Source organism: Neolamprologus brichardi, chromosome 1, assembly GCF_056152115.1.
Source record: "Neolamprologus brichardi isolate AB-2024 chromosome 1, ASM5615211v1, whole genome shotgun sequence".
NCBI classification, from domain to species: Eukaryota; Metazoa; Chordata; class Actinopteri; order Cichliformes; family Cichlidae; genus Neolamprologus; species Neolamprologus brichardi.
The window spans coordinates 12,386,561-12,674,678 of NC_142104.1; the positions used below are offsets into that span (position 1 = coordinate 12,386,561).

The window sequence follows — 288,118 nt, forward strand, 5'->3', positions numbered from 1 at the left end:
CATTGAAACTCCGGAAAAAAATGTTCTACCACATATTTTATCTGGTCCAAAATATAATCAGCTAAAGATGTTTCAACGCTGACTATATTTTAATAATGAGCACATTCCTTCATGAGTCAGAATCCTCCATCCCACTGCCAGGACTATGTGTTTGTGCATCTATGTGGGTGATGGTGGATGGTGTCTGGAAGGGCAAGTGCACAAATGCGTGCATGTTCAGTAGCACACGAGAGCCCTATGCATGTGTCCTTGCAGCAACGTGCCATGGCAGATGCTGCCTCAAGCCGCAGCAGTGTCTCCAGTGATGATCTGTCTGTTGACCTTCAGTAACATTTGAGGATGTGGAAGCTTTCTTGTCAAGGACGGTGCACTCTTCGGGCTGATTGCCTTTCATTAATATGCCTCACCTTCAGATGTGCTATATGGCATTTGCATGACATTAGCATTTATCTTTGGGCCAGCCATTCTGCGCTGCAGCATGCGGAGCTTCTGTGAATGACACCTGTTAGACTGAGACCCAGATGCCTTTCTGGCAGGGTCACACTGTGCAGGTTTGCAGAGGGTGGTTGAGGGTGGAAGAGAGAAGACAGACCATACTGAGGGCTGTCTTTTAGGACTGGTTGTTTTTGACATTTGTTAAAAGGTAAAATTATTAAGGTTTGGTTTGTTTCTTCCTGGTTTGGCTCTATTTTCTAGGATTTCAGATTTAAATGATCTTGGTGTACCTGCACCAAGCAAAGATGTTTTCTTTTGTTTGTCTGTCTGTCTGTCTGTCTGTCTGTTTGTTTGTTTGTTTACACCACATTGGGCATTATGCTATCAGCTGTGCTGACAGTGTTTCAGAGCTGCACAGTATTTTCAGGTGTCTGTCTGCTGGTCAGAAAGTCTCAGTCCAAGTTTCTGTCAGTTAAAACCTTGTGGGCAAAATGACAGATCCAAATATTCAGATTTGCTCTTTGTTTCAAATTATTCTTGTTCTGAGTCACATCTTTGTCCCATTTCTGTGAAGTCTTTTCTCAGTACTGTTACGCAGTGTGGCATCAGACATCATGACTCATTGTGTAAAACAGTTGAGCAAAAAAAGAAAGGTAACATTAACTTTGGGGTGTAACAAAATTTCTTAAGCTTATTCTTTTTCTTCTTTTTTTTTTGCACTGAAGAAAAAAAGATGCTCTTGTATGTGTTCATTAACTAATTAACCTCAAACTACAATGCTCAAGAACCAACAAAAAATTTAAACAATAACAATGAGATGAATTCTCTAAAAAATGACATATTTCCTGTTTTTGTAGGTGGTTGTTTGTTTCTGTCTGAGCTCATTCTCTCTGTTAGTCTGAGTGCTGTTCGGCTTGAGGATGGTGCAGCCAGGTGGTGACCCTGCATGCAGTATCTGGCACACAGCAGAGCACGTAGAGATGGAGCCAGATCCCAGAGTCAGAGACCTGCCGACACCGACCAATCTGCCACCAAAGAGGCAACAGTGTCACTGATACAAACACTGTGGAAGGTGAAGGCAAACCTTTGATGTAGTGTCAAAAGAATGACATATAACACAAATGTCTTCAATTTACCCTAAAAAGTGTAAAATAATCATTTTCTGTGGCGTTATTTTACTGATTAAGAAAACAAATGGTCAGTAGAACTCACGGCTATGTTTAATAGTTAAAGTCAAAGCATTTCCACATGCACAGTGAAAAGACATCTCAAATGATTGGGACTAAACAAGAGTGTAGTCTTAAGAAAATCACTTATCAGGGAGGCTAATCAGAAAAAGAGGTTTCAGTTTGCTAGGGAGCGTAATGATCGGACTCTGGATCAATGGATCAATTCGGAAAGAGTCATGTGGTCTGATAAGTCTTGTTTTTCACTGTTCCATGGTGATGGGTGCATTAGGGTAAGAAGAGAGGTGGATGAAGTAATGCACCCATCATCCCTAGTGCCTACAAGCCTATAAAAACAGTGTTATGATCTGGGCTTTGGTCAAGGTTGAGCAACATTATGTGCCCAAAAAAATTAGGTCAGTTGACTACCTCAAAATACTGACTACCCAGGTTTTTCCATCAATGGATTTCTTTCCTTCCCTGATGGCACAGGTATGTTCCAAGATAACAATGTCAGGATTCAGAGGGCTTGAATGGTGAAGTCGTGGTTCAGGGAGCTTGAGCCAAGGTTCGACTCTGACTGGAAATAAACGTTGTGAGATTGCACAAGCTTACTGAAACATCATGGCGAACACAAGCTGCTATCAAAGTTCATATTGAGTAACTATTTTTATATATAATAACAGTATAACAGATTATTCTTATAACTCACCATATTTCAAACCATGACAATTAAACACACAAAAACGGTAGTTCCTAGATTTAACTTTTCTTTTCTAAGCAGAAAACTGCCTCATTTCATTCTTATGGCAGAACAGCCCTTTTGAAGTTACCATTGTAACCTCACAACAAAAATATCCTCGTTCTGAGCCTGGTCAGAGCCTTTTACATTCAGTATGCTTCTCTTTTCCCCCACCTTTCAAAAATGTGCTAGGGTAATTCTCCCGTCACTGTACATGTTAACCACCACAATAAATCTGGAAAATGTGTTTTCCTACTTGGATCAACGAAAGATCTTAATCAATCTAATTATTGGTGCATCACAATTAAGTATGGCTTTGCATTATCCATCCATTCTTTTCCGCTTATCCAATTTAGGGTCATGAGGGGAGCTGGAGCATATCCCAGCTACTGTAGGGCAAGGTCTGCTGAAAGGTTATTTCAATTTAGAATCACCAGTTAACCCAACCCAACTAAGCGCATGTCTTTGGTCTGTGGGAGGAAGGCTGAGTACCCAGAGAGAACCCAAGCAGACATTGGGGAGGACATGCAAACTTCACACAGAAAGGCCCACCACCTGGCCTTCCCTTATATACATTATCTCACAAAAGTAAGTGCACCCCTCATATTTTTGTAAATATTTTATTATATCTTTTCATGGGACAACATTAAAGATATGACACTTTGATACAATGTAAAGTAGTCAGTGTACAGATTGTATAACAGTGTAAATTTGCTGTCACCTGGAAATAACGCAACATACAGCCATTAATGTCTAAATTGCTGGAAACAAAAGTGAGTACACCCCCAAGTGAAAATGTCCAAACTGTGCCCAAAATGTCAATATTTTGTGTGGTCACCGTGTTTTTTTTCCAACACTGCCTTAACTCTGTTGGGCATGGAGTTCACTAGAGCTTCACAGGGTGGCACTGCAATCCTTTTCCACTTCTCCATGATGATATCATGGAGCTGGTGGATGTTGGAGACCTCACGCTCCTCCACCTTCCATTTGAGGATGCCCCGCAGATGCTCAATAGGGTTTAAGTCTGCAGACATGCTTGGCCAGTCAAGTACCTTTACCCTCAGTTTATTTAGCAAGGCACTGGTATTTTTGGAGGTGTGTTTGGGGTTGTTGTCATGTTGGAATACTGTCCTGTGGCCCAGTTTTTGAAGGGAGGGGATCATGCTCTGCTGGAGTATGTCACAGTACATGTTGGCATTCAGGTTCCTCAATTAACTGTAGCTCCCCTGCACTCATGCAGCCACAAACAATGACATCCCACCACCATGCTTGACTGTAGGCAAGACACACTTGTCTTGGAACTCCCCACCTGGTTGCCGCCACACACCCTAACACCATCTGTACCAAACAAGTTTATCTTGGTCTCATCAGACCACAGGTAATCCATGTCCTTAGTCTGCTTGTCTTCGGCAAACTGTTTGCGGGCTTTCTTGTGCATTATCTTTAGAATAGGCTTCCTTCTGGGATAACGTCCATTTAATCCAGTGTGTGGCGTATGGTCTGAGCACTGACAGGCTGACCCTCCACACTTTCAACCTTTGCAGCAATGCTGGCAGCACTTATACATCGACTTTCAAAAGACAACCTCTGGATATGACATTGAGCATGTGCACTCAACTTCTTTGGTCGACCATAGCGAGGTTTGTTTCTAATCTGTCCTGTTAGTCTGCCCTATGGTCTTGACCACCGTGCTGCAGCTCAGTTTCAGGGTGTTGGCATTATACTTATAGCCTAGGGCCATCCTTATGCAGAGCAATACTTCTTTTTTTCAGATCCTCTGGGAATTCTTTTCCATGATGTACCATGGGAAACTTCCAGTGACCAGTATGAGAGAGGGTGAGAGCAATAACACCAAATTCAAACCACCTGTTCCGTATTTGCACCTGAGACTCTGTAACACTAACAAGTCACATGACATCAGGAAGGAAAAATGGCTAATTGCGCACAATTTGGACATTTTCACTTAGGGGTGTACTCCATTTTGTTGCCAGCTATTTAGGCAATAATGGCTGTGTGTTGAGTTATTTAGAGGTGATAGCAAATTTACACTGTTGTAGAAGCTTTACACTGACTACTTTACATTGTATCAAAGTGTCATATATTCAATGTTGTCCCATGAAAAGATATAAAAAATATTTACAAAAATGTGAGGGGTGCACTCACTTTTGTGAGATATTCATACTGTATATAAAATGTATTGGTTACATAAAAAAGCTAAACCAGTACAGTACAATCCTGCACAACCTTTGAGAAAAACATACAGTGGACATTCAGTCAGTAACAGAATAAAGGATGTCGTGCAAGTGGCACATTTATCCCACAGCAAAACCAGCAAAAACAATAGGATGCTGGTGGAGACAAAAAAAGAGCTTAAACAAGGTAAGGTACAGAAGTTAGGTGAACAGAATCACAACAACTAAATGAATGCTAATATTGGTCTGTCAAATGTTTGATTCTATCGCCCCCTCCCCCTTAAAAAATCCCTCAAAGGGCTTATTTATATATCAGAGTTATACAATTCTCAGTTTTTCTGCACCAGTGACCAAAAAAGACATAATCATGCAGCTCCTGTTTCATTATCTGCACTTTTCATTAACCCCATTTTTATCCCATCTCTGATAATGAACACGTCTGACTTGTCTTTTTCACCATCAACCCAGAAACCCACAAACGATGTCTCAAAAAATCCTGTTGCACAATATGTCTCCACCTGTGGATGTCTCCTTTTTGAAAAATGCTTTTCGACTGGATAGAGTTATGTTGGTCTGAATCCCATTTAAGACTTTAACTCATCACCTCAGTCTTTCTAGTGTTTTACATCCCTTTCCATTTTAACCCATCTATTATCGGAAGTGATAAAAATAATCTTTACTATCAGTCCCAGTCGCGGAGGAGAATCACCACCTCATTACCACTCCTGTCTGAGAGGCTGATTATGGGACGGAAGAAGCTCGGCAACAGAGCTGAGCCTGGGGCGTCCTAGCAGGCTTAGTCTGCTAATGGCTGCATGGGGTTGAATTGCAGCTCATCTCATTCCTTACTACTGGATCTCTCTCTTTCCACATTGCTGCCAATCTTCACTGCACCTGTTACCAAAAAGATAAAGAAATGAAATGCTTGAGAAAAGTGGAGTGTCCTCTTTCCTGTTCAATAAAAACAGCAGCAACAAGAGCAGCAGAATCTCACTCAATTATCCCCTGTTACCTCCCTGGATCCTTTTAATGATCCCACATAGACACTGCACTGTGATCCCACTGTCAGACACCCTGTGATGAAATAAACCATTGTGTGTGTCCTCGCCCCAATATGCTAATCCAGGATTAATTATGGGCCAACCCTAATGAGTATCTCTCTCGCCCTCTTAGATATGTAAATGCACCAGCAGTGGACAGTGTTGAGAGGCTTTTGTTAACTCAGTGTTTTATAAAAGGGGGCAGAACAGGATGAAGCAAGCCAAGGACAAAGGTTTCATGTTATTTCAAAAGATGGAAAACCCCCCAAAACAAAACAATTTATGTGAATTTGCAGTGATACGGAAAGAGTAGTGCAAGCCCTCAGCAAATCTGGCTTCAATTTTACCTGTGGGAATAAATTCAGGAAGAGCAGAGGCTGTACTGAAATTGTTAAGACACTGGCGCATATGATATGGTTATTGTGAGGCTCTTCACCATCAGCAGCTGCCTGGCTTGCTGACATCGTGGATTCTGAACTTTTTAAACACATAACCAGGAAATGTGAATGTGGGAAAAGCCAGAGAAACTGTGCTCTCACAACACTTTCATTTTTTTCTCTTTTCAGCTTGGAAGATGGGGAACAGACAGACAGATTCATGTAGCAGTTATATTTTTCTGTTTTTTGTAATAAAAACAATATATAAATTGCTTTCTTTGCCATGCAGTTAGGTAAGTAGCTGAGAAGGTTAGAGCAAAATCAGTATCCCTCTTTTCACAGCTTATAACTATTACTTGGAATAAAAGTGCAGTGTATTTTCTTTCAGGGGAAACAGATATGTTCATAAAGTGCAAATCCCTTACACCTGGACTTAAACGCAACACCTGATTGAATATTCCCTGCCATGAGCACTATGCTTATAAGCTCTCCACATCCAGTGGTAGAGGATGAATGAAAATTCTTGTTGCATGTTCTCCTGTGCCTGCATGGGTTTCTGCTATCCAAAGACATGCTTCTTAAGCATCGGGCTAACGTTTAAAGCTTTCACTTTGGGGAAGTAACTCGCATTACTGCTACTGCCGTGTAATCTTGGTTAAATTCACAGCATATTCCAGAAATTACCCTGCAATAACTAACTGTTAGAATAGCGGCACCGTATTGCATCACACTGAGTACATTTTTAATCATTTATCCCACGAGTTTGCTAGCTAGCAAAATAATAAAAACAATTTTAAAAATTAGCATGTGTAACGTACATACTCCAGAAAATTATTTACTAGGACTTACGCAAACTCCCCCATTGTGAAAACGTACAAATCCTTCTTGCAGACTCCTTTTATTTTTTGTTTTCCAGCAAACACTCATTAAAACGGCAACCTCCGGACACGTTAGTGCACTCACCCCCGACTGTTCGAGGAGTGAGGGGGTCACACATTGAAAAGACAACGTGCAGAGCTACAAGGCAGCCCAGGCAGAGAAATGTTCGTTTTAGACTTCTGTATCTGATAACAAAACTATTCAAAATCAGATAGTTATTTATGGTGAATGAAATACGGTTACAGTTTCACGACGTTTTAAGCACCAAATCCGAAATCCACGCACTACAATATTAAAATCCAAGATTCTTTATTACTTTATACAGAAAAGCTGGATATGGTATGCAGGAAAAAAATACAAATAAACGAACAAAAAGTTTTGTAACTGTCAGTTTCCTACTTTTAAAATTCTGAGTGTGAACAACATTACACAAACAACCACGTGTGCGCATGCGCGCACATATTAGAACGCTTTGGTTCCTTGTGATGCGGTAACTTTGCTTTGATCCTTTCTGACGTGGCAACTTTGCTTTGATCCCAAAACCCATAAATAGGAGCGCTCACCTATTATACTTTATAGCTTAACGGACATTGACCTGACAGCAACGAAAACCCTTTCGAGAAGTTTTGAGAGCATTTTATGACAGAAACCAAAACAAGTTCAGTTTTGTTTCTCACCAATTCACAAAACAAGCAGACACGTTACACCATGTCAGCCAACCCATCCTTTGGCTCAGATGAGCTTGAAATAAGTCGTGAATCACAAAAATTCAACTGCAGTTTCCAAAACTCAGTTGGATTTCCACAAAAAGGACACGTCAACACCTCAGCAAACCCATCTTCCTCTGAAATATCATCTTCCTCTGAAGATGATTCTGAAATATCATCTTCCTCTGAAGATGATCTTGAAATACCTGAAGGGACCATTTTGGGAGATCACCACGTGGTAGAGGCTTTCCTTGGGAAAGGAGGCTTTGGTGTTGTGACCAAATGTCGCAATACAAAAAACAACCAAACTGTGGCTATTAAAGTCAACAAGAGCAACCCTAAAAGTCTGCAACAGGCAAAACTGGAAATTTTCATCCTGGAGCAGCTGCGTCGCTTGGATCCAGACAGGTGCAACATTGTAGAATGGAACGGCTATTTCCTCGATGGAGAGCGTATTTGCTTAAATTTTGAACTCCTCGACCAAAGCCTGTGGGAATACATAGGGGACCGGAATTACCGGGGTCTCCCAATAAGAGAACTCAGTCCAATTTTGCATCAGCTCGCAAATGCTCTGTTCCACCTGGGTTCTGTGGGAATAGTGCATGCTGACCTCAAATCTGGAAACATAATGGTTGTGAATCGCCATGAGTCTCCCGTCAAAGTCAAACTTATAGACTTTGGCCTCGCACGTCCCGCTTCTGCACTGATTCCTGGTCACTGTGTGGGGACGGTTGGTTATTGTGCACCCGAGGTTATGCTTGGCATTCCATGTGATGAAGCAATTGACATGTGGGCTCTGGGGCTGGTAGCTGTGGAGCTTGCTACAGGGGTGCCTCTCTATCCTGGGAAAGACGATTATGATGTTTTGAGATTCATAACTGAAACCCAGGGTCAGCTACCAGATCATCTTCTAGATTCTGGCGAGTACACTGATCTCTATTTCATCAAAGATAACTACAACGAACAGCGCTGGACATTTAAGACCAAAGAACTATTTCAATACGAGACAGATTATCAATCCAAGGAAACTCGATATATAAAACTTAAGTGTCTCGATGACCTCGAAAAACTACTGAAGGTTAGGCGAGGACCTGAAAATGGCCAACAATTACTTGTCAGGCTAATCAAACAGATGTTGGCCTTGGATGCAAGTCAGCGCATAACACCTTCGGAGGTTCTGAAGCATCCCTTTTTCAACACTGGCCTCTCAGGGAGAGCCCCCTGCACTGACATGAATAGCACAGGGGGAGAAAACCTTGTGCTCTCTCAGCAGCCTTCAAGCTGGGAAAGTCATGGATCGCAAAAATTCAACTGCAGTTTCCAAAACTCAGTTGGATTTCCTCAAAAAGGACACGTCAACACCTCAGCCAACCCACCTTCCTCTGAAGATGATGTTGAAATATCATCTTCTTCATCTTCCTCTGAAGATGATGTTGAAATATCATCTTCCTCTGAAGATGATCTTGAAATACCTGAAGGGACCATTTTGGGAGATCACCACGTGGTAGAGGCTTTCCTTGGGGAAGGAGGCTTTGGTGTTGTGACCAAATGTCGCAATACAAAAAACAACCAAACTGTGGCTATAAAAGTCAACAAGAGTGACCCTAAAAGTCTGCAACAGGCAAAACTGGAAATTTTCATCCTGGAGCAGCTGCGTCGCTTGGATCCAGACAGGTGCAACATTGTTGAATGGAACGGCTATTTCCTCGATGGAGAGCGTATTTGCTTAAATTTTGAACTCCTCGACCAAAGCCTGTGGGACTACATACGGGACCGGAAAAACCAGGGTCTCCTAATAAGAGAACTCGGTCCAATTTTGCATCAGCTTGCAAATGCTCTGTTCCACCTGGGTTCTGTGGGAATAGTGCATGCTGACCTCAAATCTGGAAACATAATGGTTGTGAATCGCCATGAGTCTCCCGTCAAAGTCAAACTTATAGACTTTGGCCTTGCACGTCCCGCTTCTGCACTGATTCCTGGTCACCGTGTGGGGACGGTTGGTTTTTGTGCACCCGAGGTTATGCTTGGCATTCCATGTGATGAAGCAATTGACATGTGGGCTCTGGGGCTGGTAGCTGTGGAGCTTGCTACAGGGGTGCCTCTCTATCCTGGGGAAGACAATTATGATGTTTTGAGATTCATAACTGAAACCCAGGGTCAGCTACCAGATCATCTTCTAGATTCTGGCGAGTACACTGATCTCTATTTCATCAAAGATAACTACAACGAGCAGCGCTGGACATTTAAGACCAAAGAACTATTTCAATACGAGACAGATTATCAATCCAAGGAAACTCGATATATAAAACTTAAGTGTCTCGATGACCTCGAAAAACTACTGAAGGTTAGGCGAGGACCTGAAAATGGCCAACAATTACTTGTCAGGCTAATCAAACAGATGTTGGCCTTGGATGCAAATCAGCGCATAAAACCCTCGGAGGTTCTGAAGCATCCCTTTTTCAACACTGGCCTCTCAGGGAGAGCCCCCTGCACTGACATGAATAGCACAGGGGGAGAAAACCTTGTGCTCTCTCAGCAGCCTTCAAGCTGGGAAAGTCATGGATCGCAAAAATTCAACTGCAGTTTCCAAAACTCAGTTGGATTTCCTCAAAAAGGACACGTCAAAACCTCAGCCAACCCACCTTCCTCTGAAGATGATGTTGAAATATCATCTTCTTCATCTTCGTCTGAAGATGATGTTGAAATATCATCTTCCTCTGAAGATGATCTTGAAATACCTGAAGGGACCATTTTGGGAGATCACCACGTGGTAGAGGCTTTCCTTGGGAAAGGAGGCTTTGGTGTTGTGACCAAATGTCGTAATACAAAAAACAACCAAACTGTGGCTATTAAAGTCAACAAGAGCAACCCTAAAAGTCTGCAACAGGCAAAACTGGAAATTTTCATCCTGGAGCAGCTGCGTCGCTTGGATCCAGACAGGTGCAACATTGTAGAATGGAACGGCTATTTCCTCGATGGGGAGCGTATTTGCTTAAATTTTGAACTCCTCGACCAAAGCCTGTGGGACTACATACGGGACCGGAATTACCGGGGTCTCCCAATAAGAGAACTCGGTCCAATTTTGCATCAGCTCGCAAATGCTCTGTTCCACCTGGGTTCTGTGGGAATAGTGCATGCTGACCTCAAATCTGGAAACATAATGGTTGTGAATCGCCATGAGTCTCCCGTCAAAGTCAAACTTATAGACTTTGGCCTCGCACGTCCCGCTTCTGCACTGATTCCTGGTCACTGTGTGGGGACGGTTGGTTATTGTGCACCCGAGGTTATGCTTGGCATTCCATGTGATGAAGCAATTGACATGTGGGCTCTGGGGCTGGTAGCTGTGGAGCTTGCTACAGGGGTGCCTCTCTATCCTGGGGAAGACGATTATGATGTTTTGAGATTCATAACTGAAACCCAGGGTCAGCTACCAGATCATCTTCTAGATTCTGGCGAGTACACTGATCTCTATTTCATCAAAGATAACTACAACGAACAGCGCTGGACATTTAAGACCAAAGAACTATTTCAATACGAGACAGATTATCAATCCAAGGAAACTCGATATATAAAACTTAAGTGTCTCGATGACCTCGAAAAACTACTGAAGGTTAGGCGAGGACCTGAAAATGGCCAACAATTACTTGTCAGGCTAATCAAACAGATGTTGGCCTTGGATGCAAATCAGCGCATAACACCCTCGGAGGTTCTGAAGCATCCCTTTTTCAACACTGGCCTCTCAGGGAGAGCCCCCTGCACTGACATGAATAGCACAGGGGGAGAAAACCTTGTGCTCTCTCAGCAGCCTTCAAGCTGGGAAAGTCATGGATCGCAAAAATTCAACTGCAGTTTCCAAAACTCAGTTGGATTTCCTCAAAAAGGACACGTCAACACCTCAGCCAACCCACCTTCCTCTGAAGATGATGTTGAAATATCATCTTCTTCATCTTCGTCTGAAGATGATGTTGAAATATCATCTTCCTCATCTTCCTCTGAAGCATCCCTTTTTCAATACTGGCCTCTCAGGGAGAGCCCCTGCACCGACATGAATAGCACAGGGGTATAAAAACCTTGTGCTTTCTCAGCAATCATCTGATTGTCTGGGTGTCCAAAACTCTAGGGAAGCTAGCAATTCTTGTGAACAAAAGCCCAAAGTAATAACAGCAACAAAAACAACCAATGAATATGGTCTTAAACTTAGGCACAATTGGGCTTAAAATCCATTCACTAATCACTCAATATTCAAAGCGGAGCAGCAGTCAACTTACCATCACATCAGTCCTTCAATCAGACCTACAACAAATGTCTTCCTTCTTTCACCCCAACCGGTCGCAGCAGATGGCCGCCCCTCCCTGAGCCTGGTTCTGCTGGAGGTTTCTTCCTGTTAAAAGGGAGTTTTTCCTCCCCACTGTCGCCAAAGTGCTTGCTCATAGGGGGTCATATGATTGTTGGGTTCTCTGTATGTATTATTGTAGGGTCTACCATACAATAATACATACAGCCTTGAAGTGACTGATGGTGTGATTTGCTGCTATATGAATTCAATAAAATTGAATTGAATTGAATTCAAGATGAATTTGGAACCAATTGGAAATAAACTGGATATTAATTAATTAATTTGAGCATCAAATAATTGTTGTTTGTACTTCTTTATAAATATAGTGCTACTCTTTTACTGTTTAAATTGCTACTGTTAAAACTGACTCGTTTATTCATTCACTCGAGCATAAAAACACACACAGACACACACACATACATATACTGTACAGTACCAGTCAGTGCTTACATACTAGGTCTTTCCCCTACATTTTCATGCTCACTGGTACAAATGCCTGTTACTAGAGCTAAATGCTCTCAATGTACTCTCACAGTTATCGAACTGTACAAATGCATACAAAATAACGCTCACGTAAACATAACTGCGCACTAGTTTGCCCTTATTGCTGCAGTTTGTTTCAAATCACTTTGAATAAAGCTCAGCTTCTCTCAAGCTCTCTTTCACACACACACACACACACACACACACACACACACACACACACACACACACACACACACAGTAACGTTTCAGCATCTTGTCTTGTAAACTTTTAACCTGTCAGTCAAACCTGTTTTGAAGACGAATAGGTGTGCCACTTTCTTCTGTCCAATGATACGTATTAAAAACTTAACGTCTGAATTGCTCCTCCTATTTCTAAGTTCTAACAATATCCCTTCTTAGGATCTTGATTAAGACCAGAGTAAACTAAATGGATGAATGGAAACTAGGAACAATGTTCGGAGAGTAAAGTATCTCTTATTTTATGATGAGCCTCATCTATTTAAGTTAAACAATGACTCTGCAGCTGTCCATGTGTGTGATTTCTTTCTCATTACATTATCCCTGTGATTGACAGGTGACCTGTCCAGAGTGTGGCCCACCCTTTAACCTATGACAGGTGGATGTCATGGATGTTTAAGCATTCTTACAACTTTTTCCAGGCCACTTGCATTGCTCATGTTGTTTAAAACAGCTTTGTTTTCTCGCCTGTGGTTCTGTGCATTCTGTGTTATTAACAGTGCAAGCCAGTCTTCTTTGGAATAATAATAAATATTGCAATATTGCAGTATTACGTTATTGCATTACACTGATTCTACTACGAAAATGCTTTGAATTGGCTAAGCAACTGGATATTCAGCAGGGGATCAAGTGTTCCTTCCGGACTTTCTCGTGCTTGTGAGTTTCAGTGCACACATAGAAAGACGCTCTCAATGCATTGGTCGCGTGTGATATTAGGTGTGTACGTAAACGCGCGTGTGTGCGTGCGTGTTTTCATTCCTGAAAAGCCTCCCGATAAGCTTTGGGATTCTCGACGTGAATCCCGTCTTTCTCCGTCTGTGTTTATCCTCGGAGTTTCTGTCCAAGGCGCTGAAATTTGCAGCTCCGGGGACCGGTCAGGTGACTGCGCGTTCTCCCTGTGAGAGCAGGGTGCTGAGTGTGTGTGTGTGCGCGCACGCGCTCGGTAGACTGCACGCGGACACTTCAGTCCTCATCATGAGCGATTGCGCTCATGAGGAAGGCTTTTCTGAGAAGGCGTCGGAGCTACGGTAGTAGCCTAGGCTTGCAGCGTGGATAGGTTTTTGCAGCCGAGTGTGTGACTGACTCTTCACGCGCATCGTCTCTTTCTCTTTTCCTTTGGCTGTTGCAAAAATCAGTGCAGCAAGTGTGGATGGCCACACTGGAGTGGGCTGCTGCCCACCAAGTCTGACTGTGTTTCGGAGGTGCTGAGAAGGAGAACATGTAAGAATCCGCAGGCATCCCCGCAGATCCTTTCGGATTCTCAGCCAAAATGCAGAAAGGGATCAGACTCAATGATGGCCACATCACCTATTTGGCTCTTTTGGCGAAGAAAGACGGGACGAGGCGAGGTTGCTTGAGTAAAAAAAGCTCAGACAACACAAAATGGCATTCAAAGTGGTTCGCTTTGTTGCAGAATATGCTTTTTTATTTCGAAAACGACTCGAGCTCACGCCCCTCCGGACTGTACCTGTTGGAGGGATGTGTTTGTGACCGGGCACCGTCACCGAAACCGTCTCTCTCAGCGAAGGAATGCTTAGAGAAGCAGGTAAGATATTGATCGCACGGGGAGCTCCCTTAAGTCTGACTGACACTGTCAAGGCAGTCAGTCTCACTGAACGGATACACTGAGCGGTCCCCTCCTACTGTTTTCCCCCCTTAAAATCCCTTTGATCAGCTGGGCTCTGCGTTACAGCCACATTTATAACAGGAGGTATCGTGTAGACACTTTTTCACCAGAAGATATAGCCTATTCATCACACAATTTCCCAGAGATGCTTTTGCATTACAGTTGACTTGACGTTTTAGAGTTACGTAATGGCGTCATCCTAACCGATTGATTTTCTCGATTATGAACCAAAATAGCCCCACAGCCTTCCTCCGAGGTTAAATGCACGAAAAATACAACGCTAACAGCAAACAAAGTTAGCAGAATTCACGCAAATCTCTGCAAACTTTGCACATTATCTCAGCCTCCTCTTTTCTGTTCATCTGTTGCATCACATTGGGATGCAAGACGCTGTATTTTTAGACACCCCAAATGTTCCGGGAATGCAGCACATATAAGGAGTAAACTTAAACTGCATCCAAACTTTGTAGGTTGCCATCTTGCGGAGGAGAGCTGCCCTTTCCTTGTTGTTTTGACGTATTGATTTAATTCCTTGTCTTGATATTAATAGCATCCTACCTTGGCAACTGTGTCTCCCCGGTTTATAGCGGCTTGGCTCATTTGATAGCTCTCTCATTATCATGGGTTGTTAACGACAGCCATGAATGAAAACCAAACGATGTCCCAGCCATGCTTTTCTTTCTCAGTGCATCCCCCTATTCTTTTTTAATTCCCCTGGCGTTTAGTGCCATGGATTAATATGTGTGAGGGATAAAAACAAAAAAACAGAAAACAGTTTACAGTGGGGGTTTTTATGCCTGAAACACATTCAGAAATAATTTTAGTGAGAGCGTAGTTTCCCATGTTGGAAGTGCTTTGGTGTTTTGAGGCAAACTGGTGCTGTATAAAAATATAAAAATAAACACTGTGTATAAACGCATTTGAGCCAGAGAAGTGGTCAAGCTGCTGTGAGCTATGACTGCAGTCACCTTCTGAAATCAGCTCTGCCAGCTGCAGTCTCTTCTGCTTTCCCTGCAGCAGAGGGGGTGAAGAATTGAAGGTAAAAGTCAAAATGATAGGCCATTTTATTTGTTCAGTAATCATATTCTTTGTTTATGAATAAAACAGATTCTGGATGTGATTTTGATCCGTTTGGAATTTAAAAAAAAAACAAAAAAACAACTAAAGCAAAAAACGGTATTCTAGAAAGTCTGAACTTTTGGTCTTGTGGATGTGTTCCACTTTTAATATATTGTATATTTGCACAAAAAAACTTTCCAGGAAGTAGTTTTTGATAGTTTTGAAGATAGTTATTGTGAAGGTGGCGATTTTGGTGTTCAAGGTTAGAAGAAGTGTTAGAAGTGTTAGACGGAAAAAAAGTGGAAACCAGTTAACATGTCTGTAAAAAGATTTGTGTTTTTCCAAGTTCAATAAAAATCTGTAATAATAAACTGGAGAGGAAGAAAAGGCAACTGAGGTAAACCTATACTGAACTTTCATAAAAGAAAATCTTCACGTCCTAAATATCCAAATCTTAAATTCCATGTGGCTATTTGGTGGCAAATGCTAAGCTTCACTATATTGTCACCAAAATGTTGCTAAATGATGCCTCAGAGGTCTTCTTTCCTTAGATAACCCTCCCCCAACAATCACAAAAAATAAACAAACAAACAGAGGATCTGATCCAAAACACTGATAAATCAATTATGGAATTGCTTGGTTATATTTGCATGTGTGCCATACAATTTTCCCCATCCACAGTAAAAATCTGTTAAATTATTCACAATCTCTCCAAAAAAAACCCCATTGTCTGATATAGTGTTAGACTGGGATCACAGCCCTCTGTTGCAATAATTGTATGTTACTGTATAGCCTCTAAGAAGAATAAATAAAGGATGGGAACAGGGTAAATCCATTATCTGTGAAATCCACAGTTTCTGCTCCAAGTACAGCTGTACCCAGTTTGCTGTCCATGGTGCTGAACTCAGCTGTCATATGTTCCTCAAACGCTCTTGCCCTCTGCTGTCTGCTGTCTGCAGGCAGGGGAGCCAGGATTGTAGGGGATACTACAAAGATTTTATATATATATATATATATATATATATATATATATATATATATATATATATATAAGTGTGTGTGTGTAGATAGATAGATAGATAGATAGATAGATAGATAGATAGATAGATAGATAGATAGAGATATAGTTATATTATGCAGTTTAATCGTGAGGATTGCATAGCTGTGGGAAGAGGGGGTCAGCAAGAAAATTCAATATTGGTCATTTGTTGTTTAAAAGATAGAGACAACTAACCCACTTTTGAGGACTTGTTGTTTGCTTTCGTTTCGTGAACTATTCAACTTTGTTTACTGCTCGCTGTCTGTTCCCTTAAAACCGTATCAGGAGAAGAGGAATGCTCTATTCTAGGGGTGCAATATGTACTGAGTGACATCTCCGATGACAGCTGTTCATGCAGACTGCTCCAGTGAATTTATTTCAACAATGAATTAAATGAATTTGAAAGCCTTCACTTAGCATAACACAGTCTTCTGTTCCACACATGTCCCTTTGCATAATATGTGTCAGGAACATGTTCTTTCAGTTTTTTTCTAAATGGCTTCTTTTCTTAGTTTAGCAAAACTATATACATATAAATTTTGAAAATGTATTCACACAAATATGTGGTCTTCTCTCAGTGTGAACAGCACACTTTGTAGTTTCCAATCAGTCATGTCTTTATGTGTCCACATGTGTAAATCTTGCAGGGCTCATTCTGTGTGCATGCCACTAAGTCTATATTTGCCTCTCGGTGTACTCCTGTATACGCCTGTATTGATCCATAAACTGAGAGACTGCACAGAAAAGGTGAAATGCGGACAGGGAGACTGATCGATTCTCAAGGTGTCTGTTGGCACACAGATTTCTTTTTCACCATCCTCACTCGGGAAAAACATAAAATGACACCTAAGTCAACCAGCAGACTGCAGAGGTGGTCACAGACAATGGTGCTGTACAATCCTGACGTGGAAACTGGTTCATGTAAGGATTACAGCAGATTCCAGATTTCAGTGGTGTGTATGCATGTACTGTATGTCACCGAGTGTGTGTCAGAGCTGCAGGAGAAATGGCCAGGAGAGCACTGGATCTTATCTGTGTGTGACAGGGAGAGGGACAATACAGCGAATAGATGCCAAGCCAACTGCCACCTTGCTGGGCTACAGCGCTTTTTATAGCCCTCACTCCTCAAAAAGGCAGAAGATCTTTCTCTGCCTCCCTCTCCGTCTGGCTCTCTGTTCTCATTGTGTTCTTTGGAGTGTTCTACTTTTTAAATGTTCTTATTCCCCATTTAGAAGGCGAGTTACGTTTAAGCCCACAGTTACTATGGCAACCCCTATTTGCATCTGAAAAAGTACATTTGAAGGGGCCAACAAAATGTGCAACAACATGCTTTGGCATTGTACTCCATTTAGCAAGTACAGCAAATATGGGCTTATAAGAAATGGGAGGTGAGTTTTCTTAGGTAGTGGCGAGTGCAAATGCTGGATGGGCTATATGTTTTCCTTTGTTGTTAAGAGTAATCAGCAATGGTGTACCATCAGTCTCTGTGTATACTCACTTCATTGACTTTATGATGTAATCTGAAAATATAGGTCACACATTAAATCATCTATATATAAACAGCATGGCTTTGGCCAGTTTACAGTAATCATGATAATCCACCTGGCAATATTCAGTGGACAATATCAGTGTGAATTGGCCAATTATATAAACTGAAATAGAATCTGTGGTCTTTGTGACAGAAATGTATACTGTAACGACTAAAGTCGGAGGGTTAAAACATTATTTAACCCTCCAACGTACTCTGTGTATGGGGGCAATACCATCCTGAAGAACACCACTAACATAAGAACAGAAATATTTTATCATAAGAGGAAGGTGATTATCCTGAGCTAGCCATCTTCCATCCATTCATCCTCACTTTTGACTGTCTATCCAACTTAGGGTTGAGTTGGAGCCTACCCCAGCTTCATAAGGTGAAAGGTGGAATATAACCTGGACAGGCTGCCAGTCTATCAAAGGGACACCCAGAACTAGTTCATATTGATTCTGAATAACCTTTCCATCTAAGGGGACCAAGCCATGCCACCGAAAATACTGCTTGCAATGCATAACTGAACCACCCACCAGATCCCTTTGTTTTTGGGGTCAACAGTTTGGGTTTTTCCTTTAATTCATCACCCATCTAGACTGTGTTTTTGATACTGGCTATTCTTGCTATGATTTATTTATTTGAATGAGTAGCTGAATAAAAACATAAAAAAATAAGTCATTCTGTATTTTTGTGATTAAAACACGCCTTTAACATTAATCTTACATAAATATAACATTGTCTTATTTTCTGTATTCCAGATGGAATTTAGTTGCTTTGTTCACACATTATTATAACAAGGACTTACTTACTGGTTGTGCTGTCTCACTTACCAACAGATACTGTATCTTTGGCAAAAAAAAAAAAAACAACAACCCTGTAATGACTTGGATTTAAATATAGCCACCTAAAAGGTTTAACACAACAGCTCACAGGATGTGAGAGATGGGAAGCACATTGCTGACAAAGGCCCGTTCTGCTGCTCATCACAAAATAAGGAACATTACTGTCATTCACAAATGAATTGCTCTTGGCATTTGGGAAGGATACATGAAAAAAAAAAATCCAATATATTGGATTTGTGGGGGTCTATTTACAATGCATCAGTGTTATATAATTTGATGTGTTTCTACTACAAATAGGTTAGCTGTACTAGTAGTGCGATGACCACCACTCTGGTGATTTGAGGATTTTATCCAGTAAGCCTATTAGAAAACAATTGAACTGCATTCGCCATAATTACCATAACTCAACCTTATGATAATTGGTGAGAGTGTAAAAAAGGGGTGAGGACCCAGGGGTGGTTGTGTCGCTAAAATGCAGCCAAACCACTCGAACAAAACAAAACAAAACATGGCGTCAGTCAAGAGGCTTCCGCCAATTCAGAGGTGAGTTGCCAGGTTACAGACAGAAGGCACAAAGGCTTTATAATGAATCTCTCAAGACTTTCCCCCCAGGATCTCTCTCTCTCTCACTCATTCACACATACAGCACATGTATGCGTGTATAAATACACCTTTAAGTAAAATACAGATCAGTGGAAGTGGCTGCTGATTACTAGTGATTAAAGGGTAGCAACATACATTTTATAGCACAATAACAGATATCCTGGTTATTATATGCTGAACAAATATCTGACTCACTCACTATGCTTTTGTTTTCCCAGTATTATTTCACTGTCACGTTCAATCATGACAACCAGAAGGCTTTGGAGCTGCGCACAGAGGACGTCAAGGACTGTGATGAGTGGGTGGCCGCCATCACGCAGGCCAGGTAGCTCTCACACATGACCTTTTACCTACAGCTGTTTAGACAAGGATGTTCTGAGGGGTGAAGATCTTGATGAGAACTGTGCTTGTAACATCTACAGTCAATAAAGATGTGAAAAATTAGGTTGGAACTTATATAGAGAGCGTATAAAAAAAGCATAAAAAGCTGTATACTTTAAATGGCAAACAGTGGGTCACTTCTGTATCTGCAAAACAAATTCAACTTGTAGAGACATCTAGGAAAACATCCCTTTGTTCTTAATCAATTGAAAATGTTTGCACCATAACCACAATTTAGCAAACTAAGATCCCTTTTAGATTCAGGGTGGATAAAGCATTATATGCTTTAGTGTGAGCTTACCTGATGAAGATGATGAAAAACAACCAGCTCAAGGATTCACAAAACAAACTCCTTAATGAATGTGCAACATCATTTTGGCTCAGTCAGTCTTTTATACCATCTATAAAGTCAGGTCCACTATAGATTACCATGTAATTCTTGAATTTACAACTTGACAAGTGGAAACTGATAGTGTTTGTACTTGCAAACATAAAAATGGTCAAGTATGTTAACTACTGATATTTGTAAAGTGTACCAGCAGGTTGGTTAGGATCCTAACAACAGTCATTAGTCACGATATTTCCCTGTGTGTACCTGTAAGCTTGATGTGTGTTACAGAGTCCAAAGTATGTTGTTTTTTTTAATATTATTATTATTATTATTATTATTATTATTATTATTATTATTATTATTATTATTTTGGCATGCTCAGAGGGTATATAGTAGAGACATAAGAAAGACACATGGCACTAGGAGAGCCTCTGGTTGAAATAACTGGATTAAGTAAAGGCTGAATGCTTTTTTTTCTCCATTACGGCATGATTTCTTGGCCAGGTCTACATTGAAAACAATATTTTTTAATCTCAACAGACTTTTTAGTTAAATAAGGGTTAAATAAATAAAGTAAATAAAATAGAAAGAATCCTGATTTGAAATCAGTGGGAAAACTGACAGTGGTACAAAAATAAGTCCGGTGTTAAAAATTAAAGCAAAAACTTAATTTGGGCCAAAGTTGGGCAATTTTTCATAACTTTTAAATAAGATTTGACAAAGTTGAAATTACAGCTACTTTACATAATGTTGAAAATAACTGTCCCATCTGCAGCTAATCATCAGCTTTAGTAAGGGCTGGCTAGCTATCAGGTGTAATTAACTGTGATGAATAAATAAATGACAATTTCAGTTAGTGAAAATCATGTTGACTCGAACATAGGCCTGCTTACTACTAATACTGAACATGAAAAACTGTCTCCACTTATCACTAGCTTATTAACAAGTGGAGGCTGTTGGTCTGTAAACTTTTTGCATCAAAGATAGGCTTTTAACTTGGAAATCTACAGAAACCGATTTGCATTTGGAGTCAGTCTTAACTAGATTTTGGGTTTTTTTTTTTTGCAGGAATTATGGTGTTTCCTACATTTTTAACATAGGTTGCTGCTTGGTTTTTATTCTATTAAGTGGGCATAGAATAGATTTTTCTCCGTATATCTGATGGAAAATGCAAGTGCTATGACTCAGTGTGCCGCAAACTATCATTTGGACCCTTTTGGGTTTGTATTGTTGTATGATTGCTTGTTAATTTATAATGTTAAAACAACACAGCGGTCATACTATAATGAGAGTAACACATGTATGCATGTATGTTACTTATCTCCTTCTAGATGATTGGACCTTTGAATAAACATTTCCTAGGGAACTGTGAGTGCCACTTTACCAGTTCTACTGATAATTTACGACACCAATTTAAAGTATTAAGTAAATCAATAAAAACAAAGTGGTTATTAATATTGATTCTTGATTTATGGAGTCCTCACATGTCTAATGAGTGAAATGGCCACTTATGATGAGGGCACAAAGAAGGTTAATGAAAGCAAAACAATACCATCACTCTAAATGTCAACAGTTTGCAAATCAGTGACAAAAGGTCGACTGATTAGAGTCATTGAAGATTAAATTGATTAGTGCACCATCAAGGCAGCAGCACTTACTGTAACACTGTAATAGCTAGCAAGTAAATAAGACTTGTATTAAGGTATCTCAATTAAATTTTTCAGCCGTTCCTGGCATGTAAATGCCATGTGGTTTGAGTATTTCTGAATTACTCTTTATTTATGGTTAACAATCTGCATTGTTAAAGTTAGTTAAATTTGTGTTTTTCGAATTGTGAAAGTTTAGTCAAGAGAAAAGAGGGGAAAATATGGAATTTATTTATTTACTTTTGGAGAAAATATAAAAGAGTTTACCAACCTTTATTGCATTAAAACGAGACAAAAACTGTGGTATATGGGACGTTTTAGAGGTTTGCAAGTGGGGCATGCCAGAAAACATCTAAACTGAGTAAAATTTAACTGAAACACCTGCCAAACATTTTTTTTGACAGGACATTTTCAAGGCCAGGTTTAGGCAAGCTGAACATAATTGACTGTATTGATTTTAGGCCTTAAATAACATGCATGTGAACAGTTTAATTATTGCTCACACAAAAGCATCCAACATATGGAGTGCTATCCCATCAAGTATTTGAAGACCTGGTTGTGTAAGTAAATCCTGCACTTTCTGAGGATTTAAGGTCCGTGTTCCAAACATATGCTGATCAGAGGTCTGTCTTTGCTTTGATAAAGCTGTGGAGAGCCCCTGAAACATGCGTTAATGAGGTCTTTGCGTGTGTGTCTGTATAGTTACAGGAACCTGGCTACAGAGCATGAGACCCTCATGCAGAAGTATCTTCATCTACTCCAAATAGTGGAGACGGAGAAAACGGTTGCCAAGCAACTTCGACAACAGATAGAGGATGGGGAAATCGAGATAGAGCGACTGAAATCAGAGGTAACTTGCCTTGTAATTTCATGCTAGTAACACAGTACCTGTATATGTGTGATGTGTGTTTACTGGATAGCATACGGAGAGAAGCGATCAAAAACAGGCAGGCTGAGAGGATAAAGTGAGAATGTGGTCACAGGACAAAGGTCATGACCCAGATTCCAAACCACAATGTTCTGAGTTCACGATGAGCTTTGTAGCTTGCAGTGCCCCTGGGATGTCCTTGTTAGAGACTCTGTAATGCTGCTGAGTGTTTTGTATCCTAATTATTCAGTCTAAACTAAATCAAATGCACCTCTCTTTAATGTGCTAATGGCTAGCTTCAGCTGAACCAAATGTTTTCAATATGCATGAATCGGCTTTTGTTGCACATGATACTGGAGTCTGTGGCTGAAAAACATGATCTACTATCTCACTTTTCACAGCTAAAGAGTGTTCTAGTAATGGTGTTTGTGTTATTTTGTTTAATTTCAGTCTTTTATCTGAAGTTTTGTATTCACATGCTGTGTATAATGGAAGCAAATGCAACAGATTTGAATGAAATACAAAACTGGTATTTTGATGTGTCTGGTGCAGTTTCTGTGTTTATAATTTCTTTGAGCCAGCTAATGGATAGCTGGACAAAAAGTAATTCAAGAACATGAACTGAGATATTAACAACCATAGAGAAACATATTTCGGAATAAGAGATGATCATGAGTAGAGTTTATCTGGACACATATTATATTCCTCTTACTGAGTCCTGTACTGGTTATGATGAATTTCAGATTGCTGGACTTCTGAAGGACAACGAGAAGATCCAGTCAAATCCAGAGGTGCCCCCCAGTGAGGATGATACAGAGATCAAGAAGATCAAAAAGGTGATCTGTATCAATATTGCACAGTTTAAGGGTAAAGCCTGACTTACCTTTTTTAATCAAGAAAACCTAAATTAATGCAAAGATGCTAAAGGTAAAGCACTGGTGATCTGTTCCATTAGGGATGTTGTTCATTTTTGAAACAGATTTTTGACATCTTTGGGTACCTGCAGTTTTTTTTTAAATCCTAATAAATTCAGGGAAGCTCACACTTGATCACGCTAGATCACTGCAGTCATCAGCTTCTTTTGTCCTCAGTTCTACTGAGGAGCTGCCTGATCTGAATTAAGGCTGGAGAGCTTGGAAAGCTTTGACATGTTAGTTACTGTACAGCTGGAAAAGATGATGACTAATAGTCAGTTGAACATAGTTTGCATAGAAAATGTTGACTTGTCTGGTAATATTTGCCAACTATTTCCTCAGTGGTAGAGAAACCGTGAAACTTGTGATGCAAATTTAAGATGGACATTGTTCACCTTCAAAGTAATAGTTCCATCATGTAATATATGTTGGTTGCATTGTAAGGCATAACTTTTACTTTGAAAGTAAATGTTCGGCATTTCTGGTTTACAGTACACTTTTCAGAGTTTCAGCGCCACTTGGTGAACAGATGGGACGTGTTTGTGGGCAAGTTGGCATCTTCTATGTAAACTATGTGTAACTGCACAAATCTGCTAGGAACCAAATCAATCATAAAGATTTATTTGGTGCTCCACTCTGTTTCCTCCAGCCTCGAGCAAACATTTACCACCCAGTTGGGGAATAAACATTCTACCTCACTTACCAGTCTATAGATGTGAACCAGTGTAATAATTCAATGTGGGCCCCTCCCACCAGCATTCAGCACTGTAAATAATTTGATCTCAAGCCAGCAGAAGTGGACACAGTAGGCTGGTCTGCTAGCTAGTGATGCTAGTTGAAGTGACCATATTGTACATGTACAATGACAATAAAGATCGATTCTATTCTATTCTATTTTATTCTCAAGTATTTCTCTCACACAGCTGAGGCTAGCCTAGCAATGTTTAGTAAATTAAGATTATATTTAACTGTTATTATCTGCTGATATTTCTATTTTTTCTTCTTTCTTTTTTCACTCCTCTTACACTTTGAGTGTCTTTCATTGTTTTCATTAGGTATGTTTAAAAAAAACACAATATGCATACCACTTTCAACAGAAGTGAGTCGAGTAAGGTGGGGCACTCTGAGGGGGGTCAGGTCTCTTCTACTGTCAGTGCAGACTTTGCACATTGCCACTGGTGTAGTTCCCTGCCTTTCCTGGTGGAAAGCAACACCTTTGACTGAGGCATTATTTAATTTGAACTTACCTAATAACTGGACATGTCTAAACTTGCCTTGACTCATGTTTGCTCAGTTTGGGGCAGCACTTACAAGATATAAACTATATATAGATATAAAGATATATATAGATATATATGTAAATTATAAGAACATTATTTTGTGTCTTAATGGAAGACTAAGTATCAAGTATTTTAGCATTTTGTAAGTTCGGTACAGTTTTTGGCACCTTTTGGTCTCTACTAAATATAAAATTATTTATCTGGCTTTTAATCACAAAAAACGTTTAAGCATCTTTAACAGCAAATTATTAGATCCACTTTTCTGTCTATTTTTTGTGCTGATAGTGTCGTCAGTGTAACAGCTATGAGCAGAAACACGACATCACACACAGTCATTTGATTCACTGCATAACTCAAGGTGCTTTATATTATAGGATAAAGACTATAATAATACAGAGAAAACCCTATAAAAAATCCATGGAAGTCATGGAAATCCAATAAAACTCAAATCTCCAAAATTATAAAAAATTATGTTTTTTTTTTCAATGTTTGCTAAATGTTTTTGTCACAGGTCCAAAGTTTCCTGCGAGGATGGATTTGCCGCAGGAAGTGGAAAACTATCATCCAAGACTACATTCGCTCGCCCCACGCTGAAAGCATGAGAAAGAGGAACCAGGTGGTGTTCAGCATGCTGGAAGCCGAAGCCGAATACGTCCAGCAACTCCACATCCTGGTCAACAACTTCCTGCGGCCACTCCGAATGGCCGCCAGCTCCAAGAAACCGCCCATCACCCACGATGATGTCAGCAGCATCTTCCTTAACAGGTGGCTGGTGGTCATACTGTTTGTGAGAGTGGTGTGACTCGGCATGGCGGGAGCTGCCAACATTTATGGACAGCAGAAGGAGAAACAATAGCTCATAACTGCCATTTTGCTTATTTGTTTCATTAGTGAGACCATCATGTTCCTCCATCAGATCTTCTACCAGGGCCTGAAGGCCAGGATAGCCAGCTGGCCAACACTGGTGCTAGGTAAGAGGCACAGAATAATAAGTTAATTTTTCCAAATTGCAACTAAGAAAAATAATTTCATTTGGTTAAATGTATACATTTTTTCACATACAACAGAGATTTCTTGCAACACAACACAATGAAAGTGTTTTCATCATTGAGAAGCACTGTCAGTTTTACACACATAGTTGAAATCATACCATAAAGATATGAATTCAACTAAAAATAATGAATCTACGCAGGTACAGCTCCCTTCCTTCCTTGCAAAAAATAATAATGATTTATTGTCTGTCGGGTAGGCGACTGAGGGTGAGAGTATAAAAAACATTTTTTGAACATATACAAATACCGAGCACATGACTTCTCCTTCAATGGTACTTTGTGTCTGCACTGATTCTTCAGATTTTTACGGTTTATGAAATTTTTTGTCTCTTTTTTTAGCTGACCTGTTTGACATTTTACTGCCAATGCTAAACATCTACCAAGAGTTTGTGAGGAACCACCAGTACAGCTTGCAGATTTTGGCTCACTGCAAACAGAACCGTGACTTCGACAAGCTGCTGAAGCAGTACGAGGCCAAGCCTGACTGTGAGGAGAGGACGCTGGAGACCTTCCTCACTTACCCCATGTTTCAGGTAAAATTACAATGTGGATGACTTCACTATTACACATTACTACACATATTATGATTCAGTGATGTATATATATTCGCTATATGCTAAAGTTAAAATTCACATAAAATACACGAGAGGCATTAATGCTGCAACACACTGTGGTGAAATAGTTTAAAATGCAGTAATGTTTTAAATTTGGACTGAAAAGATACATGTAACACAAAATAAAACATTTTCAGTCAAACTCATTTAAAGCGCATCTCTTTCAGATTCCTCGTTACATCCTGACTCTTCATGAGTTGCTTGCTCACACTCCCCATGAGCATGTGGAGAGAAACAGTCTGGACTATGCCAAATCAAAACTGGAGGAGCTTTCCAGGTAGAACCATCTATGTAGCTCGACAACGCAAACATACTCAGTGGGATCTTTGTCTGATGTAAATCAGAAACTAGTAACCCTGAATTAGTACCTGTATTTTAATATATCTTGTACTTGGCATAATACTGGATACAGAAAACAGAGCTATAATAGCCAGTGACTCATCCAATCGACACAAAGTACCAAAAATAAAAATACGACAGTCAGACACGGACACAGTGTCTATCATTTCTAACAGTTTTAATTGATTTTGTGGTCACTGTTCTCATTTCATGTAATGGAACAGTGGAGCAAATTCACTATAAGAGTTGATGAACTCTATAGAAACAATAAGAAAAAACATATGGCTTTAATTGAGAAGTACCTGAAATCATTAGTATTTGTTGTCCTTTCAGAATCATGCATGATGAGGTAAGCGAGACGGAGAACATCAGGAAGAATTTAGCCATTGAACGAATGATTGTGGAAGGTTGTGAAGTGCTTCTTGATACCAGCCAGACCTTTGTTAGACAAGGTAAAGAAAATGTTTTCTTGTGTTGTTCTTATATGACAAGGTTTGCAGTTATGGTCAACAAATAAAAGCAAACTTGAAACTGAGTTTTTATCGGGCAAAAAAAAAAACCTCACTAAGTGTAAAAGTTGCTGGTGTATTCAAGCATGGGTGGTTCTTTTATTAATTTAGGGTGCTAATTAAATCCTTTATGAAATGATGACACAAATAACACATTTTTTGCACCAAAATGTATGGACATTGGGGGTTTTTTTTTTTTGGATTTTCTTTTTAAATTTAAATTATGTAGTTTATTTTTTCTTCTTGTATGGCCAGTTTTCAGATTACGAAGGAAAAGAGAGCAAATTCAATATTTGCTTATATGTTTTTCTTGTACACGTGTTTGTGTTCATAGGTTCTCTGATCCAGGTGCCAATGAGCGAGAAAGGGAAGATCACAAGGGGCCGGCTTGGCTCTTTGTCTCTGAAGAAGGAAGGAGAGAGACAGTGTTTCCTCTTCTCCAAACATCTTATCATCTGCACCCGAGGCTCCGGAGGAAAACTTCACATCACTAAAGTACGGCAGGATTGACCTAAAGTAGACCAAGTAGTAGAAAAACAGTAAAAATTCACTCTACGTGAGTGTAGGGTGCAGTTCTAAAACACTTCACCTATTTTTTTTATAAATGTATAATCAATGTTATACTGTTGGGTATTTTATCCTTAAAGGATGGGCTTGATGATGATCTGTTAGCTGGCAGCATGGTGAATGTGACCTTGTGACCTTTCATGCCTCTTACAGAATGGAGTGGTGTCTCTCATAGACAGCACTCTGATTGAGGAGCCGGAGGGGACTGATGATGAGTGTGAGTTAGTATGTGTAGTGGATTCAAATGTTTCCTTAATAAATACCTACATCTAGAAGCTGCAGAGTGTTTACTGTATGAAGAGCTTGGAAAATAAAGTGATATCACTTTTCTATTTGGCATCGTCATACAGGCGTAACAATCTAACAAACGGGGAGCTGTAACAGTTAGTGAATCACCCTAAAAGCGGACGAAGAATGTTTCCCACTTTTCCAACTAAATTTTCACAGTTACAAACCAGAATGTGGTGTTTGTGGGGTGTGGCTGGATTAAATGCTCTGCATATAAAACACATTATCTCTACAGAAAGTGTTTTTGCATGATTTCCACCGTTTCCTCTTCACCCCCACATTACTTGAGGTGTCAAAATTTTTTTTTTTTAATTTACTGCTATTAAAGTTAGCCAAAACAATTACTCACAATTGTTGATTGACTGATATTTGTTCCAAATGATTTAATCAAGGTAATAACCCCAATGAATAAAGCAAAGACTATTCTATTATTGTGCTTTGCATAACGTATGCAGAAAAATAATGTGAACAAACTGAAACAAAAATAAATAAAACAGTAGCTGATCTATTCTAAAGCGCAGCATATTGTTTTCTTTCCTATTTAGAATTTTAATTTAATTTTATTTGTGCCTTTCAGCCAAAGGGGAGCGCAGTGGTCAGGACACAGAACACCTGGACTTTAAATTGATGGTGGAACCCAAAGACGTCCAGCCTTACACCGTGATCCTTGTGGCTTCTTCCCGACTGGAGAAGTCAGCGTGGACAAGTGATATCAGTCAGGTATGTCTCGCCGCTTATGTTAAGACATTTGATTTCACGTTTTTTTGTTGCTGCAGCTTTAAAAAAACACTTCTCAAACTCTGTAAATCTACAGATTTTGTCAGTCATCTTGTAATGAAGTGGTAATCAAATATACAATATACAATATACAAATTCAATTGGGAATGGGCAAGATTTTAGTTACTGTTTTAAGCTTCTGTAATTGAAGATGTATTGGCCAATAAAATTTGAGCATACTTTGATCAAGTGCAAGTAAACAGTTTGTGTGTGGAAAGAAAATAGAGAGAATACCAGTGCAATGATCAGTGCAAAGAATAGGAAGTCTTGAACTGGATGTCTGTTATACATTACCTGGCTACACGAGTAGCCTCCGGAGACTTTGTCAGGGGACATACGGAACATGAATCACGCAAAGAGACCAAACTTACTGAAGCTGCACACATGATCTGATAAATGTTGGAACCTGGAGCATTCATATGTTTATAAACATGCTCGTCTTCTTGCACTGTTATGCTCACTGTGCTTTCTGCCTTACAGTGCATTGACAACATCCGCTGCAATGGCCTGATGATGAATGCCTTTGAGGAAAACAGCAAAGTCACTGTGCCACAGATGATCAAGTGAGACTTGGACACACTGTAGCAATAGTAAAGCACATACAAAGTATGTTCAAAAGGCTGCATAAAAATCTCAGATGTTCGCACATGCACACAGTTTGCACATGCTCATACTTACAGGCTCATAATGTAGCCTAATGCTAACATTAGCCCTAAAAATGTATAGGGCTTCTGTGTTAATATTCACACAGTAGAAAACTGACTTCAAAGGTGACTAAAAATGGTGAGTATAAAAAAGTGAGCTTTGTTTATAAAGCTGATAATCAGTCCAGAAACGCCACCTAAAGATGAGCAAAAATCTAACATTCACAGGCTGCAAACGCAGGAACAGAGATGAGGAACACAGAAAACTCATGGGAGGAAAACATGGAGTACAACAGACAACTGGACAAAGACGGTCACACTATTTATACACTGGAGACTAATTGGGAATCAGAAATAGAGGAATGAGACATGGTAAAAAAGCAATTAAGACATTCAAACAGAGAGGAAGTAAAACCCAGAACATGACACCAGAGAAAACAAACTCAAAGAAAAACAGGAAACAACCTTATAGTCAACTACCTAACACAGATCAAGAAGAACACAGAGCCAAACATGAGAAATAATCAACTTAATGCACGAACTGAAAGAAGATATAGGCCAAGAATTCATGGCCACTAAAGGGCATTTAATTGGAGTAACTGGAGCTACGTCTCTATATAACTTTATTAACCTCACTTTAAATCCAATACAGGTCAGACACCAGTTTGTACTGTGATGATGTCGACATTCGCTTCAGCAAGATGATGAACTCCTGCAAGGTGCTGCAGATCCGCTATGCCAGTGTGGAGCGCTTGTTGGAGAGGCTGACCGACCTGCGCTTCCTCTCCATCGACTTCCTGAACACTTTCCTCCACTCTTACCGTGTCTTCACCAGCGCTGATGTAGTACTGGACAAGCTCATTACCATCTACAAGAAGCCCATCAGTGCCATCCCTGCACGGTAAGTGAAATGATTCCAGGAGGTTTAATGAGGGATTTTATGAGCTCCCTGGTATAAACATTTTCACACTAACTGCATTTTAGTTGCTGGCCAAAGCCTTATTTCATCAGTTTTGGGCTTTTAAAGCCAACCTTTTTATACCAAGTTGCATTTCAGATATTTCTTAATTTGCACTGAAGTACAACCCCAATTCCAAACATATTTTAGTCAGAGTAGAACATAGAAAACATATCAGATGTTTAAACTGAGTTATTTAACTATTTCATGATAAACAATGGTTCATTTTGAATTTGATAGGAGTAATACCTCTCAAAAAACGGGGTTACTGGCCATCTTTATCACTGTGTAGCATCCCCTCTCCTTTTAACAACAGCTGGATGAACATTTTGCCTCTTTAAGGCATCTTGACTTTGCGTATCTCATGATCTGCAGTAGATACTATCATCAAAAGATTCAGAGAATCTGCAGAAATTGCTGTGTGAAAGGGATGAGGCTGGAAATCCATATTGGATGCCTATGATCTCAGGAGACACTACACTGAAAACAGGTGTAATTCTGCCATGCTCAAGAAGTTTCAGTGAACACAATTCACCATGCCAGCCATAAATGCAGGTTAAAGCTCTGTTAGGCAAAAAATAAGCGATATGTGAACATGATCCATAAATTCTGTCGTCTTCTCAGAGCCAAAGCACATTTAAAATAGACTGAAACAAAGTTGAAAAGTGTTGTTTGTGAAGGTTCTCAGTCATCCAGGTCATTGTAGTCTAAGGAGCTTGGAAAGAAAAGCGTCTGAACTTGCTTGCTGAAGTTGCTTCCTCTCATCCGAGAAGCTTCTTCAGTTCTAAGGGTCAAATGGTGGAGAGTCCCAGATTTAAACCCTGTGGGAGTATCCCCCCTAAGATGGACAAAGGACCCCCTGATGATCCTCTACCTAATCACATGAGCCAAGGTGTGAAAACGGGTGTGGGTCACAATCAGCCAGGGTTTCGGGTGAGCTCATTGTGAAACCTGGCCCCACCCTATCATGTGATTTCCTGAGGTCAGTTGGCCCAGGGTGTGAGTGGGCATTAAGGTGTCTGGGTAGGGATCTCAAAACTGGATTATAGATGGCGGACAGTTGGTGTCGTAAGCCACCGCCTCTGTTCAAAGATAGTCGCTCACAGTGGACATAAATGGCTTCTTTCACTCCTCTTTAAAACCATCTGTCCTCTCTGTCCAAAACGTGAACATTGGCATCCTCAAAAGAGTGACCTTGAAAAGTGTTCTGTGCTCAGTAAAATCACAATTTGCCTAGTGGTATTGGTAGCATGCATCATTGGCAGCATACATCTGTAAAGTCACCATCAGTGCTGAAAAGTATAAATGCAGCTAGCAAACGTTACAGCTCAGCCCAGCGAGACGCTGTTACATGTTTACATGTTTACTGTTACAAACATGAGCCTCTCAGCATTGGTAAATGCATACTTCCTTCATCATCAGTACATGACACAGATCAGTCTCATTAACAGTCTTTTGTTCTCATTTCCTTGGAACGAGAAATTTCTACTGAAATTTTCAGATGTTGTTTTTGGTGCTTAGAGCAACACAAAGCGAGCTCCATTTTCTTCCATTATATTCAAGAGAAGGAAAACATCTCTACAGATAACGAACTGGGTAACTCACACCAAAACACTCTAGCTGGATAAATACTTTACTTTATTTAAATGGTTTGATTAATTCGACTTTTGTGTAGCAGAAACTGTGATTAGGTTGTTTCTAAGTAAGACATTCACATGAGTTGTGTCTGTTCTTGTTTCTCCACATTCACTGTTAGCATTTAAGTGGGCAGCTTACTTAGCAGGGTAAAAGGGCCTTTTACATTAAACCCTTTGGAGAACCTCACTGCACGGGCGATCCCTGTCACAAATGCAAAAAATGAACAAAGATTGACATTTCCAGACATTTTTTTTATCGCGAGAATGCAGCAACAGTGCAGTAATGGCGCAGTGAAGAGACGGGACTTCCCCAGTGTCAGAATTAGTCTCTCACGTGGAGTGCCTTTAAGTCGCCCATCATATCCTGCCCAGGTGAGAAGGGACTGGGGAGGAGGCAAGCAAGAGGTCACACCAAGACTTCTTTTGACCGCCATCACAGTTAATTGAGTCCTGCGTCCACCCACCTCCTCCTGACTCCTCCTCTTCGTTCTCCTGCCCTTTTTTTCACATTCTCTCACTTTTATCTTTCTTTCCAGAAGTCTGACCATCCCTCTCTTCGCTGCGCTGTCACCATAGCAACCCTTTACTCTGCTGCAGGACCCCACCCTCTCGTTCTCTCCTCGTCTTCTCCCTCCCTCTCTCCCTTTCTCCCATCATCTGCAGCGGCTCTACGGTATTAAATATTGATGGTGGTGTTTTGCACCCAGACCCTACTCTCCTCGTCCTTCTTCCTTTTTGTCACACTCCTCTCTAATCTCTTACTTAAACATCTCCTCTTGTTTTTCTTCTATCCTGCTTTACTCGCTTTTCTCTCTTGAATCTCCACTTTGCCTTTTGCCTTTATTTTCTTCCTGCCTCCTGTTTCTGTACTTCTTCTCTCCTCTCCTGTCTTAGTGCTCCCAGCCTTCATCATTCCAATCTATGCTCCTTGCTCATCTCTTTAAATTACTGTTTTTATTTTTCTTGTAATTTTAGGCAAGGAGACACAACATGGCTGCAGCTAACACCATACAGGGCTGGAGGCTTCCCATTCGCCCACTCTCAGCCACCAGCCTTTGCTGTGGTGGAATCCATATCCACTATGTTGCTCGACTCGCCCCCTCCCTCTCTGTATCTCTGTTTTTGCCACTGCTATTTTTTTTTTTTTTTTGCGGTGTACCTCTATCTCTTTCTCCAACTTTCCCCACTATCTGGCTCCTCGTTTCTCTCTCTCTCCATGCCTCTGTGGGCCTCCCCTGGGCTGGTTGCTGTTGGCAGCACCCGTGCCTCCCACACTGTCACTTGACATGCTATTTATAGGCCTTCAGAGGGGGTGGCTCTCAGTGCAAGGAGGATGCTGTCTTAAACAATGTAGCTTAAATAAAAGAGTCAGGAGCTCCCAAAGAGCCTTCTGGTTAACGCGTTCCCTTACTGCTTCTGTGTACAGACACGGAGTGCACCACGCATTCCCCCCTTATTAACATTTCTCCTCTTTCCTATAGTTCCTAGTCACATTGTGGGAATTTTCTCCTCCACAAATTCAAAAAAGTTACTCTTTAGCAGTGAAAAATGTTCTTTTTACCCTCATTTTTCACACGTACCTTTTTCTCTTCCCTTTCACCCTTTCCTCTCCTGTAGCTCTTTGGAGCTTTTCTTTGCCAGCAGTCAGAACAGTAAACTCCTCTACGGCGAGCCACCCACATCGCCACGTGCCAGCCGCAAGTTCTCCTCTCCTCCTCCACTCTCCATCACCAAGTCATCCTCTCCCAACCGCCGCCGCAAACTTTCACTCAACATCCCCATCATCACGGGTGGCAAAGCCCTGGACTTGGCTGCACTCAGCTGTTCTCCCAATGGCTATGCAAGCATGCACTCCACCATGTCACCCTTCAGTAAGACCACCCTCGACATCAACAAGCTCTACATCTCTAGCACCATGGCCAGCAAAATCCCTGATGAGGGAGAATCCAAAGCCGAAGGCAAAGCTGAAGAGTCTGTCGCCAACAAGCAAGGTCAGAGCCTCTGTCCGAGGGAGTATTGTAGAAATAATAATAATAATAATAAAAGCCTATTTAAACCCTTATCCTTTGTGACATAACAGCAAAAGATCAGCCAAGTTTTGTAAAACTTAAAGGGACAGTTTACCCCATATCACCTGTGATTCATTTTTGTATTTATTTTTTGTCAATTGTTGATGTTCTTTTGGCACTTAGGGCACCACAAAAAAAGATGCAACTGGTCCCATTATATTTAAGAGAGTGCAAACATCTGTATGAGCAGTATCTCCTAATAAACTCCAGCCTAAACAAAGTCTATTTTGGGGTGAACTGCTTCCTATGACTGTAAATTTCTAGCAGTCTTCTTCTATGTTGCTTTTTTTTTCTCAATGGTGAGTTACTCTGTCTGTTCAGATCTGTCTGTAAGAGAGGAGTGCGATGAAGACCCAAGTCAGAGTGACGACGCAGAAGCAGAAATGTCTCCTCCTAAGTCACCATCAACGCCCAAGAACGTCAAGGCAAAAAACTCTGGTAGAGTAATTTAATTGTGTTGCAAATCTTGCTGAAGCTGTTTAAGCCTGCATGTCCGAGGCTTGTTGAAGAGTGTCTGGTGATCTACTTTTATATTCACACCCACCAGTTAAAAAGACAAATGAGCTGGCAAGATTGTACGAGCTGGCAAATTTGAGCAGTTTACTGGATAGTGTTACTGACAGTGGAGTGTCTTGGCAAAAAAAGGGATAAAATAAAAATCAATAATAATGCATAATGTCAGTAGAAAAAAAATCCACAGGCCTACTGTTCATATGCTTCATCCTCCATAAAATGTACAAAAATGGAATCAAAGGAGGATTTGCCTAGTGTAATTGCACTAGAGACATAATAGAAGTAATACAGGCCAGGTTTCAGATTAGATGTTATATTTTCTGACTTTTTAAGAGTCGCGAGGGCTAAAAATGGAAATGCACTTCATTTCTAACATGTAAAAGTTATGACTCTTGTATTTTCATCAGAAGAAAAACAAAGCTATAGCCAGAAGCTGGTTGGCTTAGCTGAGACAGTGCGTAAATTTAACATTAATCTTCTTTTTGTAATCTTTGCAAAAAAGAGTTACATGCCTGCCAAGAAATAGCCAAACACAACAACGTGAGAAGATGTTATCAATTCATGAATTTTTAAAACAAAAATTAGGCAGGTTTTTGTTGTTTCTATGCCTGTACTCATTCTGCGATGAACTAAAAGTCACTGGCTGTAGCGTCAAAAACTTTTGTAGAGAGAATACGAGAGTGGAATTAATCTCCTCATCTGTCAGTAAAAAATGTGTGTAAAATTATTTCTTTAATGCTTATGAAATGCTTAACTTTGCTTCTTCTTGGCTTGTGTCACCGAAACTGTTGAAATGTTACCAAATGTTAAAATAGCTTTCATTATTGCTTCCCATTTCATAGTTTGGGTTTGTCAATGTTTAAAAATGTGAAGTCAGAATCAAAGTCAGCATGAAATATTTTTACCACCCAGCACAGTCAAGTTGTGTGAGACGTGTTTAAAGGCGGAGATGAGACGAGCAGGTAAATAAATATAGCCACAGCGGATTTATATCAAACTTTTTTTTTCTGGAAAATGATAAGCGTAGCAATTGCCAAATAAGGTCTTGGTAAAAACCACCCACAGCCTCGTGGCCCTCCCCGTAGAACACAGGGAAGGAGCATCCACCCCATAGGTAGTCAGGCGCAATTCATTCCCAGTGTGTTCTCTTCCCACGGTGCTGGATACAAGGGAAGCCAGTGCCTCGTGTGAGTAGGTGGAAGGAAACCTTGTACCTTGGCAACGATGTGCGTGTTCTTCTATACCGCCCCCGGCTGAATGGGGGAGGGCAGGGAGGAAGGGAGGGAGTGAAGGAAGGAGGCAGAGAGGCAGACACAGTGGAGTGTACAATGTAACTGCAACAAGCTGCATGATGCATTGTGCTGCGTCTGTTTTAGCTCTCTGTTGCCCTCCGATGGTCAACAACTTAGTTTGATTATGCACATGCGGTACTGTGTGTACAGCATCAACAAATTACCTTTCAGCCTAATCTTTAAGAAGCTCAGAAAGGTAAACTGAAAGTGTTTTTGTAATGGTTGTCTTCCAGAGGAGGTGCCCTTCAACTCTTTTATGTCAATATTGGTCTAAGTATGATTTCAAATTAAATTCATTTGCGTTCTTGTCTGCAGAGTTTTCTCTGTTTTCCTTCAACAATGGCATGGTGGTGTCATCTTGCCGGGAGCTGGACAACAACAGGAGTGCTCTTTCTGCTGCCTCAGCCTTTGCCATTGCTACCGCTGGTGCCAATGAAGGCACACCAACCAAGGAGAAGTATCGTCGTATGTCCCTTGCCAGCACAGGTCAGTTACAGAGCTACTACCTCTGTTTACTCTTAGAGACGCCTGTTGGCTACCTGGAAGCTTCCTTTGTTCTCTGCTGATGATCTGCTGGAGCCTACTCATTGAAACAGTCTCTAATCTAGTAATCTAGCCATACTGGATTATGAATCCATGCTTGTGTTTAGATTTAACAGAGATAAGTTAATCAGTATAATCAAGGTAGTGTCTTCCTCACTAGGGTGCACCCAGACAAGTCAGACAATAATAGGAGCCCCCTGGTGATTTTAAAAGAAAGATCATAAAATATTGATGGTATATAACACAAGTTTGTGCTTTAGGAGTTCATTTTGTATGTTACTTTGTTAAACCTGGTTCCAGGTTTCCCTACAGACCAGAGAAATGGGGACAAAGAGTTTGTTATCAGAAGAGCTGCCACAAACCGAGTCCTGAATGTGCTGCGTCACTGGGTCTCCAAACATTCGCAGGTGCAGTCCCCTTTTCTTTCTTTTTTCTTTTTCTTGTTTGGTTCGGTCTTTCTGTGCCCTCACAGGATAAAAAACAACAACAAAAAAGCTCATAACACTTCAGTAATGACACTGTCGTTGTTCATTTGTGGATCCTCAGGACTTTGAGCTGAACACAGAGTTGAAGATGCGAGTAATTGGCTTCCTGGAGGAGGTGATGCATGACCCAGAGCTGCTTACACAGGAAAGAAAGGCAGCTGCCAACATTATCAGGTTGGTTTTCCGTTATCATTGCTTGATTGCTCTTACAGTCATGTATGACACAACTGTTTGTGAGCACCCAGTGGAAAAAAACAAGCTTTCTGCAAGTGAATTTGTCAAGACAAAAACTTGCTTTATGTAGTAACAACAGGAACTGGAGATACAATCCATCAGCCCAGAACTCGGCCTAAATTTTCAACTTTTTTTACTGAGCGTCAGCCCCAGAAGTATTATCTGTTCCTCTGTGAAACACAGACTAGACTTTTAAATGGCTGCAACATCACAAAACAGGAGCTATCTAAAACACCTGTCCCTATAAAGTATTTGTGCAAAATATTATGAAGCCAAACTAAAAAGGAATAAAAGCGAGAAATGAATAGCTCCTTAAGTGGGGTTTTTATATCAATGTTATAGAATTGTTTGGAAAAAAACATGTATCAAAGATCATATAACAGTTATGTCTTCTTTGGTGTAGAACTCTAACCCAGGAGGATCCTGGAGACAACCAGGTCACCCTTGAAGAGATCACACAAATGGTGAGAAAAGACCACAAAAAAGCCTTTTCAGAATAAAACCCTTCTTTTTCTTTGCTTTAGTTGTGGTAATACTTTTTTCTGCTTGTTGTTGTGGTCAGGCCATGGAGGACTCTAAGACTGAACCATTTGAGAGCCATTCAGCCTTGGAGATAGCTGAACAACTCACACTACTGGACCACCTGGTCTTCAAGGCCATCCCATATGAGTAAGTACACAGACATACAGTGCACGCACATACAGTCACACACTCAGGTGTGTATACAAGAACACAAACAAAGGTAAACAGATAAAAATTGTAGAGGTTAGAGGGGGAGGATAGAGAGAAGGACACACGTGAAATGTTGAAATATTTTTCCCGTGATGTGTTTGTTCATTCTGTGTAAACATTTTGTTTTGTACAGGGAGTTCTTCGGTCAGGGCTGGATGAAGAACGACAAGAATGAGAGAACTCCATACATAATGACAACTACCAAGCATTTTAATGATGTAAGTATTAATCTAAAGATATTTAGATAGATATCTTAGGGCAAGATACGGAACATTTGTAGATATTATCAATGTGTATTTGTTTCTTTTCTTGCTAGATCAGTAACAAGATTGCCACAGAGATCCTGCAATGGGATGATGTCAACATGCGGGTGGCCGTGATTGAGAAATGGGTGGCAGTGGCCGACATCTGCCGCTGCCTCCACAACTACAATGCTGTGCTGGAGATCACGTCGTCTCTCAATCGCAGCTCCATCTTTCGCCTCAAGAAGACCTGGCTCAAAGTTTCCAAGCAGGTATTAGAAATATTTCATATGATCTTTCATAATTGGGGTGCCTCTGGAGGGTGAGCAGGTCATCTATTAATTGGAAGGTCGTGGTACGATCCCTGGCTGCTTATTTATTCATTTATTTATTCATAATTTGATTATTGGTTGGCGTACCAAATATCCTTGGGCAAGATATTAACCCCAAGTTGCTCCATCAGAGTATGAATGTGTATGACTGTTAGATAAAAAGTACTTACACAGAAAAAGGTAAGAAAAAAGCTGTGATTACCTCCATAGAATAAATATTTTAACTGACATTTTCTCTTGTTATATTTTCAATTGTCATGCTTATAGTACATTTAAGTAAACAGGCACACAAATTCTGTTGGTTAAATAATATCCATGTTAGCGAGTATAAATGATAGTCGTCAGCTGGAACGTCACAAGTCTGCTGCTTCCTGGTTCCGGTGTTGTGAGGGGGGAAAATTGTGCCCTGGGAATAACAATTATTGGTTGGAGAAGGAGAGTAAGGCATGCGTAAAGGGCATGGGAATTTATTTATTCATTTATTTATCATAATTTGATTATTGGTGGGGTTTTTTTTTTATGTGGGGCGAGTTGTAAATGTTTTAAAATAGTGGTATCTTCTAGAGTCCTGAGTGTAAAAGCAGAATGGTTCAGTCCAATTAGTGGAATATTCTGCGAGGTTATTTAAATCTGTCTGTTCCATTCGGTCAAAAAGGCTGCATGACGGTGATGTGGAAGGTGTGTTGAATGACAGTTTGCATAAATATACTCCTGAAAGGTCATCTTGACTCTTTGGTTCTTACTTTGGATGTCTTCTTCCATGGTTGCTCGACCAAGCTGACACAGGCCATTTACCATAAATAAAATAAAACGTCCTAATTAGTCAGAGATAGATAGAGAGATACTTGTACACAGTTCATGAATGCAATCAGCATTTCTAGCAGCTTCAGTATGTTGCCTTGATGGAACAAGGACTTTTTTTTAAGTTGAACAAAATGAATGAAAGTCAGGATGCTCTAAGAGAGTCTACTAATGGTAATTTCAAACAATCCTGTCATTGTCTTCTTCAGTTAATAAAGATTCCGATTAAATTTCGAGGTTGTGACAGTAACATTTTTCCCCTGATCTATGTTCTAGACAAAGACTGTGATTGACAAGTTACAGAAGCTGGTGTCATCAGAAGGCAGATTCAAAAACCTGAGAGAAGCTCTGAAGAAGTAAGTAAACCAACTTTTTACTTTTTTTAAAAACTTTTTGTGTTAACTGGCTCCTGACCTGCCTGGTGTCTTCAGCTGTGACCCCCCATGTGTCCCCTACCTGGGAATGTACCTGACTGACTTGGCCTTCATTGAGGAGGGAACACCCAACTACACTGAAGACAACCTTGTCAACTTCTCCAAGATGAGAATGGTACAGAACATGTAACTTTAACCTTGTGCTGTTGTGTAAGGTGTTTTTCACATGCGTGTGATTCATCTATTTATTCTTCATGGGTGGACACGTTTGACTTTTATGTGATTTTCTGTCATTTTCTGCAGATATCTCACATTATCAGAGAGATACGACAATTTCAGCAAACAGCTTACAAGATTGATTATCAACCAAAGGTGAAGTTACTGTTCATTTTCATTGTTTTCCAGCTTTCTATTTCTTGTCTGGATTTGTCAAGTATTGCTCTATGAGGCGTGCTCAAAAAGTTCTAGGAACTGGCTGTTGCCAGACCATTTTCTTCGTACAACGCTTCTGTGCCTTTAGCTCTGCTGCTGTTTTTAGATCGTTTCCTGGAAGTCCTGTTTCAGTCTAACCCAAATTTTGTGTGGAGAACCATCACTGGTGATGAGACCTTTTTTTTTTATTCACATGGTTGTGCAGTGTGAAGTCATGCCCTAAGGTGAGACTGTCAACTGAGAGTATTGCTGTAACTTCAGGAGGAGTCTGAGGGAGAACGAGTGGAAACAAGCTGTGCAACAAGTTTTTTATTACTTCTTGACTGATATGGAAATCAAGTTGAAGGATCACTATTTTCTCAAGATCCAGCTAGTTTTAGAGAAACACAACCGCAAGAAAGACAAACTGTACTTTCAGGCAATGATCTGTTCAATCAGCAGTCATCTTCTTGCTCTGTGGGCAACTGTGCGTACCATCTACTATCATGATGAGTCCGATCTGTTTCTGAGCACAGTAACCAGCGTACTTTCTGACCAGTGCAGCTATTTTTTTAAAAGAACTCGCTCTCACACAACATTTCCTGCTTTAAATGTGTAGCCTAAGAAAAGGAAACCTTGAATAAACTGTGAATAACCCGCTCTCTCTCTGTGTCTTCCTTATTATGTTTTTTTTTCTTAGGTGACAAAGTACTTGCTCGACCGCAGTAATGTGCTGGATGAGGAGAGTCTGTATGAAGCATCCCTGAGAATCGAGCCCAAAACTTCATCATGAAGATGATCTCTCTCACTCTGCTTTCATATTGAGTGTACATAAACAATATATCAAAATGTATATTTACTATTATTTGTATTAGACAGAGTAGGCAGTGCCCTTTTAGTATATGCTCCCCACGGACTCGTGTATATTCGTTATTAGAGACTGAGTGTAAGTCCAGAGAGGTTTATTTCTATAGTTACAGAGTATTTATATGTTATTTATTGTCTTAAATATCATGTTAACATTAAGTTATTTTTTAAATTCGTTTAGCCATATCCTAAAGGGAACGTGCAGCACCAAATGGTTCTCATTCGCAAGAAACGTTCACATTTACCACATAAAGGTTAACTCCCCCAAATCAAGAGAGAACCGAACACAACTGGAGTTATTTTTAAACAAGTTTCCATATAAATCTGTGTGATTCTTGAGGATTTTATTGTTTGATTTGAACTGAACAAGGCTGATTACAATATTTGCAATGATCGCGAGGGACTTGCTGAATGTAAATATATTAAAATGCTACTGCAACAAAATTCAGGCAAGTAATAATATCAAAAATAGGATTTGATTTTATGAAAATCTTAATGATTAAAACCATCAGACTGTCAAATCTGGATAACATTTGTCCTCTTTCAGTCCATCTTGTCCCACCTTAGAGAGGGAGGAAAAGTGAGACCGCTGCAGCGGCTGAAGCTGAATCATGTGCTCTGATGTTTTTATGTAGCCGCAGAGTAACAAGAGATTTGAAAGTGCTGGAGTCAACCTGACACCTGCCGAGTCGCTGATAAGCTTGTTTGTTTCTTTGTTTGGAGAGATGGGTTTTTATGCTTTGCTTACTATCACATAATTCCCCTGGTGGGCAACATGATGTATATACAGTATAAGCACCGGGCAATGTATGTAGCAGATGTAACCAAGATTGAGCCACTTCAGGAAGTTAAATTCCCAGCTTTTACACTCAGACAGTGATAGCATAGTTGTTATGGTTAATCCTCTTTGGCCAGTGCATTATGGTTTTGCCTTAATCATGAAATGGATTATATTCCACAAAAGTATGTAAACTATTTTGTTCTACGATTTGCCGATAAAGCAGAAATATTTACTGTGTACAGTACTGTGTACAGGCAGTCTGATGCATTTCCTAACGTGCAATGTGTTTAAAAAAAAACATATCCCTCGAAATGTGTTATCCTTATGATCGTTCAACTCTGTAATAACTTTTCTGTGTATGATACTTTAAAACAAATGTTGAAAACAACTTATAAGTGTAACACATTCTGTATCCTGTCTATTCCAGTGTGTTAGCAGGAACTATACAGTAGTAATATTGTGCTTCTTCTTGAAATATTTATATGTATTTTTTACAGGCTTTGTATAGAAAAACATCTAAAGCTTAAGTGGCAGGCATGTACCACTTTGACGTGTTCAAATGGAATCTATACCTAGAACCGTATGTGTACTGTATTTAAACCCCACCCTTGCACATGAATCTTTACTCTCTAACAGGCACATCAAATGTTTGCAGTGAGCAATACCCAGTGATATGAGAATTATCTTTCAGTCTATTTCAAAAGCTTGAGTAGTATTTCCAGTTTTGTATAAAAGTGTATTCTTTCCTGATTACCTCTTGTTAATAAATCTATTCTTTCTCAGGGGGAGAAGTGTCTCACAGGCTGCACTGTTTGTTTTAACACTATGTTCTGAACTGGGTGCACTGGACCATAACCTTTACGACTGTTGCTTTGCTGGGGGAAATTCAAAGGGGGGTTTCAGTAGTAGGGGCTCTTAAGCAGTCATAAAAAGAAGTCAAGTCATGTGATGCCCTTAAAGCTTGCTGTAATCTGCTGTGGAGAGTATGGCTCTGACTGTTGTGTGGTTTATTACTGCCATTTTTAGCTTCGTCCATTTATCACCTTTAATTTCCGTCAAAGGTAAGTGTTTGCCAGGTTTTCAGCAGCTTATTGTTGTTTATTTTAAAACTTTACATTTCTTTCAGCAGCAGCAGCAGTTGCTAGAATTGAAATTCAGTTGCTTGAAATTGAAAAGGCAGAGAAAAGAGTGAAAGAAGTGTTCATGTCCTTGGATCCTGTTAACAAAATGTTCAGTAACATACTGTAAAAGCAGTCATGCAGAAACCAACGTCTCCATTTTTTGTGAGATAAGTTTAATTTTGCTTCTTTTCACTTAAGAGATGAAGCTAATACTATTTTCCATTTTGCTAAAAGGTTTATGAAAGCATATTTCATATGAGCACTCAAAATGTTTTGTGCTCAATTTATGTGAAATTACAGCTGTCGAATGAAAATGACAGTTTGCTGATGTGCTCATGAGGAATGGATAACATGCTTAAAATTTATACTTAGGCATAGTACTTGGTAACCAGATTTCCCTGATTTTCATTCTACTTGGGTAGTGCATGATTCAGATTGTAGTTTTCCTACTAGTCCTCAGTGTAGCCCAGTAAGTAGTTGATCCTCTAAAACCTGCTGTTTTAGACAGGGGATTTTTTTTAAACAGCAGCTGGGTGGGGCCAGAGATATTTGCCTGTGATGATCATATTAGGGATTTCTGCTCTCGCTAACACAGAGATCATACAGATCCAATGATGCTAATGATTTGAATGATGTTCATGTAAGATTAGAAGAGTGTTGAGATGAGGATAAAGCCTAAGCTTTTGGCTCATAAGGGTTACTTGTACATACACCTCTGATGTTAATATTTCCAACAGCCTTTGTCTGTTACTAGAAATCAAGAAAAGCATAACAGGTCCATTTTAAGTGTTACTTAATCCACTAAAACATTTTCTTTCCCATTAGAAGAATATGCTTTCAAGCAGTGGATTTCAGAGGTATGTGCATTTTTAAACTAATGAGATTTTGACCTTTATATTCTGACGATTTTGTTTTTTTGTATATAGTTAAACATAGTTAAAATTTTCTTTCCTTTGTTTCATTATGTCTGTTTTTATGTGGGGTTTTTGTGCAGCACAACAAAGTTTATGGCACTGAGGAATATCACCACAGACTCCATGTGTTCACTCAAAATCAGAGGACAGTTGATCGGCACAATGCTGGGAATCACTCCTTCACAAGTACAGTATCGTTCTGCTCCAATTTCTGCCTTAAAATATGCAATATACACTCAGTGGATATTTTATTGGGTACACTTTACTAGTACCAGGTTGGATCCCCTTTGGCCTTCAGAACAACATTAGTTCTTGTTGCCATAGATTCAACAAAATGCTGCAAATGTTCCTCAAAGAATGAAGAACAAATAAATAAAATAAAAAACATTTACTGCTATAGAATGTTATAAAAATTATCATCCAGTTCTCACCCTGCTCTTCATTTTTTAATCTAGTGGGCCTGAACCAATTCTCAGACATGACATTTGAGGAATTCAAGAAATTCTACCTTTTCACGCAACCTTCGGTAAATTACCTAATTTTATAACACTTCACACAACAGGTGCTTTTGTACAGAGTGTTGGAGTTTGTCTTTTATTTCCTTTAAAATCTTTTCGCATCTTTTAGACTTGTTCAGTCACTAAAGGCAGTCATGTCAAAAGGACAGGTCCTTATCCGGAGTTTGTAGACTGGAGGATGAAGGGCGACTTTGTGACTCCTGTGAAGAACCAGGTATCCTCATACGTTCTATAGCTCTTAAAGCCTTTATAGCCATATTCTCCTTTTGTTAAAGAAATATTGTGCAAAGTACAATATTTACAAAGTCGTACAAAGCCTGTATTTTATCATGCTTTCTTTGAGTTGCATTGAAGCACAAACCATGCTTTACTAAAAACATTATGTCTTGTGTTTAATCTCCAGAAATATTTTGCTAAACCTTAAACATGTAGCACCTTTCCGAACAAATACCCAGTGTCAGATTTTTTTATGTAATGAAAGGAGAGGAAAATTTTTTCGACATTTCTTTTTGCTTCAACATAAACAACTTTGCATTTACTTATAAAAGTGGCCACTCTTATGTTTCTCCGTGTAAGTTATAATATTTACCCTTTTTTGACTTTCATTTTTACAGTTATGTTCTATGAGAAACATGTGATGGGGCACATTTCATGACTAAAGTGATAAGTGAGAAACAAATAAAGATATATGTTTTCTACATGTGCAAATTATTTACACAACATACCTCAGTCACAACCTCTGAGAGAATATATTCTATAATATATGATATTATTAAATATTCCAAATAGAGAGTTTGATTTACAGATGGTTCCTTCTGTTTTCATTTACATTTTACAGCATCAAACATTATCATGGTTTAAAAATTTGTGAAGTGCCTCTTTAACATAACTGCATTATCAGTTGCTTGAGTTGTGTCGTGTTTGTATCTTTAGGGTTTTTGTGGCAGCTGTTGGACCTTCTCCACCACTGGCTGTCTGGAGTCAGTGAATGCTATTGCTACTGGGAAACTAATACAATTGGTAAGAGTTTAGTATTATACACAAATATAACTGGCAGAAGAAAAGTATCCACTGTTTCTGAGTATATATGATGAATGCTCTTTATTTATCTCTATTTTAGTCTGAGCAGCAGCTGCTGGACTGTTCCAGAAATTTTAGCAATACGGATGCTTTGGGTAGGAATCATGTTTGTCTGGCCTGTAACTATAATATGTGAGACATTTTATGTTATAGAAACAGCATAATAATGTAAGTATAGAATTTCAACCAATCAAAGGCTGTGTGGTTTATTTCAGTGGGCTCCCCAGTCAAGCATTCGAGTACATCAAATACAGCAAAGGTCTCATGAGAGAGGAGGATTATCCCTACAAAGCCTTTGTATTATTTTTGAGAGTAAAATCTTTATTTATTTATATTTTACATATGATAAAATATACAATAAAAAAAGTTTTATCCTTCATGTTTTAGGAGGGAAAATGCCATTTTGAGCCTTCACTTGCAGCTGCGTTTGTCCGAGATGTTGTCAATATAACAAGTGTGAGTGTGTGAACAAATAAAATTGCACTGTGGATGAAATTGTACAATAAATGTGCCTTTGCATATGCTGGTTAACAAAATAACAGATCAGTACAGTGAAATGTGTCTTTGTTGTTACCCATTGGGGGAAATAGAGTAACTGTTTTAAATAATCTGAAGCAGTTTGTCTGAAGCATGTTTTCTGGAAGTTTAATTTTTACTATTAAAAAAAGCAACTATTTTATAGTAAATAGGGAACTCCTCATACATCGACCTGCTCAGGTATATGTTATAATTTGTGTATGCCCATTCACAGTATGATGAAAAGGCCATGGTTGATGCAGTGGCCCGGCTCAATCCTGTCACCTTTGGCTTTGACGTTACAGCTGATTTTAAGCACTACAAAGAAGGTGTTTACTCCAGGTGAGATCAGGACCTTGATAACTCAACAAGCGCTTGTGCATATACTACTATTCAAGAAGTAGAGCTGGCCTGGGATTTTAAGAGCAGACCAGAATATACTAGCCCCACTTTGTTTCTGTTACTTATACACTAATTTAGACAGACAAACAACATATTTTTACTATTTGGATAAAATCCTTTGCAAAGAAGTATAAAACAATTGTTTTTAAGCCTCTGAAAACTACAAATGGGGGACTGTGTATAAAGAAGTGTCTCTATGATGACTGTTATAGTAGTAGCTTGAAATTTATATGCATAAAATATAAAATATTTTATGCATATAAGTCAGCTACACCACATATTTTGCAAATGTAGGATGTAATATAATATTGAAAGAGACAATCTGCCCACTCAACCTTCAAAAGACATGTGCTCTATTGATCTAGTTTTGTCTATTTAGCACCCAGTGTAAGAACACAACAGACAAAGTGAATCATGCAGTCCTGGCGGTGGGGTATGGCACTGAGAAGAACAACGTGCCGTATTGGATTGTGAAGAACTCTTGGGGCACAGCCTGGGGAAAGGATGGGTAAATATAGTCTGTGTGTAGCTTTATGACTTGTAACAGCTTGCAAGAAGTGCTGATATCTCTCCTTTTTATTTCATCAGATATTTTTTGATCGAGCGTGGAAAAAACATGTGTGGACTGGCTGCCTGCTCTTCTTACCCTCTACCCTAAGCATCTGAATAAAAGGGCAACAAAGTGGAAACTCTTGAGCATGTGTGTATCGAAATGTATTTTATTCAGCCTAAAGGCCTGATGTCAACTTAGGGTTTCTAACATGTTTTCTGGAAGTTTAATTTCTAAACACCTTATTATGTTTTTATTAAAACTGAGACATTAAAATTTTGAGTCAAATGCAAGGAAAGAAACATTCAGTCATTACTTTAAGAAACAAACTCATTTTAATAATTACATTTTTGGGTAAGGAAGCATATGCTTTACGTTAATACAGATATACAGTACTTCTTTCTAACTACATTCTTGTGCACTTAGCTATACTGCATCTTGACTAGTATGTATCATCATGTTTATTACATTAAAACACCCTTTCCCCATTCAGTCTCTCTCACAATAATAGATGAAGACGTTTCAGTGTAGCTATGTGCATGTGTATTATAAAATGCATAGGTAAGTGTAGCACAGAACTATTTTTCTGTTTTTACACAAGCCTAAAAAAATGTTAAAAAACATAACTGTGTGGCTATGTATGTTTTTCCAAATGATCTTGCAATGTTTACAAAATTCATTTTAAATAGTGTGTTTCAACATGGTCTAAGCAGTGCTTGTGTGTAAAACTTCATCACTAATGTCTGTCAAGAGGCTACAGTGGGTGCATACATAGATTAATTACTGATTAATAATCATAGTATGGTATATTATACTTTAATAACTGCATTAGTGAAAAACAGATTTGCTCCATGGAAACAATACAGGCCACATATTTCGACTCAAGACCCTGGGGCCAAAGGCAGGCCTTTGCAAATTACATGCCAAACTAAACAAATAAAGATTACATGTTGATTTTACAGCAGCATTTATTTTTATGCACCATTGTTGATTATAGAACATTTGTTGAGAATCTTATAAGGCCCAAAATCAGGACAATTAATCATATTTTAGGTTTTTGATTATCTATTTAATCTATTTCTGTATACTTTGCAAATAAAAAAAAGTTAATGTAATGTGTGTTTCTCTCATATATATAGATTTTCTGTTTTATCCACTGACAAACGTTGATTGTTTGTTAAACGTTAACCAATAGCATTTGTGAATAAATAACCATGACTTTCCTCTCACTGCTATTCCCCTATCCTGCCATAAGATGGCGACATCATCCCAGCAGAAGCTGAGGCCAGCTTGGCTGTTGGCGGGAGGGACCTAAACCTTTCTTCTCGTGACGTAAAAATATAAACCAATCAGGTGCCAGGATTCTGTTTCACAACAGAAGGGGAGGACCAGTTACAAAACATATGCAGCATGTGGCGCCAATTGCGCCCCCCTTGTAATTATCATGACCGTAATAGTTGTCACTTGTGAGGTGCTCACGTCTCGCTTCTCTCAAACAAATATTCGTACCTGTCGTTGTAAATGAACCAAAATGGCGACTCTCCGAACAAAGCGCGAAGCTGTTGTGCTTGTGAAGGTACAGTAGTTTTGTTTTAATGTGGTTTCCTGTTTTTAAACTTATCCTCCCTGTTTTAGGCAGTGGCCTCATAGCATTAGCATCAAGAAGCACAGTTTTAAGTGGAGGTGTGTTGTGAGTTCGCTAAATCTTCGGTGAGGAAGTTGAATTGAGTGCCTTAATGTTTCTGACTAAATTGTTAACGAGGGACACCTTGCAGGAAATGACCCCTGAGAATCTCGAGGTGACAGTGCGACGATCATCTAGAAACGGTCTTGCACCTAAGCGCCTCCAGTACTCTCCCGAACATGAAACTCCCAAGAAAAGAAGGGTGAGAGCTCGTTCACCACGATGGGGCCGAACAGTCATTTTAAAACTTGACGACTTGTTAATTCTGTCGTAATTTCTTGATAGAAAACAAAAGCTGTCGCTGAAAATGGTAGTCAGAGTAAGCAACCAAAAGATGAGGATGCTGAAAACAGTGACGTGGAGCATGCACCTGTGAGTACAGAAACTTTGCACAGTTTGAATTCGACTTTGTGACTAACAGAAACATGTTTTTATAGGTGTCTGTGCAGGTTCTCAGTCATCCAGCTCATGGTAGTTTAAGGAACTTCTAATGACTTGAAATCGGGAATTTTCTTGCAGTGTGTCAGTGCTGTATCTTTGTGTAACAGGAAGGGTATGGGAGACTTTCTGCCTATGAACTGGAGCGCCTGGAGAACATCAGACAGAACCAAGCTTTTCTGTCTTCTATCAACTTATTCCAGGTATATTATTGACTAAATCTGCCCTTTATCATCTGCATTGCAAATCTTTCATGGACATAAACCTATCACTATCAGCACCATCAACATAAAGTTTAAATTTGACCAGCAACAGTTGACATTTAGACCAGCTACAAGCCATATTTACTGGTGTAATTAACCCAGGTAGACTATGAGTGAGAAATAAATCCTTATGAAAAGGACCATATCTGTGATTGTGTCATTTGTCTGGACTATCAGAGTATCAGTTATTGTTTTCTTTTGTTTAAAGGCCACTGAGGAGTTCAAGCAGCTGACTCGACCAAAGCCATCACAGAGAGGTCTCACACGGTACAGTCAGAATAATCAGGCATCGTGATACTCTGGAAAACCACAGTGGTGCAGAAATTATGAGAACATGGTTTTTCCCCTCCCATGTATTCTCTGTGGAACATCACAGTGCTCCTATAATATACTTTGTATTTGTTTTTGAGACTGAACTTTGTGAAGCTCAGGAAATAAGACTAGACTTGTCAATTCAACGTCCTTGGGTACAAGAAAAAAGTAACTTTTATGAAGGTTTTTATGTTTGGAAAAACAGTTTGAATTTATTCTGACCCTGTGTCATGTTAAAATAGGAAGCATATCTTTTTGGGCCTCCTGTAATGTTAAATTTCTTTGATTGCAGGACACATGCTGCTGTAAAAGAAGTCGTGCCACCTCGCAAATCACTGCGACTCCAAAAAAAAGAAGCCGAGATCCTGGAGCTTCCTCCTGAACCGAGAGGGACACTTATTTATGAACAGGTGCCAAAATATAGTCTAATAATGCATCTGTAATGTTTCAGTTCACACAGATTCACTGCTGCATCTTAAGTCTCTTTAGTGTTTTTTTTTTTTTTTTCTCGTTCTTCCTCTCTGGGTATGTTACTCATTATAGTTGTTTACTTGCTTTCAAGTCTTCACCAGCAAAGAAGCCCTCTGGCCCTTTGCCCATGGATCCAGTGAATGTGGAAGAAGGAAGCAAGCTGCCTCCACAACTTCTTGAGCTCTGCTCTGAGGTAAGAGTCAGCTTTCTATGATATTTTCACTTTTTTTCTATACAATATTTATTTACAATGCTCACTCAGTTTAACATGTTGCCCTCCTTCTTTCCTACTTAAATGTGAATACTTTATACTGCCCATATTAGCCACAAGCATAAGAACAAAATTCCTAACAAATTTCTTATGTGTAGCAACGGTTCTTTTTCAATTAGGAAGTTATGAAATTGCTTTTCTTTTCACAGGATGTAAAAGAAGATAAAAAGATACAGCTTGACGTAAAAGGGTAAGATTTAATACTTTTATTTGGATGTGAGATTACTGCACAGTTTACAAAAAGTGACTCTTTTGATGTACCGAGGGTCAGATGTTTCGGAAGAACCTGAGAAACAGATGAACAAACAAGTGCACTGATGTCTGAACACAGGTACCATTCGTCTCTGAAGAATATGAAGGTAAATGAGGACAAAGTGGCCAAAGTGGTGAAGGATCGCATCTTCTCTGCAGCCTTCCACCCCTGCACCAGCAGCCTGTTGCTGGCTGCGGGCGACAAGTGGGGGAAAGTGGGACTCTGGAAGTTGGTGAGTTTTATTTGCCTTAACTATGCATTAGTTCTTGACCACTAGATGGCAGCAAGTGTCTCAAAAGTAAAGCTTCATGTCAGGCTGCAAAAATTCACAAGTGTTCTCCTCAGGCTAATTGGCCTGCTTCATGTTTGAATTCAGGTTTGGTTTTTGTTTTGTTTTTTTCGCTCTGAAAATCTTTATTTAATTTAAATGAATTCCAACCACTGATTTACTGCATGTGTATGCTCTTCTAGGGTGGTGACTGGGGTGATGATGGTGTCCTGCTCTTTGAGCCCCACACCCGTCCAGTGGGCTGCATGGCATTCTCCAAGTCTCATCCCACACAACTGCTGAGCCTCAGCTACGATGGATCCCTTCGCTGCATGGACGTAGAGAAGGCTGTTTTTGATGATGTAAGATACCGTCATTAGTTTAGTTCAATCTGGTTACGTTGTGATCCGCGAATAAAAAAGGTTGTCCATTTTCTAGGTGTATGATATTGAAGATGGCCTGAAAACGTTTGACTTCATGTCACATGACTGTTCGACACTAGTGGTTGGGAACTGGTATGGAGAGGTTGCCATTGTTGACAGGCGCACCCCAGGGTGAGATAGTGACATTGTCTTAAAGTAATGAAAGTAGTACATTTTCTTTTCTTTTAAACAACTTTAATGTTGCACTCAAACATTTTCATAAGTATGTTATTTCATCTGCAGAAACTCCCATGAATCCCTCCACACACTGGACCCCAAGACATTGCGTTGTGTTAACGTCCACCCTTTACAGAAGCAGTACTTTGTGGTGGCTGAAAGCAAGTATGGGCTTTTTTAATTTTTATATTTTTGTAATGTTTACGCGTCACTATTTTATGTGAATCTGTCTTTAAATTTTAAGTGTATGCTTTGTTTTTTTTTGTGTGTGTTTATTTATTTTTGTTTGGTTTTTTTTGGCAGGGTAGTTAGTATTTATGACAGTCGAAACCTGAAGAAGACCAAAAGCCAGGCAGTGTCCCAGCTGCATGGCCACTCTTTAAGCATATCCAGTGCTTATTTCTCCCCTTGTACTGGAAACAGGGTTCTTACTTCCTGTATGGATAACAATATAAGGTGAAGCTGATGGATCACTGACATGCTGTATATGCTTAATTTTTTCAGTTCCAACACAATGTCCTTTCTTCTTTCTTTATTTTAACAGGATATATGACACATCTACACTGACTACTAAATCTCCCTTGCTGACAACCATCAGGTACATCCACTAAATTGAACTTTAAACTTTTCCTGTTCTTTTAAGTCATCTCTGTGTTAATAACTGAGTACTTTCAACATGCCTTCTCAATCTAAATTGGCAGACATGACATGCACACAGGTCGCTGGCTGACCAAACTATCAGCTGTGTGGGACCCCAAACAGGAAGACTGCTTCGTGGTGGGGAGCATGATGAAGCCTAGGAGGGTGCAGGTGTTCCATGAAAGCGGTCAACTCCAACATTCCTTCATGGACAGCGAGAATCTCAGCACAGTCCTCTCTGTCACTGCTTTCCATCCTACAAGGAATGCCTTGCTGGGTGGAAATGCATCGGGACGCCTTCACGTCTTTTCTGACTAAATTGAAGACCAAAAAATGTCTGATCAGCCGGTCCTGGTTGGGTTCAGCAAGGTAGCAGGAACACAGTTTGGTAACAATCTGGATTTTCAGCCTATGAACTTCTAACTAGACAAGTCTTCCAATATAGCATCTTCATTCTGTATCTCACTAGAGCTTTAAATACATTACTATTCTTATACTAAAGCAAAGTAACACACCTGCAGCAGTGAAATGAATCATATCAAATTGTGAGTCATATTCTTAGACTTGTTGCAGTATAAACATTGCAGTGAGGCAATGCAGGATCATTAGCCAAGTAGCAGAATTTTCTTCCTCACTGCTCACAAAATACACATTTATAGCTACATTAGATTTAAAAAAGGGATTATCTTGTGCTTCCTCTCATTTTACACTATATAATATTTAGATTTGTTCCAGTTGAAACTTTCATGCCAAACTGAAATTTGGAATGGAACTGGATGTGGTCTTCTACTGTTGTATCCACTTTGACTCAACATGCTGTGTTGCTGTTTAATGTGTTGTTTTAAGGTGCTGTTGTCAGTTTAAAGCAGCTTGGCTCTTCTCAGTTTTACTGTTATTTTTTTTCCCCATCCAGACATTATACTGCACACTGAATGTCTGCCACATGATTGTCTCACTAAATCTTTGCATTAATCTTATTCAGTAAAGTGCAGGAAACAAATGTATTCTTTTCTCAAACCTACTGTAAGTCGATGCTTCAGTTTCATGAAGACTGAATGAGCTCAACCTCTCAAATGACATGAAGCCTTAACTCCAGGATAAGCCTGTTTTGAAACCACTCCTGTGTTTGCAATTGTGTCCTTGTTGGATGTCAGACATTTTCCTCATATGGCTGCCTTTTTTCTTCTTTCACTTATTCTACCCAGTGTTTCTTAAAACTGTCAGACTTGCAAAGAAGCATGCACACAGCATGGTGCTGCCGCTGCAAGACCTTGATTGTTTTTCTTTTCCATGGGCAGTATTCAGAGAGTAGTCATACAAGCTCAGTTTAAAGCTTGTGTGGCTGCTCTCTGGCACATGTAGACCTGTGTTCTATTAGTGCCTCCTGACTGTTTTTAGTGTCTTCAAATATCCATTTTCTCCTCTGAAACCTTTTACTCTGACAGATTCATCATGTTTGTCATGTTTATTTGGCAGGGTAACGACTAACCATCTATTGTTGTTGACAGGTACATTTCCATGATCACAGCCAGTTTTGACACAACTAGTGACAGAGAAACTTAATGTCATATATTGCCACAAGTTACAGTAGGTCAGTGTGTAGACTGGTTCATTTTGATATTTGGAGTTTATTTGGATTTTCTTTAACATAAATAAGAGTCCAATTTGAGAAATTCATGGTTTATTATTTTATGTAAGGTTTATGTGATGTAAATGTCATTTCTGCACTGGGTCTCTGTCTGTCAGTGAAAGTGCTTTTGGAAATGCCTGTTATGTGTTAATTTAATTTGTTTTCCCATTTGTAAAGTAAACAGAATAAATAGACATTTTATTACAAAATATTGTACGCGTGAATGCTGTGAATCTCACCAGTAGTGACAGCATCATTATCACCTGAAGCTGGTAAAATAAAGTGTGTGAGTGAGTGAGAGCAGATTGACCACACTTTACTGTTTTCAAGCAGGGATGCAATGAAAAACTCCACATGGTGCTGATCTGGGTTGCACTGTTCACTGAATTTCACCTTAAATGCTTTTATTTACTGCTTCTGTGACTTCAGAATTGAACTTGTAGCCAGACTAGCTGCCAGTTGTCAAGAATAGATGATATTTATTCATAAATAGATTACACGAGTCCTCCTTCAGTGATTGGAAATAAGCAGTCTTGTTTGGAGGTAATAAATGCAGGACACATGCTTACAGAGACATTTCCATGTGCAGGGCCATGGTACAGGAAGGAAGCTTACAGTAAGGCCATGTCTGAGGCCTTGTTTACATCATTCATTAAACTGAAAACAAGAGTTGCTTATTAGTGGAACTGTTACCCCTTGGTCACCGCGCCAGTGAACTACATTGCACAAGGAAAGGTTCAGGCAGTTAAAAATGCTACTAATGCTGTTTAAATTATGTAAAAATATACCTCTTTTCTTCCATCGGAAATCTTGACCGTGCCGCCAGGTGTTAAGTTGTTTCTGCCAAGTAAACCTGTATGTGATACATTTATAAACTCAGTCAAAAATTAGTCTAAGATTGGACAACCAAACACGATTTACATGAAAGGATATTTTGGAGAAGTTTCCGTATCGCAGAGAGCGGTCTCTACCACTGCTGGTACACGCATACATCTACAGACTGTTTCACCTTTTGAGGGGATTTAAAACAGTTTGTGTGACTGAGACAAACATTTTGTAGTTTACGGTTATTACATCTGACATATTTATTGCTCAGATTGCTTTAGTTGTAGATTTTTCGACATAAAGGTGAGTAAAAAGCTAAATGTTCTCCTTTACGCCTCGCATCAATCAAAAACCACAGAACACCATTTAAATTAACCTCCTAAGACCCGAACTCTTTCATCTTTCGCATTTTCGCATGCTATTTGGGCTGATTGGGACCCGATGAATGTAAAAACAAAGAATTATGTGTTTTGTTTTTTTTTGTTTTTTTTTTTACCTCATTTTTGTTTATGAGAAAAATGAGGTCCACATATTAGGACATTCACTTTAAATTTCGCTAGAACAGTGGCAGTATCGTGTCCTCGTATGTTGATATCAGACACTTGTAGAGGAAAATTTAGTATTTTGGTCTAGACAACCCAAAATGTCATGTCCACATATGTGGACGCTGGGTCCTAGAAGGTTAAATAAGTCAAGTCTGAAAACAACCCCAAAATCTATTTTTGTGTTTTTGTTTTTTTAAATTAAAATATAAATATTTCATTAGATGCTTATGTTGTTCTCTGAACTTTGTACTAAAAGGGGAAAACACTGGTGCTAATACTTCTGTTTTTTTCGCTCCAGGTACAAAAATAAAACCAGCATTTAAAGCTCCACATTGAACACTACAGCAACTCTCAAAGCAATCATTCTTGTGTTAACTTTGAATAAGATTTGAACACATCAACTTTCTAAATCACCTACAGGAACCTGCAAAACTGAAATCCTCTAAGTAGTCACTTGCCTGTATTAGCCTTCTTTTTTTGCATACATAATTCATGCTTTTTTTTTTTTTTTTTGTATGACATATGTCTATTCAGCATGTTGTACCATACCAGGTGCGATCCAAAAATTCTGCAACTCTGCCAAAAAAAACCAGTGTATAAACCATACCTGATAGAAATTAGGTCACTTTGTTTGATAATTACATTAATTTTGGGCGGTGAGATGTAATTTCATGCAATTATTTCTTACAATTTAAGTCCAAAGAGTCATATTGACAGATTTCTTTCATTTCTTACAGCAGCATTTCTTTATCATGCAGAAAAACTGAAACACATTGTTGAAATTTCAATTTCTTCTGATATTGAGATATCTCGGGGATTAAGGGTTAAACTTCTTTACACTGACAGAAAGGGGAGTTTCACTGGTCTGCTTAAAATAAGCATGGGCTTTAATGTGACCCACAATATAAGATAAATTTGACATCCCTGCTTTAAAGCATTAATTTATCAATTGCACATTTGTGATTGTGCATTTTATCTTCTACAGGACTCCAGCTTACAGCTGCGGAGCTGCGTGTGGTTATGACAAAAAATACTTGATGAAAATGAGCAATGGCTATGTTTTTAGGGTTTGTTTTCTTTCATTGCCAATTATCAAAATAATAATTCAAATTCAAACTAACAATTAAAATAGACTTTTTTCAGTTTGAATAATTTGCCCAAACAGAGGTTGGACTCTAGGCTTTTACATGCAAGTAGTTTTTAAAAATGTTTATTTCTTGTTAACAAATTTCTAAACGTTTTTAATACAATAAAAACATGGTATTAATGTTAAAAATACAAGGTTACATATATTTATTTGATATATTTATATTCATATAAATCCCTACTGCATGTTGTATCAGTTATTAATGTTGATAATCCATAGCTAACAGGCTGTGTCATGTTCATTATAAGGTCTGAATATGTTTTGCAGCTCCACAGAGATATTTTATTAGGGGCAAAAACTCTAAAAAAAAAAATGGCTTGTTGCTCACCCGCTTCGCAGGGTCTGAAAGTATTAACCCTTGAAGTTGAATTTCAGTTTTGGAATCTAGGAACTTTTCAGGGAGACAAAATTGGGAAGGCATATATGGATCTCTGGCTGTTGCCACAGCTGAGGTGGTTTGCTTCAAATGTGCTCCCTTTAAAGCTTCAGGGCATAAAGGGACAACCCGGTGTCGACCCTGGGGGAAGTGTGCAACTTCATGAAAAATAGACTGGTCAGCTCCTGAACTGTTGTGGCGCCTGCAGGTTTGAACACTGTTGGCTGTTTGGTCTTTGAGTTGCGATTCTCATCTCCAGTGATGAAAGTCAACATGATGGTTCGGTGAAAACAGAAAGTTCATCTTAGCTCTCTGCGTGAGTTTGAGGTCCATGATGACATTGCCCACAGGTAATTGCAAGTGGTCGGACACCACTTCCAGGGAGCATTCTCAAAATGTCAACAGCACTGAAAGACGTTCAGATGTGTGCAACATGTGACCTAAGCCAAGCTAATACCAGGTATGATTTTTTGCTTTTTTATGGGCAGAGCCACAAAATCTTTTGATTGCTCCTTGTATACGCACAGCATCCTAAGCACTTGTAGGCTTGTTAAAAGGGCAAATACTTTTAGAGTGAAAACTGACCTCATAGTTTGAATTGATTCTGTTGCTCTGGGCTGTAAAGACACACTGTAGGCTAACCTGTGAAATACAAGAAATAAGGCCGGAGAAGGACAGCAGACTATTTTGCCATCTGTTGACACAAACTGACAGAAGTATGGGACAACAGAGGTTTCTTTGGTTGGTGTTGATGAAGGTTGCAGAACGACGTAAACATGACTTATCTTAGGCTCATTTGTGAGTGCAGGGCTGAAAACCATAGATCCACTGTAACAAAAACAAACGAAAAACAGCTTCAAGTACATTAAAAGTCACTGTGAGGAACTGTCGGTGCGTTAACAAGATGGTACAAAAATGATTTAAATATATTCAGCCATTACACATAAATGCATAACTTTTTTTTTTAACACAGCAGAGCTAAACAAAGGTGAATGACAGTCACTCAACATGGGTCTTCAACTAAAAACAAACTCTTAACTATTTACTGTTGGAAAATTGCACTAATATTTGCACTTTACAAAGGTAAAACAAAGTCAAATTTCCCTTGATAGAAAGGATCTGCTTTTTTATATTAACAGTATTGCACATCAAGATGAACTACTCCTACAGATTGCAGTAGTCAAAGAACTGACCAGACACTTGACTACCATTATAGCGCTAGCTCACATAGTCCCATCACCTTTATAACTACTGTAAAAGTAACTACAGCAAAGTGACAACTGTTCCTCACGCACAGAAGTTCGTTGTAGTTATTAGAGTTATTTGGCTGCTATTTCTTAAACAGTAAACCTATAAACTCCATTACTTATTTATATCCTTAAAAAGGCTTAATTTCTAGTCATTGGATGATAAAACTTTAACAGTTCCCTAGTGTCTGGACAAAAACTGCCAGCAGATGTTTGGCCGCTAATAAAGTCTTCTGTCAGGGCAGCACCATCACACACCCGTGTCACAAAGCTACTACAACTAGTCGTTTAGCAGTGTTTTTAAACTGCTTTTACTAAACTGTTTAAACTGTTTTTAAACTTTACAATCTGGGATTGTAAAGTACATCTGGAGAAATGTGTAACGTCTATTTGCATCTGCCTAAGAATCGTATAAAACTATAATATTTGCAAACACGTTTGACTCAGGACTCATCTACATTCAGTAATGCTTATTCGTCAATTTCACGCTTTCTCTAAGCCCACCACCTGAAAACAGCAGCCATAATTACATTTAATCACCATGAATATTGTTAATTTGATATAAAAACTGATGATATAGTCTGCCCTCCGTTTTTAAATCTTTTAAATGTCTTAAACTCTCAGTTGCACCCCAACACCTCAGATCGTTTTGTATTACAGTGATGATACAACATATAAATTAATAAAAAAATAAAGGCAACTATTATCTGTGGTTGAAGAAGAGAACTCAGGCATACTTGATACAGTGTTCAAATTAAACCCAGCTCCTGTGATTTTGTGAAAAAATAAAATACCTTGATGACCTGAATTTCTAAAGTAACATTTCCTTTCCTCATAGTGATGGTCAAACGTAATAAACAAGGCTCTTCAGGGGACAGTACGTGGCTTGTGACAGGATTATTCCTGGGAGAAGCTTAGTTGAAATCAGGAACAGAGCCATCCATTTCTCTCCTCTTGCCTTCTCTTCTGACCTGTCTGTTATCTGTATCCAATTTCCATGAGCGGAGGCCTTTCTTGAGTCATTTGATATGTTTTCACTTTGCCTCACTAACAAGGAAACCTCCCATCCATCGTAACTTACAGGCAAACCAGCGCCGCAGAGGGCAGAAGTATTCAAAGTGGAACTGCTGGAATTCAGGTGTCTTGCGGATGTCTCTTAAGAAGGCAATGTCCAGGTCCGACTCTGTCAGCATGATGAGAAGCAGCAGCAGGGCGAACAGAAGTCCAATGGTAACCAGGAAGAGACGCAACACGCTCAGGATAAACTTGTTGAGCTCCTCTACCTCACTAGATGTTGCGGGCCTCCTCTTGACCATACGTTGTTCTCTCCTGCTGTGCCCAAATTCTGTGGCCTGCCCCTCTTTTGATGTCCCTGCCTCTGACTCCTCCTCGTCAATGCTGCAGGGGGCACCATTGAGATGACGAGCCAAAGGCATCTCCATTCCATGTTCTGCCACAGGTGTAGGCAGCACGCTGTCAGAGGGGCTGTAGTTCTCATCTGAGATGACTGCTGACGTGCTTGCCTCACTGCCATCCACCGTCTGGCCCCTTGAAGGCATGAAAGAGTCGCCATGCGAAACTGAGCGCACCGGTGTGGAGTGAGCACTGTCTCGAAGGGACTCCAAACCTGACACAAACAGCAGGGAAAGACAGGAGTTCATAAGATTCAATAACCTGAAGGAAGTTTGGTGCTCCTTGCACCACTTAAAAAAGGGATTTTTTCTTAGATGTGGGATCCAGGACAATAACAAAGTTTCATCTAAAAAGCACTAAACACTCACATTAATACAGAGAAGACCCCCCCCATAATCAGACAACCCCCTATGAGCAAGCAGTTGGTGACAGTGGGAAGGAAAAACTCCCATTTAACAGAAAGAAACCTCTGGCAGAACAGGCTCTGGGAGGGGCAGCCATCTGCTGTGACTGGTTGGGGCGTAAAGGGAGGGAGACAGGACAAAAGTGACACTGTGGAAGAGAACCAAAGACTAATAAAAACTAATGATTAAATGCAGAGATTGTGTGAAAGCACAAAGAGAATGAAAACAGATGAGTGGAGAAGAGTGAAGAACTAAGGGAGAAGAAATACTCTTCTAATAGGCCCATTGCAGCATAACTAAAGAAGGATTAAGGGTCACCTGATCCAGCCCTAACTAAATTAAACAATATTATAAAAGGAAAGCTTTAACCCTAATCTTAAACATAGAGAGGTTGTCTGTCCCCAATGCGTGGATGTAGATGGATCCACATGTATTATTTGCCACAGATTTTGCGCGAGACACCATTCCAGATGCAATCCTCCTATTTATCCAGCCTGGAAAACAGCACTTAGAGTACAGTAGGAACTTGAACTATGGATCTTTCATGTGTGAACCACTACCCCATAAAATAGACTGTAGATTGCAAACCTACTTGACTGTCAAGGCATCATTTTGTATTGTTTTTCTCTTCTGAAAGCAGGCGGTATTAAAATACCTAGAATGGAGGACTGACTTACAGACTATCCATCATGTTGTTTTTGCAGGCTGATCTGGTAATATTGCCTCGCCTCTGTCAGTGCGCCCCAGGGCAGCTGTGGCTACAATGTAGCTTGCCATCGCCAGTGTGTGAATGTGTGTGTGAATGGGTGAATGACTGAATGTAGTGTAAAGCGCTTTGGGGTCCTTAGGGACTAGAAAAGCGCTATACAAATGCAGGCCATTTACCATTTATTGGAAATAACAGCTTTACCTTTATGAGTCCACACATGTAGGTGCCATTGCATTGGATAGACAGTTTTTATAGGTATGCAGCAATTAATAGTTGCTCATGAATATCCACATAACTAGTAGATGCCTGGAAAAGACATGCTTATTATGTCTGAAAGTTATAGATATAAAAGTGGATATAAAGAACCTGTCCCTTATAGCACATAAAAGAGGAGGTCTAAAGGGAAATTACGTTCATTTGTTCCTTATTAATTAGTTCTGAAGCAAAGTTTCCACAAGCCTCTGGAGCTTGGCTTACTGAGCTGCCAGAATATTCTGGTACATTTGTGCTTTCTTTAACACTGTGCTGACATCTCTTATGCTAATATAGTCATAAGGGAAGCTGGATTTCTTTTTAATGGCTAGCTTTTCACAACTTATGCAGAAGAAAATTAGCCTTCACATCATGTAATCTATGTCCAAGGAAATACAAATGGCAACTGTAACCCCAAAGTAAGCATGCAACATAAAACCGATGTCTTCTAGGAACTTACTCAGTTCTCATATCTCACAGCTGCTTTTTGGAGGTTCATCACAGTGCAAACTTTCTATCTATCACATTAGATTTTAGCAATGTCTTACACAGTCACTTAATGCTGTCATTTTTTGAAATATAACCACAAAAAAATCAGTTTTAAAAATCAGGAAATCTATCAAAAAATATCACAATCCAACAAAACCAGCCTGATTTTTACCTGCATGATTGCCTGCTGGGCTGCAGCCATGTAACTGGAGTGGAACAGCTAGCCTAGAAGGAGCCCTGGACTCCTGTCTCAACCCAGGTCCAGAGCCTGAGTTTGCAGATCCCCCCGGTAGAGCGGGGAAAAGGGGAAGGACTCCCAGAGCCTTGCCCAAAAGCCTGGGTCCCAAAGACAGCACACGCACCTTCACATCCCGATAACAATGGTTGATCATACGCAGATGAACATTCACCTTGGTCTTGATGCGGATCAAACACTTCACCATGATTACACAACAGCAAAAGCACTATTTCTAATTGAATTTCTACACGTTTTCAACTGCTATCCGTTCGCTTTCTAAATCTTAAAACTGCCTCTTTGTACTCTGCCTGTCTGCTGTCTGTCTTTGTCTCCAACTGCGACTGGTCTAGCTAAGCAGCACTACTCCCTTCTATGCAGTAAGCTCCCACATGCTGTTAGGCGGGCTGACAGCGGTAGATAAATAGAAAGACAGTCAGAGTGAAAGACAAGGCCCAGGAATGTGGTCCCCTTGTGCCACAGTTCACCTCGACCTCCCCTCCTGCTGTTGGCTGTGACAAACACAGCATGGTCCCTGACAGCAGGAGCTTTTTTCAGGCTGAGATATCATTGCCAGTTGAAATACCAGTGCAAATATAGCAACACGACAAAACACAGGGGGGTTGCTTCCCTGCTGATGCACTGGGGTGCAATGTCAGAGTCCAGGACAAGAACTAAGGCTGGTTTGATAAAATGCATTTTTTTCTATTTGCTTTTCTTTTTTTGCAGACAGGCTATGTTGTAAGTTTATTAGTGTGACTGAGGCCGATCGGCAAAGAGTAAACTTACTCTCAGTGGCAGCATTGGCAAAAGGTTAATAGCCTGTTGGAGGAAAGGCAGGATGGTAAGTGCCCTTTATAAACTGACAGGATGACTTTCTCATGTCAAAATAATACCTGAGGCCAGTTGCTGATGGGCACAGCAGTGTGTGCACTTTTCAGTAAAGCACACCCATTAGAGAAAGAGTGAGATCTCACAAAAATACAGAGAAAGCGACTGACATTTGCAAGTAGGTAGGCTGTTAACATGGAAAAGCACTTAGATTGCGCTCTTTCTCCATGCAGGTACTCACAGCTATGTCTGATAGTGTTATAAGGAACCTCAAAAAAATGCTGTGCCATTGCTGTGCAACCCAGATCAAATCACAGGATTAAGACAGTGATTTCTTGTGTGCCCTGGGGGACTGATCCCCCAGGGCATACTATAAGACAGACTGTGATATCTCTAAATTAACCAATAAAATGATTTTTCAAAAGATAATAACAATCTATATTTTGAGGTAAGTGTAATGCCTCAACACCAGGGCCCCACATTTAATGGAAATCAGCAATTTAGCTAATAAGTTTAGGTAGCTACAGTAAGACCTGGCCTAACTGGGAAGAGTTTATATGTTTAAACAAGAAAAAAAGCACAGTGGATAAAGTGTTTATATTAGTAAACTAAAGGAAAAGAAATGAACTAAAACGATCTGAGCTATAGCAACATATTTAATACCGCCTGTATTATCAGGATTTGAGCAACCAAATATGGCACACAGGTTCCTCTTTGAACTCTGATGGTTCTTATGGGATAGATTTATAGTGCACCTCGGATTAACCATCTAAAGCAACAGACAGTGCACAAGACAAGTGAAGAAGAGAATGCAGGTATGGTGGAGTGGGTGGAGACGAGTGTCAGGGGGTGATTTGTGTGAAGGATAGCAGCAAAAGTGAATGGGAAGGCTTACAAGATGGTACTGATATCTGCTATGATGTGTGGTTTGGAGTTGGTAGCACTAACAAAAAAGACAGGAGGCAGAGCTGGACGTGGCAGAACTGAAGTTTCTTTGTTGGGAACAAAGAATGGACAAGATTAGAAATTAGTATACTAGAGGGATAGCTCAGATCAAGCGGCTTCGATTCAAAGTTAGGCAAGGCTGAGATGGTTTGGATGTGCAGGTACTTTGTTTAAGAGAGGAGATCTAGTGGATATATTGGACAAAGGGTGTTGAAAATGGAGCTGTCTGGCAGGAGAAGAAGAACACCACAGAAAAGATTCATGGATATAGTCAGGGAGGACGTGCAGAGGGCTGGTGTGACAGACGACGACCTGTGGATAGGGTGAAATAGAGGCAGATGCCCTCTAAAGTGAGCACCCAGAAGAAGAATAGCTTTCTCTTCAGTGTGAACAATCATGTCACCTTCTGCTAGAAGTCTCGTTTACACAGTCACATGAACATTCATACAGTGTTTATCTATGTCTTAGTGTTTTATCTAACTTTCACAAGCACTCTCACACTCCAATGGATTCATCAGGGTTCAGTATGGAGGAGCCGGGGACAACAACAGTGGACCTTCCAGTTTGTAGAAAACCTGCTCTACCATCACAGCCATCACTTACCTATAGATATTGTGACGCCATCATGTTACCTAGCTACCAACAGTCTAAAATGATCCATGTGCAGTATTTGTGCACTTATAAAGCCCAATAAAAGCACTTGTATTTCATAAAGTAACAATAGCAAATAATTTATATCCACAAAATTTTCATTATGCATGATATATTATGATGTCAGCATGTTAATAGTAACCATCCACTAATAGACTAACATCACTGACCAAACAATGCTATAGTATGGGCATATACTAGGTAAAATTATTGGTGAAACAGCCATCTTTTTGCACACTTGCAAATACATCTTAAGAACTGACTCCCATGACTTCCACCAATACAGTGAGAGCTTCAGCTACACTTTGCTCTTGTGTTTGTGTGGTTTACCTTCCATAATGGAAATGTGCACAGCTCTTCGTCGGGTCCTTGGCACACTCGTTAGACGAGGGCCATGAGTGATGGATGGACAGCTCCTACTAGGCACCATACCAGCCCTGTGAGAAAACACATGTATGCATGAAGCCCCAAACAAACACATGTGACAGTGCATTCAGAGCTTAAGCAATTTGTTACATAATTTAATCATTGCATGATTGTTATGATTGTTACCTGTGGATCTCCGGGGGGTCTCTCTTAATTTTAGCACTTTGTTCCATTACTTCTTTTGCAACCTTTCCGCTAAAAAACAGAGAAACGTGACCACTACGGCAAGCACTGAAAACTCCCAATTGTACTTAGTATTCTCATATCATGCTTTGCATTAAACATATTGTTCTGTTGATACCTGTATCTAAAGCGACTACCCTTGAAGAAGAGGTTACTACTGGACACAGTGCGGACTTGGCTTGACTTCTCCAGCCTGTGAGTGAAAAACCATAAATACAGTCATAAGCTTAAATGAAAAGATACCTATTCAGTTTTTGTATGTAATTTTACTCACTTGTAGAAGGCCTGATTCTCCACTCCACACTTCCAAAGATGCTTGCAGGCCTCTGGTGTAGGTGCAAAGTAAGTCAGTATGATCTTCTTATCCTGTAACCAGTCCACTATATTAACTCATATTTGTGATGAAAGCAACATTCTTTTTTATCTAAAGGCTTTATATTCTCATTCAAACCAAAGCCTACATTGAGTTTTAGAATATGAGAAGGTGTCTATACAGATATATTTAAAGGGCACTGTAACCAATCAGCCAAAGAAAACCCCAAAGAAATAATCCCTCTAATCTAAACATCAACCGCCTCTAACACAGTGTCTTTATTTTACTCTTTTGTCTGCTAAAACCTATGGGTAGCACACATTTTTGTCAAATCCTTCCTCATTTATTTCCGCATTAAGAATATAGAACAGTGGCTCCCCAGTGGCAGAGTCTCCATGCATAAAACACGGCCGCACTCATTTAACTTCCTGAGCTCCACAGGCTAGAATAGGCAGAGTTTTAATAATGAATACACATACCTCCTTCTGATTTGCATATATATGGAACGTCTTTGCTTCAAACTTAAGTTTGGTCACCTCCTCCCTGAGGTTAAAATAAAGAAGACGGACCAAACAGAGTAACAAAGAAATCAGACCAGAAAGAATAGGGGAGAAAGTGAGCAAAAGAAAGGAGAGACATAAACCAAAAAAGGCTGTAAAATATTAAGAGCTGTAGGTAAATTAACACGGCTAACAGTGATTCGTTTCTGTGCTGAAAAGTCTAAACACATTGATTACAAACAGAAAATTACAAGAATAACCTGCAAGAGCTCAAACGCTGATTTGGAAACAACAAAACAAGTCAGATGCTGTGAAAACCTCGTAGCTTTCTCTGCGGTCTTACAAAGGTTACTGTTGTATGATCTTCTTGTATGGATCACTGGTTACTTTTATTTTTCTTTGGACTCTCTTGCATCACATTTCACAATATTTTAAAAATCGTACTGTACTTTGTGTGTTTTTTTCCAACAATGCGTGAAATTGTATTAAGTTTAGGATTTTATTTGTCCTTTACTTTATTTAAAGCACTGAGGTCATTTTGAAGTGGAATGTAGCTGATATATTCATGGGCATGAAAGTTTAAAATAAGTTTAAATGTTAAAGTCTTTTGATGCTTAATTCATATTTGAGCTTTTTCTGCAACTGATGGGGAGATTTTATTTAAAATAAAGTCACTGTCTTGCTAGTACAGACCTTTGATATGAATATGATTATCAAGTGAAGTTTCAACTCTTTATCTCTACTCACCATTTGAGGAAGTGAACCCTCCTGTTTCCTTGCAACACAGTGAATCCAAAAGGGGTGAAAGCCAAAAAAGCCGGGTTCCCAGACACATCCTGACAGCACATCCGTGTTTTTTGTAAAAAAACATGGATTTGAGTTAACATTTTAAATCACAATGACATTCAATCATTCATGTTAGGGTGCACTTTACTGTAAATCTTAATGATAACCTTGCATGGATGTGGGTCGACCCCATAGGTCTCCAACATCTGAGCCTTCTGAAGAAAGTTGAGCTCTGATGTTTCAGGAGTCTGACCTCTGGGAAAAAAGTTAAATAAATAAAGTCAACATACTGGGTTCTATCACAACTCTTAATTCATGGAGACAGACTTATGTGAAGATTATGTTCATTTCTAATAACTAACCTAAAACAGTTATACAAATAACTTTAATAAATTTAAACCCTTGGCATAAAAAAGCACATAGCAGGCTGATTAATACCCCCCCCCCACCCCCGCCAAAAAACCCAAACAAAACAAAACAAAACAAAACCTAAAGAAAAAGTCTCTAACCACCTACTTACTCTTTTAAATGTCTATAGCTACCAGGGTGTAAACTGTGCAGCTCAAGGATACATAATTAAATCTGTTCACTGTGTGTAAAGAATCAAACAAAAGCTTACTTCAGTTTTTAGCCCTGCAGGTCAAACTTTAAAGCAGTGACTATAATGTTCTAACAGCTGTTGTACTGGCCACAGGAATGAAAGGATTATAAATCAATCTGCTGTCTACATTTTCTTCTATTAATAATCCTTGATGAAACTAGTGTATGAGTCACATTAGCTCGGCTGGAGAACATACTGTAGCTCTTTGTTTTTGCTCAGGCAGTCTGAAATAAACTGAATTAACGTCATTATCCCTTTGCCACACTCAAGTTTCGTGTATCTTAGCAAATTACACTGTTATTCTTATGCAAAATGTTTTAGGGACAACCTTTGACACTTAACTCCAGGGAATGTACTTAATAATGGGAAGGAAATGAGCAACAGAGGGCAGTATAGGATTGAATCTATACCCAGTGCCAGCGTCCTCCTGGGTTTTGTACATTGTATATACAGCAAGTATAAGTTACTGTGGAGCTGTTTATTTGAGTAAATCCTCTTTTGCCCAGGAATACTATCTGCAAGGTTCATCTTCCAACATTGTACAGAACATTGTACAATGTACTCCTAGTCTCAACATCACTGAGCTGGTCTTAAATTATCCAGTCAGTCTAAATCCACAGAAGAACTACAATTTTTCCAAAACCTTAAAACAAACTACCAGCACAGTAAAAAAAAATATATTCATGTTTTTTTAAACATTCTTTAAAAGTTTTGTACCATATGACAGAAAAAACATCTAGGTACCTCTACATCACTGCCTTTAATTCACAATACCTGCTACATAATTAAAAGTTCAGAACTTTTTACAATATATAAGAAATTATGCTTGCCTATCTTGTCTTAATATCCTAAATGAGAATTCCAATGTTGCCGTATGTTGATCTAAAAGCATCCGCACTCATGTAAGTTAAATAAGAAGCTTAATATTATATAGAATAGTTGATTGCATAGGTGCTCCAAGTCAGCTATGCTCTTGTGATGCCTGCACCTTGCCTCTGATAAAACTGAAGGAGACTACACAGATATGAAGGGATCTGGACAGATGCCACCTTACATCAGCTCAGTTTTGTGGATCTCAGCAATCCGCCGCTCCAACTTCTCTGAGTGCTTCGGGAAGAACTGAAACTTGGAGCTGTAGCCCTCTGGATGTTTCCCAGGGTCATAGTCACCAATTTCAGCTGGAAAATTAAAAAGAAAGAAATAAAAGCAAAGGATGACTTTTTAAAACGATTTTATGTTTGGCTTTTTGCCTTGCCTTTAATTGATAGGTAAAGCTAAGTGTGAAACAATGACATATAGCAAAAGGCCAGTTGGAACTGGGACTGCTGAGGTAATAAATTAGATGGTGTATGTGCTACCAGCTGGCCCATGAGTCACTTTTTTGTGATGTAAGACCCTTCAACCAATTATGGGATAAAGAAATCATAGCTAAATATACAGTCAGAAAAAGCATTTTGAATACTCACAACATTTCAGACACAGCTGGTTTTCTTGCTTGAACTTTCAAACACACAACTGGACTAAATTATGTTCATCATACAGGGGTTGTTCTTATTAGCTCAGTTTAAAGATAAATTGTATAAGCTGAATAATCATACACAAAGAGACAGTATGTTCTCAGTATTAAGAGAATATTATCTCCGTCCTGCTGCCCAGTATATCTTTGAGCATGAAAATGTCACATAGAAAACAGTGAAAAATATTTTCACTTTGTCAATTTTGACATTAAAAGGTCTTTCCTTTTACTCAGAATTATTTCAGTTTATGTTGTGTTCAGCTACCAGTGACAATGTTTGACTTTCTCATTTATGTGGTTGGCCTTGACAGAAAAGAGTTTGTGCTGGGGTGCATGATACTGAAAGACATTTCTTTAAACTAATAGTAGTAAAAAGATTAAACTTAGATTATAATTTTTCAAGGTTAAAACATCTGCTCACGAATACACGAATCTTTATTCTGAATCAAAACTTTGACATTCAAGCAAAGATCAACATAATGTAATAAGTAAATATCAGTTTAGTGGAATTTATCAGAGTTGAAAACTTCAAATGTGTTATTTGTGTCTAAAGGATTGATGTGCAGCACGAGACAGCTATGGTAATTTACTTCAAATTAACATAGGTAGTAATTATTTAGAATAATTGGGCAAAAAGTCAATAACAAAATTTAAGCACACTGTAAAACAAGTGATCTGAGATGAGAATACGCCTTTGCTCTTCCTCTTGGTTACTTTTTTCAAGTCTTGGAGAATATGACTCTTCTATACTGTAAAGGGGGACTCATGTCACCTCAGATGGTGAAAAGTGTGACTCAGTGGTGGAAAATCCTGGTGGAATAGCTCTCATTCCTGGCTTCACAGCATTCACAGAGCCATCCCACCCCCACCGAAAAAAGAAGACAGACTTAATAAAAAGAGCATAAAAGACACTGTGACTGAAAATATTTAAAAAGCATGTAAATCTGCAAAGTTTCGCAGTTTCATCTGAGCTGTTGTTGTGTTTGGTTTGGTTAAGAAAAGTAGATCCACCATAAAAATAGGCGCTATGATAAATGTTGCTAACTGTAACCAGGCTAATGACAGCTAACTTAATTACAGTGTCAGCTGCAAAAGATTGAGGATGTTTTTTGCCCATGTGATAGTATCAGAGTTGTAATTGTCGTAACTGCTGAGATGTTTTCCAACTCACAAATAAACTGTATACATTGCATTAAGTGTATATTATATATATGTAATGTTTTTAAGCCCCCACAGATGAACTCTCTTTATCTGGTGTATAAAAATACAATATTTCTTAAGACTGGTGTGGTTGAAACCACATTTGTATTGCAGCCACTCAAGGCTGCTGTTTCTTATTCAAACTGTTATTCTCCCTCTCAAGTGATTATTGCTAAATAATTAAAAGACACAGTTCACCCAAAAAAAATTACATTTCTTTTCTGGCCTGTTATTCTGTTTATTCGTCTACATTATTTTAGTGTGAAATGCACAATTTTGTTAATGCCTGCGTTCTAAGGCACACTGTGGTTTGTATTATTTACTGTAGGAACATAAAGAGACACAGAGGACATTTAGATTCAGGGAATGTCTGAGAGACAGAATCCTGGCAGCAGAGATGTTTGGTAGTGTGTGTGACAGGGAAACTGTTTCTTAATGCACCTCACCCCTCTGCATGTTGATGAGTCTAACACCCAGAGGAACCAGGAAGTCTTTTTGTCAGAACTCTCAGATTTGGTTTCAAAGCATGTAAACATCTTAAATTAAACTGATGATTTTTTTTTACATTGAGTTTATCTAAGTTGGTTTTTCATACTGTTATTTAAAAAAAAAGCATTTTCAGTTCAGCATAAAAACAACAAACTCCGATTCCCTTTGTAAACAACAGTATGAACCCTATGAGTTTTCAGCTTTTAAACACAATCTGCTCACACGTTTGCACACATCCACACAGTGAAATATATGTTTACCGTATGATTAAACATACTCGTCTCAAAAAAAGGTTGTTTGTCATACCTTGTAATATATAGGCAGCCAGCAAAGCTGCATCTGATGTCTTGCACAGGAGGCGGCCGTGGTAGAGATCCCTCTTAACCTGCAGGAAGACAAGATATCTGTGGAGTGGAACACAGAGAAACTGATTTGGGTCATTACTCATAGGACGTCTAGATGTTTACAATTTAAAATTAAAGTGCCTTTTGAGGCTGCGTATATAGTATATGCAAAGTCACTGTTAGAAGATGAAATTCTGAGAGTACCAAATGAGAGCTGAGGCTGACTTCTATAAAGTGTTTAGAGTGAAAGACACGATGACAGATTACGACACGAGTGTTTTAAGGCGACTTGAGATTGTATGTCTGTGTTTACTACGAATAAGCAACCTTGTAGCACTACACAGTAAAATGTAAAATACATAAATGTAACTTTTGAAACCTTATTAAAATACTTGGGCCTTTTTGTAGCCCATTTTTTAATTCACTTATAACACAATTTATGAGAAAAATGAGTCATCATCTTATGTCCAGGCTTCTAAAATGGACTGGTCATGCTTTTAAGAAGGTGAAAATTTATTCTAATTTCACACAGAGCACGAGCATCCATCCATCCATCCATCCTCTGCTGCTTCAGCCTTTCCCAGCTTCTCTACATGTTCATGAAGAGCCTGAAGAGGGTGTGAGACACAGCACACCCTGGACAGGTCTGGACCAGTCTGTCGCTGGAGTTTCGAGCTTATACATAATCATTTTGGGAATTGAGATTGATTTAAAATATGATTGCAGTTTCATGGACAAACCCTCTGGGTACAACTTCATCTTCTGGTCTCTTCTACAACATCCAAAAATTCCTGTCTGTCATTTTGCTCACCCTAAATTCATTTCATACGGCTGTGATTCTGCTTCTCTCCAAGCAGCAAAGCAATAAATAGCATAGAAGTATTAAGCATTGCTGGGAAAAAGTGTGGTTATTGAGCATTTTACATTACTGAGGTTATTACTTGTTGTCTTCAATGTGTGCAAGTTTCATACAAGGTTCATTTTTATGTAATTTCTACTGCCTTTGCCACCTCATCGCTCACAAAGTCTTGCATGGTACCCAAGTTTCTTTTACAATACACAAAAGCAGGATTGCTGTGAAATAACTGGTATTATTTTGATATATTTTTGCTTATCCGCTATGCATTCATTTGTCTGTAAAAGCCTCTAGTCGGAACAGATGGATGAGGATGGAGGGGCTCTGCCTTGCCGGCGTGCTGGTCTATCAAAATGAGCTGGATTGTGAATAAGAGATTTCATTGCGTGGCAACCAGTCGAGGGATGTGATTTACAGGGATCTGTGCACTTGGAAGCTCTCCAGCTCACTCCTCACAGCAGTTTGTTCAGCTGTCACAGATGCTGCACGTCGTACAGTAGTGGCACAGAGCTTCATGACACCACGGCTTACACAAAAAGAAACACTCAAATCCTCTCTGCACACAGGCCACTGTGCTGAACTCGGAGTACACTTACAAATTGAAAAGCGTGGGTTTCTGCCCCTTCATAACCACTTGCCCATTTTAATACTGGACTTTAGATAATTTAGAGGGTCATTTTGGCTCATTAATAAAGAGGCCAAGTTGAAACCCGTTTTCAACGTTCCCATTAAAATTGCTATTATACTTTCCAGGGTTTTTTTTTCCTTAAGCGAATAACAATTTACTAAAAAGGATTCCTTATTTAAAATCAAATAGGATTTCCTAATAATCTCGTTTAAGTTGCAGTGGTATTATTCATTCTTCCATTTTGTAAAAGTCAGCTACAGAAGCATAAAAAGACATTATCCGATTGGATTTCATGAATTAAGTAAGGGCAGAAGAAAAAGATGTCTTCCCCACCCCTTTTTGGTTCAATAAAAGTCTCTCTTTGCTGTGGAGACTTTTAATATTTTATATCTGCCATTTAAGTTTGATCTGTGTCAGCATTTCTTAGATTGTTGAGTGTAAGAAGCAAAAAGGTAGACATCTATACACATTTCCTGCTTTAAGTTGTGTTAAAAAGGAATATTCAACACACATATAATAATAATAATAATAATAATAATAATAATAATGTAAGCTAACTTGAAGCACAACACAAGGAGCTCAAGTTTGCCCTTCAGTATTTTCTAATGCTCTGAGCTCCAAATAAAAAGAGGCTGACACTGCAGTTTTTTTTCATTGTGTGTCTGTAATTTGTTTTTGCTCTCTTTTCTATCAGCGTCATGATTGGCAGTCCCATTTCAGTGTAATGGCAGACATCTTGACCCTATTCTGAAATTGCAAGTGACAGATCCCCGTGACCTGATAGAAGGAAATTTGCAAGTGAAAATGAGTCGCTCAATTTTCTTGGCATGCATTAAAACCCCTTTTTTTCTTGCACATCTGGTTTTTATTTAAATTTTTTACATTTGTTAACTATTTATTTTTTCTAGTTTTCCCAGTAGTATATACAAATGGCTGCAGACAATGTGACATTAGCATACTTGCTGGTTGTAATGAAGGCATTTAAGTCATGTAGAAATGCAAAACATGACTGTGAAGAGATGTGAGCTCTGCCACCATCAGCCTCAGAGCTCAGTTAGTGGCAGGCAGTTGTAAAAACTGACACCTTACAGTCAAATATCATTTGTTGATGGCATATTTTATTACTGTGTGCACCTCTGCAATGTGTCATTTTGTTTGTATTCGCTCGATTACTGTGCAAAAAGTTCAGCTGTGATCTGCAGATGAAAATTAGCTCTAAGCAAATTCAGGTATAAGACATAAAATTATCATATTTTAAACTTCAAAAGGTCTCCCATAGAAGAAGAACATGATATAAGTTAACCCCACCTTTTCCCATGTGGAGCCGACTAAGCCATCTTAATGTCTTACCTGGTGATTTCCTCTTTCAGGGCAGCGGGGTCAGGTGGGTAAAACTTGACACGCAAACACATGGTGAATGGAGGCTGGGCTACAAACAGGAGATAGATTTCTTTCAGGGGTTTTACTCTAATCAACTTTGGACATCTTGGAAAAGGAATAAACCAAAAACAGTATCAACAAACTCATCAAGGATCTCAAACTAAATACTTACATTTCATTTGTTTGGCAATTGACTTTGTAAACTCCAACCAGTGCTGTAGGGAAGAGAAAGAGAAGTAAAGACCTGCACTTTGAACACTGATTCGATATCTGCCAAACTGTCAGTCTGGGGTCTGATTACTCAGCAGCTGAGCATGATGACTTAAAATCTATAGCTGGAAGGCACAGTAGAATTACTCCCATCGCCTCGCCTTCTGTTTATTTAGACTCCCTCCAACACAGTCACCATGCAGAGAAAAGAAAGACATTTAGAAGATAATCAGGAGAGTGCTGCTTTTCTGTTTCTTTTGAGCACCAACCATCAAGATTCATTAGTGGTTTTAATCAGTGAGATAATCAGAGTTTGACAATGGGGCACGGAAGTCAACACAGGGTAGCCAAAGATGCTATAAAGAAAGGGCGATTGGCTGAGGCAAGGTCGGTTAGTTTTCTGGGGCAATTTTTTTTTGAAGATTTTTGTTCTCTACAAGATCTGCCTCCTTGAGATATCAACCTGGTAAATAATGCATGTGTAAAACGCAATGCTGAATAGTCCTCAAGGTATCCTATCTTTTCATTGTGTTGAGCTAGAGTTGAAAGATTTACACAAAGATCCAGCAGAAAGTCTTATCATGTATGACTAGCAAATGCAGTCATGTGAAATCCTGTACAACAAAGCATCGTTATTCCAGGTTTATTTCTGAATCATCCACTATCTCAGAGCCTATTGGATTGTGTATTCTTAGCATTAAATAGCATATGTTTCGCTTATGACTTTGTGTATTTAGAGGCTGTAAAGCAACCTCCATCTGATTACTTTACTTCGGTCCCTTGGCTTCCAATTTATTTGTTTGGTTCACAAAAACAAAACATAAAAAAATGGATGTGTGTGCCATGTGCTGCAGAGATGTGGGGTGTGCAAAATGGGTGGTTGTTGGAATACTGGTGGAGGCTGAAAAATTTAAAAATATCCCCACTGAAGTAAAATACTGAAGTGACCTTTGAGAGTGTAAAACAAATAAAGCTTTTTAGACCTTTTAAAGAATTTGTAATCTTATTTACAGTTAAAGGTTGAATAATTAAGGAGTCCTCAGTTCAAGCTCTGCAAATCTACCTATCACTGTATCATTTTTTCCTTTAATTCATATTCACTTCAGTCAAAGAGGTTGGCTTTTTGCCAGCTTTTATTATTAATCTGTAGATCTACCCATCTGTTCAGAATCCTTAAATAGACCCAAATGCTTTCTTATCCTGGCATCAGCTTCCCATTATTTTCTTCAGCGCTTTTAAGATTTACATTTGAATACGGTTTTCCTTTAAATCCAGCGTAGCGAATGAATCTCAATGCTGTATAACCTTTTTGAGGCATAAAATGGATTTTTAAGGACAAGGACCCAGCTAACTTGTGCTCACAAATGATCTAAAAGGTGAACAAAACTTCAAATAATGTAAGAAACTTAACAAGAGATAATTATTGTTGGGAAATATAAATATTAAAAGGTTGGGATGTAGTGACAGAGGGATTTTTTAAATAAATTTGTTTTGTTTTATTTTTCTATTTGGTGGGTTTGTTATGAACAGGGGTGCACATAAGTGAAGCGCGTTGCAACTTCTTATCTGGTGCACGTCTTTTATTTTGACACCTGCCGACCACTTATGTGCACCCCTGGTTGTGAAGAAGATTCATACTTACTCTCTGCTTGTCTGGGTCAACATATCTGATGCCAAAGTAGTCTTTCTCCAGCAGGTTAAGATGGTGGCAGATGAGGTCAAACAAGTACTGTCCTTTGGCGTCCCGCTGAAAGAGACATGACATGAGATCGTATGAGAAGATTCAACCAATGTGCCCATTACTGAGGGATATTAAAGTCAGAAGGGTAGGGGAAAAAACATGACTGCACAGTCTCCATCCTCCCTCACAGTAGTTGCATACTGGGACACAGTTAATGAACCCCAAGCAGATCAATGTTGTTTACTGTACACACAAACACTTGGAATCAAAATCTAGACTCCACATTACAGACAGAGCAGCAAACAGCATCGTGCATTATAAAATGAAGAGGACATTTAAAGACATAATAATAGTGCCATATCGAGCTGATTTATTTCTGTCTCATCAGGAAGTCCATCTTTTTTTTTCTTTTTGAGCCTCTGAAAAGTCAAAACGGCCACCAGAAAATGTTTTAATATTTTACTACCCTCAAGGGAGATATATGAAGGCTATCAAATATTCATATGGAGGCAGCAGCCATCTGTGAACGCTCTGAAACATTACTGCAGCAGAAAAAGACCCGAAAAAGCAGCAAGACAGTGAGTAGGCTCACTGCAGACTGGAAAGAAGATATAGGCCTTGTCATGCAATGCAGGCAAAAAATCTAAATTTATGACTATTTTTTTAGATTTCTTTTTGTTTCTGTGGGCCTGTACTTGACCAAAATAGTGAAGATGGACTGGAAAGGGGGAGAGATAGACGGGGAGATGAAGTGAAGCAAAGGGCCAGAGGATGAATCAAACTCAGGTCACTGCATGGAGAAATGAGTCTTAAGTGAATGGTAGACACACTGAGCCAGGTGTGATATGGAGGAGCCCCAGGATACTGTAACACACACACACACACACACACACACACACACACACACACACACACACACACACACACACGTATATATATATATATATATATATATATATATATATATATATATATATATATATCAGATGTGACAGTGGATGTTATTCACTATTGGAACTAGCAGTTTAACTCAGAGTAAATATGGCTTTACAAAAAGCTGCATGTACCCAATGTGACTCATTGAAAATCTATTTTAGTGAAGTCTTTATTTAGATTTAACTACATCATTAAGACGCATAGCTCCCACTGAATGCAAAATGAACCATGAGAAGTAATTTGCCGTGTTATAACAGTGCCAACAAAAATCATCTGTGATGGACAACACTGCAATATTTCACCCCTCTTGGGCTTGTAGTATAGACCAAAAGTGATGTTGAGAAAGAAAAGGGAACAGTTACCTTAACTGATTTAAAAAGGCAAAGGGGTTTTGTGACATACAAATGCATTTCACATACACTTCTCCTATGTTGAATGAATGGACTTCAGTCAGCTCGGAGCAATAGGTGTGGTTATGCACTGAAAAATGCAAACGAATTGTGAACATTTATTAGACCACCACCCAGTGTAAGATTTATATCAGAGCTGCTCTAAACTAACAGTGTTAGTAATTATCAAAATATTTTTTTATGTTGCTGTAATGGTTACATCAGTATGCATAATCAATATGATATTTTTAATGCTAAAATTATTGTTATTATCCATTCATTTTTAAATTTTCTGTTTTAAAAAAACAGAACAAATAGTAAAGCAGATCGGTGGGTTTTAAAACACCAAAATTGCAGTAATTTACTTGCATTTTAAAGAGGTAAATTAATTTAGTGGTTGAACGTTATGTTTGATTAATTTTTGACTTCTCAGTGAAGTCTGCTGTGCCGGTTGAAATATGGTTATAAAAGCATGAATTTAGTTTGTTACAGTTTGCCTAAAAATATGTTAAATAAATATTTTTTTTTACTATCTTTTTACTATACAGGTGGTCCAATAGCACTGTAAATGGAAATTAAGTATATGTGGCAAAAAAAGAGTTTGTATAATTCTAACAAGCTTGAAAGTCAACATTTAGTCTGACCACCTTTATTCTTCAACACAGCCTGAACTTTCTTAGGCAAGCTGTAATTTCTTCAAGTAGTCTACAGGACGTCTCAAAGGACATTCAAAGTTCTTCTTTGGCTATTGCTGCCTTTTGTTTCATTCTATGTCAAGATGATCCCACAGTGATTCAATGATGTTGAAATTCAAGCTCTTAGGAGGCCAGTCTATGACTGATAATGTTCCATTGTGTATTTTTATATTCAGGTATTAGGGGTGGGAATCAAGAACCAGTACTTTTAGACACCCGGCTCCCAGCAGTTAAATTCCTTGGAATTGTTAGCCCGCTTGCCTTTCAATTCCACTCACAGCTCCGGCACAAGTACTACAATCAGCTGACTTCAGTGTGTGTGCTGGAGGAGAAAAATAGTGGTGACATCTACAACGTGGATATGAACATTAGGGCAAAAAACCTCCAACATGCACAAACATTTGACCAAACAGCATGCAATTAATTTGCACAAATGTAATGTCTTTGATATGCTGCTTAGCGATGGTAGTGACTCTCAAAGTGTAGCCAATAAGAACCCAATGAGAATCTATGAGTGATATCGATAATGGCATCGGAATTTCTAAATCTTATCAATTCCCTTCCCTACCAGTTATGCTTTTGCTGCATTGGCAGTGTATTTGGGAACACTGATATCCTTAAAAATCGAACTCTTTGCCATTGAAACACTTTCCAGTTAACAGTAGGATCAAAGTCTGATGGTACTTTTCTGCATTTATAATTTAATCAATTTTGACAATGTTGACAAGAAATGCAGGCTTTGACAGAGTCTCCACCGTGTTTTCTGTTTGCAGACACTCACTGTTATACCTCTCCCTTGATATCCTCACTATATAATAATGGAGATTTATTGCAGTATGTCTTAAAATGTCTCCTTTGAGGCGTATCACCATGGATTGGATGTACAGCAAGTGAAATTTTTTTGCCCCTTGCACACTGTACTGTACATATAGGATATATTTTGTCTTTGTTGTAAAGGACACTATAAAATATCTGACTCTGCCCTTCAGAAGACACAGTGTTCACATAACTGCAGAGTCAGAGAAAGTCATAGGCAGATATGTGAGAACGGGAGAAAGTGAAGGGAAAGGCAAAACCAAACAGAAAGTGAGATCAAATTAAGAGAGAGCACAAGAACGCAGGGAGACGACGGAAAACAAAGAAGGCCAGATGACTCTGATTAATATGTCTCTATCCAACACCACAATCAATAGGGGATAGGAGAATAAGTGCACTGAAGGACTGGTTCATGTGTGAACCACAATCTATGCTCAGGCCTGCTGAGACATATCATGTCGGACAATGTGTGAATCTATGACGAATCCTGTCCACACTTTCATATCACTCAGTATCAGATCAGATTTTTGAACAAACCCCTCCGGTAACACATGTCAGCTGTGGGGCACGTATTATTATTCCAAAACCTTAATGAGGATTTTTTTTTAACTTAAATTGATGAAAAGTGCTCTTCTTTAAGAACCTAACTGTCTCCATCAGACTATCAGACTGAGCGAATTCACTTTTCACTAAAGCAACAGATATGAACACAGCAGTTTCATGGTATATATATCTCTAGGATAAACATGAATTTTTCAGTGTTGTTTTAACATTTTCAGCTATGGTAAAGAGTTTACGTGCCTATTTGTACTGGCCCAGCAAACTTGGATCTAATCAATTTATTTTATTTACTCTGTTTCGTGTGGTGTTCTACTTTAACAAATTTGCCTTGGTTTCTGTCTGAACATGAAGCCTTGCTGACAACATCATTCTCTTCTTTGTGCCAGTGAAGCTACATCACATGCTGAATGCTAAATGACCAGTGTGGCCTGTTCTCTCCTTATTTCATGACAAATTAAGCAGACAAAGAAATCTAGAGATGATTCTAAGGGTTGAGCATACATTCGGTAGACGTTCACTAGAATTCTCAATATGAGGTCCAAAGAGATGTTGATACAAGGTAAGGAGGCCATTATGGCCTTTAGGTCTGTTATTTTAAGCTTTTTATTTATGTTTTTCAGGTTTAGCCCTTAGTTGATTTTTGTTAGGATTATTATTTTTAGTTATTGTTTAATTGAAACCTAGCTTCTATTAGCTTTTTGCATGCATTACCAGGTTGTTTGTGTTTTGGTTCATTTTTTTCTAGTTTCCCTGAATGTTAAATGACTGTGCGTATGTGTGTCTGGCGTCTGTATTTGTTAGTTTCTTCCTATCTAGTATTGTTACTTGTCTCTAGTGTCTTATGTTTAGCTTTACTTCCTCATGTGTCATTGTCTTTGATTGTTATTGTCTGAGTCTTGTTACCCTGTTGTGTCCACTTCTTCTAATTACTCTCATGTGTTTAAACAGGACTGTTCCAACAGTCTCTGTCTCAGCAAATTTCCTTGTTCCCTGTTGTAGAGGTTTGTTTGTTTTTGTGTGTGTATGCACACGTGCACTTTTCCTCTCATGGTGTTATTTAAATCATCTTAATTAAACAGCTTATTTTTGTTACATCTTATATTCCTCCAAAGTCTGAATTTGTGGCTCCTTAGAGTGCTAATCACGATAGAGCTATTATCAGCTATCATTAGGTCATTGGGAATGGACATATCAGTAATCTAGTATGTTCTTAAAAAGAGAGCATGCACTGGCCGCCCAGCAACACTAAAAATCTTTAAAGTCCGCAGTAGACATCTAAATTGGATGATTACAAAATTGTTTCATTGGTTAACAAAAATAACTTCGTAATATTTAGCCAAGTCAAGAATATCTTCGTAGATGTATCATTGTTAAAGTTTACAGCCAAGTCTGTATGAATGTGAATACAGAGGGTTTATGACAAGGTGCAAACCACTGGTTACAGTCATGAACCAGAAGCCCACATTACCAGAAAACATCTAACAAAACCGCCACAGGTTCTTTGCACAAATGAAACCAAGATTAACTTGTATTAACATGATAGGAAGAGGAAGGACGGAGAAGAAGGAACCAGCTCTTCACAGTGGAAATGTATAATGGTGCAAAGCACACTGTAAAAGCAACCCGAGACTTTTTCAAGGCAAACAAATGGGATGTTCTTCAACGGGCAAGTCAGTCCCTTGATTTCAACAAAAGGAAAGCATGCTATTCAGTTACTGAAGACAAAACTGAAGGCAGATAACCACAAACAAGCGACAACTGAAGGTAGCTGCAGAGCACTTCAAAGGAGAAAACAACATTTGGTGTCCATGGACACTAGACAGCCAGTCAACGACTGCAAAGGATTTCCATCAATTATTAAAAACATTCCTTACATGTAAACAGATGCTAGTTTAGTTGAAAATGGGTGATTATGTATAAGAGTTATAGCGATTCCTAAACACTTAATGCAATGCTTTTGTAAAGCCCTTGAATTAAAGCTGAAATTCTGAACTTCAATCACATCTTGGTTGTCTGATTTAAAATCCACTGTGGTGAAGGCAAAATTACAAGTAATTTGTCAGTTAATTCAGAACAGTCTTTATGAAATGAATCTATAATGAAAAATCTGCTGCAAGAAATAACTTAGTAGAAGCATGCAATTAATAAGTGTTTTTTAATGAAGTATTTGATCCATTCTTTAGCGAACACCAAAGCACAACCTAACATGAATCATGTTTAGTTGTGTCAAGATGTGCACTTACTAGACCTTTCCCAGGATGCACCAGGCTGACCCTCCATCTCCTCTGTCAGTGTGTCTGTATGTCATTGTCATGACAGACACCCAGACTCACCAGGACAAGCCTGCTGACCAGCCCAGGAGCAAAAATAGAAAGGCGCATCCCTCTTGCTCTCACTCTCTCTCACACATGCACACACACACACGCACAAACACGCATACACACGCACATTCACTGTTATAATGGATGGTGATACACCTGTGAAACCTCTAAATCCACAGCATTTTCAGAGCCTGTACCTCCCACTCGCTCCATCTGCTTAGCTCTGTAGTGTAAACTATGCAATCCCACTTAATCACTATGCTATGCTAATATGTGCACTCGAGTGTTAGTATATGCCATATCTTAGTGTGTGTGTGTCTGCCTGTGTTTCCCGGTGTGTGTGAGTGAGTAACTGATGGTCAATATCCATAGAAGTTATGAAACAACAAAAGATGGCGCAGGATGATTTGTCTCTGTCCAACACTTTAGAATATAAATGAAGAGGAATGAAAGATAATTGCAAAAGCCATTCATCAAGATTACTAGTCTTCTGAGAAAATATTTCCTCACTTGGGTAAGCAAGCAGATGTGCTTTTTATAGCTGCAGCAGAGGTAAACACATACATGTTCTACAATGGTTTCAGTGTCTCTTACAGCACATTTTAAGTGGTTTGACTAAATAAAGAACTTCTGACCTTGATTTTCCTGTTGTGCATTATGATATAATCCTGTTGTCCCTAGTAATTTACCTGACTCTGCACTGTGATGCAGTTTGTATTACTGAAATCAAAGCACACTGTAACTTTGTCCTGTGCTCATTATTTGCTTTGACTAAACTATGTAGGATAAAGCACCAGAATAAAACTGCCCATAGGCAGCTGACCAAACACTTGTAATGTATGGATGGTGTTGTGTTCCATACTAATAAGATTCACTGAACTTCAGTAAGGCTCCACTTGCTCCACTGGGAGACAAAGACTGAAACATTATCGATCTCAAGTTAAGTGTTCTTCAACATTCTTAAACTCAGAGTTAAGCAGCAATACACTGTTGGCTACTGGGAGGAAATGCTATATGTTTCCAGTTAAAGCACAGTTTTATTGTTTTTGAGTAGATAAACTGCAGCTCTGTTATGTGGTTTGTGGTCATGTGATTTCATTGTGGGAATTGCTTCTCTCACTGCTTTCTCTCCCTTTGGTTTTACTGCTGTGGAGGAAATAATTGGATCTGCGCTATATTTGGATTAAAACCCTTTTATAGTCAAAACATCATGAAACTGAAATATAATAACCTGCTATTAAGATGAACAGACACACATTTAAGACCTTATACAACAGGCTTTGTAGTGAGATTGTCTTTTGTTTTATATTCAACATAAGGACTGAAAAAAGGCCTTGGTAACGAAGTCTGTCATGCATCCTCTTTTTCAAGATTTAACACTCATGAAGTTCATAGTAATTGGGCTTTAAAAACAGAGTTATTAAGTTCTCTTAATTGGTAATGCCACATAACATTACACATCACACAGAGTAAATATCATTACTGCCATATCATCCCATTGAACTGCAGAGAATTAGACATATTAATTAGTTTAATCTAACCCTCTTTTACTGACATACAGTTGCTAACACACGTCATACTTTTCTTAAGTGGCTGAAATGACATGAATATATTTATTTCCTGTAGCTAAAATGGCAACCAGACTGCTCGCATGCCTTTGCGGGGCGATCGTGGCTCAAGAGTTGGGAGGTCGCCTTATAATCGGAAGGTTGCCGGTTCGAGCCCCAGCTTGGACAGTCTCGGTCGTTGTGTCCTTGGGCAAGACACTTTACCCGTTGCCTGCGTGGTGGTCAGAAGGCCCGGTGGCGCCAGTGTCCGGTAGCCTCGTCTCTGTCAGTGCGCCTCAGGGTGGGTGTGGCTACAATGTAGCTTGCCATCACCTGTGTGTGAATGGGTGGATGACTGGTTGTGTAAAGCGCTTTGGGGTCCTTAGGGACTAGTAAAGCGCTATGCAAATACAGGCCATTTACCATTTGTGCAAGTCAAGTATCTAAATGTGGCTGAAGTAAAATGCTACGTTAATTTTACAACATCCTCTGTCAGCAGCCACACTGAAATATCTTTTCTATTATTGTCCAGTTGATGTCTCTCGTGCAAGTGTATTTTGTGTTGAGATCAGGAGTTCTCAACGCTTTGAGTGCCAATTAAGGGAGCCATCATATAACTGACTGCTCCACCGACTTTGCTTTTATTGTAGTGTTTGTCATATATCTGCTCAGAGGGTGATGAGTTCTGTTGGTAATTGTTGTAACTGTAGTGTTTTTTTGTTATATTTCTTTACAACAGCTGTATATTTCAGCATTTAAAGGTTCAGTCTGTTAGATATTGAATTGAAGAGAAGCCCCCTTTCTTTTGCTCTGTTCCTATATAATGGTATGATATTGATAAAAACTATAGATTAATAGTCCACTCTTTTCTTATTAAGTACATGAGTCAAGTTTAATACTAGAAAGGGCCAGCACTAGCCCACAGGTTGCACATTGAGAACCCTGGGGTTAGACTGTTAGAATTAAATTTGCTTTATAGCATATTTACAGACAAAAAAGCATAAAAACTAATCACACATATTCATTAAAACCACTTTCCTAGAATAACTCTACTTTCTAAAAGTTTAGGCCTTAACTATGTTTTCTTTATACTGTGATGTACAGTGTATGATCAGTTAAAATGAGTACATATATGAGTATATATTATTAATTATTTAATTAATTAATTATCTCAGTGCACAAACAGCACTTATTACAATGCAATCTTATGGCAGTGTGTATTCTTGTACCGATAAAGTAGCTCGGGCTAATATTATCCTGTCAGCTTACATTAAATTCACTGAAAAAATCATTAAGCTTTGGCATTTGATTTCACTGGTCTTCCCTGATCAGGATAAATGAATGGCCCAGAGGTTCTGTTCCCCAACACTTGCATGTGTGCTTGCTCAGGTGTATTTGAGAGTGCCTGCAACCTCAGGTATAATTTAATGTAAGAGATCAAATAATCTTAACAACCATCTCATGAATATGGATTTTATGTGAGCCAAGGGGAGCATTCAAGACTTGTGATAAATCACAAAAAAGCAGACAGATATCTGTAGACCAAAACCAGTTTTTATGGTCACAGAAATCAACTTTTGAGTTCTAGAAAGGATGAGGATCAGAAAAAGGATTTTCTTTTGCCTCTTATATAACTCAAAAAATTGAGGAGAAGACTCCATGCACACTGTTCTTACAGGTGAGAATTGCCTTTCCCGCTTTTTAGAAAGAAGTCCACTGAGTATGCTCCATTTATCAGTCCTCCCAGAGAAAACTTTAGCTGGATCGAGACAGGCTTCAGATTCAAGACTCACATTCAGTGCCTTTGAGGAACGATGGATTAGCTCTTTGCTCTTGGGAAGACACTCAAGCAGTTATGGGAATTTGCTAATCCAGTCTTTGTGCACTTACTAAAGCTTATGACAGCATCCTTTAGGATGTATAGTTGAAGATGTACAGCAGGAGCATAGGGTAGAAAGACCACAGCGCTGAGCCATTTGATCTTTGGTATGTTTTGTCTGCGAATGTCATGGTTACAATTTTTATTTTATAGTGATGATAAACTAGTTCTTACTGGTTTCATCACAGTGTCATTACACAAATGGGTTTGATAGTTTTAATTATTATTAATCATGAATCCTGGCTAACATCTGAAACAATAAGATTTCAAATACAAGCAGCTGACCTCAAAAACTGCACATCCTAATTCTTCCATGGTGAGTCCTGGAGGAGTGGGATTAACTTTGGCTAAAGTACACTAACCCGTTTTAGGCTCAGCTCAAACTCATATAAATCTGGGAAAGCTGAATGAATTATTTGTGGCAATAGCAGTAAACTTATGAGTATTAAGAATCGTAGCATTTTACTTACATATGTACATGTTCATGTATGTACCGGGGTTCTTATGAGATGTGTTGTGATAAGAGTAGTAGCATGGGCATGTGTGCACTGTGATATTAGCCACAGTGACTTCTAGGTAAATTAGATTAGTGCAGGCCTGCCACAGGGAGAGGAATGTATTAAACAAGCAGAGGCCCGTAAGTGCTTTATGAAGGCACGCGCCGTGTTTCATCACAGCTATAATAAAAGTGATAAACGGGGAGATGGAAATAACCCAGACTGGGGCCAAATGATCACTGTGCTCCTTTAGTGGGAGCATCAACAGCAGCAGCATGCCGCTCTCTCAGCATGGCCAGGCCTTGCATTAGATTAATTATTGAGAGGGGTTCCATATCAGCTTGGGAAACACCACATCAATAAATAATGGTGTCATTTTAAGCTAGAGGATGGAAATTGCAACAACTGTGGGAATAGTTTTGAAAAAATTACTGCTTATAATAGCGTCTGGTAAAAGTGGTGCTTGACAACGTTTTGTTTCAGTTTTGCAACGCCACACAGCTCTCAGCTTTAGGTTAGCAGACGATTAAATGGAAGTATGGTTCACGGTGGTCTCAAACGTTGCCTGCTTCTTTGGAGCTCAACAACAAAGTTAATATTTAGCATATCTCAAAGCTCCACTGCATGATCTTTACGCTGATTTTTGCTGTTCTTTAAGAAGCTGTCCCTAAAGCTGCAAGCCTGTAAATGGCTTAGTATAATCTTATGATATGGTAATGTGTACCTTCCATATTCTACAGAGCGAAAGACTGTAGTGGATGCTCCTGTCAGTCAGCGGCTGTTTGGTAAGAAGATTTACACTCAACATGCCTTCACTGGCAATCTCATGGAAGAAATAAATCAGCTATATTGCAATGGCTTTTGCTGAAAGAAAGAGACTCATGTATATTCTGAACATATTTTGAAACAGACAACAGGAACCAGCACCATGGTGATGTAATAGTACTACTATACATTTAAATAACCTGGTGATGATGTGCACTGTAGTTTATACTAGGTTTCATTAAGCTTCTCTGTATGTTTGCTTAGTATATCTTACATTACTTAAATAAATAGGCTGTCTCCATGACAGCTGTAGTCACCCAGCTGTTTGCTCTAGCTGCATAATTCATGGACGCATGTGAGAGCAGTATTAAAGAACAGTATTTATTTATCCCTGACATCTTGCACGAATAGCCTCTTTGAAAGTGCAGAATCTAAAAGTATAGCTAAGGATTTGTATCAAAACTCAATGGATCCAAACTCAAGACTCAAAACACCACTTTTCTTTCTCAGCAGCATGATTAAAAAGAGCATGGAATTTTTTTCTGAATTCAGTAGAGCTAAACTAAAATCACAAGGCTATGCAGACCCGTGCTGACACTGGAAAAAAGAAAGTAGACACACTGAATAAAACCGTACTCAATGGCATTTCTATGGGGATGACTCACACCACTTCTTGTGGATAAGGCTCTCTCATTTCCATGTATTTTCCCCCAAATTGCATGAGACTGGGTCTTTATTTTCCTCTACAGCCATTAATTTACTGGTGATTCATTCTTGCTGCACAGCACAGTGACACTACTTTAAATTGCTCAGAATATTGCTCGTCCTCAGATATAATCTCAGTTCAACACAAGAAAAACACAGTGAGTATGAAGTCATGTTAGGAGTGGGACTTCTTGACATGAGTAAAGTGACTCATTTTGAGCTGAACATTTCAATTAAATCTTAACTTTTAGAACAGGATTTGTGAAATATGGCTTTTTTCATGAAAAAAATATGGGTGATTCACAGTATAAACTCTCATGATCAAATCATTAAAACGTTGAAAACATATTAACAATGTGTGCATAAACCAACTAGGGATAACATTATCACCACCTACCTAATGTTGTGTAAGTGCCCATTTCTTTGGTCTTGCTGCCCAAACAGCTATTGGGGCATGGACTACACTAGACCCCTTAAGATGTACTGTGGTACCTTGCACCAAGATATTAATAAGTTATCCTTTAAATTTCCAGATAGGGATTCCATGGATTGGACTTTTTTGTCCAGATCTAGAGAATTTGGAGGTCAAGTCAACGTCTCAAAGTCATTGTTGGAGAATTCAAACCATTCTTGAACCATTCCTCTTACTTTGCGGCAGAGCACAAAGAGGGCACAGCCATCAGTGAGTAGTGTTTTGATGAAAGGGTCTGCAGCGTGTCAAAACAACATCCACATGTATGGGAGAACCCAAGGTTTCCCAGCAGAATATTACCCGAAGCATCACACTGCCCGCCAGCTTACATTCCTCCCATAATGCATCCTGTTGCCAGCTGTTCCTCAGGTAAGTGACACCAGGCCATCCACATGATAGAAAAGAAAACATGATTCATCAGACCAGGCCACCTGCTTCAATAGCTCCGTGGGCCAGTTCTGATGCACATATGCCAACCATTTGTGCTTTCGGTGGTGAACACGAGTCAGCATAGGCACCCTGTCTGCAGGTATACAGCCCCAAACGCAACAAACTGCACTGTGCATTCTGACAGCTTTCTATCAGAACTCGCATGAACTTTTTCTGCTATTTGAGCTACAATAGCTCGTCTGTTGGATCAGACCAGCCATTTCTCCCTACGTGCATAAATGACCCTTGGCTGCCCAAGAACCTGGCACGGGTTCACCAGTGTTCCTTCCTAGGACCACTTTTGATGGATAGTAATGCCTACAGAGAGCTGCACTTTGGGAAATGCTCCACACAGTCATCAAACCATCACAATTTAACTCTTGTGAAACTCTGTGAAATCCTTAAGCTAGCCCATTTTTCTTGCTTCTAACGAATCAACTTTGAGGACAAAATGTTCACTTGCTCCCTAATATGTCTCACTCACTAACAGGCGCCATAATGAAAAGATAATCAGTGTCATTTGCTTCACCTGTCAGTGGTCATACTGTTATACCTGATCAGTATATAGTATACACACACACACACACACACACACACACACACACACACACACACACACACACAAAAAAAAAAAAAAAAAGGTGGTTGGTGATTCAGGAAAGAACAGATAAGTCTGAATAAAAACCAACAAAGAAAAATCCACAGAAAAAAATACAAAACTAACAAAAGCAGGAGGAGGTTATGCGGGGAATTACAGGAAAGATAAACAGCTGAAAAGACAAACTGACAACTGACAAGGCAACACACAGAGTAACTACACAAGAGGAGCACACTAGAGGTGATATTAATGAGGGCAGAGGTGACAATCGAAAAAGTGAGAAAAATAAACCCAACGAGAGGAAGCAAAACAAACACAGACACACAAGCTAGTGTTTAACATAAACAAGCAAAAAAATAAAATAAAAGCCAAGGACACGGCAGTGACCATGATGCAGTGTCTGGTTTTCGATAAGCATAAACATTTTGTAGGCAAAGCTGTGAGTCACAAGGTATAATTCAGCAAGAAACAATCACTGAATTTAAAATTCTGCTAATGAAGGGTGTAAGGAAGCAAAAGAGTGGCTGTTAACTATGGTGCCACACTGTGACAACAGCTATGGCAGTGAATATGATGATTTGACTGGCCTCTTTTCCTTGGCAACCCAGAGTTGACCATTATAAAATAGACCAGCCTGCCATTCCAAATTGATGGGCACAGCATGATTGTTCAGAATATTAGTCACCTTTTCTTATTCTTAACAATGTGGTTGAATAGAGCAGGGCTCTAAATGAATGGATTTGTTTAAGGTTTAGAATAAACACCACCCTTTCAAGTTCATGATGATGGCGCGGACGACAAACCCATGCAAAGATTTCAGTGGGTGTTTCATTCATCAGAAAAACAGAATAACTAACAATATAATGTAGGGTGATGTAACTTTGGTAAAGTTGCACAAAATTTCACAAAGACATGCTTAAGCAAAAATTGATATACAATGTAGTGTCAATCTGTGAGACACTAACATGCTATGACATTGCTTGACTACAGTTTAATACACATCTTTTATTTTCTCACTCATATGCCCCTAAAACAACCCTCAGCTGCAAGGGAAAAAAGACAGTGATCCTCTTTAAAAGATGTTCACTGTCAGCAGGCTGCCATCTTTATTGCCCTTGAAGTGGCCCAGTGGGACTGAACAATGCTGGGACTGTTCGCAATCACTCCTCGGCTTGGTCTTATAAATCCTTTCTTGTTTGGGTAGAGGTTCGAGCTCCTGGGGCCTTCATTAAAGAGATGCCACAGTGGAGAAGTGTCCCTGAGATCAGGAAACCCAAAAGAATTATTAGGACAACCATACTCAGTGTTCGCTATTGCTTAAATATGCTGACAGAGAGATAAAAGGCTATGTGGAAAACGCAGGATAGTGCAGGATATAAAAAGGAAAAGAAATAAATAGAGGGAAGCCAGTACAAAAAGAAAGACAACTTTCACAGATGTCTTGTAGCCCCAGCTGAGCAGTCTCTTTGTCTTTTCTCTAAGAAAAATCTTGTGATGTGCTTTAACCTCTGATTCAAAGCACTGAGCACTGCTCTCACAATAAAGCCTGACACAATCTCAAAACTTTGGCTGAAAGTTAAAAAGTTTAATTACAAGTGTCCAATCTTATATTTTCAATATTGCATATTTCAGACCAGATAGGCAAACAAAACATGGTGACGTGTACCGTAAACAGCGGCCCACCTTCTTGAAATAGGCCGCATTTCAAAAATAATATTCATGTTCACGGCTAACCCCTGGGCTTTGTAGCTGGCAACAGTTCAGCTCTGCTATATACACAGTAATTTGCAGTGTGGGAGAAATGCTTTACATACAGTATGCTCTATAGGATGTGAGACTGTAGTTTCTGCACTGTTTTAACATTAAATGCCCTCAACCTATCAGCAACACCTATAGTAGCAAACTGGTAGCTTATTTTTGTCTCAAAACCCTAATAATTAACCCATTAATTACAAGACATTATGAAGAAAGCTGCAGCTAATTTGCATTCTCCATACAATCAAAATACATGTTTGTAACTTTTTCCCAATGCACAGTCCCCATTAATACCTAAATGCCTTTTTGCCACCCTCTGATTATCAGTCATTTAAGAAACATTTAAAATTCTTAAATAGCATCAGACTTTTCATTGCACAGACTTTACAGCCTTTGCCTTTAACACTGAGCAGAGTCCCTAAAAAGTCTTCATTAAAATCCTGTATAACTTTCCTTGTAGTTGCTACACTTTCAAATTTTTCACTAAGGGTTTATATCAAAACTTGATTATGGTGTTATTCTATATCCATGCAACTACAAGTACGAGACCAGGGAAACATTTTAAAGTCAAGTGGAAGCACAGCTGCTGAATCACTGCTGAAAGAGCTGCAGCCGTGTCTGGCATTTAACAAGCTCTGCAGCAGTGTACGCCCTGTCAGCATTTTTACTGTAGGTTCACAGTTTAGTTTAAAAACACACATACAACAAATATATATTCTATTATATCTAGCTGCATTCGTTATAAATATGTGACATATAAAGTTAAAGAAAGACATTTTATTGCTACATGATTGCTGTACATGTACTTTCTTTCACGTGCACTTCAAAAAGGCAATCAGAAGGTTCTTAAATTCCTGGTCATTTTAGATACATGAATTGCTCACTGTACAGCTCATAATCTTGATACTGAAGACCACAGAGGGCAAATGTAAGGCCGGATAAATTAAATGGATCACATTCCAGTTATTGCTCTCTGTGACACACAGTCAGCTATATCTGAGAGTTATTTCTGCCTAAACTTCCTTTCTTTATTTGTTAGATTATGACTGATATGTCTCACAAAAAGAGAGAGAGAATGAAGAAATTCATTCTTTCATTTTATATGGGTAAAAGATACACTAAAAACCATCTGATAACTGGGGTAATGCATACATACACAGCTCATATGATATCTAATCTTTGAAGCTTGTCTTTTATGTTTTAGATATCACAGAGAAATCCCCTAAAGGTGTTTCTGAGATATTGAGAAGAGGGTGGGCCACGTGGACAGATGACAGATCAAGAACATCCCTGTGGCTACGGTTGTTCAATATAAGCCTAAAGATACAGTTTAATTTGAGTGGCCATCTTTGAATTTTGGCTTGACAATACAATAATATTTTGTGCCCAAACAAATCACTGAAGGTAACTCTGGCCTCAAGACATTACTAACAGGTAATTTGTCTCATATTAAGCTATTACTGTCTCTCTGAATTTAGTCTTTTTCAAAAATGAAGGGATACTCTAAATTAGATTAGCGAAACTGTGCCAAAAATCTGGAACACTGCTTGTGATCACAAGAGACTTTCTTCAAATAGTAATGTAATATGCTTCACACTTTAATTTATCAGACAGAGGTTTTCTTTAGTCTTGGAGTCTTATATAATGGTGTTTAAAACTCTAGCTTTAACCTATAATAGCTGCTAAATGGTGTTCACTGTTGAATTTAAACTACAGCAGAACCAAGGTAAGTGTATACATCTTTGATTTTTTTATATTAGCCTTACAAATTTAGATGCAGATTAACATCCATTAACATCCAGCTCCATTTCACCTGCAAGAAAACTGGGTGTCTGGCTTTCCCTTTGCTTGCTTCTGAAATAATGGTAGAGAAATTACTTACATTTTACAATTACCACCCCAAATAATATGTGTGCATGTCTGTTTAGGGTTGCAAGTTGTGGAGGAATATCAGGCAATACCTACATTTAATTTAAAACCCTTGCATTACTGTTAAAGAAGGAATGTTATACTAGAACAATTGTCAATTAAATATGTTGCCTTTTTATAATGACTGGTGTAATAGTAAGTCCTGTTGGCTCACAAAAAGAAGGTCCTGGGTTCAAATCTGCTGAGCGGTTTCTTTATGGAGTTTGCATGATCTCCTCGTGCCAGAGACGGTTCTAGCCTCCTCCCCACACATGCATGTTTTTTTAATTAATGACTCTAAAGCTATTTTAGAAAATGGATGGCTTTAATAAAATTAACTTTGATAACAAGTGCAATGATAAGGTATGCATTTTATTTACCATGTTCACCTTCGCAGTTCAACTCATTCACTGATAAACATTCAGAATACACAACGGCATAATAATTTATATCTTTGCTTGCTCCACTTTTCTTCTAAACTTTGGGTGTTGTTGCAAAAAAAAAAAAAAAAAAAGCTTCACAGCTGGAACAGGAACCGAAAATGTCAAAACAGGAAACAAAGCAAGCACAGATGGTTTTCAGCAGTTTTCTGTAGTGAGTCCCATGTTTTCCACCTGTTCCAGCAATTGGCATCTGTGCCATCAGTCCTGCATTAATGTACCCTGCTGATGCAGACTTGTGCTTCTGCGCAGTCTTCAGCACTTACAGAAAATTCAAAATGACCAGTCAAAATGTAAACACTCACCGTGCACCAACAGTAATAATGTCTCTATTGGCGCCTTCTGCTGCACAGAGATGATGACAACAAGTGTAACTGCCTGTGAGGAAGATGTTAGATTAAATGTTTACTGCAGTCTATTAAAAAGTTACAAGGATCAGCTATAGAAGCTGCATAGGCACCCAAATTTTTCTAATCATGTTGGGTTTTTCTGTTTTTTGTTTTTTTTTTGTTTTTTTTTTTTGTGGGGGGGGGGGGGTTGTGTGTGCGTGGGTGGGTGGGTGGGGGGGGGGGGGGGTCAATAAATAGGTGAAAATCTGAGCCACGAAGGTTATTTTTCCTTTTTTGGACTTGCTCTTGCCCTTTTTTGGCTTGAATGTGCTTCTATGTCTTTTATAGAGTATTTGTACCTTTTCACCATCACATTCTTCTGCCATCTGTGGTATCCCCTATGGCATCGTAAGTTTGGTTTGGTGCAAACATAAGAGGATTATATATGTGGACTCATTATCCTTTCCTAAGGTTGCCTGAAAAAAGCAGTATAGCATATACAGAAGGACTAACTAACTGACTCAGGCATACTACCACTACCATGTTGCTATCATGGCTATTTTGCACATTTTAAATCAGGATACTAATCACTTTGGCACCTGAGAACATGGCAAGGCAAAAAGATACTGGCTTTCATTGATTGTTAAAGAGTTTAAGGACTTAGCTGAGAGTATACAGCAAAGCCAGAGAAAAAGAGAGAAGTCAGGCTTTTTAAAAAAAGTGTTAAAAACCCTTACAATGCAGAAAACCTTTAATTTTCATTAAGCTAAACCTTCACACAATGTTCAAATCAATTTTAAGCCAATCAGGCAGCACAAACTTGACCCATACTTGTAGGATAGTGAAAAATGTGTTACTGTAGTATACAACAGCTTTGAGCTCAGCAATTTTTAAGCAGTTCTCTTACAAGTCTCTAACCAAGAGGAACTGCAGACCAAAGAGCACAGATTATAAAAACAGTTAAATAAAGCAAAACTATAGCTACTGTGCGAAAAACAGATCAATTAGGAGAGAACTAAAACATTGTTCAGCTGACTGTTAGGTTTTGTAATGTTGATTGTCATTTATGCTTAGAAATATTTAACCATATATGCTTAGAGGTGTATAATTAATTGTGTAGTTATAGGATGTGTGATCCTTAATAGTCTGCAAAGGCTTTGTGCGCATTCCAGAGTGTTCTGGCATCCACATCCACACTCTGGGAGCATGGGAAGAGGTCGTACCTTCTCTTATTGTTTTATGGTAGGATAAACGTGGCTATATCTGTTTTAGGCTAAGTGCCTTTTGTTTAGATGAACTACTGGACTTCCAGACCAGCAGGTTTAGGGAAGTCAATTATGGGGTCACACTCTGACCACACACACACACACACACACAGGCAAGGTACTCTTTGTTTGTATGTAGACGGTGTATGTTAATGAACCTATGCATATTCATGTAACCTCAATAAAAGAGCAGTGTTACGGGGGAGCGGACGAGAGCAACTGGGGTCAAGCGAAGGAACGGCGTTTGTCCGGTTCTCTCCCGTGCATGAGAAACATGAAGGACTTTGCCTACTTCGAGTCTTGCTTTGCTGTGTAATTATATTGTCTTCAACGTTCCAGCGAATAGGTTCAAGCTACAAACCTATCATTGACACTTATTATTTTTTAAAAATAGACATGTGTGCAGGATTTTTGGACATATTACTTGCTGTCAAAACCCACTTCTTACTTTTGTAAAATAACAAATTGTAAGTGACAAAAAGCTGTGGAATTTTCTACAGATGATAGGAGCGCAATGATTGTCTGTGTTCAATGTCTACTCGATTAGCATCAAGCAGTGTTTACCTTCTGTGACACTTGTTATGTAACGGTGGTGTAAAGCAGCAGCACAAATGTCATGTATCTGGTGAGTTTTTCCCTGTGGAACATTTGTGAAAGGTTGACATATCCCTGTACAAACAACTTCTACACTGTATATAGTAGGAGGGGTTTAAACCACACTATTGTGGACATGGCTCCTTGATTGTTTCTGCAAAGTGGCAGAAAAAAAATACTTGTTCAGGTAACTGCAGTAAATGCCCAGAAGTCACTTTGCCCAATAATTATTCAGTTTCCTAGGCACTGTAACGGCAGCTCATTTAACAGAATAACTCAAGGAGGACTTCTAATAATCAGATGCTATTACTTGGCTGAGTGATTATTTGGCTCACTGCACAATGTTAAGTTATAAGAGTCATAGGATTAGATTGTGGTCAAATTAGTGAGAGGAAAGGGCCAGCAAAACCCAATTAAAACAATAAGAAAAGAAAAACTTTGTGACACTGAGAAAAACAATATTCAGTACAAATATTTAATAAGACATAACTTTATATATATTTTTTGAAATATTTCTTCCTGTAAAAGCAGCTTCACTGTAATGCCTAAGGGCAGGACTGCAACAAAATGCTTTGGGCTCTGATACCAGAGACAGTGTTCTATCTATGGTATCAGAGAAGTCGCTCTGTAAAAAGTGCTAACAGCCAATACTGTTGCCCTGACCGAACAGTCAGCAGGTCAAATGTATTAGTGATCACGGTCCATGATGGAAGCAGGCGCCCTGCATCTGCTGTGCTTGCATCTAGACAAGGATTCGGAAGGACACTGGGTGATTTAGGGCTCACAGACACCAGCCACTTGGAATTGGCTTTCCTAAAACCATGCTACACATGCAGACGCACACATTCCCATACGCTATCATTATCTTCGTTCATCAAATGCACCAGATGGTGTGTGTATACACACGAATACACACAAAGACTTCTCACTCAGACAAAGTCACGCTAATGCATCCTTCACACAAAAGATTTTTTATTAGCTTTTCCCCTGCTCCTCAGAATGTACAATGAGCACGCTTGTGTGTTGAATGAATTGTTTATTTTCCCTTTGGGGACAAAGTGGCCATCAGTGGACCGTCATAACACTCATGATGCTGCCAGAAAGGTTTAGAATGGAAAACTGCGCCAGAGAAGCACTAAAGCGGCTTCATTCTTCTACTAACTTATGTGCTGATAAAGACAAGTGGAAAACCTGAGAAAAACCAAGGGACCTTTACTTTATATACATTAAGCAAAGAAGGGAGGATGTGCTGGAATTTGTGAATGTCCCCTGGGAATGTGAAGTGTCTAGTGAATGTAATCTAATCTCAGTAAACCACAACCAAGGTTAACATCCGTCTTAATATTCATAATTCTAGACCGTTTACTTTAAGTGTTATGTTATGCTGAAATTAACATGCTTTAATTTTTCCAGTTTCTAATTTTAAAAAAAGGAAAAAAAAAAGAATAAACAAAATTACAGACATAACTTTTTTAACTGTCCCCAGCATGCAGAACACACTAAACTTATGTTTAGTCTTTCTGATCTGAATCTCTGTGAGCACTTACTTCCAAAAAAATAAAATAAAATAAAAAAAATAAAATAATATATATATATATATATATATATATATATATATATATATATTGTTTAGAAACTGCCCACATGTCTTATCTTAATGCCCACATGGTACTTTCCCACAGAAAAAAAAACAGCCACCTTGCTGACCATCTTTATCTCACCAGCTTTATCTTTATTTACATACAACATAAATCACAGGGACATATTTTGTATTCATGACCGGTATTTCCTGTTTACCCAGTACCTTACAGAAAATGCTCTTATTCCTAAAATCTCACTCATATTACTTTTTTGTCTTTACAATTCTGAATACTCTAATAAAAATGTTTTTATTTCATACACAATTTTACAATATTATATTTTTCAGTGTTTTAATCTGTGGGCATTTATAGCTGCCTGCTGTTTTCATCTCATCCGCAGCACATGAGCAGTGATTAACCGCCCATAAAGAACCTTTACCAATGCATATGTCAGAGTCCTACGGTCTTTTTGATTTTATTTATTTGGAGTTCTTGGATTTTACAGCTTCCTGTTTTCATTGTTTTAGTCACTAGTTTACTTTGTTGACGTTTGTTTTCTTTTTGCTCCTATACGTACTCTGTAGGGGTTCTCTGCATATAGTTTTTAATGTAAGTTTCCTGGTCTTCCTCATTGTTTCTATTGGTGAGGACCCGGCCTTCGCGGTGTACGTGGGCCAGGTCCTCAGAAAGTCGGGTAGGCCGGAAGTAAATGGCTGGGGTAATTGGACGGTCTAGCCTTCTGATTAGCGTCACCGCGGTCTCGGTGGAGTTTAATAAACTCGGCCGTCTGCTCCTTGCTATCTAAAATATAACAGGACACTGGCGTAAATTCTCGACCATCTCATACTTCTCTTTAATCAGTTTTCTGTTTGACATTTAGTCAGCTGTGTAAAAACCAAGGAGGAATCCACCCGGGGGATTAATAAAGTTTTATTTTATCTAATCTAATCTAATAACTTTAATCTCAGCCAAACCGATTTACTCACGAACAACCAAAACACTAAAAAAAGCCCAACAATAACGTTTTTAGGTTGTCTAAGTGACTTATATATTACATTTAACCCGAGTAGCGGGAGTTGTGCCGTTCTCGGCGGCTTCAGTGACCCTCGGGCTCCCGGCTAGCTATCGAGCTGGTGGGTAGCAGATGTCTCCGAAAACGTCGAAGCACTTTTGCAAATATGTGATATATTTATAAACCGAGCAGATATTTGATGTTTACACAGCTACTTTCTCACCTGAAAATATGTTAAAAGTTTATTTTGTGACCCAGAGCAATAAACCTGTAGGTCTATTCTGAAACAGAGTGAAATTATAGTATTTTATATCTGCATTTATTTTTTTTTTTTTGTATAAACACATTTGTGTGAATTATGAGGTTGTGTTAGTGACCTATGTGGACCATAAAATATGAAAGCAAGAGTCCCTCCCAACATAGAAGAAACACTGGGCCCCAGGTGACTCAAATTGATCTCCACCCATCTGCTGCAACCTAAAAGTAGAACAAATAGACAAATTAGAGAAGCAACCAGACCGTCACCATGTTCAAATGAAATTTTATGCCTTGGTGGCGTTACATAAATTTAAAGTTCTATATACTGGCACAATTTTAAAACCCAGTGCAAAGTGAATGGGGAAAAATAAGTGTGTGCCTAAATCCACAAAAGAAAATAAATCCACAGATGTGGCAATAAATCATGGAGAAACAAGTTCCGACTGCTTTTGGAAGACAAATTTATGTTTATTACAATATTAAAAACATAGTTAGAATGTTTTTCACAGGTAGTTTGTTTTGCTTTCAGATAGATTTTTTGTCCTCTTTCTGTCTCACACACACACACACACACACACACACACACACACACACACACACACACACAAACACAAGCCCGTTCAGCTATCTTAGTGAGGACCTTCATTGACATTGGTTTCCCTAGAGCCTTACCCTAACCATTTAAAATGAATGCCTAACCCTTACCCTAAACCTAATCATAGCCTAATTGTAACCCTGACATCAAAACCACATTGAGCCTCAAAAAGGCCTTCAAATTTGTGAGGACCTGTGTGTGTGTCCTCCCAAGTGACTGTTGGTCCTCACAATTATAGTAGAATGCAGATTTCGGGCCTCACAAAGATAGCTAGACAGGAACGCACACACACACACACACACACACACACACACACACACACACACACACACAAAGGCACTTGGACTCTTTCAGAGACTTAATATAATCATATGGTGGTCCCCAATATCATCACTTAGGTTTGTGGTGTGTTTCATCCCTAAATAAGAATAATAAAATCTAAACATTTCATTAACATATCTTTACATACACTTATTTCATATTATTGCAGTTTGAGAGCCTACACTGCATTTTATATATAAATCTGCTGTCTGGTTTACCTTATAATTTTTCTCCCATGATTTTGTCACATTCATAAAAGGGGCAATCGCCCTATTGCATTGTGATATTAAATCTCCTACACAAACACACAGGCTCTTCTGTGTACCAGGGTGAGCTGGACAACTTGATCAAACGCCACTTAACAGCCTCAAGCAGATAAGAAAAGGAAGGTTTTACGTTCGAAAACAGCATGATTAATGTGTAGAGGGAGCTGCTGCTTCAGTGTAAACAGCAAAAATGTTAAACAACAGGTGGCATCTTCGGAGTGATTGTATTTAAGAAAATCATCTTCCTACTGGAAATCTGGTTATTCCAACATTTGCTTTTAGTATCTTAAGTTATTTGGAAAGGGGAAGAGATTTTGAGAAACTCTGATTTAAAGCTGAAAAACTAACAAAGACAAAGGGGGACAAGGTCCTTGCAGGACAAAAAAAACCCCAAAAACTTTCTTTTATCATGTTGTGATCTTATGCCCATCTCTAACCTTTCTTTTGTAAACTCTGGTTGTCTGCTGAAGGGCAGCACTCTGAAAGTCTAACCTTTAAAACTCTGCTTTTAGAGATTTATTTTCAGATAAAATGTGTATAAGTTTTACTTTTTTCATTCTTTAATTAAACAGCAAATAAAGGAGCAATGTTACAACTCTGTCCTTTTTTTAAAAAAAGGACTTAAATTAAAGAAGAAAACCAGAAAGTAGGGTGAGTGCATGAAGACCACTGTAGGATGAAAAAGCATATTGCGTTTTTCTGGCATGCTCTAAAGAAGACTGGAGAGAAAATAGCACTCTATTTACTCAAGAGAGCTTGAGGTACAATTTTGGAGCTTTTCCTAGTAAAGCAAATAAACCCAACAGTGACACAGCCAGCTGTCTTTTATCCAAAACCTTGTGATAGAATTACATCCTTTAGCATCAATATGAGAAACCTATCACACTAATGGCCACACAGTCTAAGTGTTAGCAGGTGCAGATAAAGACACTGCTATTTTTTTGAATGGTAGCATCACCAGTTATTGACATGAACGGAGTATACAAGCACATTTATATCCCATATTTGCACCATTGCCTAGACACAAATTCTGCAGTCTTTTATTTCCTTTCTTTGCTGATCTATTCATCCTCCAGCTTCCCTGTCACATTAAATCTGCAGCGTCAGATTTAAATATCTTTGATGACAAGAGTTACTGCACACCAACTCGTACAACTACATGAAAGTCTAGTCACATCATGTCAATATATTCAAACTGCTGGATTCCATTAGTGAAGAACCTTTGAGGAGCAGTCACCATGTCAGGCTTAGTGAAATAGAAAATTTGCATAAGTTTTAAAACTCACTAAGTTTCTTACAGAGAAACATCAGTAACTTAAATCTGATCCTGAAGTTTAATTATACTGCTTGGTGAAAAATAGAATAATCTTTTATCTATTCAGACATAGAAATGTACCATATGCATGAAAAGCTATAGTAATGCTTCATGTTGCTACTAATTCTAGACGCTACTTTGTTTAATATCTGCCTCCATTTGTCCATAGCCATGCCAGTTTTATTCTCAGTATTTTCTGTCTCCGTTTTAATCAAAGCTTACAAATCCTGGCTCCAGCTTAATTTTTATGTACAGACATTAAAGAAGTACTGGACTTGTCAACAAAGCCAATATGTCTATTTCCCAAAATTATTATTCCTTTAAGGCAATATTTCTGTTACATTAAGTTTTTTTTTCCAACTAATTCTGTTCATTAAACCGGGATCATCTCTGCCTGAGGGAAGAGTAGGAATTTTGAGGTTTTGGGGGCGCAGACATTACCCTCCTTCCCCCTTCCTTTACCAAAACTATTGATTAATCCCCCTCCACCTTTTTGTTCTGCCTGGGGTCTCCTGGGGTCCATGTAAACAACAACTTCAAAGATACCATTGGAAGCCCATCACAGAGGCCTGTAAATATCAAGAGGGCTGCAAAAAAAAAAAAAAAAGCCAGAAAGAGAATTTTGCTGAATCATTAAAATGCAGCTCAGCTGCAATACAGCAAGTGTGCAAGCTATAAATAAACGTATTTGGAAAGGAAACACATTCACTAATGCTCAGCCAAGTCCAGGCAATGAACAGACAAATTACAAAAGGCTAGCCTACAGTATTACACCTGTCAACTATACCAATTGTGAATGCATGCATGTGATATGTGGTCCATTTAGTGCTGAGTGCTAAAACTAAACAATAGTCTGCTGCTGTATAGCAGCAAAAGTCAGCTCCAGATTAGTTTCACATGATAACAGTTTCAAATATGACAGGAAAAAGTGTCCTGATACAGCATACATACATTCATGACAGTGCATGCTTTTTCCCTTTCAAATTAAAATGCTACAAGACAGTCGGAGAGGCTGATTAAAAGGTACAAGAAGGTTTTTCCTAACATTTTTTAAAAATATGTGCATAACAATTATGTTGGCTGAAAAGTCGGGTTGATTGCTTGTCTGCTAAAGTGAACTGACAGCGTGCCAGCCCAGTCCAAAATCCCACTGAATTTTTTGCAACACAAGGCACAGCGGAAATTTGATTTTAATTTAACATAAATATTTGCCCTTGTGGTTAAAAAAAGAACCAAAGCGTGCTGCAGAGAAGTCTGAGATGGATTGAGGTGGACACATTTATTTTACTCCAGTCACCATGCTAGACTCTGGGGCTGAACAAGGGTGCAGTGATAATTAGAATAAATCTTGTCTCATTAATGACAGTGGAGCATGAGATCCCTCTGGAACTGGGATGCCCACACATACACACACAGACCCGTCGATCCTCATGAGCACACAATGACACTTGTGAAAAATTCCAAGGGTTAAAGGGAGGCAACAAGAAAGTCTCTGACTCCTGCAGTTGTGCTTTTTGAGGGTTTATGAGGCTATACTGTTTTTATTCTCAGAAATAAAATTTAAACACTTGAGGAAGAAGGTAATGTTTCAATTCTTAAAAGTAATTATTGTTATTATATTACATGCTCATTAAATCCTCACAGGTAAAGCTGGCCTTCCCTTTCATCACTGCCAGAGGCAAACAGCAGCCTGTGATAGGAACAACACTGCTGCAGCATTATTCAGAATGCCGACGCAAAGCGGCAGAGACAATTAGCTGCATAGCTGCAGATATTCACAGAGCCCCTGAGAGGACAAGCAGGAGTTGTTCTTATTCCTGTCACACTGCCCTGATCTCCGCAACACGCTCCTCACACAAAAATCAGACAGTCGTAAAAGGGAAACAGATTGTGCCGTGATTGAGATTGTTTAAGTCTGGGCCCGACGTTGTTGTCCAACAAGACAGACAGGTCAAGAAGGGGATGCCTTCACATAACCAGAAAATTACTGTGATGCTTTTCACCTGTTTGACAGTTGATGTTGTTGTTGTTTCATGTTGCTACAGCTTAGCCCCTGACCTCTTGACATTATTACTGATGTGTTTTTTTTTTTGTATTTTAACCTAAATTGACTTTTTTAAACCTGCAGGGCTCAAATTCAACTTAAGACAGGAGGTCATTTTGTTTCTTCAGGTCAGACTTCACTTAATATTTCATTTAAAGCGAAAAAGTACATACAGGGCTAAGCTGGCTCATTTCACATTTCACACTGTCTGTTATCCTAGTGTGAGAAAAGCCTCTAGTGAAGGCACATGCCCAGCTAAACCCAGCATTCAATGCCAGCTTCCTCTTGTAGGCAACTGTAAATGGGCAAGCTACACAGGACAGGCAACCTCTGCCAACCAAGCATCCAATGCAACGAGAGAGCAAACAGTCCATTCTCTTCAGTATTTGTCTTTTTATGTAGATGGAAAATGAGCTGGATGACATTTTAGCTTACAAACATTTAAACTGAGCTCATCTCTACTTGTAATGGCCTGTCAATAAGATTCCTTAAAATCATCATTATTTTTTTCTTTTATGCCACTTTCATGTTTTGATCCCTTTTTGAGACCACTTAGGGTCTGATTTGGATGAGAACCAGTGCTTAATAATATATAAGTACAGTTTGAACAGTTTGTATACTACCTGTTGTATGATACTCCCTGCTTAGCACTAAACAGACAAAGGCAGTGCGCGAGCAACTGACTGCTAAAAACCTCTATCCTCCCTAAGAAGCTAATAACTTAAAGCAAAAAATACAGTAAATGTCGAAATTATATTCATCAAATGGACAGAAATGAGACTCTAAATGAATTCTAATAAAGTCCATTATCAACAATATTAGGTGAAAGATGACTATTCTGTTATAGCTGACTCTTAGTTGGGCTTAAAATTATGGGCAGACAGCTAACGATAGCTGTGTACATAGTAGTATATCACGGTTGCTTCCTAAAGTATGTCATTTAATTTTTCATTATTTCACACGCCTCAATGGGCTGATTCATGTCTAGTCTTCCTTTTAGTACAGAGCAAGGGCACTGCAATGAAAAGTAACTGGTCCCACAGTATATAAACATACACTCCTCTCTTAGAGGCCATGTAAAAAATAAACATCTTTCTACCCTGCTGGATATTTAAAAATAGCTTAAAATGATTTCTCTCTCTTCATTCCAATGTTCCAAGCTGAGGAGTAAGAGTGAAAATCCCACTGAGATGACACTTCATTTAGGAAAGATACTTCCAGTACAAGTTTTTCAATTAAAAGCCCCAGTACCTCAGACAATTGTGTCACTCTAGCTGTGCACTGAGGAGGAAAGGGAGGCTGACTGCTAAGCTCTCTGCGATCACGTGCTGCCAACTCTTGCCAATATAGCGGGCCTCATTTCTCTGATGCACTGCATTAGGAAGGATGACTGACACTTAAAGAAGCCCAATTTAAGCCATACTGATGGAGAACAGTTAATGTATGCAAAAATAAACTGCCAAGTGCATGCATCTTGATAACTGGGTGCAGTAAAATATTGTCAGATCTTTCAAGCAAGGCTACTGTGTTTCTTAGTAATAGCTGCGGTTACTAATCATCCATCATTGTCCCAATTTTGGATATTGAAGGAACGTCAAGTTAACAAATGATGTGATGTTTTGGAGTAAAGTAGCCCACTAGATGTAGAAGTCAGGCTGTTCAACCAAACATAGACTAATTTAGAGAAAATTGGGCTTTGAGGCCTTGGTTATTAGACCCCGTTTGCTGTAAAGAACAGAGCAATTATTGATCCTCTGAGTTTGTAATTGACTTTTAGATTCATTCTAAATGATGTTAGCAAGGCTGGCCAGGGAAGGGAGAGACAGCATGAATGGCATACAGATTGTCCTAATACACAGCAAACAAGTATGGCTGCTGACGTGAAAAATATCAAACCAGTCGTACTGTTTGGTGGGTAAAAAAAAAATTAAACAGCATTACAGAATCATTTTAGTTTAAAATATTCCCAGTATATACATATGTATTCCCCCATTTCCTCCTTGTCCCTGTAAGTAGGCAAGCTTTCCCTGCATTTCATTGCACTTCATTTCTTAATTGGAATTACTCATCTCTGTCTAAATTTTCCGTGTGGATGTTTGTTCTTTGTTGTTTCTATATGCGAGACCTTTTACCTTCCTTTTGACTCAACTGTTTGCTATGCTACTTAATTTATTAATGACCCAGCACTGCATTAAGGATGTGGATTTTGGATTATTACCCATCCTTTTGTCCTGTGTTTTGGACCTTTTATCCCCTGAACAATCACAGAAACACTTAAACACTCCAAAATCTCCATAATTAAATTAAATGAAATGTTTCAAGCATCTTAAGTAGGGATGGGACTTGAGACCAGTTGTATCAAAGAAGTTTCGGTTCTTGAAATTGCTAGTCTGCTTGCCTATTGATTCTACTTATCGGCTCCACTTGCACTACACTCAGCTGATTTCATTTTGTGTGCTGGAGGAGGAAAACAGTGTTGCTGTTTACAGTGAGGATATGGACATTACTTTTATTTTTCCTACACAAAAGGACAAGAGCAAGATGGTGATGTGCAAACTCCGTACAAACCCCTGCACAGACTGAGAGTGATGATAAAGCTAAGTGAATGCTGACCCACGCCCAGCAGCCTGACCCTGAACTTCAACAGGTAACAAAGGGATGAGCAGTCAGGCTGCAGCCTCTGTTTCTACCTGTTTGTGTTTCTAAAGTAGGATCACTGTGGCGATCACTTTGAAGTCTGTTTCTGCTGGTTTTCATCTTTGTTTTGTGCTGTTGGCTTTGTGCTCGTACGTCTGTGTCCTTGTTAGGAAAGGGATTTGTGTTGGTGTGCGGGAGTGTAGCCTCAGGTTTATATTGATAAATGGTCATTATGAGACCATGCATTTCAGGTCATTTATGGAGAAACTCGAAACAAATGTGACGAGTAGTGTAACAACCTACTTACCTTCTCCTGAGAGCAATTAAGTAACATTTTGCGTTATTTTTAAATAAAGTGTTTAGTGTTATATGTTTAATACATTACTTTTTTTGAGTAGTGACCCCAACAATGAATGCCTCCAACATGCACAAACATTTGAGATGGTGATGACTATCAAAGTGGAGCCAGTGAAAACCCAATGAGAATCAGTAAATGAATCATTAAGGAATCAAATCGATAAGCAATATCAATAATGGAATTCCAATTCCAATCACATTACATTCTTATCAATTACCATGGCTAATGAAAAGCCAACTGAAGTAACCAAACAAGGAAGCAACATTTGTTTAGAGATTTTTACAGACCTCAGTCACAAAGTGCTTTACATAAAATAATATAAGACAATACGAAAATTAAGAGGTAGAAGAAGACGTACACCTCTGCAGGATGTCCCCCATATTATTCCAATAGTAATGATGTATTTGAATAAATCAGCACTTGACCTTTAGAGATTTATTTGTGATTATCACTCCTGATGTTTCTTTGGAGAAAATATTATTTATTACACTTTATTACGAATGGATTGCATTGTCATCCATGCAAGTAGTTTTGTTTAGTTTCTATCTGGTCTGAAATTTTATATCCCAATAACACTCATTGCTGAAAATTATGGTTCATGACTCATGAAGAACAAATATATGTATTTTTAAAAGCAAATTTATGTCACTAGATTGAAGTCCAGGTTTAAAAGTGAAGGAATATAATTAGCAATGGGTGGGACATTCCTGGCGTGCAGTCCCCAGTGAAAGTTTTGCCCTTGGATGAGAATAATGTTGCTGATTAATCAACAGCTAAACAAGTACAGTCATCTACAGCAAGAGCGGGAATTCATGACAGGCACTTTCACAGTGGTTTATCCCCACCAGAGTAAATTAGCGATCCATCCAAGTATCCAGGTAAGACTGAGGTCAGGCGTTTCTGCAACGTCAGAAGTGACTAATTACCAACAGCTGAGCCACCCTTATACAGAACAGAGGAGAGCTCAGCGAAGATAAAAAAGATGTGCAAGGCAAAAGCTTAAATAAGTTTTGTTAAGTCATCACATGCAGATGACACTTTTTCATACCAACTAACAACAATGTGAACAGAATCTTAACAGCAATTGCACAAAAACCTGGATAGTCTTAATGAACAACTGTAGTTTCAAGGGTTTTCCAGTTATTCGGGGAACCAGGAATAGGTTTTATGATTTATCCATTTTAGTGTAAAAACAGAATATTAAATTCATCCATCTAAATTACTTTCTTTGTGCAAAGTCTCTGGATTTTTGTCAAATTAATGCAAACATACAAAGATTGTTCACATGTTTACTCTTTTTTCCATTATCCAATCTTCCCCTCTCATCCCAAATGAACCACCCTAGTGTGAATATTCATTAATACACTCAATTACCAAATCCGAGTATGTGTTAATTTATGTACTCATTCTAGATTCTGGCATAACTGCTCATTTATCATTTTTAAGCTAAACATCTTCCTAAATTGATGTCAAATTGGTGACATTTCATTAATTGAATTAACAACTTCCTTAATTAACACCATGTAACTCTGCAGAAGTGAGAACCACTGATATAAAAACTGAATGCTCATTTCTTAATATCAAACTAGTAGATTTTCTTAACTCTGTATCTCAATACTCAATACTTGAATGTAATATGTTTTAAGGAACAGATTAAATACAATGTCTCCCAGTTTAGTGTTGACTGTTGAAACTATTTATTTAACATGTATGAGTAACACAGCAGCTGAATCCTGTTTTCATTGATTTTTCACATCTGAATATTGAGTGGCAACCACATCACCAGTGCACTAATGATAATTATATAGTTAAAAAACAAACAAAATAGTGCTTTCACCCTTCCAGAGAGATAGAAGAACTAAGTAATGGGTCAACTGAATATAACATAGAGCTAAGTTTTTGATTCAATGGATCCGAGTGTGAATGATGAAGAGTAAAGAACAATAGAATTGCATAAATAATTGATAAATAACATTTTAAATCCAGAAGTAATGAGGAAAGAAAGGCAAAAACAGCAAGATAAATGAACTGGTACTTATATAGCCCTTTTCTAGACTAAATGAGCACTCAAAGCACTTTTTACTACAAGCCTCATTCACAGACCCACTCACACAGCACTTTAGTCTCCCTTAAGTGTTTTCTAGTTATCACACACACACATTGCAGGTAATTAGTATCAGTATCTCACCCCACAGTGGTTTGGCAACGCTTCAGTGGAGAGGAACTGGGGATCGAGCCACTAACCTTCCATTCGGTAGGTGACCCGCTCTGCCTCGTGAACCACAGCTGTCCGAAAGACGTTTTCATGTTTGACTTTGTAAATAATGTAGTTTATTATCAGTTTTTAGGTAGTTAGACATAGTTAACAACAAACTGTTGCTTATTTACTCGTCTGTATATACAAATCACAAACCTCGCCTGATTTAAATTCAGCGTTCTACTGAAATATCCTGATGCCTCTGGTGGAGAATATAATGCCAGCAAGATAGCACAAAACTGAAAACTGAAAATTAAAAGACTTAATTTGTTAAATGTAAGAGTTAAATAAAGAATAGTTGTAGTTTTTTTAGCTACCACAGCACAACTTAATTGCTCACAACCAGGACTGCTTACCAGTTATCTCTCCTTGTGACTTTGGCCACTTCCTGAAAAGGTGAAGTTGAAGATTTTGAAACATTGGAAGAGATTCACCTTGCATTGCGGAGGCACAAATTCAGCGGGATATAATGGTACTTTTATGGAATGATTTGTAAATGACTGCTGATGAGAAGAGATTATACTGATTACTCTCCAAATCAGTATAATAAAAAAGCCAAATTTAAAAAAAAAATAGAAAAAAAAAACAAAGAGGTGAATGGTTTGCTCTGTGTCTGCGTGATTTCTGCATACCCTCTCCCGGTACGTTTAAATGGAAGGATGGATATATTTGCAAGATACTGTAACAAGATTTCAAAATGAAAGCGCTGTCAACCCATAATTTGTTGGCAGTAACATTTCTTTAACAAGTTTCTATTTCTTCTCGGCAAGAAGAGTTTACTATATATCTTCAAATCTATAATCTATACTATAATCTTAACTTCTCAGACTTATTAGTCCACACTGCATGAAATCAAAGCAAAGGAGGAAAACATTTAAAAGCTTTATTGGATCTGTGGTTTGAAGTAAAAAGCTATCCATAAGCCTTCTCGGATGGAAAAATGCTGAAGGATAGAGAAGCAGCTCAACAGGGAAAAGGCTTACCAACAAATACATCAATTAATGGGTCTTTTTAAATTCACTTTAGCTTTTATCTTTTCTTCTTTGTCTTCTTCTCTAGGCACATCAGCTTGGACCCTATCTTTGATTCAGGAGATTGTTCACCTGTCTTGAAGATGTATATATTTTCATTTGTACCTTTCATGACCGTTCTGCAGAGATGTGTTCTCATTTTAGATTTGTTCTAAATTTTACCAAAACTACATAAGAAGACTTTTCCTTTGAAATGCCAAGTGAACAGTGTTTTTAAACTTATTATGATCCACAGTCACAGAGACCCATTTGACTATGACTTTTCACACACTCCTCGACCTTGTTTCCCTCTGTCATCTCTACTCTTATTCCAGTTACAGCTCACCTGATACTTGTCTCCTCCATCCATCACTCCCTCCTCTTAGTGAGACTCTAGAGCATGCAGCAAGTTGCATGCACATAAATGTTCAATAGCCAAGGGACCAAAGTCAGACTGAAGAGTTCGGTCGGGCAGCAAGGTCACTTTGACCTCTGCTGAAGCTGAAAGTACACATGCTCTTCTGGGATATGCTGTCCAGTCTGCAACAGTAATGACAACTTGATGAATGATGTAGCTGAGGGACATAGTAGATTATTCTGCCTTCATGCACTTCCACCAGAGAAAACCTGGCTGGCAGGTACAGGGGTTAAGGAAAGGGAGACCAGATTGTTGAAGCTACACAGATGACAAGCCTGAAGCCTTGAATACTTTGTACCAATCATAACCCCATCCTCTGCATTTGCACATTACAGCCAACTGTAGGTACGTTACTTTCATGTGGCCATCTATCACAGGCACCCACAGGGACCAAGCTGACTGAAAACTGGGCTAACACAAACTGTTAACCCCATTTAAATAGTGCCAAATGTTTTAGGAACTAACCTTCCCCGAGGCAAAAGCCAAACTGGGGTAAAGACAGCTAAGAAGTCTCAGAAACACTGAGGAATAACATCTCCAATTTATAGTCATTTGATGTTGGTTGGATCCTTTGTAATTATGGTCAAATATAAAACTACAAATCCTTTTAGATGTATACATATATTTATTGTATTTATTTTATTAATTCATACTACTATTTTTTCTCATAGGAATTTTGATTATATATAACCTCAAGAAGAGATGAAATTACCTATTTTTGTCTCTATCAAATAATTTTCTAGAATAACCAACATTTTTTTGTCTGTAAAATGTCCCAAAAACATTAAAAATGGATTAACAAACTTTTGTAAACCTTACTCATAAGATAAAACAAATCCATTTTAACTTGTGTTAATCACAGCTAAAAGTCTCACACCAAAATCGTGATATTTGTGGACATATGGACCTCCTCTTACAGTTGGAAGAGTTCACAGTGAGGGTTTTGACATGCACAGCAGTGAGTGTATGTGATGAGTGTGTGGAGTCACTACCGGGCTGCCGCAGAGCTTGGCCAAACACCAGCCTGACGACAGCAGCTGGAAAGTAGTGATGTAATAATCTTGTTGCCATGGAGACCAGTGGTTCCCCAGCATCTCCAAAAATTCAAGGGCGGTGGAAAGTCACTAGGCTGGCTGGCTGGCTGGGACACAGTGCTGCTGTGATGAGACGATGCACGGCCGCACATTCAGAGGCATAGGAGCTCAGTTATTAATCTATGCAGGATAAGATTTTAAAGATTTTAGATTTAAAGGTTTTTCCACTTGCTTCAAAAGAAACATGAATAGGAAAAAAGACTTTACTAGAAAACAGTTGGGCTTTTATGCCAAGTCACCGAAACCTTGTTACAATATGCTTTGGTGTCAAAACGGCTGAATCAGGATAGCCCAAATCCACAGCGAATAGAGAGGATGTTTCAATCAAACATCTGTGTGCTGTTGTGTTAAGGGGGAGCGGTAAAGACAGTCTCTTCTGTTTTTTTTATCCCATAAACCATATGAAGCAAAACATTTTAACCTGAACTCAGAGCACAAACCTAACACACCACTGATTGAGACTGAGAAGCTCGTCGTTCTCTTGATTTAGATGAGTCCCTGCAATGACTGAAAAATAAAGAGTTTAAAAATATGGACAGTCGGACAGCAAGAAAATAAAAACAATAGAAAACAAAGAAAACAGGGAGGACTATAGGTCTATATCACATCTTTGATTAAAGACTGGGGTTTGTTACTAAACATGCAAAGGAAGTCATGATGTCTGAGGCCTGGAACAGGGCCCGGGAATTTAAGTAGACGTCTGTTTAGATGATCATCATCTTGTGATTAATGGCTTCATTCTTTAAATCCACACAAAAGTGTAACTGGAAAGTGGAAATGGAAAACATTGTAAAGCAGCATATCATAATGTCTTCAGCAGCTTTTGGACATCATTTCATCTGAAGAGCTAACTTCTCCAGCTGTAAATTTTGAAAGTTAAATCATTTCTTGCCTTGACTGAGGGACATAATGAATAATTTAAAATCTGGATTAGGAGCATTTCTGTCGCCCAAGAACAACATTTGGAAGTAACTAGGTACATAATGACACTATGTACCTAGCTACATAATGACATTATAATTGCATTCTTCAATGATTTTGGTCCATTTTTGACATGATAGCATCAAACAGTTGCTGCAGATTTGTTGGCTGCACATCCATGATGTGAATCTCCCATTCTGTCAGATTCCAATCAGATTCCAGATTCCACTCTACTGGGTAGAGATCTGGTGACTGTGAAAGCCATTTGAGTATAGTGCACTCGCTGTCATGTTTGAGATGATCTGATCTTTGTGACATGTCACGTTATCCTGTTTTAAGCAGCTATCAGAAGATGGGTGCACTGTGGTCAAAAAGATTAGCAACAATCCTCCGGTAGTCCATGGCATTTAAATGATGCTCTGTGAGTACTAAGGGGGCCAAAATGTGCCAAGAAAATATCCTGCCCACTAATATATCACCACCAGCAGCTTAAGCAATTGATATAAGGCCGAATGGAGCCGTGATTTCATATTTTTGATGCTATTTACACTAAACTCTGACCCTAAAAATCCAAATCCTAAATGTCTTCGATTCTCCAAGTGCCTTTCAAGGGGGAAATATATCCACAAACATAAGTCCACATTCCCCATTTCTTATCTGTTTTGATGGGCAACTTGAAACTCTTCTCATCAGGGCTGGAAGCCAATCTAAGCAATTACATTTTCAGTGGACATTCAAATCCATATTTCATACTGTGACCATTGGAGCAGCAGTAACTGATGAAAAATGTGTCTGAAATAGATTCACTGCCAGCAGCGGTGCTAATGACAGAAGGTGCTAATGACAGAAGGTGTGTGTGTGTGTGTGTGTGTGTTTATTTTTGCTGTGTATGTGTGTCTGTCACTTATTCTTTATGCAAATATGTGCACACTGACAAATGATCTTTATTGTATACTACAGTCACATCCAAAAAGAAAATGAGTGCTGTGTGTTTGGCACTGATGAATGAAGGAAACTGTTGCCATCGATCACGTTTGACGTGTGACATGAGTATGAGGAGTTGCTTCTGAAATAATACTAAATCGAGAACTTTTATGTAACATAATATGCTTAACTTTCCCTACTTTGCATCTGTATTTTAGTGTATGTCAACTATTTTAGAAATTACACACACACACAAAAGCCTCAATCCCTTGATGCTAGAGAAATTCTGATTCTGAAACACAGGGCCAATATGGATCACAATGTTTAAAATAAAAATGTGCAGTAAATTTTTTACTTTTAGTATTTGGTTCCTCTTTTTTGTTGTGACACCACAAATAACTATCAGCAAATCTTATTATCTTATTTGCAGGAAGAATAATATCAAACAATAAGACTGATATCAGCTGATTTCCCAATATACTGGTGCATCCCTACTGGAATTCACAAACCATTCCACTAGCAATGGAAGTGTTGGGTTTGTAAACATCCAAAACACCATTTTCAGTTTTAGCATAGCAGCATATAAAATGCCAGAAGCTATATGTAGAGGAGATCAAACCCTCTCAGTGAGTCACTCTCATGCTGTCTACCTCACTCAGAGAGAGGTGAAGAAAGGAGAAGAAAGCTCTCACAGTGCAGACAAACCTTTGCTGAATCTTCCCTCTTGTAGTTTTAAGAAACACACGCACACTCTAAGTGGAAGGCAACGCTGAGCTGCCCTGTGCATCAGAACAGCCGCTCGCCAAGACGTCATAAGATTGCAAAATAGTCAGTTAGCCATTCTGCTCACTGTTTATACCGCTTACCGTGCCAGAAGGTGTTGAAAAAACTAAGTTCCGCAAAGAGATAAAAAGGAATATTAGAAAGGTGATGAAAGGAAGATGAAACAAAATAGATAGATTGTCTATTTCTGTGTGCAGAGAAGAGCAAAAGAAGGAAAGCAACAGAGCCAGGAGGAAAAAGCGAGAGTTCTTTGACTGACACTTGACTGAAGTGTGGCCTGTTCTTTGCATAGAAGTGAGCCGATGATGACTACAGTTACCCACAGTTAGAGAAGGGAAGAGCAAGAGTGTGTAAGAACAGGGGGAGCGCTTAATATTCCATGCACACAGACTCTCTCCACTATAGCAAGAGTTTAAAAATAGACCGCAGATGAGCTAAAAAGAGAGGCGCCGTAGCGGATGAAGAGGGGGATCCAGACTGCTCTGGATGATGTGAAGGGGAGCGAAGTAAATGGCTCTGTCCTTCGTAATGATAATTAATGAATTGTAGAGTTTTGACCTAACACATGACACTGGTATCAATGTGAGATCAGAATATGCTGTTTCCTTAGAAATATATTGTATTAATTTAGTATTCTATAATATATTGATTGATATAAAACATTTAAAAGAAAAAATGGGTGCTAAGATTAAACAGACCCACATAAAATGAAAACAGTGGCAAGACCTAAATAATGGTTACTTCATGCAGTAATTTATCTTACTTTGTCTCAACAAATTTGAGAACTGATCAATACCTTAAATATTCAAACAAACGAGAAAAAAATTAATAATTCTGGATTTTATTGGAGTCCGTGAGCACAATCAATCTAGCGCTCAGTCCCGCGGCCTCTGGCTGTTATTCTAAGCTAAGTAAACTATATTGAGGCTGTGTGTTTAGACACAATGATACAGAGAAAACCCCAACCATCAGACGACCCCTGATTACCAAGCACTTGGTAACAGTGGGACGGAAAAACTCATTTTTAACAGGAAGAAACCTCTGGATTAACCAGGTTCAGGAAGGGGCAGCCGTGTGTTGTGACAGGTTGGAGAGGAAGATGGAATAAAAGACACACTGTGAAAGAGAGAGAGACTTTAATAATGATTAATGATTAAAATGCAGACTGTTGTATAAACACACAGAGAGAGAAAAGAGGTGAGTGAAGAAGAAATGCTCAGTGCATCAGAGGAAGCCCCCAGCGGCCTAGGCTTATTGCAGCATAACTAAGGGAGGGTTCTGGGTCACCTGATCCTGATCAAAAGGGAAAGTTTGAAGCCTAATTTTATAGAGTGTCTGTCTCTCTAATCCAAACTAGGAGCTGGTTCCACAGAACAGGGTCCTGGAAGCTGAAGGGTCTGCCTCCCATTCTTCTTTTAAATAGCCTAGGAACCACAAGAAAGCAGTCAGAGTGTGAAGTCTAGGATTTACACTAGAGCAGGATTTATACTTGAAAGTGCACTGGTGTAGATTTATTTATTTACTGAATTAATCACAATTTTAAAGAGTTATTAATGTGTTTTAGTAAGCTATTAAAGATTTACAGTGACATAATGCATTTTGAAGTTACTGAGCTCACTAAATTGTATGATGTTGAGGGAAAATGATCTGATCAGAGGGCTGATTTTATTAATGGGCAAAAAAAAAACCTCTGTATGCAAACAACAGCAGAACTGAAAACAATAAACCCATTTTATATTGCAGAAATATCTAAATTCAGAGTTAATAAATGCCATGGGACTGTGGGAGCAGCATTTCTCTTCCAAAGCCTTGTAAAAGATTCATAAGCCTAGATACAGTTTATATCAGTGCAAACCGCAGCCAGAGTTTTGCTCTTTTCCCAGCTGATCTCTTGAATGAAAATCTCAATCCAGTCATCTGAAGGACTGAAGTGATTTGTTTAACTTCTGCTCTTTACTTCTATTTTCCTAGAAGACATGTCCACTGACATTTGCATAACTGTGACTAAACTTCGAATGTGACTTTTGTGATTCTGAAAAAAAGAAAGCATGCCGAATTATCTTTTTAAAACAATGAAAAAAATAATAATAATATTTTCCCCACCAGAGAAAAAACGCTTTCTTTTAGCATTGTGTGCCTCTCTGTCCGGCCCAATTGTTCACAGCATTAACTTGGTTTTGCTTAATGTTTGGTTTACTAAAAAAAAGCATGCTACTACCTGTAATCAAATCTGCACATTATTTAGCTGCTTCAAAATAAAAGCCTTTCAGTATTTTGTTAAAAAACAAGAAGAAGCCATTTAAAAAACCACTAGCATGGTGATTGGGTGACTGGTATACACGTTAGCATTATATTCTGTTTTAAGGATTATAGACTGACATGTTAGTGGACTCCTAATACAACTACAGGTACACTACAATAGTGTATTCAGCTTTGTTATATTGCAGCCACTGCAAACAATTTAGCTGATGGAACACAGATGATTTCACAACATCACTGCTGGCTGCCAATAAGAAAAAGAAAAAAAATGGTAATGTGCATTTCAAGATAACAACACAAACTAGAAGCTAGATCCCTGCTAGACGTTTGCTGAAATGCCAGGTGGAACAACTGCAGTCTCAGAACATACTGTCCACAGTACCTTACATACTGAGAAACACATATATGGCCACGTTTTCTTAATTTTCACATTGAAAGGTATTATAAATAATTATTATAAATAAATATAATAAATGGCATACCACAGTCTTGCAATTCTGTGTACATCCATGAAGGTTATTTTAGTTGAAATGTTGTGCACAGTATTGTTATACATCATAAAATGCATTAATCTTCTAAGACCAGAACTCTTTCATGGCATGCATTTTCAATTTCTCTTGGCTATTTGGGCTGATTGGGACCGGATGAATGTAAAAAAAAAAGAATTACCTGATTTTTTTTTTTTTTTTTTACCTGATTTTTGTTTCTGAGAAAAATGAGATCCACATAAGAGGACATTTGTTTTAAATTTCGATAGAACAGTGGCAGTATAATTTCCTCGTAAGTGGATATCAGGCCCTTGTAGAGCAAAATTTAGTATTTTGGTCTAGACAACCCAAAATGTGATGTCCACATAGACGCCAGGTCCTAGGAGGTTAAAAATGTATCTGTCTCAATTTTTATCAGGCCACAAATATTTTTAAAAAGCAAATACTGTAAATAAGTGTATGGATACTTGTTGCATGCTGACTCTTATACCTTAACTAATTAAATATTGACACGTTATATTTTATTTGCTCGCATCATTATGTTCTTGTATGCTCAGCGATGCAACATGCATATTTGAGATTTTTTTTTCAAACATGATCAGACTGCGCTGAATACTGTGTGGCTTCCACCTCTACCCTTAAACTGGTCCTGTGAATTGACAAAGAAGAGAAGAAGAGCACACCATCATCTCACAGTATGGCACAGACAAGCGCATATTCCCAAGAGACAACAAACAAGTCAGCTACAATACAAACACATGCACCACAAACCACAGCACACACTCAATAATTACCTCACAGACCGAGGGACTCTTAGTTAACTAACTTGCATGGATATGTACAGCCTTAATACTCGTTGGTGCACCTGCAACAGGCATCTCAGCCCACAGAGATGCAAAATGCAACATATACATAGTGTTCACTTAAAGGAAAAATGATTTAACTGACAGGCCTAAAATCAATCCTTTACCGCTTTGAGTGATCTCGGCTGTTTCTTGAAGCATCGCTAATCACTTAGCATTTTCATTTTGTCTCTGCAACAAAGTAATTAGCACGCACAGAATGTTACCCAAGTGAGAATCCCAAAGTCATTACAATGATCCTTATGGTGCTATGTCTCCATTCTCCTTTGTCCAGTCTAAAACCTCCATTCAGAAGCACTTGGATGCACACATGCAAACACAAACACAGACACACAAACAGAGGATACTGTTGTCTGCAATCTGCAAAGCCAGCAGCCCCCCAACAGGATGTCAGCATCAATGTGTAATTAAAGCTCTATGCCTTTTGTTTATGAGGCACCCTCCACCAGTGGACACCAGCAAAATCTTTTGTGCCATCTCTCATTAACGCAGAAATTCACACAAACATTGAAAAGAAGAAAATCAGATATGCAAATAAACTGTTCAGCAATGACACTCTAGACCCAGCAGTCTTAGCTAATTATAGGCCAATCTCCAACCTTCCTTTCATATCAAAAATCCTTGAAAGAGTAGTTGTCAAACAGCTAACAGATCATCTGCAGAGGAATGGTTTATTTGAAGAGTTTCAGTCAGGTTTCAGAGTTCATCACAGCACAGAAACAGCTTTAGTGAAGGTTACAAATGATCTTCTTATGGCCTCTGACAGTGGACTCATCTCTGTGCTTGTCCTTCTTGACCTTAGTGCAGCATTCGATACTGTTGACCATAATATCCTATTAGAGCGATTAGAACATGCTGTAGGTATTACAGGTATTGCACTGCAGTGGTTTGTATCATATCTATCTAATAGACTCCAATTTGTGCATGTAAATGGAGAGTCCTCTTCACACACTGAGGTTAATTATGGAGTTCCACAGGGTTCAGTGCTAGGACCAATTCTGTTTACATTATACATGCTTCCCCTAGGCAGCATCATTAGAAGACATAGCATACATTTTCACTGCTATGCAGATGACACCCAGCTCTATCTGTCCATGAAGCCAGATAACACACACCAATTAGTTAAACTGCAGGAATGTCTTAAAGACATAAAGACTTGGATGGCCACTAACTTTCTGCTTCTTAACTCAGATAAAACTGAGGTCATTGTACTCGGCGCTGAAAAGCTTAGAAATATGGTATCTAACCAGATTCTTACTCTGGATGGCATTACCTTGGCCTCCAGTAACACTGTGAGGAACCTTGGAGTCATTTTTGACCAGGATATGTCCTTCAACGCACATATTAAACAAATATGTAAGACTGCGTTCTTCCATTTGCGCAACATCTCTAAAATTAGAAATATCCTGTCTCAGAGTGACGCTGAAAAACTAGTTCATGCATTTATTACTTCCAGGCTGGACTATTGTAATTCATTATTATCAGGATGTCCAAAAAACTCACTGAAAAGCCTTCAGTTAATCCAAAATGCTGCAGCAAGAGTACTGACAGGGACTAGAAAGAGAGAGCATATTTCTCCTGTTTTGGCTTCCCTTCATTGGCTTCCTGTTAAATCCAGAATTGAATTCAAAATCCTGCTCCTCACATACAAGGTCTTAAATAATCAGGCCCCATCTTATCTTAATGACCTTGTAGTACCATATCACCCTATTAGAGCACTTCGCTCCCGCTCTGCAGGCCTACTTGTTGTTCCTAGAGTATTTAAAAGTAGAATGGGAGGGAGAGCCTTCAGTTTTCAGGCCCCTCTTCTGTGGAACCAGCTTCCAGTTTGGATTCGGGAGACAGACACTATCTCTACTTTTAAGATTAGGCTTAAAACTTTCCTTTTTGCTAAAGCATATAGTTAGGGCTGGACCAGGTGACCCTGAATCCTCCCTTAGTTATGCTGCAATAGATGTAGGCTGCCGGGGGATTCCCATGATGCATTGAGTTTTTCCTTTCCAGTCACCTTTCTCACTCACTATGTGTTAACAGACCTCTCTGTATTGAATCGTATCTGTTATTAATCTCTGTCTCTCTTCCACAGCATGTCTTTTATCCTGTCTTCCTTCTCTCACCCCAACCGGTCGCAGCAGATGGCCGCCCCTCCCTGAGCCTGGTTCTGCCGGAGGTTTCTTCCTGTTAAAAGGGAGTTTTTCCTTCCCACTGTCGCCAAAGTGCTTGCTCATAGGGGGTCATATGATTGTTGGGCTTTTCTCTGTATCTTTGAAGCGCCTTGAGGCGACATTTGTTGTGATTTGGCGCTATATAAATAAAATTGAATTGAATTGAATTGAATTGGACACACACAGTTACACATCAGAAACACAGGCAAAGAAAAGACACACACACACTAATACTCACACTGGCAATTAAGAGCACCTCGATGAGAACATCATCAGTATGATGATTAAATAGGGAACTGAGTCATGAATAAAACATTTGACCCGTGTCTGAGCAAAAATTGCAACGGAACGATTTCCGACATCAGTGAGGCCAACATCAGCGTGTGCAGAATTGCCACTGTGCCTCAGCTCGCCCTTTCAAGCAACATTCTCAACTCCACAGCAAGCCCTGCATTTCCAAAACAAGCTTTGTCTCCCCTTTCAAGTTTGACATAAAAGGAAAGACAAAAGGGGAATAGGAGCACCAGAGAAGACTGCGGCGAGAACAAGAGACTGCTCTCTCATTTCTGTAAAGTCTTAAAGATTTCCCTGCTGTAAAGCCTGTGCCAGGGTGAGAAGATTTCTTTGTGGTTCTGATATCAACTCGTGTTGAAAGGCTAATACACATCCATTCTGCTTATTTTTTTTTCATTCATTCTCCTTTTTCTTCTTTGTGAAGATGTGGGATACAGTACCGCTAACACCTGATTGTAGCTGCAGCCAAACGATGCAGATGGAGAATCCACTAATTGAGTAATGTGCAAATTGGTGTTACAAAGAGGAAGGAAATTACAAAAGTGAGAATCATCCATTTCCAGACCATCACCTTGAGGGTGTTTGCAGTCTCATGGGAATCGTAGTACATAATCCCTGAGCTACAACTGCTTCTATACATGCAGAGGGGTGATTTAGTTTGGGTGGTTACAGTCTGTCTGTTACTCAGTTCCCCACATTATACCATAATCTTTTTGATGCCTCCCAAATACGACAGGAAAATTACTTGATTATGTTTCAGCTGCATAATTAAAATTAGCAACATAGGTGTCTTCTATTCACACTATACTATGCAGATCATTTCTAACGCCAAGCGTAACTATTATAATTAACTGATGAATCTCACCATGAGTCAATATTGTATTGACCTACAATCACATTGGCATTCTCTTATGTTTTATTGAGAATTAAGCACACCTCGGTTGTGTCAGCAGGCTTCAGAAACACTCATATTTACTGCCTCCCAACAGTGAACGGCTCTCTACACCTTTTCTCATATTTTTATTCCTGCATGCTTCAAAGGCATCAGCTAAAGACACGCCAGCTCCCTGAGAGACATAAATCACCACCGTGAAAAAGAAGCAGAGAATAAATATATTGTATTTCATTTTCTGGCATTCTGAGTGTGATAGGTATGTGAATAAAAAAAACAACAACTGCTGTCTGTTATGTACGAATGCTAGACATTAAAATAACGCTTATATGCCAGGCCATGTTACTGACTCCATGACGCTGTACAGATGGTGCATTTCATTTATCGTGCAAGTTGGACCTCGAGGTGCAGTTCCAGCAGTAAAGTCAGTAATGCAATGAAAAATACAGTTTATTGTCCCTCTTAGCAGGGTAGATCCATTAGTGTATCTCGAGCAACACAACACAATGCTTGTTTTTGGCACTTAAAAACACCACTACAGCACATTTGTGGACAGAGCAGTGATCCATGTATGTATGTTATTCAACCTGTCACAAATACACAACAGCATTTTGGATTAAGCTGGGTTTGGTAGCTCTACTTCAGCTTTACCATTTGGAAATTCGACTTTAGCAGGTGTTCCAATTCCAACCTTTGGAATGCACTATTAGGCTTGAGCACAATGCTACCGTGCTTCAGTTTGCTGTCATACTGTAGCATGCTAGTATTGTCTGAAAGAGAAACTGTTTTAATTCTTAAAACCTTCAGCTTACCATCAGTATAACCACCACTAATTGTCAATATATTTGCTGACATGTGTGCAACACAACTTTCCCACAACCAGGCACACTTCTAGCAACAGGCAGATAGTTTATCTAGAATAGAGCTCCAACATAGTGCTTTAACAGTAGGCTACATACTGACCTCCTCATCACAAAAAAGTAAAATAAGTAAAAGTCATCCTATCATGAACTCTGCCAATGGACACTGTACTGGCTCAATTACCCAACCCTCACAGGGATGTAAATGGACTGATTCTTATATAGCACTTTTCTACTCTCCCGGAGTACTCAAAGCGCTCTATACAACACGCCACATTCACCCAGTCACACCCATTCTCACGAGCACTACCTCTATACTGAGTGCTTTCTAACTACACTCACACACATTCATACTCCGATGGATGCATCGGAGAGCAACTTGGGGTTAGTATCTTGCCCAAGGATACTTGGCATGCAGACTGGAGGAGCCTGGGATCGAACCTCCAACCTTCCGATCAGTAGGTGACCTGCTCTACCTCCTGAGCTGTCAACGGTTTTGCTGGAATTTGGTTAAGAACCAAGGTATGGACATCCAGATGTTCACACTGTGGTCAAAAAGGTAACTTGTAAACATTAAATCTTGCACAAAATTTAACATCAGTCTACCCTAAGAGTTCAATGTGAGTTAAAGAACCAAAGCAGTGGCCATTTCTAGAATCACCCTGCTAGTGTAGATAAAACACAGGGTCCTCCATGTATGAAACAATGGCTGTAATTTCTAGTCTTGAGTAAAGTGCCTCTACCGTCCTATCTGCTGTGTCATGTATAGAATGTCTTTGCTGCGATGTTTACTGGTGTCAGGTTCACTCAGGCCAAGCTCATTAATCTGCTCAGCTGCAGTGCTACGGGCTGAGAGAGGACAGGTATAGAGAAGAAGTAGGGAATGAAAGTGAAACAGAACAAAGAGGGGATTTTACAGAATTTAGGGGGCAGGCAAGAGACAAAGAACAAAAAAAGAGGCGAGATGAAAGATACTTCAAACGGGGCCGACAGAACAAGACTGATAAAGAGACAGAGGACAAAGAAAAAAAGAGTGTTAGAGCATTGAGAGTAAGATTTGTTTTACTATAAGGCTCTTTTATACAACAAGTCAAATGGCATAACAAAGACAAATGCTTTATGTGTACTGGAAAATTCTCCTTTTACTACTTGAGCAACTTAGTGCCAGTGTCAGTGTTAAAATATGAGATGCAATCAAGAAGACCCAAAACTATGCCTAGAAAAACTAAAACCTTCACTGGATCTCAGTATGGCTGTTATCACATTCAAGGTCAGAACAGAACTTCCAGGGAACGACTCAAACATGGCCGATTGACAGCAGTGTATAGCTGCTAAAGGAGACTAAACTGAAGGGGATAGCAAGCAAATTTAAATCAGGTATAATGTTTCATTTTTATAGTCACAGTCACTTTTTGATCACACCTTATACAAATACTGGTTAGCCAGTGTGGGATGAGCTCCATGAAAAGCAACCTGAGAGCCAACAAGAGCTACAAAATGTTTTTTAGGAGTCTCAGTTTTGGATGTAAAAGATCTGTCCCTGTGCGATTCACTTTATGATTAATTTTCGCATACTAAATTCTCTTCTCTAATTCTTAATAAAAGTAATTACACTAAGCTTCCGTTACCTGCTGGTACTAGTGTACACAGAGAATATCCACTTTTCAATTAGCTGTTGAACAGTACATCAGTGGTTAAAAATTTATGTGAGCTGTTGAACAGTTGTGGCATACAATACATAATGGCAGACAATCTACTATGGATTATGGGTTAAGACAATGAATCAGCCTCTTAATCAGAGTTGCCCTGACTTCACTGGAGTCCTACACATTAGTGTCATTGCCAACACCCAAAGTCCCAGGATAAAAGCACACCAAAGCCTTGAAGGCTCATCCCATCAATTCTGCACATTATGGATTAACATGTTATTTAGCAGTTTGCCTTCTCATCAGAAAGACATGTCAGCAGGGTGGCACATAGCTGGCAGCGAGGCAGATAAGCAAGAGCTCTGTTTAAAGCACATCCTACTTTTATTCTATATTAAGCCTTTACAGGTTAGAAATAAATCTACTTAGGAGGCCAAATTCTTTCCCTGAATGTTATGCTTGCGCTTTTTTGGCCATCAGTTGAAATTTATATCTGCATATTCTCTAACTATATGTTTAATAGTATATACCAAACACTCATCAAAGAAGACTTACATGCTGGGCTTTTCTTTTAGCACCTCTGAAGGTGCTACGTGAAGCGCCACAAACTGTGATGAGAGAACAAAGCTATCAACAGTTTTTCATTGTTAAGTTGTCCAAAAATAAAGGCTGAACACCTCATTTAGCTCTTTTTTAACATCTGGGAGCTTCCGAATTCGAGGACCGTTCTGTTATCTCCAGCTGGCAGATCCAACAGAGCTGAGACTGAAAGCTCTGATCAAAGACATTTTGACAGGAGTGACAGCATCCGTGCTTGCACCAGCTGATCTGATGCGCAAACATTTACAGAATGCACAGTCCAAATTGTCTATTGAATCAATGAAGGCCCAGAAATTTGGTCAGATTTGTCCAGGGCTGTTCAATTAGGGCAAAACCCATGATTACTATTATATTCATCAGTAACTGCAATCTAAATTACAACCCCTGAAATGAACAAGAATATGAAGCAATAAGAATGGCATTTTTTAAAAAAAAAAGAAACAAAAAAAAACTTGCACCACATTTTTTCTGAACAATGTATTTTAGTACCTACTAGTTTGACTGCTATGACATTGTGCACAGACATTCAGATAATGAATCATTACGTAATCCCCTAGCTCTTCCACAAGGGCCACCAGGAGGTTTATGTCTGTGCTTTTTGGTGAAATATCTTGATAGAGTGCCATGAAATATCAATATTTTTACTACCAGAAGTAGTAATATGCACAATGGCATTAGCACTGTTGTCTCACAGCAAGAAAGTCCTGGATTTGAATCTACTGGTCAGCTGGGACCTTTCTGTGTGTAGTTTGCTCGTGTTCCCTGCGGCTGTCTGTATTATTTCCAGGTACTCAGGCTCCCAAACCCCAAAAAATCCTTGTTAGTTTAACTGGTAATTCTAAATTGCCCGTAGGTGTGAATGTGAGGATAAGTGGTTGTCTTGTCTCCTTGTGTCATCCCTGTGATAGATTGGCGACCTGTCCAGGGTGTACCCCACTTCTCAATCTATGACAGCTGGGATAGATTCCAGCCCCACCACGACCATGAATAGGATTAACCGAAGAATACAAATGAAATTTTAGCACAGCATAAGTGCTTTGACTATTGTTTGTCCTCAAGGTACAAACTGAAAACAACCTGAAACCCAAACCATCTGGGAGCCAAAGTATAATATTTATCAAGAGTGAATCAATACCTGCTGTAGTTCAGTGTATGAAGACCATTTATAAACTTGCCAGTTTTACTACAGAACAATCTTTTAACACCAAATTGATATTTTTGAATGCCCCAGTGCCTTCTGGTCTCTTGTGAGATACTCAAAAATTCGTAATTTGCTATTTTTCTTATGTTCATTATTTTAGTGTGGAACCTTGATGAAGACACCCTAATCAGTAGAGGCCCTTGCATGTATTCAAACACAATATTACAACGTCTACTCAAATTCTAGCAGAGTACACCAAGTGGAAAACAATACAAGTGCACAGAGACCACTTTGGAGATGACGGAAACCTATTTCAATAATGCATTCACAATGCAAACAAGACAAGCTTCTTCCAAGTTGCGCATTTGGCTGCATTACAGCAATCCTAATTTCATTAGTGACTTATCCAGGGCTTGAGTTGGTGCCAGGTGACTGAGTCACTTAATCACAGTGATAAGGTACCTTTCCTTGCATCACTGCATTTCTATCATTCACCTAGCTTTCAATCACTAATATATACATATTCTGGTTCACAACAGGAATATTAAGTTAGAGCAAATGGCCCGCAGTATTTAACTCCGAATATTAACTGCCTGACTGCTGGATGATATTTGCTCAACTGTATGTTATATTGAGCTTTGAGTGAATTACATAGCTTGTATTTTCATAGAATAATCTCATGAAATGTAACTCACTGGTTTGTGAGCCATTGGAGAATTTATTCTGCTGTTCTGTGTTGAGACACTGCTTATTACTAGTGCTAGACCGTGGCTGTTTAACCACACTCCTTGACTACATAATTCAAAGGCATCCAGGGCATAACTGCCAAACAACACGTAGATCCAAATAATCCCTGTATTTGTACACCTCTTTAATTACAGTGATTAATTCAGAAGAGTAAAGAAGCCAACACAGATACTCATGAGCTAAGGCTAAATCCAAACCAGAGTAATGTGTCAATATATTCTAGGACAAAAATAATAAAAGGCAAAAGACGCACATAAAGGAAACTGGTCAAGCAATAGTAATCTCAAATTTGAAGTTAAATATAAACTTATTCTTTTTAATGTATACTGCAGATCAACTGCAAGGTACTTGAAGCATCAAGGCATTGCAGATGGGAGGAAAATGTAATTCACAGTAGTGAATCAACAGTGTGGCTCACTTATTTTAACAGGTTTTAAAGATTAAATCCCTGTCCTATCATTTTATTGATTTGGACAATCACGCCCGTACTGTTGAATGGTCTGGATAAAATACTATTATTATTTTTTGTAATACTGAATGAAGAAACTATTCATCCTCTTATTGATTGGGATAGGGTGACTCAGCAGGTAGAGGGCATCTGCTTATTGCAGATTGGTGATTCGATCTATGCTCCTCCTCTTCACGAGCCGTTTTACGTTAAGTACCCCAAATTACTCCCTTTGGTAGGTTAAGGCAATGCCTTGCATGGTAGCATGCCACCATCAATGTGTTTGTGGGTAAACTCAACCACAGGGGGCCACAAGTGAGTGTACTTCTAGCGCTCGAGCCTAGATAAATGAGAAGGGTTGTGTTAGGAATGACACCTGGCGTAAAATCACTACCAAATCAAACATGCGGATCATCAAGAATGTGATTTTCAGAAGGAGCGAGGGTCCAGAATGCAGGATGCAAAGGTGGGATTCAAAAAAATAAATGATGAGTCATTTATAAGGTTGAAAAATAATATAAATCTAAAACAGAGTCCAAGTAACAAAAATACAAAGAACAAGAACAAACAGGGAAAGAGGAAGGCAGAGAAACAATGCTACACAATAACACAAATATGTAGACTTACATTTGTAACTAGAAAGATGAGGTAATCGGAGAAAAGAAGGCAAACAGAAATCAAGATAACAAGAAAAGGGGGAAATAAAACTAAATACAGAGCACAAGAGGGCACAAAGGACTACCAAAATAAAATAGGAAGCTACCAAAATATGAGCACAAACACAGCGACTGAGACAACCACAGGACATGAGGAACACAGAGGGAGCAGGAATAAACTTGAAAACAAGGAATCAATTAACAATAAACAGAAATTCATTAGTGAGCAAGAACAGACAACTCTAATAACAATAATAATGATAAAGAGTCTATAATCAATAAAATAAATAATAAACGATAAAGAATCTATACAAAACGTCTTGTAATAAGACGAACTAAATTAAAGTAAAAACTCTAAACAATAAACAAACTCAAATATAACACATGCTTAAACACAAATGAAAACTAAACCTTAAAAGAACTCAAAAACCTGCGTCCGAGACCCAAGGACCATGACACTGAGAAGTGGACAGATGAGATTAGGCGGGGCCCCGTGGACTATGATGTTTGCAACATTGTGATCTGCAGTAAGGCGCAGGTACCAGAGAGGCCAAAGGTTCACAAGATGGTAGTGAGAGTATAGCTGTGAGATAATGGCACTAATAAAAAATGGAAGGCACAGCTGGTGGTGGAACAGTCGAAGACGTTAAGGGTTTCATTGAGAGTGACCAGGATGGACAAGATTAAAAATGAGAACGTTAGTGGGATAATTCAGGTTGAGCAGTTTGGAGCAAAAATTAGAAAGGCAAGGCTGAGATGGTTTGGACATGTGCAGAGGAGAGATAGGGGACAAAGTATGTTGAATATGGAGCTTCCAGGCATGAGGAAAAAAGGAAGACCTCAGAGAAGATTGGATGCAATGAAGGAGGACATCCAGAGGATTGGTGAGATAGAGGAGGATGTCAGGGATAGGATGAGATGAAGGCAGATGGTTCATTGTGGCGACCCCTAAAGGAAACAGCAACAGAACTTGGTAAAGTGTATAAAATCATAAATCCAGTCGATTTATATTTGGTCAAAGACCACTAAGAATAAAAGGACTGGTTCCAGTAATACTAAAGCTTTCCCAGGTTTCTCAGGTTATACAAGCTATACCTCTCCATATATACTGCCATTCAAAAGTTTGGACACACCTTGTTATTTAATGGTTTTTCTTTATTTTCATGACTATTTATATTGTAGATACTGTGACAGCCAGTGGTGTGGTCTCCCTTTTCCTTGTCACATCCTTTGAGCCAGGTTGTGACAATACATACTGAGGGCATCAAAACTATGAATGAACTCATATGGAACATGTAGTAAACAAAGTGTGACATAACTCAAAACGTGTTTTATATTTTAGACTCTTCAAAGTAGCCACTCTTTGCTTTGTTGGCAGCACTGCAAACCTTTGGCCATCTTGCAATGAGCTTCATGATGTAGTCACCTGGAATGGTTTCCTCTTCACAGGTGTGCCTTGCCAGTTTTGAGACCACCAGTTGTGCTGTGCAGAAATCAGGTTGGTACACAGCTGACAGCCCTATTAGTTAGAATTCATATTATGGCAAGAACCAATCAGCTAGGTAAAGAGAAACAACAGTCTATCATTACTTTAAGAACTTGCAAAAACTTGTGTCCCCAAGTGCAGTCGCAAAGCCATCAAGTGTTAGAGATTAGAGCCCAGATAAATGCCACATAGAGTTCCAGTAGCAGACACGTCTCTAGATCAACTGTTCAGAGGAGACTGCATGAATCAGGCCTTTATGGTCAAATAGCTGATTAAAAAAAAACTACTACTACTACTACTACTACTAAGAAAAAGCAATAAGCAGAAGAGATTTGTTTGAGCCCTGAAACACAAGGAATGATGTGATGGTGTGGGAATCCTTTGCTGGTGACATTTTTGGGGATTTCTCCAAAACTGAAGGCACACTGAACCAGCATGGCTATCACAGTATCCTGCAGTGATATGCCATCCCATTGGGTTTGCATTTAGTTTTAGGACATTGACCTCCAGGCTGTGTAAGGGCTCTTTGACCAATAAGGAACATGATGGAGCGCTGTGCCAGATGGCCTGGTCTCCGCAGTCACATGTCCTAAACCCAATGGAAATGGTTTGGGATGAGATGGAGCGCAGAGCGAAGGCAAAAGGGCCCACAAGTGCTCAGGATCTCTGGGAACACCTTCAAGGTTGTTGGAAAACCATTTCAGGTGACAACCTCATGAAGCTCATCGAAAAAATGCCAAGAGTGTGCAAAGCAGTAATCAGAGAAAAGGGTGGCTATTTTGAAGAATCTAAAATATAAAACATGTTTAGAGCTATTTCACTTTTTTTTTTTTTTTTACTACATAATTCTATGTGTTCATTGATAGTTTTGATGCCTTCAGTGAGAATCTACAAGGTAAACAGAAAAACCATTAAAGGAGATGTGCCCAAACTTTTGACTGGTAGTGTAGCTATAGTCACTCTGAGCACAGTGTTTCTAAACAGCTGAATTCGGCTGAACCAATGTCTTTCTATCTTGGCTAAATCTAAAGTAAATCTTAAGCAGCCTGTGGAGAAGTGAATTTGACCTTTTAGCCTTTAAAGTAAGTCTCAGCTGTAATGAAAAGGGGAACACTGGATTTATTACACAATGTAACTGAACATAAAATCCAATTAACTGCACAGCTCTATATGTCCATTAGGTTACTCCTTCTGCACGGCCATTGCTACCTTTAAATGCTGAAATTTTGCTTTTTCAAAACTATCTCAAACTTTTCCTGATGGGGTTCATAAGCAACAGGTGGCCCCAGTCCTGATCCTGTGGTTACTGAACTTGATATTCTTTAAAATTTGGGGTTTTCAGCACCACCTCCCACCTTTTCATTACAGCAACCATTTACCTTCCTAATTTTTCCCTGCATAAACTGCTCAGTCATGAGCTGAGGCTTAAACATCTGTGGATGTGAGACGTCTGTGAATATTGTGAAGGACAGTCTTGTCAGAACAGAACAGATGAGTGAACATGGTTCTCCCTGTTCTTCAGTCTGATTATACTGTAGGCAGGCCTGGCCAACTGACAGGCAAAGTTAGAGGTCCATGTTAAAACAACAGGACACCTTCACCTTCTCCTACTCCACTTTAGCTTGTCTTCACATTGAGAAATTCTCCCAATTATGGAGGTTGTATCTCCCATGGTTCCCAAAAGATGTGATTTCACTCTAACAGCAGCTGTTAAAGGTGTAGGCTAATTGAGCTAAATGGAGAATGTGACCACTGGGCCCCACGAGGACCCTTTATTCTGGGCCACCTCTGTAAGGTGGGCCAGGAAAGGACAGCTACCATCCACTCTCAATTTCCCTGAGCCCACAATTATGTCATCCTGCACTAAGGACACTGTAATGTCCTTTACTCCGATGCAAAATGAAGTGAACACCAGTGTCTATTTAGCTTTAGAGATGCTTTGTGTAAAACATAAAATAGAGTTTCCTAAATACTGCATTCACCCATTCGGATGTCAGCAAATAAATGGCATTGTTGTTGTGAATAATAGACGACTGATTAAGCCGATGATCCTATTTATGTCTCCATTTAGACCAGTTGTGCTTCATCAAGGGCCCCATAGTGTGAAATAATGGCGTATGTCATTATTTCCCATGCTGGAAATAATGACATACGCCAAAAGAGCGCTAATCCTTCTCAATACAAGCTCCACTAGAAATTAGGCATTCTGTCCCTGCTGTGTGGTTTCAGTTGCTTAAAGGATGGGATCAGCATATCTTGACAGCCAAACACTTTGAATCACGCTCAGGGGAAGGAGCTGCTTAGAAGTCAAAGGGGAAAAGGTACAGGCTGAAACTAAGAGAAAGCACAAGGACACCATGTCGTCCCCACACATGGCCAAAGGCAAAAATCTACATGGTGTTTTGGTTGTTAAACAGTAATGTTAAAACTCACTCAGGTAAATTGGCAAGCTGATCAAAAGTCAATTCATCTACAAAGCACATCATTTTCTTTCAACAGTAATGTGTATTGAGCTATGAGGATAGCCTCTAAGTCATCTAAACGAGTACTCACCAACATGCTACACTAAAAAAACAGAATCATTTGAATGAAAAACATTCATGTTTCTCCCAACTTGTTGATAATGCTGATTTTTTTTTACAGATAGGAAAAGACCTGACACTGACAAAATCCCCATTTTATCTGTCCCCTGAGCACCGCCACTTTAAGTTGTTACATGCTGAAAGCCTTGCTTTGCCTTTGCTGTCAGATCGTAGAAATGAGCAGGTGTTGATGGCCTTTCTCTGTTGTCATCTCTAATTCAGCACCGCTGGAATCTTTTCTAGTAAGAGGCATCAAACGCACCTCCAGCAAATCAAAGACCAGGTTAGACGACGCACAAATCATACTTTATAATGATGCAGCAGCACAAAAGACACAAACACACACACACTTGATTTACAGAGGAGGTAGTGCGCATTAATCACTTACTCTTATTCCTCCATTCACTCATTATAAACAAACTGTGCACTTATTGACTGCAATCATGTTTTGCCTTTATTCGTGCCAATTTATTTTATTTAAAGTAACTCAGACTAAAGGAAAATGTGATTTTACTTACAATGTCAGTTAATGACGCAAAAGTACACAATAGAAAGAAACTGGCCTCTGTTTTTTTACCTTTTCTATAAGATAAGTTTTTCTGAGAAATAATTTTTGGAGCCATGTATTTGTCATTTATGTTCACATTTTTAAAAACTCAAACAATTTTTAGATCGTTAAGGTTTGTGCTGCAGAACTCTTTGAAAATGTAAATATGATACTCGTTATAGATTTGGAAAAGAATATTTCTGTGTTAAAGCTGACTCAGATATAAAAGACTTTCTAAATGGCTCAAAACAACAACTACAAATGCAAAAATGTATGTACATCCCTCTCATCACAAGTGCAGTTTACCAGCCAAACATGAGGTCAGCCTGAAGGTCAACCACCTTTGGGACTATGACACCTGAGTTGGTTACACTAACTATAAACATAATTAGTATATAAACATCTAACATTCTGTCATTCTATGATAAAACCAGACTGGCTGATGTAGCTAAATAATCTAGAAATCCTGACTGACTCCTCCACTGAAATCGTTCAAGATCAGATTATCCAGATTAGTTTTATAATGCATTCTAATCAATGCATGCAAAAAGCTGTCAAGAACAACAGCTGATGCTGATATTTTATTTTGTATATATTTAACATTAGTGTATTCCTTCTGTTTGGCATATAGAGTCATCTGGCCATCCTTGATATTTGCTACGCAATGCACGAACCACATGCGCTCATCATGGCATGTCCACACAGGTATCTCTCTGACGAAAGCCTAACATCCGCAGCTCCACAATGACAGGCTGCACCATAAAACATACAATCAGGTGTAATGTGAAGATGATTGGACCTGCGGTAGATGACACCTCTATTAATCGGAATGTTTCCTGCAAGCATCACATTGAATGTGACGGGCGAGCGGTGAAAACGTCACTTTACCTGATCGCCACCCTGTTACGTGTCAAAAGCACGTCCTCCGCAACAAGGTGATTTGAGAAACAGGAAATGTTGGTCTCCACTGACCTGGATCGTGCAGGTGTACTCCGAGTCGTCCAGCAGCCTCACGGTGCAATTGCATTCCCTGTCCAGACTCCTGATGCTGCTGCTCATTAGTCGGCTCAGCATCTTCTCGATCGTCTGCGAACGGGACCACAGAGAAGTGCACACAGCACATACATACAAGTTTATGTTCTGAGGCGTTAACGGCGTCCCTGGTCTTTGCTCCAACACCTGGTCAGCGGCAGCGCGTGTGCAGACAGGCGGCGGTGGTGCATCGTTTTATTAGTGTGTGAGCGCGGACTGAGCGGGGTGCTGCGTTTCTCCAGTCAATGAGAAGTGGGAACACTGCTGTAACTGCTGCTGCTGCTCCTCTCTGGTCCGGTTAAACTGTCACCCCCTCACCACACCTTCTCCCCCCGTCTCCGCCGTTGCCATGCCGCTCTCAATGGTGCTGGGCGGGCTGGTTGATGAATGGCGAATCTGTCAGCCAACAGAGCGGGAACTGATGCTGCCTTCGCAGAGTTAAAAACAGAAGTCGAAATTCCGATAGGCTGCCGCAAGTCGTGACTAAATCCACATGGAATAATAACACAGCTTCACAAGTAAAACAACAGGCAGGTGCTTTGTCCTGTTTTAGAAGTTGCTCAGTTAATTCAAGATGATAAACGAATAACTAACGCAGTAAAATAAGAAATGCGTCAGCTGAACATTCCCGAAACATGCTTACGCTCAACGTCACACCTCACGTGCCAAATTTTACAGTTAATTTATTATTGTGTGTGTTAAAATGGATATTTCCGACAGAACATGAAGGCAACAGCATATTTTAGCATTCAATCCGCTTCACCTCCACAGGTTGGTTTCCAGTCTTTAATTATGTAGTCAGAGAGACGCATTGTTTATAGATGACGAAGCTGTTAAACTCAAATGCACTTTGTTTATCAGAAAGTAGAATATTTATGTATCTGTGCTTCTGCCAGGCTATTTTTAAATGACAAGTTATTTTCTGTTCGCATTATTTCCCTACTTTTATGCCCGAGTGCGACCCAACATAATTCTTTGATTGGCATGCCTTGCTCACGAGCAGCGGAGGACAGGCGGTATTTATTATCCTACAACTGATCAGCTTATTGTACAGAGAAAGATCTCGGCTGGATGAGTTTGGACCAAACAGAAAACAGAAAACTCCAGTTTCTTCAACCACGTCTCTCTCTGGGGGTGCTTAATGGTAATTACAATGGAGCAATGGGGGAAACAGGGCCCTAGTCCTTTGTATTGTGGCTGGATACGGTTTCCAAAATACTCCCAGTGGTAGGAAACGAGTGAACTACCACGTATTTTAGACCTGTTTCATGTTGTACACATTTACGGCCGGAATTTTAAAAAATAATCACAAAGCCACATATTTTTCTTACATAGTCGAAAAGAAACTCATCTGCCGTGACATTGTTTCACAATGCCGTGACCCGGATTCGAACCGGGGTTGCTGCGGCCACAACGCAGAGTACTAACCACTATACGATCACGGCGAGCTACGATGAGCTGACGGGTTTGGAGAGGCAAAAACGAGGTGTCTTTAGTAAACCCTCCCCGGAACTTTGTCAAATTGGTGCTATTGTTAGTGATTGAGGTAAGCTTTAGATATATGATTTAAATAAGCAATATACACACATACATTGCACAACTTTTAATAATTATCGGCAGCAAATGGAGTTAGTGTGACATTATAAGATCATAACTTCGGTTATTGTCTGCACGATGTTACCACCTGGTGGATAAACTGACAAACTGCTACAGCACGTGTGGTTTTGCTAAGCCTCTTCTGGTTGGCCGCCCTTGCTGCAGACGTAACACGTCTTCCTGTTTTGTAACATTCTGAATGTGATTGTTACCAAACACTGAATTTTTCTACAGCAGTTGATCTGAATCGCGCAAAGTTGAAAAGCCCCAAGAAGGTAAAGTTTTGCTTTTTTTGGCTTGAAATGTTTGAATGTTATTATATGGTGTAGTTATCATTCCGTTGATTTATTGCATTGCATGTTAGTTGCAGTTTAGAGGTTTCTGCAGGTTCTGCCGCTGAAGTAAAAATTTAAGCGGATGCTCAGAACTTCCAAGGAATCATCATGCATTTCTTTCAAGTTGTTTTGTGAAACGTAATGTTGTTTGGTTTGGTTTAAGATTTGTGCTGTATTTACCGTAGTTTTAAAGATCTTAACTCTTAGTGATTTAAATTTCTGAGGCTTCTGTGTCTGTGTAAGGATGTGCTCTCCATTAACTGAAATTTATGAGGTGGAGAGGAGGAATGGATGTTAACCTACAGCATCAGTTCCTTTAAAAGGTTTAGTTTATGTGACGCGTTGACACAAGCTTACTGAAGATCATTAACTTGATGTTTTGGTGCCTTATGTTTGTGATTCACGTGTCCGCAGGTATGGCTCACACGTGTATTCACTGGTTCCGCAAAGGACTCAGGTTGCATGACAACCCAGCTTTGATGGCTGCTCTCAAGGACTGTAAGCAGCTGTACCCTGTGTTCATACTGGACCCTTACCTCCACAACAACGCGTGTGTGGGTATCAACCGCTGGAGGTTCCTCATTGGAGCGCTGAAGGACCTTGACGGAAGCCTCAGGAAGCTCAACTCTAGGTAGAGACACAGTCGACACTCAGCAACATTAAACACTTTTTAAAAAGTCAGACAGCTGCCATCAACCTATATTGTCATGTTATGGTATGTTTAATCTACTTAGGCTGTTTGTTGTGAGAGGGAAGCCAGAAGATGTGCTCCCCAAGTTATTCACCAAGTGGAAAGTAACCAGGCTGACCTATGAGTATGACACAGAGCCCTACAGCCTGCAGCGCGACAGCAAAGTGACGTCACTGGCCAAAGAACGTGGAGTTGAAGTCATCTACAAAGTCTCACACACTCTTTATAATATTGATAGGTAAAAATCTTGCTGAGCATTTTCAGACATTTTTCTGTGTTACTTGTGTTGTCATTTCTTGACTGTGTGTGTGTGTTTTTTTTGTCTTAATAGAATAATTGAGGAAAATAATGGAAAACCCCCACTTACCTATACCAAGTTGCAAGCAATAGCAAAGACTATTGGTCCCCCTAAGAGACCAATCCCTGCTCCAACCATGGACGATATGAAAGGTATCACAATACCAGAAAAACAGACTAGTGTTACTGAATTGTCAGACAGAGATATTTGCAATGATGTATGGACATTTATCTAAAAAGCAAATGTCAATATTTAGAAGTGATTAGATTAAATCTATCCCCACTGTCAAAGATGTAAAGACATCATCCTCAGAAAACCACGAGAAGGAATTTGGGATTCGTACACTGGAGGAGCTCGGCCTGGACACTGCTCCTCTTGGAGAAGATCTGTTTCCAGGAGGAGAACGGGAGGCTCTCAGGAGACTAGATGAACATATGAAAAGAACGGTAAATTAGATTCACATCTACATTCTGTTATTTGCAGGATTGTAACAAAAGACATGCCTACATTCTCTGAAACATTTCTATGCATGCCTTTCAGAAATGGGTGTGCAGCTTTGAGAAGCCACAGACTTCTCCAAACTCTTTGAGCCCCAGTACAACTGTTCTCAGTCCCTATGTCACCTTTGGATGCTTATCAGTCAGAACCTTCTGGTGGAGACTCACAGAGGTGTATAGAGGGGTGAGTGGTGCACTTTACATAAAGATATTGTAGTTAATAATGGTAAGGAAAATTGTGCTGTAGTATTGCTTAATACATTTCAACAGTAAAGAAACTGAATTAATCATTGCCACTACAAATACTTTCCTTATGTGATTCCTGTGGTGAGAGACTGTACGTGCAATGTGCTTGTATTTGCAGTAATCTTTGTCTTTGACTTGTGTGATTTTTGCAGAATAAACACTCAGATCCTCCAGTTTCTCTGCATGGCCAGTTACTCTGGAGAGAGTTCTTCTACACAGCCAGTTTGGGCATTCCTAACTTTAACAAGATGGAGGGTAACAGCGTGTGTACTCGGGTGGACTGGGACACAAAGCCTGATTATCTAGCTGCTTGGAGAGAGGTATTGAGATTGAGTCCTTGAATGAAGTGTCTCTAGAGAAAATTGATGGTGCGAGAAGAGGAGTTTTCATGTTGATGTACTTATGCAATTGCTGTTAAATGTGGAGTAATCTAATTTTCTGTGTCATAGATGATTCATTGTTGTTTCGCACTCTCTTTAAAGGCTCGGACTGGTTACCCCTTCATTGATGCTATCATGACTCAGCTCAGGCAAGAGGGCTGGATCCACCACCTGGCCAGACATGCTGTTGCTTGTTTCCTTACTAGGGGAGACCTCTGGATCAGCTGGGAAGAAGGGCAGAAGGTTAGCTCGCAAAGGCTGCAGCTGCTAATATCACAAATATTATAATACTACTGCTACTAATAGTAATTATTATTATTAGCTATACACAACACTTGTGTTTTTTTATCATGAGTCCAGCAGTACATATGCTAAATCAGTATAGTAGCCTTAACATTTTCTCACTGCTCATGAAGGTGTTTGAGCAGCTTTTACTAGATGGCGACTGGGCTTTGAATGCTGGAAATTGGCAGTGGCTATCAGCGAGCACCTTCTTCCACCAGTATTTTAGGGTTTACTCTCCAGTGGCCTTCGGGAAGAAGACAGACAAAAATGGAGACTACATCAGGTAAGATCTATCAGCCAAACGTATTACCGAAACAATTCACATTCATTACATGTATCGTTTCAAATGATTTAGCATTTCTCCTATGTTTACAGGAAGTACCTCCCTCTTCTGAAGAAGTTCCCAGCAGAATATATCTATGAACCTTGGAAAGCTCCACGCAGTATCCAGCAGGCAGCAGGATGTATTGTGGGTAAAGACTACCCACATCCCATTGTACAGCACGAAGTGATCAGCAAGAAAAATATTCAGAGGATGAAACTTGCTTATGCCAAGAGATCCCCAGAGTCACCTAGCAAAAGCAAAGGTACTGCAAGAAACATACAGGAGCATTATGTCCTTTTATATTAGTCATGCTTCAATTAAATTCTGTTTCTTCTTTTGTTTTTATTTCTTTGTTTTCCTCCAAGGTGTAAAGCGGAAGGCTCCATCCATCATTGAAATGATCAAGAAGAAAGCAAAAGTAAAGTAATTAGAAATCATGTTCACGTTTTGGTATCTTTCCAGTACTTTAGTTTTATCTCAGTCCACAGTTTTGCTATATTGTGTTTTTATTGGGATTTTCATTGGTTATCTTATATCATTATTATTGTTACTTTTTATGTTGTATTTATGTCAGTGTTTAAAAGTCCCTCTTGGATTTAAAAAAGGTCAGGTGAGAGACTGCACAGAGATTAGGTCATGTTTTCTAAAGGTTAATAACCTCACCTTGGCTAAAGTGTCAAATTGTTATTATGTTATATAGGAAAAAAAATAAGCAGGTCTGAATGTCTCCATGTTAGAAGGGTGTAAAAATAGACTTAAGTTAAAAAAAAATGCAGACAGTAAATATGGTAGATATGCATTAACTTTAATGGTTCAAGGAGCACATCAGAAAAAAGTACATTAATTATGGACAATGAAAGAATGGTTCTAAAAAAAATAGAAAATCAAGAAAAGTGGAAAATTTAAAGTTTTAAATCTTGGGTAAGATAATCCAACATCTCAGTTTGATTGACATCAGACATCAATTGTATTGTGTCAGTTTGTTGACATTTGCAAAAAAAACTGACACAATTTACATATGATTTGTTTATGAGTCAGATTGTATCACTGTCAAATACGATTATTGTTATATTAATAGTAAGCATACACTTCTGTCTTCTTTCTGCTGCCATTAAAATAAAAAAGTCTTACACTTAGAACTTGGACGTGACTTCACAGAGGATTGTGTCCAATTGTACAGCTGTCTCATATATTCAAAACTAAGACAACTGTTTACAGGTGAAATGATCTTTTCAGCTCATGTTATCAGCTTGCAAAGTTTTATGTCATTTCCATATTGTTCAAAATTGTTGCTCTTTAATAAAATGTCAAAATGAAAATTAATATTGTGTCTTAACTAATAAAATGTGTGGGTTCTAAAACTGCTAGGTCTATGTACTGCTATTCCCACTAGATGGCGCTGCAATACCTGAAGAAAAACTTAACTCAAGTACATGTATACAGAGAATATTCCCCCAAGTATATTCTTAAAAGTTATTTAAAGATTTAATCTGTTATGCGTTTTGGAACATTTGTAATTGAGTTAATTTAACTGTCATAAAAATGAGAAAAAAATAAATAAATTTTTAGAGTATCTGTGGTCAGCACAGAGCGTCTGACCTTTTATATGTTAACTCTTTGCAGAAAAGAAACAGAAAGTAGAAGTGATCTGTTAATATTTTTGGTGAATAATATTGAATCTCAATGAATATTAAAAATAAAACCAATCAAATTCAGTTTGATTTGATTTGATTTTAGCGACAATGTCATTTGTCTGCTTTCTATAAGGAATTCATTTTTCCAGCTTCCTCATTCCTAAAACTTTGCTTTCCTTTTTTTTTTCTAAATGTAGCAATGAGCATCAGTTTTTTTCTTATCAGGATTATGCTTGAGATGCAGTATTACCTAAGGCCTGTTAATCAATTACTAATTGTGTCAGTGCACAATTGGTCAAAGTCAGTATGAACAGGGCTGTGCTACATAAAGGCAAAGATGTAAGTGAGTGTGTTTGGGGCACACAGCTGTTCTTGGAGCTCAAGTCTTCTCCTGTTTCTGCTTCCTTGGAGCTGACACTGGTGTGAATAACCAGAGGATGATGTCACAGGCTCAGTAGCAGGCCAGACGGCCATACAAAGCCAAGCTCAGTTTCCACAGAGACCTGTCAAACATCAAAACAAACTTCTCTCTGACTGTGCATTAATGTACAAGGGTGTTTTGGGGTACACTTGGCATTGGGTCACTCTTCCGGTAAACTTTCATAGCAGAGCTCAGCAAGTCTGGGTGAACCGAAATCATCTATTCAACAATGTACCTGCATGCATTCCAACATTTTCTGATATTATGAAAATGTTTAGCCTTAATCCCAAAAAGAATATGCAATCAAAAATTCCAAGAATAGCTGGCTCCTCCTGTTTGTCCGTGGGTGTACCCCTCTCCCCATGGGTCCACGTCGTCACCTCACCAGTCAAACCATCTTGGATCTGGGAACTGTAACATCCCAGCTGAATTAGAACAGTGTGTTCCCATGCAGCTGGTGTTTCATCTAGCTGAAATAGTGATTTATCTCAGGAGGCTGCTCCACAGGCAGCAACATGAAAGAGTTAATTCCCACTTTATGCAACAAATTTTTATGGTCATAATAATAGGACAGGGGCTCTCCAAGGTTCAAAAATGGTTCTTCTTTAGGTTACATTGCAAAATAATATGAGTTCAGTCTAACACTTGATTAGCAAAGCTCTCAATACAAGCTACTGCACGGTGGGTCAAGTGGGTCAGTGTAAGTTTACATCACCATTTTATGAGGATTACCACAACACCAGTGAACATGCCCGTCTGTTTATAGGCTTCAAAGTAGACAAAAAACAGACATACATTCCTGTTGATCAATACAAAGGTACCAATATGGTTTTACATGACAAACTGCAGACCATCTATTCATAAACAAATGTTATAACTCTTAAAATGCAAAAAAAAAAGGACATAAACAGTCATAACTATTTGTTAAAGACCAAAGGGTAACGTTCTTTGGTGGCCAAGTAAGACTAAGCTGAGGAAGAATAGTGAAGCAATTTTTTTAAAGAAAAATCTAATTATCTCCTTTGTTGTACCAATGACATTATAATTGGAGAAACATTGAAGGACAAGAGGAAGCTGTGAGTAAAAGGTTCATGAACACGTGCTGAAAGGTCACTATTTATTGGAAGTCCATAGAGGTGGTAAATAAATGCCACAGTGAAACTGAAGAGCTGATGGGTGTCCAATCTGCTTCAGTTTTTTTGCTCTATGTTTGTCACCATCAACGCACACACCCCTCTGTACACATCCTGAATGACAATGGTCCTGTTGTCGTGGGATGTCCATTACCACACAGGTTCTAATGACTGATTAGAACAATTTACATTTGCCCCACAGGACCCCCCTTTTATTTCTGATAGAAGCACAATTATCTTTGCAAAAGAGATAATGGTATAAACAAAGCCAGAGGTAGTGATCTCAGAGAGCATCATTAGTAGCCCCCCTATAAATCTGCACCACTAAGCCACTACGGGATTTTGTGAAGAGCTATAAATGGCAAAACATGAGGCAATAGACATGCAATGCTAAAATTATGCACTCCACTACAGACCTCATGTGCACTGAGATTTGGAGAGAGATTAAGACCTTAACATGGGACAGGGCATAACATTCCTTGGATGTTCCAAATAGTAAGGAAAACAAACTTCTGAGAAAACCTTGGAATGGTTATTGATGTTTTAGCTGGTATCTAATCAGGTCTTTATTTTTTATATGGATTGTAATTTTGCAGGCAGATAAACTGGTGTACTTAAGATTTTTCTCCACTTGACCAGAAGCATAAATATATGTTTCTTTTTTTATTTCCAGTTATTATATATTGGAAATTCCTCTTCCATCAGCAGATTTCCTACATGCTTAAGGGGATACATGTTCAAACACAGTCACATGACAGAGTCTTCTGGTTTCTGTTTTGTTTCACCGCCCTGATGTGCTTTCATCACTCTGTATACACCCCAATGGAGAATATCCACAACACGCAACTGTGTTTTCCAGCCTCTCTATAGCCGACTGACGTACAGCCAAATACAAGATCCTGCAGCCTATACATGTCAGTCACCCGTGTGTGTGTGTGTGTGTGTGTGTGTGTGTGTGTGTGTGTGTGTGTGTATGCGTGGTATGCTATAACTAATGGAATCCATAATGAATTGCCCAACTGTGTGTTCAATTTCCATTGCTTCCATTTTCCATTAGTTCCAAGAGTCTTAACATATTCCATTTAAAAATGTTCTTTTAAAATTAAATTCTTAATTTAATCTAGATTGTTAAATCAAATCACTGCGTCACGGCCCTGGCAGGGAGCTACAAAAGAATATGACGAATGGATGGAACAGAAAAATGTAAATAGATGAAAGGAAGTCATGCAGGCATGTGTAATATGATGAGCATACGTAGTAACCCGAGAGATAATGCAGTTTGATACCTTTGAACTTGGACGAACACACTCGGGAAGCTGTAACTCATTGTAGTAGTATCAGCGCCAGTCAGTTCAAAGACAAGTTTGGGGGTTTGGAGTGCGTTTATTATGGAAGAAGTCTATATAGGTGACAAATAAAACATTTATTAAGGTCACTTTGGCATCCAGTTATCAGCCTTGCAAGTTAATTTAATTGCTGCTTAATATTGAGATTGTCCCAGCATTTTGTTTTCAGACTGAGCCAAGTATTTGAATCAGTCTTGAATCCCTGGAGAATAAAATCACATTAGTCTGACTAAATAAATAAAAATTAAATTAACTTGTTGATAAATGCGCTCTCTCTCTCTCTCTCTCTCTCTCTCTCTGTTTGTGTGAGTGTGTGTGTGCAACAAAGTGTGTGTAGATGTGTCTGTGCATCCTTGTATGAAGATTAGAGCCCATATCTCTTTGGGAGTCAGTGGGATCTGCCTATATAAGGCTGTTCTATTCCTACTGCTTTTCCTCTGGGGACACAATGCAATTGTCAGCCACTGAACAATACATGTGCTGAGAACTTAGCAAACTTCACTGTCTTGAATAAACATATATATATATATATAAATGGTTTTACAAGAGGTGATTCTGGGAAATACTGGGCTAAATGCTGTTGCATGCTGACTTCAAGCTGTTTTTTCTATGTTCTACTTATACTCAAGAGTTTCCTAACGCCACACTTTTTAAATAGGAAACTACGTGACCGTAAGAATGTGCTGCTCATATTAATGCATTCAAACCTAAAGGCGTCATCCTTTTGACTGACAAGCTCAAATTATTCTTTACCACAGCCTGTAAACACAGCTAAAAAGTTGGACAGAGGATACCCAAAGAGAAAATCTTTTTTGTCTTTGGGAAACTGTAATTCACTAATAACAGAATGAGAAAAAAAAAGACTTAACCAAGTTTCTTTAAATTCTGTTCCTGGTATCTGGTGAACTAACAGATCTGGACATGGAAAATGTTTTAGTTTTATTTTTCTTTTGTTTTTTTTTTAAAGAATCTTCTTGATTTTTTTACATTTATTTCTCTACTTAAGATATATATTTGGTGGATCCATTAGAGTTTTTCCCCCCTCTTTATAAAACAGCTACAAAGATGAGTTTTGGAAAGTGTGATGTGCTCTTGTGCCTATTTGCAGGCCAACTATAAATAGTCCAGGAACCTACGCATGCTCATGTTTGATTGGAAATTGCAGTGCCTTAAGCCATTGCTGTGGGGTGTCTGTCAAAGGAAGGAATGAAACTTGTGTATGGTGAGTTAACTGTGTAAAATAGACTGCTGAATGTTGTTTATGTAGCTACTGGATAAGCACATGTAGAAGATGTAAAGTATATCTTAACCTAGCATCTCTTGTGCTGATTAATTGTGTATTTAATATACAACATTTTTAATGTTTTACAACTTTATTGTTTTAAAGTTTAAACTCTTCTCTTGGCAACAAAACAATATCTTGTGGAAAATGACTTCATGGAGGACAACAAGACGCTCGTCTAATGGGAATGGGCGGTCTTCCAATGGGGAAGATGTCAATGGAAGTGGCCGCCTTGGTGGCTGCAGCTACCTCTCTAATGTGAGGCCAGAAAACAGGTACAGAATCCAGACTAACTCAGGGTGCTGTCCCTCCACTTGAACCATCTCTGCTGGGAACATGCAGTATGTATGATCCCAGCATGTATTTATTCTATAATATATCTATAATTCAGGGTTTTACCTAACCTGGGATGAGCATGTGTTGCATGGTGTTTTTTTGTTTGTTGTTGCCATGGACAGCAGAGTTTAAATAAACTGCTTATTAAGAGCACAATCTCAGCTATGCACCATTGGCCCCTTTTCACATCAAGCATACACGACAGAGTCTGCATGGAAAGATTTGTTTATAGCACAAGTAGCTGTTGCTCTTCAGGTCCCCTTTTTAATTAATCTTGCGTAATATTTGATTAAACTGCTGTTCTTCTTTAAACTACTGACGTAGGACAAACCGAGTAACATTATCTGCCAGTTATCTTGCATTGTTGCTTTAGGGGAACTTTCACTCTGTCAGCCTCAGCTGAACTTTGCAGAGACCACTGATCATGTCCTTTACTTACTAAAGCTAAAATCAAGAATTACCAGTGATTTATGTTCCTGATTTTAGTTACTGAATCATTACTGAATCTAATTTTCTTTTCTCCAGCTGTATTTTTTTTTTTGCTAAATGTAGATATATCTTGTTTAGTGTTTGCTTCAAAACAATAATAGTACCAACTGTATAACATTTAGTGCCTTGTTTATTGATCATGAGTAATATTCAGTGAAGCGTAATGATCTCACCTAACTGTACACTGATCTAATACTCAAGCCTTGATCATTTCATTCATATCTTTGGACGATCACATTTTTCATGCAATGAATGTAAATATGGGCTGAATGTAAAGCTTTTTATACTGAATACCGTAGTGAAAGATCAAAGAAACATTTTATTTAAAAACAAAACAAAACAAAAAAAAAAAACAAGTTAATTGTATTTGCCTCCAAAACTCACAAGTGTTTTGGCCTTTGATTTCAGTTCTTATATTCATCATTTTACATATATTTTGACTTGGGACTTTCTTTTAAATGATACGAAAAAACTAACAAACAAACAAACAATCAAGCCCAATATATACAGATAAAAAAACTCCAATAAACAAGGTTTTTTAAATGATAAAAGACATATGAATCCAAATAAGTACCATGACTGACCAACTCCATTTTCTTGTAAGGAGCACACTCTGCAGTGTGATTGCTCATTTAACTGAAGAAACACAGCCATCCTTTGAAGCTACCCTGAAGTCAAAAGCTGTGTCCGAAAATTCAAACGTGAAGTTTTCCTGTGTGGTTAGAGGTAAGTATTGCAGACTCCATACATCTGAGCAACTGAACTGAAATATATCACAAAGAAACAAAAATAATAATCTAAAAAAAAACAATGCACTGTAAGTTTTTGTGCTTATGCTGCATTTTTTTAAAGAAGGTCAAAGACAAGAATAATACAAAGATAAAGTTGGAAAACTGTCAAATTTAAGTTAAAAAGAAAATGCAATGATTTCCAAATGGCATAAACCCATGTTTTATTCACATTAAAAATAGAAAACACATTAATTATTTAAATTGAGACATTTTATAGTTTAATGAAAAATCTTAATGTGTATTCGTTTTTCTGCTATCCCTGCGTGAGGCTGGCGACCTGTCCAGAGTATACCCCACCTCTTGCCCTCTGGTGGCTAGGATGGGCTCCAGCCCCACCGTGACCCTGACAAGGAAAAGCAAAAAATAAATAAATAAATGGATGGGTGGTTGAATGACTCGTTTTGATTTTGATGGCAGAGAAACATCTTTGAAAAGTTGAATAGTAGAGAGGCAGTTTGTTGGCAGCAAAGATTGGGCAGAGCTTCACCAATCTGCAAAAAACAGTATCCACAAATTGTAGCACAATTTCAGACTGATTCTCATCAACATAAAATTGTTAGGTCTGTAAAAATTTCATTATCTGCAATACATAATATTATCAAAGGATTCTGAGAATCTGAAAAATATCTTTACACAAGGTAGCTAGGCTGAACATCAATATTGGATTCCTGTGATCTTTAGGCCATGAAGCAGCTTTGCATGATCCAGATGTATGATCTCAGAAACTTCCAAAAATCAACAATTGGCAGCTTGCACATCTGGGAAGTCAGCATGCTGAAAGGTAAATACAGCCTTCAGACTGTATCTTTTTCAGTTTATCTCAGCAATACAGTACTAAACTGCACACTGTATCTAACACAGCATGGCCTTGTAGTAGAAGACTCCAGGTGCTGAATTGGTCTGCCTGCAGTCCAGACTTTTCATTAATTGAAAACATTTTGCATATTGTGAAACAAGATGCTACACAGTAGTAAACATGACCCTCTCCTAACTTTCTGAGACACATTTCTGCCATCAAAATCAAAATAAGCTAATACATGTTATGAAATATTAAAATGTCTCAGTTTAAATTCTATTGTTGATCTATGGTATTTCAGTATCTATTTACAAATGACTGCAGTTTTGTTTGTTTGTTTTGTTTTTTAGGATACCCGGCCCCTCAGGTTACGTGGTATAAAGACGACATGCAGTTGGATAGATACTGTGGACTTCCTAAATATGAAATATTCCACAATGGACAAAATCATTCCCTGCATATTTACAAGTATGTATATTTGAAAATGCTGTTTGATGATATCCATAAAGGAGATAATAAGGAAAATTCAAATAATAGCTTTGCCATCTAAAATGTTTTTCCTGCTCTAACTGCTGCTTGATGTGATATTGATTAATTTCCAGGTGCACTGTGGAGGATGCAGCTATATACCAGGCCTCAGCCATCAACAGTAAAGGTATTGTTTCCTGCTCTGGTGTTCTGGAGGTGGGTGAGATGAACGAGTTCAAAATCCACCAGCGTTACTTTGCCAAGGTCAAACAGAAGGCTGAGAGCAGACGCAGGGAAGCAGAAGGCAAAGAAAACCAGGAGCCACCACGAACCATGAGTCCTGATCGTACACAGAGGAAACGCCGCTCGACAATGGAGGCTTTTCTTAGCACACCAAGCTCAATGGAGGATGATGGTAACGAGGAGAACCATCAAGCTGTTGTTCTGGAGACAAAGCCCAGGTTACAAGGGGCCCCTGGGGAGGAGGTTAAAGAAAAGCCAGTCCCAATCCCTAATGGCACAATGTCTAGTTTATCTAAAGGAGAGCCTGTTAATAATAATGGCAGTAAGGCTGAGAAATGTTTATATGATGCTACCCAGAAGATTTTTACGACACACCAAACGAAAGCTCCCTTTATCAAGAAAAAGATTAAAATTTCCAACAGTGCAAAAGCTGGAAAAGCAGATGGTCTAGCAGAGAAAGTGTCTGAGGAGAGAAGGCTGAAAGATGAGCCCTCGGTCTCTGCAGCTCTGACCTGTAAAGAGTCAGTCCAGATCCAGAGGAATTCAGATGAGATTATGGAAGTAGAGAATATTTCTAGTTCATCAATTACACATTCAGAAGTGACAAACATGATAAAAGAAGATCAGAAATCTGCATCAGAGGTGGCAGTGTTTCCTCAAAGGTCGTCACAGGATGAAAAGATATGTACAGAGGTAACAGTGGCTTCAAAGATAGAGGAACTCACTGTGCCACTGTCCCCAGTTGCTTTTACTTCTTCACGCCATCCTGGGTCAAAAACTGAAGGTGAAAATGCTGCAAAACATGAGCAGGAAATTGGATGTAATGGTACAGAAGAAAGTTTGAAAAGACAACAGCAAATACCTTACATTTCCTCAACACAGCCACTGTCAAGTGTTAGATCAACACTCCTGACCAAATTAAAAGAGGACATTCACGCAACAATCATGGATGGCGATGTAAAGACAAAGCCTTCAGCTGATGGATCTCTAGTCCACGAACACAGTGAGTCAGTGGATACAACTTGTGACAGCAGGACTGCTTTATTTCAGCATCCATGTGAACCGGCTGGACACCAGCTGTCTGAGAAGGAAACAAGCCACAGCCAAAAAAAGGGGCCTGCGTCTCAACTACCCACGCCAAGTGAGGTGAGGGAACCTTTTCACATGAGCTCATGAGTGCTTTGTGCTGCCAAAATCAGTCCCATCACTAACACAGGCATCCAAAATCTATTTACAGCTTTTACAAGTATCCCCCACTGGGTCACAAGAATTGAATGACGCACATGTTGACAGTTGCAGTAGATATACTGATGTAGTGGGTCTGATTTTGTTTTAAGTTTAAAGGTCTGAAAGTGAGATTTTATACATTTTTTAAATATAAACAATTTTATCATTCTTTGAAACATTATTACAAGGAATAAGCAGACTATCAGAAAGTTAAAGTAATGACTTTGAAGAAGCCTACACTTTGGTTTATTGAGGGATCGACACAACTCTCATGTCTGTAAATTAATATGAAGCTTCTCTCAGTTAGTCTAACTTAGCAGAAAGACTGCGAATGGGTAAAGCAAGATTTGTAAGATGTTTTTGCACAGATCAAATAGCTGAGATATAATATGTTATTCGGTAAGCCGACTATCCTGGCAAATGGATTTTGGTTAGCTGTTTCCTGTCAATATTTCACTGCCAGCTGCAGCTTAAAATGATGCAGAGTTGGATCAGTTATCACATCCCATTCTTTAGATCCTTTTCTAGAAAACAAAAAAGTGTCATCCTCTAAAAGTTTTATCATTCCTTGCAATTGAATGACTGTATTTGTGATAGGAACAAAATTATTAATTTTAATTCACTGCATTACAAAATAAATGACCGGCTAGGAAACAAAGCTATCACTGATTGTCAGTCTTTATACTGCTTACGCAATCACATCAACCTCTGCTGCATAGCTGAATACTGACGGCACCTATGACTGAGACAAAACACTGAATGGCTGAGGCGGCACTTAAAATAATTTGCATTCCTTTGGGGCCAGTCTTGCGTGCAGGATAGCAACCTTCATTTTAAACAGGCCTTCCCATACCAGACTTGCAAAGAGGATAAGAGAAAGAAGCAGAAATATAGATTGACTCTCTTGATTGTGTAGACTAAAGGCTGCTTTTTGAGGCACAGTATTGCTTAATATACTAGACTATATTGGGTCATATTATGGCTTATGTCATCCATGGTTCAGTTCACTGGCAGACTTTAATAACTGACTCTCAACAAACATGCTTTTATACCATATTTATGTTTTAATTTATTAATTATGCTTAATTGAAATCACACTTCCTTGAGGTTTTCCAGTATATTGGCAAGTTGTCTACTGAATGATGAACAATATTTCTTAACCTATGTATCAATTCAAGAATCGACTAAAGCTCAACTCTTGTTTGGCACTGGCAATGGAGCAGATTAACACATTCAAACTTTTCTCCAGTTCATAAATTTCTCTTTGTCCTAAGGTCTTCTCATTCCTTTCCCTGTTTGTTGCTGGTTACACAGTTGCTGTTGATAAAAATTGCATGTGATATCCATGACCAGCATAACCAGGGATAAGGGAATATGTATTTACAGCTTGGAAAATCTGTGCTTGTATTATGTCCCAAGGTTACACAAGATCCCACAAAGATGAACAGGAATGATGCACCTGTCAGCCTTGAGCTACCACCTGACCAGTGTATGGTCAGCTCGCGACAACAAAAGACTGCAATAGAAAGGCCGACCGTGGCAGATGACATCCAGACCCCTCTTTTGCATAGTGGTTTTAAAACAGCCATTGACACAATGACACAGAATGCATGGGATCATTCCAAGGCATCAAATGAAGTTCTTTCCACAAAAGTACAAAAGTCACCCCTCAAAAGCCCTGTCAGTGGTGAGAACGCTTTAGGGTGTAATATTTCGCTCAGTATCCTGGAGAGTCAAGTTAACACAACTATAAAAGCTGTTGAAGGGACAGAAATACAACATGATGAGAAGGCAGAGCTCACTAAGTTGCTGGTTGAGAGTAACAATCCAAATGAGAAGATAGTTGAGATGGAAACTGAACCTGCTGCTGTAAATGTGACTGAACAAACTAAAACAAAAGAGAGCAAAGATGCAAGGAACAAATACACTGGAGGAATCATTGTGGATGCACCTTGCAATGAAACTGAGCAGAAAGAGCACATATCAAAAGTGGTGAAGAAATCTAGTTTAGACTTAAAACATTTGATGGAAGACATAAATGACACCTCTCCCTCGCGCTTAACAAAAACCGCAGAGAACACAACCTCAGTAGAAAACATCAAAGGTTTTCAAGAAATTTCAAAACCTGAAACAAAAATAATTTCTATTGCTGAACTTTTGAGATCACAAATAAAAGCTCTTGAATCAACATTGGCTAATCCAGTATCTGACATCCCATCCCATTCTAACTTACTACAAAATCAGAGTATAACAGCAAGGGCACGCCAGGAATTAGTACAAGATAACAGAAAGCTGGAGGTGAAAAAGTTCATGCCTAAAAGAGAAAATAAGAAAGGCGTTGACGAATCACCCCCCACAACCATAAAGGCAACACTTATGGAGGTTTATCATCAACTTCATAAAACAGACAACGAGCAATCTAAGACTCAAAGTGCAACATCACAGCCTCTTCAGGCTCTTTTGATGCCACCCGTCTCTGTTATAGACAGTGGAACAAATAAAGTCATGGCAGGACTTCACGGAAGTGTTGAAAAATATAATGGAGGTGCCATGGATATTGGCAAGGAAATCCAACCTTCAATTCTAGTTCAGCCAGAAAATTGTTCTGTTGTTGTTTCTCAACAAACAACACCCAAACTAAATTTTCCCTCTTTAACTTCTGAAGTCAAACTGATCAGTACACTTTCAAATCTATCTGGAACTGCCAGTCAGGAACCTGAGTCTCCACTTACAGTGACAAATAAGAAGCAAAGTATTCAAGAGGCAAATATAATAAACTCGGAGCGTACCAAAGATGAACATGTTCAAGGCAAAGACGTGCAATTCACACAAAAGTTAACTCCAGAAATTAAGCTCAGCAGCACAAATGAAAGGGATTTGACAACAGTTTCTGATCAGTGCAAAATGGAAGAGCAGTACACAAATACAAGTTCTTTGCAAAGTAATGAAAACTTTCCCCCTGAAACTGGGTCTGACACTCAAGGGAATAATCTTCCACTTATTCTCAAGGAGGTTAAGGAAGGTTTACCGTCAGACTCCACAGCCAATCAAACTGCAGAACCTAGCCCAACATTGAAGAAAAGAAACTGTGTTTCTCCCATCCCTTCTGCTACTCCACAAGAGCTGGCCTCTGGGGCTCGCCGCAAAATCCTAACACCCAAGGCCAAACCTGAAGAGACCACAGAGGTCACATCAGCAACTGATAACCAGACTCTGAAAGGGGAAGCATCTACGCAGAGCAGCAAGCTTTCCACAACTGCTGTGGCCCTCTCTGCATCTCCAAGCGTGTTGCGACGGTCATCTGCACTTCAGCCCACAGGTGAACAAACCTCTCTACTAGAAAGGCATTCACCCATCTTGAGCAGAAAGAAGATGGCATCAGAAACACCCAGCCAGCTGCCTGCTGAGGAGATTCAAACTGAAAGGAAACCTGAAGAGAAGGACAAGCGTAACCCATTCAAAGGTAAAGAAAGGCCTGAAGGCCTCATGCTTTATCAGAATTCACTCATGTGGGACAAAGGAAATGTTTTAGTACTTTTGTATTTTACTACTTTTGAAAAGCCACTATTGCATCTTTTCTGGTCATATCAGACAAGACACCGTGAAAGGAAGCAATCCATGCTGCAGGTCATCACAACCTCCTCATTAGAATCTAACAAAACCAGAAGTTTCTCCTTTTTCTGAATTCATTTTCTGTATACAGGCTGGTTCTTATAGTACCTATAACAGACCTTTGCTATTTAATTTGTATAGGAAAACTTATAAAACTGGGCACTTATGGAAAAATGTGTCTGTTTGTTTAATTTTATTTCTCTCCAGCTCCTCAAGTTATCCGTAAGATTAGGGCTGAAACTTTTGCAGATGCCTCTGGACACTTGAAACTGTGGTGCCAGTTTTTCAACGTTCTCAGTGACTCGACTATTAAATGGTACAAAAATGAGGTGGAGATTACTCAGGTTAAAAGAAAGTAAGTTCTCAGAGTGATCTTTTTGGAAATATGTTACATTCTTTCAATATGTACTGTAAGTTTAGGTCTTCTTAAACATTTTTATATTATTTCTTATTTGTATGTCTTCAAGAGCAGGGGATGAAGCCCAGGTCAATCTTGCCATTGTTCAGGCGTCTTCCAAAGATGCCGGTGTTTACGGATGCTCAATCACAAATGACTACGGGACAGACTCCACAGACATTCTGCTCAGTGCAGATAGTATGTACTGTTTTAAAATACCTTTGGAATACTAGATACTTCATTTTTTCCTTTCATTCCCTGACTGCAACATGATTACTTTTCTGTATTCTCTCTTATTATTTTGCAGTCTTGACCGGACTGTCCATACGTGAGGACCTTGGGGGTAAGATGACGTTTCACATCTTAAGATTACAGTTTTTTTCCCCTGTGCTTTTCTTTTCTGACTATCACTGTTAAAAACTTGTGAATGCAGTTGGGGAGGAAATCGAAATGACACCCCTAATATTCAGCAAGGGAGTGGCTGATTCTGGGGTCTGGGGCAACAAATTCTTTGGTCGCATAATGATGAAGGAATCTCATATTGGAGAAGGCTGTTCTCATAAAGTCTGGAGGGCAAAAGTCATCTACGGGCTGGAGCCTGTGTTTGAGTCTGGTAACACATGTATCATTAAAGTATGCAACCCCATCACTTTTGGAGGCAAAGAGGACAGCTGTCTTATAGATACAAACCTGGACATCATGAAGCAGGTATATAAGAATGGGCTAATGTCATAATTTATCATGCCTTCATAAATATGTCATTCAATAAACAGCAATTCCCATATTAAAGTGGATCAGGTGTCAATTCTGCCACCTTAATAGGATTACCATGGCACTAATCCAGTAAAGACTGAATAAATGGTGTAGGTGGAGCTGATGTTTATTGGCTATTCTCCAATGTTCTGCATACAGGAATGTAAAATTCAGAACTTGGCTCGGGAATACTGTAAAATCTTTGCTGCAGAGACAAGAGTAATAGAAAACTTTGGTCCCTCTCTTGAGTTAGTACACTTTATTTTTTCTTGAAAAAGTTATAATAATTTCGAATATCTATCTATACAACAGGGACCATTAAGCATCTCCTACACCCTGACAATCTTTGTTAAACAGGGTGATTCCAGTCTATTTGATGTACCGACCAGCAAACGCTGTGCCATATGCCACAGTGGAGACAGATCTCACAGGAGTGTATCAGAAATTCTCCGACCTGGACTATACTGGCAGAATAGACATGAGGACTGGCTCTGAGGTGGAGCAGAAATGCTGTACCCTGCAGCACTGGATCTTTCAGTGGACCAATGGAAATCTGCTATTCACTCGACTTGAAGGTATGGTCACACATGAAGCCAGAGTAATATTTAATAAGTAATAAGTTTGTCTGTGAAGGTTCTCAGTCATCCAGGTCATCGTAGTCAAAGGAGCTTGCAAAGAAAAGCGTCTGGACTTCTTTAAGTTGCTTGAAGATGTTTCACCTCTCATCCGACAAGCTTCTTCAGTTCTAAGGTCAAATGGTGGGGAGTCCCAGATTTAAACCTAGTGGGAGTATCCCCCCGCAGAGGGACAAAAGGACCCCCTGATGATCCTCTAATCGCCTGAGCCAAGGTGTGAAACTGCGTGTGGGTCCCAATCCCCGAAACCCTGGCTGATTGGGACCCACACCCAGAGATGTCCCCCTAGTGGCCAATCTAAAAAACTACAACAGAAATGACATGCCACCCTCTGATTAATGAAATAAGTTAGTATCGGTTCATGGTATCAGTTAACTTTTACGAGTATGAGTACACACACATTTTACAGTATCAGCCTTGATACCCAATACCAGTATCGGTATCGGTGCATCCCTAGTCCAGACACTTTTCTTTGCAAGCTCCTTTGACAAGTAATAAGTTTGTGTTTTTCCTGTTCTTGCTATAATTTGGAATATGTCTGTGGTTTGGCACAGAAAATTACCAGAGGCCACCTTCTCTACTTATGTCCCACCTTACCCCACATCACAAGATTCACATTTAACAAGTTTGTGTTAAATTCTCCAGTATAATAAAGGTCCAGTGAGCAAAGGAAGCTCAAACTGGTTGAAGAAAATATTGCCTACATGACCTCATATGCTAAAATTGTGCTTGCAATAATGAAAGGATATTTCGGTTTTAACATTTAAATTGAAAGAGTAGCAACAGTATTCCAGACACTTTCAGGTCCAATATGGACATTTATTTTATTTTGATATATTTTAGGTTGTGAGGTTTGGAAAATGTGCATGTTGTCTTTCACATTTCTAAAACTGCAGAGGGTATTTAAATTGTACATCTTTCAATATGACTATGTTACACAAACAAGTAATTTTGGGGTGTCATTTTGCAGGTGTTGACACTAAGATCACCGGTGTTGGAATTTCAGTCAAATCAACAGGGTCAGTATTATTTGAATTGCGTCGTTTCTGCAAATTATACTGCGAACACCTCATTTTACAGGTAATTTACATTTATAGGAATCATGTCTGTTACATTTAGCTTTGCTCTCTGTTTTGCATTGCTACAGGCATCAAGGTTTATCTATCGAAGCGAATCCCAAAGTTTTTGAACAGTTTGTCTCTCAGCACAAGTGTAACTACTTTTGTGGTCTGCTTGGCCTGCGGTCACTGAAAGTTATGGACTCTTTGCTGACACCAGCAAAGCCAAAGAGCTCCAGGAGTCCCTTGCTTCAGCGCAAGATGGCTGCAGGCTCCTCCAGCCCACAGACTGGGAGGAAAGCTGCTGGTAGCCCTAGACTGTCGAGGAAGACTGAGCAAGAAGGAAGCAAGATGGCAACAAAACAGAAAGCTGCTGATGCTCCCAAAACAATGAAAATGGCATAGAATAAATATCTCTTAATGAGATGTGAGATGTTGGATATATTCACAGCAAGCCCAGGAAGAGCTTGAGGAATGATAGAAGCCTGCTGGTACCTTATTAGAAAGTATAAATCTTACAGAGACAGGAAAAGATGTTTATTAATGATATAACTTTTTACTATTAACAGCTATCATTCCTTGCTATTTAATGTGGACTTGGGCATTTATCTAGTGTAGCAAATCCTAGGGCTAAAGCTGTTCTGTAAAGAAATGCATTGAGCTTTTGTTCTATTCATCAAATACCATAGGTTACTGATTGTGGATGCCTCTCACAGGTCAGTGTATTCATCCTATGTGAATGTCAGACACTTTGGACTGAAGTGGAATTGTGTTCTATGTTGTCTATGTGTAATTCTCAACTTTACTCTTTTGTGGTCACATATATGAAGTCAAGAAGAAAAATGGAAGCAGGATATGCAATAAGCCGATCCACCTGATCTAACACAGGGAGGTCACACTTACAGTTTACAACATTCTTAAAAAAGGTTTATGCATTGATCATCGCAAAGAAACTGATCCTGCAGCTTTGGAAAGGCAAAGAGGTTCCTGTGTTAAAGATGTGGCTTGCAGAGCTTACAAATACTCTTCACCTTGAAAAAAACTAAGATATACCATGAATGGCAATGTGAAAGATTTTGAACTAATTTGGCACCCTTTACCTGCATATCTTGGGAAAATATAAATTTTTGGCAGTCGGGGGATCGGGGCTCATAGTGGGTGGTTTTTTTTTTTTCTTTTGTCTGTTTTGTCTTGTTTTGTTTAGAGAAAAAGGGGGCATAAGTTCTATTAATTTGTAACAACTGTGATACTTGCCTCTAATAAAAGATATTTGAAACAGGATATGCATTAAGCCAATCACAAAATGCAGGTTTTAAAGGCTGAGAGTAACCAGCCAGTTTTCTCTTTCAGGAATATCAAGCCAAATGCAGCTGTTCATGTGACACTGTTGTACAGTGGCTAACGGTGCTGTGCTTTTATATTATAACCTGACATGTTTACTTGCTACTGTAATTTGCACTGCATTTTAAGAAATTGCACATTTGAATGCAACTGGCTGCATAATAAAAGATATGATCTTGTATGTTCTGAGACTCTGTCTTAGTCCAAAATGTACCTTTTAAATTTGGAGTGTCTCTCTTACAAATGTGCCTATTATGGAGTGGGCTGACTAATAAAAGCCATCCCACTCTGTCTCAGACATTAGCTTTCACTCATTATCATATATGTGTTTTATCTAGAAAGATTAGTAAGATTGTATCTCAGTGACCCTTGTTATTAGTGCAGACTCTATGAAATCTCATCTAAACATGCAGTTTCTAATTACAGCATGAGAACAGCTTAAGACAGTTTTTAAAATTCTAAATGCTTTAGCTTTATTTTTCCTACCTACAGCAGAAAATGTATAAAATAATATGTTTGCCTTGTCTTTCAAGTCACATTAGTGGAGCATCAGTGTACAGCACATCTTGGAATGAGTAAATCATCTAACTGATGGTACAAAATCCAACATAAACAACACTTGGTGGCAAAAATGTGCATAAATGTGAAAAGAGTGTGTGCTGACATTAAATGTGTTGTAATGTCTATGATTTTGTGTTCTAATCAAATGCTGTGGCTCCTGTGAAACAGGATAGTGTTCAAATTTGGCCATTGCATGTTTAATAACACTACCGCCGAGGGGCAAATGCAATTACATTCTGTAATATCTTTGATAGGATCACACAAGCAGTGTATGTTTACTACGTGAAAGGCTACCTTCATCACACTAATCATATTTGATTTTGTGAGTCATTGCTGATGTAAGTGGTGGCCTCGCTCATAAGTGTGAACAGTGCTGGAAAGCTAAATTCATGCAAAAAAGTGTTACTTAGTGTCACCTCTTATGTTGTCTAGTAGCACAAGAGGGTTAGAGGTTGTCACCTGAGGGGAGAGATGACAGACATTGGTGTGAATACCTGATGCTTTATGTTGTACATTTCATACTTCCTACACGCTACCATGAATGTACTGCATTACAAATTTGCCTGTAAAAGAAACCTTTTCATTACAATTTTAATAAACAATATAATAGCTTGCAATTAAGTGCAGCTTTGAAATATATTTTCACTTGACACAAGTAAAATATACTTCCTTGAAGCCTATTCAACTACAGTATGTAACTAATTCATAGGTAATTTACAGGTGGCCAGCTGATATATCTTTATATCATGGAAATGAACAAAAAAGGTCTTTGATAGCCTCATAAAAACAGGTAACTATACATAAGCATGGATAATGGCAATAAGAGACTTTACAGCAAGCTTGGGAAAAACAAACAATCTTAACAATAAGAGCAAATCTTTATTTAATGTCAAATAGAAAAAAAAACGAACCGACTGGCCCATACAGATTAATAAATAGCTAGCATGTGTCCACATGACACTGAAGACGGTCTGCTTCATTCATTACTTTATTGATTTACCATGGATGAAGTGTGACTGATGCGTGGTAACAAGATGAGGAAGACACAACACTCCTGCCACCTACTGTTAGTTCAATCACTGTGCTCTTGACAAAAACTAAGAGAGAGAGAGAAAAAACACTTTCACACTGGCATTAAACTCTGTCTGTTTTAACTGGACATCTAAAGTATGTCTCTTTCAAACTTGACTAATTTTTAGGTGAATATTTGGCTGTAGTGGGCCAAAATGAGAAGTGTCTCTTAGTGTTAATGTCACATTTGTTTGGGCTTAAAACTACTGAGTACATTTTTATGCTACTTGAGAGAGTTAGCATTTTTTAAATATTTTAAATAATCATATTTCTACCACAAAACTGACACCGAATGAAAAAAAAAAAAAGTATTTAAAATTAATGTTGCTTAAGAATTTAATGAACATCATCTTCATTCTGACAATGTTCTATACCTCTGTACCTTTGTTCAGCGTCAGAAAATGATGTGCACTAATGATATGATCCAACTGTTTCTTACAAGACATTAATAAAAAAAAAAGTATGGGTGAGGTGAGAAAATTACAGAGAAAAGATGCACTGACACTGCTCTTCATGGTGCACTGAGTAGCTCTGATAAAATGCAATAAGGAGCTAGATCACTAGCTGTGAACTAAGCATTAATACTCATGACATGACACAGTAAATGAGGGAATTATTAGTCACAAACTGTAGAAATTTTACTGGCACATTTAAGCCAAAGGAAGTTCCATTTCACTTAATAGGACGTAATGTTGAGTTAATGTCAAGATCTCACACTCAGCACCCAGATCCTTAGCACATTAAACACATTTGCAGCGTTGATTTTCACACTCTGGCTTATTATGTGGCAATATATAAATCATGATGATCACAAAGGAGCTTATTTGCATTCGATACTTTCAGCAGAGAACACTGGCAGAAACCTGTGAAAGAATAAAAATGCTCTTTACAGGCTGCGCAAGGTTCAAAACAGGTTTAAAATAGAAAAACAGGATATAAGCAGAAACAGAGAGACCGCGCTCTCTTACAGAGCTGACTATTTGACTCACGTTGTTGTGTCTGACTGACCTCAATTACCATTGCTGGTTCATCATGGGTGTGACCATTTAGGTAGATTATATGAAAAGGATCACACATTCCTAAATGCCACAGACTCGCTGGCATTTGAAAAAAGTTTTATCTCCAGTTCTCCAAAAGTCGCAGGCTGCCAGTGGTCTCAGTGGCATCGCTAAGTCGACTGCCAGTGGTGAGTTATTCTACCATATCACAGGAAGCTTTTTCTGACTATGAAACAAAACAGTTCTGATACATATCTCGGGTCATTTTCTCTCACAGGAGAGCTTAAAGGCTAAATCTAAATAAAATCAATGTTGTCTACATACTGTATGTTGGAGACAAGAAAGCAGTGATGATACATAAAGCAGACAGCAACCTGTTTTGACAACAGGGAGTCAAAGGGTATGTCTACAACATCCCTGGGATATCATGTAAAAGTTTTGTAGGGATATTCGTGTTCATCGTAGAATGCAGGTGAACGTCTTCAGTAAATCAGCTAAATGTAATTTTCACAATGCCAATCAGCACCCCTGCTATATTTAGTATGACTTGGAGAGAACAACCCATCACCTTATTAAAGCTGTCCTTTATTCAAAGGAGGAAGACTGCTTTAACACCAATAAACAACGCACAGGAACAACAGCATTCTCTGCATCATAATGTCAACCTTTAGTTGTTACAAGACTACAATTTAACTATTGTAACAGAACATAAAGACATGACAAACAAATTCAGACCAGTAGTCTGTTTTGATAATTTGTGCTTTTACAAAAATATAAACTGAAACAGAATTTAAGTCGCATTGGTCTTTAAGGAATAAACAAAAGCAGTTACTGTAGAGGTTACCAATTGTGAAGCCAAACAGACATTAATGAATAACTAAATTCTGTGGTGTGTGCGAACTGGACAGCTGCAGTTCCTGCATTTGGAGATTGTGCATTATAGGCATTAACCATACTATATTTGCTTTTTTTTTTTTTTAAAGCTTACCTTTTATTGTAGATTTAGGCCCCCACAGTTGCATGACATCAGCCCTGTCACTAATGTGCATACATATCAGATGACAATGTGTCACATAAATCCAATAGTGTTACTCAAACACATATCCAAATATACATAACCTTATTTGGAAAAAAGCAGAATTTAAAATGGACTTTGGAACAAATTGGTAACCAAAAACACAATTAAATGGCTTTTTAATTGTGGCTCAAACACACGTGACATATATTCTACTGATCATGTCCACAGACTAAGTCAACAACCAAGCAATGTTTGTGGGTTTCACGTGTGTGTCCACTAATTATGTTATCACTTGCTCAGTCAAACGCACTTCCTCTAGGAAATTAGATGTAGTCTATGATAGAAGAAAATGGTTAATAATTACTGGTCATTTTTGTTACATTATTGCACTTTTAATTAGGAGACGCATTATTTAAAGTTGCAGTGGAAAGTCAATGCAATTACATTTGCTGTTTAATTTGCAGAATAAACTTTAGCCACCTTTAAGGCAGCAATTAATGTCATAAATTATTAGTTTAAGTGATTATTTTATGGTTGGCTGTTTAGATAATGACACTATCCCAGTCACAATAAGTACATCACAGTTTACAAGCTTTACTTCATCTGGATCACAAGTGGAAACAGGATGGCTGCTGTTTGCACTATGAACATTTAAAGCTGCACTCAGTAATGTGAAAGTAATGACTCAGGGACTGTGATGCAATCTGGAAGGTTAAGACATCATAACTCTGTAGTGATTTTGCACTGATGAGCCAATTGTGCTGGTTTTCAAATCAAATGAGTAACAGGAAATTGCTACTAAAAAAGATCCTATAAACTCAATGAGGACTACCTGTCCACAAATCAAATATCAGCCAAAGTTAGTACATAACTGATAATGTAAGCAGAGCAATTGGGGTCTAGAAATAAGCCAGGATTTGGTGAAAGAGGAAGCAGAGAACACACACAGTGAATTTTGAAAATCAATCTTATTCCAAAGAAATAATTAACCTGCACAAATCTTCTAAGGCAGGACACTGAAAATGATTATTAACATTCAGTACTGCCATACACTATATCAGCCAAAGTATTGAGCCACCTACATATTACACCTACTAAAGGAGCTTTTCTGAGAGCCCTTTCTAAAATTTAACCCTTTTTTGCACCTACAAAAGCTTCCAATCTCTTGGGACGCCTTTCTGCAAAATTTTGAAGTGTGTTTGTGGGAATGTCTTCCTATCTAAGGAGAGCTTTTGTGAGGTCACACACTGATGTTGGACAAGAACACCTGACTTGCAATTTCCCTTCTAGTTTATCACAAAAGCGTTCAGGGTTTGACTTTGGGGCTCTGAGCGGGCCAGTCACATTCTCCCACACCAAACTCATCCAACCCGATGCTGGGCCTAAGGGACCCGTGTCAAACACTAGAAATACAACCCTATAGCAATATTGAATTAAATAATTAAGAAATGTGGGTTTGTGGATGTGTGTGTGCAACAGAAGGAAGTGGTTTAAAAAATGAACTGAAGAAGCTTCTCAGATGAGAGGTGAAACGTCTTCAAGCAACTTAAAGAAGTCCAGGCGCTTTTCTTTCCAAGCTCCTTAGACTACGATGAACTGGATGACTGAGAACCTTCACAGACATGGTTTATAAAGTGTGATGTGTTGTGATTTTTTTTTTTCTCCCACAGAAGATGTTTAAAATTCCTTTGGTTAACGCAAGGTGAAATCTGTCAAAATGTGGGCTGTTTGTGAAAAAGCACCAAAGCTCTGCCACACAGTTAACCAACACCCATTCCCCCCAAAAGTGAGTCTTACTTTAGAATTTGCTATTTGGACAAAGTGTGCAAATATGTTTATATATTTCCTAGACTTTTATTTTATTATTTTTTATTTTTTTAAATAATATATATCTATGTATATATTTCATTTTGAATTAAAAAAGAGAATGAAAAATGGATGTGTCCTTTTTTGTCCTTTTTTCAATATAGTGTCCATGTTCATTGTTTTCATTTTCAGGACATATCTTAAATTCTACAGTAAACTCCAACAGAAAACACAGCAGCCAGCTGCACGCTTGCAGACAGTATGGTGTCCTTTTTTGGAAACCCCCCTCTGCTCGTGTCTCGTATCCTGAACTGACACCTCAACACAACACTGTTGCGCGGGCGGGACTTCCGGTGGAGCGCACCCGGAAGATTCGGATGCAAGTTTTACTGCCCGACCGTGCATCCATATGGTCGTCATTGTAAACGTTTTAATGTGATTTAAGACTTTTTCTACACCCTAGTTTTGCAAAGATGTTATCGTTAGACTTTCTCGACGATGTTCGTCGCATGAATAAGCGGCAGGTAGGTACCAGACCGTTAGTTCACGGCCACCTCTTTGTATGGCAAGTGAGCTCATAGCTAATGATGACTAGCCGCCGACCCCGTTTTTACCGTTGCAACCTCTCTGCGCCATCAAAAGTGTTTTGTTTCATGCGCATTTATATTTTAAAGCTCGTCCTCTCTAATGCAATACGAAGGGCCTATTTTAACCACGTGTAAAAAAATAAAAATTAAAAACAGATGACTGTGGTGTAGCTAGCTGGTTTCCTGGTTTAACATTACTGTCATAGCACCGCTAGCAAAAGTCAAATGCCGAATGTGCTAAAAATGAATCATCACTGAATTCACAAACGCACAGCAATGTTGCCGTGTTCAGTAAGTTGGGCTAGTTTATACTTGTTAAGCATGCAGACATGTATTTTAAAATAACTTGTTTTTTCCCTCGTTTTGTTTGCAGCTCTACTATCAGGTGCTGAATTTTGGTATGATTGTTTCCTCTGCGCTGATGATCTGGAAGGGACTCATGGTTGTCACTGGCAGTGAGAGTCCTATTGTTGTTGTGCTCAGGTGAGTTCGGTGTTTTTGTTGTTACTTCAAATCTTGTGCCGTTTTAATATCTGCTGATAATTTATGTTTGTGTAAACTGGAGGAAATTCCTCTGTGTAGTAAAGAACCATGTTCCATATGGTGGTGATTGGACTTTCTTGCAGATAAGAAACAATGATATTCTCCAAGGATATTAAGCTTTATACCTTAGAAGTGGGTAACGTTATGATTTTTAAAGTACATATTAGGAGAGTTGTACACGTCCTTCAAAAGGCACATTTCGTCTTTACATTTTAATGCGTTTGAGCTCACATGGTTGTCCAAGAATGTGCAGCGGACTGAGTTCAGATGCACCATGTGTCATTCCCCCCCTCACTCTCTCCATGCTTTACTGTAACACTGCCTTATCCTATTAGCATGCAAAGCTCAGTTTTCCTGTATACTTTTATTAGCTCTTTCTTATATGACGTTTTGTATAGTTTTGGGGGTTAACAACATACTCTTCATGAATTAAATGAACTGTTTCATTGTTGTGAAGCTGTGTAAAATGTTAATTTCAAACAGGATGTGATGATTTGCAAATCATGTAAAGCATATATTTAAGTGAAAATCAAGATGCTGAAAGTTAGAATTTTAACTGTTTACTTAAATCTGATAGCAGCAACAGGTTTCAAAAGACTGAGCGAGGGGCATGTTTACCACTTTATATACGCCATTATTTGCCAAAGCTGGTAATGACTGTGATTCAGATTACTTTATGACCATGTGTAAGTAAGATTCATATTGGCATAGGTAAACTTGTTTTATAAACCAATTAAACATTTCTTAGCTAGTGTCTTGATTTATTTTTTTATATAAGCTATGCAGCATAAAACTGTCATTTTTAAAGTAGGCATTAATGCTTATTCCAAACTTAAAAAAAAAGGAAATTAAATGTTGCCAGCTTTACTAATATGGGCATCTTTTGTATTTCAGTGGAAGTATGGAGCCAGCTTTCCACAGAGGAGACCTCTTGTTTCTGACCAACCGGGTAGAGGATCCAATCAGAGTTGGAGAGATTGTTGTCTTCAGGATAGAAGGCAGAGAGATCCCAATAGTACACAGAGTACTAAAGATTCATGAAAAGTATGAATGTGTATTTTATGAGTGTTGTTTTGTTAGGTTAGATTTTTCATTCCCATCTGTTAAACCGGAATATTTTGACTGATGTGGTGAAAAGGATGGGGCACGAGCAGCAGAAAGTTAAGCTATTAATGTAGCATATGGTGATCTAACACCTTGCTGCACTTTGTTGGAGTTCCTTTGATTTGTCACCAGTTTTGTATTTAATGTTCTAGGAAGCCTCTGTTATATTACACACATGAATCCTCATCCTTACACAGTATTGAAATGGGTATTTAGTGACGCTGTGGTCTGAAAATCATGCTGATACTTTGTTCACAGGGAAAATGGAGACATTAAGTTCTTGACCAAAGGGGACAACAACGCAGTTGATGACAGAGGGCTGTACAAGCAGGGTCAACACTGGCTGGAGAAAAAAGATGTGGTGGGACGAGCTAGGGGGTAAGTATTTTGGTTGGAAAAAAATGCATAGGAGGACAGATGTCCTAAAACATATTTGATACAAATAACTCCAATAAAATGTATCTCAAAAGGTTGATTCTGTTCATCTGGACGTAGCGTTTTCAGTGGGAGAAACTTTTCGTCACTCGTCCAAGTGACTTTTTCAGCCTCAGTTGACTGCAGGTTTCCCCAACTTTAGAAACAGTACATTGCACAATGACTTTTCATTTCACATTTCTCCCACTGAAAACGCTATGTCGACTGATGCTCTAGTCTTGTCACAGGTGAGAGCAGGTTCAAAATAAACATGTGTAGATGTGAAAGAGTCCAGAGTTGTGGTGATGTTATATTCTCTGCAACATCATCCAGCATGACCAGTTCTAGAGGCTCAGTGATTGCCTGGGAAGCCATATTCTTAGAGAATTCCATTGAAGTTACATAATGCTTGCGACTGTAGTTGAAGACACAGTAAACCTTCTTGTAAGGTTTTTGCTCCTGCATGGTATGTATATGGATGTGCTAAGAGATGGTTTACCTGTACAGCCTAAAGGAGCTGCGTGTACCATCTTATGCTACCAGTAGTGAGAAGGACACAAGCAATGATTGATAGGTGTTGCCCATCAGACAATAGCGCCACATAAGCGCTGATATAGGAAGAGAGGAAGTCAAAACTGGAAGGAAACACTTGCACAGCATTTTATCAACAAAATCAACATTTCCCTCTGTATATCTGTGCATCTCTGAGCTTCTGTAGTGGAATATCAATTAAAGTAGCAGTGGAAATCAACACTGTGGTAGACTTGTTGTCTAAATCCTGCTGCAGCGGCTGTGGCACAATGTGCCAGGTTACAAAATCGAGGTGCATGTTTGGCAGAAGTGCCACAGGCATTGTGATGTGAGATCAAAATCGGCATGTGACTACCAACGATGGGGGTGCACGGCGAGCATAAAAACACCATAAGGAGACAGCAATGTACTGTGGCCATAACCTTTAAATGTTTTTTGTGGCCTGCTTTGTTATTGGCTCTCGAGTGCAACTGTTGTCACTTTCATTTGGATCAAAGCAGGATAAATGAATTCACAATGGTTTATGCTTCATATGACATCAGTATCATTTGCTTTTTACCAACTTTGTGTTATATTGCGATGATTGGGTGTTCCACACTTAGACTGTATATTTATAAATATATGTAAGTAATATAACAGCCACTATTGGTTGGTGAAGTCCCACTGTGAAGCTACATTTTTTTCTGCTTATCCTGGAATATTGAAAAACTTCTTGCTGGACATGGAAACGAATGAAAGGTTTTAGGTGTTTCTCTGTTTGTTAATCAGGTTAAAGCCAAGATCCAAAAGGAAACTGTTGTGTGACAGCTAATTAACACATTTCCTTATCTAAATCTAGCCAGAAGAACAAGAATATGCATAGTTTACACACATATACTACATAGCGAGCAGTCCAGAACAGTACAAGCAGGAAAACAGTCCATGTAGGTTTAAAAAAAAAATGCATCTAAGGAAGCTTTAATGTTAGGTTGGTCTCGATACTGAATAGCAGGCCACTCCCTTGAATATAGAAGTTTATTCTGTTGACTTTGAAGCTTATGCACTTAATAGCTACAACAAGTAAATGTAAGTGCTTAAAACAGCATTTTAAATCGAGTGTCACATTCATACTTTGCTCATTCTAAAATTCATTGAAGGAAGTTTTAGACGTTTTCTTTATGTGGATTACATTGTGTTACAGTATGTGTCAATAACATTTAACAGCATTTTTTTTAATCATTTCCAGGTTTGTGCCATACATCGGAATTGTCACCATCCTCATGAATGATTACCCCAAGTTTAAAGTATGTTGGCTGCAAACAATCTCTGGTTTTTAGGCTTAAAAATGTAGAACGTGTTCTGATTTCTTCTTCCTCTGCTATAATTCTGCAGTACGCTGTGCTCTTCTTGCTGGGTCTATTTGTGTTGGTCCATCGGGAGTGAGGTGCCCAAGCTTCAGCACTTGAGAAGGATAAACTACGTCCAGGAAACCTCAGTCATGCCTTTCAGAACAGAATTAAGTTAGACTTTGTCAAACCCAACTGGCTTTTTGTACCATTTGTTTGAACGTTTTGTAGAAATGTGGATAGGGTGTTTACATTTGAAATATCCAAGCTTTAAAAATATTTTTGTGAGGGAATTAGGCTAAAACTAGCATGTAGTCGCTCTTTATTTGTAATCTTTGGAAAGTGAAACAGCGTTCTTAATGACTAATTCAGTCGTTTCTTTCCTGTTAAATTCATTGTCTTATGTGACCAATATGTGAAGTATTTTATGACAACTGAATATGAATGAAAATTAAATATAAATTCTGGTTACCATCCACTATGAATTATTTTACTCTGTGTTTCTGTGATTTCTTTTGTCCTCTGCCTGTTGAAATCAATGTCAAACATCTAATACCTTCTCGTAAAAAAGAAATTATACAGTTTATTTGCTATTTGTGTGGAGTTCTTCAAATATTTGAAAAATGAGTTTTTGTATTTCTGTTGCTGGTTGTCATTAAACGTTTCAAGCATTGTTAGTAATTCTATAGAATTCGTGTATTTCTTCATGTGGAATTGGTAAAGAAAGTTAAGAGTTTGGATGGTAAATAATTAAATTAGTTCTTTCTGGTTTTGGGGTTTGTTTGTGTGTCCCCACCCCCCATAAATTCACCATCTGATTCTTGTGTGTGTGGAGCTGACCACAGTTTAATTCAGGTGAGCTGTGCCAGAGATAATTTGCTGCTCGCACATTTTGTTGCAAATTAAATGGTGTAATGGCTTGTTTGGTAAATTTCTATTTAAAGGTCAGTGGAGTGGGGTCCAGTGTTTTATTTCTATGGGCTGAGCTTTAATGACTGCAGAAATGGTTGTTGATGACATTAGCACACTTGCAATCAAATCTTTGATATCCAGCTTTAATATGTAATTATATAGTGGGAGGTGTAAACTATAATTTTACTATGGATCCACTTGAAATTGTGTTAAGGCACCTGAACTCGGATTGAAATTGATTGCATTTGCAGTTTTCCTTTGACCTGAGAGACGACTTTGTTAGGTGTGGATTGCCACTTCCATTTGAAGCCATGTATATTTATAAACCAACATTGCATAAATATGACGCAGTCTTGACTTCAGACACTAAACTTTCATATGAGTTATGAAGTGTTAAAGAAGTATTTTCTTAAACCCTGTTTTTTGAACCAAGCTTTGTTAATTCATTTTGGTTTGGCCTTCAATGAACAAAGCAAATCCAAGTAACCCCCAGCAGTAGTCAATCCATGAAGTTAATTGTAGACTTTCGTGTCTAAATCTATTATTTTGGCCCTTAGATGCTGATGTCCACATATCGTAAGGCAGCAGTGGCTGTCTCTTACCATTTAAACTGTGAACATAGGTTTGTCTTGATGGTGAGGTGGTTTCCTAATTAAACTGACATTCAACTGTGAATGAAATCACAAGATTGTGTGCTAATGTGAAAGGTTATAAAAGAGCAAGATTTAAAACTGCAGCTCTTTCACTATACTTGTAACTTTAGCACCCTGAAGTGACAGAGAGGCCATCTGTCTTTTCAGCTCTAAATTAGCAGTGAGAATCAGCAGGTTCTCTTGTCCATGGAGGACTGACGGTGATCACAGTGGCATGTTGCAACTGGCCAAATGCCATGTTGCTCATTGTAAGGGGCTAGGCATGGCCATGGAGGAGAGAAGGGGTGTAGGGACCTTAACAGGAAATGATTATATGTGTGATTATATGTGCTGGAGAGGAAAGCATTAACTACCCCCTGTGTAATTTTGTGGCTCTAACCAGCAATTTGCACCAACAGTGCACAACATTTAAAAAATCATTAGTTTTTGCTCACCTATGACACTTTTATACTAATAGTTACAATATAGTCTACTGCGATGCTATATAGAATCATACAGATTAAAAATAAACTAAAAGGTCATGATGACGCATTTGATTGAATTCTCTTAAAAGAAATGCCATATGCATCCACGCATATACTTTTTCCATTTTCCGGAACTTCTGAAAACAATTCCAAATACAGAATTTCATTTCAGTTAATCAACACACAAATGTGTACCGGCATGTTGCTGTTCATAGCTTGGTAGGTCAGAGGAGTGTTTTTCAGCAAAGGTTCCTGTCTGCTCTGAGTAAGAATAACCGCGTGGCGCGTGAAATACGCACAGCCCGACGCGCAGACCAACAAAACCTTGAGAATGACTCAACTGTCTTCATTTCAATTTATGCAGCAAGCTGACTGAAAAATATACGCATCATACAAAGAGCCCACCCCGGTCAGGAGAGCCTATAAAAGCTGGATACATCGGAGCAATCTACAACCAACAGGAGACACTTGGAAATTTGCGCGCTGGAGGACACTTCACTAGTCCACGCTGAAATGAGAGGGTTTACACTGAATAATGTCTGCCAGTGTGGCTTGTTTACATATCTTGTTTTATTTTCTTTCACCGCTGCAGTGAGTTTCGACCTGACTGAGCTCAGGAATAAAGTTGCAAAAATCAAAGTGAATCCAAGAGGCAATCTTTGGGCTACAGGTAAGAATATCTGAAGTTACACTGTAGACACATGGGTCGTATTTATGTTGGGTTCCATCTCATCTTTGTATGTATTTTAATAGATAGCATATTTCCTCCTTTTTCTTTTCCTTTTTTTAAAAACATTTTTATTGTGTTATTTTTTTTGAAAAGTTATTATGTCTTATGTCTTCCAATTTTCGCTTAGTTTAAGCAATAATTAATGGGTGTTTCTTCGATTTGGAAGGACATTTCATGGGCAAGAAGAGTGTCGTGGATACTCCTATGCTGCCTTCAAATGAGGACCAAGGTGCCGATGCGCTGGAAGTCACCCTTCCTGCAGAGCAGAGTGCGCTCGAGGAGCTTTTCCAAGAGTTTCTGCGGGTGGCGCTGCAAGCGCAGATGGATACACAAGAAAGTCGTTCGAAAAATCAGGCGAGAAAACTTTCCTACGTTTTTGATATAAGATGTCAAAAGGCTATTTCTGCGTTATAATATACTAACTCGCAATGTCATGCTCTCTCTTTCAGGAGGCGGACTTGTTGATGAAGATTTTAGAAAACTACATCCGAACCAGAAAGTGATGTAAAGGATACAAACCTGGCACGCATTAACATGGATCGAAGGTCACCTGGGCTTATGAGTTAAAATAAATAAGAATCGTGTACAGTCTCATGCTCATCATGATTGTAATTTACTGTAACTGGCTTGCTCATTTGCAATACATCTTTTTTTCCAGTTATTTTGATGGATCTATTTTACATGTTCTTGTCATTTGTTTAGTTATTTGTATTAAATAAAATAATGATTTGCACTGCTTTGACTTTGATGTGTGATAAATTATAGATCGATTTGTTCTTTTTGATTGCAAAAGCCCCTCCCAAACAATGCATTAGTGAACCTAAACACTGATTTTATTATATGTACACTGCTGGTGTCCACTTGCACAAGAATGAGCAACACAGAAAAGATGCATTGATAATGATATAATGTCTGGGCACCCTTCATTGAGATGAGTTTAATTCATACTTTGGTAACACTTGTGGCCTAATACACAGTATTACAGATATGGATAAAGGTCTTATTTATACGCCTTTCATTAACATTTGCGTCAACCTTTTTTTTCCTTACAAAAATAACACTTATATAAATATAAATGTAGGAAGCTTACATAAATCACACTTCTTAGTTTCCTGAATATTTTGACATGAAATCAATATAATCTTTGTACTTTTTTTGTCCTTTGCATAAAGGGATGATCTGTTCTCTCGATCAATATTGGTGGAGCGCAGTGAGATAGCCCATGCAACTTCTTTGCCTTGAGCTATTCTGTTGTATTTGAAATGGATAGGCTATTTCAATATCTCTCCCACAATGCCTTGTCTGCTCTGTGTCATTTCAAGGTGTGGATTGTGCATCAAATCCAACGTGGTGAGAGGTGTGAGTAGAGGAAGTCTTTATAAGCTCTAATACACCTTTCCGGCAATGTTTTTGAGAGAGTCAAGAACTGTTATCTCGATATCAGTACGTTATGAACCCTATTACCTATGATACACCATTTGTTCAAAACTGACTATAGTCATGCAAAAACACAACATAAAAAGCATAATTCTGTATCCATGATAGTTATTGCCAGTTTCTGATGAATATGTACATTTGAAGATGGGTAAGAACCAGATATTTTAACTATTTTGTGCCCTGTGCAAAGTGGGAAGCTTTCTTGAAAAAGAAAAATCCATAATTTTCTTTTGTTGGGCATTTGGCTTACTGAGTTTGTTACACAAAAAAAGAACTAGTGCCAAACTCAGATAAACATGTAATTCATGAAAATGCCTACAACCTAATGATTCTCTGTCTCAATGGCTGCTTCGTGTCTAGTGCTGATCAGAAAATCATAATCCTCAAAACTTGTGTTTAAAATTTTGCTCACGCTCTCAAAACCCTCTTTTCATGACACCAAATCAACACTGAATTATTTAGCAGTTAATCAATTCTCTTTCTCTTCATTAAAACAAAAGAGTAACGAGTGTTTAGCAAAACATTTTGAATATAGCGTGATTGTTGATGCTGGACAGGGTGGTCTGAGTATTTCAGAAACTGCTGAAATGCTATTCCAATAAACGGATGAATGAATAATTAATTCTAATACATTTTCATTTACAATCAACTCCAGGGAAGGGTCACTATAGATAAAAAGGAGTTGAAAATGAATTACTTTACTCCTGGATAGAGCTCCTTCCTTGCTTACATGTGGAGATGTGTCTGCTTCTTAGTAGTGTGGGAGTCCCACTGACATGCACAATTCAACCACAAATCACAGTACTGCAAATAACAAAGTGTTGTTACCTGGCTACAATTGTAACTGTGCCATATTCTATTGAGTGGTAAATTCTAGACTGCTGTAGGCTGTCAACATTTTGTCTATTTTTGTTAGAAACTGGGTTATCAAAATTGACCCTTAAGTTTGTAACTTTTTGTATTTCACATTAGAATCTGGAGCACACACATTTATAATTAAGTCTTTGTCCAGTAAACAACAGCCTTTAGATCCTGGAATTTTCAGGTGCAGGATGCTGTGTCCAACTAGGTTAGTAGGCTAGAAAATTGGCCACAATTTTTACAGGAAAATAAGCCTGCACAATCATTTAAAGGAGAATGAAAAGTACTAAAACATGCTTTTAAAAATGACAAAAGGAAAATCGATAAAAAAAAACATTCTCGTTCCTTTTTTTTTTCATTTTTATTTTGTTTAAAAGTGTGAACATGTGTCCTGGAACTTTGTAGTCATCACATAGATATGCAAAATGTACAAGCATTTGATTGTTATGAGAATTTTGGTATTTTTCTTATTTATTTTATTTATTTATTTATTTTAAATGTGAGGCAAGTGACTGTTGCAGTTTGATGTAGTGGTAAAATAATTAGTAAAGTCCAAACATGTTGCATGTTTAACTCTTGAGAAAGGTGATGTTTTAATAAAATCTGAGCATGTGCTTACTTACTACTAGGAAAGTGAGAAACACTGTTCCTCTATTCTCTGTTTACTTTGCACTTGTTCCATTGCTCATTTAACTGAGGAAAGAATGCTGATTTATCTGATTATAGATGGGATAGAACTAGAGAGTGATAGAGAAGGATCTCTGAGCCAACGTGTCAGAAAAAGCTTGTGTCAGAAAGATACAGAGATGTATCAGTGGGAGTAGGCCAGAACTTTCTTGGAGATAATGTGAACTGTGTCACGTTTATGGCATCAAATGGAAAACACACTGTCAGGAACGGGTCAAGTTGAGCATTTTTGAGACGTGCAGAGGAGGTATGGTGGATATACTGGCAAAGAGTGTTGAAAATGCAGCTGCCAGGCAGGAAGACAAGAGGAAGAACACAGAAAAGGTGTATTAATGTAGCAAACAAGGACATCAAAAGCATTAGTGTGACAGAAGAGGATGCTAGGGTTATGGATATGTAGACAGATCTGCTGTGGCGATGCTAAAGGGACCAACTGAAACAAGAAGAAGAACAAGAGTGGTCCATCATTTGTTATTTTTGTTGATTATTTTATATTTATGAGTTCTGATCTTATCTCTTTTTCTTTCATATAGAATGGTCCAGTATGTCTTATGCTAAAGGAAGCACCTTTCCTTAGTAGTTAGAGATTTTGACGAGATTGTGTTATGACTGCCACATACATACTTCTTGGACATTTCACACTGGAGCAAATTTGACTACTTGACCACATCGAAATACCAAGGAGGGAAAATTAACATCTAGAGGAAGTGCAAACAATAGAAATGCACAAGGACCAGTCATTACTGAATAAAACAGGAAATTTCTTAAACCAAACCTAATAATGCAAAACTATGAAATCATTCTGTTATTAAGGCTTTGTCCAAAAAAACATCCCCACTAAGCAACTCAGTCTGCATCTCAAGTCAATTTCAAGTCCCAGTGTGGTCCTCTTTTTAAATTTGTACCTCCCATTCTCTTCCACTTATCATTTTCAGGGTCACAGGGTGGCTGGAGCCTATCCTAGCTTTTTTAGGGCGAGAGGCAGGGTACACCCTGGACAGGTCGCCAGTCTGTCGCAGGGCTAAGACAAAGAGACAGACAACCATTTGCACTCACATTCACCCCTATGGGCAATTTAGAGTTACCAATTAATCTAACCCCACTAACTGTATGTCTTTGGACTGTGGGAGGAAGCTGGAGTACCCGGAGAAAACCCACACCAACAACATGCAACCTCCAAGCAGAAAGACCTTAGCCTGGTGGTGGAATTGAACACAGGATCTTCTTGCCATGAGGTCCTGAGTGCTAACCAATGTGCCACCATGCTGCCCATAAATAAAATTTGCACATGCGTAGATAAAAATATAGAATTTCATGATTTTACTGAGGGGTAATTAGTTTTAAGAATATGGCCCAAAGTTACAGTTATGTATGCCTCTGCCATTGGAACATTTGGTATTTCATTTTTTGTCTTTTCTTTTCTTTTTATATTTTATATTGTGCTATTTTAATCATGAATTAAGTGATTGCCACAGGCAAACCTGATGCATAATTCACATAGTGAATATATGTTGTGTCAAAACAGGCAATCTCAGCTAGTGAAATTTGTAAATTCCATTGTTGTTAGTTTGAACACCAAAAGCTCACAGAGACGAATTTATCCAGTGTTCTTGCAATAAAGCCATGGCTTTGGGCACCACTTTAGGTCATTACTGATAGAGTGTTGCATCTAATTTTCTCCTGTGTAATCCATCCTGCACTCTTAAGAAACATGCGAGCCTCACAGGTGACATGTGTTTCTTACATTCGTTTATTTTTGCCAGGGGACTGTGTGGGCACGCTGTGCTTGTTATTATTTATTCAAGCCTGATACTGAACGCCTAAAAAATTCATGGAGTTGAAAAACAGATTATTATATGGTTGTAGGCTGTTCTTGCCAACTGCTCATTCTTGATAAATCTCTGTCTCACAACTTGTGTGCCTTTGTAAAACTAGCAATGATACACTGCCACCCTCTGGCATAAAACCACTCATTACACATCACTGACATCTCAGTGTGGAATTTCCCTGTTGGATTTTTAACAGGTTCAAAGGAAGGTGCTGATGAAAGTATAAAAAATAAAACAAAAAACACATAAACCAATATTTGTCTTTATGGGAGTCTATATGTAAGTAAATAAACATATAAAACTGACATTTGATACAGGCGGGTGAACACAGTTGAACCTGAATCATATGCAACAGCAGATTGTTACAATACTTAGATCAAAAGCAGTCACAAGAGAACTATTCTACTACTACCACTACTACTCCCACATCGTAACCAGTTCTGACAATTTCAGGTCCTTGTGTAGATTATTCAAGGAAACAGTGCAGGGTATCTAAAAGCGTTTTTTCTAATTCCGTTCTGACTCTAGAGATAAACACTTGTAAAATATTATGAGAGGATAGAGCATACTGGCAGCAGGTTTTACACATAAAAACAGACAAATAAGAAGGAAAGAGCCCAAGCTGAGATTTATATATGAAAAAACAACCAAAGGGAAGTCTGCGGACAGACTCAGCATCAGCACACACAATTTCATCAACCAGTAATAAAATGTAAAGCACAATGGTAGATGTTATCTAACCTCTTTAGGTACAGGTGCTAGGCCAGGTGCATTCATAACGAGATCATCATAATCCAATAAAAATTCATCACCTGGAGGAATTTATTTATTTTGTATAAAATAAACTTAATTTTCAATTTCAGTTCCGTTTGCAAAGGTTCACTTTGGACACAAGCTTTTCAACACGAGTTTTAAAGGACAAATTCTGGTCTATAATGATGCCTAAATACTAGTTGTGACCATTTCAGTTTCACCCACTTAAGTGTTTTTGATTTTAGGAAGTTTCAGTGTGTTTGCTATTGTCTAAGCTGTATATTTAAGAGATTACAAACAGCAAAATACCAAATGTTAATCTGTTCACACTTGAGTTTTGTAATATAATCTGATAGGTCAAAATAAAAAACAAGGCATTCAGTCTCAGTTCATGTTAGGTAGTTTCATTGTATATCGGTGTTAACATGCTTTAAAAAAAGACTCCCAAAGTTTTCAGTCATTAATGAGTTAAGTGATAAGGTAAGTTCTGGTATCATAGACATGAGATTAAGCCAAATAAAGTATAGTTTAAAGACAGAGTTGAGCTTGACACCATGAAGCTATTTTACTTTGCTAGCTTTTATAACAAACTCAAAGGACATAGATAAGGAAAAACTGTTTAATAAGTGCAGTCATCAAGATAATAAGACATTAAATAAAATTAAAAAATACATACATGCATTAGTCTATTCATGCCAGTTTATGTTTCTCATAAACCTACTGCCTACAATATTGGAATGCTGCAGTAAAATAGGAGTAGCACAGCTGGTAGTTGGCATGAGCAGCATGTAGGTAGAAGAAAGAAACACCCCACATGCAAATTCTAAATATCAAACTTGTTGAGTTACTTCTAAAAGACTGTTCAAGCTCACTTTAACTCTGGTGCTGTGTCAGAACTTTATAAAATAGATGCTGTTTCAAATAACACCGCACGATAGATTTACGGACTCACAGATCATTAGCTGAAATGTAGTACAATGTTGTAGACAAACGTCCCAGCATTACCCCCAGTTTGTTTGTTTTGAATGGTGACGTCACCAGAGCACGTGACTGAGCAGCGCTTCCTTGCGGCTATTTTATTGGTCAAACCTAGAAGAATCTGCACAGTGGGGCAGGACGAAGCCATTTTATTATTTTAACAGCAAAGGTGCAGGTGCATCAGTATTTAATTTTTTAAATATACATATATACTAAGTCTTTCCATTTAAGCTCTCTCGATACGATGGGCCAGTGTGGGATTACGTCATCTAAAACCGTCTTGGTTTTCCTCAATCTAATATTTTGGGTAAGGAAACGGCAGATGCTTGAACAATGTGCAGCATCCCAGTAAGGCCAATGATGGAGACTGTTAGCAAACTGCGCCAGAGATGCACTGCAGTTAGGCGATAAAACAGATGCATTATGTGGCGGTAATTATGTGTACAGACTCACTCTGACGTTAGTGTTCACTGTAAGATGCACGGACATTAACTGGAAACCCATTTGACTGGTTAGCAGTAGCTGTAGCTGTAGCGTGTTCTTTAGCTGCCGCCCACAACTTATAGCTATGACGTTATGCAGCAGCAGCTGAGTTAACCTCCAGCGCTGTTTGAGCTGCATCATGCTAGTATATTAAAAGAACAGCAGAGCTAAATTAAAGCATGTATAGATGAGCAAAATTCAAAATACACGATCAAGCAGGATGACTGAATAATATAGAGACGTGAGGCCCAGTCCACACGGCTTATGCGTGCTTTGTCTGTGAGCCTTAATTACCATTATTCATGTGAAGCTATGATGTCGTTATAGCACATATGGGTGATTGAAATGTTGTGTTTTTGTGTCCAAGTTCATGATTTCTATTTAAAATCATTTATTAAATGAATTACTTGTAGGTTTTTATTTGATAAATAAATAATATATGAATATATTTTGAGTTTATTCAAAAAATATATATGATTTACTATTTTTCCGTTTTGGTAAACATGCCTATATTTGTGTGTGAGTATAACAGCAGCATAAGGAATGTTTCTATATTGGATATCATGTTGTAGATCTTATATATAATGTTGTGTTTGTAGCATTTTGAAATTTTTTTTGAGTTTGTAAGGCTGCTATCTTGTCCAGGACTCTCTTGTAAATTTCTGGTTAAATAAAATTCGTGAAAAAAGAGAAGACTAAGAACACTTTTAAAGCTGGGGTTTAAATTATTATACATTCAAAAACTGATATAACAATAATTTTAAAGCTGTTCAGCTCATTAAAATAATTGTTTAACGGTTTGCATGTTCTCAAATGTCAGGGTGGTGCAACCATACAAAAACTATAGTTTAATTATGAAATCAAAAAACGAATAATAGGGGAGAAGTGTATGCTTTTGCTACCAAATAAAAACGTTAACACAGACGATTAAGTAAAAGCCTGTCTGAATTGAAAATAATTACAAAAGTTGCAAAGATGGCTTAAGTCAGGTGGTGCAACTGCAAGAAGTGTCAGTTAAATTCTTTTAGGCTGAAAATGTAGTATTAAATGATTTGCACTCACATAAATTGAAGCTTTGGAAAAGCAGGTTATGTCTCTTTATGCTTTTACATCTGAGTCTTCTGATTTTTCCCTGTTTCTCTCTGCAGGCTGCAGCTGGAATTTTATGCTACATAGGAGCTTATGTGTTTATCACATATGATGACTATGACCACTTCTTTGAAGACGTGTACACGTTGATTCCAGCTGTTGTAATCATAGCTGTCGGAACTCTTCTCTTCATCATCGGTTTGATTGGCTGCTGTGCAACAATACGTGAAAGCTCCTGTGGCTTGGCAACGGTGAGTATGCCAAAAAAAAAAGTGGTTTTATGCCTATAGTAGGAAACTGCAGGAAAGACGTTAAGAAGTGCCAAGGAAGGTGGGTGATATATATCAAGAAAATTTGCAATATCGATATTTCTGATGATAAAGTAAAAAATACTGAATGGTGTTTTTCATGCTTGCAGTTTGCAGGCAGCACCATTAATATTGTAAGTAAAGGAAGGGCATTTTCACAATATTGGCACTAAAACCTCATTTCTACCTGGGATGCTGTATATTGGTTTGAGCTTCTTAACTAGCATTTTAAAGCCCTTCCTTTCGACCATCACTAATTTACATCCACTATTTTCTTTTCCTTTCGTGTTGAGCATAACTTGCAAATGCTGCGCTTGGGGGAGTCGTTTGTTTACATTTCAGTCAGACATCAGCAGCTGCTAGTATCTCATAGCCTTTATATTACCTTCATAGCCTGGTTGTGTTTTTGCCTCAAGTGCTGAAAGAAGTTTGTCTTTAGTGAGAACAGTTTGTTGCACATTTTGCGAACTTTTTGCTTTGCTAAAAGTTGGTGAAGAAACTCCCTTTTTAAATTACTACTGGGGGATGCTGACACCCGACTCTTGCTGGGAATGTACATACATGGCTTTGCTAAAGCAATAATAATGCAATATGGGTTTTAATGGGAATTTAATGAATTAAACTGCAGAATTGAAGAAAATACTTAAAATGTGGTAAAAATGCAGGGAGGGATTTTAAAAATAAAATCTCAATAATTTGACATTTTCACTTGTTTTGGCAATTTTGATTGATAAAACCTCACATTGCATTGAAACTACATTAGAAAAGACACTTTTTATAAATGGGGACAATTATTATTATTATTATTATTAATTACTAATGCATTCAGTGGCCAACTGCCTAATGATTTAAGAGTTTTAATATAGGCTTTAAGACAGAGAGAAAATGTCTTATGTTCAATATTTTCTTTAATTTTAGATCAATTTTAACATCAGCTTTCTGTCTCTGTTTTTCAGTTTGCTGCCATACTCCTGCTGGTATTTGTAACGGAGTGTGTGGTGGTGGTGCTCGGCTACATATACAGAGCAAAGGTAAACACTGTTTTGCTGGTCGCGTTCTCTTCTGTTAAAGGCGACAATGTAATGCTGCTGCTAAATCTTAATTTGTCTCCTGTTTCAGGATAATCCACTGTGGCAACCCCTTGTGAACAAGGGAGTTTTTATGTAATTTACAAATAAATGGTTTATTACTGTGTGTAAAACAGCTCCTTCTGCTGTGATGAATAAATGTAATTAATTTAGCCGCTCTCATTTATCCTTAATCTGTTTGGGTTAAAGTGCTTCTATAATTAGTTTTTTGACAATGTTATAAGACTAAGTCAGCAAATTACTTTGAGTGAGCAATGAGTGGTGGATAGTGACAGTTGTGTTATTTTTTGTTTTGTTTTCTTTGTTTTTATAGGTAGAAGATGAGGTGAATCACTCCATTCAAAAAGTTTACAATGAATACAGTGGCACCAACACTGATGCTCCTAGCCGGGCGATTGATTATGTGCAGAGGCAGGTGAGAAAAAAAACTTCTATTGTGACAAATGATTTTGTCATCTAAAACTGGAAAAAGTGTGTGCGTGCAGTTTTTAATTACGTTACTTTTTATGCTTTCCTGGTAGTCATATATTAGATGATGAATTTTAAAATTGTAATTAAACATTTTCATTCACTGTTTGTCCTAGCTTCACTGCTGCGGCATTCACAACTACTCTGACTGGAAGAACACCCACTGGTTTAAAGAATCCAAGAACAATAGCGTCCCCGTCAGTTGCTGTCAGCCCAACATCAGCAACTGTACAGGCACGCTCACTCGACCAGCAGATCTTTACCAAGAGGTACACACCACTAGTTTGGCGTCTGTAATTAAATCGTTTGCAGAGACTGTAAGTATTTTCCAGCACGTTACAAGTGTGTTTATAGCTGGAAAACCTTTTTATTTTTCGTCTTTAGGGATGTGAAGCTCTTGTTGTGAAGAAATTAAAGGAGATTATGATGTATGTCATATGGGCTGCGTTGACTTTTGCATCTATACAGGTAAGGAATATAAGCTGCAAACACAAGGGTCTTAAAATGTTGATACCTGTATTTTGTCTTGCAGATAGTTATAGTGAGATTTTACATATTTATATGCCGCGTCATCACTCAGCTAAAGCATATAATCAGAACTATATTTAAAGAGTCTTGCAATAGACTCAGGTGAGTAGGGTGTATTATTGAAACTGTAGTTGTCTTGGTAACAAGTGAACTGAAAGTAGCTCTGACCTAATTGAGACAAAGTAAATGTGGTCAAAGCATCTATGTTTAACAAAGCATCTATGCTGTGGTTGTTGTCAGCATAACATCCAACTTTACAGCCAGAGTGCATATAGTGATACATACAAGTATAGTTCTTATACATTACAGAGTATGTTCTATAGTGTGTCCCAATATTCCTGTTAAAATTTTAAACTGTTGAGTTGTGCTGTTTAATTAAATTTACATGGAGGTTGCTGAAGGGAAAAAATTGACTTCACAGTTTCGATCCCTGTGCTGTCTGCCTGCAGATGCTGGGCATGCTCTGTGCTTGCGTGGTGCTGTGCAGGAGGAGCCACGACCCAGCGTATGAGCTGCTGGTCACAACCAACAGCTATGCATGAAGAATGCAGCCGGCCAACAAAACACTAAGAAAATCAACAGGAGCGTCACAGGACATGTTCACACTAGTTATCAGCTATAGTTATATAAGCTCAAGCACACCTTGCACAATTTATGATAAAGTAGCGAACACTGACGTTTTGGGTGGGGGCTTCAAGGGAAAACCATTTATTTATTGACATGCTTTCCAAGTTCCTGTTACTTTTAAATGTTTATCCTTTTGTTATAAATACTGAAATATTTACAAAAGCCAAAGTTGTATATGGCTAATTGATTTCTGATTATTGATGTGCAATTTTTTTCTTTAAATTGTGGCTTCATAAAATTTGTGTATATGCCCAATAAGGATGACGAGAAGCTTAAATGTGAAAATAAGACTGGTCGTGTTGTATGAAAGCTTTTTCTTGGCGTGCTATTTTGCACCATGGCTGGAACTCTGGAGATATTTAGTGGTTGTCCAAATGCATAAGCTGTGTTAAAAATAACATGTACTCTGTTATCAAGGCCTTGGTTTGACCAGACAAATCTTTTTAGCATAGTACAGATCTGACGTTTTAATCTTAGCTGTTCCATGAATGCAGTCTAGTTTTTAAGATTTGCAGAATAAGAATAATGAATGTTTGTTTGTTTTTTAGGTGTTGGAGCAGCATCTCATTCTCAAAGTTTGGTGAAAGAGTTGTTTATGTTCACAAATATTCCGATTGTAAATTTCCAAATCAGGCTTCACTAACAAGGCATTGCTAAGATATAAATTGTGAATTAACTATTTGGTCTCCAGTGCCATCAGTAGGAGTATTATCAGTGTTACCTAAAGATTTATATATGTAGATTTAATCTGTTACAGTCACACATTTACTTGTTTAGTTTGATTGATTAAGTATAAACCTGATTTTTTTTAAAAAAATACACATTCTTTGTACCTTGTAGTGAAAGTGTGTACCCTTTTAATATTTTCAAGCTGTTAAGTTGATCCCATATTTAGCTAGTTCCACGGAAAAATATGAGCGATAAAAGGAGACAAATAAACTCATACACCTCAACTGGAGTCTTTTAATTTTTTTTTTCACGTGACAGTAAATATGCTACCAAAAAAAACCAAACCGACACGAAGTACTTAAACAAGCAATATCATATGGCTATATCATCAGGCGCATGGAAATATATTAAACATGTTTAAATGTGCCGTCACTTAACAAGCATAAAAATAGTTTATTCTAGTAGTTTGTTCATCTGTATGTGCTACTTTTGTAGCCGATGGTCTGTGGAAGGTTTACAGAAAAGCTTTTATGTACAGCAGATATAAATGATGATTACTACAGTCATATGAAAAGGAACGTTTTTGCAGGATTTTATGCAGTCCTGTGAAAAACACATTACACAGTTATGTCTTCTATGGGAATTAAGTGGGTAATTATCAGCCTGGTGCTGCTAATCAAATGCAACTGATCATCAGCAAGTGTGACCACCTCTGTAAAATAAGTTTTGGCAGATTACTAATTTGGACCATTTAGTTTTGCTATGTTAACGCACGTACAATTCCTGAACGAGTATGGCTTGTTTGGAAGAATTGTAGGGAGAAGATGGAATAATAGTTTAGGTTTGCAAAGTTGTATTTGAGCAAACCAAAAGACCTCCAGAACAAGACCAAAGAGAGATGCCTAGTCATAATGCAAAGGGGAACATTTATTGGAAGCCAACTGCACATCAGCGCAAACACCCCATACCACTGTTAAGTTTGGGTTTGGAGGGCTGATAATTTGGGCTCATTTTGCAGCCATTGTATTTCAAAGAACACCAGAGTCAAGAGTGAGGCCATCTGTCGGACAGCAAAATCTTGGCCAAAACTGGGCTATGCAATAGGATAATGATCCCAAACACATAAGCAAGATGGCTGAAATAGAAAATATGTTGCAAAGTCCAGACCTCAACATGACTGAAATGCTGTAGCCGGACCTTAAGAGAGCTGTGTGTGAGCAACAGTGTCAACAACAGCGTGAGAAACGGATGAAGCATGAAAACGATTACTTCATGGTATCGCTGCTAAAGGTGATTCTACAAGGTAGTGAATCATAATTTGTACTCAGTTGTTAAGGACAGCATAGAGTTCTATGAAAACCTTCCTTTTCACATAACTAGAAATCCAGCCCTCTATTTTCACCAGCTCACATGTGCACCAAATAAATGGATGATTTAAAAGACTATGTCATAGTTTAGTCAGGAACTGCATTTCTAAACAAAGAAGGATTGACAGCCAGAAGCATATACATTTCCGCTGTATATATGTGGCTGCTTAATGCTGTTAAACTTAGCAGCCACTGGTGGTTTACACATGGTACTCATTCTGTTTTCTTGTCATTCATCTTATCACAAGTCATTTAAGTTCAAATTTTAATGAAAAAAGTATGTGATGCTACAGTGCTTAGAATGTACTGGTGCAGTACTAGTTTGCTACTATTAGTAACATACAGATTCATGTTGAAAACATGGTAACTTGACTGAATGAAGGGAATTTTTAAATTCTTCATTGGTTTTCTAAAGTAGATGGCTAACCATTCTTTAGTCATACATTACAAGTATAGGAACTAAAGATGAGATAAACAGTATAGCTATACTGATTATCCAAACCAGTTTAAACAATGAGGCTGATATAAGCTGGTGAATGCATTTCCTTTAACTTGCATTAATTGCTTAGGTAGTCTACTGCTTACTAAATTATCCTTTTTAATTCAGGTTTTTGGTTAGTTTTTCATGTTAGCCAGTATTGTAAGAGCACTTGGGGAAAAAAGCCTGGCAAAAATGTGTGTGTTTGTAGGCTGTATTGTGTGTGGCATGTGTTCGCTTTGGTGTGTGTCTTTGCAAGCGTGCAAGTTTTTAAGCATATGAGACATCTGTTTTGATGTGTTGACATTCTTTGTGTCTACTTTCTTGCATTTGCAACTGTTGTTCTGTGTATACCACGCATGTTGTGGGGGCACAATTGTGTTTACACAATCACAGTGGGTTTGTCCCCCAAAACCAGTCATTCTGGGGGCAAAAATCAGATACCAATAACATAAATGATTGCATTTTATGATAAAACTCATTGTAAGGCAGGGGTTCTCAAAGTTGTTGTTTTTTTTTTGCATGCTCTATATCATAAGCTATAAACCCCCCACCCCCCACAGTATTTAATTTAATTCATTATATTAACGATAAAAAATGATGCACATAGCATTTTACTTAAATAAAGTTGCATATTATCAGTGAAATAGCCCGCCCACATTTTGTGAACCACTGTTTTAAGGTAAAGGGGCAGGCAAGTAAGAATTGGATTTACGGTTCTTTTTCATGAAATTACTATAAATAAATTGAATTTCTCCTGAGATATAAAGAAAATTACTGTATTTGCATACATGTTTAAATTTGGCCTAGATAGTTTCCTGGCACCAGTCCACTAAACCCATTCCTCTCCACCGTCCACCACCCATTTTGTTCTTGGTCCAGCACTCGAACTACATCTCCTCGGCTCACAGATAGCTCATCTTCTTCCTGATCAGTCGATGTAAAGAAAGCACATCTTAATTACAGGCAAATATCCCTTATATACAGTACCGCTAATATCATCTACTTTCTTCTTTTCTTTATTGATCATCTTGCTCAATGTTCACTTTCTTGCTGTACGTTTTAAAATAATCATGCAAATCACCTTTGCAGTGTATTGATAAAGCACAACATAGAAGATTTCATCAGGTGGACCCGTGGACAGTGGCACTTCTTGGTGAATGCATGGAAGGGGTGCATATCCGTCATCTGAAAGCTGAACTAAAGCAGAATTAAATGTCAGAAATTGCAAACACAAAATATGAAAATAAATAAATAAATAAATTTATTAATATGTTATGTATTTTAACCTCCTAGGACCTGGCGTCCACATATGTGGACATCACATTTTAGGTTGTTTAGACCAATATACTAAATTTTGCTCTACAAGGGCCTGATATCCACATACGAGGATATTAAACTGCCACTGTTCTATTGAAATTTTAGACAAATATCCTCATATGTGGCTCTAATTTTTCTCAGAAACAAAAATCGGGTAAAAAAAAAAAAAAAAATCTGGTAATTCTTTGTTTTTACATTCATCGGGTCCAAATATCAAAGACAAACTAAAAATGCATGCCATGAAAGAGTTCGGGTCTTAGGAGGTTAAACAAATGTGACCAACAAAAGTACAACAAAGAGTTTCAAAGTGCAGCTTCTCGCACTAAGGGCAAAGGTAGCTACCCATATCCACCCACAGAGTCCAACTTTAAATAGCACAAAAAGTCAAACCAACAAATTCACGAAACTATGTGTTTGACCCATGACTACATATAATACTTTTTCTAGCCCCATGTTTTATAATTGCAGAGTGTTTCGCGTGCAGTATGTTCGTAAATGACAACAGCCATTGTGTATGAATGCGTGAAAGGACACATTTCCACCGTTTCTGTGGTATGCATGCAAATACATTAAGAGACCAACAGGGCCTGTGATGTGTTACTGTTCAAAACCAACAGTCTATACAGTTTTACACATTTGGCACATACATGACTCATTGGAGAAGAGATTGGCCTCAAGTCCACTATAGCAAATTTAAAGTTCTTTCTTACTTTTGAAGTGTACTTTCTTGATATAATATTAGAATATCATTTTTATCTCTGATTCATATAGTGAAATGTTTCAAATTAATTGACTGCTCTAGCCTCCAATATATGAATAGAAAGACCAACTCTCTATATATGTAATTCATAAAATATAGCAGAACCAACAAAATATTGAAGATTTAGGTCTTTCCTACAGTTTAACAATATAAGTGAGTGAGCGGTTGCAGTACTTACATTCTCCAATGGATGACAGTGTAGATCGTGGGCTGAGTGGACTGTCCATGCCAGTGTTCAGAGAACTTCCAAGCAGGGGATCAGAACACCTTTAGATCAAGAGAGATATTTAAGATACAAATGTTTACTTTTGTGAATTCACCGAGCAAAGGTCCAAATTTCTAACATTAAAAAATAACAACAAACGAGGTTAACAAAGAGAATATTTTCAGGACATGGTTTGTGTTTAGTTTGCAGAGTACAAAGTATATTATATACATTATATGAACTAAAGTATATTATATAGTATATTATATACACTATAGTATAGTATATAGTATGTTATAAACACTGTTGAAGCAGGTCTCCTCTGGAATTAGTAAGTAAGTAAGTAAAATGTATTTATATAGCGCTTTTTAAAACAGGAAGTTATTTCAAAGTACTTCACATTGGAATAAAAGCATATCAAACAAAACAATAAAAATGGTATAAAAAAGGTATAAAAGCATATCAATTGAAACAGTAAAACACAGTATAATAGCACATCCAATAAAACAGTTTGCTACACATGAATATGACCTAAATGCCTGTCTAAACAGATGTGTTTTGAGCTTTGTTTTAAAAGTAGCTAAAGGGTTGATGTTGCGTAGCGGGGGAGGTAAACTGTTCCACAATATTGGAGCCAAAGTTTAAAAAGCGCGATCCCCCTTTGTTTTCAAATGGGTCCGTGGAATGGTTAGAAGACCACTATCGGTGAATCTAAGGATCCGGTTTGGAGAGTAGGGTTGCAGAAGCTCAGTGATATAAGTGGGGACCCCATCTGGATTTCTTTTTCCCATTTTAATTCTGCCTAGCCCTGCAAACACGAACACAAGTGTGGAAAGATTGGCTCTCCAAAAACGGCATGCGCCTGAACATCAAGAAGACTGAATACCTTGAATGCGGCCCCCAGACCAACAGTACCATCACTATTGATGGCGAGTTGCCCAATTCAAGTACCTCGGGTCCCTTGTCACCTCGGACTGCGAAACTCTACCAGACGCTAGACTCTGTGTCAACGCAGCATGGATGAAGTGGCGTCAGGTCAGTGGAGTCTTATCCGACAAGAGAATGCCAATCTATCTTAAGGCGAAAGTTTATAAGACGATCGTGCGCCCAATGGCACTCTACGGGTCAGAGTGCTGGCCAGCGATGACCAAGCACGAACACACCATGGAGATGAAGATGCTGAGGTGGCCTTTGAGTCTCACATGACTAGACCGAGCGAGGAACAAAGATGTCAGGAAACAACGGGGAGTGACACCAATCACGGACAAGATGCAAGAGGCGAGGCTCCGATGGTACGGCCATGTTGCCCGAAGCGATAAGAACTCCATCGCAAAGACAGCCCAGCAATTAGATCTAGGTGGCAACAGCTGGCCACGAGGAAGACCAAAAAAAGTGCTGGATGGACCGAATCAAAAATGATATGAAGGCTGTGAATGTTACACCAGAAGACGCCCTGGGTAGGGAGAATTGGAGGAAGGCATGCAAAACATCGGACCCTGCATCGCGGGATATGAACTGCTAGGAAGAAGAAGATTTTAATTCTGTCTCACCTCTTTGAGGGATCTTCTCCTCCTCCTGCAAAATGCGCTTGGCCATTGTTGTCCCTGACTGTCCCCGTCTTGTAATAGCTTTCAAACACTATGGGCTCTGCAAGAAGAAAAGAGAACCTGCTCATTTGAGAAATGAGGCCAAGTGATACTTTTTGCCTGTCTGTCAATTGAAAGAGAAAGTCAAGAAGCTGAGCTGCACTCTTTATATCCTGTTATTTTGTAGTGGAACTTTTCTCACTTCAACTTTGTACTTATAAGTAAAGGAAACAAAACAACCATCTTTCCAGTAAATACAAATTGTGAAAGCTCACCTGGTGCCTTCAATCCGGTGCCTTTCATTTCTATGAAAGAGTTGTTGTCTTTGGTAATGTCACACTGTTCCAGAAATTTCCTCACCTCCTCGTAAGACTGGTTTTAAAAAGGAGGAATTCAGTACATTTTATATTACTATTATATTACTTTCACTTTTCATTTAGGTTTATGCATAATTGATAGTTAATTAGGTTTATGAAAAGATCCCAATTTGGGTTTATATACAATCAACCAATGCTGCTCACCAGCTCTTACAAAATCTTAGGTTCGTAAATCCTGGAAGACACTTTTTCTGTCTGCCAGTTATTTATATTTAGAATGGTTAAGAAAGTGGCAAGTACGGAGCCCATAAAACTATCGGCCAAGTGATTGTAATAACTTTCAAGAAGAAGTCAAGGCTACATGAGCCTACTAACATGCTTCAAGTCGCAATCTATTAGTTTATCCAGTAGCAGGCAATAGCGGTTGTCTGACATTCAACTTAAGCACACTTAAGATTTGAAAATTAAAGCCTCATTGAACTAAAATGTGATCAGAAGAACGTCAAAGAGTGAAAACTGCACTATTATTACAATTCTGGTTGATAAATTCTCATTAAAAGAACATTTTAAAATCAGTTTTTTTGTAACACTCATTTTGTTTTTTAAGAAAACTTTTTTTAAGGTTTATCCAGCAGGATAATGTACTTATACTTGATTTAAGAATAGAAATTTGTATTTTTATTCTTCTTGACATTCTTATTCTGTTTACATATTAAATAAAAATACCTCACCTCATCATCTTTGACACATTGCATGGAGAAATGATTGCAGTGGTCCCAGAGAGCACACCTGAGCATGCTGATGCGATTTCCCTCCAACTGTTGGAACACCTATAATTTTCAAATGAATTCTGTGTTATTACCAACAATGTATTATTGTACTATGTACTATTACAAGATTTGCCATGATACTGGGTTGCAGTAATGCAACTTCTGCATGCGTGCCCATTTCACGTTTCGGAGAGGCAAAATGGGCACAGTGAACCTGTGTGTTTGTTACGCATTTTGAAATGATACCCTATTGGGTAATGATCAACTCAGTATCACAGCAAAACGTGATATTTACCGTGACATAGGGTTGAATTGCTTTAACATATACAAAGCTCATTATAGTTTCTTTTTTCTCTTCTTACTTATAGGGGTGCCACCAAGAGGTGCCGGATGTGTGTGTGTGTGTGTGTGTGTGTGTGTGTGTGTGTGTGTGTGTGTGTGTGTGTCCACTAGTGACAGCAAAGTCAACACAAAGAAGCTGTCGTTCGAAAAAAAAAAAAAAGCAGAACTTTTGTGTGATTAAGTGTGTTTCTGCATGGTTGTATGTTTTTCCATTTGTGGCTCTCTCAGTGCAAGATGAAATGTACTTCCGCAAATGGTCGCTGCCAGGAAGGTTTTCACAGTTATAGGGGTTGTGGTGTGAAGCTATTTCTGTGGTTAAAAGCCATTCTTTTGAATAGAGACATGATTAGAAAGCAGGTAACGAGAAAATATTCTGCAGTACCTCGCATGTACTTTTGTGTGTCCCCTCCCAGTCCTGGCGAACAGCTTCTAGTTGAACAATGTTGTTAAAATACACCTTCTCTGTGAGAATAGAGCATAGTTAATAGTTACAGTTAACAAATGAAACACTGGTAAAGAACACAAATATGACCGCCACACTGTTTTCCACTCTCTTAATTTATTTTTCCATGAAATATTCTCAAAAAAAAAAAGTGGACAATGAATGCAATATACTAAAAATGCATGCAAGTTAAAAATAAAATGTGAAGGCATACCAGCATCATTGGCCGCCTGCCTGCATTGCTTTATCTTGTGACGTACCTGTGAATGAAATCGGTGCACAGGAAGCCACATTCAGTGAGTTATGTAACCATTTTAACACCAGTCAGAGAGACCGATATATAAATAGGTTGTATAGGGAATGGTCTTGAAAGAGATAAAAGAAGAAAAGAAAACATCTCACACCAGCACACAAACACACTTTAGTTCCGCCTTGCAAACTGTTGCACAACTGCAGAAAAGTCCCATCATGAAGACTGCACCGCTGACAGCTGGAAACTTGTAGTTCATAAATAGAACTGCCAGTGGGCATTTGCACATTTTGTGGTGCATTTCTCAAGGAATCTGAAAGTTTGTATTTTGTTGCTTATAAAAACATTTGTCTTTTAGCGAGGTAGCTCATGCACTTATTTTACCTTTTCAGGGTTTTTGGACGTAGCATTTGTTTTCTCAGCCCCCTGCTCTGCCTCATCGGCCTCCTTGCACTTCACCTCATAGTTCTTCTTAGACTAAGAAAAAGAGAAACAAAATTATTAGTTCTATTTCCGACAAAGCAACAGGAAGAACACTTTTTGTAAGTGATGCAAATTTTTTTTATTTTTATTTAAATCTGACTTGTATTTTTTGTGCTTGCTCAAACATAAATTGAACAACTTTTATGTGGTTAAGTTTTCATGTTTCTTTCTAAATCACGCTGATTCCATGTGTTAGTGATAAATGATAGCAGTGGAAGTGTCTCCTACCTCCATGGTCTTCTTGAAGAATGAAACTTTTTTCTTTTGAACCTTCTCCATGATGCTTTCAAACTAAAGATAAAAGGTTGAAATTACTTGCATGTGTTGCTTCAATGCAAACCTGATACTTGCAGTTATTGTTCATTGATGAATAAAAGACCTGGATTTTTACTGTTAATGTGATAAAAGTCTTGATGTCACTTTGATAAAGACTGAATTAGTCTTTACTCAAGTCTTGAATCGTTTGATTTTTGAAACTATAGGTTTCCCCTTATCAGCTGCTATCACAACATTGCACTCAGTGTCTGTAAAGTGATTTAAATGGTTGCAGGATTAAGTCAACGCTTACGTAACACAGTGTTTCCCAAACAGGAAACAGCCATTAAATAGTTACAATATTAGTGACTAATGACTTGTGCAATACTAAAAGTAATAAAGAATTATATTATCCTCAGAGTATTCACACCTTAACCATTTGGGGGGGAGGGGGGGGGGGGGGGTGTAAGTCAGTTGTTAAGCAACACACATTTCCCAAATACCTTCTTCCTCTGCTCTTTCTGACGTTCTCTGAAACTCTCAATCTTTTTCACCTCCTCTTTCAATATATCAGATAGTTGGATGTGAAAGTTTCCAATGTTCTCAATTTCTGCAACAAAAAACATTGAAATGGCACAGTGAACCATTTGACATACAAACACATATATGGGTGTAACTTTCCACAGCACATGGACTTACGAGTTTTTAGTTGTTCGAACGATGCCCTCAAAGTGCTGGAAAAACAACACACATTCATAATCAAAATTATTCACCATGCCTGCACTTTGTGTTTCTTTCGCAAAGAGGCAGATTAACATTTTTAAAGCAAAATTTTAAGCAAAATAGCAGCTGAGTACAATTTCATTGCTAGAACTCTGCACTGTGTTTTATTGTTTAACCAGCTGCCAAGACCGTGAGGACACCCAAACCTTAACTTGCAGACTTTGTGCCCTAGTTTTGTTTTGTTTTTTAAGAAGAAAAGAAAAGAAAAAAGAAAACAATCTATTTGGTTTTACTGCACTTAGATGATTCTTTTATTGGAGGCTCATTGTTTCCTTTTTGTGGCTCTTAGAATATATTGAGTTCAGTACAGATGTCTGAGATAGCAGGGAACAGGAAACTGACAAGTTATGACCTACTGTACACTGAGCGAGGGGCTTACCACACACACACACACACACACACACACACACACACACACACGCACACACACACACACACGCACACACACATACTTACATTTTAGTCTCTTTTTTTCTGTGTCTCACTTTCTATATCACGCACAAATGTATTTCCTCTTAAAGAATGTGACGATGATGTGCCTGACTGCAGTTTTATATGTAGTCTTCCTGGTCAGTGCCAGTCACCCTTAACATGTCCATCCCTTACCAAAACCCTTCCAAATAAAAGTTTTTGTCCAAATTGCTATATTTATGTAGTAGTTGTAGTTGGGCAGTCTATACAATACATAATGCTGACCTCAAAACAAGTTTTTCACCTTATCTCTATGTGTCCTCCAGCTTTGCGAGCAATAGTCACCAGTTCCTTTCCATACTTTTCCTCTGCCAGTGCCCTGTGGGGGTATAAATAGGCAGACAAATCATTAGAACCCAGAATGTATATTTTAGTATTTATTTGTAAAACTGAATTAGCTTATATAAAGTCTGTTATAACAGTCCAACATTTGCCTTGACATGCATATACCAACATTTTTACCTGAAATCTTGTTGCTACTTAAACTCTTGTTGCTCTTTTACCTAAAGGATCACTGACTTTATGTTACGTCATTCTATTCAGGCCATAACATCACAAAGATGATTTTGGTGACATCTTAAGGTTTATCTTGAATTACTTGTCATTATCAATTAATATACACAAATGAGTGCTAATGCAGAATATTTTGATATTTCAAGACACAGAATTAAAAAAGGAAATAGCTAAATTCTTACATCTTGTGACCTAAATGAGTCATGGGCCTGCTATCTTTCATACATGACTAACCACATGTGGTGTTTAATGAGTGAAATGACAACTAGATAGCTATTTTTTTTCTTAATGTTATGATCAAGCTGGAAGTTGATTCCATGTATGAAGTCATGTAAAGTAAAGATCATGGAAAAAGAAGCGCAGCTATGATTAAAATCACAGAACCCACGATTTTTAGTTTATTTTGATTCCACAAATACAAGATGATCCAACCTCATCTTCAATAGCTCTTCCATATCTTTGCACATTTGCCTTCCATCTCGTAACCTTTGGGTCACGGCTTCATACCCAGCGTGGCAAGTGAAGTCAGACCCCTGCATTGACGAAACACAAAAAATGAAAACTGCTGCAATAAACAGCATTTCTGAAAAAGGTATTGCAACATGTTCTTGACTCATTTTGTGGTAAAATGCAGAACTAGCACTTGTGTACTGCAAAGATATTTGTATGTGGCATGGCAGCGTAGAGTTAATACACTTGGTAAACCAACCCTCTAGATCGCTTCAGGTGCACGCAGTGGTGATTCAACACATTACAGTGTCTTTACATGTATGATGTTCATGATTGTGCATACTAAGTATTTTTTTAAGTTGTAAAGCTTACCTTAACCCCCCCACCCCCACTCCCACCCCATACTGCTGTGTGTCCATAATAGTATAAACTATAATCACTTGTGGTTTACCTGATTTGGCAAATTTTAACTTACAGATAACAGTTAGGGTTTAAAATATATAATGTTCTAACAAGCGATAGCTGACTGTAACGTGGTGTTTCTCGGGTTCCTAAAACAGTCTGTTCAACATAATTAATACATACTATAGTTTAGAAACTATAACAAAGCAAGTAGACAACAATACCACAAAAATATACTCACCCAGAAAGCATCCTTAAACATCAAAGGAGCCATTGTATTTTTTTACTTCCTTGAACTAAGCACAACTCTTAGTGCCGACCTTACTTACAGGACATTTCTCCAAATTTAAAAGCTTACCAACAACCTTGTATGGCTGAAACGTCAGTGAGTCATTTTGAATGAGGAAGAGCTTTTGTCCCGTGATGTCACTGACCACAGACAGCTCAGCCCATTTGTGAAACGGCAACTCTTTCACTTTATGTTTGGTCTAACGGTTGTGTCAGAGCACAGCAGTTACATGTGCCTTGCTAGGTAAAGGTGTCAGTATGTCTTTGTATTGTTATGCATTGTTATGTGCTATGTGTTATATGTTGCATTGCTGATGTAATCCACATGTACACAGAGACAGGCAATATGTTTAAGTGCCACATACTGTAACCAAAAGTTGATGATTTACTTGTTGCAAGTAGCATTAGTGGTAAATCATAATTGTCTTATTTTAATTATGTTGCAGTGACATTTTATCAGTATTTTAAGACATTAATATTATACAATTAAATGTGCTTTGAGGTGGTGTTAGACTACTTTGCTTCTCTCTTTTCTTCCTTACATCATTTACCCTGTTGTTTTACAAGATGACATTATGAAGTGCTGCAAAATTATAGAATATTATTTTTAATAACATGTCATCATCAGCATATTAACCTTCTGTCATTAGAGCTCCAGAAACTGTTGTTGCCATGTACATTCCAGAGATTACCACAAGAGGGAGCCAAAAATCTTTGTAAAACATCAAGGCTTGTAATATTATACTGACTAAATATAAGAAGTCTACTTTATGGGAATCAAACCCACCTGAATCAACAGTTCCTAAATCTGTATGGGATGTCTGACATAAAATCCCAAATCTCTCAACCCAGTTGAGATGAATACAAATCTGTGCCTCGGGCATCTCTAAGGGAAGCCACAGAGACACGTGAATGAACACATAGAAGGTTAATATTGATTTTCAAAGTGAGAAGAAGGACAGGCTGTGGCGTCTCTCACCAGTCGCTCAGTGAGATGTGTGAAAATCTTTGACTCTCTCACAAAGCTGGAAAATCATTTTGTCACACACTGAACAACATGCTAAAGGGACTGTACAAATCAATACATCTAACTCAGAATAATGGGGCTTTATTTATTTTATTGTTTTTATTTGCATTGCATATGCATTTTTTTCTATAATTACTCTTTTTTTCTTTATCCAATTATTGTTGTTTTTTTAATAAGTTATTTAGTTTATGATGCATTAAAATCCCATCAACTCACTGAGTAACAGTTAATCAGTGTTTGTTATTTCTCAAAGTAATTTCTGGTACTCCTTCAGATTTGAAATGGTGGAATATCAGATACTAATACTGACATAGATAACGAACGAAAAAGCATCCAATAAATTGACATAAAATAGTAGGAAATTACGTCAGTATTTACAATAACTTTTTTTTTTCATCAGTTCCCAACCGCAGAAAATTTGTATTCAGGAAATGCTGTTTTGGTTTTCATTCTGATGATTTACCAAATGCTTCAGATTAAAGCTAGCTATCAGTAGAGTGGCCATTGCTGGGTTCAAGAGGAGAATAATAATTCAGTTTTCCCACTTGGAAAGCCAAAACACCTACCAGTTAGAGCGAAAATAATTCTTCCAGGCCAAAGCTTACAAGTTTTCACATCATGATGTCTGAGTCCATCATGCTTGGCCTTTGTTGTGACCCCGTTTGAGGCCTCAAATGGAGGGACAAGCCCTGGGAATCAGCTGTGCTTCCAGGGGCTGAACACAAGCCCACACACACACACACACACACACACACACACACACACACACACACACACACACACACACACACACACACGCACGCACACACACTTCCTACCCTTCTCTCACATGTTTTCTCTCTCTCCCTCACACTCTCCGGAGTGGCAGTTATTGAACTGTGACAAACGAGCCGTGTCAGACCAGCCCCCCTACCTGGGGGATTGGCTAAATGACCTTTCCATTACCCAACCACTGCTGTATTCCCCCTCCACAGATAGAGTTACACACATAGCCACACAGCCCATTTGCCAAGACCAGTGTCACCAGCGCTACCATGAACCATTACATCCTACCGCGCATTCTACACAAAATTAATTTTTTGTATCAAATTTCAGTACATTTTTATTTTTTGATTTTCTAGATCAATTCTGCTACAAGACTTGCAATAATTTTATATTGATTTTGTGTGTCTATTTCACACTTAATAGTGGTCCAAACAGTGTGCACGGGCTGAGAGTGATGTCAGAAACTGCTTCTGCCTGGTTGCTTGGATTTGGACATATATGTAAGTTATCTGCGCTTCTCTCTGTGCATTTTAGCCTCTCACAGGCAGAGTGGTGTGTGAATTAACTGGTTTTCACACATTCTCTATCCTCCATCTTGTTAATCCCCGGCTGACCATTGGCACCGGCCCTAAATCTCACCAGATACAGAACAGGTATAGTGAACGAAAACGGGGGAGGGTGTGAGAGTTGTTTAGTAGAAAGGTTAAAAGTGGATGAGGAGTGCAGAGAAAGATGGAAAAGGATAAGCAAAGGTAATGTGAGGAAGGGGATGATGTAAAGATGAAAGAGGAAGCAGAATCAGAAGGTAAATGAGAGAGGAGTAAAAGTCAGAGAAAAAAAAGCAGGTTTGGATTGAACAGGACAAAGTAAAGTTGAAAGTTAATTTCTTCTGCCTGTTGGCTAAGAATGGAATGAAGTGAGTCCTTGGCCACATTAGTGGGAACCTGTTAGGAAGCTGACAGATGGAGGGCTAATGATGTGTAGGCGCAAGGGCAGGGCCTGTAGTTGCTAGTGAGATGATCTGTAGTGGCTGTCATAATACAGCTGAAAACTAACAGCTGAAGGAGGCGGAGGAGAATGAGAAGTGGGAGGAAGAGGAGCGAAAGGAGCAGAGTCACACCAACCCCAGAGAGTGAGCTGAGACCTTTCTCACGTTTGAGCTATGTCTGGCTTTGAATGAAACATTTATTAGCTGTCCTAATCCTCAGTATTACTGCTAAGAACTCCAGCTTTAATCAATTTGATCCTCATGTGTTCTTTATTCCCCGGTGTGCTTCCCTGGACACTGAGATGAACGCAGCAAGTGCACACATGTATAAATGCACATATGGTTTTTTTTTGTCTGTTTGTTTGCATAAATATTTGATCAGCATTGACATCTGTTTTTCAGTGGATTGAGTGAATTTCTATACATGGAAACCATATTAGTAAAAAAGAAAAGGTGCATGAGGACTTGGATGGATGTAGCTGTCCATTTAAGCTGATGTGTACTGGTGTTGACCCTTGCATGAGGGTTGCGTGCCATAAGCAATTCCCCCTCCACCTTATTCCTCTCCTTTCTTCTCCCCACATGGTCCCTTCAGCAGACTGGACTGTGGTGTTACCAGTGGCCATTTTTTCCGCTACAACACACCATGTCCCTCTCACCTGCCTCCCAGTCCCAGTTTTTTTTTTACAACTTTTTGTTTGCCTTTGTTTCCTCTCCATTCCTCTCGCCTCAGTTCTTCCACCTCCACTCCCGATGTCATCGTCCTCCCTTCTTCTCTCACCTCCCTCATGCTCTCCTCTTCTTTCTCACTCCATTCCTCTTACTTTTTTTCTTCATCCAGCCTCTACATGTTCCTGGTGCTATAGTTTCTCCAGACCTTTTAATAACCCATGGTGCTTGTTTGTGCATGCAGGTGTATGTACTCGCACATTCCTGTACTTTTGATTTTACAGTATGTGTTTATACTATGCATCCACATCTGTCCACGTGTGTGTTGTGAATCTAGAAAGAGAAGGCTGCTAATTTGCTAAGTGGTTTCATCTACTGACATAGGACAGAGATTGGCTTTACTGCCCTAATTAAGGCATTGATGGAGGTGAAGACAGGTGGCCACTCTGTTTTGACCAGGTCCCACCTTTGCTTTGTTGTTGCTGTTCAAAGAGACTAAAAATGTTTTTTAGAGTGTAGCTATGTGTGTTTGCATGCATGTAGGACTGTGTCGTTTTAGTGGAAGAAAATGGGCTGCATGTGTGCGCGTGTGCATACCTGCACTTATCCTTTGTTTGCATTTGTTCGAAAGGTTTAAAGGGCCATAAAGTGAAAAGCACCCTGTTATTTGACAAACTGATTAAAGGTATCAAGTTTGTTTTCTTTGACATGGACTGAGTACATTCAACCTGATGCTGTCAGTTGCTGTCCTACTTCTTTAATTCAGGACATTTCAAATGAACTAAATTTGCTGCACTGGGGGAAGGGGGAATTCATTGCAAGAACTTTATTTCTTATAGTTTATTTTTTATCGTGACTTTATTTCAGCCAAGTCTAACTCGAAATATTGTGTTATCTCTTAAAATTTCAGGTTGTTGTTAAGTAAGGCATCTTAAATTTTTATTTAACTGTCTCAAACTGAGTATTTCTTTTTCTTTTAATGGCAGAAACACTTCCATTAAGCGAAGGTGTGTCTTTGTTTATTCAGTCTGTTAGTAAAATGATGACAAATGTCTGAAAAGCTGCAGTGTATTTGGATGTGCTGCTAGAAGACTGCAAATCCCAGAACTATGTTTTAATGAATATCTTCAGGTTACTAAAAGTGGATTAGACAATAAGAGCTGAGATACCATCAGCAGAAAGAATGGAAATTAGCAAGTGTTTTTGTCACCCAAGTCTAATAACCAAGTTACATTTTTAGGCTATTATATCTTCTTAAGTTGAGCTATAGCATTTTGACAATGTGTTATGTGGTATGTGGGTAACTCAGAGAGTTGTGCATAATGTTATTGTTTGTCTCATCTACAGTACAGCTGCTTTTTGCCACATAACTAACACAGCTTTACTAATCTAACGATACACATGGTCCTTAAATAACCCTTTAAAAAACAGAAAGACAACATTTATAGCCAGCTGTGTTAGGGTTTCACTCCCAACGTTCATTCATTCATTCATTCATTCATTCATTCATTCATTCATTCTCTTCTAGTAGTTAGGGTTTTCAAAGTTGTAGCTTCAATATATGAAATGAAATGATCTTTACCAATGCAGCCTAACCCAATTATAGCAGTATTAATTTTATTAAAGAAAAAAAAGAAGAACCTGTTGAAAAAATTGTAAGGCACTAAGTGATTTTTAACACACAGCTAAAGATGTACAGTTCAAAAAGTGTTTTAAAACACACACACACACACACACACACACACACACACACACACACACACACACACACACACACACAAATATAACAAACTGATCTCAGAGGACTTAAATGAGAGAACTATATGCTAGCAGCACAAACCTTTATAAATGCAAAATGACTTGATGTTGTGAGGTGATGGAAGCCATAAGAAATTGTTGTGTGATTTATGTGTTAAGTGTAGAGTGGATGAAAATTGTGGCGTTTTTATTTCAGTTGTGGGTGCTGCTCTATCAGTTTCATCTTGTGAAGAATAAAACACTAACATTTTACGTACACATGTTTCATGGCTATGGTTCTTCTGCCAATACATTTTCGACTACCTGAAGTTTTTTTTGTTAGATTTCTGCTCTCTGTGATTATGGATTATGGATAAAAATATTTTTGAATAGTAGCCTGATTTTTAATTTAATTAAATTATTTTAGTCCTCAATTGTTGTTTGTACTCCAGTGTTACATGAAAATGACAACATGTTATATGTTATGTTATATTATTATGGGCAGTGCACATATGGAACAGCAGGTGGGGCTGTTGAGTTTTTTTTTTTTTTAGGTTTGTAGTATAAAGGATTTCTTGCCATCTGCCCGTCCATATTCCTTTTGTTTTCCATTCAGTTTTAGCAGTGAAAGCAAGGTTTCCTCTTCTACTCATCCACCATAAATGGAGAAGACAGGGAAGACTGCTGCTCACAGAAAAGAGATTTCAAAATTAATTATTAAATGCTTAAACCCTATCTTCATCCTTCTGTGGTCTCTTATCTAAATGGTGGCATATCAGCAAATTATTGCTGTTTCTCTCTTTACTTTTTTAAAGATTGAGACGTTTTACATTTACTGTTTGGGATTGTAACATTTTTTATAGTTATTGTAGTATATTTTATTTCATTCTTATCAAAGTAAAATATACCCCGACTTGAGTTGAGGAAAATTTCTTGTGCTTTTCATTCAGTTTTTCTAGGTGCGGTGGTGAGAGATTTGTCCTTGTTTTAGGTTTTAATCTGGTATGGAGCCACATATTTTTTCATCTTTTGCCTACTCCATTCATGATATTCCTTCAGGTGGTTTGTATGTAATCTTGCTGAGATGTAAACATTCATACAAACTAGAACTGAAACAAACCCACACAGAAACCACTGGTGGTGGAAGGCCTCAGCAGAGGTACCAGTGAAACCACTACTTTTATCTTAAAAGTACCTCTAAACTGTAGATTTTGTACTACAGATATAAATGTTTTATTATTTTTAATGTAATAAGTAGGAGTTTAAATTGGGTCCTGTTTAATTTTCCATACACTCAAATTCAAGAGGCTCAGAGTTGTTGTTGTTTTTCTGCGAACCATTCTCTCGCATGTTCTTTTATGATCTTCTGCATAGGACTACTGATGCAATTTAGCTTAAGCTAGCTCTGGTACAATGCCTTGAATGGCAACACTTATGTTAATATTGTAAATGGTCCCTTTTCAAATAAAATTACCTACAAAAAATGTACTGTACATAGCCATGTGGGTGGAAAATGTCAAATATTCAATACATATATCTTTATTTTCTCACAACGAAATAGTGATGGAGTGTGGCTCCATCCAGGCGTGTTTGTTTATGCAAGCAGGCAGGCAGGCCCAGGTATCGCAGTTACAGTGGTGTTGTGCTATGCGGTGGTGTGCATGATTATCGACCAGCGTGTCATGCAGGATAAGGCCCAGTGTGCCTCTGTTGACTGCTTTGCGGTCAGCACTGCAGGGAGCAGGATTGTGGTTAGCCTACAGACAGCCAAGGCTGTGTAAGAAGATCATCTGTGTGAGCGAATGAGTGTGTGTTTTTCTTCTACTGCGCTAGACTCTTCGTCTATTGTCTTCATGCTTTGTTCCTTCCACTCCAAGCTAATTTTTCTACTGCTTGACTTACTTCTGTCTCTTTGTTTTTAATTTTTTTTAATCTTTGTGCAATTGTTCAATTTCCTGCCACATCATTTGCACAGATTCTTAAAATACACATGCACTTTCACTGTTGAGCATTTGGGAATTGCCTAAGGCTTCAAACAAGCCACCAGTACTAATGGCCTTGCTGCCCGAGAGTCTATGCCCGTACCAGAGCGTATAATTTAATATGCAATAAACATTCTATCCAATCATCTTACAGCTTGACTAACTGAGTTGTCATAGAAAAAAACTATAAAATATGTCAATTGAGCATGTTCTTCTTCTTCCTCCTACTCCTTCCTTTGTTTGTCTTACTTATAGTAATATTTGTTAATCCCATTCTCTTTTTTTGTCCCTCCTCTCTGCACATACACAACATATACGTTCCACACTGACCGCATACATGTGCAAGATTTGGGCCCTCTGGCTGACGCTAATGGATGGCTCTCATAAATGCCAAGAGCTTTGCACAGGAGAGGCAGAGATGGAGTTTTTGCTATGCTCTGATTCTCCCCTGTCCCGATGATACCACTATTACAGTGAGCTTCATAAATTCTTCATGGGGCCAAGCACTAAACACAAACAATATCTGACGGAGGTTTGCCACGGGCATGCTCCGAGCACCCTAAACATCCTTTCTCTGTCCTCCCTCAGTATGTTTCGCAAGCTTGAGTGGCTTCGATACATCCGTGGTGGAATGGGGACATCTTATTCAACATCAAGTCGATTGTCCGATGTGATGTATTTAACGTTAACTTTGCCTGATTCTTGTCATGACACATTGTGCTATTGATTATAGTGTAGTTAATGCACTTTTGCACAAATCTTCACAACACAATTGAAACTAGACGGCTTTATTCTGGCCTGAATGGATGGAGGCTACAGTCATCTGTTTTTGGTAACCATGGAAATTGACTGTATGAATACATTTACACAAAACATTTCTGTTCAAGCATTTTATTGGCCAAACATTAGTTAATCATCCCACGCTTCCGAACGCATGACCTAAGAACAATCTGGTGACCTGGTTTCTACAAACCCAATTCCAAAAAAGTTGTGAAGCTGTCTAAAATGTGAATAAACACAGAATGCAATGATTAGCAAATCTCATAAACCCATATTTTATCAACAATAGAAAACAGTAAACAATCTGAATGTTTAGACTGAGAAAATGTACTTTTCCCGGGAAAATATTGGACCATTTTGAATTCAGTGGAAAAGGAAGTGAAAAGAAACAGCTACAGGAACAGTTTGAAACGATTTAGGATAATTGGCAACATAGCAGTGAAATTATTAGGTATAAAACTGTAAAACATTTCAGTTTCTCATCATATGGTGTATAACATCAGAAGATTCCTAAAGATTATAACTATGATCTTCATCCCATCAGGTGGCACTGTAATATGTCACACAAGCGCCTTGAGGCGACTTTTGTTGTGATTTGCCGCTATATAAATAAAATTGAATTGAATTGAATTGAATAAAAATTGGGATGATTCTCTCATAGAAATCATTGCATGGGCTCTGTAACTTTCTGGAAGTCATTGTTTTCTGTGCCATCCAGCAGATGCAGATTAAAGGTCTATCACGCAAAGCACACTTAAAAAGAACTTAGAGAAAGTGGAAAACTGTTCTGTGGTCAGACGAACTGAATTCCTGAATGCAGCATCCTCCGGCTTGCTTTCAGCACTCAGGTCAAAAGATTGCAATTCTGATGGTAGGAGGCTGCAATAGTGCCTATGGAATGGACAGCTTGCAAACCTGGATTGGCACCGTCACTGCTTATGGTTATATTTTAGATCAACATAAGATCCAATCCACATGACAACTTTTTACAGGGAAGCCTTTGCATATTTCAGCAAGGCAATGCTAAATAACATACTACATCTATTATAGCAGCGTGGCTGCTGAACTGACCTACCTTGAGTCCAGATCTTTGACCAACTGAAAACATTTGGCATATTTCTCCTGTTTTGGCTTCCCTTCATTGGCTTCCAGAATCCAGAATTGAATTAAAAATCCTGCTCCTCACATACAAGGTCTTAAATAATCAGGCCCCATCTTATCTTAATGACCTTGTAGTACCATATCACCCTATTAGAGCACTTCGCTCTCGCTCTGCAGGCCTACTTGTTGTTCCTAGAGTATTTAAAAGTAGAATGGGAGGGAGAGCCTTCAGTTTTCAGGCCCCTCTTCTGTGGAACCAGCTTCCAGTTTGTATTCGGGAGACAGACACTATCTCTACTTTTAAGATTAGGCTTAAAACTTTCCTTTTTGCTAAAGCATATAGTTAGGGCTGGACCAGGTGACCCTGAATCCTCCCTTAGTTATGCTGCAATAGACGTAGGCTGCCGGGGGATTCCCATGATGCATTGAGTTTTTCCTTTCCAGTCACCTTCCTCACTCACTATGTGTTAATAGACCTCTCTGTATTGAATCATATCTGTTATTAACCTCTGTCTCTCTTCCACAGCATGTCTTTTATCCTGTCTTCCTTCTCTCACCCCAACCGGTCGCAGCAGATGGCCGCCCCTCCCTGAGCCTGGTTCTGCCGGAGGTTTCTTCCTGTTAAAAGGGAGTTTTTCCTTCCCACTGTCGCCAAAGTGCTTGCTCATAGGGGGTCATATGATTGTTGGGTTTTTCTCTGTATCTATGAAGCGCCTTGAGGCGACTTTTGTTGTGATTTGGCGCTATATAAATAAAATTGAATTGAATTGAATTGAATATCATAAAAAGAAAAATGACCAAGAAGACTGCTTAGCAGTTGAAATCCTCTATCACAAAACTCATACCACAAAACTCCAGGTCTCCAAAAATTTCAGTCACTGGTCTCTTCAGTTCCCAGATATTTATGGATTTTTAGTCCATAAACATCTTAAAGAAGATGTGGTAAACATGTCCCTGTTACCCAAAGTTAGTCAATATTTTTCTTTAAAATTATGGTTAAAAAAATTCACTTGATATGCTTTTTAATTTCTATTGTGAATATAATATGGGTTTATGAGATTTGGAAATCATTGCTTTCTGTCTTTATTGACATTTTACACAGCATCCCGACTTTTTTGGAATTGTGGTTGTAAATTGTAATTGTGTAGTAGTCTATATGTCTGTAGACAAAACCTTGTTCACGCCTGCATGTAAAGCTGTGCTTAGTATTGTTATCAAGATATAAACTAATATATCATGAGCCTGTAGTTTTAATTCATCTATATTTTATTAACATCAGTAAATGAATTAGCTAAAGCTCAGTTATGCCTCTGTCTGTATATTGTCTACTGACATGCACATTGTGATTAATGAATTTGTTTGAATAACACCAGGACCCCTTTAACCCAGAGCTTGAATGCCTAATTAGTTTTTATCAAATGCTCTCTCCTGCCTTGTCTTGATTTATGTCACTTCATACATTACAGGACAAGAGGCACTTCTCACTGTCTTGCAAATGAAAGCTATCCATCATCTCATCATCAGCACCTCATGCAGCAAACTCATTAAAATTCAAATTCAGAACAATTTTGTTTCCTTTGATTGTACAGATGAGCTAATAAACAACATAGGTTTTAGTTATAGTATTAATAAATACTGTCATGCCAGCAGTCGTCTCATGCTGAAAGATAGTAACAATATTGATTTTAACTCTCTTTGGTGATTTTACTCATCTGTCTCTGCGGCTCATAGTAATGATGAGGAGTGCGGTGAGATCAGATGTGTTGCTCATTCATTTTCTAGGATGAAGTGGTCATTTCTTTACACGGATGTCTTGAGAGCTATTAGTCATTCGGGGCTTCCTGTGTTTAATTCTGTGGGTTATTTTTCAAATTTGAAAAGTTTGGGACTTATGTAGAGCACCAGAAGAGAGCAGACTAAAATTTGCAATATTTTTTCATATTTTAAAAGCCAAAGCAAGAATACCAACTGGCCATTAGTGTACTATGCTGGGCATGGCATTAAGAAGGAAAGTTGGATTTGTCGCATTTTATTTGGGACTGTAGCTGCCAAGGTCTCTATTCCTTGTCAGCATTGCTCTTCATTTATTACATGATGAGTGCTCACCGGTTCGGCCCTTTTTCTTCTGTTAACCAGCATCCTTAATAATGGGCGGTGGTGGCACAGACATCTTTCACTAGTCGACTTGTCATTAACTAAAAGCATTGTGGAGCTTTACTTCCAATTACCACTCCTCTCACAGCTTACATAAATCACGCGTTGTCGTCTTTCATGAGCTACAGTCTTGTCTGGTTTTCTCTGGTCTCTCTCCAGGCCCCCACAGTCGCTCTTTCCGCTCTGTGTCGGACTTTGTTCACCTGCATGCTCTGAGGAGGTTCGTGCACCATCATTATGAGGTGTAACTTTACCTCTCAACTTGTTCTCCTTTATATTGAGTGCAAACAGTGCTTTGATTGCAGGAGGTTTAGGCCAGAGCAACAACAGAGACCTCTCATCATTTAAGCTGTTATGATCTTTTAATGGTCTTCTATTACTGTATCGTTATGCTAAAAGCCACCAGTCACTGCTGTGGCGTCTCACTTTGATATCACTTTCATTAAGAAGAGGCAAGGATCATTTGTAGTGGCACTGAAGTCATTTGTTGGGGGGTGTGTGTGAATATGTTTGTGGATGTGTGTGTGCCTTTGTGTTTATAAAGCAGACTAGCTGAGGTGCAGTGTATTTTTATCTGGATCATCGATCTGTTTCAACCTCCCCCCTCTCCTTCTGGGTGTAGAAGCCTTGACCTTCAGTGTGGGAGGTATCAGTGAGCCATGTGACCTCCGCTCTGGGCCAGTGCTACGCCACAATTTGCTAATACACACAGAGTCTCACACACACCTGCTTGCACATGCAAAATTACTTGAGTGTTGTGGATGAAATAACAGAAAAAAATTTGGAAAAATGTTGAAAATATGATATTCTTTTTCATCTCCGCCTGCACATTCCAGCTCTATCTATCTATCTATCTATCTATCTATCTATCTATCTATCTATCTATCTATCTATCTATCTATCTATCTATCTATCTATCTATCTATCTAATCTACCTACCTACCTACCTACCTATCCACCTACCTACCTATCTACCTACCTAAACACACAAGCAAGCACATACACACAATAACACACATGGATAGGGTCAGGGTCTCGAAACACAAGATTTCTGTTGTCTTTGTTTGTCGTCAGCACCTTCTCAGGCGGTTGAGGTTTCGCCTTCTCCGGAATTAGTCGTGCGCTGCAAGGGGGTCCATCTATGTGTGTTTGCGTAGCAGAGTCTGTAAGGTATATTGTGTCCCTGTATGTGTGTGTCTGTCTATGTGTGTGTGTGTGTGTGTGTTGAGGAGGAGGTGGAGGGCTCAGTAGCTGCAGGGCCCTGTATTGATGTCCGCTGCTTCCCCCCCGAGGCCCAGCTCTGTGGGATAGTGTGTCAGTAGGACAAAGGCATGGCGCCATCCGTCCTGCTCTACGGGCCAGTAACTAGAATTAATTACAAACCAATCGAATCTGCTGCAGCCAATTGGTAAACTAATTGGTAATTTCAGCTGCCCATCTAGCCATGGATGGGCATCTAGCTGTGGCCATTGGTGCTGGTGTTCTCAGTGGAAACCCTTCAGATGGACTTTTGTAGTCTGTCCCACACAAAGCAAACCTTTTAGCTTTAGGCCAAGCCAAAAGCTCAGTTGTTAGAGTGTTACAGAAATAACTGATGACAGCTTCGGTTCACTCATGGTTCACTTTTCTGCCTGTTAGCATTTTTTATGTGAAGGGTGTGGTTGTCAGAAACATTTTTTGTATATTTTTGGTAAAGACTTGCATATTTTCTAATAATTACAATAATAATAATACATTAAATTTGATTCACAAAGCCCAAATCAATATCTTAAAATAAGAACCAACAGCTACACTGACAAGGACATACTGACATGGTTCAAATGACAACTACTAGTCCTTCTTTTGGATATTTCTCTTTCAAAAGCATCAGAGGGTCTCGCTGTTTCTAACAAAAATATTATTGGAACACATTAAAAACCTTTTTTCCAAACTTTGGAGAGACTTGTCTTACCTCTGCATGTCCAGCCAACTCTAGAATAAAATTGGTGTCAGATTTAATTTTCCATAGAGTTAAAGCCTGAATTTGGAAGGGTTGGCAACGTGTTGGCATTGAGACACACTGTCAGTCATACTGGCCCCTTTGTGACAAAATGTGTTTTTTGTAATTGGGTGAACTAACCATTTCAAATTGGTCCAGACCTCTCAAAGTCACATCTTATTTAGGCAGACAGCACCAGTCAGGGCATGCTCCAGTGGCCCTTGCCTGCCCCAGCTTCTTGTTGCTTGTGTTGTAGAAGTGGTCGACACGAGCTTCAGGTTACAGCCCACTCCGACGTGGCCTAATGATAGGGCATGATAGAGCTACTGCTCCTACTGATCCCATCTCGACATTCCCCACAAATAAGCCCATTAGCTGGAATGGATGCCCCAGTCCTTCTGGCCCATTCAAGAATTTCCTAAATCTGGGATAAATAAAGTGTATCCTATTTTATCGTCTTTCTATAGCCTTAGTAATAGGTATAAATGGTGCTATGAAATTGTCTAAGATAAAGTTGTTCAAGACAAATTGTAATTTCTTAAAATAGTGTATCGGTGCTTGTGGTTTTCTCCTGGTGACGTAATTTCTCACTCAAATGTCAGTCCTGCCTTTGATTGACTGAGCAAAGTCCCCAAAAAGGACAGTTGTCTGTGTTTCAGTCAGCCGTCAACATGTCTGGCTCTTGCCATTTGGGAGGAAGTGCACGAGGGAGGATGAAAGGCATGTCAAGGTGCCAGGTTTCTGGAAGAACATCAATCTCCCAATTAGGCCTGAAATAACCTGGCCTGGCCTGACACTTCCTGTGTGCCTGAGCAAGAGAAAACGAAAAAGGAGCGGGAGTGCAGGATGCAAAAGGGAAAGTGTGAAGGATGAAAAATGAAACTGAAAGGAGGAGAGTGAAAGGAGCCCTGGACCTATCTGTAAAATGGAACAAGTGAGTCCGTATTATAAGGGAGTCACTGGAATACAAATATATAGGCTGCTTCTGTGCGGATTTTCTTAAATGCTGAAATTTAAGAAAAATGGCTACACTGAAACAAATATAAAATAAAATTTATGAGAAGGTTTAAGATATTTGTAAATTATTGTCCATAGTACACATCTTTCATGGAGTCAAGATGAAGTTCTTGGTAAATATATGAATGTTTTACCTTATTTTACATGGATTTTATAGATAATGCTCAGTTTTCATCCACATAACCCTATAAGGTTATGGGGCAGTTTCAACTGCAGGAAAATGGCAACTCAGTTACATCTTGGCAGCATTTTTAAAACAGATGGGTGTGGCTCAACTCTGACTGGTGAAATTTAGGATACCAGTAGTTATCGTTATTTCATTTATTACCCTCATCAACATAAATATTCCCACATAGGTGAACACAACAAATCCTCATGCAGCAACAGTTTAGGCTTCCTCCAACGGCGGCGTTGACTTGGTTTCACAGGTCCATAGCCTCCATACACCCAAGTGATCATAAAATTATATTGTTACCCTGTGGGTCTGATGTAGGTTAAACAAACAGATATTTGAAAAAAGAAAAACATTCACGACATTTCATGCCTGCTGCTAACTCGTGGAGGTTAATGGCAGCTAACAACAGTTAGTTAGTCACAATAAATTGTAATTATTTTAGAAGTTAGTCTTGAGCAACTATATATAAGTGTTATATAACACAGGACTTCTAAGTTTTGCAGAAAATGGTGGATTAGTGTGTCACCTGAATCTGATTGTGTCTATTTTCTCCAATAGCTAAATGGCATTTTCACACATAATTAAAAATGTATGTCAGCCTTCTTATCTGGTAGGTTTAGAATTACTACATCAGCTTTTAGCTTCTTTACCTCAATTCTTTAATGATGTGATAAACAATCAAACAAGACACTGAAGTCTTGGTACCACTCACCATGTTAGGACTTCAACTAACTAGAAAAAAAGACAAAAACATACTCGCAACACACACACACACACACACACACACACACACACACACACACACACACACACACACACACGCACACATGCACACACACACACACACACACACACACACACACACACACACACACACACACACGACCTCTGTAACTTCTGTCATAAACACAGGTGGTCAATGGACTAAGCAGTATTTCAAAGTAATCCACCAGTTTATTGGCTTAAACAGAATGACCAGTACACCCATAAATTGATTAAGACATAAAAGTGCAAGCTTTTAAGTAGGTATCCCCTCCCCCAATTTGTGCTTTCAGCACAGACTGTACATTGATTACCTTACTAGTCCTTAGCATGGGTTCCAGTCTTTTTGTTTCCCCCAAGAGTAATAACTCAGTTTACTGATGTAGAAATGCATTTTACATGAGCTGTTTTGCAGTATTACAAAGATTCCCAATGGGGTGAGTTAGTAACTGAGAGCTCTACTCACCATCATAGATGCCATTCATACATTTCAACAAAGATTTCTATTAATATTAACTGCCCTTAAAAGCAAAGATCTATATTGGGCAGGATATATGGCCTTTGGATCTTTGATCTTGAGATGTCTGTGAATTTAACTCTTTCCCACCATTAAAAACCCAAAATCATGCCAGATCACGAATCCCTTGATTTACAGCGTTCAGCAACACAAGAAAATGTGACCTGACCTACCCTAAATTTTACAAAATTAGTGTCCACAGAAATGTCATGAACGTAAGCTGGTTTTACTGAGATCACATGCTAGAGTTTCTGGCTTGTAAAGACTTGTGTTCTCACATCAAACACTTGTGCTCAGAGCATAACAGCTGAGTTCAGTTTTAGGGTGGAATTTCTCAGAGCAGGAGTGAGATCAAGAGTTTCCACAGATTAAGTTAACACTGCTGATCTGTGCAGGATAAACAGGAATCGCAAACCTTATTAGAGGCACATTCCCTTCTCAGATGCCCAGTCTGCACTGTTAGGATCTCCTAGTTAGGCCAGTGAAACAAGATGGATGATCAATGGCTTGTCTGAAAATCATTTGTTTAATCTGATTTGTAGGGATTTTCTCTCCTTCAGCAACGGAAACGGTGGATGGCTGGGAGAGAAAAACTGTGGTTGGAGTCTGCTGAAACATTGGTTCAATATGGACATTATTCTAAAACTTGACACCACAGGAAATAGATATTGATCATGATTACCATTCACTCACTGTGTGGCTGCATGAGAGGCAAAGCAAGGCCTACCAAGATGTTAGTAAAGATGGCACCATTAACTCTTAGTTCTCAAAGAGACAAGTGTGTCTTTAAAAATTAAATCCAATGATAAGAAAAAACATAAAAAGACTCAAACAAACAATGAAAAAAATCTGCCTACAATTCTAATCTGTGTCCAACGCCTAAAGTAAAGAAAACTATTTGTTTTACTTTTTACTTGCAGTCTGCCAAGGCTAACAGTCTCTGTTTACTTTACAATATAAATTGTCTTGAGGCAACTTTTGTTGTGACTTGTCGCTATAAATAAAATTCAAATGAATTGAACTGAATAGTAAAAAAAATCCCTAAAGATTCAGTTTAAAACCGGTTATTCCCTAAGTTGTCTGTTATGTTTATCCTTCTTTTGTGATGAATGATCTGTAGGTCTGTAGATAAAAACATTACTTTGAAAATGGTCAAGTACAAAGAGTACTTTAGAAACCCTGAAGAACTATTGCCCAAGACCACTTTTAAAAAATTTAGAATTTGGCATTTAGTCCATAAAACTATTCAGTTCAGTTCAAGTTCAATTCAAGTTTATTTAAACAACACGCAATCACAACAGTCAGCTTATGGTAAAGGTAATGAATCAGAGAGAAAAACACGAACAATCAAAACAATCTCTATTATCAAGCACTAGACGACAGGGAAAAGGAAAAACTACCTTTTAACAGGAAGAAACCTCCAGCAGAACCATTAAGGGGGAGCCATCTGCCATGAGCAGTTGGGGGTGAGGGGAAGAGAAGAGAAACGAGAGCAGAGGACAAACAAAGACTAAAAATTAGTTTAACCAAAGATTCTTTGCTACGTTAAGAAACAGATGGTGTGTCCACAAGCCTTGAAGCTTCAGTTTCTAGGTTGTCTTGCTTCTTCTCAGACAATTTTGTTCAAGTTTAATGCAAGATACTACACATATTAAATCCATGTCTGTTCAGATGGACAAATCCCCTTTTTACACGTTTCATCACTATTTCACAAGTCCCTAATTAAGACCAGGCAGAACAGATAAATTTGGGAAAAAACCCAAACAAATTCAGCAAACATTAGCTGCCACTTTAAAATGAATAACATTTTTTATACTAATGGCATAACTAACAAAAAGGCTATTTTTCTGTTACATGCCATCAACACGTGATGTAGCCATATCCTCTTCTTCTCTGAGCTATTTATGAATCTTCTCTCTTCTGGTTTTATATTATTCAGATCCCCAAAATCTAAAACTGTGCCTTTCAGTTTCTGTTAGTGTCTGCATTTTTTCTTTATCGGGATGCTGAACATACCTGTGATGTTGAAAAATTCATTGGAGGGGCCAAATGCACCAACTAGTCATGCATGTAAAAAGAACAGGCTAATGCCCTTTTAGAGTAGCCATGATAACAGCCAGACTGGTTTCCTGGGGGTAATGTTTCACGAAGGCTCTCCTCTGTTACTTCTACATTTTTGCATAGAAGGTGTTTCATTCCTTGAGTCTACCACCTGCAATCCTGGCAGCCCTTCTTTGAAGTTCAGTCAGCAACATTCACCAAGATATATATATTTTAGGCAGATACCCTATAGAGATACATGTAATCACATTTAGTTGAGACAGATACTGTATATACAGTATATTTATGGTATATTTCCAACAGTCTCGTCCGGGGAATTCCATCAGCATTGATTTGGACGGCAGATGAACAGGCTGCACAGGATGGGAATATGATGAAGAAGGCAGGGAATTTACAGGGAGGGAATACTATACTATAATACTACTATAAACTGTAAGAAATATAGCCTTGATGGAGAGTGGTGTGTGAGGAAAGACGGAAAATGTGTGTGCATGTGTGTCTGCGTGTCTTTCAAGATACACAGAGCGAGGAAGGGGATGATATCAATAGAAAAGATCAATACAGTATAAGAAATAAGAAAACGTGTGTTTGTCCTGTTTGGGTTGTTCATTATTCTCATGTCTCCTTGTGAAAGATGAGAGTTCCTCACAGTGTGCTGTGTAGAATGTGTGGCCTGAAAAATGATGTTTAACTCAAGAATAACAATGGATAGGTGTTTAGTGGGACATTTAAATTTAGAGTTCATTTGCAGAATGCACAGCTATCATTGCTAATATATAATAACTGAAGCTATATGCTTAGAGCTCTGTTAAGTTGAAAAAGCTCGCATGACTAATGCAAGAGTGGGCTTCTCCTCTAGTGGCCAAATCACAACTGTTTCATTCACCATATGAGACACACTGGCAACAAAATTTTTTTTTCATTGATAAAGAAACTTTGGTAAAATGGTAAATAAATATTTCTGAGCATTATAAACCTGTTCTTGTTTTTCCTTTTTAATCCAAATTGATCTAAATCTTAATTAAGTGTAAATACTTCAGTGGCTGTTCTTTTACATTCATTGTATAAAATCATTTTAATTATCCTGATATTTCCTATTTTCAGCAACTCTGACAGTATTTAACACACTTTTACTGGTGAACTGCTAAACTTGCAGCTTTGCTTTCACTGTGACGGCAATACAGGCTACTAGTTACAGCAAAGTTTTTGGAACACTGGTGATATAAAAAAACAAGTGCTTTACACACACTGTAGAGCCACTTTGGCTCTACAATAGTCACTGTTACCATAATCACCAAGGAAACGTAAGAAACTCTGTAACACTCCGCTTTTAATTTGGTGTGGCTAATTACAGAGTTTAAATGATAACATCTTTTAAACTGTATGGTAAATGGAGTCTTACAGTGTCATGAAACATATATAAGCAAACTCCCAAGTTGCCACTCAGCGGACCCCTTAGCACTGTGCTGGTGAGATATTTTAGACTGAGCAGGGTGAGAGATGAGATTGAGGTGGTGTGGGGATTGGGTTTGCTCCCTCAGGAGACTGTGACGCCTAAACAAATTCGATAACCTAACCTTGTTACCCCCAAGTTGCATTGCGCTGGCCCCCATAATACCCCTCCGCTTTCAAAAGAATAGCTTCAGCACACAGGAGAGACAAGCTGTGCATTATTTACACACTGATGTGCATGCGTGTGCGCACAATGAATGACACAAGTGCACGCATACACATGGAGTATAATGAATGAGTGGTTGTGGATGGATAGCTATGTGCACTTAGTGCCTGGTGCAGCTAGTCTCAACCGTAGATGATGAATTGACAGAAGCATGTAGTAGAAGCTGACAGGCTCTAGATCAGGCGGGAGGAGACGAGAGGAGAGGAGAGAAGAGGCTGTAAAAATGGAGCTGCGTACTCACTCGTAAGCTGTGTAGGAGAGCTGAGGAGAGAAGATGGTTGTAGGGAGAGATTTAGAAGAGAAGAGAGAAGTGAGGGAGGACTCCGTGGGGAAGGTGATGAAGCATGCAGCTCAGGTTTCCTGTCTCTGATGTAAGGCCAGCCTGGATCGATGGCTCCACTGGGGCCTTGCCAGCACACTCCAACCTGCCTGCTCTCTACAACTCTCACTCGTGCCCTCTTTTTGTCTCTATCCTTATCTCTTTTTTCTTTTTTCTTTTCTCTTGCTTTTGTCATCTGTCTCTCTCTCTCTTTCTCTACATCGCTGCTCCTCTACTGCTTTAAAGATCCCTGGGTATTGGTTTGCTACATGAGCAACCTTGTCACCCCAGACATAACACATTTTTCACCAAGGTAACTGCAGCACACTACTTCACTCTGGAAAATGTCAGGTGAATCATAGTAGGACTTTGTCCGAAATTTTGCATCAACTTTGATTTAGGCAAGACTGCTACCTGTGTATAAGCATGCAGGGGGCAGGATACAGAATGATCACTTGCTAGCAGTGAATTTATCAGACTGTTAGCATCAGTGTTCTCATGCGGCAAAAATCGTAGCAATCAGATGTCAAAAAGACCTTTAAAAACATTCAGGGTGTAGAGTATCTTGGAAAATGCCTTTAATTTAATGCTTAAAATGTAGCCTAACATCTACTGGGGGAAATTGCTTACTTTTTTAAAGTTAGCTTTGAAAACATACACACTACCAATTGTAGCATAGCTGACTCTTGTGTCATGCATTGTTTGGCTAGGATAATCAAAGGTTCCTTCACACAATCCATATATTCTATATAGGTTAGCTTTACCCAGCTAAGGTCTAATGGGAATTGTTTGACTTGTCATAACAGAACAGCTTTATTATTTCAAACTCAGTTACTCATTTTCTGGTTTCCCAATTTAGCCTATTTAGTCTATGCTTCATCCGTATAATTAGACAAGAGGAGTTCACATGGACTTGCCACATGCACATCCAATATAGGTAAGGTAAAACGGCCCCCTTTGCCTTTTTAAATTAGCAACTTTGCTGTAACACAAGCAGTGTTGTGGCAGACAGAGACTCTATAGGGTTAAAATAAAACAAGCAACACTTGGGTCACATATGACTGCCTGCCATTTGTATTGAGACAAATGGCTTTTTAATAGCCTTCTGGGATTGATACTAATCTAAGGAAGCTGGTCAAGCTCTTTCTCTCAGTGTGGGCTATAACTCCAGATTAGGTGGCAACAAGGACAGACGGTCCAGCAATTCTGAAACTCTCCAGCACATTTCAGGAATGCCACCCAAACAATATCCACTCATTACTCAAAGAATGGAGTTAAACAAGGACTATTTCCTGCCCAGCTTAGATCCATGGTGTAAAATTATACAGAGAGTTGCAGTAGACATGAAAGACCACACACTGCTACGTATCTATAACAAAGTCAAATTTTGCATTTGATTCAAATAATTAAAATACACATTTTTCTCTTGCATTTAATAAAACTGGGTTTTCAATTAAATGTTTTGCGAGTGATTGTATCTTTTCAATTCTACAGACATCAGCATCAGCCTAAGCACTTTTATATATTCTTAATTTTCAAAATAATCAAGTCTAAGCAAAATTCTTACAAAAAAACAGTAAATTAGGGTGTTTTTAGGCCCTTTGTATGTTTACATTTATAGTTAAACTATTGAAGAAAGTATAAGATTCAGTCTAAACTTTTCTACCATGACAATAATGAGATCACTGAAAAAGCTGGTTTCTCTTTGTCCTATTAAGGCCTGTTGTAGTCCATTTGCCACAATGAGTGTTGTGGAGCTATTGTTAGGTGGTCTGAATCTGGGGTTGTCATGGAAAAACTCTAGTCTTATCTGTCAACAGCAGGATAAGTGTTTCAAAACTAAATGCATGAGGCTCAGACAGCTTGCCTCCATAACAACTTATATATGGTTCACTAAAACATTGTTTAGAGGTCTGAAAGTTAATATATATGAAAGCTGAGACATAAATGCACAAAATACAGCTTGTTGTTAATGGACATGCACAACAAGCTAGCCTTATGCCAGAGTCATATTCTACTGAGGTTTCTCTTTAACCCTCTCAAGGCAGGCGTTGCCGATTTGCAATAGTTAAAAACTAACAACCTGATTACCCCACATACATGTTTTATGAGTTTGTTTTTTTTTACTCAGAAGTACCACTGCAGGACTTGGTTGTGCATTAGCAACAAAAAGTTTAATTTGAGCATGAGGGTTAAAGTAAACCAGAAATTTCAGTGAGATATTTGCTGCAAAGTCTCCTCACTTAGCTTTATTTATTGGTCTTATCTGCATCTTTAATTTGATGTCAGTTGTATATTTTAACCTAATGAACTGCAACAATGTTAAATTAGTGGCCTTGTAAATTGATACAATACATGAAAATGCATTGACCCACTGTACCAGACAACCAAGTTTCTAAGAGGAGGAGATGTGGCTTTTGGCACCAAAGACCAAAAGCATACACTATACAGTGCTGTGCAAAAGTAATGAGTCCTCTTAGTTCTGTATATTTTGCTTACAAGTAGTCAGACTTTCTGGTATAGTTCTTCAGGCTTTATGAAAGTCTTACAAAGTTTTGGGCACTGGCTGCCTTGATACTCATCGTCAGTGCAGTCATTGTATCTCATCAATTTTTGAACCAGGAAGGAGGTTCAAAAAATTGATGAGATACATCACTGGCTGCACTTTAGCCAGTGGTTTTGGGGATCTTGGTAAAATTGATTGAATTACAAACACAGAAAAGTATTTTTATGCATCATGCAATATCACCTGGAAAGCGAAGAGTTATAAAGAATTATGCTACTATACAAGATTTTGTGTTTGCAGTCTGCTGCCAATTTCAGGAAAGCCCATCTACCTGCAGAGAGTTCTGTTGTCGTGGAGGCAATGTAGAAAGTATGTGATGCAACCAGTCTGTGGGCCACTCTTGCTTGTAATGTTGATGGGCTGTCAGCCATCCACAAAGAGCAAAGTTATAACATGCAATGTGCTGAACTGAAAATAAGTGTTAAAAACAATGTAACGTGTCCCCTGCAGCCACTGTCTGTGCTTTTCATGCTGTATTTTTTTGATCTATGAAGTTTTTTGCGCTTATCTGTCCTAGTGAACTCCACTTTCACTTCCTTTCCTATTCCAGCCCACTTGTCCAATAATCAGCATTTGGCAGATATATCACCCACTTTCAGTGATGGGCACTTTTGGGGGACTTCATAGAAGCACTTCTTGGGTGGATGAAAATCTGTGGTGGGTGAAAACCCTCTGCACTCACTGTTTAAAAAGAAACATGTACCCAGATAGAAACACGGTGGGACCATTCTATGCTTAAGTTTTCTCTTAATAAAGAAACAAATATGGAAATATTTTATGTTGGTTTTAGAATAGTTATTGTTTTAACAAGGATGCATGAAAAAAAAAGAACTAAATTATCATACATTTAACTTTGTTGTATGGTAAATTTATCTGCAATAAAGCATTAATATCTATTCTCATAATACACATATTTTAATATTGCTTTGGAAAAAATGCCAAATGCATTATAATAATATTATTAACTGTAATTTAAGCTTGTATGTCGTTGCTACTTTGAGCCTCTATTCGGGAGAGATGAGGTTTCTTTCATATCATAGATGATATTAGCCTTGGCAGATTGAAGCACAGTGAGATGGCCTATCTCTTACCATTTGTGTTCATGAAAGGCTTCTCCTCATAGCCTGATCTAAACTTATCTGACAGCTAACATAACCATAGCTGACATGTCAGTGCTGATAACACATGAGAGAGCAGTCAGAAATCATCTAGCACATGGACCAACGCCCTGTTTGTGGTTTACCTTCATTTCCTCACAAATACACAACAAGAGAACACTGAGGTGCCCATCTGCACTGGCTAACACTGGCCCCATAAATATTTCACCTTCAAAAACCCCAAGATGTCAAGAAGCCTCAAATGAGACTCCAGCAAATAATTCATACCATCTGATGTGAAACACTTCCTCGATCCTTGCGGTAGTACAGAGTAGTATGATGTCTGCAGTAGAGGGTTTTATTATCTTGTATGTGTTGGCCTGTGTATGCTGCCTGACGGTCTTACATGTGGGTATGCAGTAGACACAAACCAAAGGCTGGAGGCAATTTATTTAAGGCACAGAGCTGTGTGAAAGAACTTAAATAGACAAAAAGACGAGTGTGTCCACTTTTTACCTCAGGCAACAGGTTTCTTGGCAATATGTTGACAGAGCTGTGGTAGTACCGCCCTCGCAGACAGACCTGACATAAAGTTAACAGTGTAGGCATCCATAGATGGAAAGCAGCTGAGAGATGGGTGATGGCTACATTGGCATCAGCAGCAGCCAAGTAACAGCCACAGTGAGAAGTGTGAAAGCGGTTAAGTGAAAGCCCTCCAGAAGCTATTAAATGGTGAGAAATTTACTGCAGGACTTAACAGAGAGCTCATTCACAGTAAGTTGGCTAAGGTGGCTGTTAGGATACAAAGCACCCTGTAGACCTATCAGTTCTTTCATGTAGTCTCATTTTAGTTTCATAAAATAATGCTTAAATCTTCACAAGGAATGTTTGGATAGATTTCACGCCTGCATTTATTATTGTCTATGCAGTAGCTCATATGTGGAAACATTAATTTTTAAGTTTCTGATGTCTTCCACCTGAAATCACTTGAGACAAACACAGGAAAAATCTGACAGCGGCATACCTATGAAGTATTGAAATCACTGGTAGTATTTACTTAAAGGTTTGAACAAAGCTAAGAGTGGATTTTAATTTACATTCTGGAAACACAAAATAAAAATCTTTCCTATTTATTGCTCAATAGCATGCCTTCCCAGTAAATTTGGTAGAAAATCTGCCTCGTGTCTAATTAAATAAACACCTGGAAATTCCCAAAAGGGCAAATATAGTTCTATACAGGTGGTTTCATCATGATTATCCATTTTAGACTCTTAGTACTGTGAAACCTTTATCATGTTTCCACTGGGGTATTCACTTTTACTGAACCTGGGCTGAGATATTCACACTTGTCATGGCTTCAGTGAAGCATGCAGGTGTGCTAAAGGCTCTTGTACAGTGCTGCTGTGTCTGGGAGTAAATCTCTGGTGGCCCAGCCTGGTGCTCCGACAGGTTTCAGCCATTATGTCTGACTGATCCTTGTCTCATCTCACTGCCTCTCTGACTGAGAGAATATTGGTCTGGTTGCTTTGTCCATAGTAAGAGGCCTCCTCATAGTAGATGGTGTATGTATGAATGATGCACAGACAGTACAGTAAACAAATCATCCAATCATCACCCATGACATCTTTACCCAGAAAGAAAATCCTGCCACTTTTTAACCCCTTACACTAACCCTATATCAGAAATGTTCCTCACAAGTGTAAAATAATACACAAGCACACATAAGCTCTGCTCCCTCTCTTTTGTTGCACATATCTCTTCTTACAGCTGAAACAAAGCAGTATGGCGTATTGACCCTCCTGGGCAGGATTTTACTGGTGGGTAGGGTTAGGGATTGGGTAATATGTTTCATCGGGCCAGTGCAACCATATATATAAAACACAGGGTGGTGGCTCTGCCAGGCAGAAACATCCCACTTGCTAATATGTTCTAACCAGCCAGGAGACAGTGACCAGTGGAGCAGATAATCACATCATCTGAGTCAGACCTGTAAAGCCTGGCGAGGCCTCTAATGCTGCTGCTGATGAGAATGATGATGTTAAAGATAATACTTGTGTTGCTTCAGGCCCCAAAAAAGACTGTGGATTGTGAGCTTTGTGTGTGCACATCCTTGTGTGTCTGAACCTCTGTTGAGCAGTGCGTTTTCAATGTAACATGAGGATTTCAAGTCACATACATGATTGAGTCCACAGTGAATGTGTTCGTGTTGTTGTGTACCTGTGTTTAAGTGGTTTTCCTTGTGCCATTTGTTTGTTGAAACCATGTTTTATTGGGATTTTTTTCTTTTAATAAAAATGTCTTTATTGAGCAGAGTAATCATTTTTACTGAGCCTGAGTGATGAGCTAAGCATTACTTACCGGAGATGAATGTATGGCTTTTTGTTTGTCTGGTAAAAATGAATTGATTTTCTGATGATGACTCAGTAACTGTAGCACATATCTACAGAAACACTGACAGCTCTACTTAGAAAAAATCTTATAGGCTTTATGAGTGCGCCTCATCTTTTCAAATCTTGTGTTCAAAGTGAGAAATGAAACGGCTTTAGATATGTACAGATATTGTTATTCTTAGAGTTTCACTGGCTCTCATTTCTTCTTATGATTATTTTTAAATAGCTTGACCTCACTCACTTATATGATTCTGTTACCAGCCAGAGCTTTTATATTATAACGTGGTAAACAAGGGTAAGTTGTTTTTTGTGATAAAGTATGTTTTATTTTTAAAAGCCAACAGAGTTAAGAGCTCCTTTTACACAGTCAGTATAAAAGATGTGATCCATTGGTTTTGGGCTCTGCATTTTCTAGCTTCAGTGTTAATATTTTGTAGCCAGAAGTTTCCTTAAAACTACTATATGGAGGAAAAGAACTATGTTAGCAGCTAATCTATGAATCTTGGTCACCAAGCTGCATTCATGAATAGTGCAATACAGAGACACGCCAATTTGCTAAATCATGCAACATGTAACAGAATAAGAAAATACTAGAATTCCACTCACCAAAACAAAAGTGCAGACTTCTTGGATGGCCTTTACCAAAGTTAAAGGCACAATATTAGTTAGATAATTCATTGTAAATACTTCAAAAAGCTCCAAAACAGGTATAATTGAATGTAGTGGATAAGACCTGACAAGACCTGAAAAAAAATTGTAATTTTTGTACCAGGCTTTAAACGTAATTTTCTATGCTGTTAAGTTGGACATTTAACAAGGGAATCTGTGGGGACTGACTTTCTTTTGCTGCCAGCCTGACATTCAGAGGAAATGTAGTTTTTGTTGTTTTTGGTTTCTTTTTTTCAGCTCTGCTGGTTTCCCCTTGCATTTACCATCTGGAAGCTTTTATTTTGACAGTCTATCACATTTCAAAGTATGTAGTCATTCCCTCTAATGAATGACTTTATTCTGGAACTTTATTCTATTTTAGGAAATTCCTTCTCATCAAGGTTCTGTTATCTAGTAAAGGCTTTTAGTTTGAAGATGGAGATATGCACCAGTTTGTGTGCATTTGAACGACAGTAGTTTTGAACTGATAGTTAAATCTTAAAAAGCTATTTATAGCTAATATAATTGGTAAGAGCTTTATTGATTTGCTTTGAAAGTATGTTATGATCTGTTGTGCAAAAACAGGACACAGTTAATATGTTACACAGCCCCAAGGATACAGCCATAATGGGCCTGTTCAACCAATGAACTGATGGATGGTTGAAATGGACATTTGCCAGTCAAATCAATTTTTTCCCACCAAAAGAATGAAAATAAAACTCATAGAGAAAAAAGTATAATAAGTTTAACATTGGAAAGAACTGAAAAAGATGAAGGACACTTGCCCGTGTTTTGTGTGTCACTATGCTTTGGAAGTTAAACTCTGTGCAAGAGAACACATTTGTCTTTATTTTGATGTTTGAGCTGTCTTTAGTAAAAGTTGTGGGCATAACAAGTAAAACAATCTAAATGCTAGAGTCACCGCTGATTCACCCACTCAGAAATAAGCATTCTGCTCCATTACAACCAATTTAAAATCACACAGCCAAAAATCAGTAAAACACAAGGTGGTGGTCAAGTACTGTAAAATTTATCACAAGTTTAATATAGAATAAATTTTAAATGCATACAGACTAGTTAAAGTTCAAAGTATGTTCGAACAGGATTTCAAAATTCAGTTTTTAACAAATGCCAAAAAGCATTTCATTATAAAAGGTTTTTTAAAAAAAAGAAACAAAAAAAACAAACGCTTTAACGGAAGCACAAAAATGCCGTTTTAATATTTTACCGTTTTCTGAAAGTGCAGTTAAATGTCAGTAATGTGAAGCCTTTAAAGTTTTTAATGTTATCAGTTTCCTACTTGTAAATAATGACTATAAAAATTAAGGTTTTAATAAGGGAAAAATTAAACATTTAAATTCAAATAACACAGTTATTTACCATTTACCAAGAAATTTGAGACTTGTGAGACTTATTAGATATTAGATGCTACTCTTCCATTTCTTTCAGCATGCTTACTGTCATATAGAGTTCTCTCATTATTGCTGAGAACATATTTAAATGAGCATTTAACTACTTACATTGAACATGAAATGTCCATGGTGATAAATGATCTTTTATGTTTACGCTTATAAAAGAGAGACAGCAAGCCATAAATCAAAACATGCTGAACGTTTATCTGCAAATGGACAAAATGAAATGGGGGGTGAGACAATGAATGTCACCCAGCATCTTGTTGATTAAAATGATCATGTAGACAGAGGAGCAAGAGGGGAGACAAAGACCGGACTGGACTGGAGACATAAACTGGACAGAAAAGAGTCCAAGTGTGTGTATAGTAAAAACCAAGAGCAACAAAAGCTGACAGTGAAATATTGTTACTGGAGACAGGACAAGTAGAAAGGATAAAATGAACGAAGCGAGGAAAGTGCACAGAGGATCAAATCTTGTTAACGCTGTGGCGTGACCTTGGCCAGCAGCTGACACCAGCGATCATCTTTAGGTCATAGTCACTAAGCCACTCTGTTTAATTGACATTAGGCATGGTTTCACAGGGATTCAGGGAGAACCTACACAATTCATGCTTCTCTCATGGTGATGCCGACCACTAGTTTTTTCCAGTAAAATGACAATGAACCGATTATTCTAGCAGTTATTAAACGTAATAGTCAGAATTTTACAGCGTTACAAGCAAAAAAGCAAAGTTAACATGTGCAACTACTAATCACTTATTTATCATTATTTAAAGAATAGCAGGTTAGCTCAATAATTGCTCAGTGATATATGATGTTTTTTGTGTCTTCGTTTTTAGTTCTATTGTCATGAGATGTTAATCGTTTACTCATTTAAAATCACTAAAGAGAAAAAAGATTCATTTAAAAAACATATTCAAAAGACAGATCAGGTTACTGTCTTCAGAGGCCCGTGTATAAGACTTTGACAAAGAAGATGGGCGTGTATAAACAACACAAACAGATCAGGAATTCAGTTTTTTTTTTACTAGTTTAAAACAATTTTTTTGTAGCTTGGCTATTTTCATTCCCCTTTTTTCCTCCTTCCTTTGTGTTTAAAAGACATTTTCAGGATATGGCTTGCTGCTATTCACCAAGATTCATTTTGCTTGCAGAATGGATGCATGTGTCATTTGACATGAATCAGGCAGAGAAGATTTTTCAGGGTTCAAATTTCATAAAAATGTCCATATATGATTAAATTGAATACCATTAACTGATAGTTTTTCATATTTCATAATTATTTATGTATAGCATTTAGATGTCACAAAATGATAGCTATAATAAATACCATGCCTTACTAAATATTAAGAGAAAGTGCTTGTATCCCCACAGTCAGCTGATCCCGGCAAAGATGGCTGCACTGCCGATATGTAAACTCTTATAAGAAACAGGCCATTCCCAGTTTAGTATCTAACTTAAACACCAGTGAGGAAAACTGTATCAGCCGCAGATGTATCAAAGCAGTTTATACACTGTTGCTTTGTGTACTTACATTTTTCCTAAACACAGTTTGCCTTTTACCACGCCACCATTGTAAATAACTGTCAGATATGTCAAATGATGAGCAGAAAACATAACATGACTTCTCGTCATTGCCGCCAGGAAAGACACCACAACAAGATCTACTGACCTTTGAAGATTACTTAGATTCCCACATCTGGGGCTTGTCGTCATTTATGACATCGTCAGTATGTCTGGCTGTTCTGTGTGCAATGTTTCACCATAAGAATAACAAAATGATGTATCAGAGGAACCAAGTCCCGAAGCTGGACAGTTGAGGAGAGTTTGTTATTGACGATCTCTGTGTGAGTCAGGCTTGGTGACTGACCCCTCTGTCTCTCAGATCAGAGTCTGTGGTTACGAGTCTTGGACGCAGAACTTCTTTGATGACCGCCAGATTTATTGGGATGCTTTACTTATGGCACCTATGATGGCAGGCATGCAGGGAAAGAGAATTAGGTCTTTTCTCACAGAGCATTGCACAATTTATACCTCGTCAGGGTTTTCAGAGTGCTTCTTTACATTCGAAAGGGGAAGGATCAGCTGCACAAAGCAATGAATCCTGCATTAATTTACTTTCAAAGGTTGAGCTAGAGTTAGATGTGCATATGAAATTTTAAAAAATTACCATTGACAGTATTGCTACATTAAAAGTAATAGAAATAAAATAAATTAAAAAATAACAATAAAAAATAAATTATTATATAAAAACCCCAAAACAATTAGGATGCCTAGTCTTATGGAATATGGAAAAGAAAGGAACCACTGGCACTTTCTGGGAAAAAAAGTAAATTAAATTAAATTAAAAGTTACCAAGGAAATTAAACGTTCAATTCAAAAACCCGATTAAAAGTAGCCATGCTGGGGCGCAATAAAAAGCAATAAACTTGTGAGATGTCAGGCAGTTTTATTGCCAAATCTTTCTTATTGGCCTCAGCAAATAATAAATGACTTTCAATTTTTCCATTTTTACAGGCAAATAATGTATTAATTTTTCACTGTTACTGATCTTACTTTGAGACTGAGCTTCACAACTTGAAATCTTTCTTGCATTGCGGTACAACAGTCTGTTTACTTAATAGCACAATAACTCGACCTACGACACATGCTGGGATTGTTTGACAAATCTTGGCATATACCTAACCCTTGACCCTGCAGTTGCTCCTCACTTGAGCCCTCTCTACTACCTAATCTCTAATGCCTTCCCAGCTCCACTCTAATTCATTACTTCCTTTTCCACTGCCCTGCAAGGGTCATGACATTAAAGGGTTAATAACATGCACAACACTGGACCCTGTTATGGCTGGGGCCTGTTTGATCTTTAGTGCATCTCTCTGATATCTGATATTTGTTTTTATGAAGGCAGAACTGAGACAGTGTGTTCACGACTGAAGAAACACACTGTAGTAATGTAAGTAAAATTTATGTGATCAGAAATGTAAACTTACACATGAAAGACATTTTACTCTTAATCCCTGCAGCAGAAGTCCTGCTGTAGCGAAGAGAACAATAGCTTCAGGAGAGATGTGTGTGTGAGTTATGGTGTCACTGAGAGGACCCGAGTCTATTAAGGAGTAGTGGCGAGTTGGATGGAGGTCTTTCGAGAGTGAACTTGAATAAAGATGACAGACTGTGGAATTGTGGAGAGTGAAATTTGTTTTGCATAATAAAAATCGGATAATAACCAACTATAAAAAATGACCTTCCTTTTTACATTCTCATGCAGAACAGACACATTTTAAGGTGTAATTGTTAGAAGACTCATAGGGTCAGTGAGTTATGTCTCATTCATTGGTATTTAAAATGATTTGCAAATGTGGCCCCCACATACATAGTCATTAAACACAGGTGTCTCGGATTACTGCCACAGTCGATATATTGTAGCTATAGCATGTAGTCTTTTTTTATATTCATTGGTTTGCACAGACATGACATAATAAGCAATGAGATCAGAACTAATTTGTTTTGTGATGAACAATGTCATGTGTCTGCTATGCCAGCAGTGTTAATTGTATTTGTTATCATTATTACTTTGAGCAGCAAAGTTGTTCCTATAATCCAGTATCTGTTTGACATCTTATTCATAAACCCAGTGTAGTGTACTCTGTCTTTTTTTTCCATTTAGCATAAAAAAATAACTTTTTAAAACAAGATTTATGTTTGCACGTTTTCATTATCCTTATGTCCTCTCTGGTTAAAAATCACAGTTAAAAATCAAATATAAGTAAGTAAACAGTGTTCAATTACCTCTAATGTTAACGAGAGGTATGATGAATAAAATGAATTATTTTAACTGAAATTCTGACCGACACAGCCTCTCTATTCATAACATTTAAGTTCGCAACTTCAAAGTACATGAAAAAGAAAGAAGAATGAAAGACATGAAAACACTGTAACATCAGAAACATTTATTTAATGCAGCTTAATAAAAATTCACAGGCTTTTAGTGCTGGCACCAAAACTTAGTTGCTCTTTAAGGTAATACTTCTAATAGATATTTGACTACATGTATCAGGTTGAATAAAAGTCAAGATATGAAACAGGCATCTATTATAGTCCTGCCAAAGTCAAACAGCGCTGCAGTAAAGTTATCGGTAATGCAATGTGCTCAGGTTAATGACAGCAGGTCCTATAATATCATATAAACTTTCATAGTTTCAATAAAGTTGTCTAGCATCACTGGACACTGGCTGCCTCGGATATGGCCCCTTTTTGGGAAATCGCATCCTCCGTCTCATTCGATTGATGTAGCTGTTGCTTACTATATTCACACACACAATTTGTTATGTGGTATTTCATTCAGGCGGCTGCCAGCAGCCCTCGCTGCACCTTCCATAACTCTTATACCCGTGAAAGATTTTTAATTAAAATGAAGACAGCTGGCTGAACTGTGGAGATGTCACAAATAGTTTTTGCACCCGAGGAAGCCCATCAAGACCTTCAAGCGTCAGATTGCAGGCAATTCCAGCTTTTTTGAAGAACTTGTTAATCACGTCTCCTTCTTAATTCAATTATCAACAGCTGCAGATTGATGCATCCAGAGATAGCGAGATAGGGAGAAACAGAGAATTCAATTGCTTTCCATCGGCTTATGGGTTGTCATCTGTCCCTTTTCTGTATTATATATTGATATGCCGGTGACCCTCTTCATTTACTGTATTGGATTTTTTTATTACTCACCTTTGAGCCTGTGCTAAAGAATAAGCACTGACCCCTCAAAGTGAACGCAGGGGGCCCAGTCTTGTGCGCAAGTGTGTGGTTTTGCGCCTGCATTGAATACATACATAATGCACATATGCTTTTGCATGTAGCAGTAGGTTTTTCCTGTCAAGATGGGCTATGTGTAGTGGGTCAGAGTGTCAGAGGTGCACTGGGGGCTGGTTTGATGTTGTTGGGGGGTTGGAGAGGTTGGCTCCCAGAGCTGAGTGTGGGAGCTGGAAAGTTGGAAGGTCATGTTCATAAATTGTTACCAGTGTGCTGGGGCTTAATTGAAAAGGCTGGAAAAGGAACAGGACCCCTGATCTGTAGCCCCCAACCCCTCCCTTGTGACCCTCTGGTCTTTACTCATTCAACTGTGCATGTGTCTCTTTCTGTCTTTCAGAATAAAGACTAAGTTTAAATGAGGATTCAGACATTAAAAATACTTTGAAGTATCTGCAGTCTTCTGATGTGTGTTTATATTCCTGTTATTTGTTTGTCATTTGAAACATTATAAATGCATCTTAATGATAGCTTTTGTAGAGTGGACAGGTCTCATTACAGTTATTTGGATTGATCTGGATCTGCTGTATTGGTGTTGCTTTTATTCAAAATTCTAACTATCAGTTGTGAAGAAAACATAAACTGGTCTATTTAGTTTATAAATAAAATTTTAATTTAAAATAACCCGAATTAACTTGTAATCAATAAAATTAACTAAAATTAAAATGCTTTATTGTTTTCCATTTTCCCTCTCCTGTTCATTTATATCATCAATTGATCTCTTCATCAAGATATACAATTCAAGAAGAAATTCAGATGAATTTTTACATTTCAGTAAAATACATAATTGTTAATGTCTTTCTCTTTTATACAAAATGTAAAAAAAAAAAAAATAGTGACATAAACATAGAGCAGTGTTATTTAACTCAGGGGTTGTAGTTAATGGATAGTAACTGTTTTTTTTTTTAAGTAACAATGTGCTTAAACCAGGCAAAAACTAATGTCTGAACACAAAATGTTTGACAAAATTAAATAAATTCAATACAGTTTTAAAGCATACTCACAAGCAGTTTTTATCCCCTTGACCTGTTGCCTGCTCATGAATGAGTCAGTAATGGATGTCATTAGCATAAAGTAATTAGCCAACATATCCGATTCCCACATTCACAAACCACACATTATTCAGTCCGCAGCATACATGTCAAAAGAAATGAAAAGAAGCATAAACCCTCTAAATATTGCATTTTGCAAACTTTGTTTCAATTTAATTATCAGAATAACTGCAGATTAATTTTCAGTTGAGAAACTATCAACTAGTAACTGATTGGAGCTCTGATTTGAATTTATTCCGTCCACACTGGAGCACTGGAAAAGTGATAGAATTACTGAGTTCTAATTCTTTATTCTTTTATCTTCCATGCATACAGTATCTTTATGGCCCAATAGCCATACCGGTGTCTCCCAGATAATCATCTCCCTCTATCACTCTTTCAGCTGCTGCTTGAGATAACCCCACTCCTCTGTTGACAAAGCAACGGCTCATTTATAAAGCAAAGGTCCCACCTTCTCATCCCCTATGGATACTGAAATCTCTCCACCAAACAAAGCAATCATAAGCATGAATAGAGGTCTGCTGTGAAATTCTATCTAACGTGTCTTTGCATTCTACACAGGTGACACATAGTCGCGGTCTTTTGAAGAGAAGCGGTGAGCCGAGTGGGCATTCGGCAAGAAAGAAGAAGAATCTGTCATTTCACACTGGGAGGAAATCCATCCTGAGCAACTATTGTCCTGCATAATAGGTAGGAGATGGTTAAACATATCATTTTGACACGCTGGGCGTTATGACACAGACAGTTTTACTGCTGCCAGAGGTGGAAGGAAGGAAGCCACTTCTCATGTTACTCACATACAGATAAATATGCTGTTGCCTCGTTCTCTATTTTTTATGTATCTGCTCTTTACTTTGATCCGGTCTCTCTCTGTCTTCTCTTTGCTGTTCATGTCTCTGTCCCAGGCCGTGCATCTTTGGTGACAATAATGATTAAAAGATGTATTTCAGTAAAGTTTTATTGTGTTTATCAAAGTCATTTTCACCCCCACATCTATTAAGCAGGATAATAATAAACTTTGTATATAATGACCAGACCTGAATAATTAATAAGGCAGCCCCGGGGCAAACAGTTGGTGTTTGGCCCCTGCTGACCCCACTGGTTTCAAACTGTGCCTTTTAGCCACAATTTATTGATCACAAATTACCATTAGGAAAGGATCTGATTAGGCCCATATTTATATGGCAATACAGGATGAGAACTGATACTGTTTTGTGCGTAAGCGATAAAAAGGAATTTACAGCTTTTTAACACGTCTGATGTCATAAATAGGTTACTGTATAATGCAGATATTGTACTTTGGCATAAGTCCTAAATTTGACATGTGGACCTAAATTGTACAATAAACATAGGCCAGATACAGCCCAACAGAACCTAGTAAATAATACCACATAAGCTTATCTGCATAAAACCAACCTGTTCTTTTTTCCAGGGTGTTAAATAGTGGTGTTTTGTCAAAGTCACTGATGTATTCAGATTATGGACAAAGTGTCCTGGATTTCTGCCATGATGTGCTCAGTTTGAACATCAAAAAGACAGTCTCTTGGCATTTTAATTGAGCTCGATGAGTAAGTCCTATTTTAACAAGCAGAGTTAATCCATTAAGGGTCTTATTTAGTTGTGGGTTTTTCCTATATACATAATAATTTCAGATTTTCTAAAACTACCCAAAAAGCAAAAGCGAAAAATGAAGACCAAGGACCCAAACAATTAGACAATCTCTATCAAAACTTCTTTGGTGACGATGGGGAAGAAGAATTCCCTTTTAACAGGAAGCAGAATTGGGCTCAGAGAGCAGAATCGCTGATCGATCACAAATAAGAAAGTGAAGAACGTTGAAAAACACTGATGATATTCAATAGTGGCATATATTGCTAAAGTGAGATCATAATTTTCAGCAGCTGGATTTTTGTTCTTTAGAACAACTGGCGCTCAAAGCTATATTCAAAAACTCAAACTGTGCCTTCTACAAAACTCATTGTTGAGACTCAGTGGACAAATCAGGTTGCTGCTGTGCTTTTAGTAGCACAAATTACCAAAGCAATTGGTAACAAATCACTTGATCAATTTGCAGAAATAAAATTAATTAAAAACTGGACCCTTGATGACAATTGCTCATTTTGCTAAACTGCTAGTCCAGCCATGATGAATAAGATATGAACAGTTCTTGAGGTGTTAATTAGATCAGGTTATTGTTGCTGCCTTCTATAATGAGCAGTTTACCTATTGATTAGCATAAAAAGACACCTGTTTGACATAGCCTCGAAAGATATTTAACTGAGATAATCAGGCCTCCATATGTTCGAGGGTTTTCACACTTGCAACCATATCATCTCTCTCCGCCTTGTCAATATGTCAGCCATCTGTTTTAAGACAATGCACTCTGCAGGGAAGAGGAGCTCAGTTCTGTTTTATGATTCCGAGGTGTGAAGCTCCCCCTCCTTTCTCCCCAGCACTCTTGTGGTGTATCTTCACCCACTGTGTCCACCTGAGGTCCCAGGACAGCAGTTATGGAGGATGACTGCTCAGCTCTGGTCTGCTGTTCGCCTCTTCTTTAAGGTGCAACAGAAACAATCCCATTAAGTGGTGGATCGCCTTTCACACAGATTACTGAGCATCTGGCACTCCTGCTGGAGGGGGCAGGGACAAGGTCGCTGCTGGCACACAGTTGCACAGTCACACCGTATACAGGCCAACAGGCCATCATGCACACAGATTTTTTAGAATTACTACGGCAGTGTGATAAAAATGTATAGTGTGTGTTGTATGACGCTTTAGCACAGTTTGCTTGAGTGTTAGCAGTGAGTGTAATTAGCTAAAATCTTATGTTGGTTCAATGTGAAACCAGCATCCTATTGAATCCAACACTCACACACAATCAATCACTTTATATAGCAAACGGGCATTCATAGATTCACAGTTCTGATATGCCATTAACTGTCTTTGTGACAACTTATTTTTTCACTCTATTCTTGGACAGCAGGTGAACAGGACAACTACATACTGCATATTCATACCACTCTGCAATGTTGTCTCCAGACTGAAGATCTCAACATCTCACTAGAACTGGGACTTTAACAGAAAACTTTTGCATTAAAACCCACTTTTGATGTCTGTACATCACCTACACTCTTCTATAATGTCGGTCACTTGTTAGCTCTACTTCATTTCTCCCTACAAGCCTGTGTCTTTCACTGTACTGCCGATTCTCCATACAGCCTAGCTAGTCAGGTAGGTGTTGTGTTCTAGTCTCCGCAGGGCTTGGGGGCCTGAGTGTCGCCTCACGTTCACCCAAGGTGAAAGGTGAGAACTCTGAGAACAGAGTGTTCTGGTCCACTGGAGAAGACCTGCGTGCTCCGTTCTGCTTGCTTGAGTTTGGGAAAGGGGTGACACAAGGGTAGAGAGAGAAGAATAGGTGAGAGAAAGGGATTCGAGGAGAAATGACAGACATCGAATGCCATGGGCAGGGAGAAAAAAAGAGAGAGATAAAGTGGGAGTCACACATGTGAAAAAAATAGCACCAGCAGTGATAAGATGTGAGCCTCTTTATTAGTCAGTTGAACTGTTGAACAACTGAAGATGCTATAAACACTGCAAACATAGTTTAATTCAATTAAAGTCATCTCCAACACATTTGTAATATTTGTATAGTAGCAGTGGATCATTGACTGTGCATCAAAGTAGTGAATCTGCAGACAATTTCCAGTTCCCCTTGGCTCTAGGCAGATTTCTTCAAAACTATTATGTTTTCTGACCTCAAGAGCATACTTTCCATAATTTTACTTAGTTTATCACTATAATGGTTTCTAAAATAAACTAAAAAATTGACTTGCAAGTATGCTTTGGCCCATACTAGATACAAAAGACACCTAGATCTTAGATTTTTCTGTTAAAATTCACATTTGATCAGAATCACCTCTGTTGTATTTCAGTAAAGAACCTTAATAATTAACATTAATTGTTTAGCATAGGTCATCTTAGCAGCTCTAGTTAAAAGCCATTTAGAGTGCATCTGTATGTGTGTGTGCGTATGAGCATGTGTTTGTGTGTTACTGAAGAAGTTAGAAGTTAAGTGAGCTTTAACTGTATCCAACAACTGAGTGCATTTCAGTTTTGTTGCATGCATCTGTCTGTTGATTTCATCTTTACTGCCTTCAAATGAAATATCTCATGCTATGTCAACCACTACTATTTCTGTTATTGCTAACAAAAACAGTAACTGTTGAATATATCCATGAACTTAAGTGAAGAGTTACAGACTGGAGCTTTATGGAAAACACACAGAAACCTCATACTTACTGACTCTGAAGTAATGCAGCTAGAGTGGCTGACCTCAAGAGTGGAATAGCATAACTTACTGTAAATTACTTTATGCTGCCATTGTAAATTCAAATGTGGTGGGACAGGTCAAATTTCACTGATATATCAAGCTGTAGGCACACTGTTTGCCTGTTATTTGACACTTGTCCTTTCTGTCTGTCATGTAATGATGGAGGATAGAGCCACTATTTCAGCGGTGGTTGTATAAAGACCCAGGGATATCAAGAAATAAAAAATAAATAAATAAAAAGTTGCCGCCATGCTTCATGGCTGTCTTCAGAACAAAACAGATGCGCTTTAATTTATGGCCACTTTCTGTGATTGGAGAAGAAAGCTTAGAATCGATCTGGGGCCCTCTCTCTTTCACCTGTTAAGAGCTTTCCTCGTAATTGGCTGCTGCCATCACAGCGACTGCCAAAACTGCGGCGTTCTCTGCTGCACAATAGTATGTTAAAGTATGTGTAAACTGTGCCTATTTTTCTTCTGCTCTGACCATTGATTTTTAAATGAAGTATCAAAGAAAATCAATAGTAATCAACAAATAGAAGGCAACACGCTGTAGTGTCAGATCCTGGGGCACAGCTTAATCAATTTAGATGCCTGTCACAACATGGGGACGAAGGGGAGACATAAAAAAAAGTTGAGAACCTGTTTGAATAGAAAGTAAATTGCAGGATGAGCCATTTGTCATGAGAGAGGAAGAGAGATAAAGAGACAGGGATGTAGGGCTTACCCTGCACAAACCTATCCACCTCCTTCCTTTTCCGCTTCGCTTCACTATTCCTGGCCTGCAGCAGAGCCTTCACCCATAGTTTGGGGCAATTCATGTAAAAACATTACAGTATCCCTTAGGCCGGAGATCAGATTTCACCAAAGGGACCCTTTCCAAAGAATCCTGTTCACAATGCTTAATGAATCTCCAAGTGAACTGTGAAACAGGTAGTCTACCTGCCACTCACTGTCAACACCTAGTCATATGTCAATGTCACATGTCCCGTTTCTCGCTGCATGCCTGACTGTTGAGCCAATCTTGGACCCATAGTAAAAGAAAATTGTAACCAAACCCTGAATAACTGATTTATATCATTTTAATAGATCAAGGCAGACAAACATGGGTGCCAAACAATTGACCAGCATCTTTCTGAGATGATTCATCCAGGGTTTGTTTGTTTTTTTTCATTGATCCTCACAGTTTCCAGGGAGGGATATACTTTTTAAGAAAACTTTTCTTTTTCACAATAAAATTCAGTTTGGGGATTTCAGGAAGCTGGTTATCATGAAGCTTAACAGCACTGTAGTACTGTAGAGTTGTGCGTATGTTTTTCTACATTTCTTATCTGGATGTGTGGTGAATGTTAAATAATGGCAAAAGTTTTAAAAAAAAACTGAGATTCAAAAAGATGAAAGGCATACTTTATAGAAAGTGTCTGGTTTGAAGGAACAAAGAACAAATGTAAAATTATCCAAAAGTTGTCAGGCTGAGAGACATTTCAGCATATTATGTTCCTCTGAATGAAACTGTGTTCCACTTCTAACTCATTTAACACTGTACTTGGCATTCAAAGCAACTTCAGGACATGGTTTGAGCTCAAAAGTGAGAATATGTCCTGGTCAAACTCTCGAGCAGCAGGGAAACATTCTAAAAGCTTTTACTCTACAGCGTGTTTCCTGAATGGGGTTGCTCTGAACTCAAGAATCAATCAAATATTGTTTGGACAATAATTCTCTGCAGGTGCTACCAATGGTTTCCCATTACGATCACTTAATTCTGGTCAAATGTCAATCAATGGAACCTTCATTCCTTTCATGTATATAAAAAAAAAACTACAGAAAGCCATACCATGCCTCCCTTCAGGCTACACTTTCTACATAAATTTGAAACTAGCAAAGTTTTTGTTTGTGCCCTTGCAGGTCTGTGTAGCATTGCCCTCCTCCACTCCCCCACAGCCTTTCTCACCCACCACCCACTTTGCCACCAGGAGCAGACCGCTGTGCCAGGCCTCCCTGCAGGCCACAGCGCTGCGAAAGTGACAACATAAGGTCCATTCTGTTCCCTGTCACTCACAGCCCCAGGCCCACTGTTAAATGGAAAAGGCTTTTAGAGGCTGTAAATGGGGAGCGGAAGGAGCGAGGGAGGTGGGTCACAGCGGACGATTCAGTGTGTGTGTGTGTGTGTGTGTGTGTGTGAGACCGAGAGAGAGATAGAAAGTCCGTTTTCATGTTTGTGCACATTGTGTGTCTCATTCATGTTTGTGTATGTGCCATGCTTAGACATAGTGTACAGTATGCACATGTTCTAAGTTATAATGTTTCCATTTTGGCATACGGTACAGTAAGAGTTTGCATTTCACAGGTATTAATAATAGCTTTGGTTAGAACAATGATTGTGAGTCAGTTTAGTGGTGTTCTGAAATCATAGACACAACTTTATGTGAGTCTGTGCATGTACATTGCACGCCTAGGAAGCATGTACAGCAGGGATTTGGCAAGACAGGTTAACTCAAATGACAGAAAAGGTGATTCTGTGACTATTTTCATTTTTTCTGTAGTACGTGAAACACTGCTGTGCCTTTGTGACATTACTGTTTTTATCCTGTCTTTAACACTAACGACCAGTTTTAAGCTAGAAATAGAAATAAGTGCAGATTCTTCAGTTTGCACTTATTTCTACAACAATTTATTATCAGCAAAAGAAATTTAAAAAATATTTGTTTTGTTTTTTTCATCATCTATGGTAATAAATGTCTGTGTTTGTCATCTGGAATCACTATGATAGCTGTGTGAAATTTCACATGTAGACTGATTCAAATCCCCACACATGTTACCAAGTGAAAATATTAATTTTCACATTACAAAATAAAACTTACACAGTTTCTCACACATGACTGGGTGACTACACATTATGAAAATGTAACACGATGGATGCATGCACTGACAAAGCCTTGGAAACAGATGTCTACTGACTTGCTTGATAAGCAGCCTTTAAGCCCAAATTCCTCACTGATCTCTTTTTATGACGAGGATTGTCTGCATCAGTCCCACAAAGGGGTGAATGCAGGGACACTTTGATTAATTGATTATTAGCTCAGCTTTGAAGTTGCATATTTCCCCCTCTTTGCCCCAGCTGATTGCTAATATTTATAACCACCAGCCGTTTAACTGAGTCCAGACTAGCTACAATATATTACTTCACACTTGGTCTTCATTTTCACCTAGAAGACTGTAAAGCTGTCATGAAGGAATAGTGTAATATTCACCTTTATAAAGGTCACAGTGGGTGACTAAAGACTAAAACTTTGGTTTACACTTTCAGGCTGTATTGACAAGGTGGATTATATAACTCTAGACTTTTTTCAGTTGTCTGGTCTTAAGAAAATAACATAAAAACGTTACTAAGAAAACTATGCAGCTACAACACAGAATGCTGCTCAGTAATTCCTATATTATCCAACTCTTGGGTTTAGTTTTCTGTTGTCAAATTGAAATTGATCTGATTTTATGGCAGCGAGATTTCTTGATATATTTTTAATCCATTTATTAATCGGTCACTTCCTCCTCAAAAAGTTAGTCATACGGAAATAGAACACAGTTGATCCAGGGCCAGAAATAAATGCATTTCTAATCTTTGTTCTGTTTCAGTGTGCTTGTCTGTACTTACGTGTCACTTTTATTCTTTTTTACACACAATACTGCACCAACATAGATCTGGAAAATCTAAACCATCTATGCACGTGAAATCACATGGCTATTAATAACTTACCCAAAACAATTCTCCAAGCTATGCACACAGGTCTCTAATGAACTTCATCTATCAATACAGATGCTATTTTTATGCCAGCCATGTTTAAAGCTTGTGTTTGAACTGGCTGCAGCTGCTCATCTTTTTGACATACTGTACCTCACCTTTCATTTTGTTCTCATGACCACTGTGTGGTCTGACCTTTAAACTGCCTTGCATACTACAATATACTGACACATTTTTTTTAAATGTCGAAAGAGACGAGAGTGCCTGTCTTGCACAGTTTTACACAGGTTTATGTGCTAATTATTTTTCTTAAATTCAAAAATTGTATTTCTGGTGCTTTCATCTCATGACTGCAATCCACATTTTTCTAAATAAAATAACATTTAAAAAATTAACCATAAGAATTCCTACATGTTTGTCCTTTATTGTGTATTTGGGGGTTTTTTCTCAATTTTTCAAATTTGTCCTTTGCTACATCCACTGTTTTCCAAAGAAAAACCCTTTAGAGTGGGAGAAACTATTCCTGGAGACTATTCCTGCTTAATTCCTTAACACCAGTAGAAGTACAAGTTTGTTGTATGACAAGAATGATGGATTGACTGTGATGTGCAATGGTGTTGTCAGTGGTGAGTGTGATGATAGTCAGCCGAAAGCTCTCACCTGTCGCTGTTGAGGCGAAGTGCGGGGATAGCTGGCGCCGGACCAGTCTAAACAGGAGTCATTGCTGGCTGCCTGAGCAGGTCTGATTCACAGTGAGCATATACCAAGGAGTGAGAGAGAAATCAAGATTCAGATCTTCCCCATGTTTTACACACATATCTCCTCCTGCATGTACATGCTATTTGTTTGTTAGTAAGTGGAGACTATTAACGCAATGTTCTTACTGTCACAATGAGTATGATGACCTTGAGGACACTTGTACAGAATAAAGTAAGTAACTCTATGTTTCTGCAGTCATATGTGTTTATTTTACATGTGCAGTGCAGATATAATTTGGTGTTTGTTCAACTTCTATTGCACAACATGGTAAGTGTAATTTTGTAAACTGAACAACTCGACTGATAAATGTAAACCAACTGGTGTTTTGTGCAGTACATTCCCACCTCCTGCTGAATGGTGGGTTGGACTGCAGCATAACACTCCCAGGCTCCGCTTCTCACTCCTGCCCTGCCCTAATGTGTGTGTGTGTGTGTGTGTGTGTGTGTGTGTGTGTGTGTGTGTGTGTGTGTGTGTGTGTGTGTGTGTGTGTGTGCGCGCGCGCGCACGCGCGCACGCGTGTGTCTAAGAGGGAAAGACAGACAGACAGAAAAGCAAGCGAGAGGATGGATGGGCACATCCCTAGAAATGGCAAATGCTACTAATGTGTTGTGTGTGAGCTTGTCTTTATTTATTAGGGATGAAAAGAAGAGCTTTCTCAGTTGTTATCCTTCTTTGGAATACATTAAGCATGGCATAGTATGTTAAACACGTCTTAAACACTTCATTTGACCTTTTATTTTTATTCTACAAAAGTTGTACCAGCTTTTCAGCAGAGCTCAAGTTTGACTAGAAAATTATTTGCCTGTGTTTATACAGCACTTGATGCTGCCTACATATAACGTACACTTTGAAAAAGGCTTATACTACAAAACACAGTCTTTGTTTTAATCCTTATACACTCCATGGTAACACACTGAGATTACTCAATTTTGGGATTTTCATCTTACATCACAATAAAATTCCAGTTGCTGAGTGTTAGTCATTCCTGCACTACTCTGTGACGACTGATGATTATTTTCTTAAATACACAACCAAGACTACAGACGATTGGAGAATAAATGTAAGGAGGGGGATTTCACTGAATGAGTCTGGAATGGATCTGATTGTAACTAAGATGAGACTATACTTATAATAAACCTTTAGTGGAAAATAATGTGTATTAAGATAAGACTCAAATGTTTCCCTAGAAATTTTATACATTTTTTCCGACTTCAGCCATCTGTTTAGTGCCATCTGTCATTAATGGAAATGAGTCATGTCAACTCTAGAAGTCTTCGGGAATTTGGATCCAGTTTATCTTCCTTTTGCCTACAGAGCCTCTTAGGCTTGGTGTTAGTGGGATCTTGGTAAATGGTCTTATCTTGGTGCCCAGGCTGGGTTATCACTTCTGGCCTACCTCAGGAATAAGGACCTCAGACCTCACACAGACACTGGATATTGGAATTTAGCCAGTTATTCCTTGCAGAATGTTCTTAAGTAACATATATCCATGTAATAGTAACAGTACATTGCAAAATGTCAAGAGACTTTTTTCAACCAGTTTCCATCATTTAACTTGATATGTGTATTTGCTGTTAGAGTCAGCCATATTTATTTTGGCTAAAATCCCCCCTACAGTTTTTACACTTAGCTCAGCTATGCAACTACAAATTAGTCAATTGTTATTCTTGTCAGAGAACGGGTAATAGGCCCACACTTGCCCCATGTGTTTTGAGTTGGCTTGAGTGGTGAGTGGGGCAGTTAGTGTTGACTTTCTTGGTGAAAAGTGGCCTTGATCCATCTCTGCGTGGTCACTTCCAGGTCAGACTGTAGGCAGAGTCAGCTCAGGGTGTGGAGGGGGAAAGCAGGATATCAGAGACAGGCCAAATAAACAAACCTGTCAGCCGTAGCATAGCCCTCTGACCTCCCTTGTCCCATCTGTTTTCTTATCTACTCTACTGCTAATACTGAGAACAAGTGACACCTCTCTCTGGCAAGCACTGACTGTTTTCTTTCCACTTAGCCACAGCAGAGTAGCACAAGATATGCACGTGGAGACTATAGTGCAATATTGTACGGCTGATTATACAAAGGCTTGTTACAGTATCTAGAATGATAAAATATGGTATTTAAAATGAAAAATGTAAAGAAAAAACACAACTATTATATATGTAAACTGTATTTCTTATTTTTTATTAGAACCATAGTGTAATGAGAAACAAATATATAAGATGTCATTGGCATTCATGTGAAAAGACAGCTAATTAAATTAGAGAACAAAGCACCAGCCAGGCTAGTAAACAATATCATGATCTAAAACCTTATTATTTTTATTCCCACCCCTTTGTGCTCGGTCAAAAAGGCTAGACAAGGTAGATAAATATTGTATTTCTTACTAGAGACATAACCATTCTTATTTGGATACATTTAACATAGGACTGATCCTGTATGTGGAGATTAGTGCATAGGTGGTAGACAGTAACCATCACTGCTAAGAGCACAGGAGCTGGACCTTCGAGGATTTCCCCTGGGTGGGATGGAGGTTGGGGCGGGGGGTGCAGAAATTGTCTGGGTTCAATGTAAGAAGAAGACCTGCAATAAGAGCACAGGCACTGGTGATGGTTTTATGCTTAAAACTGTGAGTGTGAGTGCAGAACGGGGTGGGGAGAGGAGTAGGGGGCTAACAAGCTGTCACACAGCAGAAAAGTCTGCTGCAGTCACATCTGCCATTGAGCACAAGGGCAATGCCGGAGGGCTACAAAGTCAAAGGTCACGGTATCCCCCTGCAGAACACTCAGATCATATATCAACTTCAGTCAATAAACTGGCTGCTGTCACTGTTACAGACACCAACAATACTGTTCCTTTTTCTAAAGACTCACTGTCTTTGGATATCTGTTGCTGTGATTTACTGTACATTTATTCATTCTTACTTTACTACAGCATTTTTCTATATAAATGACATAGTTTGCATTTTAAGTTTCAAATATGTATAAGAATATTGTTTGATATTTGAGCTGATGCCATGACGTGGTGTTAAAATGTGTCTGCCTTAGTTACTTCTGTTCATTTTGGCTGACTGAAACTTTATTAGTTTACTTCTGAGCTACTACCGACTCATGTCTTTGGCAATCGGGGGAACAAGTGAACAGCACTTCAAGTTCTAATCCTAACAGAGCAAAAAAAGGATGTGTACATCTGTGTGCTGATGCTAATCTGGCATCACAGTTTTCACTCTTCTTGTGGTAGTTCAAGTTGTGCGCAGGAAAGGAAGTTGAATGAACCATATGCTCCAGGAAACATTGACCATTTTTGTGCACATTTCTCATGACAACTCATGTAAGTCTTTTTTATTTTTTTTAACTTAACTACTGTCTCTTATATCCTGGAGCCACCTTTACATCAAGTTTATTTTTTTTTCTGGATTATCTGATCTTGTGCTCCAGTTCTGCTTAAAAGCAATGAGAGAAGAAAATGCAGACACCATCCCTACAGTCTGCCCCTCTCTCCTTCCACCCATATACTTGTTTGGCAAAGCCCGTGCCCTCCAAGTGCAGCTCCCTCAGTGGCCGGTAATGGTTTATTTTGTGTCAAAGTGCATTTTGGTTCCACTCTTCTCAAATTTGCCGCACAAATTCAGCAGTTGTGCAATTCAAACCAGTCATGAGCTCACATGTTTACAATGCAGGGCTGCTATTGTTTGTCACACCTTTCAAATAAAAGGTAGCCAAGATAGACAGTGTTTACAGGATACCAGGAGCTGCTGGGGGCTGCTGGGCACAACAGCTGGCAGCTTTGTCCACTGGGAGGGTGTTTAGAGGCTAATTTGATGATTGTTGAGCTTTCTCGTACCTCCCTTGTGCAGCAAAGAGATGCCTGTCTTGACACTTCATGGTCACTTTCATGGCATGTAAGTTATAGTGGTGTAAACAGTGGTTTAATAGATTATGGCCATTTGCTTTGTACTCCTCAGTACCATGGCTTCATGAAAAACAGGAAGTGTTAATTTATTGCTTCTGGCATGTTTGCATTGACCCTTGTCCCTTATTCTATTTTATAAATACTATTATTAAACAGATGATTATAGGCTTCCCTTGTCAAATCGACTCAGGACCCCATTCAGGCAGCCACAGTTCACACTCTCAACATGTTTCAAGTAGCACAAAGTAAAAAAAAAAACTTCCCTGTGCATTATGCAGTGGGGCTCTTACTGCCTGAACCTATAATCATTAAAGCGAAGGAATATAAACCCAATGATAATCTCTTTGGATGTTGAATGTCAGCCAAGTCTCTCATCTGTTCTCATTAAGTTTGTTGACTTTCAACGCAGCCGTGCATATTTCCCTGGCTCCTCAGCTACCTGACTATTATTGAACAATATGATAAGAAATATGGCCTCACTCTGACAAAACACAAGTCTAGTAGAGGGTCAAAGAATACACTCCAAAGCCAAAAGAATATTACATCTGCAAAAAGGTAGAAAAATGTTTTTCATGTTTCATTTACTTTCTACTTGAAAGGCATTGGAGATTGGTTTGGTATAGACAGTGCAAGGAAATGTATGCCAAAGTCACATGCCAAAGTGATATTTGTGCATATTAAACGGTGGGAGTTTTCTAGATTCTTCAGCAGAGACAAGTTACATACACAACACTGACCAACAATATCTTCGTTTAATAAAGAAGTTGGTTACTTGCAAGTCAACCAAAAGCAGTCCCCCTTTTTTGTTTGTTTTTTTTTCTGTTATTTGCTTGGTTTTTAGTCTTTTACAACTCTGCAGTTTAACATGTATAACTTTAGTTCATAAATGCTCATTTATGTTCAGTATCTGGTTCCAAATAATGTCTTTGTACTGACATTCGGGAACTTTTTCACTGAAAACAGACGTAAACAATATGTCCTGAGAGTACTGAAAAGTAACCAAGAGCATTAAGCCAGTGGCTGCTGCATATGCATATTTAGGAATAGCTCTCTTAGGTGCACATTTTTTTTAAATTCACTGCTATGGCAATATTGATTATAGTCACGATAAGGTTTTTTTTTTTTTAAAAAAGAATGGATCATAAAAGTGAAAGGTCTATGTCCTGTTACATACAATGACAACAACTTTAAAATTAGAACCCCCCACCTCGTACATTGAATTCATTCTTCATGAATCCATAAACCTTTCAGAGCATTTAGCTTTTGTAAACATTTTGATGTAGTCGCTGCAGTACATTTATAATTGATGTTACTGTAAATTAAACAGCAGGACTCTGGCACAGCTGAATGGAATACCTAAGGGCATTCATTGCTACTTGACTAAGGATTTGTTTAGCTATGTTAAAATGTGTGTGATGGCGTGTCAACTTCCATCACGCTGTGTGTTCCCGTGTCTTGTACTGTAACAGTAGCAGGCCTGGCCCCTTTCACCACTCCCACTGCTGTCTGATCGACTTCATTCCTAGCTGTTCTCCATCTGTTGCCCGAGATCTTACTGAATAGTCATCTTTTCCACTTCTTTCTCCAGCCATCCTTTTGAGTTCTCCCACTTCTTCCCATCCTCTGTATTTCTCTTTCTCCACCCTCCTCCACCCTCCAGCTACTTAGTGGGGGTGAGGAATAGGCAGTACAAAGACTTTGTCTGGACCATCCGCTGACCCTTTTCCACCTTTTCCGAGGCATAAGTTCTCTAATTATTAGCCCTGCCTTAGTGTTTTTATTACAGCCAAAAATGACTGGACACAAAGGGCTAATCATAGGGTACAACAGGCCGACTTGTGTCACTTACCTTTGGGACAGCGTTCTTCCCATCCCACCCCGTCCACCTCTCTTGCTTATCTTTGGTCTGCTGCTCAAGAACTGAGCCTCTAATCTAATCGCTGGTCAGTGAAGGAAACATTTTGTCTCTGTCTCTGTGCTTTGTCTGTCATTGAAAGAGATATTGTTTTTCTTGCCAGTCCTATGGTTATATGTCCTCTGATTACATGCTCTTTCTTAATGCACATAAACTACCAAGACAACTGTACAACAAAGACAACTGACATTGCAAAGACAGAGACATGACAAGCATTTAAATAAGAGGATAAAAGCATCTTTTAGAGGATTCCTCCTGGAAAACACCAGATGTATATGGACAATGCTTTGATGACCTTAAAAACTACAGTATGTCTCTTAAAATCTACAACTGATCAGATGGCCACACAATGGCCACTATAGCTACACAGACCAGTATAACTGGGAACAGCTTCTATATGGCATTGATTTCCCTACATGTGTATTTAAATGTCTTTTATATGGTAAACTTTTTTTGGACAGTCAAAACCTGTATACTAGTGCAGCATTGTAATTCAATTCAATTCAATTTACTGACAACGGCAATAGTGGGAACAAAAAACTCCCTTTTAACAGCAAGAAGCAGGGGTGGCCTTTGCCACAACTGATTGGGGTTAGGGGAAGAAGACAGGACAAAGATATGCGTAAGGCAGTGATATACCATGTTACCTCACAACACAACCATTCTGGGGTCAAGTCTTTTTGAGAAGTCTAAAAAGGGGAAAAGAACACTTTATTTCTCCACCATATTAAGGGACATCTTTTCCTAGATGTGTTTTCAAAAACCTGAAAAGAGCTAATGCATGCTTCTAAAGAAAGTCACAGAAATTGTCAAACCTCAGGAATTCTAACAGCAGACAGGTGTGTAGCAAGGGGATTTCCAAAGCATTTCTAAGGCAATGTAGTGGCCCCTTACTTAGGATTATATTTATTCATAAGGTCTTCTCTGTGGCAGCCTTTGAATGCAAAACCTTTATTTTGCTAACAGTCTTCTTTAATGGTAAGGTTTATTACACTAATGATATTAAAAATAAAGCTGATAGTGTTATAGTGTGACACCAGTACCTAAAGTGAATTGACTGAGAAGAGTAAGCTGGCTTCATTTGCTACGGTGTACGGCATTGTGACGGTTGCTTTTACAGCAAACTTTGTGATGAGTATTGATTGATGAGCGTGATGGAAGAACTCTGAATCCTGTCTTTCTCCTGCCCTCGCCTGTGCCGGGATGAGTCTGCCATTGTGGTAATCACCCACAGAAACACACGTCCACAGGGTTTTGTTAAGTAAACACTTTCATGATTGTTCTCAAAGATACATGTCCCGTCAGGAAATCACCATTCAGACGGTAGTCGACAGAATAAGTGGAATCCAGCCAGCTGAAACCTTAGCATTTTGCTGCATGCCAACATGTCATTTTGCTGGTGACTTCAGAATGATGAAACCACTGGCTTGCTGAAGTTACAGACAGGAAGCTGCACAGATGCAATTGAGGGGAACGTTTGCCATGTTTCCATCTGTAACGTGTTGGGACTTGCAATATGTCGGAAACAAAGCACCCACACTGTGAGACTGTCATAGTGTCTGTTTGAAGTTGGCAGGGCAGGTTAAAATTATATTGTACATCTTTGAACTTTCAGATCCGTTTAAGACAAAGCTTGCTTATCATTGCCAACTTTGCCAAAGTCCAGGTGTTGCGAAACAAACTCTGGCACAGAAAATCATGGAGATATATGAGATTTTGGCTTTAGATGTGACACACTTAAAGCGTTTTTATTTGTTGTGTCATGTATACTTTTTTTAAATCTGATTTTTATTAAAGGAAGAAGGATGAAATATACTCATTTGGATACATACAGTGTTTTCAATACCTTCATGTATATCTAAACATTTAATTGAATAATTTATCAGTTCGGATTTTTTAAGCTTGAGCATATATTTCTTTTTTTTCTACCTCTAAGCCCTTTGAAGTGGGAGGTGTTTATAACTCACACATTATACATTTTTCCAGCAGTTTTAGCGGGTTCACCATTTCCACACAGGTCTTCCACAAAGGCTATAGGACACCCTGAAAATCTGTCAGGTTGGCATTATGTTATAAGCTGCATATTATATCTGAAGAAAGTTTCATCTGCAGCATTACATTCACAGATTTGATGAATTTCATATCAATCTGATGATCTAACTTCTAGGGTTAGCTAAAGAGTTTGTTTTCACTTTAAACTCTTTCTCAAACAAAAACCTTGGAGCTGAATGATTTCTCGTGGAACATATTGATTTTTTTTAATTAATAAACTCATTACAGACTTCTTATCAGCAAGGAGCATTTAACGCTCAAAAACAACAGCTGTGTTTAAATGAAAGAATAAGAGCCTGGTAATCAAATATGAAGGCTCATTGTGGACACTCTCCTGATCCCCTCCTTCATTTATTAAAGTCTACAAAAATAATTCTATGTATGTATTCTTTTCTCCCAGGTGGCTGACTAACGCCTTCCTTCTGACAGTTTGCTTGCGTGTTCTCCTCCTCCTCCTTCTGCTCCTTCTCTTTCTGGACTCCCAGGATTAGAAGAGACCTCCCTGCTGCTGGTCTCACACAGACCTGCTTCTTCTCAACTTTTCATTCTCCATTCTAACCCCTTTGTGTGTCTGTGAGTCTGCATTCACACATGCATTGTAGTGCGTGAGCATGTTTCAGCGTGTGTGTAATTGTGTGCTGGTATGTTATGTGTTTCTGTTGCGTTTGTCCATGCACATTTGTGTGTGTATGTGGAGGTTAAGCGCATGCGTTGCCTTTTGAGATTAAGCAGGAATGGCTAGGGATCAAAAAGGGGGAGACTGAGAGAGAGAGAGAAGGGGGAGAGAGAAAGAGAGAGGGAGAAAAAGGAAGGAAGGAGAATGTGGGTAGATGAGGGTGGGCTGGCTGGGGCGGGGGAGCAGGGTAAATCTTTCCTCCCTTAGAATAATTTGATACCCCAGCTTGGCTAGCCGTTCTTGACTGTGTCTTGTTCTGTCCGTCACTGAACAATGCAGATGGAGTAGCGTTACAGGTCGGAAGGGAACACTGATTCTCCAGACAGGTAGTCACTGCCCCTCCCTCCTCCTCCCTGCATCCACCATTTATTCCTGTGTCTCTCACACTCAGCTACACACTACCTCCAACTCTTTTTCTCACATGCTTGCTCTCACCCCTGGATGATCTTTCTTCCCCCCCTGATTCTTATTTTCTCATTGTATTTCTCTCCCTTTCTCACCCCCTCAGTCTCCTGTTGTTTCAATAGACAGACCGTTTAGTCAGACCCCAACTACACCTCCACCACCAATCCTTAACACAGTCCCATGTGCATTCCTCTGCTGGGTTTCAGAATAAAGCACAGGCACACACTGTTTGCCCTTTGTTTAATGTCCTGACCTTTACCAGACCTTTTCACAATAAGGGTCCTTGTTGCCATGTTTGTGTAAACTCCCCAAAATCCACACTTTGTATTTAATATGTCCTTTTCACTACAAGAATCAAGATGTGATCTAGAAGAAATGCACTTTTAAGCGCCTCTATAAAACCATACGTTTTAGATGTTTGCAGGTCTGGAGCATTCACAGTCTAAAGGTCTCAGAGTCAGTTAACTCAGTTAACGTTTTACATTTTTAAGTTCATTACAATACAGTTGTAAAAATGCATATAGCTTGTTTAGAAGGATTGTCAAGAGAAAAAGTAGTATCTGAACACACCACAAGACTTCTGGAACAATGACCAAAGGGGAGATGTTTAGCCATAATGCACAGTACCACATTATGACCAGTCTGCAAACACAGTTTACCACCACAAAGACCTCATGCAAACTTTGAGGCACTGTGGTGTAGGGGTAATGATTTTGCTTGTTTTGCAAACACAGGACCTGGACACCTTGCTTTTATTGGGTCAACCATAAAACCTGTATACCAAAGTATTCTAGAGTCAAATGTGAAAACATCTACCTAACAGCTAAAGCTTGGCTGATATTTGCTCATACAACAGGACAATGATCCAAAGCACAGCAGCAAATCTCCAACAGAATGGAAAGAATGAAGATGTTTCACTGTCCTAGTCAAAGTCCAGACCTCTACCTGTTTAAAATGCTGTAGTGAAACCTAAAGAGAGCCATGCAAAAACAAATGCCCACAAACCTCAATGAAATGAAGCAATGTGGCAAATGGGCCAAAATTCCTTCACAACAATGTGAGAGACTGATGAAGTAATAGAGAAAATGTTGTTTTTTTTTAAGTTATTGCTGCTAAAGCTGGTTCAAGCTAATGATTCAAGTTTAATTTATAGGGTGTACTTGTACACTCCAAGATTCATTAGCTTGCTTAGAGTCCTGTGGAAATTTTCTTTATGACATGACTGTATGCATCATTATTCAAGGTGTTCTTACCCTTGTATCCTAGTATATAACTTTGCATTATTATTACATCAGTAACTACTGAAGCACCCTTGCCATACAAAGTTAATCTTATAACAACTTCTTAAAATCCATGACGTAACATTAGCAGTGTAACTTTCCTGAGCTTCATAAAACTCCTTCACTTCCATGTCATGCATTAGAAATCAAATTAGATCCTCAAATGAATTGAGTCTTTCAAGTTTACAGCAACAAATACATTTTCTCATTTTCCAATCTCCTATTTTTTCTCCCCTTAAATGTACAGAAAGTCCATTAGTACCATTTATCATTAACCTCCCTGTGTGTAAGTTGTGAGTCCGTGTGACTGTGTTAGTTTTTCTCCCTACAAAAACACAATCATTTCCCAGCGCTAAGAGCCCTTAATGGACTGGAATGGCCACTCTGAGGCTCATTAGCATTAGCCAGCTTCCTACTCTCCGTTAATGGAGAAATGCTCTTTATATTTATAATGCTTTTACAGAGAAGGGCGATCAATATCATAATCTACACGATTGTGGAATATGAAGTAAGGTTTTTGTGTGCATTAGGGAGAAAGTATTGGTTTGAGCTGCAAAACAAGAAAACACTTTGATATGGGTGTGGTTGTTGTTTAAAGGGGATATATGAATCCTAATGCAATAGGTAGAACAATAAAGAGATTCTGTTTATGCTACTGAAAAACTTATTAATGGCTCGAAAGTTTGCTCTATCGAATCTTGGAACTTTTGAGCTCTCCAAGCAATTACTAATTCATTTTTTAAAACCAAAACAGAAAATGCAGACTACCCGAAATGGATGAATACCACTTAAAATTTGATCAGTGTGTCAGGAAGGCTGACACACTGCACATTTTGCAAACATTAGCCAAAGTTATAGGCTGTCGAGTGTTACAAAAGTTAGTTGACTTTATTGTGGTTTTTTTGGCTCTTGAAGACAGTCTCCTGTAAATCTTCTTGTGTGAAGAGTGTGTGTAAGATAAGCAAGTGGGTACGGTTCTCATCTAAAGTGGGCTTCCCCTGACCCTTTCTTTCCCATGTGTGAAGTGTTTGTGTGTGCTTATGTGGTGTGAGAGAGATTGTTCTTCTTGCGTTATCGCTAATGTTGAGTAGTGTGAGCCAGAGAGGACTGTGATGCTAGTGAGGGATCCCATCTTTAGTTGCTAGCTATTCCTCATAAAGATATGCTAACGCTCTGGGGTAAACAATAACACACATACTTGTATCTTTGGTATTTGCCATCGACTACAAATAATTTTCTAAGACCTCAAAAAATACTTTTATGCATTTTGACCAGTTTATAAGTGCATATAAAATAGCAGGGGCACCCACACACACTTACACATAATAACTTATATGCATTTACATTAATTTACCCAACAGATACCCAAACTTTAACCAAACCCTCACCTAAAAACTTTAAACTTTACATATTTATATAATAGGAATTTGTTTGGGGTTTTTTGTTTTTTGTAGGGACACATCCCCCTATTGCCACTGTAGGTCCCCACAATATGAGCAATACCTGGAGCACAGAAACTCACACACACATTCACACTGAGACAAACCAGGAAGCTGTAAAAACCCACAACAGCCATGGTGGTCCACTGGGATCTGTTTCGTTCGGGCTTTGTCTTTACAGTAATGGACCACAGGAAGGACACAAAAGCCACATCATTCTCACACATATTGTTTTAACATCGTTCATTCTTTCTTTCTATTTGCATGCACACAACAACTATCCTCAGTCATTTATTGTCTTGTTTCGTGCACTCTTTTATTTTATTTACTGTTCGTTAATGTTTTTGTAAAACTTGTTTTTCTGTTCCCTTCATATTTTGTTAATGTTTCAGTCTGCTTCCCTGTCTCTCTCATACCCTCACACTCAGTTCAAACTTCATTTTTTGCTAAATGCTCCACCAAAGACTGCTTTATTACATGTTCTCCGTCACCAAGGTCAGACTCATATCAATGATACATTTGGATCAACACATTCTCCCCTCCTAATCCTGTGTTTTTACTTCCTACTGGTGTGAAGTGTGCTGATGGCAGCCCAGACAGTAACTTCAGCAAGTTTACCTCCGGTGCATATTGATCAGCACCACTTAAGTAAGTCAAGTCATTAACTAAAAAGACTACAGAGGCAAAAAAGATACCTAGATCACAACAACTGCCTTTCAAAGAACCTCTGGGATTTGTTAATCTGCTTATTCTCTAAAGATGCAACCTGGAGAATTTTGTCTTCAGTGCCAGGACTGAGAGTAGACAGACATAACTGAGAGTTCATTAAGCTGCACCTATCATGCTTATAGTTGCTTTCTCTTCACTTAGAAAGCAAAACTTAATATTCAGAGTAACTTTTGAAGCAACTGTTCTGTTTCAGATTTCAGACAAAGGTAAAGAAAGCCAGACTTGTAATTTCTGATTTCTAATTTCCAGTCATGCACCTCATAGGTAGATATCATTGCCAAACAGAATACATGCATTACGCACAAAAAGTCATCATCCTCACAGTATGTCCAAAATAGAGGCTAAAAAAGGAAAAAAAAAATAGCATAGTTCTCATGGTTTTTTATTTCTGTTGGATTCTTGAACTTTGTTCAGTAAGCTGATTCAAAATCTTTACTGAAGCTTGGAGTGTTTTGTGATCGACTTATACTGATCCAACAAATAACATGAGCAGAAAATACAGACCGACTCAGGGAAAAATATAAATACATATCAGTTTATATTAAACCTGTGGCCTGTACAACATTTTATGTATATTTTCTTTATTATTATTGCTCATCATTATTTTTTTTTCTTGTTGCATTAGCCTTATTCTGCAGCTATAAAGACAATGAGAGGCAGTTCCTTAGATTTTGTATCAGTAGCTATTGCGCATCTGTATGAGAGCCTTCAGTTTTTTGAGTAACTGCAAATAAAATACACCTCTCTCTCCCTGCAAAGAGTGATGACTGTAGTTCTCAAAGGGAGAAGCAGCTGCTCTCGTCCACATAAATAACCAGCTCCTGAACTTGCAGCCAGAATATGCATGTAATGTACATGGACAGTCTCCAAGACATTGACCCTAAACGTCCCTAATAAATAAAGACAAGCTCACACACAACACATTAGTAGCATTTGCCATTTCTAGGGATGTGCCCATCCATCCTCTCGCTTGCTTTTCTGTCTGTCTGTCTTTCCCTCTTAGACACACGCGTGCGCGCGTGCGCGCGCGCGCACACACACACACACACACACACACACACACACACACACACACACACACACACACACACACACACACAAATATTCTCTTCCTGATTCTTTGTAAGCCTGAAATGGACAATGACTGATTTTTATTTTGGTAATGTTGCTCCCCCACAGGTTTCCTTGAACTGACCCAACAGACTGGCCTTCCCATTATTGCTGTAAATCATTTGGGAGCGAGATAATAACTACTTGTCATATTTATACACTGATGAGCAAAGACTGGACTTTAGGAAAACTATGATATTAATTGTATAAATTTGGACTTTTTATTACCCCCATGCATTTAGTATGATAAAAAGATGTGCATGACTCATATATAATCATTGTACTTTTGTGTATGTTTTTTATCATTTTTATTTCCAGTTTCGAATTGAATTTGCTCTTATATCGGTAAATTCTCACTTCTGCTATGTTCTGTTGTGTATCAAAGCTTTATTGTGTGTTCCGTAGTGATTATTCATGTGAATGGTAAGACATGATGAAGCACAGTTTATACAGCTCAAGTATCCACTCTTTACAATAATCCTCTTCCTTCCAACCTGGAGCAGCAGCTTCTCCCTATTGTACTGTCTCTCACCAGGGTTTCACGGTCACACACACACAGTGTCCACCGGCTCTTTCCTTTATAATTGTGATAATGTTCAGTCTTTATTTAACTAATAACGCCAAACGATTTTGCAACAGGTCACTGCACGATTCTGACATGAAAACACATTTAGGTATAGATAGTTTTGCTGTCAGTACACATTAGTTGATTGCCTTAAGGAAGTCTAATATTCTAAATAACAAGATGAAAAAACAGTGCAATAGGTGGCATGGGCTGTGTTTCTACATAGACTCTGTATTTAGTCTGTAGGTTCATGCATACTCCAGTAGGTGCTGCTGGAGAGCAGCTTGAGTTGACAGTGGTGTTTCTGTCTCTGCTGTCTGGGCTCGCCACCAACCTCCTGTCAGCAGAAAAGACCACGAATCACATCGTCTCCAGGGAGACACTGATAGAAAACGCTGCAGCAACACTGAGTGCCACTTCACACCTGAGACAGTAATTGCAAATTACACTTTATCATGCTTTTATTACAATATATAGTGTGTGCGATTTTGTTGCATCAGATAGAAATAAAAGCAATAAAAGATTCTAATTTTTGCATGCATGTCATAAAAATAAACTTCTTTCATATGTTCATAACAAATCAATAAAGGCAGTTTATTTCATGGTGAGGAAAGTTGTGAAATTATAGTCAAGCCAGTCAGTGTAACTGGTTAGTCTGGTATTCCTTACAGGTTAAGTAAGTCCTGCAAATTTCCCTCTACACTATGCCACACAGGAAGTTCACAGTACAGTCTTATACCTGGAAATTGCATGCAAATAAAGACAAGCTTGTTATTATTAAGCTTTCTGTTATTTTACTGATGTGTTTGTTTCATAATGTGCCTTCTCACAAGTAGCAACAGTTGCTTCACAGAGGGCTTTGAAAAAGGTTTTTTGACCATAATCAGGTACCAGGTACTCAGTGCAGCATTCTCGCAGATGATAGGCTTCAATACCTCCTCACCAGCAGTGGTATAAGAGGAAAACAAGTCAAAAATGGTGTTTTGTCACAGCGGATGTGTCAATTTAATGTCAGCTTTTTTTTTTATTGTCTCAAAAAAACAAAAAATCAACATTGCTGTTTGCCAGACACCTGACAGCAGGCACAAGTAGGGCCAATATTACTTGACATAGTTGCTGATTTGTGATGTTACTTATTTCATTTACTTAATGAAACAAATAACAAATTTATAACTCTGCAACACTGCTGTAATGTCATTTTTAGTTTCTCATCTGCAGCTTGGAAAATCTTTGCTGTACAACATCTGTTTTGCTTGTTAAAGTAGCATAATCATGATTTTCATCTCACTCAACAATGCACTGTGGTCCTGGATGTAAAAAGGATGGCAATGTGTGCATGTGTTCCACACTTTTCTGATCTCCTGATCCACCTTCTTATTTCCTGTAATCACAGGGGGTCCACTTTGAACTCTGGGATCCGGACTTTGGGTGCACACCCCCGAGTAAGCTCATCTTGAATGATCCCTCACCACAGGTGGGATCTTTAGCCGTTTTAGTTTAAAAATGTTGAAACCACTATAAGCATCTCAAACTAAATATTTATGTCTTCCTTATGACATTGTGTGAGTGAACAAATGACAAGTAAAGATTTTTCAGGGAAGAATGGGTACTGTCCCCAAACTAAAAAATGTCATTTGTAGCTACTCTAATCCTCTTTCCCTCACCCAGATAAAGCATCTGTTCTGGAATTTGGATTGGATCTTAGAGTTAAGAAAGATGAGCTAAACAGACAATATCCCACAATTTTAAGATCATTCCAGCACAATGAAAATATCAATATTTATTATTTGCTTATTATTCTAGATTATTTTTAGGGATTTTGATGCTGAAATGATATCATGATAGTTACCGAAAGGATCAAAATTACAGTATTGTAATAAACAAGCAAACAAACAGTTTTACAATCTGCCTGACAAAAACAAAAACACTTGAATTATTGGATAACGTCTACATTCACTCATTAAACTGTAACCAGTGTTGTCATACATGCTTGGGTTGCATACAGAAAATATTAACCTGGGTCCAGGGTGCCACTGGACCAGCAACTACTGACAGGGCTAAGCTGTTTGGAGTAGGTGAAGAGATTACACAGCTTATTATTCACATCGTTCTCTCTCCCATACCCCCCCCCTCCCCCCATCTCTCTCTCTCTCCCCCCTCACACGTCCCTCCCCCAGCTTGGCCGCATGGGGCCACTCCGAAATTTAATACCATGTCTACAACAAGATAAGGCTTTCTTACGGACAGATTAACAATATGCCCATTGTTTGTTGCCCCCTTGCAGTCCTGCAAGCAGGCAGGCACAGGCAGCCCAGGCACTAAAGCCACGGAGTCGGGTTGTCCGATGTGAACTCTAGCAGAAAGACAGACAAATATAAAAAAGAAAGAGGGAAAGAGAGATCGAAGGAGCGTTGAAGCAAAAGTGGAAGAAAAAGAATAAGGTTAGAGCAAGGATAAGAGACGTAATGACACAAAAGAGACGAACAAACTGAGAGCAAAAAGGAGAAATGCAGAGAAGAGAAAGAAGGAGGGGAAGAAATTCAGCGGATAGTCTCGCAGTGCTGGGTCAAGCACAGCATAGTTCTCCAGTAACAAGAGACTGGGGAAGGCATGTCAGCAGCCAAATTGCCCCTCAAACCCACTGACAAGAACTGTCAGCAGAGAAGGGAGAGGAACTCTTTCTGGCCGACTCCCATGCCAGGGTTAATCACCAGCAATTACAGAGAGGTGGAGCAATCAAAAGGCCGTGATGGTGCGGCGCTGAAGTGTGTGGGCTGCGGTACTTGGGTGTCATAAGCCACTGCTAGTCAAACGAACCTTTTTTTCAAATGATGAAAAGAATATAATAATGGTCCTATGCAAAATGTTGAAAGAAACGTAGTGTTAAAAAGGGATCCTGTCGGTTTGTGTGTATCTGAGTGGTGGGATTATGTGGGTGGGGATTCAGAGGTGATGAGGCTTTAAACTGGGGGGGTCTTCAAAATACCCTGGGGTACTGAGCACCTGGTGTCAGCTCATGTCAGAGGGCACAGGGCCAAAATCCCAACTACAGTGAATGTGAGCGAGTGATGACCATGAAAAGATGCTGATCTTGTGAAAAGTTTCATTCTTTCCAATGGAAATATAACTTTAATTACTTGCAGTGTAGTAAAATCACAATTTAAATATACCATAGTTTCACAATGAGTTACTGCTTTACAAAGAGCCAGTTTTAATCCTTGCCTATATTTACAGATTTAAAAAAAAAAAAGGCTGTATGTATTGCTTGATGTAGTTTAGCGTAGCCTAGAAACTATGATTAGGGGCGAATATAATGGAAGACAAAGAGGTTGCAATATTGTGTTTCAGCTTTTAGGATGCCCTTGGTTTTGAATAAACAGTATGTGTTATATTAAAATTTGCAGGCAACAAACATACATGAAATAGTGTTTGTATGTGCATCCCACCAACATGGCACAGACACACTTCTGAGCTTGTTGCAGACCGTTTGTATTCACATGGTGACAGTTGACAGCTGTTTTTCCTTTAATAAGATTAGCCTAAAGAAATTAGTTGTGCACTCTTTAATCTGCCATTTAACAGAGGGGGCCACCTGGGGCCCGCCTTATCCCATCCACTCTAAATGTCTAATCGGGGAAGGTTTGATTCACACAGGAACAGGAAGAGCACATCTCTGCACACAGATCTCAATGTAAAAACTCACGGATAATTATTCAGCCAAAAGAAGACATTGTTAATATTGTGTATAAACGGACATTAGACATACTTTAACCATGTTTATGTTTTTGTATCAGTGGCAAAGGAGGGAACAACAAGGAACAATAATGGATATCAGATCAATTTTGGTTGAAATTATGATTTACCAGCACATCTAGAGAGATGTACATCTAGGGAATACGTTGCCCACCTGTCAGAAACTGAGAAGAAGCTTCCTGTAGCATCCCCCTATACTCAGCTGTTTTCCACTGTGCTTTAAACTGTAGCTGTTACTACAGCAATAAAAACAATGGTAAATAAATATTTCTGCATTTTATCCTTTGTCTCGTTAAGTAACATTATACATTTAATATAAAATAGATCCAACATATTACATACCTAGAAGCAGGCCAAACATGTCTTATTTATTCTGATTACACTGTATTTTATGTAGTAAAAACAGTTTCTAAATCTTCTGGCTGTCAAGAAAAGTGCTGTCACCTTCATTTGCTCTCAGCAGCCTTTTCTACATGTTGGTTAATGTGGTTTCTCCGCAGTGGGAGCTGCATAAGGCTGGTTGGGAGAAATCAGCTATGGCACAGCTGCACAAGTGGGCTTTTTACTGGGCAAATCAATCAGGCAGTCCCAGGTTTGGGCCACTGCCCAGAAAGCACAGTTTGGAGGGAGTCTCACCTTACCCCTGTGCATGGACTGAAAGGAGCCAGTATTATCACTATCCAGCACTCACCCTGTCACCTCCCCTTTCTTTTTTCCTCTGCTTCCTCCTCGTGCTCTTTCTCGTCTCGTCATCTTGGTCCCGTTCTACGCTTCTACCATCATCATTTCTCTTTTTTGCCCTTGCCTGCATTCTCCACTTCTCCCTCCCCTCGCATGATCTGCTACTCTTTACACACTCTCCAGCTAAACAGATTGCCATCAGAAAGCTGTGATCTGAGGAGACATGTCATATCGTCCCCCCTCATTGGCTGTATGCCCCTCAAATCAGTTGTGACAGTTTCCTATTACATTGTTTACCTGCCTGGAGGAGGAAGCAGTCGTACTGTAACCATATTCAAATCTGCTCGATCTGGAATGGCCACAGCTCCGTGCCTAGCTTCTTTAGGCTGATATATTTTGTGGTTTATAATGTCTGCTGTTATTCCAGTGAGTATTGGTTTGAGAACGAGGACCAGATGGAGAAAGTTATCGTGGACACTGAGATGTTTATGACAAGGAATAAACAGGAGCTTGCTTTAAAATATCACAAATCTCAGCCTCTCCCCTTGACTTCTATTTCTGGTTGAAATGTTGGACACATTTTTTTGTTCTGAGTGAGGTCTCGCTCATGTTGAAATCTTAAATGGTTGCAGAAAAACAGATGAAAAAAGTTTCTGCTTTTCACAACTTCCAGCCTTTATATACTGCAAAATGAAGTTATCTATAATTAGGATTTGCAAAAGTTAGACATAGCCACTGGGTTTTTTTTCCAACTCATTTTGTGTGACCATTTTCTACCAAGCTGATTTTTAAATTTTTCTGAGCCAGAAGTTGCCTTGTATGAACTAAAGGGTAATGTGCTACATTTTTAGTGATCTTTAAATAGCTGGGTTAGCAAGCTATATTCAAACACTCTATGGGAAATGAGCAGACACACATATAAGCTAATTAGTATCAGCAACTTAACAAATTAATGAACACTAGAATTTCACTTATAAATACTGAATCACAAACTTTTGGAATGGCCTGTACCACAAAGTAATTCATAATATTAGACATAGAACCCTATAAAATCCATAAAGTACAAACAGCATATCAACAAGGTAAAGAGGTACTATTTAAAGGCCTAGCACACACCCTGCAGCCTATATCTGGACACCTGTCTGTCAGCAGGGCCACATCCCTAACTCATTTATCCAATAATAATAATAATAATAAAATACCACGAAGAGCAGTTATGATGGGGTAAGCTATCCATATGGCCAAAACTATATTCTGTACCAGGCTCTATACATGCTTTTTTATTGCTGTAAAGTTTGAAATGTTACAAGTCTTGGGAGTTACTGCAGTTTTTGCCACTACCCTTTTTTTTTTATCTCTGCACCTGGCCCTTGGATTTTAGATATTATATGTGTCTTGTTTTGATATATTAGTAATGTTTCATAAACACAAAGATATTAAAAAAAAGGGTTTTATTTGATGTGCTGGTGTTGCAAGTCTTTGAAGATGAGAAACTACAGAATCCATGCAAATCCATCATAGCTGTCAATGTAGAACCGCAGACTCGCTTGGTCATGGGAACCCCCTTTTGTTCTTGCTACTTATCTCTGTGGACAGGTCAGCAGGTCAGAGAGATTAGATTGTGAGGAACATGGCAGAATTTGGGAAGTGAGTCAAACAGTTTCCTTACAGCTGTCTGCTACTTCCTCACCCATCACTGCTCCAACCCATTTCGTGTTTATTGAAATCTTTGAATGCTACTATAATTAAAATAGGATACATAGCATATTTTTTTTTAAAAAAACATTAAATATTTCTGGCTATGTTTGTTTTTGTTTTTTTCAGATAAAGATAACATAGGTGATGTGCAGGTGGTTGAATGGCATGTCTGCAAAATTATAAAATCTTTGACTGATGAAGGTTTTACTTCATTCTGTGGGTATATAATTTTAAAAGCTCACTTTGTTCTCTTAAATATTTATAAAATTATTTTCTCTTTAAGTCAGTGTGTATTAAGGATGCAGGTGAAGAATTTGCCTTCATAGCTGCTGATGACCTGCCCGGGGCACCATGTACACAGAGCTCTCCAGAGCCTGGCAATTAGTTAATTGAAAAGTTATGTACTTGGCATGAATAATTGAATACAGTGTCTGAGGAATTAGCACTGCATTCAGAGTCACAAATGAATCCGGCAACAGTATAAATGCAAGATAGAGTCACCTCTGTTTGCGTGGATTTCTTAAAATTAAATCTCAACGGCTCAAAGCTTGTCTATACCTTTTCAAGCTAAAAAATTTGAGCCACACATTAGTAGCGTTCACATAAATACCTCCCTGAAAGAATCCTTATTGGTTATATAAGAAATTCTCTGTTTTCTCTGGTAATTTAATTTGTTTCACGGTGCAATAATGGGTTATTTTTAAAGCCTATCTTTTAATCAAAAGACGGCAGCGATGTTGAATTTGTCACATTTTCATGTAAACGGAACGAGGCAGACTAAACAATGTGGACTTGTCAGAATCATTCAAAAGAATGAAACACACATGGCTCATATTAGAAAACACCCAAATCAAATGGCTTTGACTGTTGCATTTGTGGTCTGTGAGGCCACTGAATTGAGAGTCTAACAGCAAGTTGATTCTAAGAAGTGTTTCCAAATACCATAAAACTATAAAACACAAATTACACATTGTATAAAGTTTTGTTCTTTTTTTATCCTATTTCCTAATTATCACAAAGTGTGGTGCACAGTTCTTCATTTGACATTACTCGCTATTTTTGTTAACTAGACTCCTATACATTTACAGTAAGTGTGTCACAGTCCCAAAAACTCCAGTTGATATCAAGTTTAAAAGATGACTTCCGTATTTCCACTGTTACTTGTACTGTCTGGTTTTCTTCCTCTTTATTCCTCCGTGCTTCTGTCCTTTTCTGTCTGTGCTTTACATTCTTTCTATCTAACAAGCTTCCTTTGAGCTCGGACTATAATGTCCTTCTGAAGTGTTAATTCTGGGATTGGAAGGTTGGCTCTGTAAAGCTTCCCTAGTTTGGCTCAGTGTTTAGCCGTGGTTTTCTGAACAGGGCTAACATGACCTGCAGGGCTCTGTTATACCCTGCTGGAAACACTTCCGAGACTTCTCACTTGCCTTTCTTTTGGCACCCAACCAGAAAGCATCTGTCACCGTGACTTCTACTAACCAGCTTCAGCCCTGAGCTTATTAATAATATAGAGACATGTGCTATTATTCATGCTACAATGCTGTGGGATTCTCACCGAGACTAATCATCTATGAGAAGATACAATGCGCTTTGAAATTTTATGCAATGAAAATGTAAGTAATTTAAATTTAAAATGGTGCTATTTTTTTTTAATTTATCAAAGTATCATCTGATGCTTTTTAGTAGATTTTTTTTTTCATATTTAGTAATCTGACATTTACACATTTGTGGGGAAACAACTCCAGCAAATTGTTATTAACATATCGGCAGGTAGACTGTTAGATAGCCTGCATTATTATGAGTTTCAGCTGTGAAATATCACATGCTTTATTGTAACTATGAATTTATTCACCAGTCTTATTTTTCCCTCCAAGCTTTCTCTGTCTTTCAGCAGGCCTCCTTCATCATGGTGACAGACGAATCAGCCCTGTGCAGGGTTTCCCTGCTTTGACGAAGCCGATCACTTACCGTATGAACATGAGCCAAACATTAGTACTACCACCTCTCTGTTAGCTAGCATGGCGAAGTGCTGGCCTGGCACGGTGCCTGTTTAAAACTGGCCAGCTCTGGAATTAGAACAGAGCAAGGATTCCATGACTGAGCTGTATTTACAGAGGACATTCAGATGTTGATCGTCTGTGCTTACAAGTGGATACATCATTTACATGAATAACTTGCTGATAGATAGTGTTTAATATTTATGAAGAGTTTTTAATTGAGCCCACTTTTCACTGGGTGCTGGCAGAGTCTTCTAGTGATGCCTTGTGGCGTAAATGATCACGGCCAGTCACTGAGATACAATTAGGTAACGCACAGATACTGTCGCTCTTAAAATGCTACAATTAACTAACTGTCTGCTCGCAGGGAAATTTGTGTTCATTAAAATTTATTCAGAGATCAAATTATGCTTGAGTTAATGGAATGAGGAAAGGCCAGCCATCCATTATTGGAGAGGCCGAGGAAAAGGGGTTTTAATCCACAATAAACAAAATGTGGCTGAATTGAGAGCAAGTGTGAAGTACTGGTCAGTCAGTAAATGACTCAAATCCTTCAAGCACTGTCTTACATGACAGTGCTTGAAGGATTATTCTTCTCAGCTTGCTGCCTGTAAACATTTCAGATTGTTTACATTTCAGCATCAGTTATTGTAAATACTTTTGTGCTATTCTATTATTACATTTTGTGTAGTTTTTTTATTGTTTATGATGATATAATTGCAAGAGCCATATTCCTTCTGCTTAAAAGCAAGAGAAATATAAACATGTTATTTTAAGATGCTTAAGACCTTCAAATCTTCATGATTATTGTAAATGTCACTCCACAATAGTAGTTTGTAAATATATACAAATGATATACAAATTACCATTGTGATTATATGCAAAAGATATCTTTTAGGTTCGGAAATTTGAAACTAGAGCCACATTACATAAAATGAGTGACATAGCATCATAAAGGTGTGCATTTTAACATAACCTACCTCTTAAAAGATCACAGAGAAGTCTGTAATTTGAGGTAAAGCACAATAAACTTTCATGACCAAAGGCTGACAAACTGACAATAGATGCTTTAGCAAACCCTTTTAGGTAAAGATTGTCATAACAACAAGCTTAAGTCCTATCGTGACATGTGACACACAGAGTAGGGAGACTGTGAGTAGTTTGAAATTGTAATTACTGCTGCATGTAAAGTCCGCAGTGACTGACAGCTCTAACAACGATGTGAATGAGTGGAATTGTCTTGGAGAAGGGGAAAGCTGAAAAAGGGGCTCTTAGCAGCAATGATCGAATGCGGAGCAGCCTGCAGAGCTGACTTGATGTATTCTGACACACTGGGAGGTCTGGTGATGGACAGCTCTCTCTGCAGGGTATACCTTTAAGAGAAGTGGACTGCAGTCCCTTGGGGGCAGACATACCTGAGCCACTCAGACAAGGTGAGACAGATCCCTCCACTGGCTCGTCACAGGGCTCATAGAGCCTGACTACAGAAGCAGACCTGGCGACAGAGTAATAGGCCAATTACCAGTGATTTGTCCTACAGTGGGCAGAGAGAGAAAGTTCTCTGGAACTGTCACTGCCAGACAAATTTGTGATATCCCAATAGTGCTTTGTCATGGTGGACTCTTTCTAAAGGTTAGAGTATTGAGTTTCAGCTTCCCTTTGTTGGTGGATTTTCCCATTGTTGAAGAATGTTTTGTCATTCCCTGCTCCTCTGTGCTGCTATATGCCAGATGGACAATTCATATGAACAAAAAATAAATACTTTTTTAAAAAGGTAAAATAAATAAATAAACAGAGAAGAAATATGATATAAGGTTTATTTTTATTTAATGTATGTCTAATTGTTTTCCCCAAGAATATCCACTTTTCCAGGATCTGTCTTTTCTCTTTCCACTACAGCTTGCTGGCATTGCTTCAGAAGCAGTCGTTTTGGCACAGAACTTCCTCTATTTCCTCTTCGACTATCAAATTTTCCTTTGTCACTTTCCACTGCCATCCAGCAAAAGGTGCCTTTCATTTACTGTCTGCATTATTCATTATTTTCATTTTTGGTTTTTTTTTGTTTTGTTTTGTTTTTTCATTGTAGCAGTTAAAGGTTGAATGAAAAAGTTGCCAATTTTTCATTCAGGTACAAATGAAAGTGTGAGGAAGGGTTTTTTAAGTTTATTTAGGAGAAATAGAAGTACATCCCCTTATTTCCTCGGATTTTGATGGACACGGTTTGCATTTTAGTCGTAGTCCATTGAGATATTATGCTAAGTCTGTTGTTTGGCAAAGCAGTGGACTGGCAGCCTGTTCAGGATGTACTCTGCCTCTCACTCACTGCACAGTACGTTACTAATAAACATGATTAATGTCACTTTTCTTTTTTGCCTGATGTTTATTCCAGTTCTTCAAAAGAAATTGTACCAGCAGTATGACATATCTTACATCTACGTTGCTGATTCCTGTCTGTGTCAGCGTCGGCCCTCACTGTCTGCTCCTGCCAACTACCATGTCAGCCCCAGCTGCCATGCTCTAATGACAGCCAGCTGTTTGATCGGCTGTGCTCCTGTCACTGAATATGTGTGAGAAACCTGCCCCTTGTTCCCTTGTTCATTCCACAGTCACATCATAACAGCAGTTTTCACAGTAGCCAGTAAATGTAACTTATCGTCATGGATATGAGAGAGTTATTGTCTGGGAATTCTGGAGCTGTGTTACTTACAGCAGCATGGCCGGGTGAGAAGGAGAAAAGAGGCTTCACTTCACTATGCATTTATCCAAGATTTAGTCCTCATACCCTGGTGTGTATCTATCTTTAAAACGTTACCTTTTGCACAGAGGCTCACTTGTCTTTGATAGTGTCTCAGAAGAGTCCATCAAGAAGTACCCCGTGGCATCTAGGAGACCTAATGATGTCTCTTTAGTGCCATTTGACAGCCCTGACCCTGTGGTGTCCAAGAGCTGCATTGATTTTAGGCAGAGGAGGTGGAAATGAGCGCTTCTTCTCTCTTCCTATTTCCTGCCTTGGTTTTCAGAGGACAAGAGTGCCACAGAGCACCGTTGGCTGAGGTACAATAGATGTGCTCCATACTCAAATGTCTTAGTGCAGCATTAAGTGTGACCAGGCAACCCCACACACAATCAGTCCCTTACACTGTGGAGGTATTGGCATACAGGTCTCCATCCTGTGCTAAGCATGCCACTGAGTAAGAGATACCTGTCCATGGTATTTATAGGAGGAAGTCCGTCTCTCTGATTTAGGGTGGAAAGTGGTGCAAATGTGCAACGAAAATGTTTGCTGACTCATTATAAATCCTGAAAGGGGTTTAAGTCACAGCACTCTGAGAGATCAGACATGTTGGTGTTTGTTTGTGTACTTGCTGTGAACAAGTTTAACATTTATTGGGTTGGACCTGGACACTAATTACATAATTAGTTTAGATAACTTGGATAATTAGGTGAAATCAAGTAATCGCTTGTACAGCCTGTTGCTTTCCATCCTTTCATCTCAGCACAGTGATTTCTTTTCAGGATGTGGACTTTGACAGCTAAACCTCAACATTTAACGTCTCCTTCTTTGCCGACAGACTGCAAACGTTTCTTTTTTTTTATGCTGAATGTAAGTCAGTTACACCAATGATGATTTGCACAAGTAATATTCTCACAAAGGGAGTATCTTGGAAAAATGTTTAGAACAATGAGCAGATTTTCTGCTGTCAAAATAATAAATACCTTATATTGAAAGCACAGTTCAATACGTCACTGAGATGTTACTCAATTCTACTTACTTTACATATTTATGCTTTACTCAATGTGTAAACTACATTTTATTCTCATTACTTAACAGACTTTAGGACAAAAAACACAGTGTATGACTTCTTCAGTATATCGCTTTAAATCACTACCAAATGATAGATTTTTTGTTGCCTTAATATTAATACATATGTGAGGGACTAAGTCTTGTTTGCCACAAGTCCATCCTAATGTGCCAGTACTCAGGGAAAAGTATTCTCATTTTACCTTTAAACTGTCATTAGGATAAGATGTTTCCTCTGAAAGAATGAACAAGTGTGACCTTTGGCCCCCACCCATCCATCTTCAGGGTGGATAAGACAGAGCTATGAGATAGTGTTGTTTATTGCGTCAGCCAAACTCAGCAAACCTGCTGTTTTTCAAGCTTGCAACCTGAGTAATATGAGAAGGCAGAGAACACATTTTTTCTGTTATTTGCCTTAGGTGTTTTAGGAGAAGCGTCTATAAATAAGTTTGCTTTTTAAGATCATCTGCAAACTGTTCTGTTGAGAAAGACAGGCACTAAGCCATAAACAAACAAACAGGAGGAACAAGAGCTGAGAAGGAGTCCATATATCAGAGTTTCAGTGTGATTACTTTGAATTATTCTAATGTGATTTCCTCCCTTGCCCCTGCTGTAACTCAGAGCTTACTTGTGAAATATTTCCTCCTAAAAAAAAATCTGTTAGACAGCACAGACTCAGAGCCAGTCAAAGACGTGACGCAAAGGTTGAATGTGTGGTCAGTGATTCAGGTTTAAAGAAATGCAAAAGTCAGATTGCAGTTGTCTATAATATATACGGTTTCTTTAACTTGATTACTACAGAACCAGTCACGATGAGAAGAGTAAATATTTCCAAGTTTGTACAGCTGGCTGGACAATAAGCTGTGTGACAGACACGAGTGGAATGACTCATGCGAGATTACTAAATGCAGTGCCATCTGAATGAAAATATTTATTCAGATGGTAGTGATGGCTTTTTGGAGTAGTTTTACAAAAATATGCAGGCTAAACTAACTCAATTTAAGATCTTAAAGGTACTACACTTTATTTCAATATGTAGTGACACTGAGGCACACCTAATCCCCACAAGATTTGGGGGAAAAATGTTAAAAGGAGGAGCACAGCATTCACTCGGTCAGCGACAATGGTGACAAAATGAAATCAGCTGACTTTAAAAATGAGATGCTAGTTATGTGCTTGCAGGCAATATACTTTACATTTCTTCCAAACGTAGGAAAAAAAGATGAATTTAAGATTTATTTTTTGAAGTTTATGTCAACTGACTGTTAGCTGGTTATCCTAGAATATATGCAACATAGTCACTAAACACTAAAACAAAGTTTAAGGGCAGCATTTATGATCCAAAATGAAAAAAAGATTCAGAAAATGTCTGTCTTTAAGCTATTTGCACACCTAACACTGTCAATGTTGCAAATTTCCTTAACGAGGAAAAAAGTTCACTGATTGAAAAAGAGAATCTACTAGTATTTTATGTTAGTTTAACATAAAGATTATGCACTACAAAGAGGATGTGCAGTGTAAACAATCGTATTTCTCTATGTGCACATCTACTGTGGATATATTGGCAGAGCGAGAGATAGTGGACAAGCTATCACTGCAGTGTATTTTGTCATGTGTCAGTTTACATGTCTCTACATCCTCACTCAAACTCACTCCCACTTTAATCTACTGAGCTCCTGACCTGCTGCTGTTCTGTCACCCTGACATGTTTAACAAATACTGTCTGGTTCAGGCGGGATAGACCACGGTGTTACCGAGGTGTTGTTGTCTGTCGCCACAGAGGGTGATGGATTATGCAGGATTCTAACTTCTTCAAACTTCAAACGCCCCTGCTCTTTTCTTCGTGGCAGAAAAACAGATAAATCTTTGAAATACAAATATTTTTAATTTTAAAAGACAAAAAGTGATCTATGTATTGCCCTTTCCTGTATTTAATCCAGTGACTTCCTTTTCAACAGCAGCAGCACCACACAGACTGCCTGAACAGCTCCCTTCAATCACTCAGCACAAAAGCAACAAAACACTCCTCTGTAAATATTTCAGTGGCTTCAGCACCTCGTCCAGAGCCCTGCTGCTCGCTGTCTGCTGGTCCTCGGACTGAGCCATTGTGTGTCCCATGGCAAACTGTTTTGTGTTGTGCTGCTGGACATGGCTGCGCTGTTGTAGGAAGGCAGCAGTGCCTGCATGCATGCAGTAGCAGAGGAGAGGATTAGGGGTGGTGTTTCTCTGTCTAACTGGCTGCCAGGCACGCTCTGCTGACTTGGCACAGAATGCACAATTTACATCATTTAGTTCTGCTTATTGCTGACTGAAAATCCAGTTTAAATAGAGTTCTGATTGTTCATTAAGGTGGGGCAACAACCAAGAAGAAAAGAGAACATTTTGCTCACTAAGTTGTATTGACATTTTATTTGCTTTATTTTGTCACAGTGCCAACAATAGTCATCGCTTCTCTTTGTAAAAAATTTTTTAGTATGATAACAGTTTTACGGTTTGCAGTCTTTTGAGGGAAGTTGTTTATGCTCACATTCCAGGATCACTGCTATAATAAATAGGAATCCTGTTTTAGAATGGATTTGCCCTTGATATGAGCCACTGTGCTTCCATGAACCAGTCTTCAGGGAACGCTTTCCAATAAGAGTAATGTCCCCCTTGTGCATGGCCACCATTCAACAATTTACGGGCAGATTACAGATTCTAATAAAATTTTTGCAGCCTTAATTAAAGAATCTGCTCCCCATTTTATGATTGTCCAGTTCCCCTCCACCACTTCTATCCAATTTAATTATTCTGATGTACATAATTAGCATGAGCTGGCCATTGTTCACCTCATTTGCATATTATATTGGATAATTGAATGAGAGTGGCTGATGATTAAATTAGGGTGAATGACAGATGATTCAGCTCGCAGTGTGGAAAAGTTAACAGAATGAGCAGACTGGGAATACGACATGTACCTTTTGAATATTTATACGCCCCACCAAGGTCCTCCCCCAGCAGACGCACTCTGCTAATTTAAAAAATGTGCAGCAGTGCAGCAGCAAAAATTGGGTGCTTCCAAGTAACAGGATGTTGTTTTTTCACTTCTAGCTGCTCCTTGGTGCTTATTGCTTTGCATAAAGAGGAATGAAGCCAGTTTCGAGCATGTGAGAAACACCTTTTTGAATGTTTTAAATGTGCCTCTCCATCATCAAGGCAGCACATTTACAGATTGATAAGACAAATGAGACTAGTGTGGGGAAATTCATTTCCAGGCACTTCCAGTGTAAACACAGACTCCCGGTGCCTGCCTGCCTGCCATACTATAGACAGGCTGGACTTTTCTGATGAAGGAAGAGACATGTGGAACATGTTTTAAACCCATGTGAAAATGGAAATAAAATGCAAATATATAAACTCCTAAATCCCAACTACGCAAACTTATTTCCTAATCAAACCCAAGAGTAAGTAACTTTTTTTTTCAGTCAGTTAGAATCCTTTTTTCTCTGTTTATTGGTTGAACATGCATTTTGTCACCTTGTTAATTGATTTGTCATGACAAAAGCTAATTAGTAGTTGCATCCTACATCCATCCCTCTCCCTGGAATTTTTCCATGCGGGGTTCAGGCAGGATAAATGTTTAGAGGGAATATTTGGAACAGCTTTAGCCTTTCACATGCTAATGTAAGCACTGGCGGCACAAGAAAGCTGGCCTGACCCAGAGGCCACTCGGTGACACAGTCTGCTGATTCAGTGCCGGCAGCCCTGGCTTTGTTTATGTGTGTGCACGAGAAATAATGCACGTCATAAAAAGGAAAACTTTGAAGGGGAGCCACTATCCCCGGATGATAAATGCCCCCAGCTCTTCGGATGTAAATAACTCTTTCCAATAGTACAAAAGCCATCTCAGGAGTGACTTATACACCGTCATTTTACAATAACACTGAGCCATGTTTCCAACCCTGGAGTTCTTCACACATTGAATCATCCTCTTGTCATCTACAAATTTGAACAAAACTGTATGACTATTTAGAGGAGATTTTTTAAGTAAAATCTACTCATGCTACTGAGCCATCAAAGCAAAGCTTCTGATAAATACAGTAAATTAATATACTTACTTAATATACTGATGTATCCTGCAGGAGTTTTGTGCTAAATCACAGAGTGAGTATATGCAGACAGGGTATAAAGCACGCTCCATTAGTTTACTTCAAGGATTGTCCATTTTCAAACACAATTTGCAACACATGTAACTTGTGTTTGTCTTTGTGTCCCACATACCTTGTAAAATCTCTTCTGTTCTCTGTGTTATAGTAAACATCAGTACACAAAGTGTCGTCTCATTGTCTGGTCGGAGTCATTTCAAGGGGCAGAGGAATTTACACAGTCTTGGGATCTGTCAGCAGGTGGTATAGGAAACTGTAAAGATAAGTCTCTTCAGCAGCTTAAGTCTAGCTTCCTTTTCACGAGAGCCTTCGGCATTTCTCAGATCTCCCAGATACAGCCGTGCCCTCACTCTTATCAGAAACCTGACCATGCCCACTTCCAGCTCCTATTAGACCAATGCATATCTCAGATCTCCCAGTAAAGGATGTCCAGGATGTCTACACTAGGAACAAACATGTGTCTCTTTTGTTCTTTAATGTGTTGCGTTATTGTTTGTGTGTCATTGTTGCAAAAAACAGCACATTACCGAATAAAGCAAGGGGATGACCATTTCCTTTATGGGTTACGGTTGAAATAAAAAACAACATGAATAAAGTAAAAACCAGAAGAATCAAATGTTGTACAGCTATTGATGCTTAACGTTAAAAGTGAATAAAGTATACTAGCTAACAACAACCAGCTTAAATATGTGTAGATTTAGATCTATCTTAGATAAATTGTTCATAGTTCTTTATTTAATACAGGTAACAATTTCACATAACACCCACCTCCCAGAAATACTTTTTTAATAAAGTTGGTGCTAGTTGAATAGTCAGAAGTTACAATCATCCTTTGGAGTCACCATCTGGGCACCATGGCTATCTGTATAAAAAATTCATAATAATCCACTACTGGATCTCCATCTCCAGAGCCACAGAACAAGAGCAGATAAAAATCTATAAATCTACTTGAAAGCAGGCATTCAAAGGATTTGCTCGCTTATACATGCATGTTTTATTTTTAATCTAGTCTAAAAAGGAGTTATTTGTGAAACTGTAGTCTTGTGACTCTAAAGAACTGAAGGAGTTTACTTTATTTGACTCTGATAAACCATTGCAGGAATAAGATGAGAGAAGAGCACATGTGCCCATTTGTCTTATCGAGTGGTCCTTCAGTGCCTCTGTTATCCTTGAAATCTCTTTCACAAAAAGTTGCAAAGAGCAGTTGAATGTAGGCTGACAGGCTGAGAGTCGCAAAGACTTTATCGTTCTGTTTCCTAAAGCTACGAAGAGACTGCCACTGTTTCTAGATCCAAGCCCATAGTTCTGCCCAGCTATCTGGTTTTGCTTTATGTCTTCCCCTGCAGCGAACACTTGACGAAGGACAATTTGTTTGGATGTTTAATGCTGTGGCACTGCCTGGCGTAGGATTATATGAGATGGCCCAGTGATTTGTGGTGGCTGGTAGTGGGTTGGGTAATGTGTGTTAGTGCAAGGGGAGAGCGTAGGTCCATAAAGCATACATGCGCATCAGTCTTTGTGAGTGTGTCAGTGTGGGTGTGCGTTCAGTTCCAGTTCCTCGCTCTAGCACAGACTAGGTCTTGCACTGCTTACGCTTACATTTATGACAATAGCGTCTCAGTTCCCATAGGAAGACATTTGTTCTATGTTTATCCTTTTTTCACACTATAACATTCTTTGCTTGCTGAAAGATGACTAATCTTTGAATTTCATTGTTTCAAGATTTATGAAAGCCTTGCTGAGTCCTCTTTATATGTCTTGGCAGTCAGGAGAATCATTAACTTATCCTGTGAGGCTTTGCACACTGAAAAGTCCAGCCAAACGCTACCATGAGCTTTCCCAGATCTCACTTACCTACTGACACACACACACACACACACACACTTAAATGAGTGTATAGCACAACGGAGCCATGCTGACTTAACATGAGTCTAAAAAAATGCCGTTTTTTACAGGGGGAGCAGGATGTAAATCTATAGTTCTCTAGCTCTTTGCTGCCTTTTTTTTTACCACTTAAACAGACGCACAGTGATAGGTTCTTTTCTTACATTAAAAACTTGCCTCGCCTTTTAATGTTGAATATCCAGAGGACCGTGCACATGACCGAAGAGTCTTCCTGCCCCATCTCATGACACAAGCCAGTAACTTCTGTTACAAGTACTTTTGTTTATTCGTTTCAGTATCGGTGTCCCTTTTAAATGTTGCCCAGTTCTTGGGAAAATGAACCCTAGTGTACTTTAATCCTCAAGAAAGAAAAGTGATCACCAGTTACGTCTCAACTGTTGCCCAAAACATCTTGCGACAGCCATTCATTTCATCTGTTTGTGGACCCTTTGAACGCTGCTGTAGAAGGCAGTCCTGAAGGGCTTCACCCTCAGATGATAAAAAAGTGAATTATTGGTTTGTTTATCATGCTCTTAAAACCTAAAGTGCATTATTAAACAGAGAGCACATTAAAAGGGGAGTATTGTTAAAAGTGTTTTAAAAATCTTGTAAATCCCAGTAATTTATGTCACTGTGGTCGAAGAGGCTCGCCCTGGCCTTCTGGTTTTAATTTGCTCTAGGGTCTGTACCTGTGATGCTGCCTTTTTTCCCAGACACAATCTGACCGATGGAATGGCCCCCAAGCAGAGCAGCAGTGGCCTTGTATAAAAATAAATAAATAAACAAAAATAGCAATTTACTGGCTAAAAAACCAATTAATCACTTTTCCATAACAAATAACAACACAAGGAAAAAAGGTCAAAAAGATTCGTGAAAGGACATCAGTCTTTTTATTCACAGTGTTTTCTTCTCTATTTTGGGAATCTGCATCTATATTGGTGATGATAATTTATTATGAAGATGCTTTCAGTATTTAGTTTTTTAAATCTAATGAAAACGAAAACAGTAACAAATAAGTCCACAGTACTAGCACCTGTATGAGAATGAAGTGTTTAAGAATACAGAGGTGGTTTGAGAATTGAATTAAATTAGAAGTGCTGTGCGTAGATCATGGTGATGTTGTTTGAGTAAAAATCCCATCATCACCTAAGTTAATGGGACTCATCCTTTAAATATTTGTAAAAGACTTTGTGTCAGTCCATTAAATCTAAAAGCTATGATGCTATAATTGACAGAATTAATGAAAACTTGACTTGTGTAGTGTGCTGATAGTGTAGTAACATAACAGTATCACCAAGTCAAAGCCACTACATCCTCTGAGCACTAGAAAATGTTTCCCAGTTATTTATTCAACCACTGTTGTGAAATATCATTGTCACTGATGAGGAAACCTGAAAGTTGTTGGATTTATCCTCTGGGAATCATGAATGTCTGCTTATCAAATAGACATGAAGATATATGAGTCTGGATCAAAGTAGCAAACAACCATATTCTTACAGTTGAAAGACCCGCTGTGTTGATGTAAAAATAAATAAAAATAAAAACAGCATATGCATTTTTAAGTAGCTGTCTTTCTGTATTATTTGATATCCTAAGTGTGTGTGGCGCTGTATTTCTTTTTAAATATAACTCTTGGATGTTGGCCTCACATAACCCACAGTGAATTTGAAAAATTCAGTTTCCTTTTCCTAAATAAACACGCTTCATCCAGCATGAGTCATTTCTGCAGGCTATGTCTGACCATTGTTTGACATGAGCCTCTGCCCATGCTGACAAGTGTAAGAGAAAACAAAACAAAAAAATTCAACATTTTGGACTGACTCTGCATCAGTCTAAAGGGTTGTGACTGGGCCCTGTCTGTGGCCAAAACCTGTTCCAGCCTCTGGGGACTCCCTGGCAAAGGCAACAATGGGTCAGAGCCCCTCCTTTGTGCAGTTGCCCTCCTTAATCAAACTAGCCAGAGGAGTGATTGGATTTTAATACTGCTGGGCCTACCGTAATAGTGTGATGGACGGGGGACTGGTGAATTGGAGCAAGATGTCAGCCCTCAGAGGCCTCCATTAATGATATTGCTTCATTTCTTAAAGTGGCAGGACTGTCTTGGGACGAGGGGATCACAGCAGTTGGCATACAGAGCCCTCCCCTCCCTTTTTGTACACTCATCCGCCTTTTTTCATTTTGTTCTCTTTATCTCTCACTGACTCAGGACCATTTGTGCTGCTCCCTGTGTGTCCTCATTGCCGAGGACCATTTCTTAAGCTGGTCACAGTATGTGGGCGTTTCCAGGCTGCTGTTGCTGTTGCTGCTGCTGTGGCACTGATGAAAAGGTGGACCTAACGCCTGTTTTTTAGGAAAGATTTTGCATTGATATTTAAAAATATTTCCACATCCAACAGATGCAAATAGATGTATAGCACACATATAGAAAATTACGTATACTTGAGTGAGTGCATATATAGCAGTTCCTTATGCGTTTCTGACAAACTATGGCCTCTCTTGGATGAAAAGATCAACATAAACTTGAACTTAATTTCCCTCTTTCGTGAAGAGATGAGTCACTGCATTTGAAGCTGACAGGAGCAGTATTTCAGCGGCATTTACATTTCATTTTCTGCTCTGAATGCTATAATTAAAGGTTATTTCTTTCCAAATTTTAACTCATGAGTCAGGAGGTTAATTGAGCTTTAGTCCTAAATCTAAAACACAAAGACTTCCTGAAAACATTCTTGAACTCCTGAACTGACACTGATATGACCCTCACGAACGCCAGTGTGTCTCACTCAAACCTTTTGATGCCGTTTCTCATCTTAAGTGACTCACGCTCACTGCCTCATTGTTTGCTTCCAGTGACACTTGTTTGTCCTTTTTGTTCGGCTAATGACAGTTTTCCTTCTCAAAGGGAGGTGGCAAGTACAGGTGAACCCTCATTGTGTTTTATAGCAAGTCATTGTAAAGCGGGGCGGCTCCAGCCTTTCTCTGTCCTCCTAATGGGTGTTGGTGTGTTGTTTTTGCAGTAGATTTATGTGTGGGTGGGGCGCTGTGATTTACAGAGATCTGACACTGTCTCAGCAGCGATAGCAGAGAGGCTGATTGTGGCTCTCTGTGTGTGTTCCAGGTAAGCCTGAGGTCTGCTCACCATCCCTGCTCACGCACACAACATGCCCAGAAACTTTTGCATGCACGGATGAGAGCATGCATGCTTCAGTGCACACACATATGGCTTTTGTGGTGTAATGCAAGTTGCTACTGTTGCAATGTCTTTCCCAACAGATTCACCTAAAGTACCATAGAATATAAGAAAGAAACTTTGCTGCATGCAAAGTTCCCTCCTTTTGCAGTTTTAACTCATTTAAATCGAGATAGAAAATTGGCCTTAAAAATAAAACATGTCGGTCAAAATAGGTCACAGCACATAAAGGGACAATTTTTTTAAATTCAGCATTCTAAAATATCTCATCACACCTCAGGGATTTTAAATGTTTACAGGATAATATGTGGATATTTACTCATTGTGTCATTTTCCCGTAAAAGCAGCATTTGTTCTCCAGGATCAATAGTGCACAAGATGCAAGGTAATACACACAGATGTTGACACTATCCTTTCATCATCACTGTAACCTAAGAGTACAGATGATTAAATTCTTGTCACCAGATGTTAAATTGGCTATTACCCATCTAAGATAAATTGGTCCTTAAATTTCACATTTAACACCTTGCCAGAGGTGGAGAAAACGTGTAAATACAGAATAAGATGCATTGAATTTCATACTGAGGGCAATGCTTGGTTTTTTTTGGCTGTTTTACATTAGAACAAATAAGACAAATAAAGACTTTTTTATTTCATAGGAATCACTATTTTTTTAAAGGAGTAATTCATTTCTAGGTTTGCTTCCTAGTTAGTTAGCCAGAATGCCAAAATAAGTAGACTTTGCTTCACATCTTTGTCATATTAAATTATTTAATTTTAATAAATCTACTGAGACCCTCAGTCAACTCATTGTTTCCAAACGTGTTCTCTTACCCCACCACACTGAGCCCCCTTTTGTCTTCTCTCTCTCTCTCTCTCTCTCTCTCTCTCTCTCTCTCTCTCTCTCTCTCTCTCTCTTTTAAAATAGAACAAAACGTCCAGATCTGTCTCTGCATTAAGTCAGTTTGTCAGAAAGCTTCCCTTGAGAGTTTTGGACTTGAAGTTCGTCCCGGCTGTTCCTCTGCTGGTGGCCCCCAAAGCTACACCAAGGTCACAGTGGAACTCAAGAGTCGAAACTTTCGCAGAGACTTCACAGAAATCATGCACACGCCACTTTTACAAAATTTCGACTATGTAGTAATGCTAATTGAACAGTATGAGCTCACTTTTTTTTCTAAAAGCAGTTTTCTGTTGTTCACTTTTTTTCTTTTTCTTTTTCTATCCGTACGAAATTCAACCTTTCTAAAAGCAGAATATAAACTGTCTTGATGGGAGAATAAGAGAAGGTCAACATGAGGATGTTAGTTTAATAATAATAATAATAATAATAATAATAATTTGTGGTCTACCAATGGCAAGGCTGTTAGATTAAGTGGGTGGTTCACATAATATGACAGTTCTACATTTTTTTTAAATTACTTATGCAAGTCAGATCGACACAAAGTACATTAATCTCTTTACTCTGTGTCCCATTTTTTTGTCTATGTGCCTAAATAGTTGGATAGCTTCACTTTAACCACTGATTACCCAAAATTCATCAAAAGAAAAAAAAAAGAAAAGGGAAAACGAGTTCGGAGTGTCTTTATTTCTTTGTGTTATTATTTTAACTTTATCAGATGTAATATCAAATTTAGTAAACGGCGAACTGCTACGTTTGATGAACGGGAATGTGTATTATGAATGTGTTCGTGTTCAGTGCAGGATTATTGTGGATTATTACTAAAAAATTACCAAGCAAGAAAAAAGTAAGAAAGAAAGCAGCAATTTCATGAGGAAATGACTTCATGGGGCCTAAAGAGCTCAAGATAAAATAGTCCCGTAGCAATACCTAGAAAACGTTCAAATTTAACTAAGAATAAATAATAATCATAAAGTGATAAAGGTCCATAAATATCTGAGCCGTTCTATTAAATTATATAAAGTGCCATTTTGAATATTAGCTACAGTTGTTGTTTGGGGGGAACGAATGCAAAAACGGATGTGGAAATCCAAAACGAGGCATTGTTATTTCCTTGTGCATTTCTTGTTTTTCTCTAGAAAACAGAACAAAAACTTGTCGAAAAAAAATCAAATAAATAAATAAGTGATCCACTCGTGAAAGATGCGTCTTGAGGAGGGCGGCACTGCTACTTCTCTCCTGATCTAATTACGCCCACCCCTCCACCAATTAGAGAATTACATCACACCTTTAAATGGACTCCTCCTCTTAATCATTAATGACATCGTGTCACTCCCTCCAACAGCATCTAGTTGCACTGTGGCAACATGACACGCGCAGACTCGTTATCAGCTCTGCTAGAAGTTAATCGGGTGTCGGTGGTTCTGGGTCAAAGTTGGGAGGTGTAAATTTAACAGGGTATCTGTCATAGCTCTAATCCAACGAACCGGGTTACAACAAAGCCTATACAATGTCTCCATTAAAATTAAGTCTGTATGGAAAAGAGTGAGAGCTGCAGATAAAGTAGCCTTAGGTGCGTGTGTTAGTGCGTCTACTGAGCAGGGATCAGCGGTGTTTATTTTGGTTCTTATTTAACACACTGGGAGGAAACGCCCACTGATAGACGTGATAGAAGATCGTACTCCCAGCAGCTGGGCTACTTAAGCTCATTGTATAGATGTCAGAGGGTCTGATCTCTGATCTGTATTGGCAGCGCGGGATCGCATAAGAACTGAAAACCTAAGATGGAAAATAAACTTCACACCTGAGTCAAATGATTTTTGTCGAGTGTAATTCAGTGAAAGTTCTCTCTTTTTCAGTTACATTTGAAGCATGTCCGGATTTTAAAACAGACTTGAAGTGCATCTAAGCAAAAAAAGGAATTATTTTTCACTTTAAGCAGAATCGATGATGTAACTCCACAAATAAAGCCTGAGCTCGTGTTATTTTAACAAATGTGGCTCGATTTGATTTTATTAATTTTTTTAATTATTGTTTCAAAATAATAATAGAAATTGCATATTTTAGTCTTTTTCATGAGTGAGTTATTAACAGTGTCCATACATTATAGGGAAACATCCCTTAATGATTTTCTGGGAGGGAGAGTTAATAGGCCTCGCATTCTTGCCTGTAAACGCCATTGTTATTCCTCGCTTATCTATGTTATCTTAATCAGCTCGCATTGTTTGCCTATCTTATTTGAAATAGCTCGATTACAAATCTATTATCTGCCCTTTGTCATTCAGCTTCACAATTAAGACACTGACAGAGCACGAAAAACAAAAACTGCAAACATTTGTTTTGGTGAAAAGGCGCCCGGTGTAAATACAGACTGCGAAAAAGAAATCACTATATTGAGTCTAAAAGAAAGGAAACGATGCTCAAAAATGTTTCAATTTATTTCCGATAGAAATCGATTAAGGGAATTATCCGAAACCATTAAGTCTGTTGTTGGCACTGAAGACGCTTTTCACTCTTGTATCTTCCCTTTTGTTTTAGATTCCACAGAACCAAAAGTGCATTGAGTGAGAAATTCTTTAGAGCAAATGTAATAAGACTAAATACCTAAAAAAATGAAAATTAAAGTGAGTAAATTCCTACGTACATCTTAAAATGCTTTATCCACAGATTTCACATAAATGATGACTTTGGTTTGTGTGTGGTTTGTTACACAGTGCAAGATATGCCAGTCCATTTAGTCTGAGCTGTCATCTCGGCTGACCCGAGTGCAATAACGCAATTTAGTAAAGGAAAATAAACCGAAGAGGAGAAGTGACCCTTTACGAGCTGCTCTCAGTTCCCCTCAGTTACGAGGGGCTTTGCTGAGGGTTTGAGTGTGTCAAAGGTGGGGGGTGTTTAGTTTGTTGTGGCTTCAGTCAGTGTATCGTTTGCAGGTGATGCCAGGACTAGATAAGAGGTCGCCGATCCCTGCGCGCTGTCTAGACCGGCTTGTGACTCAACTAGAGTAACTGGACTGAGCAGAATTTACAGCAGATTTTTGCCCCCGAGATAGTAAATGACCACTGGCCGATTCCTGCCATATAACCGAAGGGGAATACACCGCAAGATGGAGGGGGGTGATAAGACCACAGAGCCAGCTTCACTTAGGTTGAACAGGACAAACAACATATTCAGCGTAGCAGAAATGAATGCTTTTAAAAAACGAAACACGCCTAGAATGAAATTTGTAGGTAATTTGTTGCTGTTTTTTAAAAATCAGAAATTACACGCTGCCAGGAAGAGTGAAAATCTGTTCCCAGTATTTGGGACTGGACAGTGAATTTATTTTTATCACAATAAAAGCGCCTGAAAATCTTAATTAGGTCCATAAAGTGGCAGATGGGCAGTAGTTACTAATTTTACAGCGTTTTTTAAAATATATTAAATTGCATTGCTTTATAAATGCACATGTGAAATAATAATGCGCCTGTACAATGACTGGTCACGAAGACACTTTATGTATTCAGTGTTTTTATTTTTTTCTCAGTTAATAATCCCTTAGCGAATCGCTTTCCTAACAATAAATAATATAACAATAATTTACTTTTTGTTCGAGAAGCTCAAACAACCTGTTTCTTGCCCTTAAGATAAAATATTTTACAACACGAATACTTTGCAGATTATCATGCTCTGACCTTAAGACAAAAAGTCAACTGGACTCGACAACGAAATGAATGTATCAAAAATTCTCATGTTGAAAAAAATCAAGACACATTATGATCACATTAAATTGCAAGATGTCCATCTGGATCACCGTGGAAATGTTTCCAATTTGTTTCTGAGGGTTGGTTTGTTGTAATATATCCATCGGGAGGTATTCTGTACATCTTCGTTCTCCGTATCAAGTCATGCAACGATTGTTCTGCTTAGTTTTTTGTCAATGAAAACTCCGGAAAAAAAAGAAAGAAAAAAGAAAAAGAAAAGTCGGAGTCAAGTGGTACTCTCTTGGTTCCGACTTCTGCGTGTCAGGAAAAAAAAATGCTCTCTCCACTGAAAATTCGGGCGATGTGATGAGTTGGTCACATGCAAGGGACCGGGATCATGCTGCAACTGTCCTTGCAGGAGGGATGACCATTAGGTCTGGAGGGCCCCGTTTCACGTCTCCACCGGGCTGGGTACCATACTGTTCGGGGTGTCCGGTAACTGAGAAGACAAAGAAGTCACGTCGCTGCCCGAGGAGTTCCCGAGAGATCCCGATTCAGAGAAAGACACCTGAGAGCAGAAAGTAACGTACCAGAATACTGGCTTTAGTACTTTTTTTTTTTTTTGTTTTAGTTTTGTTTTGTTTTTTGCAAGTGTGAAAGTCCAGCTTTACTTTTGCAAAGGACACGACGCACACGTGGCCCAATATAATTACTTTGCATGTGAGTGCGTGCATGTGTTGCATATCTGTATTTGACCGCATGCTACAGAATTTACTGGCTATTGTTTTCGTGCACATGCAGTGCACCAGCAGCCTATGTATGTATAAATCATGTCACATTCAGTCTGTCCTGAACACACACACCAGTTGTTGAAAAGCTGGCTGATCCAGGTCGCTCTGCAGGGCGAATTCACTCAAAGCTTTCCACGGAGGCTGGTAGGTCTGAACCTCCACTGGGTTTCCCTGCACGTTCCCCTCGTGTCGAATTGGACTCCCAGCCACAAGTGGCGTCCCCGTGAGGCCCTGCAGGCTCTGAGAATATTTTACAAAAACACACAGAATAAGAACGATGTGTCTCTTTTCTGCAAGGAAGAATTTGTCAACAACTGTGGTGTCCAGAGAACTTCTGTTTATCCTTCTGACCCCTATAAACCCTGCACATGCTCATCTTCATGGACCACTTGTGATGAGTACAATATTTGTGGGAGGAAAATAAATAATAATAAATAATAAATAAAGGACGGGGTTTTTATTGAACTTTTTTAGGGGCGAAAAAAAGACTGAAAAACTGGTCTAATACAGAGAAAGCTTGTATACAGAGAACCCTTTTTATCTTTTATGGCAGGCAGCTGAAGTCAAAGTAGATGCTTTATTATTCATTGACATAAAGTTTGAATACAGCATAGCACTGCAAGGTTTGCACTGGGCCTCACTCTAAGTAAAGGTAAGTCGAATCACAAGTTTACAAAAGGTTAAACGCAAAGGATTAGCTTCTACTAATGGAAAAATAAAAATTCACAAAGCAAACAAAAAGAAAAAAAATCACAAACTATCAGGTTATTTTCGTGGGAGTTGCATCTGTTTGCAACTTTGCAGGAGAACTTGCATGTCACAAAGATGTATGGCAGCATCAAACAAATAACCGAGTTCACATTCAGGTCATGGCTTTAAATGAAAGAACGATTGAAGATAGTAATTAAGCGGTCAAACTTACGAAGATGCTTACAGTCTTATCGCTCTGCTGCTGCTGCTGGAGCTGCTTCATGAGGATAGATTTCTTTTTGTCTTTGCAGCGCTTGTTCTGGAACCAGACCCGGATCACCCTTGGGCTCAGGCCAGTCATTTCCACCAGCTGCTCCTTCATCAGCGCGTCCGGCCTCGGGTTGGCGTTGTAGCAGGTCCGCAACGTGTGGAGCTGTTTCTCGTTCAGCACCGTCCTGACCCGCGTTGTCTTCTCCGACTGCTTGTGGACGTGGTTCCGATGCGGAGCCTGCCGCACCGTTACAGGATCTGCTGAGGACGGAGAAAGGGTCTGTCAGTGACTGTGACACACTAAGAAGGTCTTGTACAGGAAATATTAATGTTTTGATACAATTACTCTGCAGCCCATTCATCTCAATCTGTGCACTTTTGCCTTCTAAATCACTTTAGATGGATTTGCATTATGCAGGAAAAACCAGCCATATTCATCAGCCTGACGTGAATTAAAGAGAAGAAAAAAACCTCTGCAACGTTTTTAAACCACGTTCCAGTAAACTGCTGTTTAAATCAATATTGCCAGAAATGCCCGCTGCTTTAATTTTTATCTGAAGATAAGAAAAACAATTATGATTTCTACATTCTCTCGCAGTGTAATAAAATTACGCACAATAAGCGTAAAAATCGATTTGTTACAATTAATAACTGTTTTTCAAGGCTGCACTTTCCGGCTGAATTCACGTCGTGAATCGCTGTCGCCATAAAAGGGAACATTTTTATTAAATGTGAAAAAGGAGCAGCGATGTCACAGCTAGAGACCTGTGTTTTACTGACGTGTACAAACCTGTTCTGTTTTACTAATCAGGAAGTTGTGAGCATAATTCTCACGTTTACTTTATTTTCTTTCTGTGGTCAAACGCCCTCAGGATCTCTGCGAACACACGCACACACACGCACACACTGTCACAGTCGACTCAAATACCAGATTATTCAGATAATGGCAACAGAGCAGGTTACTCCTAACGAGATCAATTATGAAATTAGCCCTAAGAAAGGTCGCAGCACACAGCTGACACACACACGCACACAAACACACACACACACACACACAGTCCAATCACAACAAATTACTTGCATGCTGAGGAGCGGAAGAAGTTTTAAATAATAAGAATAAACCTTGACCATTTTACAAGGATTTTATTCATAATTTGTACATAAACATATAATTTACAAGTTTTTTTAAAAGAGCGTTTTTAGGACATAGTTTCAATAAATCCACAGGGCCAATAATAATAATAATAATAATAATAATAATAATAATAATAATAATAATAACTGACCTGCCAGGTGCAGCGGTCTGTTGGAGTGGATGTGTCCGGGACTGACGGGGCTTCCTGCGGAGCTCCTCTCCAGCAGCAGGCTGTGGTCCGCCCGGCACAGCAGCTCCTCTTCCCGGAGAGAAAACTCGTCTCCCGGCAGCAGTTGCCTGCTGCACACGGAGCACCGAAAACACTCGATGTGGTACACGTTATCCCGAGCTCTCATCACCAAATCGCTGCTGCTGAACCCCAGGTTGCATTTTGCGCATTTAATTCCAAACAACCTGGCAAGAATAGATTCATTGAATAGCATTAAAAATCTGCGGGAAATGTAAATAACAACACACACACACACACACACAAACTTTGGGATGTTCAGTCAAATATGTAAGTTTTAGCTCTTTTAAGTATTTAAGGCATCATATCATATATTTTCATTGATAACATGTTAAAGCAGTGTGTAGGCCTAGATATGTTTTTCGTTCATGCAAAATTTTATAATAAATTGCGCAGTTAGGATGTATGTTACAGAGGTTTTCTTGTGATTTAGATTTTATTTTGTGTCCACAGTTCACTCACTTTTTTCATAATAGAAATTGTAATCAATAGCCTAAATACATCCAACATTAAATTTATACCGACTAATATCACTCGATAATTAGGTTGTTTTTTTTTTAATCCTACCTTACATAATCTCTTTTGCAGTAGGTTTTGCCGTCCCGGACGAAACAAGTACAGGTCTCGTCCAAGTACTGGCTGCACTCCGCACACTTTAGACAGGCTGCGTGCCACTCCAGATCGGGAGAGACTCTCAGTATGTACTGGTCATGGATCTGACTTCCACATCCTACACACATCGCGAATCCTGGCTTCTCTGCAAAGAGTCCACAGACTGAAAATGCATCCGAAAGAAACACGACAAACAGCTGCACCATTTATTCCTATAATGTTTCACTGTGGGGGGTTTTAAAGTAACTTCTCTGTTTTGCAGACTTGACAACACTTGCTGTTATGTAACAGCTGGGGACTTTAGCCAGTACTCAAAAAGCAAAATACGGAATTGTTTCGTTTATCACAATCTCACCTGAAACACACAGCCACACAAATTACTTTAGTATTACTGAGAAAATAAGTGAAATAATCGGCGCACTGCCCAATATATCATGTAGCCACAGCGACGAAAACAAAATCTGCCACTTAAAACTTGACCGAACAGCTTGGCTTACTTACTTTTGGAATGATCCCCCATATCACCCAAGAAAGAAGAGCTGAAAATAATATCCACCATACAGGACGGGTAGAGGGGATTGTAGACGAGGAAAAGATGTAAGAAGATGAACTGCCCCTTCGCCTGCCTCCCTGATAACTTGTGTCTCTCCGGACTGGAGAGGGGCCGAAGAGGCTGCAGGGTCCCACGCGCTGTTCTTCTGACGTCATTACGTCAACATTGGACTCTCCAATCGCTCCACCGCACCTCTCCTCCATTCTGGCAAATAATAAATAAATCTCGTCGATGTGTATGACTGACAAAAGCTTCGGAGTACAGATGTTCATATTTTGTTTTTGTTTTTTAACAAAGATAAAATAAAACCGTATAAAGGCAACGAATCATTTTGACTCGTGTTGGTAAGATAAAAATATGTTCATTATCAAAATCCTGTTGAATCATTTACCAATAAAATAAAAAAAAAACATCTAAATGATCCTTATGTTTTTACTAAAACTACTCTTAAGATTAAAATCCTTCTTTACTCAATGAAATGAGCCTAATTATTAAAGATGATATTATTTAGAGCACCTTAGGAATTACTCGTCAGTGTTCAGCTCGGTTCAGCTGTACTGCATAGATTCAAAAGGTGCAGCATTTCCATATTGCTTCCAATGAATTATTGATTAATCAAATAAACTATCTTAAATATCAGATAGAGCAAACTAAATCTGCAAAATATGTTGCTGCTTTCTTCCATATCACATTTGCAAGCCTGGAAGAAAAGTTCGTGCATATTACTGCCCATATCTTCTTTTAAGTGTCTTTGAACCCAAAATAAGACATTAGTTCAGTTATAAGTACTTTTATAAATAAATTCAGTGTTTCTGAGCACAGTCTAAGTCTTCTGCTCTGTTCGGTCTGCTCATCTATGAGAACAAGGCCACCTACTGGAGGAAAACCAGAACTGCGTATGTTAAAGGGCAGAGATGAGCGTGGGGCTGAGCATAGCAATTAGGACGGCATCAAATAAATCAGTTAGTCAATCTACAAGAAAACTAAAGCTAACTAAAGAGAACTACAGATCTATGAATTTCCACAGGTCTACTTTAATTAATCCTACAATTAAAGTTAACTGGTCTTTGTGAGTAGATGGAAACAACTAATGAAAGCATTCTCAACAGTCCGAGATGTTGATTTTTACATGTAAGGTCACTTTTTCCCAGTTTAATTATATTAAAAGGATCTCTGCATGGGAAAATGAAAATTGTAGGCTCAGCAATTGCATTCGCAACCATTGTGACAGTCATTCCCACTCTCTGTCAGGGTCAAGTCCATATGCAAAAATTTGATAAGAAATAAATATTGAAATAATTGCAAAACACTCAATTTTCTCTCTCTCTCTCTCTCTTTTCGTCTTTTTCTATATGCTCCATAGAATTAGTTAAACCAAACAATTAGAAGCGTTTTGTTCTCGATTTGGACGTCTGAGTTTCTCTTTAGGCAAAAAATTATCATTGAATGTTATCTTGTGATGTTTCTGTTGATATTTTTGTTTCTCTTTTTCAGTTTATTTTCAACTCTAGATATTTTTCTGCATCTTCCTCCTCTATATTCACTCTTGTTTGCACGGGTTTAACAAGCACAACAACTGAAGAAGGGCTTCCAAATAGGTGTTGTTAATATCCTTCAACTCTGGTTCATGCTAAGGGTAAAAATGTGTCTAAAGTTCTGTAAAGAGTTACAGCAGATTCTTTGAGATTTAAACTCATAAAAAGCAAATCAAAGTGCACTGCTGCCAGTGGTGCCATCAGCGAGGTGGGAAGAGGGCTGTCATGCCTAATCACCAGCAGAGCTCAGGTAATCCAGTTTTTACCACTCATGACCAAAATTACCAAAGTAGCTGATTTATAAAGTGTAGCTTTGAGAAATACATGTAGGTTTTGATGGTGTTTAGTTTTCTAGAGAGAATTTAATTTTATTAAATGAAATCTACATTTATAAGTAAAAATGCTAATGGTAAAAAAAATCACAATTTTTTACCATTAGCATACATATAATTATGTATGCTAATGGTCAATATCTCTCAATATCTCTCTGCTGTTCTGCTTTATGAAATCCACTTTCTTGAGTACGTTAAGTCACATGTAAGCCACTTCCTATTATACAGTCTATGTGCAATGCATAATATTAAGCATTGTATCTTTTATTTAATATCAACAAGAAAAATGGTTAGTTGTTTAGCTCCAAACAGAATTTTTTTTTTTTTTAAAAGCAGTTTTTTTTGTTTACTTTACTTTCGCTTTTATTTTGCCTTAATATTGCAAGTAATAAGAATGCACACAATGAATCATACAATAACGTCATATCTGGTAAACCCAGGCTCACTCTATAGCGTATTCTCTATTATATTATTATAATATTGATACATTTATATAGTGAAGTGCTTGGATAGACATGAAAGAGCCAGATGTCCAGATATATATTTTATTATGCATATTGGATTTTTCATCGCAATGTTCTCGTGCATATAAAATGTCTTTCTTTTAGATCAGTGACCTAATTTTGTAACCTGTGATTGTTCAATAGAACTGTCAGCTTGCAGATCTAATGGTATTTCAATTGAATTAGGTTGCATTAGACTACATCATAGGTATTCCAATTCAACTCATATTGATCTTTATTTCTAGACTAGGCTTTAGTCTGTTTAGTATTAAAACAATATGTTGTGTGTGACTGATTCAATATGTCTGATTCACCAGCATCGGTCACTTTAGGTTGCATTAAATATAAAATATATTTCAGAAAGCAGTATGATATTCAAGCCACTATTTTTACCATTTCAGAAGGGGTTTAAATAATAAAGAAAGTTGTTGCTGATATTTTTGAAACCAGACAGAATGGTGTATGCTTTCACATGACCTTTTCGCCCAACCTTAAGTGGGCTCATTATAACCATTACTTTAACTTTCATGGGCTCAGTCATGGTCACTGAAGATCTTTGATGGCTTTGTAAGCCTAAAATGTTATGGTTCTCTTTACAGCCGGGAACTTCCTTTTTAATCCTCCCCCGAGTGTCTACTCACCTGGCTGTTGAACTATTTCAGATCTAATTGAGTTCAAATCTCAAGAAACGTTTGTCAGGGCCATGTATCCCGATCAGGTTTGTGCTAGGCTAAAAGTTAAGTACTATAAATAAAATGAAGGAAATTTATGTCTCTGTCATTGCTACCTTTCCTCCTGAGGAAGAATTATAAAGCAATATCATGGAAATATATCATAATATTAATAAAGAATTGACAAGGCCTGGTCGATTCTGTAGAAACATCCATTATGTTTGGTGCTCTTAATCATTCAACGTTTTTTTGGGCAGTGTTTTAGCCAGAATGTGTAGTCTAAAGAATAAAACTCTGAATAAGAAGTGTCAGGTACCGTCACTGTTTGGCTAATACTGTGGGGTCAAGGGTTACGTGTGTTTTATTTATATATTCAGTCTGCAGTGTCAGGAAATATCACACACAGCAACATTGTTTGTGACCTGTTACTGACTAGATCTGGCCCAGCCAACCTAGTTGTCACTCTGGAATAAAAGCCTCCCAGAAGAATCTCTAATCACTGTTTGATGGGGCCCATTAACCTCATGAAATATATATGTGTGACTGAACTCATCCACTTAAACTTTGGCAAGAGCCAAATGTTCTTGTTTGGAATTCAGTTGGGCATTCCCGCTCCGCATTACTGAACTTTTCACAGTGACTCGTTTGCTCTTGAATGTTTTGGGTTCGATGGCACTTTGCCTCCATTGTCAGACCTATAAGTTATTTACAACGTCCATCCGTTCAAACCCTCCACAAGCTGGATTCAGTTGACATTGTGCCAGTTTGTATCTTCTATCTTTTTTTCTTTCATATTGACACACATTGTTATAATTAAAAAGATATGTGTCATTTTTCCAAAAGCATTTTTCATTTTGGACATGTTGGACTTGTTCATGAAAAGTTAGAACAACTGAGGACATGTTTTTTTGTTTATTCATCATGTCTGTCGTATTTGCCAGGCCACAGTGTGTACATGTGTGATTTGCTCATGAATTGCCTGTCATAGCTATTTTAAATGAAGCATACGGTAAGTATGTAACTCGGTATGTATTCAAAAAGTAAATGCAGTTTTAATATACACAGTCTCAGAGGGGAAAAAAATCTCACACCTCAAGTCAGTTTACATTTATATTTTCACATTAATTAAGGGGCTGAACAGCAGAGATAACATCATACTACTGTGTGACCTGGTTGATGAACTGAATTTTCGATGTTATGCTAATTTTTTGTATATGCAAATGTGAGGTTTTGTGATGTGTGTGCATTCCTTTGTGTATGGCTGTGTGTGTCTTTTTCGCTGCATGTGTGTTGTGACATAACTGCTGTCTTTCTCCCCAGTGATGTGCAGATTTGCCATATGGCGAAAATTGTAATGGACACACTGTTTATCTGTCTCAAACCAGTGACTCAATGCATTTTTTATGCAGTGTCATTTTAATTTCTTTTATAAAAACCAAACACAGAAATCCTGAACTGGAATATTTTTAATAATCATTTAAAATTCACTTTTAATTGAAGATTACTTTTATCTAATTTAAATGCACCAGTTTATTAAAATAAAAATATACATAACTAATACATAATAACCAAGACTTCTACTACTAGTGTAACACATTTTACCCCTGCATAAGATTTTTTGAAATGCTCATTTAAATATTTCCGCTAAAAAAATTCATTCAAACATCCAGATTCTAAGATCTGATCAAAATCTTCTGAAGTTACTGTAATTATTTCAATACATAACATTGTTTTATTGTTGTGAGTTTGTTGTGTTATAGCTCCTCAAAAATGCCTGTGCAAGAAAAAAAAAGAGCACAAAAACACTTCCTTTATGCAAGTGAGGTCGTTCTGAGAGGGTAACCATGTTGCAGATTTATAATTCATCATTCTTCAGAGTTAATGCAGTATTCACGTGATAATTAGTATTAATTTTTGATTGGTGCCTCAGGGCAGCTCTGCATTGTTGGACTGAAAAACCTGCACCATTATTACCTTATTAGTGTAACTGTCAGCCGCCTGTTTTATTTTACAAATGCACATCTTGTATTTTTCTTATCAGCTGCTCTCATCAGCACAGAGCAGGCATCTTGTTATCGCTTATCACTGACTTTACCAACAGGATGTCACTTAAATGAGCAAAGAAATATCTTTGTTCGGACCAGTCAAAACAAGACCATCAGTTAGTGTGAGGGCCTCACCACAATGAATCATATCATGTATGTACTTCTAATGTCCAGTTTTATGTTTATGTTTTACCATTAACAAATTCATTTTACTGATTGTTTATTGATTAAGTAATTTTATTAAGTTTACTGTAGCATTATATCTGCATTTTGTCTCGTTTTAGTACAGATGGATTCATAAGGTTTTTGGACAATAAAATATTTTTTTATTTTTTGCCTCTGTACACCATCACAATAGATTTTAGATCAATGTGCAACTGAAATGCAGTCTTTCAGCTTTAATTTGAGGTTTTTCAGCAGTAACTGAAAAGGATGAAACACATTCTTTGTTGGGGCTGAAATCAGGTGGCCAATTTAGACTGTGAACATTTGCGGCATCTAATCGAATCTGAGTGCTGTACTCTTCAGAATAAATGGTACTTCTATCATTATCACTTCTATCAGTAGTCACATCATCTGTTTAACAATACTGGCGCGGTTCCACTACATGCCGATGCCTCCACCATGTTCTGATCACTAGCTGTTTCTCTCTTTCTCCATGCTTTTCTCTTGTTGTAAACACTTTGTATGTTTTAATTTGTAAAGTGCTGTCTTGATTGTAGACTTTGACCATGATATACCTGCAGCCTGACTGTGTGTTTGACTTTGTTAGATGTTGTGAACTTGTTGTTCTTCACTATGTTTAGTTGTCGGGCTTTTTGGTGTAGCTGAGCTGGCCAGCACATTCGTTCTTTTTAAGAATGTTGATTCATTTTCTTTTTTTATTTCTCTGATGGGTTTATTTTGGTCTTTGGCTCTCATATTGAGAGTTCCAGTGAAAAGCAGCCACACTTGGAATCGACGTCACATCTTCTATCTGCTTCTATTGTCATGAAATAACAAGTTAACAGCTATAAAGCTGAAATTCTGCACTCTTAAATTTACAAAAATTGGCAAATTGTCCAAACATTTATGCACCTAACTGAAATGAGTTTTGGAGTGGTGGTAGAAAGTAAGTAGTTTTTATTGTGATCTCCATATGTTTATTTTTTACCACACTCACACTGTGATTGGGGCTTTGAAATAGACATTTTTCTATTTTTTTTCCTAACAAAAAAAGAGAGAAATGAATCGTGATTTTTCGCCCATTTAAGACAACTCATTATGTCTGAATGTTGAGTGTGTCCAAGCTTTAGTCAGTTGCTCTATTCTGCTTACAGACCAGCTGATAATCTTAGCTGTGTCAGGATTTCCCGATTTTGTAAAGCACTCATGTCCTTACACCTGAGGGGAGCTTTTCTGTGTGAAGGAAGAGGTTTCAGCATCACTTTGGGGTATTTTATTAACAGGACAGCAGGTGCAAGATTCCCTGACCTGCTGCCTCCACCAGCTGTGTGAGTGCGTGTGTGTGCACATGGTGTGTGTGGGAGAGTGCGTGTATGTTTATGAGCATGGTGAAACTAAATGGCAGACAGCCAGAGCTCTGGGAAAACTGACTGACCCGCCAAAACTACTGGTGACTCTGGTGAACCAAAAACCTGCCAACTGCTGCCTCAGTCATTTTTTCTCCTGAAAAAGCTGTTTGTTTCCAGTTGGATACTGAAGGCAAAGGGTCTGCTTTTCTGGGGGCTTTTTTTTGTTTGTTTTTTTCTCAAGTGAAAAAAGGCCCTCTAGATTGACAGCGCCTTTCATACTGTATTATCCGGCCTGGCTTTTAACTCCAGGAGAACTGTGTTCACAAATTGATGCTCTGCTCCTCTGGGGCTGTAGCTGAAACATTAAATTGTACTAAAATATTCATATGTGAGTGCATTTAGCTGAGAGCAATTGATGTGCGACTCCCCAGAGGCCAGATGGAAATGCTGCAGGGCCCCAGCACGCGCTGGCAGACACCCTGAGCTCTAGTCGGGACAGTGATTGTGATTTAGCTGAGGCTACAAAGTAAGGCCAAATTAAAGGCTACTGAAGTCAGGATGTCAGTGACTGCACTAGTGTCCAGAGATACAGCAAAATATCGAGTCACTTATGCGCAGTTGAAAAATTAAAGACTATCTAGACTTTTGAGGCAAGCAAAATCATTAAGAAAAAAACAACTGAATGATTTATTGGTGAATTACTTTTTTACTCATTCTGAACAAATAAGTAATTAGTACAAAAATGAAAGATCGGGTCAATCTGATAGAAACCCTGCTTCTTGTTCTGAAACATTTTAAGGAGAGAATAGAATTTATTTTTATTTTTTGAATTTTTAGTTGATCTTCTGTACACTGAGTGTAATTTGCATGTTATTTTAACCCATATTTGTACCTACAGTATTATTATTACATATTCATATTGTAGGAAACACAGTATAGGCTTTGCAGTTGACAAAACCCGTGTTTTTTATTCATTTTATAAAGTTTGCAGTTAACATTTTCACTGAGTGTGCTCACATCTCCTAAAACCATGTGTGTAAATGTGTGTTTAGACTGATTGTGCATTTGTTGCAAAAGTAGAATGCTGAATATGTAAATGTACTTCAACAGGATTTTTAAAAATATGTTAACTGCAGAAAAACCATTTCCCAAAAGTTTTCCTTTAAAAAATGTTTGTTAATTTATTCTTTATGTATCCAGTCAAGCATAGCTGTCTTCTTACATGCTGGATTGCTGAATGCATTTAGATGTTCAGTATTTTATTGAGGTTCTTGGAGCACAAGCTGATGTTCCTTATCCCAAAGGGCTAAGTGAGTAGCGCCCTCGTGATTTTCACATGATAGTGTACAACTTCTTTTGATTACATTAACATATGAAGGAGCAATGCACAATATTTTGTTGTTTTGTTGGCGGGGGTTTTTTTTCGAAAATAAGTGAAAAAAAAAGCCAAAGAATTTTACTAATTTTACAAAATTTGTAAAGTTTACAAAAATATTACAAAAACTTTGCAAAATCAGACTCAGTCAAACGTAGTTTCTGACTTTATTTATCTTCATACTTTACTACAAACAGGTTTAATAATTGATATTATTCCTCCAGAGAACTGAAGTGATTGAGCTTAGTCACTCACAGGGTCTTGTTTCGAGTTCACTTTTTTTCTGCCGTTGACCCACTTTTACCCAAAGAAGCAAAGGAAGAATCTGAGGGGAGGGTACCACAAGAAACTGTTTTATGTAAATGCAGAGAAAAAAAAATCTTCTGTAGCCATGACAACAGTCTCCCGAGTGGATTTTTTCCACCAGGCAAACCTCTGGATCCTGTGCACTTAAGAAGTATGTTTCAAAAAGAAAACCTGAGAAGCTTTTTAAAGAATGATTTATAATTTATTTGTATTTTTCTCCTGCATCAGAGCCTCTTGAAGGAGTGTCCTGTGTGAGACGTGTTCTCAATCTGTCAGGCCACAGCAGCTGTGTTCCCCACATCTATTTGTTCTCAATGAGCTTTACTCTATTTAATATATACCCAGCTGTTCTGTGTCACAGGGCCTATTCAAAATCTCTTACATGCACTTCATAAAAAGTCACATTGACAAGCAAGAGCTCTTTGGAGTTGCATCAGTAAGGTCCCTCGAAAGAACACTTTTTTTCCTGTATACCTGTTGGTTTTAATGGTGTAAACATTGTTCATATTCCAGTTCATTTTACATCACAGTCAGTGCTCCAGAGGTGCACATCTTCTAAATGGCAGACTAACGCTTTTTAAACATAACTGCAATTAATTTGAGCCTTTATAAGAACCTATTTTTAACTTTTTTGTTATAAAGCAGGCAGCACATGGCAGGATTCCCTGCTCTTGCATCACCACCAACAAACCCCGTTTTAGTCAAGTGCACTGTTAGATGCTGGTAACTAGGGTGTCAATAAAAAAGTAAGAAGGCAGTTGAAGTAAAAAAAGAAATGTGTCTGTAGAGAAATACTGTACAAATTATAAATAAAGATCGATGACAAGATTCTCCAGAAGTTAAGCCAAAAATTTCAGACATCCCTGTGGCTCAGTGTAGGTTATAAAACCTAAATCCTTATTTAATACTATGAAGTTTGATTTGTTTTTAAGTAAGCTAAGCTTGAATGATAACTTCATTAGTACGCTAAAGTTTAACCATAGATAAGAACACAACCAGTCCAGATTATTTTAGATTTCATGTGAATTACCAGTTATTATTATTATTATTATTACTTATCTCAAAAGATTTATTTTAACCCAAATTTTACAGTGAACATAGAGCAAGCATACCTCAAGAATCCGCAACAGTCCAGAATAAGATTCAGCCCAATTTCCGTCATATTTTGGATTTACTTTGCTTCGCTGTCCTTCTGAAGTCATAAACACTGACATTATTGACCTTTAAAATGAATGCAAATACCTTGATAACTAACAGTTGCTAGTTACTTTGTTGAAATAAATGGATTACACTTTCCTGTTTCATATTGTGGAGGTTGAGGACTGTTTGGGTTTTGTTTGACAGCTGTTCTGTAGTTCCAGGCGGCAGCGTTGCAGTTGCCATGGTTACAGGGTGACGCTCTGCGAGTTTCCTGGGTGAGAGAGGCCTTTTTGTTGTTGTTGTGCTAAGCTAATAGGCAGAATGCAGAATGTAGCTTCATGGGCAGTGTAGTCCGTGCTGCAGGGAGAATGGACCGCCATACACGTTATGTGTCTGTGAGCGCGAGGAGGGAGAAAAAGGAGAGTGGAAAAGTAGAGTTGTCATCGAGCAAAAACGGGAGCTGGAAGCATGTAAATATAATAATAACCACTGCAGCCAAGAAGAGTGCCTGACGAGCCCAGTTGTAAGTAAGCTATTAAAACTCGACTGTATGCCGTGTTTGTGTTTTCCTCCGAAACAATAAGTTCCGTTGGAGCCTTTCAACGCCTCTCTCTGTCTCTCGCTAGCAAAGTTGACCCAGACAACAAAGTAAAGCTAGTTTTCGGCTACCAGCCCAACATGGAACCCGTATTAGTCAGAGGTCTTTTTACTACGGTTCTGAGCCGCGGACCTTCAGTAATAGTAATAAATCACACAGCAATAGTACATTCATGTAGTTGTAAAATGCATGATAATATGTTAAGTAATCCAAAGTATTCAGAATACTTACTCTTATTGAGTAACGTAACGGAATATGTTACAGAATACATTTTGAGGCATGTATTCTGTATTCTGTAATGGAATACATTTTAAAAGCAACCTTCCCAACACTGTGCACTTCATACTCTGATCATGGTAGAACCAGGATGACAAAGACACCTTAAGTTAGACATTATTAAAAAAGATATATTCTGCTACAAAGTACGCTCTTTTTGTTGTATAGCAGCTTTCTTTTAGCTAAAGATACATTAGCTAATAAAATAGTAATAAAGCTGTTTTTTGATTTTCTAAAACAAATAGCTTATCTTTTCCACAATGAGTTTCAAACTTTCAGAGGTGGGGTCCTTTTGATCTCAAGGGTCCACAGATAATTCCATTAATACACATGAAAATCTACACTGATTGTTCAAAGTTCTTGGTCTATCATTTATAGAATTTGTTTAGTTATTAGTTTAGTTTATATTTTAGTAATAGGAGCCTTAATGTTACTATAGATTAGGAACTTGCATATTAAAGAAAAGAAGAAACACAGATATATGCTCTTTAGTCTTACAGTACCAAAGGGCTCGTTAATGCAAATCGAATCCATTGGTTTTCCTTTGTTAACGAGAATGAAAACAATGATCATGTAATGTTAATGCAGCCAAAGCGACTCCCTCTGTGCCATTATTAAAACATTTCAATTATTAAGTGTCTAATGGTCACTGTAAATTTACCTCCTGTGAGTGTGACAAGACCTACCCAGTGGTTTCATTGGAGAGATCCCAAAAGCAATTTACTTCTTAGGATGTCTTCTGAAAGTCTGCTTTTCAAAGTGATGGGACACTTACAGACAGTCTAGTTAACTAGGTAAATGTACTTTCTCACGGATGCCTATGCTAATACTTTAGTTTCATCACTGTACAGTGCCGTTCAGGGTTGAGTTGGAAATTGAACCATATGAGTTATCGCTTCTTTTACATGGCTGGTTGAGCTGGAAGGAGTTTAGGTTAGAGGCAGAGTACCTCCACTTGAGACATTAACACAAAGGCAGCTGTATCAGATAGAGGCCAAACCAGGGTTTGGCACCCATATTCAACTGGATTCCTTTGTGTGTGTCAGGAGCCAAGCGGATCATTATTTATTTACTTGTTCCATGGCATGCGATAGGCATTGTTGTTTTTGTGAAGTAGACTGATGTGATGAGTCTGGTAATGTCTAATAAGTTGCAGATTCAGTTTATCACATTACATGTCAGCTGTTAAAAAAAAAACACAGTTGGCTGCTGAAGCTTTTTTTTTTCCAGACATTTTTTTCTTACTAAGCTCAATTCATGCCATTTTTTTCTCAAGTGACAATGCTTGAATTGTGCAGCTCTGTATTGTTTATTGTTTAAGTACAGTGTATCCATGATTATTTAATGTGTGAGTCTTATTTAAGAAATTGAAACGATTAAGGCTACATGGAGCAACTATTGCAAAATAGCTTTATTAAAATATATATATGAACTTGAGAAATGTATAAAGTAACTTCTTTGTTACTTATAGTTACAGTTATAGTTACTTAAAGCTACATATAGCTTTCAAATCGTTCGATAGTTTATCTTCTGAATTAATGATTCCAGCTTTAAGACAATAAAGTTATTCTATTTATTTCTAAATTTCACATTTTGAATGCACCCTACTCAATACATCGACACTTATTTGGTCTAAGACAGGGGTGTCGAACTCCAGGCCTCGAGGGCCGGTGTCCTGCAGGTTTTAGATCTCACCCTGGGTCAGCACGCCTGAATCAAGTGATCAGTTCATTACCAGGCCTCTGGAGAACTTCAAGACATGTTGAGGAGGTAATTTAGCCATTTAGATCAGCTGTGTTGGATCAAGGACACATCTAAAACCTGCAGGACACCGGCCCTCGAGGCCTGGAGTTCGACACCTGTGGTCTAAGATGAACACTTTTCTACCATCTATGTCCATAAGACTGGTTTGTGGTTTGTTACTGTGTATTCTTTGCTCTTCAAAAAGAGAGAAAGAGGGAGATTTCTTAGAAATTAAAACTGATATTAACCTTATTATCTTATTATTGTAATAATATATTGTAATGTGTAATAGATAATTCGTAAATGAGACCGTATCTAATTAAAAAAGAATAGTAATACCAATCCTCAAAGTCAGTTTTGCAAATTAAATACTGAACTCTGAAAACTTGTGTCGATAGCGTAACTACAACCATAATCGTTATTAACAATTAAAACATTCTCTGGATACTTGTAAACATTTGACAAGCAACAAAACGTAACAGCAGTTTATCTTCTGAATTAATGATACGGGAGGGTAATTAGGGGGCCTGTCTCCTCTCACGACACACTTACAGTGACTTCACCAATTA

General features: G+C 38.6%; 11 protein-coding genes, 1 non-coding gene and 1 pseudogene across 20 annotated transcripts; 9 read left to right on the plus strand and 4 right to left on the minus strand.

Moving 5' to 3' along the window:
* The first annotated feature begins 7,345 nt into the window (after window positions 1–7,345).
* Window positions 7,346–12,171, plus strand: LOC148106386 (uncharacterized). The gene has a single exon (XM_087830702.1). It carries the CDS (start codon window positions 7,471–7,473, stop codon window positions 11,602–11,604), a length of 4,134 nt encoding a protein of 1,377 aa, XP_087686828.1. The 5' UTR covers window positions 7,346–7,470; the 3' UTR covers window positions 11,605–12,171.
* Window positions 12,172–13,338: 1,167 nt separating this feature from the next.
* On the plus strand, window positions 13,339–42,570 carry rasgrf1 (Ras protein specific guanine nucleotide releasing factor 1). The gene is made up of 27 exons (XM_006779854.3): window positions 13,339–14,143; window positions 19,520–19,626; window positions 22,362–22,509; window positions 23,271–23,363; window positions 25,233–25,486; window positions 25,613–25,692; window positions 26,113–26,306; window positions 26,555–26,664; window positions 27,060–27,178; window positions 27,570–27,730; window positions 27,956–28,019; window positions 28,668–28,810; window positions 29,348–29,430; window positions 30,164–30,412; window positions 33,724–34,097; window positions 34,497–34,613; window positions 36,296–36,466; window positions 36,824–36,930; window positions 37,070–37,182; window positions 37,646–37,706; window positions 37,805–37,911; window positions 38,108–38,192; window positions 38,291–38,488; window positions 39,626–39,705; window positions 39,781–39,898; window positions 40,027–40,095; window positions 40,835–42,570. Exons 1-27 carry the CDS (start codon window positions 13,868–13,870, stop codon window positions 40,925–40,927), a joined length of 3,774 nt encoding a protein of 1,257 aa, XP_006779917.1. The 5' UTR covers window positions 13,339–13,867; the 3' UTR covers window positions 40,928–42,570.
* Window positions 42,571–42,759: 189 nt separating this feature from the next.
* On the plus strand, window positions 42,760–47,973 carry LOC102776419 (pro-cathepsin H-like; annotated as a pseudogene). Its single transcript, XR_015716681.1, has 12 exons — window positions 42,760–42,843; window positions 43,729–43,760; window positions 43,898–44,003; window positions 44,273–44,343; window positions 44,445–44,549; window positions 45,269–45,355; window positions 45,456–45,510; window positions 45,631–45,712; window positions 45,803–45,871; window positions 46,167–46,273; window positions 46,713–46,841; window positions 46,922–47,973. The product of XR_015716681.1 is annotated as a pro-cathepsin H-like (transcript).
* A 215-nt stretch (window positions 47,974–48,188) lies between these two features.
* wdr76 (WD repeat domain 76) lies at window positions 48,189–53,922 on the plus strand. Its single transcript, XM_006779856.3, has 15 exons — window positions 48,189–48,459; window positions 48,659–48,769; window positions 48,853–48,939; window positions 49,116–49,208; window positions 49,477–49,535; window positions 49,873–49,990; window positions 50,143–50,244; window positions 50,472–50,512; window positions 50,654–50,807; window positions 51,047–51,205; window positions 51,282–51,397; window positions 51,509–51,607; window positions 51,746–51,898; window positions 51,987–52,040; window positions 52,144–53,922. The coding sequence occupies exons 1-15, from the start codon at window positions 48,415–48,417 to the stop codon at window positions 52,397–52,399; spliced, it is 1,647 nt and encodes a 548-aa protein (XP_006779919.1). The 5' UTR covers window positions 48,189–48,414; the 3' UTR covers window positions 52,400–53,922.
* A 1,865-nt stretch (window positions 53,923–55,787) lies between these two features.
* Window positions 55,788–130,480, minus strand: frmd5b (FERM domain containing 5b). Its single transcript, XM_006779857.3, has 14 exons — window positions 130,234–130,480; window positions 74,855–74,959; window positions 73,175–73,217; window positions 72,973–73,051; window positions 70,101–70,198; window positions 67,644–67,767; window positions 66,156–66,243; window positions 65,950–66,038; window positions 65,182–65,245; window positions 64,664–64,755; window positions 64,508–64,582; window positions 64,333–64,401; window positions 64,111–64,217; window positions 55,788–59,478 (listed from the first exon to the last, which is right to left on the minus strand). Exons 1-14 carry the CDS (start codon window positions 130,333–130,335, stop codon window positions 58,886–58,888), a joined length of 1,728 nt encoding a protein of 575 aa, XP_006779920.1. The 5' UTR covers window positions 130,336–130,480; the 3' UTR covers window positions 55,788–58,885.
* Window positions 130,481–131,038: 558 nt separating this feature from the next.
* Window positions 131,039–136,370, plus strand: cry5 (cryptochrome circadian regulator 5). 4 transcript variants are annotated; one of them, XM_006779860.3, is made up of 12 exons: window positions 131,039–131,064; window positions 132,124–132,164; window positions 132,639–132,855; window positions 132,959–133,153; window positions 133,247–133,365; window positions 133,505–133,659; window positions 133,754–133,894; window positions 134,109–134,276; window positions 134,439–134,579; window positions 134,753–134,904; window positions 134,997–135,208; window positions 135,312–136,370. In XM_006779860.3, exons 3-12 carry the CDS (start codon window positions 132,641–132,643, stop codon window positions 135,371–135,373), a joined length of 1,560 nt encoding a protein of 519 aa, XP_006779923.2. In that variant the 5' UTR covers window positions 131,039–131,064; window positions 132,124–132,164; window positions 132,639–132,640; the 3' UTR covers window positions 135,374–136,370. The 4 variants fall into 4 exon arrangements, with proteins under 4 accessions (XP_006779923.2, XP_006779922.2, XP_087687161.1 ...); XM_006779859.3 differs by lacking the exon at window positions 131,039–131,064 and adding an exon at window positions 131,769–131,839; XM_087831035.1 differs by lacking the exon at window positions 131,039–131,064 and having other exon boundaries at window positions 132,069–132,164.
* Window positions 131,667–131,738, minus strand: trnah-gug (transfer RNA histidin (anticodon GUG)). Its single transcript has one exon. It is a non-coding gene; the product is annotated as a tRNA-His (tRNA).
* Window positions 136,371–140,637: 4,267 nt separating the features above from the next.
* On the plus strand, window positions 140,638–153,722 carry alpk3b (alpha kinase 3b). Its single transcript, XM_006779862.3, has 14 exons — window positions 140,638–140,702; window positions 140,868–141,037; window positions 142,192–142,313; window positions 143,525–143,642; window positions 143,777–145,031; window positions 146,532–148,575; window positions 148,932–149,079; window positions 149,192–149,319; window positions 149,429–149,464; window positions 149,555–149,829; window positions 150,034–150,122; window positions 150,232–150,449; window positions 151,480–151,528; window positions 151,657–153,722. The coding sequence occupies exons 1-14, from the start codon at window positions 140,700–140,702 to the stop codon at window positions 151,970–151,972; spliced, it is 4,971 nt and encodes a 1,656-aa protein (XP_006779925.2). The 5' UTR covers window positions 140,638–140,699; the 3' UTR covers window positions 151,973–153,722.
* A 4,984-nt stretch (window positions 153,723–158,706) lies between these two features.
* On the plus strand, window positions 158,707–163,547 carry sec11a (SEC11 homolog A, signal peptidase complex subunit). The gene is made up of 6 exons (XM_006779864.3): window positions 158,707–158,886; window positions 159,323–159,432; window positions 160,387–160,536; window positions 160,855–160,974; window positions 162,767–162,824; window positions 162,913–163,547. The coding sequence occupies exons 1-6, from the start codon at window positions 158,836–158,838 to the stop codon at window positions 162,961–162,963; spliced, it is 540 nt and encodes a 179-aa protein (XP_006779927.1). The 5' UTR covers window positions 158,707–158,835; the 3' UTR covers window positions 162,964–163,547.
* A 1,816-nt stretch (window positions 163,548–165,363) lies between these two features.
* nmbb (neuromedin Bb) lies at window positions 165,364–166,353 on the plus strand. Its single transcript, XM_006779865.3, has 3 exons — window positions 165,364–165,565; window positions 165,792–165,979; window positions 166,075–166,353. Exons 1-3 carry the CDS (start codon window positions 165,409–165,411, stop codon window positions 166,126–166,128), a joined length of 399 nt encoding a protein of 132 aa, XP_006779928.1. The 5' UTR covers window positions 165,364–165,408; the 3' UTR covers window positions 166,129–166,353.
* Window positions 166,354–172,290: 5,937 nt separating this feature from the next.
* Window positions 172,291–177,714, plus strand: LOC102779206 (tetraspanin-3-like). The gene is made up of 7 exons (XM_006779866.2): window positions 172,291–172,477; window positions 173,802–173,993; window positions 175,007–175,081; window positions 175,452–175,553; window positions 175,723–175,875; window positions 175,991–176,074; window positions 176,584–177,714. Exons 1-7 carry the CDS (start codon window positions 172,415–172,417, stop codon window positions 176,674–176,676), a joined length of 762 nt encoding a protein of 253 aa, XP_006779929.1. The 5' UTR covers window positions 172,291–172,414; the 3' UTR covers window positions 176,677–177,714.
* A 1-nt stretch (window position 177,715) lies between these two features.
* On the minus strand, window positions 177,716–188,999 carry LOC102795121 (proline-serine-threonine phosphatase-interacting protein 1-like). 2 transcript variants are annotated; one of them, XM_087831413.1, is made up of 15 exons: window positions 188,866–188,999; window positions 188,205–188,305; window positions 187,504–187,578; window positions 186,705–186,739; window positions 186,509–186,615; window positions 185,979–186,041; window positions 185,652–185,744; window positions 185,232–185,277; window positions 184,958–185,037; window positions 184,195–184,293; window positions 183,422–183,518; window positions 183,111–183,207; window positions 181,534–181,622; window positions 180,360–180,475; window positions 177,716–180,202 (listed from the first exon to the last, which is right to left on the minus strand). In XM_087831413.1, the coding sequence occupies exons 1-15, from the start codon at window positions 188,896–188,898 to the stop codon at window positions 180,071–180,073; spliced, it is 1,263 nt and encodes a 420-aa protein (XP_087687539.1). In that variant the 5' UTR covers window positions 188,899–188,999; the 3' UTR covers window positions 177,716–180,070. The 2 variants fall into 2 exon arrangements, with proteins under 2 accessions (XP_087687539.1, XP_087687482.1); XM_087831356.1 differs by lacking the exon at window positions 188,866–188,999 and having other exon boundaries at window positions 188,205–188,389.
* Window positions 189,000–271,023: 82,024 nt separating this feature from the next.
* isl2b (ISL LIM homeobox 2b) lies at window positions 271,024–275,601 on the minus strand. 4 transcript variants are annotated; one of them, XM_035905244.2, is made up of 6 exons: window positions 275,460–275,601; window positions 274,914–275,103; window positions 274,251–274,513; window positions 272,939–273,222; window positions 272,077–272,244; window positions 271,024–271,781 (listed from the first exon to the last, which is right to left on the minus strand). In XM_035905244.2, the coding sequence occupies exons 1-6, from the start codon at window positions 275,515–275,517 to the stop codon at window positions 271,665–271,667; spliced, it is 1,080 nt and encodes a 359-aa protein (XP_035761137.1). In that variant the 5' UTR covers window positions 275,518–275,601; the 3' UTR covers window positions 271,024–271,664. The 4 variants fall into 4 exon arrangements, with proteins under 4 accessions (XP_035761137.1, XP_035761136.1, XP_006779930.1 ...); XM_035905243.2 differs by having other exon boundaries at window positions 272,927–273,222; XM_006779867.3 differs by having other exon boundaries at window positions 272,939–273,225.
* Window positions 275,602–288,118: the final 12,517 nt, after the last annotated feature.

Excerpts from the sequence above, each read along its gene's own strand:
- wdr76 (XM_006779856.3), top strand. The coding sequence starts at position 48,415 with ATGGCGACTCTCCGAACAAAGCGCGAAGCTGTTGTGCTTGTGAAG. Across the intron at positions 49,209-49,476 it reads CTTCTATCAACTTATTCCAG|GCCACTGAGGAGTTCAAGCA; the intron begins GTATATTATTGA and ends TTTTGTTTAAAG. Across the intron at positions 50,245-50,471 it reads TTCTTGAGCTCTGCTCTGAG|GATGTAAAAGAAGATAAAAA; the intron begins GTAAGAGTCAGC and ends TTCTTTTCACAG.
- LOC102795121 (XM_087831356.1), bottom strand. The coding sequence starts at position 188,389 with ATGAGTCAAGAACATGTTGCAATACCTTTTTCAGAAATGCTGTTTATT. Across the intron at positions 187,579-188,204 it reads GAAGAGCTATTGAAGATGAG|GGCACTGGCAGAGGAAAAGT; the intron begins GTTGGATCATCT and ends ATACCCCCACAG. Across the intron at positions 180,203-180,359 it reads TTTATCAATACACTGCAAAG|GAAGAAGATGAGCTATCTGT; the intron begins GTGATTTGCATG and ends TCGACTGATCAG.
- LOC102779206 (XM_006779866.2), top strand. The coding sequence starts at position 172,415 with ATGGGCCAGTGTGGGATTACGTCATCTAAAACCGTCTTGGTTTTCCTC. Across the intron at positions 175,082-175,451 it reads GCTACATATACAGAGCAAAG|GTAGAAGATGAGGTGAATCA; the intron begins GTAAACACTGTT and ends TTGTTTTTATAG. Across the intron at positions 176,075-176,583 it reads TGACTTTTGCATCTATACAG|ATGCTGGGCATGCTCTGTGC; the intron begins GTAAGGAATATA and ends GTCTGCCTGCAG.
- cry5 (XM_087830996.1), top strand. The coding sequence starts at position 132,599 with ATGTTTTGGTGCCTTATGTTTGTGATTCACGTGTCCGCAGGTATGGCT. Across the intron at positions 133,154-133,246 it reads ACTCTTTATAATATTGATAG|AATAATTGAGGAAAATAATG; the intron begins GTAAAAATCTTG and ends TTGTCTTAATAG. Across the intron at positions 133,366-133,504 it reads AACCATGGACGATATGAAAG|ATGTAAAGACATCATCCTCA; the intron begins GTATCACAATAC and ends CCACTGTCAAAG.
- frmd5b (XM_006779857.3), bottom strand. The coding sequence starts at position 130,335 with ATGCTGAGCCGACTAATGAGCAGCAGCATCAGGAGTCTGGACAGGGAA. Across the intron at positions 73,052-73,174 it reads AATTGCCAAACAAATGAAAT|CCCAGCCTCCATTCACCATG; the intron begins GTAAGTATTTAG and ends TCCTGTTTGTAG. Across the intron at positions 66,244-67,643 it reads ATCCACAAAACTGAGCTGAT|AGGTCAGACTCCTGAAACAT; the intron begins GTAAGGTGGCAT and ends CTTTTTTCCCAG.
- nmbb (XM_006779865.3), top strand. The coding sequence starts at position 165,409 with ATGAGAGGGTTTACACTGAATAATGTCTGCCAGTGTGGCTTGTTTACA. Across the intron at positions 165,566-165,791 it reads AGGCAATCTTTGGGCTACAG|GACATTTCATGGGCAAGAAG; the intron begins GTAAGAATATCT and ends TCGATTTGGAAG. Across the intron at positions 165,980-166,074 it reads AAAGTCGTTCGAAAAATCAG|GAGGCGGACTTGTTGATGAA; the intron begins GCGAGAAAACTT and ends TCTCTCTTTCAG.
- isl2b (XM_035905242.2), bottom strand. The coding sequence starts at position 275,517 with ATGGTGGATATTATTTTCAGCTCTTCTTTCTTGGGTGATATGGGGGAT. Across the intron at positions 274,514-274,913 it reads TGCAAAAGAGATTATGTAAG|GTTGTTTGGAATTAAATGCG; the intron begins GTAGGATTAAAA and ends TATTCTTGCCAG. Across the intron at positions 273,226-274,250 it reads CAGACCGCTGCACCTGGCAG|CAGATCCTGTAACGGTGCGG; the intron begins GTCAGTTATTAT and ends CTCCGTCCTCAG.
- LOC148106386 (XM_087830702.1), top strand. The coding sequence starts at position 7,471 with ATGACAGAAACCAAAACAAGTTCAGTTTTGTTTCTCACCAATTCACAA.
- sec11a (XM_006779864.3), top strand. The coding sequence starts at position 158,836 with ATGTTATCGTTAGACTTTCTCGACGATGTTCGTCGCATGAATAAGCGG. Across the intron at positions 160,537-160,854 it reads GTACTAAAGATTCATGAAAA|GGAAAATGGAGACATTAAGT; the intron begins GTATGAATGTGT and ends CTTTGTTCACAG. Across the intron at positions 162,825-162,912 it reads ATGATTACCCCAAGTTTAAA|TACGCTGTGCTCTTCTTGCT; the intron begins GTATGTTGGCTG and ends ATAATTCTGCAG.
- alpk3b (XM_006779862.3), top strand. Across the intron at positions 145,032-146,531 it reads AACTACCCACGCCAAGTGAG|GTTACACAAGATCCCACAAA; the intron begins GTGAGGGAACCT and ends TTATGTCCCAAG. Across the intron at positions 149,080-149,191 it reads ATTACTCAGGTTAAAAGAAA|AGCAGGGGATGAAGCCCAGG; the intron begins GTAAGTTCTCAG and ends TATGTCTTCAAG.
- rasgrf1 (XM_006779854.3), top strand. The coding sequence starts at position 13,868 with ATGCAGAAAGGGATCAGACTCAATGATGGCCACATCACCTATTTGGCT. Across the intron at positions 26,307-26,554 it reads TCACTTACCCCATGTTTCAG|ATTCCTCGTTACATCCTGAC; the intron begins GTAAAATTACAA and ends CATCTCTTTCAG. Across the intron at positions 30,413-33,723 it reads ATCAGTGCCATCCCTGCACG|CTCTTTGGAGCTTTTCTTTG; the intron begins GTAAGTGAAATG and ends CCTCTCCTGTAG.